The sequence below is a fragment of the Mustela erminea genome, chromosome 5, assembly GCF_009829155.1.
Source record: "Mustela erminea isolate mMusErm1 chromosome 5, mMusErm1.Pri, whole genome shotgun sequence".
Classification (NCBI taxonomy): domain Eukaryota; kingdom Metazoa; phylum Chordata; class Mammalia; order Carnivora; family Mustelidae; genus Mustela; species Mustela erminea.
Genome location: NC_045618.1, coordinates 107872013 through 108160370, shown reverse-complemented (window position 1 = coordinate 108160370; position 288358 = coordinate 107872013). Strand labels below are relative to the sequence as shown.

Below are 288358 nucleotides of genomic sequence, written 5' to 3'. Positions count from 1 at the left end.
ATACATATATATGTGTGTGTATATATATATATATATATATATATATATATATATATATATATATAAAACATATAGCACTCATGTTTGGAGGATAAACATTTTTATTCCAAAAATTTTAAAAAGAAGATCTTTTTCTTTACATGTGACTCTAGACTTTTTCTAGGAATGGTTTTCATTAAAAAAAAAAAAAAAAAAAAGGGAACACAAACAAACAAAAATGCTACCAGGGCACCCCAGGAAGGTGTTAATAGTAAATATTCATAAGGTAATGAGAGAAAGATTTTTATCTAACTAGATTTGGTGAATTTATTGGTAAACTGTGTATTAAACCAGGAAAATAAATCCAATGTAAACAGAGCACGTTTAGGGAATACTTGTAGTTGGATGGTTTAACAAGTATAAGTATGTGCATGAGCCAAAGTTACGCTTTTTTTTTTTTAAAGATTTTATTTATTTATTTGACAGATCATAAGTAGGCAGAGAGGCAGGCAGAGAGAGGAAGGGAAGCAGGCTCCCTGCTGAGCAGAGAGCCTGACTCGACTTGGGGCTGGATCCCAGGACCCTGGGACCATGACCTGAGCCGAAAGCAGAGGCTTTAACACTGAGCCACCCAGGTGCCCCCAAAGTTACACTTTTAAAATCAGATTCTTCCAAGTGCCTAAGATTGTGTCTACATAAAGCAAGCATCACAATTCTGTTAAAACAACAACAACAACAACAACAAAACAAAAACAAAAACAAAAAAACAAAAAACTACTCCAAACCCAGTGAAACTGGCCATTTGGCAGCCTAGAAAGCAAAATGCTTATTAAACTGAATGTTCCAATTTTATAAATAGTTTGTAAATTTAAATTAGGCAGGCAGTTTCCTTGCCCTCTTTCCCCCACCCCTCAGTAAGCCGTGTGTTAAGGTTGTTTTAGGCTGCCAGGGTTCCATTTCTCTATTTTTATGCTTTTATTTTTATCTTTAAAAAATTTTTTATTTAAAATAAACTCTATCCCCAAGTGGGGCTCAAACTCTTGACCCCAAGATCAAGAGTTGCATGCTCTCTGGAATGAGCCAGCCAGGTGCCCCCATATTTCTACACTTTTAAATTTATTTCTATATTTTATTTTATTTTTTATTCTTAAAGATTTTATATATTTATGTGACAGAGAAAGACACAGCAAGAGAGGGAACACAAGCCGGGGGGAGTGGGAGAGGGAGAAGCAGGTTTCCCGCCCAGGAGGGAGCCAGATGTGGGGCTTGAGCCCAGGACTCTAGGATCGTGACCTGAGTCGAAGGCAGACACATAATTGAGCCATCCAGGTGCCCTCTTTCTATACGTTAAAGAGATATGCCAGCAACCCGAATGACTTTCTGTGCCCAGCATCTTGGCAAAGTCAACTTATTGGGAGTGTAACTTAGGCAAAATACATAATTTGTTTTATTGCAATTGTCTAACCTATTGGTCACCTTGTTAAGATATCAGTGTGACTAGGAAAAAAATATGAGGTTCTAGATAACTCATGAAAGCAAGCATGACTTACAGAATGATTGTTGTTTTTAAGGCTCTTGGTGTTTAAAGCTTTATTGTCACCTTTGATATCTACTCCAGATAACTCAGTATTTACCTTTTCAAAAAGAACTTCTGGTATTATTTCTAGAAGCAATGATTATGTTCTCAATATATCCCTTCTCATCTTATTCAGGAGGGGGTTAGAGAGTCTAGTACATTAGACATCAAAGGGTCTAGGACTGGGGCTAAAAATCCCAATATATCTCATGGATTCTCAAATTGTCCACCTTTCAGATGGCATTGGCATACAGTGATTTGAGGACTTTGTCTTGGACAACTTCAGAAGATGGCATTAGAGTTCCTTTTTATTTCTTCTTCCCCTTGACAAGAAAATCTTGACCCTAGTGATTTATTTTTTTTTTTTTAAAGATTTTATTTATTTATTTGACAGAGAGAGATCACAAGTAGACAGAGAGGCAGGCAGAGAGAGGGAAGCAGGCCCCCTGCTGAGCAGAGAGCCCGATGCGGGACTCAATCCCAGGACCCTGAGATCATGACCTGAGCCGAAGGCAGCAGCTTAACCCACTGAGCCACTCAGGTGCCCCGACCCTAGTGATTTATAAAACAATCTACACACATCAATCCATGTCTCTAGGGTACTCTCAGGTTGTCAGAAGCTGATATCAGAGGCTGCCTGTTCTTCGTCTAAGGTTCAGGTAAGGTATTCATAATAAGACCTGATCCACATGCAGGATCTGAGGATAGTCTCATCAGCCTGTACGTTTCATAATACCATACAGGCTGTTCTCATCAGCCTGTACGGTATTCATAATAAGACCTGATCCACATGCAGGATCTGAGGATAGTCTCATCAGCCTGTACGTTTCCAAAGTCGTCTTGTTCTTGACTCTTCCCCTGCTCCTATTTTCTACTGAATTTAATTTCCCTTTGTGTTCTTTCTTTCCTCCTTCATAATGTGAAGTTTTAGACAATAAATGGCATCCAAGGGAAGATAAGGAAAATGATCAACATCTCTCCTATGAGAGGGTGCATTTTATTTGTTTTGGTATGACCAGTGCCCAGGTTGGGTTCAAGCACCTAGATGATGCTTAATAGATGCACTTTGAGTGGATGTAAGAATAATGTTCAGTGAATGATAGGAACATTTCTATGTACAGCACAAGAGGGAACAGATAGGCGCTGCTAGGCAAGATTGAGATGAGACTATAGGAAAAACCATGTGACTCCAAGGAGTTCAGGACACAAGAACACTTTATTTGGGAAAGGTGTAAGCCCTTATATTGGGATCATTTAAAGAATAAAAGATGGTTATTTTTGTAAAGTGGTCTTATCTAGAGAGTCAAAGATCCAATGTTTCTGTATTGCTGTCCCACTGATGTGTTTCTTTATATTGTAAACAATTACAAGGAGTGATTCTTTCACAAACTAAAGTTTGAGATTAATGGTTCCAAATAATATTTCCATTATAGAGCCCAGGCCATCATCATCTCTTACCTGGATTCCTATAATAGCCCTCCATCTCCCCACAGTTATACTCCCTCTCCAGTATATTCTTCAAACAGAAGCAGCCAGAATGAGCTTGAATTATGTCACTGCTTTAAGTCCTTCAGTGACTTTCCATTATACTTAAAATTAAGTCTAGGGGCACCTGGGTGGCTCAGTTGGTTAAGCGTCTACCTTTGGCTCAGGTCATGATCCCAGGGTCCTGGGATGGAGCCCCACATCAGGCTCCCTGCTCGGTGGGGAGTCTGCCTCTCCCTCTCCCTCCCTTCTCCTCACCATTTGTGCTCTCTCTCCCTCTGTCTTCCTCTCTCAAATGAAGAAATAAAATCTTTTTTTTAAAAAAGATTTTATTTCTTTATTTGACACAGAGAGATCACAGGTAGGCAGAGAGGCAGGCAAAGAGAGAAGGGGAAGCAGGCTCCCTGCTGAGTAGAGAGCCCAATGTGGGGCTCCATTCCAGGACCTGAGCCGAAGACAGAGGCTTAACCCACTGAGCCACCCAGGCGCCCCTCATATAAATAAATAAAATCTTAAAAAAAAAAAAATTAAGTCTAAACTTCTCTCTGTTGCCTTGAAGGTCCTGCATAATCTTTTTTGTTAATCTTATTTCATACTCCCCTCCAGTCACCATACTTCAGTCCTACGAGCTTTGAGTGCCTTAAACAAGCCAAAGTCATTCACTCTTCTCTAGACATTGTTCCCTCTAACCATTAGGAGTGCTCCTCTCCTGCTTAATCCTTCCTGCCACTCGAGTGTTACTTCTCTGAGAGGTCTTTTCTCTAAGTATAGCAGGGGAATTAAGGTACATATGGCTGCAAATGTCAGAAAACCACAATCCAAACTGGCTAAAACATTAGGGCAGGCCCCAGCCAGGTCCCTCCAGGCAGCTGGCTCACAGCAGTCCTGCCAGGCAGACCATCTTCTCTATGTCAATGTCATCCATCCCTAGATGGGTTTGCAAGATGGTTCCAGCAGTTCGAGCCATCTCATCTAGGCATAGCTGCAAGCAGAGGAGCCAGGCCAACCTTCTCTTCTTGGAGCCCACAGGAAGGAGGAAGCCTCTCCCTTTTTCTTTGTCTCGTTGGCCAGAAGTGGATATATGCTAATTTGTAAACCAATCACTGGTGGGGGGAAGTGAGGTTATTATGACTACCTTTGACCAGAGGTTCTTTTGTTGTTGTTGTTAAGATTGTATATATTTATTTGACAGAGAGAGAGCAGAAGGAGGGTGAGAGGCAGGCAGAGGGAGAAGCAGGCTCCCTACTGAGCAAGGAGCCTGATGGGGGACTCGATTCCTGGACCCTGAGATCATGATCTGAGCCAAAGACAGATGCTTAACTAACTGAGCCACCCAGGCATCCCTTGACTGGGGTTCTCACTCCATTCTGTACCAAGTATACCTCAGGCAGTTTTGTGACACCCAAAGACCTCAAGTGTCTAGTATAAGTGATATGTTGAGATATCTAGATTTCTTTTTTTCTAAGATTTATTTTTTTTTTTTTGAGATATGTGCAGGAGCTGATGAGTGGGAGCAGAGGCAGAGGGAAAGAACTCCTGACCTCCACTAATCACCTGAAGATTCAATGACATATTAATGTATGTAAAGTGCTAAGCATAATGGCTAGTACATGACAGATGTTGAAAGGATAGCTTAAAACACAGACATTCACAGAAATCTTAGGAATATAAAACCCCAAATAATATCATTTAAATTGATTCATTTTATCCTTATAAACTAGAGATGGGATTTCAGTGCAATATATTAAAACACACTACTCCCAAACAATTTCACATATACGTTCAAGACAGAAGAATGGCAAATAAAGGATGTCTGGGCAGCTCAGTCGGTGAATAAAATCTTAAAAAAAAAAAAAAGAATGGCAAATGACTGAAACTAACTTGGTGAATGGACTAGAACCATATCAAGAAATATTCAAAATCACACCTAGCTTATATTTTTTAAGTTTTTAAAAAATATTTTATTTATTTATTTGACAGAGATCACAAGTAGGCAGAGAGGCTGGCAGAGAGAGAGGAGGAAGCAGGCTCCCTGCCGAGCAGAGAGCCTGATGTGGGGCTCGATCCCAGGACCCTGAGATCATGACCTGAGCCGAAGGCAGAGGCTTAACCCACTGAGCCAAAGCTTGTATTTTTTAAAGGTTTATTTATTTTATTTGAGAGACACAGAGAGAGAGAGAGCATGACCAGGGGGAAGAGCAAAGGGAGAAGGAGGGAAAGAATCTTAAGCAGACTCCCCACTGAGCGCGGAGCTTGTCCTGGGGCTCTATCTCAGGACCTTGAAATCATGAACTGAGCTGAAATTGAGAATTGGAGGCTTAATTGACTGAGCCACACAGGTGCCCCCACACCAAGCTTATTAATGCTACTAGCCAGAGAACCCTGTCCCTTAATGCCATGGTTTGGCACCATCGTCCACTCTGATTGATATGCCTGGATTATAGCTCACTCTGCCATGTTGCTGATACTGGATAAGCCAGGACCAAGACTTGGCTCTGCATCCCATGGTGTGGTCACCTTGGCTCAATGCTGGGTAGTTCTGGTTTACACCAGTCATGGTTCTTCATTAAATTTTAGTTCCTCCCTTAATAGGAGGATGTAATTTTGTGATCATTAAGATATCATATTTTTGTCAGAAAGATAAAAGGTCATCTTGATCTACAGGATGAATTGGGGGAGGCAAAGCATTTGCTTGTTCATGTGTGTGTTGGGTCTGAAAGAAGAAACTTGAAGAGATGTTGATGGTTCTTATAAATTCCCTCCATTAAAGGGAGGAATTTCCAGATTTCCAGAAGTCTTATTTTATTCTCAGAATTACCCCGGCTTAGTCATTCAAAAGCATTGCCTTCTATATACTAAGCACCCAAGTTCTGGAATCAAAAAAGAATTTGAACCTGAGGTCAAATTCTGACCATCCCATACTCTCTGTGTGACTCTGAACAAATAACTTCAATAATAATAATTATTATTATATAGAATATTTATGTAATTGGCACTATATTATATGTATAATAAAATAATATAACATATCATATTATAACATAATAGTAGCAGAAGTAGTAATCGCAGCAGCAGGAGCAGTAGAATAGCAGCAGCAACAGTGTTAGGAATCCCATATGTAGCATTTACTCTTAAAAGGCTAATTGCTTTGTATGGATTCTTTTAGTTGATTCTTACAACCCTAAGAAATAGCTTCTACTTTCTTTCTCACTTTGCAGATGAGGAGATAAGGCAAAATGGGTTATAATATTTGCTTATAAACTTTATTTTTCTTTCTTACAGAGTGGAGATAATCGTCCTACCTGCCTAATAAAGTTGCTGTGGAGACTAAATTGCTTTATGTTGCAGGTTTTCATTGTAGATATAAGCACTCAGCAAGTGACATTGTTAGGTATTATTAGTCTACCCAATCTTAGGCAGCCAGTAAGACTTTTTAAAAAGATTTTATTTATTTATTTATTTATTATCTCAGAGAGAGAGAGAGAGAGAGGATGCACGCATGAGCAAGCGGAATGGCAGGCAGAGGGAAAAGCAGGCTCCCCACTGAGCAAGGAGCCTGATGACCCTATCCGGGGATCCTGGGATCATGACCGCAGTGGAAGGTAGATGCTCAACCGACTGAGCCACTTCTGCTCAATTCATTCTTACTCAAAATGGTTTTGGCTTGCTTTTTTTTTTTTTAATATTCAAAGTGGTATGTGGTTCCTTAATCCCATTCCAAATACTGTCAAATCAGGAAAGGGGCAACAGAAATATTTTAGGCCAAATGATCATAGACTGGGTGGTTCAAACGAGAATTATTTCTCACAGTTGTGGAGGTTGGAAGCTGTGATCAGGATGCCAAGACAGGGACATCTGCGTGGCTGGGTTGGTGAAGGGTCTGCTCAGGTTATGAACCTGAGATAGAGCCCCAGGTCAGGTTCTCTGCTCAGCGGGAAGCCTGCTTCTCCCTCTCCCACTCCCCCTGCTGTGTTCCCTCTCTCTCTGTGTCTCTCTGTCAAATAAATAAATAAAAATCTTAAAAAAAAAAATTGCCTGCTCTACTCACTGAGCCAGCCAGGCACCCTAAAAGCTCTATTCTTTTTTTTTTTTTTTTTTTTTTAAAGATTTTATTTATTTATTTGTCAGAGAGAGAGCGAGAGCGAGCACAGGCAGACAGAGTGGAAGGCAGAGTCAGAGGGAGAAGCAGGCTCCCTGCGGAGCAAGGAGCCCGATGTGGGACTCGATCCCAGGACGCTGGGATCATGACCTGAGCCAAAGGCAGCTGCTTAACCAACTGAGCCACCCAGGCGTCCCTAAAAGCTCTATTCTTGTAACCTAATTATCTCCCAAAGTCCCCACCACTCATTACCATCATACTGGGGCTTTAGGGTTTAACATATGAATATTTAGTGGGCATAAACATTCTGTCCATAATGTCTACAAAGCTATATTTTCAATATGGAATTTCTCCAGTCTTGGATTACTTTACACACACACACAAAAACACATAGATTGACTGGCTGCTTACGTCCAATGTCAAAACTTCATTTAAGAAGACACTAGGAGTGAAATTCATGGTCTTTTATTAAGAAGTCATCTTTCTACTATTTACTGAGTAGCAATGAACCCACCTTTTGTGAACAAAGATTTCCCTGTCCAGGGCAAAGCTCCTTGTATCCTTGGATGTGAGTGCCACCTGCTGGATGCTGTATACAAAAACTTCCCTGTACCTTAGCCCAAGAAGGGTCAATGGTTTCAATTCTTAATGGGAAAATGCCCAGGCAACACCCCTTTTGATTTTAGGTCACAAGGACAGCTGTAATGCCTAACGAGCGATGTAATCTTTTAGTAAACGTGCAGATCTTATAATAAAAACACACTCAGGAAACAAATCCAATGCTAAAATATTCCACTGAGCTATTGTTTATAAGCTCGCCTGTGCCAAGAATATAGTAAATAGTTCTCTGTTTATATTATGAGCTCACTCAGTTTTATACATTGGGGACATAGGCAGTTGGTGGGTGGCTTTTTACCTTAAAGAGCCTGTACCTATATCTTGCAGAAGGGTGAGAAATTAGGGAACCCTTGACTATGACCATGACTATGTGTTGGCTTCAATACTAAATACAAAACCTCATCAATCTGAGTTTTGGTGCCATACTCACTGCTTGGGGCTTAGGAGAAAAATGGTTTTCTTTGTTGTTGTTTGTTTCACTTTTTTAAAAAAAAATCTTTTATTTATTTGACAGACAGAGATCACAAGTAGGCAGAGAGGCAGGCAGAGAGAGGAGGAAGCAGGCTCCCCGCTGAGCAGACAGCCTGATGATGTGGGGCTCTATCCCAGGACCCTGGGATCATGACCTGAGCCAAAGGCAGAGACTTTAACCCACTGAGCCACCCAGGCGCCCCTGTTTGTTTACTTTAATGGGCTCTGCAACAATAACTTAATCTGTTATTTATGGACTCAGTAGATGGAGGCTCATAGTAGCTTTGGGACAACTTGTGATTTCCATGGAGGGCAAGAAGGTAGAAATGGCTCTTTAAAGGAAATAAATACATGTCTTGGGCTATCAAGAGCTTCATGAAGTTTCTGCCAGATTGATCCTTGAAGGACATGACAATTGCAAAGCATTGTTTGTGTGGTAGCTACCTAGGGGAGGTAGGGGGAAAGGGACAATCACCTAGCCTTCTTCTCCTTAGATCATTTTTGATTGCTTTTGCAGGAAGCTTTTAAGTTGGGCCTTTCTTCAGCTTCTACTAAGGTGCTCTGTGCTTCCGAGGAAGTTCATTGGGGTGAGGCCCTCATTTCATCCAGTGACTAGCGTGGTGCCCCGCGCAGTGCCTGCTCAGCACTCGCCAGGCCACGGCCTGTCTAGGAACTCGCCTGCATGGTGATGAGGTAACAGTCACAGGGGATAAATCAATGCCCTCATTAAAGCAGCAGGTGTAAATGTTGTGTCTCTCTGGCCAGGCTTGTTTGCAAAGGTCCTGGATGATGTCCGCATCGGGAACCTCATCTACAGTGTGGGGGCTGGTGAACCTGATCAGCTGCTGGTGCCACACCAGCAGGAGTCCTGCTCCTCCCACGACTGCTGCCCCAGCTGAGGTGAAGAAAGTGGAAGTAAAGAAGAAGAATCAGAGCAGTGTGAGGATGACATGGGCTCTGGTCTTTTTTGTTGTTAAGATTTCACTTATTTATTTGAGAGAGAGAGAGAGAGAGAAAGCACGCAGAAGCAGGGGGAGTGGCAGGCAGAGGGAGGAGCAGACTCCCCGCTGAGCAGGGAGCCGGATGTGGGGACTGGATCCCAAGACCGTCGGATCACTACCTGAGCCGAAGGCAGACACTCAACTGAGTGACCCACCCAGGTGCTCCAGGTTTTGGTCTTTTTGACCACACCTCTTCTGTAACCTGTTCAATAAAAAGCTGAGCTCCTGGGGTGGGGGGAGTTGTCCCTAAGTTATCCCTGACCCAAAGATTGTCTTTAGTGTATTCTTGACATAAGTAAGGCCAGTAATCTGCTTTTAGAATTTTACAAAAGCTGGTGGCATCTATATCTCCTGCCCTGATTCCCTTTTCCTAGCATTGAAAAACATCATGCATAATTCACAAAAGAGTCTTTGAGCTAAAGCAAAAATTCTCTTTCTTTGTTGCTAAGTCGGTTAATGGATTTTTGTGGCTAAAATTTCTTTCTTTTTTTTTTTTTTTAAAGATTTTATTTATTTATTTGACAGACAGAGATCACAAGTAGGCAGAGAGGCAGGCAGAGAGAGAGGAGGAAGCAGGCTCTCTGACAATCAGAGGGTCCGATGTGGGACTCGATCCCAGGACCCTAAGATCATGACCTGAGCCAAAGGCAGAGGCTTAACCCACTGAGCCACCCAGGCACCCTGTGGCTACAATTTCTAAAACTACAAAATAAGATTCAGATTTGGAAGGGGCTCAAGGCAGATAGAGCTTTCTGTTTTTATTTTTGGGTATGTGCAGCTCAGGACCATTATAACACAGTAGTGCTGGAATTCAGTATTTTATGGAAAACAATGGATCCTTGACAGGAATCTATGTTGTGAATATTAACTAGGCTTATTTTTGTAATACATGCAATTACAGATTCATTATGCTGAACACCTGAAACTAATATATTATATGGCAAATATATCTCAACTAAAAAAAGAACTGTAGTATATGAGATTACATGACATTTAGCACTCTTGTCTGTACCTACATTAATGGCAAGCCAGAACACAGAATGAAAATGTTACTTCTTAGACCTACAATGGTACACTCAGCTCACCTGACTGAGGTATTTTGTCCCTGCTAATGATTGCATGTTCAGATTTTTGGCTTCTCTGGACCTCTCAATATGCTGTACCATTTCTGTTTCTTGCACTTTTAGTCTGGGACAACATTTACTTATGCTTGGGTTTCGGTTGTCCAGCAATTCTACCCCATGATATGCAAACCCCAGTTTTTTCAAATGTGACTTTCAAACTGAGTTGTTGTTATTGTTGGTCTAATAGAGCTAGCATGTAGATTTGTATTATATCTTAGAATCTTCTTGATATTACACTAAATGGATTTTAGTATTCTCTGCTTTTTCATCATAGAGTTTTCCAAAAATGTTGCAGGGCAGAAATTTGGTTCTGAACCTCTGTGGAACAGAGGAGAAATGGCAGATTTACACAGTCATATGCTATAGAAGTCACCAGACTTTGCAAAAAGAGTTTGAAATAAGACAGGAATGGAAGTGCAAATCTCAGTGGGTCTTAGTGTTTCATCACAAAGTCTTGTGGTAAAACAAAGATGAAACCACAAGTTTCACTGTTAGCCAGACCAGCCCTGGAAGAATGATCGATTTCAAGGTTAGCTAAGGTCAGGCGGAAACTTGGGTTGTTTTATTCATATGTTCAAACCCCAGATCTACTGAATTTTGTATGATTTGGGGTTTCCAAAACAGAAAGCATTTTGGGGCCCAGTCCAAGGCTGAGGTCTAGAGAATAAGGGTAAGGGAAAGTTGTTCTGTGTTGGTTTGCACTTCAGCGATGACAAGGTGAGGGCTTTTATCTCCAGTTACTAGCTGAGCCTTATTTACTTAAACTGTTCTTTGGAAGTTTACAAAACCAAAGTATGTCTTTTCTCTCTGTATTTCTGCCTAATAAGAAGACCAGGATTCTTCTCCCAGAGTCTCCAGATGTTTCTACAGGCCACAAGAAGATTTATTTTTTGAAAAATTTCATGCCTGCATTTACCATCACTCATAGACTGTATTCAATTTCTTCACTTCAATATTTAGGTAATTTTCTAGGGGTAAAACTAGCAAGGTCGCCTACTCTGAAAGAACTGGGCCCAGCCCACTAATCTGAAAAAGTCTTGTTGAACTTTCAGAATAAGAATTCAAAGAAAACAAAAGAAACAAAAGAAAGACCTGCCCCCCCAGTGGAGTGTGGGAAATGGGACTCATGACAGACTTTCCTTTGGCAAATTGTGGGCAGACTGAGTTCTGGTTAGGGCATTATCAGTGAGTAATATGAGTCTGGGAGTGACTTTTATTATGCTAGGACCAAATATACTAGAAGGTGGCAAACCCATCAAGTTAGTTGGACATGTTTTCAACTACAAATCGTGGAAAACCCTTCTATAATGTTTCAATCTTATAGGGTGTTACTTGTTTTTCTCAATAGGAATTTTGAGACTGGCATGGTGGCTCACTGATACCATAAGGAACCTAGTCTTTTTTCTTTTTTCCATTCCACATTCTTATTACGGTCACCTTAGGATCTTAAGATGGCTGCTGTGGTTCCAGACATCATGTTTGTGTTCCATACAGGAAGAAGGAGAAAAGGAGCTGAAGGGTAAAAGGCAAAGGCTTAAGGGCAAAATGGTGAAAAGATCCATTTCATGCAGAAAACAAGAGCTTAACCAGAAGACTACGCCAGCAGATCCAGTCAACAATATCTACCTTTATCTCAAGCCAGGTGGTCAACAATAAGAGGATACCATGTAACTGCACGAAAGAGCAGGTGTGAAGTACTCACGCTGAGTACATGCTGAGGCAGGTCTCACCTACAATTCAGAGCCATGGAATAAGGCCAGTAGAGCCTTACAGCTAAACATGAGAGGATTCTCAAAGAGAAGGTTCTCTGTGAAAGTTCACAGAGAAGTCCAGGGGAGATGGTATCAGGAGATCACAAAGCGATTGTGTAAACTAAAATAATTGGGCATGGGATGGTTAAAATGTAAGGTTACGAGCCATTGTTGACCACTGAAGTTTTCAGAATGAGCAAATCAGCTAAAACCACATCTTTCAGGGTCTTAAGGAAGACTTCTTTCCTTCATTCCTTCCTTCCCTCCTTCCCCCACTCTGCTTCTTTTTTTCCATTTTTCTTCTTTCCTTCTATTCATATGTTTAAGTTTTTAAAAAAATTTTATTTATTTATTTGACAGAGAGACACAGAGAGAGAGGGAACAAAAGTGGGGTGGGGGTGGGAGATAAGGAAGAGGCTTCCCACTGAGCAAGGAGCCCAATGTGGGGCTTGTACCCAGGACCCTGGGATCATGACCTTAGCCAAAGGCAGATGCTTAATGACTGAGCCACAGGCACCCATATGTTTAAGTTTTTAATCATGAAAAATCTCAGCATACAGAAAAAGAGAAAATAATTCCCCACATTCCTCCCATTAAGTTTTAATAAATTATTATGTACCTATTTTACCTTATCTTTCATTCTATATACAATATCATTAAACACATGTTTATGAGCATATACACATATGTACATGTGTATACATGTGTGCACCTACATATATACCTATACATATACACAAGTCTACACATCTCTATCTACATATCTATCTACATCTGAGCTATTTTTTAAATGCAAGGTTTTTTTTTTTTTAAGATTTTATTTATTTATTTGACAGAGAGGGACACAGTGAGAGAGGGAACACAAGCAGGAGGAGTGGGCAGAGGGAGAAGCAGGCTTCCCCCTGAGCAGGGAGCCAGATTCAGAGCTCGATCCCAGGACCATGAGATCATGACCTGAGCTGAAGGCAGACGCTTAACCAACTGAGCCTCCCAGGCGCCCCTACCTCGGAGCTATTTAAGCAGGTTGTAGACTCTTCACCCCTAAATACTTGAGCATATATCTCTTAAGGATATATTTCTATGTGGATGTGTAATTGCAGCACAGAGCTAAGGTAAAAAGACTGAAAAAAAAACATGATTTATAAAGAAACTGAGGCAAGAGGAATTCATGAAACAAGTAAGGACAGAATGGAGAGTGTCCACATAACTCATCCTTAAAAATGAAATTATCTTCGGAATAACTGCCAAACACATTGTACTCTCTGTGGACAAAGCTTACGTCAGAGAGAGGCATGGCTCAGAAACATAAACTGAAGTTTCTAAATAGTAATTTTTCTAATGGTATCCTAACTTTGAGGAAGAGAAAAAAGTCAGAATGTGAAACATTTTCAACTTCTTCTACTACTCTTTTCTTTCCTTTTAAATTATGAAAACATTAAAAGTTAGAGAAAAGTTGGGGCACCTGGGTGGCTCAGTGGGTTAAGCCTCTGCCTTTGGCTCAGGTCATGATCCCAGGGTCCTGGGATCAAGCCCCTTATCGAGCTCTCTGCTCAGCAAGGAACCTGCTTCCCCCCTCTTCCTCTGCCTGCCTCTCTGCCTACTTGTGATCTCTGTCTGCCAAATAAATAAATAAAATCTTTAAATAAAAGTGATCTGTTAAAAAAAAAATTAGAGAAAAGTTGCTAGCATAAATATTCAGGTGTGTGCCACCTAGAATTTAAAATGGAAATTCGAGGTAACAGCCTTTTGAAAAGAGAACAATGAATCTCAATCTTCAAGGGCAAATGTACTGGAGGGAAGGAAATGAGGTACGTGTAAGTAAAATATTCTAGAGAAGGGTTGTTTGTGAATTAAAAGAAGGTAGAACAATGGAGAAAGAGAGGGGTTAGGGTGATTTGTGGAGACTTAAAATCCTCAGAATGAAGTTCCATGAAAAGCGTGGCACTCTTTCATGCCTCCCTCATGAACAGAGCTGTCCTTTCCTTCTGACCCTGGTGTCAGAGTTCCAGAAATATCGCTCAGCAGAAAAGCCCAAATCTCACTCTTGGCCAGCACTGCCGGCCAGCTGCAGTCAGTGCAGGAGATGATGGGTGCTCACTCCCTCTCCCACCTCTTCTGGGGGCAGACTGTTCCCTCCTCCTTCACGGGATAAACCATGAGCCCATCAGGAGATCTGAGGGAACCTACAGCCAGTGGAGTCAGGGCCCGTCAGATTCCAGCCAGAGCAAGCTCCCTTCAGGTGAGTGGTGGGGGTAAAAGCAAAACCAAAACCCACAGCGGGGTAGATTGAGAACCAAGAGTGGTTCAAGCTCAGTCCACCCGAGGTAGGAACGGATTATAGCATCAGTGGCCAGGATGCCGATGGCTTTGTTCTACCCCTCTTCAAGTTCTTGGACCCCTTGATCCAAGAAGTTAGCTCTATAGCTAAGGCACAGGGAACTACCCTTGTGAATGTGGGTGTACCTCCCTTTCAAAACCACCTTGTTTGAAAGATTAGGTTTTTTAAGCTGCTTGAAGGACAAGCAAAATTGTTTTCTTTCTTCTTGAACTTCCCTTTGTCACACTTACTTTTCCCAGGTCACCCCACTTGGGTCTGCTTTTGCTACTGTTGGTTTCATCAAACCTCTACTCTCACAGGTAATGTGTTTACAGGCTGTGAAGCTAAAAGTGATGAAAAAGGTTCCCTCACTGGCACTGACATCCTCTGGTTTCTCTCTGCAGTCAATATACTCATTTTACTTATTCTGTTTCTCTTGACTCCCGAAATCTCCTTTTTTTTTTTTTTTAAAGATTATTTATTTACTTGACAGAGAGAGACACAGGCAGGAGGAGTGGGAGAGGGAGAAGCAGGCTTCCTGCCCAGTAGGAATCCTGATTCAGGGTTCAGTGTGGGGCTCAATGCAGGGCTCTATCCCAGGACCTGGAATCACGACCTGAGCGGAAGGCAGACGATTAATGACTGAGCCACCCAGGGGCCCCTCTCCTTTCTTTTTAATCAGGTGAGACTAACCTGGGTCCTCTGCTGATGGGAGAGATCTTTCAAAAGCAATATTCAGAGTGTGTGCTTGCCAGCAAGAACCCACCTCTTGTATAAGGCCATATGTTCTCTAAGGGATGGGAGTCTATTAACAGACTTTGCCGCCTGAGGGTTTTTTATTCTTTCCTCTTTCAGACTTAGAAGGATATCTAAAGTGTTTATTATTAGCTAAACTGAGAGCAAGTGAGTGTCCTTATCATTCAAAAACAAATACACCTGTCTGGCAACAGGAACTCTGCCTGGCTTTATGAACCAGGAAAATCAACACTGTATTCAGAGCTCAGCCAGTAAATCTGAGGGGCTTGTAAAGTCATGTTGGAGAAGGGGTTCTTTGTAGAAGGATCTAAACTTCCACAGACTCAAGAATTCCCAGTGGAAGACCAGACTTGCTAGTCATTTTTCTGTATTGACTCTGTATCCTACTTATGTGTCCTATACCTACTATAGGATATATATAAGAATTCTAGTGGGGGAGGGGAGGACATACTGAAGAACTGGGAGGGAAGAAATTGAAGGGATAAAGGGAACTTAACATCTGTGAATGCTGTCAGATTAGCACTTCTTCCTGATCTCTCCTAAGTACCCCAGACCTTCACTACTTTCCTTTTTGCTAAAAAAGGAGCTAGGTTAGTTCCAAAGCTTGGTCATGGCATTGTCATGACTTCCTTCATCTAGAATTAAAACTGAAATTTAAGAATAACTGTTTCAAAAGGAAAAGGGTGTCTTGATATTGCCCAAATGTCTTGATATTGCCCAAATGCACCTGATATTCATTTAGTTATATGACTCATCTCTGAATACCTGTGAATTTTAAGGACAAAATAAAGGTGCAGAATGTGACCTTGCCCTCTAGAAGCTTATGATCTAATGGGGATGTAAGATATTTTGCATCCAGGCCCCCGACACCCACACCAGAGCCACATATCCATGGCTCCTACTCTTTCATCATCAGCTTCAAAGACATTTTCATAGGGGAGATAGTTTCAGTCACTCATTGCCCCTGACTCTTACCTTCTGTAATTTTAAGCCTTCTCAGAGCAGACTTAAAGGATTTTTTTTTTTTAAAACAGCTTTAGAGTGACCTAAACAGGTGTGGGTAGTTTTGAATCCTTTTACCTTAGCTGTTAGGATGTAGTTTGATGGTTTATCAACAGAGGAGAGATTTCTTTCTTTTTAAAAAGATTTTTAAAAATTTATTTTTGCACGTGCGAAAGAGAGAAAGAGAGAGAGGGTGCATGAGTAGGGGAAGGGCAGACAGAGAAGCAGACTCCTGCTGAGTAGGGAGAACCATGTGAGACTCAGTCCCAAGATCCCAGGATCATGACCTGAGCTGAAGGCAGATGCTTAACCGACAGAGCCACCCAGGCACCTGACGGGAGAGATTTCTAGATCGAATGTAGCAGTTCGGGTGAGGCGTGAAGGACAATGTCTTTGATGGAATAAAAACGTTTGGGATCTCTTTCAAGAAATGACCCCAAATTAAGGAGTGATTGAACATATGGTTATTACTACTAATGAATGAAGCCAACCAAATTTAGAAGTCCTATTTGTCATATTTTCAAACCTAAGACAGCCTGTGAGAGAGAGTGTACAGTTTGAAATTAGCAGAACTGTGTTCAAATTCTGCTCTACCATTTTCTATCTGCAAAACTTTAGACAAATAACTTGCTAAGCTTCTAAGCCTCTATTTTTACCTCTGCAAAATGAATATTGCCACCATTCACTTTTCAAAATGCTGTGAGGATTAAGTGAGACAATGTGTGTAAAAGCTTTTAACTGTGTCCCCCCTCCCCTCCCACTGCCCGGCTGTGCTAATTCTGTCCTTGTCTTTTCCTCCACTTTTCTTTGGAGGATTATGTCTGTATTTTATTTTAGTCCATCCTTTTTTTTTACACCCCCCCCCACCCCCCATTCTTGGCTTTTGTCATTGTTTTTGTTCTTATTTTTTCTGGCTGATCTTGTCTCTTTGGTTTCCCTCTCTCTACTCTTTGTGGATGTTTGTTTTGCCTGTGTTTATTTTTCCATCGTGAACTTTCCTTGAGTTCCTTTCTCATTTGCCTTTTCGCAGGCGTCTTTTGTTTTACCTGGGGCTCTAGCCCTTTGCACATTGATGTCAACACTGACTGCTGATTTTGGACTTTGCTGAGGAAAGGAGGGTGGAAGGTGTGGGGAAAACCGCTCTTACAAGGCTAGAGAAAGGCTATTGGGAGGTTGGAGCAGTTTGTTGCTTGGCCATACATATTTTGCAGACATACACTTCAGTTCCTGGCCAGAAGATTGAGGCTTTTTCCCGCAGGTCCTCAGAATTTTTTTAATCTGCCTGGATTTCACTCTCTTTTTCTTCCCTGCCTGTTTCTCTATCTGTTGGAGTAGAGCTCTGCTTCTCCTTCCCCGACTTCTGGCTGTTTTGCTTTCTCTGAAACATGTTTTACCTATTACTGCTCCTGTCCAATATTTCACTTATGTGGAACACCCACTTGGAAGGGGAGATGTTTTTAAAGAGGGGGTGGTCCTTATTGATAACAGCAATAAGAATAAGGGTTGCATACAAAGCACTGATGCTTGTTCACATAAGGCCAAAAACAAGACAGCAGGAACTCATGACCCTGGGCATAGATTCTTAATAGAATCCAGAGTCCAAAGGATAGAAACAAGCTAAGGGAGTGGTGGGTGGTGACAGGAAGGAGAAGCCAGGGAATATTTCTTGCATCTTTATTTCCACAAACATTTATTCATCACCTATGCTGGGCCAACCAGTGAGCTACGTTTTGGGTATCATTGTACCAATATACAAAAGGTGTTGTCTTTAGCAGCCTTTGAGAATTATAGTTGTGTTCAAAAGAACACAAGAAAGAACAGTTAGAGTCTCCCTGAAACTCCTACTGAGTATTTTAAATTTGGAGCGAGTTTTCTATCAGGAAACACCATGGAAGGGAGACTGTGGCTCCGGTGGCAACAGTAGATCTTGTACTTGCGGGCAATTGTTGGTGGCACACCACGACTACCCATTAGTGTCCTTAAATATTTTTATTGTGGAATTTTTAAGCAAATGTAGGGAGAATAGGATAATGAATGTTTATGACCCACCCTTCGGCTTTAATAGTTATCATCATTTTATCGATCTTGTTATAGCTCCTCCCTCCTCCACTATTTTCCTGAAATATTTTCATGCTAATTCCAGACATCCTGTCATTTCACCTTTATTTCAGTCTGCATGTCAAGTAGGTAAAGACTTTGTTTTTTACGTAACTCTCATGCCATTATCACACGAAACAGAATCAATAATAATTATGTAATTTCCTTCAATATTCTTTCCACATGCAGATTTTCCCCGAGTTATGTCAAAGATGCTTTTTTATAGTTTGTTTGGGTGGATGGAGATTAAAGCAAAGCCTGCACATTACTTTTGGTCATTCTGTCTTTCAAATCTCTTGCTCCATCATAGGCCCCCTCCATTTCCCTCCACACCATTGCTTCTTGTCGAAATTTCACGTAGTGGTTGTGGTGTGCTGTCCATATCGCTTCTTCATGACCAAAGTAATCCTTCCTGAAGCTGTCAGACCCACAGCATGCATCTGATGACTGAGTGTTTAGAGAGTAAGAAGGTCTGGTTTTCTTGCTTCAGTTTAGGACACCTCTGGAGGACTATCTCAACTCTAGAGCTTCCTGTAGGACTGAGATGTCTGTTGTGATGACATCACAGCTCAATTTCTTCTTTTGTCCAAACTTGTTCCCCTCACTCCCTTTGGGTATGTTCCTGTGGCTGCTTTTTGGTAAAATGCCTCACACAAATCACCATGTCAGAGTCTAGTTCCTGGGAAACCTGTCCTAGACAATTGATACTACGAGCTCTCTGAGCAAGCAGAATGTAAAAATGGGATTTTAGAGTTGGTCACCAGCCTATTGGCTGGCAACCCAAGCACCATCACTGGTGTAGATGAAAACTGGAAACACTCATATTTTGTAGCGTTGTGAGTTTAATTTTTATTTGATTTTAACTTTTTTAGAGATTTATTTATTTATTTTAGAGAGAAAGAGCGAGAGTGCATACAAGTGGGGGGAGGGACAGAGGGAAAGGATCTCAAGCAGACTCTCCACTGAGCATGGAGCGAGACTGATTTCAATTTTCTGACCTGGAGATCATGACCTGAGCTGAAACCAAGAGTTAGATGCTCAGTCTACCGAGGCACCCAGGCGTCCCCAGAGTTGCAATTTTTAAAAAGATTTTTAAAATTTATTTGACAGAGATAAAGAACAAGAGAGCACAAGCAGGGGGAGTGGCAGGGGGAGTGGCAGAGGGAGAGAGAGAGAGAGAAGCACGTTCCCCACTGAGCAGGAAGCCTGATACAGGGCACAACACCAGGACCCTGGGATCATGACCTGAGCTGAAGACAGATGCTTAACCCACTGAGCCACCCAGGCGCCCCTAGAGCTGCAATTTTTAAAAAAGAATTTCACACTCTATTCTTTAATCATAAATACCCCTTCCCCATCCTGCCCTCTAACTTCTCAAGGCATAATTATTGGCATGGCCTCCTCACTCTCTCTTTTTACTAAAACTTTTTTTTTTCTTCTGGTAAGTTTTTTATTTTTAGATAATTCTGGATTTACACACAACTATAAGAAATAATTCTGAGAGGTCCCATACACTTTTTACTCAGTTTCCTTCAATGGTAGCATCCTGCAAAACTATAGTACTAGAATGCAATCAAGGTACGGAACATTTCCATCACCAAAAGGATTTATCATGCTTTCTTTTAAAAACCATACTCTCTTCCCTTCAGTGCTCCCCTCCCTGGCAATGACTAATCTGTTCTTCATCTCTATAATTTTTTCATTTCAAGAATGTTACGTAAATGGAACCATACAGTATGTGAACTTCTGGGATTACTGTTTTTTCCACTCAGCATAATTCTTTGGAGAGGCATCCAGGTTGTTCTATCAATAGTTTTTTAAAATAGTTTGTTTTTTTAAATTGCTGAATAATATTCCATGCTATGGATTTATAACCATTGTTTAACTGTTTACCTGTTGAAGGATATCTACATTATATCTGGGTTTTGGCTATTAGAAGTAAAGCTGGAATAAGCTTTTGTGCATAGGTTTTCTGTAAGCATAAGTTTTTATTTCTCTGCAATAAATGTTCAGGAGAGAAATTGCTGGGTAGTATAATAGTTGTATGTTTAGTTTTTAAAAATAAACTGCCAAACTGTTTTCTAGAGTGGCTATACCATTTTACATTCCCACCAACAATGCATGAATGATCTAATTGTTCCACATTTTTGCCAGCACTGGAGGTTGTCACACTTTCTTTTTTCTTTTATTTTTTCCAGCTTTTTTGAGTTATAATTAACAAATTAAAATTGCATATATTTAAGTTGTACAATGTAATGATTTAATATATACATACATTGCTAACTGATTATGACAATCAAGTTAATTCACTCAACCATCACTTCGCAGTTATTATTGTGTGTGTGTGTGTGTGTGTGTGGCGAGAGCACTTAAGATTTACTCTCTTAGCAAGTTTCAAGTATACAATACAGTATTATTAACTATAGTCACTTTTCTGTACAACAGATCTCCAGAACTTATTCATTTTAAAACTGGGAGTTTGTACTGTTTGACCAACGTCTCCACATTTCCCTCACCCCAGCCGCTGGCAACCACCTATCTATTCTCTGGTTCCTTGAGATTGACTTTTTTAGATTGCCACATAGAAGTGAGAACATGCAGTGTTTGTACTTTTGTACCTGACTTATATTACTTAGCAAATTGTCCTATGCTTTCATACATATTGATGCAAATGTCAAGATTGCCCTCTTTTTTTGTGGCTGAATAACATTCCTCTGTGTGTGTGTGTGTGTGTGTGTGTGTGTGTGTGTGTAACATCTTCATTATCCATTCATCTGTTGATAGACCCTTAGGTTTTTTTTTTCCTATTTCTTGGCTATTGTGAATAATGTTATGAGAAACATGGGAGTGCAGATAACTCTTTGAGATACTGATTTCATTTCCTGTGGATATATACCCTAAAGTTGAATTACAGGATCATATGGAAAAGAACCACCATACTGTTTTCCACAGTGTCAATTTACATTCACACCAATAGTGCACAAAGTTCCCTTTTCACCATATCCTCACCAACACTTGTTATCCTTTGATAAAAGCCATCTTAAGAGGCATGAGGTAATATCTCATTGTGGTTTTGATTTGCATTTCCATTTCCCCGATGAATAGTGATGTCAAGCACTAATCTCATGTATACTTTACTGGAATTTGATGTCAGTTTGCTAAGTTGATACATTATTCAGCTATGTTAAATGAAAGGGAAGAGGAAAGGTCTAAGGTCTTCCTTCTAAGAATCTGTTATCCCCTGCATGGTAATACATAGCTGGCATCTGAAGATAATTCTTCCTATTTTATTATTCCATAAATAGGATGACTGGAGGGATGGGAATTCATTGGGAAAAAAGGAAACACTCTGGCAAACTAGGGTAGCAGTTTTTTGGTAGGCATTGTCTTGAGTTTAGTAACTATCAATCAGCTCAGTAGCTTACTTCATTTACACACAGGGCTGGCCAAAAGGCTTATGTCCAAAGGCATTGAGAAAGTGCTCACTTGAAAAGAAAGACATTATTTGACAATGACATCTGATCTCTTTCACACACTGTGTTATAGTCAATGTTGTAAAGTTCTTTTGATTGCCAGTAACAGAAAATAACTTGGAATAACTTAGCCGAGAAGGAAAGAGAAAAAAGAAAAACAATAAAACATAGAGATAGGCTATGAAATTCAAGAAGTTACAGATTTTTTTTTTTTTAAAGATTTTATTTATTTTTCAGAGACAGAGGGAGAGAGCGCGAGCGAGCACAGGCAGACAGAGAGGCAGGCAGAGGCAGAGGGAGAAGCAGGCTCCCTGCCGAGCAAGGAGCCCGATGTGGGACTCGATCCCAGGACCCTGGGATCATGACCTGAGCCGAAGGCAGCTGCTTAACCAACTGAGCCACCCAGGCGTCCCAAGAAGTTACAGATTAAATAAGGTTTCAGGAAAGGAAATGACCAGAAGTTAGAAAGCTATCAGATCCCAGGCGACTATTCCCATTTGTGTTCCTCTATGTTTACATTTTTTAAAAAAGATTTTATTTATTTATTCATGAGAGACAGAGACAGAGCTAGAGGCAGAGGGAGAAGCAGGACCCCAGGAAGCCTGATGTGGGACTCAATGCCAGGACCCTGGGATCATGACCTGAGCCAAAGGCAGAAGCTTAACCAACTGAGCCACGCAGGTACCCTGTTAACATTTTTTTCTTTCCTTTAAAAAAAATTATTTATTTATTTGGCAGAGAGATTGAGAGAGAGCACAAGCAGAGGGAGTGGGAGAGGGAGAAGCAGGCTCCCCACTGAATAGGGAGCCTGATGTGGAGCTGGATCCCAGGACCCTGGCAGCACGACTTGAGCCAAAGGCAGACACCTAACTGACTGAGTCACTCAGGCATCCTCCTGTTTACATTTTTTAAAAAAATATTTTATTTATTTATTTGAGAGAGAAAGAGAGAGAGCCAGAATGAGTTGGGTAGGGGAGGAGCAGGGAGAGAAGCAGATTCCCTGATGAGCAGAGAACCCAATGTGGGGCTCAATCCCAGGACCCCAGGATCATGACTTGAGTCCAAGGCAGATGCTTAGCCAACTGAGCCACAACACATTTGTGGAAATTTGATCAGAGACTGGATGCTAGATGATACCAAAGAATTATTATTAATTTTGTTAACTATAATAAGGGCCTTATGGTTACATAAGAAAGTGTCCATGTTTTTAGAGATGCATATTGAAACATGTGAGGGTAAAATTATATATCATCTTAGATTTTATCTAAATTGCTTCAGCAAAGAAAAACAAAACCAAAAAGAATAGACAAAATAATGGCAAACATTTGCAGTTTTTGAGTATGGGTGATATGCATATGGTGGGTTATTTTCTATTCTATTCTCATGCATTTGAAATGTTATATTAGAAAGGAAATAGAGAAAAGAGCATATTTTCAGCTTTTTCTTAAAACACTGGGTCTTAAGTATGTTTAAGTTTTATCATTAGAATATCCAAATTTATGTGGAGAAACACTTCTTGTGGGACAAGAAGAAATGGTAGAAAGTGTACTACCTTAGAAGTCAGACAAATGTGATTTGAATCTCATCCGCACCCCAAGGTCCTGAGAAGAAAGAAACATGGCAAGAGCAAAGATGGCAAGAGCAGAGATATGGCGCTTTGTAACATCTCTATGTGCACGTTTGGGGGTGGGGATGGGGTTGGTGTACTTGAGGCTGGCTGTGTCAAGTTTAGAACAAGCATTTACTTTCTCTCTTTGCTTTTTTGTCTTTTTTTTTTTTGCCGTAATTATCAATCGTAATGACTGTATTGCCAACAAATTATCTCAAAGAAAATTGTTAGAAAGTTATCTCTTCTGGAGATTATGTCCTGGAAGGAACTCTACTACCCTTCCTTTCTCCCCAGTGAGGGAGAGTATAGTGTGAATTGGGGCTGATGAGGTAGGTAGAGAGCAGATCATGCAGGGCATTATAGACTATCATAAGGAGGTTTGTCCTGATCACAAGAGCAACAGGGAGACATGTGAGGCTTTTAAAACAGAATATGTATCATGACATGATTGGTTTTGTATTTTGAAATGATAGCTCTGGCTAAAGTGTAAAGAACACATTGGAAGGGGCCAGAGTGGATGTACAAAAAATACAGTGGGTGTTCAGAGGCCAATGATGTGTCCATATGAGAGACAATGGGTAGGGGTGGTAGAGATAGAAGGGAGTAGATATCTCGAGAGACACCGGGGAGGTAAAATGGACAGGACTTGGTGATGCACTGAATGTGGTAGAGTAAGAAGATGATGTCACACGTGAAAGGTAGGTGAGTGGTAGAACTGGATGGATGGTAGATTAATTCACTTGGAATCCCTGGAAGAGGACCAAGTTTTAAGGAGTGAAAGAAATAATGGTTTTTGGTTTTGAGCACACTGAGTTTGACTTTAAGGTACCTTTGAGACATTTAAGAAGTGATGTCAAGAATGCAGTTCAATATTAAAGTCTGGAGCTCAATGAGACATGAGTGTACGTCTATTAGTTTAAAAGAAAAAGGTAGTTCACCTTTTGGTTTTTCTATATAATTGTGTTACTGCTGCACCATATGCAAACATTTCACAGCTGTAATACCTGTGAGAAACAAGGACTCATATAAACCAAAGTTTTGTTTTATTTGTTTCACAAATGAGCAGGTTCATTTTTACAGGAAAGCAGTTAACTTTCCCTTGCTTTTTATTTTTTATTGCAAATACTGAAGGATTCTGGCAGTAGCTAAGACTTCTTTTGAACCAGCTGTGCCTTAATTTTCTCCTATTATTTATGGTTTCTCTTTTTCATGATGCATCTTTGCCAGTTACTGGTTAGATCAACTTACCATTAAGGGAGATTCCTCTGGAATTAGAATATAGTAATTTCTACACAGAAACATACCTCTCCAACCCATTAAAAAACCATTAGAGGAGCTCCTGGGAGGCTCAGTGGGTTAAGCCTCTGCCTTTGGCTCAGGTCATGATCTCAGGGTCCTGGGATCAGGACCCTGATGTGGGCATCGGTCTCTCTGCTTGGCAGAGGGCTTCCTGTTTCCTTCTCCTCCTCTCTCTTTGCTTACTTGTGATCTCTCTGTCAAATAAATAAATAAAATCTTAAAACAATAAAAAACCATTAGAAAACTGTTAACAATATCTGAAGAGTCAGATCCCAAAACAAATTTTCCCAAATGTATGTAGGTATAGAACAGAATGAGGCTGGCAGGGAGGGAGTGGTGGGGGTGGAGGGGATGATATATATTTTTTTAATTTTTAATTTTTTATTAACATATAATGTATTATTAGCCCCAGTAGTACAGGTCTGTGAATTGCCAGGTTTACACACTTCACAACACTCACAATAGCAAATACCCTCCCCAATGTCCATAACCAGCCACCCTCTCCCTGCTCCCCTCCCCTCCAGCAACCCTCAGTTTGTTTGTGAGATTAAGAGTCTCTTATGCTTTGTCTCCCTCCCGATCCCATCTTGTTTCATTTTTTCCTTCCCTACCCCCCAAACCCCCCACATTTTCTCTCAAATTCTTCATATCAGGGAGATCATATGGTAATTGTCTTTTTCTGATTTATTTCGCTCAGCATAATACCCTCTAGTTCTATCGTATCTAGTCTAGTCATTGCAAGTGGCAAGATTTCATTTCTTTTGATGGCTGCATAGTATTCCATTGTGTGTGTGTGTGTGTGTGTGTGTGTGTGTGTGTGTGTGCGTGTGTGTGTGTATATATATACCACATCTTCTTTATCCACTCATCTGTTGATGGACATATAGGTTCTTTCCCTAGTTTGGCTATTGTGGATATTGCTGCTATAAACTCGGGTGCACATGCCCCTTCAGATCACTACATTTGTATCTTTAGGGTGAATACCCAGTAGTGCAATTGCTGGGTCATAGGGTAGCTCTATTTTCAACTTTTTGAGGAACCTCCATGCTGTTTTCCAGAGTGACTACATCAGTTTGCATTCCCACCAACAGGGTAGGAGAGTTCCCCTTTCTCTACATCCTTGCCAGCATCTGTCATTTCCTGACTTGTTAATTTTAGCCATTCTGACTGGTGTGAGGTGGTATCTCATTGTGGTTTTGATTTGCATTTCCCTGATGCCAAGTGATGTGGAGTACTTTTTCATGTATCTGTTGGCCATCTGGATGTCTTCTTTGCAGAAATGTCTGTTCATGTCCTCTACCCATTTCTTGAATCAATTATTTGTTCTTTGGGTATTGAGTTTGGTAAGTTCTTTATAGATTTTAGAAATTAGCCCTTTATCAGATATGTCATTTGCAAACATTTCTCCCATTCTGTCAGTTGTCTTTTGGTTTTGTTAACTGTTTCCTTTGCTGTGCAAAAGGTTTTGATCTTGATGAAGTCCCAATTTTTGCCCTTGCTTCCCTTGCCTTTGGAAATGTTCCTAGGAAGAAGTTCCTGTGGCTGAGGTTGAAGAGGTTGCTGCCCATGTTCTCCTCAAGGATTTTGATGGATTTCTTTCTCACATTGAGGTCCTTCATCCATTTTGAGTCTATTTGTGTGTGGGGTGTAAGGAAATGGTCCAGTTTCATTTTTCTGCGTGTGGCTGTCCAATTTTCCCAACATCATTTGTTGAAGAGGCTGTCTTTTTTCCATTGGACATTCTTTCCTGCTTTGTCGAAGATTAGTTGACCATAGAGTTGAGCGTCTATTTCTGGGCTTTCTATTCTGTTCCATTGATCTATGTGTCTGTTTTTGTGCCAGTACCATACTGTCTTGATGATGACAGCTTTGTGATAGAGCTTGACGTCCAGAATTGTGATGCCACCAACTTTGGCTTTCTTTTTCAATATTCCTTTGTCTATTCAAGCTCTTTTCTGGTTCCATATAAAATTTAGGATTATTTATTCCATTTCTTTGAAAAAAATGGGTGGGATTTTGATAGGGATTGCATTAAATGTGTAGATTGCTTTAGGTAGCATTGACATTTTCACAATATTTGTTCTTTCAATCCATGAGCATGGAACATTTTTCCATTTCTTTGTGTCTTCCTCAATTTCTTTCATGAGTACTTTATAGTTTTCTGAGTATAGATTCTTTGCCTCTTTGGTTGGGTTTATTCCTAAGTATGTTATAGTTTTGGGTGCAACTGTAAATGGGACTGACTCCTTAATTTCTCTTTCTTCTGTCTTGTTGTTGGTGTAAAGAAATGCAACTGATTTCTGTGCATGATTTTATATCCTGACACTTTACTGAATTCCTATAGAAATTCTAGCAGATTTGGAGTGGAGTCTTTTGGGTTTTCCACATATAATATCATATCATCTGCAAAGAGTGATAGTTTGACTTCTTTGCCAATTTGGAAGCCTTTAATTTCTTTTTGTTGTCTGATTGCTGAGGCTAGGAGTTCGAGTACTATGTTGAATAGCAGTGGTGATAATGGACACCCTGCCGTGTTCCTGAACTTAGTGGAAAAGCTCTGTTTTTCTTCATTGAGAATGATATTTGCTGTGGGTTTTTCATAGATGGCTTTGATGATATTGAGGTATGTACCCTCTATTCCTACAATTTGAAGAGTTTTGATCAAGAAAAGATGCTGTACTTTGTCAAATGCTTTTTTAGCATCTATTGAGAGTATCATGTGGTTCTTATTCTTTCTTTTATTAATGTATTGTATCACATTGATTGATTCGTGGATGTTGAACCAACCTTGCAGCCCTGGAATAAATCCCACTTGATCGTGGTGAATAATCCTTTTAATGTACTGTTGGATCCTATTGGCTAGTATTTTGGTGAGAATTTTCGCATCTGTGTTCATCAAGGATATTGGTCTGTAATTCTCTTTTCTTTCTTTCTTTCTTTCTTTCTTTCTTTCTTTTTTTTTTTTTTAAGATTTTATTTATTTATCTCAGAGGGAGTGAGAGAGCACTAGTAGGGGGGACAATGGGGAGAGATAGGGAGAAGCAGCTCCCTGCTTGAGCAGGGAGTCAGATGCGGGGCCTGATCCCAGGACCCTGGGATCATGACCTGAGCTGAAGGCAGAGGCTTTAACTGACTGAGCCACCCAGGTGCCCCTGTAATTCTCTTTTTTGATGGGGTCTTTGTCTGGTTTGGGGATCAAGGTAATGCTGGCATCATAAAATGAGTTTGGAAGTTTTCCTTCCATTTCTATTTTTCAGAACAGTTTCAGGAGAATAGGAATTAATTCTTCTTTAAATGTTTGGTAGAATTCCCCTGGGAAGCTGTCTGGCCCTGGGCTCTTGTTTGTTGGGAGATTTTTGATGACTGCTTCAATCTCCTTACTGGTTATGGGCCTGTTCAGGTTTTCTATTTCTTCCTGGTTCAGTTTTGGTAGTTTATATGTCTCTAGGAATGCATCCATTTCTTCCAGATTGTCAAATTTGCTGACATACAGTTGCTCATAATATGTTCTTATAATTGTTTGTATTTCCTTGGTGTTGGTTGTAATCTCTCCTCTTTAATTCATGATTTTATTTACTTGGGCCCTTTCTCTTTTCTTTTGGTAAGTCTGGCCAGGGGTTTATCAATCTTATTAATTCTTTCAAAGAATCAACTCCTAGTTTCGTTGATTTGTTCTATTGTTTTTGTTTGTTTGTTTCAGTTTCATTGATTTCTGCTCAGATCTTTATTATTTCTCTTCTCCTGTTAGGTTTAGGCATTCTTTGCTGTTCTTTGTCCAGCTCCTTTGGGTGTAGGGTTTAGGTTGTGTATTTGAGACCTTTATTGTTTCTTGAGAAAGGCTTGTATTGCTATATCTTTTCCTTTTAGGACTGCCTTTGCTGTGTCCCACAGATTTTGAAAAGTTGTGTTTTCATTTTCATTTGTTTCCATGAATTTTAAAAATTATTCTTCACTTTTCTGGTTGACCCATTCATTCTTTGTGAGATGTTCTTTAGCCTCTATGTATTTTAGTTCTTTCCAACTTTCCTCTTGTGGTTGGGTTCTAGTTTCAAAGCACTGTGGTCTGAAAATACACAGGGAATGTTCCTAATTTTTTGGTGTCAGTTGAGACCTGATTTGTGACCTAGGATGTGATCTATTCTGGAGAATGTTCTATGTGCACTAGAAAAGAATGTGTATTCTCTTACTTTGGGATGGAATGTTCTGAATATATCTGTGAAGTCCATCTGTCCAGTGTGTCATTTAAGGCCTTTATTTTCTTCTTGATCTTTTGCTTGGATGATCTGTCCATTCAGTGAGGGGGTGTTAAAGTCCCCTATTATTATTGTATTATTATTATTGATGTGTTTCTTTGATTTTGTTATCGATTTAGTTTAAATAGTTGTTGCTCCCATGCTAGGGGCATAGATATTTAAAACTGTTACATCTTCTTGTTGGACAGACCCTTTGAGTATGACGGGGATGATATTTCTAATCCTATTTTTAAACAAAGTTGAAAAAGGCTGCTTCTGTAAATTATTTGGTTTCTCAAAGGGTTAAACTCCTTCAGAGACTTTGGTAAACTCAGATATATCCTAAGGGCAATTGTCCAATTTGGTGTAGGTTTTGCTTAAGCTCCCAGAGGATGTTCTGAGTAATGGAATCTTAAGCAGGCTCCATACCCAGTTCAGAGCCTGACTCAGGGATTGATCTCATAATTCTGAGATTATGACCTGAGCTGAAATCAAGAGTTGGACACTTAACCAACTGAGCTATCCCGATGCCCCTCATAACATTATATTTTTAATTGGGAAAGGAAGACAAGTTGATGATGCACTAATGGGTCCTTGCATACCACTAAGAGAGTTTATCCCCTTCCCTTGCACATATTTTTTTCACTTCTAGTTTTTCCTAATTGTTTCTTAATTTTGTAGGCCAGTCTCTGGTTCAGTTAGTAGATAAAAAATATCAAAACAACATCTTTGATTTATCTAATTCCTTTCTCTTGATTGATGTCCCATGTGTGATTTCATTAGAATTTACACGATATTTCTGTCAGTGAGTTAGAGAAGAATAGGTGCTCTTATTACCATTTTTTGAAAAACAATGATCCACGGAGTCAATATCAGAGCCAGGGCTGGAACACAGGTGTTTTGATTTTATTCTAACAAGAGAAAAAGAAAACAGAAAAAAAGGAGAAAAAGAAGATAAAGGATAAAAGGAGGTGGTAGGAGAAAAGGCAGGGCAAAAAAAGGAAAATGAATTTATTTATTCCTTCAAGAAATTTTTTTTTCCACATGGAAAAAGCCCAAATATCTGATGAATGGGATAAAGAAGATGTGATATGTATATACAATGGAATTTTACTCAGCCATAATAAAGAATGAAATCTTGCCATTTGCAACAACGTGGTTGAAGCTAGAGAGTACTATGCTAACCAAAAAAAGTAAGTTAGAGAAAGATAATACCATATGAATTAACTTATATGGAATTTATGAAACAAAATAGATGAACATAGTGGGGGGAAAAGGGAGATAAACCAGGAAACAGACTCTAAATGATAGAGAACAAACTGAGGGGTGCTGGAGGGAGGAAGGTGGCAGGATGGGATAGTTGGGTGATGGGTATTAAGGAGGGCACTTATTGTGATGAGCACTGGGTGTAGAATGTAAGTAATAAAATCACTAAATTCTATACCTGAAAGTAATATTACATTGTATGTTAACTAACTGGAGTTTAAATAAAAATTTGTAGAAAGAAAAAAATAAGTGTATGTAGAAGCATTGAAAAGAAAAAAGAAGTAAGGTCTTCCAAATTAGAAAAGCATAAAGAAGAAGAATAATGAAGACCTGTAATGCACCTTGTAGGGATATCACAAATGGCAGTAGAGTGCAAAATCTAAGGTGCATCATGGACATTAAAGGCAGAACTTGTGGTCCAATCGCTAGTTCTCAAATTACTAACTACATATATTTCTTAACTTGTTCTCTGAGACTCTGAGTCATTTTCTGTAAAATACAGATAATAATACATACTTTCAGTGGTTACTACAAGGATCAGTCACAAAATAGTAATACCACATGGTATATAGCAGCATTTAAGTATTTTTTAAAAAAGATTTTATTTATTTGAGAGAGAGAGGGAGAGAGAGAGAGAGAGTGGGCACAGGCAGGGTGAGGGGAAGAGGGAAAAGCAGGATCCCCATTGTGTAGGGAGCCTGATTCAGGGCTCAATCCCAGGACTCTGGGATCAGGACCTGAGCCAAAGGCAGACCCTTACAGAGTGAGCCACCCAGGCACCCTGCAACTAAGTTTTTTTTTTAAAGGTTTATTAATTCATTTGAGAGAGAGTGCACATGAGTGGGGAAGGGGCAAGGAGAGAGAATCTCAAACAGATTCTCTGCTGAGTACATGGCCTAATGTGGGGCTGGATGTGGGGCTTGATCCCATGACCTAAGAGATCATGAGCTAAAACCAAGAGCTGGATGCTTAACCGACTGAGCCACCCAGGCATCCCAGCAACTAAATAATTAATAGCTAGCGCCATCATCATTGTCATCATTGTGTGAGAATGAAAACCCAAGGCTCAAAAATGCTGTTAAGTAATTTTCCCAAAATTTCACAGAGAGTTAATTGGGATTAAAATCTAGGGTGGTTTTTTTTTTTTTTTTACTTGTTTTGTTTTGAAATAAACATCTTTATATTAAAAGATATGGAGAACAATCTGTGGAAAAAAAAATAAATTAAAAAAAATCTTCAGTGTTCCCATTCCTGAGAATAAATTGTATATGATGCGTGGTTACATGACAAGAGCTAAAAACTTAAAGGGGAGGGAGATAAAATCATAAATATTAGAGTACAGGGGAAAAATTAAAGGAGGACTATGGAAGATAAATTGCATAAAATAAATATAACACAAAGTAAAAAAAAAATATATATATATATATAACACAAAGTAGTTTTTATCAATGGTTTTGGTTTCTCAATCCAAATATCTAATACCTTCTCATTTGTTTGTCTTGAAGTGGATTTGTCATGCATTATTTGGTATTACTTTTCATTCACATACTTTTGTGCCTTCTTATTATTTTGCCCATATCTTGACATAAGATTTCTTGATTTTCTTAAATATGTATCCTTTCTTAGCCACATTTCACCTACTGAAGTCATAAAAAACTCCTATTTTCAATTTTATGCACCCAGAATTACCACTTTGGAGCAGGGAAGAACTGCAGTAGATTTTTGAATCCTGCTTCCTGGGTTCCTCTTTCATCACTATGGCAAACCTCGGTGGAACACCATGTCTTCCTCCTGGACTTCCAGATGCTGTCCCTTTCCCCTTATAATCCACCTGATCCAGGGATAATTAGTCAGCTAGATGCTATACCCTATGCTTACTTAGTTTTTTAAAAAAATATTATTTCAGAAGATCTTGTTATAGCATTAAAAAGGAGTAACCAGGCAGGCGCCCAGAAGGGAATATTAGAGGAAGATAGTCAAAGATACAAATACTCAGTTATGAGATAAATAAGCACTAGATATGTAATATACAACATGGTGACTATTGCTAACACTGCTGTGTGGTATACAGGAAAGCTGTTAAGAGAGTAAATCACAAGGAGAAAATTATTTTTATTTTATCCTTTCTTGTCTTTTGAATCTATATGAGGAAATACATGTTAGCTAAACCTATTATTGTAGTCATTTCACAATATATGTAAATCAAACCATCGTCTTATATTCTTGAGACTTATACAGTGTTATATATTAATTATTTCTCAATAAAATTGGAAAAAAGTAGAATTGGTTGGGTTTAAGTCCGGGAAAGTTTTGGTAACTGATGTGACTCATTTCATAAAATGTAATTAACCATTTTTATCTTAATAAATCATGCTACTTCATGTTTGTTTGTGTGCATGAGAATTATCAAGAAAGAAACCACTCTACTTCTTTACATTTCAGATGTGATGACTGACCTATTCTTGTGGTCAGTTTTGAAGAAGGAAGTTTGCCTACATATGCATTTATTCAAAAAGTATTTACTGAGTACCTTCCACAGTCAGGTCACCTGCAGATGTATGGGAGATACAGAGGTGCCTGGCTCCCAGAGTGGTGGCTTCAAAAAAATTAATAAGATAATATGTTTATACGAAAGCTGCTTTATGAAGTAAAAGCAAACATTTTAGTATTCTTACAAAAAAAAACCCCAAACAAAATCAATTCATCTTTTCCTATTGCATGTTTGGCACAGAGGTGAAATCATTTCAACTTTGCACCTTTAGAAACCCCGGGCTTATGGAACGCAGGAAATAAGCTTGGACTCGGTTCAAATTCTATGATGTCAGAAACTGTGGGGACTATTGTTGTGACAGCACCATTAGAGTCTTGTCCTCCGTAGGCCCGCAGAGTTATAATCTTCATTCCAATTTGGGTAGAAGAGGAAGCTGAGACTAATTTTACCTTATGAGTCATGTAGACCCTGAGTGACTTAGATTTTCATCCTCACTAATTTCTTTTGCAAAATGTCCTTCCATGGCAGGTGTAGGCAGAGAAACTATGGTAGAACTCCCTCCTCTTGCAAAGCAAAGTGGAGTGTTACTGTCACAACAAATGCACCTTTTCTTTTCCTCTCGTTTTCATAAATGCCCAGGTGCATAAACAAATGTCCTAGGATTACCTGTGGCTTGTTCAAAGTTGTAGTAATTTCTACATTTTCTAGTTTGAGGTCTTTCTTGGTCTCCTTCCCTAAATTCTGTTATCTGGCCTACCAAGGAAAGATGCTTTTTCTCCAAATATGGATAAAGAAAAATAAGGCTCCACGTAGTGAAATCAGTGATCACTCAAATTGTTTGGTCTTTGTTCACAGAATAAGAATTGTATATCTTGGTTATGGTTTGTTGGTTGCTCTGAAATCTTTGGTACAGATTAGTTATGACCTTAGTTGTATTTGGCATTGAAAACAGCAGCGAGTAATACACATTTTATTCTACAGAGTAGTTCCAGCTGGTGCTGACTCTTAAACAGTATTTATTGGAAAGGTTATTTTACATCATTGTTTTATTGTTTAAGGTTTATTGTCAATTTGCTTTTAAATATTATGCAAAAGCATTGGCTTAGTTGTAGAAAACTTAGTCTTGGAGAATTTGACTCTCTTAGGGATGAATAATTAATGTCCTGTGAAGTCACATGTGTGAAAGAGAATTCTAAAGTTTACCATGACCATACTTTCTCCTGTTTCCTATTTTTGAAAAAATTCTTGGAAACCACTCTATGCTAAAAAAGAAAAAAAAATTTAAAAGCAAACGTGCTGAGAACGTATTCACAGAACATATGATAGACAAAAGATTGCTGCTTATGTTATAAAAATTTCTAAGAATATCTTTAAGATTAGGTGAATGAAGAAAGGATATGAACATCCTACATAATTAGATGAAATAATATGAACCATTCACAAAAGAGATAGTTCAATTAACAAACATGGAAACTGGTCAGTCTTACAAGTGTCATAGGTATACAATAACAGATGCTTTTTTTTTCTAGGCCAAATTGGCATTGGGAAGATTACAATATTAGTGAGAGTATGGTAAATAGGTACTGTCTCACATAATTTTTGAGTGCACAAATTAATAAGAGACTGCATTGCAAAGTGAGTTGGAAAACTCTATGAAGTTTCTTAAAAATAGTCATATTCTTCATTTTCAGTGATTACACCTCTAGGTATTTACTTTAAGAGTACAATATTACATAAAGCATATAATACATAAATACACTAATCTAAAGTGAAATATTAGAACCAAAACAGACATATTCAATGATAGGAAAACAGTCAATAAATTCTGTGTACTGTTGAGCATTGAACAACATGGGTTTGTACAGTATGGTACTGTAAATGTATTTTCTCTTGCCTATGGTTTTCTTTATAACATTTTCTCTAGTTTACTTTATTTTAAGAATACAGTATACAATATATATAACATACAAAATGTGTTAATTGAGTGTTTTTGTTTTCAGTATGGCTTACAGTCAATAGGAAGCTATTGGTAGTTCAGTTTTGGGGGAGTCAAAAGTTATATACGGATTTTTGACTGTGTGGGGTTTGGCACCCTTAGCCTTTCTGTGTTGTTCAAGGATCAATTGTATTTAATATTATGTCATCATTGAATAATATTGTAATGTTAAATTGCAAGGTCAAAAGTACAAATATTGCATGATTCCATTTATATGAGGTACCCAGAATAGTAAAAAAAAAATTTTTTTTAACTGGACAATGTACTAGTTTCACGTTTGTTTGTTTGTTTGTTTGTTTGTTTTGGTAAAGACTTATTTATCTGAGAGAGGGAGATCAGACGAGCAAGGGGGAGTAGCAGAGGGAGAAGAAGAAGCTGACTCCCTGGAGAGCAGAGAGCCCCAATGCAGGACTTGATCCCAGGACCCTGGGATGGAGACCTGAGCCAAAGGCAGATGCTTAACTGACTGAGCCATATAGGTGCCATGGAACTGACAAATTTATAGAGATAGAAAATAGAACGATTGTTGCCAGGGGTGGGGTACGGTATGGGTAATGGGAAGTTAATTGTTATTATTTTGTTTTGTATTGTTTTATTTTTTGGGGGGGAAGTTTACTGTTTAATCGGTATAGAGTTTCGGCTTCAGTTTTCATCTTTGGGAAGATGAAAGTTCTGGAGACAGTGATGATAGTTGCACAACCATGTGACTACTTACTGTCACTGAAATGTATACTAAAATGATTAAAATGGTAAATTTTATGTAATGTATATTTTATCACAATAACAAATGGCAAGTTCCTTATAATAGTATCAGGAATGTTTATTACATTATTTTATTTTAAAAAGGCAATATACATGCTCTGCAAAATATGTTGTCAAGAGAATGAGAAGAAAAGCCACAGACTAGAAGAAAATATTTGCCAAAGACACATGGGTAAAGTACTGTTATCCAAAACATAGGAAGAGCTCTTAAAACTGAACAATAAGGACAAAACACACTTGATTAAAATGGGCCAAAGATCTGAACAGACACCTTACGAGAGATACAGATGGCAAATAAGCATATGAAAAAATGCTCAACGTCACATGTCATTAGAGAATTGCAAAGTAAAATAGCAATGAGGTACAACTACATACCTATTAACATGGCCCAAATCCAAAACGCTGATAACACCAAACGTTGGTGAGGATGAGGAACAATAGGACCTCTCCTATTTTGTTGGTGGGAATTCAAAGTGATACAGCTACTTCAGAAGACAGTTGGCAGCTTCCTACAAAACTAAACAGATTCTTACTATATGATCCAGCAATTCAACTTGGGTATTTTCCCAAAGGAAAAATTTTTTTCCAAATCCAAAAAAATTTTTTGGAGCACCAAAAATTCTGCACATGGATGTTTATAGTAACTTTTTTCAGAATTTCCTAAACTTAGTCCAATTTCATTCTTTTGCTTATAGATATCTAGTTTTCTAGCACCTTTTATTGAAGAGCCTATCCTTTCCCCCATTGAATTTTCTTGGCTTCTTTGTCCAAGTATTAGTTGACGATATATGTCTGGGTTTATCTGGGGGCTCTTGATTCTGTTCCGTGGGTCAATGTGTCTGTTTTTATGCCAATACCATACTGTTTTGATTACTACAACTTTGTAATACAATTTGAAATCAGGAAGAGTGATGTTTACAGATATGTTCTTTCTCAAGACTGCTTTGGCTATTTGAGGTTTTTTGTGGTTCCATACAAATTTTACAACTGTTTTTTCTATTTAACTTTTTTTCCTATTCCATAGGTTGCCTTTTCATATTTTTTATTTTCAAAAGCTTTAAGAAACTTTTTAGTTTGATGCAGTCCTAAGAAGCCCTCATACTTTCATGAGTTTCACCTCCAAGAATTCTACCAGGTTTTTTTTTTTAAAGATAGATTTATGTATGTATATATGAATATATGTATGTATTTATGAGAGAGTGGTGGGGCATGAGCAGGTGTGAGGGGCAGAGGGGGAGGAAGACACACACTCCCTGTTGAGCAGGGAGCCTGATGCAGGGCTCAATCCCAGGACCCTGAGATTATAACCTGAGCAGAAGGTAGACACTTACCTGACTAAGCCACCCAGGCACCCTCTACCAGTTTTTTAGAGTGAAGAGCCAAGAAAAACCTTCATATTTCTGCCAGGGGAAGGGGAAAAGCAACCATTTTGAAATACACCTAGTGTATTCTCCTTAACTAAGGCATACTTAGCAACAGAAAGATTACCAGAAAGATTACCAGGTGTGTTGAACATCACCTTGAAAATGAAGTGCGTGAAAGAAAATTACCCAATTCCAGCCTCTTCTAGCCTTTCTGTCTCACCTACAAGGAAAAATAAGATCACAGCCCAATCATGACCCTTCTCTATAGTCAGAGATTTTAAAACGCTTTTTTTTCAATAATTGATAGATCATGCAGGCAGAAAATTAATAAAAATATAGTTGAACTGAAAAATACACCAATCATCTTGATATAATATTAACACTTATAAAGTATTTCAACCAACGATAGCAGCATACACATTTTTTCAAGTTCACATAAAACATTCATCAAAATAGACGATAAATATACCAGAAAATACACCTGAACAAGCCTAGAATAGAAAATATATTAAGAATGTTAATGTGTTCTTTAGACCACAACAGAATTAAACTATAAATAAAAAAACAGAAAGCTAGAAAATTCCAAAATACATGAAGACTAAGTAACATACCACTAAATAAATGATGTGTCAAAGAAGTCTTGAAAGGACAAGCTTAATTGTTTTGTCCTTCACATTTAGGTTTACAATCCATCTCAAATCAGCTTTATGTGTGATATGAGTATGGGATCAACTTTTGCCCTTTTTTTTATGAATATCTGTCACACACACACAAGATAAGGTAAGGCCAAGGCCTGACTGATTTAGTCATCAATGTACAATGAGCCACTTCTAGATTCAGGTAGTTTTTACTGTACAAACAGTGAAAGTAAAAAAGCTTCCCAAGTACACACCTTGTCCCCCACACCAGGGACAACACCAAAACCAAAGGGGCTAGATGCGAATTGAGATGAATTAATGAAATTATTAGTTGCAAAACAGGAGAGAGTGATTTTGACCCCACTCATTCGTTAGTTTATTCAACAAATTTATTGAGTACTTACTATGCACTTTATGTTAGATTCTGGCAAGGGTGAACAAGATAGACTCGGTCTCTGACATGACAGAGTTTATAATCTCAGACTTGGAGAAAGAGATTTAAAAAATTAATTGCAGTACAGTGGTTAAATCCTATGATTTTTAAAAAAGATTTTATTTGACACAGAGGGAAAGCATAATCAGGGGGAGCAGCAGCAGAGGGAGAGGAAGAATCAGGCTCCCCTGCAGATGTGGAACTCAATCCCAGGAACCTGGGATCATGACCTGAGCCGAAGGCAGTTGCTTAACCAACTGAGCCACCCAGGTGCCCCTTCTATGATTTTTTTTTTTTTTAACAAGATAGGCTAATTCTAAGCTTACTAGCTAAAATATATTAGTCTAGTTGAAGTATGAAAAAATAAGAGTTATGGGTGATAGTAAGGGGAAACTAGCCCCAACAGATATTTAAAACAGGTTATATAATGATGTGCTGTATGTTGGTTAACTGAACATAATAAAAAAAAAAAAAAAAAAAGAAAGGCAATACCAAGTATTAGTGAGGATATACAGTTACTGGAACTTATAGAATGTTCTTGGTGGGAATGCCAATTTGTATGACCACTTTGGAAGACAGTTTGACTATCTATTAAAGCTAAAAATATGCATATCCTATGATCCAACAATTCTATTGCTATCTTTACATTCACATGCCCAAGATGCATGTACAAGAATATTCATAGATAAAACTTCAAATAACCCAATGTTAATCAACAGAAAAATGGATAAATTATGGTGAATGTCTAAAATACCACACTGCAACAAAAATGAATAAACTATAGCTATGTGGAACAACATAGATGAACCACACAAATAAATAAAACATTATAAAACTACATTAATTGAGACTATTAGTACTTGTGAAGGGATTGATCAGTGGAGCAAAAGCAAGTATCCAGAAATCAATCCAAAAAAGTAGGATGAAAGATGGCTTATTTGATGAATGTATTACTTTAAGATGATTGTTTGGTTATTTGAAAAAAAAAATCTCTGAAATGAATTTCACTCTATACCAAAATAAATTCTGAATGGATCTAATATTTAAAAATACAAATTAAAAAAAATAAAATAAAAATACAAATTAAATAATAAATTTTGAGACAAAGTATGGACGAATTTTTTTAATGAGTTGGGATAGAGAAAAGAACTTTCAAGCAATATTCCAAATTTAGAACCCATAATGTAAAAAATTATTAGATCTGACTACATATTAATTAGAAATAACTGTACTACAAAAGATAACATAAACAAAGTCAAAGAAAAACTGATAAATTGAAGAAAATAGGTTTTAAAAGAGTAACAATGGCTAATCTTTTCTTAGTATATAAAATCCCTTAAAAATTAACAAATACCAGGTGCCTGAGTGGCTCAGTTGGTTATGCTTCTACCTTTGGTCACGATCTGGGCATCCTGGGATAGAGCTTCTCGATGGGCTCCCTGCTCAGTGGGGAGTCTGATTCTCCCTTTCCCTCTGCCTCTCCCCCAACTCATCCATTCATGCTCTCTTTCTCTCTCTCAAATAAATAAATAGAATCTTAAAAAAAAAAAAAAACCACAAACCAATAAGCCATGTTCATGCACATATAGAAAAGAAATACAAATGAGTTTTAAAGATATAAGGAAATGAATGAAATATGGTATACAAACATTAAATAAATCAATAATAATACCTAATTTGGGGGTAAAAATATCAATAACTAAGGATAAAATGGGAAATTCTAATATCCATCTAATTGAAGTCCCAGAGGGTAAGAATAGAGAGAATGGGAGAGGCATTCTTCAAAGAGATTTTCTAGAAATATAAAGACATGCATTTTCAGGTTCAGGATACACAATGAATTCCAATTATTCAATAAGGAATTCACAGTTGGATACATCTTGGATTGATTGTAGAGCACTAAAAACAAAAAGAAATTTACACAAGCGAGCAGAGAGAAAAAAATACAACTTACAAAGGATATGACAATCACATTTACAGCAGACTTCTCATCTTTGACATGAAAACTAGAAGACAGTGGAATATCCTCAGAGTGCTGAGACAAAATAACTGTCAACTTAGCTAAGTTACCATTAAGTAAACACCCTTTCTGACAAAAACTGAGAATTTCTTTTACCTTAAACATATGCTAAAGCACTTCTAAAAGGATTACTTTAGGGACACCTGGCTGGCTCAGTAGGAAGCAAGCAACTTTTGATCTTGGGGTCACAAGTCTGAGCCCTGTGTTGGGTGTAGAGATTACATAAATAAATTTAAATGGGTTACTTCAAGAACAAGGAAAATGGTCTCCAAAAGAAGGTCTGAAAATACAATAAATAAATATAATAAATAAAAGGTCTGAAATACAATAAAGAATTGTGAACAAAGAAAAGATACTTAACCTCTTAGGCCTTAAATGACTTGCAAGTAAAGTGCTTATAAGAGTACTTAATAAATAGTAGGCACTGAATAAACATTATTTTTATGATTATAAAGGTCCTGAGATTGCTTAGAGTAAAACTGACATACTGATTATATTTAGACAATAACCAAATACATGAGTTGAAATTTTAAGGGTGACTACTAAAAGTATAGAAATAGAGATTATACATTTCTCATCACAGTGGGGGGGAACATTAGTCCAAAATGAGATACTAAAAGCAATGAAAAAATAAGCTTGGAGAAATAGAACATTTAACTTTCTCCTATTGATCATGCACATGACAGTTGGTTTTCTCCTATTTACCAGTGATTCCTCATAATCAGGATATTGTTAAGATTAGATATAAAACAAAGAGGGCTTCTTGATGGTTTTATTACTTAGCCACATTTGTCCTAGAAGCTGCCACTATTGATGTAAAATTGTATATAGAGGCTTTAGCAAAGCATATGGAGGCCATCTTTAACTGAGCCCAACATGCAGTCACCCATAAATTCAAAAGATGGCCCTTCAAAACTGGGTAGCCTTTGATAGCCTGACTGCAGCTCAAGAAGGAACCTATATTTTATAAAAACAGAGTGTTTTGTATATACTCCGGGTTACCACAAAAATGTGACAGGATTATTAAAAGACATGAATACTCAAATTGGTACTTTAAAAGATCCCTCTGTTTCCTTCTGTGATTGGTTAAATTCCTAGACTGGAGGAAGATTTTGGTCAACTAGAGAAGGTCTTTTATTTGGGTTTCTCTTTCTCATAATAATAATAACAACCTTATTTTGCTGTGTTTTCCAATGTCTTTTCCAATGTCTGGTGCTGAGACTCCTTCACTGCCATAACTTTAAGCCAACAGATGATTCTTTCTACTTAAGGAGATTCATATATGTTGTCTACCTTGGATTTGGCTGTCTCCACCTTTCATAACTTCTATATATAAATTCCCCAACTGATCAATGTTGACGCATAGGTAGGAACATCTCTATGCCCCTATTCAGCTGGAAGAAGTTACAGAAGATAAGACCTTCCACCCTCAGCAACCTTAAAGATTTAAGGGTCAAAACTGTCCAGGGGGCAATGATGTGGAGAACAAAGGCAAAAGGACATGTAGATAAAATTAAATTTTCTTACAACTTGCAGCCCATTGACAAATATTTAAGACAAGTCTAGTATAACATTCCTCCAAAAATTCCCAACTCCCTTAATGTTAATGCTTTGTTAGAGACAAAACAAAACAAAACAAAACTCACAAAAAACCCCTAAGTTTGACAGTAGTCAGGCTTCCAGGATCCTGTAAATTTTCTGTAACATACGAAAATCCTTTTGGAAACTTCTTTATCTCTTCCCCTTCCAACTTCAACTTAAACATGTCTAATCACTCTTTCCTCACCATCACAGTGCGGCTCTTTTTGACCATGGGTCCTCTCCTTGTGCTTTAATAAAACCACCTTTTTGCACCAAAAATATCTCAAGAATTCTTTCTTGACTGTTTGCTCCCAAACCCCACATCAAATCGTACCAGTTACATGTCTCTTGTATTATTATTTTAGAACTGTTATAGATTTCTTTTTTAAAAGATTTTATTTGTTTTTTTATTTATTTGAGGGAGAGAGAGTGAACAAGGTGGGGTGGGCAGAGGGACATGCAGACTCCCTCCTGAGCAAAGAGGCCGTCATTGTGGGGCTCAATCCCAGGATCCTGAAACCAGGGCCCAAGCTGAAGTCATATGCTTAAGGGACTGAGCCACCCAGGCACCCCTGTGAGAGATTTCTTTATATTTCTATTATATGTATGGGAGGTTTTTATCCTACTCTAATTTTATTGTGGTTGTTTTCTTCATAAGAAAATTACTGTTAGAAGAAACTTAATTTAGCATTATTCTTGTCTCTAACAAGAATGTTTTAGAAGCCCAATGCACTATTTTAGAAGTCCAGTGCATTAATCATTGTGCAGCAGAACCTCTAACAGGATAATTTTAAGGAGTAAAAATACTGTGTTGTAATGGGTTTCCAAATATTGTGTTGCTATTGTAATTTGGTCTCATTCTATTTATGTTCTTATAATTTACTCAGCAATGTAAATGAATGTAACTTTTTGTGATTACATAAACCTTTACTTGGTTATAATAAATTTCTTAAAACTGAAAAAAAAGAACATTTAGAAAGTGCATTTATATAAGAAAAAAGGTATTAGAAAATTGACATGACATTTATGTAAGAAAAAAAGAGATATTAGAAAATATACAGGAATCTGCTAATTTGTGTAAAGGAATACAGGAAGAATAAATTAGAAATTAAAGAGATTGGTGGAGGGCTTCTGGGTGGCTCAGTGGGTTGAGTGTCAGACTCTTGTTTTTGGCTCAGGTCGTGATCTCAAGGGCATGGCATCAAGCCCCAATGTTGGGCTCTGTGCTCAGTGTGGAGTCGATTCCAGGTTTTCTCTCCTTTTCCACCCTGTTCACTCACTCTCTCTCTCTCTCTCTCAAATCAATACATAAATAAAATCTTTAAAATTAAAAAAAAAAAGAGATGGTGGGCAAAGGGTACAAAAAGTTTGGTAGCGATGAGAACAGAGTAGTGGGCATGCGGAAAAAGCAACACTTCTCTGAGTATACCTTTTTCTATAGCTCTATGGAACCATAATAATGTTTCACATACTCCTCTAAAAAATAAGTGGGAATCCAAAACAAAGTGCAAATAGTTAGATAAATAACATGAATGATATTACTAATAAATAATATTGCCACATTGGAAAGGTGGGGAAGAAAAGAGCTAATGTAAGTAATGTAAGAAATATAATATTTTGACCAGATTCTATAAAAGCTGTAAACAATACTGTTATTTAGTTATTAGATTTGTTTTTCACATGGCTCTGGATAAGCAATTTTGAAAGTACATTATGTACACACTAAGAACAAATAGAGTGTAGATAATAAGAGCAGGGTGATTTCTCACTGTTGGAATAAGTATAAATAAGAAAAGGGGTAAGGGAAAAAATGAACTTCATGGTGTCGGATTGGAATCAGAGGTATCAGTATGACCTTGTTCATACAGAGTATGGTAACTTAACACATCTATTTGTGAAATTGGTAGATAAAGCAAAGAAAAATAATCTAATGCATAAGAGCTTTTAACAATTGATAAGAATAGATCTAATGATCAAATATAAAACCATATATTCAGTGATTACAGAATGCACTTATTTTTAAGTTTTTATTTAAATTCCAGTTAACAGATTGTGTAATATTAGTTTCAGGTATAGAATATAGTGATTCAACACTTACATACATCACCTGATGCTCATCACATAAAGTGCACTACTTAATCCCCATCACCTGTCTCACCCATCCTCCCACCCCCCCTTCCTTCTGGTAACCATTAGTTTGTTCTCTATAGTTAAAAGTCTGTTTCTTGCTTTGTCTCTCTCTTCTCTCTATCTCTCTTTATTCCTTAGCTTGTTTTTGTTTCTTAAATTCTATATGTGAGGGAAATAATATGGTATTTGTCTTTCTCTGACTTATTTCCCTTAGCATTGTACTCTCTAGCTCCATGTATATCATTGCAAATGGCAAGATATTCTTTTTATGGCTGAGTAATATTCCATTATATATATATATATACACACACACACACACACACACACACACATATTTATCCATTCATCAGTCAATGGACACTTGGACTCTTTCCATAGTTTAGTTGTTGTAGATAATGCTGTTATAAACATTGAGGGGCATGTGTTCCTTTGAATTAGTGTTTTATAGTCTTTGGGTAAATACCTAGTAGTGCAATTGCTGGATCATAGAGTAATTCTATTTTTAACTTTTTGAGGAACCTCCATACTGTTTATCAGAATGACTGCACCAGTTTGCTTTCCCACCCAACAGTATAAGAGAGTTCCCCTTTCTCCACATCCTTGCTAACATTTTTTGTTTTCTGTGTTTTTGATTTTAGCCATTCTGATAGGCGTGAGGTGTTATCTCATTATAATTTTGAAATGCATTTTACCAACAATCAGTGATATTGAGCATCTTTCCATGTGTCTATTGGCCATTTGTAGGTCTTTAGATAAATGTCTCTTCATATCCTCTGCTTATTTAAATTGGTTATTTGTTTTTTGGGGTGTTGGGTTTTATAATATCTTTATATATTTTGGATACGAACCCTTGCTATGTCATTAGCAAATATCTTCTCCCACCCTGTAGGTTGCCCTTTTGTTTTGTTGATTATTTCCTTCAGTGTGCAGAAGCTTTTTACTTTGATGAATTCCCAATAGTTTATTTTTTTGTTTCCTTTGGCTCAGGAGACTTATCTAGAAAGAAGCTGGTGCTGCTGATGTCAAAGAAGTTACTGTCTGTGTTCTTTTCTAGGATTTCTATAGTTTCAGGTCTTACATTTAGGTCTTTAATCCATTTTGAATTTATTTTTGTGTATGCTGTGAGAAAGTGGTCTAGTTTCATTCCTTTGCATGTGGCTGTCCAGTTTTGCCAACACCACTTGTTGAAGAGACTGTCTTTTACCCATTGTATATTTTTCCTGCATTGTCAAAGATTAGTTGACCATATAGTTGTGGGTCCATTTCTGGGTTTCTGTTCCATTGATCTGTGTGTCTACTTTGTGCCAGTACCAGACTGTTTTGATTACTATAGGTTTGTAATATAATTAAAAGTACCGAATTGTGATGCCTCCAACTTTTTCTTTTTCAAGTTTGTTTTGGCTATTTGGGGTCTTTTATGATCTCATAAAAATTTTAGGATTGCTTGTTCTAGCTCTGTGGAAAATGCTCTTAGTATTTTGATAGGGATTGCTTTAAATGTGTAAATTGCTTTGGATAGTATAGACATTTTAAAAATAGTTGTTCTTCCGGTCCACAAGCATGGGATGTCTTTCCATTTCTTTGTGTCATCTTCAATTTCTCTCATCAGTGTTTTATGGTTTTCAGAGTCCAAGTCTTTCATATCTTTGATTAGGTTTATTCCTAGGTATTTTATTTGTTTTTGGTGCAATTGCAAATGGGATTGATTCCTTAATTTCTCTTTCTGCTGCCTTATTATTAGTTTGTAGAATGCAACATATTTCTGTATGTTAATTTTGTGTCCTGTGACTTTACTGAATTTATTTATCAGTTCTAAGAGTTTTTTTTTTTTGTGTGTGTGGAGGTTTTTCAGTTTTCTACATATAGTATCCTGCATCTGCAACTAGTGAAAGTTTTATTTCTTGCTGATTTGGATGTCTTTTATTTCTTTTTGTTGTCTGATTGCTGTGGCTAGGACTTCCAGCACTGTGTTGAATAAAAGTGGTAAGAGTCAATATCCCTGTCTTCTTCCTAACCATAGAGAAAAGATCTGTTTTTTCCCCATTAAGGATATTAGTTGTGGGTATTTCATATATGACCTTTATTATGTTGCAGTATGTTCCTTTTACACCTACTTTATTGAGGGATTTTATCATAAATGGTTATTGTATTTTGTCAAATGGCATTTTCTGCATCTACTGAGAAGTTCATATGGTTCTTATCCTTTTCTTTATTAATGTGATATATCACATTGATTGGTTTGTGAATGTTAAACCACCCTTGTAACCCAGGAATAAATCCCACTTGATTGTGGTGAATGATTTTTTAATGTATTGTTGCATTTGGTTTACTAGTATTTTTTTTCCCTAGATGGGGAAAGGCGGGGGAGGGGCAGAGGAGGGGGGAGAGAATCTTTTTTTTTTTAAATTAATTTATTTATTTTCAGAAAAACAGTATTCATTATTTTTTCACCATACCCAGTGCTCCATGCAATCTGTGCCCTCTATAATACCCACCACCTGGTACCCCAACCTCCCACCCCCTGCCACTTCAAACCCCTCAGTTGTTTTTCAGAGTCCATAGTCTCTCATGATTCACCACCCCTTCCAATTTACCCCAACTCCCTTCTCCTCTCTAAAACCCCTTGTCCTCCATGATATTTGTTATGCTCCACAAATAAGTGAAACCCTATGATAGTTGACTTTCTCTGCTTGACTTATTTCACTCAGCATAATCTCTTCCAGTCCCGTCCATGTTGCTACAAAAGTTGGGTATTCATCCTTTCTGATGGAGGCATAATACTCCATAGTGTATATGGACCACATCTTCCTTATCCATTCGTCCGTTGAAGGGCATCTTGGTTCTTTCCACAGTTTGGCGACCGTGGCCATTGCTGCTATAAACATTGGGGTACAGATGGCCCTTCTTTTCATGACATCTCTATCTTTGGGGTAAATACCCAGGAGTGCAATGGCAGGGTCATAGGGAAGTTGTATTTTTAATTCTTGAGGAATCTCCACACTGTTCTCCAAAGAGGCTGCACCAACTTGCATTCCCACCAACAGTGGAAGAGGGTTCCCCTTTCTCCACGTCCTCTCCAACACATGTTGTTTCCTGTTTTGTTAATTTTGGCCATTCTAACTGGTGTAAGGTGATATCTCAATGTGGTTTTAATTTTTTTTTTATTTTTTTAACGATTTTATTTATTTATTTGACAGAGAGAGATCACAAGTAGGCAGAGAGGCAGGCAGAGAGAGTGAGGAGGAAGCAGGCTTCCTGCTGAGCAGAGAGCCCGATGCAGGACTCGATCCCAGGACTCTGAGATCATGACCTGAGCCGAAGACAGCGGCTTAACCCACTGAGCCACCCAGGCACCCTCAATGTGGTTTTAATTTGAATCTCCCTGAGGGCTAGTAATGATGAACATTTTTTCATGTGTCTGATAGCCATTTGTATGTCTTCATTGGAGAAGTGTCTGTTCATATCTTCTGCCCATTTTTTGATATGTTTGCCTGTTTCATGTGTATTGAGTTTGAGGAGTTCATTATAGATCCTGTGTATCAACCTTTTGTCTGGACTGTCCTTTGCAAATATCTTCTCCCATTCTGTGGGTTGCCTCTTTGTTTTTTTGACTGTTTCCTTTGCTGTGCAGAAGCTTTTGATTTTTATGAAGTCCCAAAAGTTTATTTTCGCTTTTGTTTTCTTTGCCTTTGGAGACATATCTTGAAAGAAGTTGCTGTGGCTGATATCAAAGAGATTACTGCCTATGTTCTCCTCTAGGATTCTGATGGATTCCTGTCTCACGTTGAGGTCTTTTATCCATTTGGAGTTTATCTTTGTGTACGGTGTAAGAGAATGGTCGAGTTTCATTCTTCTACTTATAGCTTTCCAGTTTTCCCAGCACCATTTATTGAAGAGACTGTCTTTTTTCCACTGTATATTTTTTCCTGTTTTGAGAGAGAGATTAATTGACCATAGAGTTGAAGGTCCATATCTGGGCTCTCTACTCTGTTCCACTGGTCTATGTGTCTGTTTTTATGCCAGTACCATGCTGTCTTGGTGATCACAGCTTTGTAATAAAGCTTGAAATCAGGTAACGTGATGCCCCCAGCTTTATTTGTGTTTTTCAACATTTCCTTAGTGATTCAGGGTCTCTTCTGATTCCATACAAATTTTAGGATTATTTGCTCCAGCTTTTTGAAGAATACTGGTGGAATTTTTATTGGAATGGCATTAAAAGTATATATTGCTCTAGGTAGTATAGACATTTTAACAATGTTTATTCTTCCGATCCAAGAGCATGGAATGGTCTTCCATCTTTTTGTGTCTTCTTCAATTTCTTTCATGAGTGTTCTGTAGTTCCTCAAGTACAGATCCTTTACCTCTTTGGTTAGGTTTATTCCCAGGTATCTTATGGTTCTTGGTGCTATAGTAAATGGAATCGATTCTCTAATTTCCCTTTCTGTATTTTCATTGTTAGTGTATAAGAAAGCCACTGATTTCTGCACATTGTCTTTGTATCCTGCCACATTGCTGAATTGCTGTATGAGTTCTAGTAGTTTGGGGGTGGAGTCTTTTGGGTTTTCCATATAAAGAATCATGTCATCTGCAAAGAAAGAGAGTTTGACTTCTTCATTGCCAATTTGGATACCTTTTATTTCTCTTTGTTGTCTGATTGCTGTTGCTAGGACTTTTAATACTATGTTGAACAAGAGTGGTGAAAGTGGGCATCCTTGTCTTGTTCCTGATCTCAACAGGAAGGCTGCAAGCTCTTTCCCATGAGGATGATATTTGCTGTGGGTCTTTCATGGATAGATTTGATGAGGTTCAGGAATGTTCCCTCCATCCCTATACTTTGAAGCGTTTTAATCAGGAACGGATGCTGGATTTTGTCAAATGCTTTTTCTGCATCAATTGAGAGGACCATGTGGTTCTTCTCTCTTCTCATATTAATTTGTTGTATCACATTGATTGATTTGTGAATGTTGAACCATCCTTGTAGCCCAGGGATGAATCCCACCTGGTCATGGTGGATAATCTTTTTAATGTGCTGTTGGATCCTGTTGGCTAGGATCTTGTTGAGAATCTTAGCATCCATATTCATCAGTGATATTGGTCTGAAATTCTCCTTTTTGGTAGGGTCTTTGTCTGGTTTGGGGATCAGGGTAATGCTGGCTTCATAGAAAGAGTCTGGAAGTTTTCCTTCTGCTTCAATTTTTTGAAACAGCTTCAGGAGAATAGGGGTTATTTCTTCTTTGAAAGTTTGATAGAATTCCCCAGGGAATCCATCAGGTCCTGGGCTCTTGTTTTTTGGGAGGTTTTTGATCACTGCTTCAATCTCGTTATTAGATATTGGTCTATTCAGGTTGTCAATTTCTTCCTGGTTCAATTTTTGGAGTTTATAGTTTTCCAGGAATGCATCCATTTCATCTAGGTTGCTTAGCTTATTGGCATATAACTGTTGATAGTAACTTCTGATGATTGTTTCTACTTCCTTGGTGTTCATTGTGATCTCTCCCTTTTCATTCATAATTTTATGAATTTGGGATTTCTCTCTTTTCTTTTGGATTAGTGTGGCCAATGGTTTATCAATCTTATTGATTCTTTCAAAAAACCAGCTTCTAGTTTCATCGATATGTTCTACTGTATCTCTGGTTTCTACCTCATTGATCTCAGCTCTAATCTTGATGATTTCCCTTCTTATGTGTGGAGTTGGTTTGATGTGTTGTTGATGGGGAGAGAGAATCTTAAGCAGGCTCCACGCCTGGAGTGGAGCTCAACATGGGGCTCTCTCTCACAACCCTGAGATCATGACCTGAGCTAAAATCAAGAGGCAGATGCTTAAGGAACTGGACCACCCAGACACTCTGGTTTGCTAGTATTTTATTAGTAATTTTTGCATATATGTTCATCAGAGATATTGGTCTATAGTTCTGCTTTTAGTGGCATCTTTATCTGGTTTTGGTATTAGGGTAATGCTGTCCTCATAGAATAAATTTGGAAATATTACTTCTTCTTTTTTGGGGGGGAAAATAATTTGAGAAGAATAGGTATTAACTCTTCTTTAAATGTTTGATAGAATTTGCCTGTGAGGCCACCTGGTCCTGGACTTTTTTTTCTTGGAAGTTTTTTGATTACTGATTCAATTTCTTTGCTGGTTATTGGTCTGTTCAAGGTTTTAAATTTCTTCCTGTTTCAGTTTTTGTAATTGGTATGTTTCTAAGAATGTATCCATTTCTTCTAGGTTGTCAATTTTTTGGTATATAGTTTTTCATAATATAGAATACACATTTTTCTCAAGGACACATAGGAAGTTCAGAAAAAGCAAACATCAAGGAATCTTAATGAAGTTCAAAGAGTTCGTAGTACCAATCATACTCTGTGACCATAATGCACTTAAGTTGGAAGTCAACTACCAAAAATAACCAACCCTGTTAGAGGGGTAAAAATTGGCCCAACCACTTTGGCCATGTCAGTTGATTATACACATAAGCTATGGCTCAGCAATTCTTTTCCTGTAACAGAACTACATACATACATACATACATACATACAGTCAACTAAAAATATGTACTAGAATGTTCACAGCAGCACTATTCACAACAGCTCTAAACTAGAAACTAATCAAATGTCCATCAACTGTAGAATGGATAAAGAAATTGTGATCCATTCTTAAAATGAAGTGTTCTACATCAAGGACTACTAACAAACTGTAGTTACATACAACAATATGGATGATCTCACAAACTTAACTTTGAAGACCTTCAGGGTACATATTGTTTGATTTCTTTTATATTAAATACAGAAGCAGGTAGAACTATAGTGTCAGAAATCAGGGTAGTGTTTATTCTTAGGGAAGGTAGTGAAGGGAAGGGAGCATAAAGGTGGCCTCTGGGGTACTGGCAAAGTTCTGTTTCTTGATTTTGGTGTTGGTGACATGGCTGTATTTAGTTTGTAAAAATTCACTGATTTGTGCATTTATAATATGTACTTTGTGTATGCATATTATTCTTCAATGAAAAGTTAAAATTAAACCCATATGACTTTCTTATATTTGGAAATTTAAAAGCATTTATGAAGTAACTTATGAATAAGAGTATAGTCAAAATGAAAATTTGTAAATGCCTAGAACTACCATAAGGAAAATACTAAATCAAAGTTAATGAAATATAGCCAAAGCAGAAGGAAATGTCTATTTTTGAATGTTTACATTATAAAGGAGAAAAGGCTGAAAAATTAAAGGGGTAAGCATCTAACTTTAGATAGCAAAAGATAAGCAGAGCAAGCCCAAAGAGAATAGAAGGAAAGAAAAATAAGAGTAGACATTAATAAGATAGAAAAAAATAAAGATAAAATAGAGAGGATCAACAAAGCCAGAAAGAAGATGGTTCTTTGGAAAGTCTAATAAAGTACACAAATCTTTGGCAGGACAGATGATAAGGAAAAAGAGAAGATGAATAAATAAACAATATTAATAATGAAACAGATATCTAGTGCACATTCTGCAGAAATTAAGAGATAAAAGAATGCTATGAACCTCTTTAAACCAATAATTAAATTTGCTAAGAGAGTAGAACTTAAGTGCTCTCACACACACAGACCAAAAGATATGTGAGGTGATGGATATGTTGATTATTTTTCATTTTGTTGAGAGATAATTGACCTACATCATTTTGTAAGTGTAAGGTAGACAGCATGATGGCTTGATTTATATATATTGTGAAATGATTACCACCCTAGATTTAGTTAACATCCATCATCTCATACAGACACAATAAAACAAATGAAAAAAATTTCCTTGTGATGAGAATTCCTAGAATCTACTTTTTAAAAATTTTCCCATGTATCATACAGTAGTGTTATATAATCATCATATTGTATATTACATCTCCAGTACTTATTTATCTTATTACTGGAAGTTGTACCTTTGACTGCCTTCCTCCAATTCCTCCTCCTCTATCCTTCATCTCTGGTAACCACAAATCTGATCTCTTTTTGTATGCCTTTGGTGAGGTTTTAGAGGGTTTGTTTTGTTTTTAGATTCTACATATAAATAAGATCATAGAGCAGTTTGTTTTTCTTTGTCTGACTTATTTCACTTAGCATAATGCCTTTAGGATCCATCCATGTTGTCACAAACTGTAAGATTTCCTCATTTTCATGGCTGCATAATACTCCTTTGTGCATATGTGTAAATGTGTGTGTGTGGGTATATATAGATAGATATAGATAAAGATATAACAACTTCTTTCTCTATTCATCCACTGATGGACACTTAGTTTGCTTCCATGTCTTGGTTATTGTAAATAATGCTGCTATAAACATGTACAAATCTATTTTTTCAAGTTAGTGTTTTTGTTTCCTTTGGACATAGTTCCAGAAGTGGCATTGCTGGGTCATTTGGTAGTTCTATTTTTAACTTTCTGTGGGTATTACATGTTATTTTTTATAGTGGATATGCCTATTTATAATCCAACAGTGCACAAGTGTTCCCTTTTCTACACATCATACCAGCATTTATTTCTTGTCTTTTTGATGACAGACATTCTAATAGGCATGAGAGGATATCTGTGTGTGTGTGTGTGTGTGTGTGTGTGTGTGTGTGTGTGTGTGTGTGTGTTTTAAAGATTTTATTTATTTATTTAACAGAGAGAGAGAGAAAAAAGAGAGAGAGAGAGAGTGAGAGCACAAGCAGAGGGGAGCATCAGAAGGAGAGAGAGAAGCAGGCTCTCCGCTGAGCAGGGAGCCTGAAGCAGAGCTTAATCCCAGGACTTTGGGATCAGGACCTGAGCTGAAGGCAGATGCTTAACCAGCAGAGCCACCCAGGTGCCCCTCTTTATGGTTTTAATTTGCATTTCCCTGATGAAATGATGCATTTCTCAGGTTATTTGCCCATTTTTAAGGGAAACAAAAGCAAGAATAAACTACTGGGACTACATCAAAATAAAAAGCTCCTACACACTGAAGGAAACAATTAACAAAACTAAAATACTAAAAGGGAGAAGATATTTGCTAATGGCATAGCTGATAAAGTTGATAAATATACAAAATATATAAAGAACTTACAAAACTCAACACCCCAAAACATATAATCCAATTAAAAATGGGCAGAAGACACAAAAAGACATTTTTCCAAAGAAGACATACAGATGGCCAACAGACACATGAAAAGATGCTCAGCATCACTGATCAAGATATATATAGGGCACCTGGGTGGCTCAGTTGGTTAAGCAACTGCCTTGGGCTCAGGTCATGATCCTGGAGTTCCATATCCAGTCCTGCATCAGGCTCCCTGCTTGGTGGGGGGAGTCTGCTTCTCCCTCTGACCTCTTCCCTCTCATGCTCTCTCTGTCTTTCTCTCTCTCTCAAATAAATAAATAGAATCTTAAAAAAAAGATATATACATATATATAGATATAGATTTATCTATCTATCTATCTATATGAAAATACAATAGAAATGAAGTAGGAAAAAAAAATCCAGCACAGGCCAACAAAGACAAAGTTGATTTTTCAAAACAATAACAATTAACAATATAAACAAATATAAACAAATAACAATATAAACAAATTACTGACAAGATTTATCAAGAGCAAAAGGGAGAAGATATAATTTTATGCATGAAAAGGGGAACATAACTAAGATAAAGTAGAGATTAGCAAATAGGAAAACACTACCAACTCTATGCCAATGATTTTGCAAATATAGGTGAGAACATAACCCTATGAAAAAAATTTACCAGAAGAAATAAAATGCTTGAATAATTTTACACTAATAATTGTAATTAATTGAAGTAATTGAAACAATAGTTAAAATCTTCCCATAGAGAAAGCATTGATATTTTTATGAGAAGGTTTTATTAAGTTTTTAAAGAATAAGAAAATATGAAAATTATGTAGGATAGTAGGAAAAGAGGGATGCCTGGGTGGCTTAGTCGGTTAAGTGGCTGCCTTTGGCTCAGGTCATGATCCCAGTAGTCCTGGGATCAAGCTCCGTATCGGGCTCCATGCTTGGTGGGGAGTCTGCTTCTCCCTTGCCTCTGCCTGCCGCTTTGCCTGCTTGTGCTCTCTCTTCCTTTCTCTCTCTCTGACAAATAGATAAAATCTTTTTAAAAAAGAAAGAAAAAGAGAGAACACTGCCCAGTTTGTTCTACAAGGCCGATGTAATATATAAAATAAAACCAGGGGTGCCTGGGTCTCTCAGTCGTTTAGGTGTCTGCCTTCAGTTCAGGTCATGATCCCAGGGTCCTGGGATCCAGCCTCGCATCGGGCTTCCTGCTCTTCAGGAAGCTTGCTTCTTCCTCTCTCACTCTCCCTGCTTATGTTCCCTCTCTCGCTGTGTCTCTATCAAATGAACAAATAAAATCTTTAAAAAAAAAAAACAACCAGGAAACACATTAAGAGAAAGAAAAATTACAAGCCTAATGAATTTCACTAATGAACATCAATACAATAATCCTAAACAAAATGCAAATTGAAACCACCGTGTAAAAAAGAATACACTACGATCAAGTTGGATTATCCCAAGATTGGGATGGTTAGTAAAAGAGGGAAATTTATACATTTCATTACAAAAGTTGCATAAAAAGTATTCTTCATCTAAAATAAAACAGTTAAGGGCTCTTGGGTAGCTTAGTTGAGCATTGGATTCTGGATTTCTACCTGTGTCATGATCTCAGGGTCATGAGATCGAATTCCTCCATGGCTCCTTCGTAGCCCTGGAGACTAATTAAAATTCTCTCCCTCTCTCTCCTTCTGCCCGCACTTCACCCTCCTCAGCACTTGTGCATGTGTGCTCTCTCTCTCTCTCAAAATAAATAAAAAATAAACACTTAAAAAAATTTTTTTAATTTGAGAGAGAGAAAGAGCATGGGCAGGGGGAGGGCAGAGGGAGAGGCAGATTCTCCACTGAGAAGGGAGCCAGACATGGGGCTTGATCCCAGGTGCCCCTAAATAAACACTTAGTAAGTACAAATGGGAGTCTTTTTATTCTGATCAAAATATTTACCAAATATCTAGCACAAACGTCATCCTAAACAGGGGGAGATTAGAAATAGTCTCTTGAAATGAGAGAAATACGTACATCACTAACACTTGTATTCATTACTGCATTAGGTGTCTAAGCCAGTGTAATAAGGACAAGGAATAGTCAATTGAGGCATAAAGACTGGTAGAATGTAGCAGAAGTGACTTTCTGGGATTTTCAAGTGCAACCCTTAAGAAAGCAACTTTCATGGCCTCTTTCTAGGAATCCAATCACCATGTGAAATACCCAGCTCTTCCACTAGACAGACTCCATAGAGATGATATGGAGAGGCCACATGGGTAGGGAGAGGCCCTGAAACATAAGGAATTAAGAAATCTAGCCAACAAGAACTAAGGCCCCACAAACATGACTCTAGTTGGTATTCTAAACAGCCATTTGAACAGTCATTTGAACCATCCTAGCTGAGGTTCCGGATATGTGAGTAAAGACGCCATCTTGGATATTCCAGACCCAGCAAACATCAGGCAGAGGAGATAAACTGTCTCTGCTCTATCCTGCCCAAATACTAGTCCATGGTCTCATGAACAAGATAAAATTGTTACAGTTTCCAGCCACTAAGTTTTGAGGTAGTTATGCAAAGGCAGATATTTGACACACCAGGAGTCTAACTATACACTCTTCTCTTGAGTTTCATGACATAAAGGATGTATGTGGTACTTACATAAGTGAGAAATGCTTGAGACCTTTTATCTGAATTCTTGCTATAGACAAATTTTCCCTGGTTGGCAACTTGTATATGATATGGATTGTGTAGCAGATAGATGCCAAGTTGGCCTCCAGCGGTTCCTACCTCCTAGTCTTTATGCCTTTGTGTAATCCCTCTGAGTTTAGGCAGGATTTATGAGTGTAGGTAACACACACACACACATACAAAGATGATAGGATGTCACTCCATGGTTAGGTTATGTTATATTGTAAAGGTGATGAGATATCACTCCTGTGATTATGTTACATTATATAAGACTCTTCTTAGCAGACTGGAACTACAGATTCTTGCTGGATGAATAGACAGCTATATTGAAAAAGCTCATATATCAAAGGACTATGGGTAGCCTCTAGGATCAAAAGAGGCCTCCAGTCTACTGCTAGCACAAAGCTAAGCCCCAGTCATGCAGTCACAAGGAAATAAAGTCTGCCAACAACCCAAAGAGCTTGGAAGTGGATTCCTGTCCGGTGAAGTCCCCAAAGAGCTTGAAAGTAGATTCCTGTCCGGTGAAGTCCCCAAATGGGAATGTAGTCTGGTCAACGCTTTGACTGCAGCCTTGTGAGACTCTGAGCTGAGGAGCTAGTCAAGCTGTGCCTTGATTCCTAATCCATGGAAAATGTGAAATAATAAATGTGTGGTGTTTTAAGGCCCTGAATTTGTGGTAATTTGTCACACTGCAATAGAACACAAATTCAGGAAAATTCATGTTGGGGGAGTATTATGGAGCATCACTTATATATCCAACAAAGAAGAGCATTACTATGCAAATAAAAGAGGTTATATAAATTCCACACTTAGTTCATTCACAGGGTATAGCTGGTGGTCATCAATAACCCTCCTGATTTTGATTTGGAATTGAAAAAAAAGAGTAAAAATAAATGATTCACTGAAGGAGGTTGAAACTTTGGAATTGAGTTCCAGTGAGAGTTGGTATAATGTTAATTGTGGGTTTTGCTTGTTTGTGGTTTTTTTTTGTATTTGTTTTTGTTTTTGTTTGGTTCTTGGTCTATGTGTGGTGAGTAAGGCACTTCCATTGACCTTTCCTAGGATTTTTGATGGCTTAGTTCTTTCTGAATTTCCCTGTCTCGATGCTCCCAAAACTAGGAAGGATTTTAACATTCTAGCCCATGCCATATTAGATGCAGAGTTCCATACCTTTATGATTTCTACAGGAAAGCTACTAACATTAAGTGTTTTATGATTTTTTAGAGGAGTGAGAGGGGTAGTACCTTTTTACTGAGGTTTGGAGAGAACCAAAGTGGGGAGTCATGATGTGCAATGCTCTGATATCATCTTGTTGGGTCCTCCTTTCTTCTCTTCTCTGTCTGTCCTTATCTGCTTTGGGATCAATTAAGTATTTCCTCTCCTCTTCTCGAGCAGGGAGGTTCTTTCCTCCTTTGCTTCCACTCAAGGTGTTAGCCTTTGTCTGAATTGAGTAACAAAGAGATTTTTTTCCAATTAAATATTTTGTATGTGGCAGACTCTATCCCTTGCCTACCCTATACTTATTTACTTGTTTTCCTTACTAACAGATAAAGTATTAATTAATTAAAAGTATTAATTTTCCCAAACTTTTCTTAGAGCCAATAAAAGGCATGTAGGCTGTATGGGAAAAACTATAATTCCCTGATATAAAGGGACAGACTCAGCTGGCAGTAGTACCCTTTTGCCCTTTTCCCTTCTTTGGGGCTAAATAGACACAGTGATTCAAAGGGCTGCAGCCATCTGGTAAACTCAGAGGTGAATAGCAGAGCAGGAAAATAGCAGGGCTACTTTGCTGAGCTGCTTTACTTGCTTTGGTTATCAATCGCTGGACCTACTGTCATAGAAGAGAACAAAATCTCATATTTAATTAAGTCACTGTTTACTGGGTATCTGTTACACCATTCTGGTATATAGAGAAATAGTTTATTTCTCTTTCTACTTGTATTTTTATCTTTTTCTGACGGGCTTATTTTGAACAACTCAAATAAAACTTGGCTTTTTTATTCCCTGCTTAAGTCCACCCTCAGCATGGTGACTTATCTCAAAGTAACATGAATCTGACTGTAAAAAGCAGTCTGGTGGTCACTGGAGCCTCTCGAGCACAGGGAAAACTGCCACATAGAGCTCCAGCAAAACTTCCCCAAACCCTTCTCTGCAGAGCTTTCTCTCTGCAGTCATACCCTGAACTATACTTCTTTCCATCTCTCCTTGATAATCTCCTCAAAACTGTCTCCACTACTCTTTCACCCTCTTTTTTCAGCCTTGGAGTTGAAAGTTTTCTTTAAGAGAAGCTTCATGTCAGCTCTTTTGTAAATCAATCTGTCCCCATCTTTTCCCCCTTATTTTGCAGTGTTATCTATAAGCCCTGGCAACACATCAAAGAACTCATGTGTAGGGACACCTGGGTGGGTCAGTCAGTTAAACATTTGACCTTGGCTCTTATTCCCATCCCAGGGTCCTGAGATGGAGGGAGTCCCACTTTGGACTCCCTGTTCAGCAGGGAGTCTGCCTATCCCTCTACCCATGCTCTCTATCTCTCCCAAATCAATAAACAAAATATTAAAAAAAAAAAGAATCCATGTACAGTTATAGACTTGTCCTCAGAAGGCAACCGAGGGAGAGATATTTGAAAATTCCATCTCCCCCCCCCCCACCAACCCCATGTATTAGCCAGGGTTGTCCAGAAAAATAGAACCAACAGGACTGAGTGGTTGGTTGGTTGGCTGATTCATTTTAAGGAATTGGCTCATGTGATTATAGAGGTTTTTAAGTCCTAAGATTTACATTTGGCACTTTGGAGTTCCAGGATTGCTAATGGTGTAATTTAAGTCTGAAAACTGGGGACTCAAGACCCAAGAAAATCCAATGTTTCAGTTTGAGTCCAAAGGCTGAAAAAAACAAAAACAAAAACAAAAACCAATGGACTAGCTCTTAGGCAATCACTCAGGAGAAATTCCTCTTTATTTGAGGGAGGGCCAGACTTTTTGTTCTATTCAGGCCTTCAACTGATTGGGTGATGCCCATCCATATTAGGAAGAGCAATCTGCTTTACTCATTCAAATGCTACTAATTCAAATGCTAATGTCACCCAGAAACACCCCCACAGACACTTGAATAATATATGACCAAATGTCTGGGCACCCCAAGGCCCAGTCAAGTGGATACATAAAGTTAATCATCATAGCCCATCACATTTGTATCTCTCACACAGCTGTCCACTATATGTGCCAACTCCCTCCTAGGTTCATTTCTTCACACTTCCCTTTCCTCTTCCCATCCTCTTTTCACATCAGGCTATTGGTTCTATGTCCTAGAGAGTAGACTCCTTCCTCTCCCTCTTCCCCACCTTCAAATCTCTGTTCATCTATTGTTTTTTTTTTTTTTTTTTTTTAAGATTTATTTACTTATTTAGAGAGAGGGTGGGGGCAAGGGCAGAGGAAAGAGAGAGCCTTAAACAGACTCTGTGCTGAGTGCAGAGCCTGAAAAAGGACTCGATCCCAGGACACTGAGATCATGACCTGAGCCAAAATCAAGAGTCAGATTCTCAACCAACTATGCCACCAGTTGTCCCAAACCTCTGTTCATCCTTTAAGAGTTAGCTCACTCTAACTTCTTCTGTAAGTTATTCCTTGATTCTCCCAATTCAACGTAAGTGCTCTCTTTCTTGTATGCCTAGTATTTTGTGTGACTCTCAAACATACACTTATCATAGATGACTTGTGTTCTATTCATGTTTGTCTGACATGTCTGTGTCCTGTAAGTGTTCTCCACAGAGTGGAGGGTGTGACTGAAATTGTTGGGAAGAATTAGTGATGCCATATTTGCATAGAAAATGGTAGCAATAATTAAAATTTGGCATGTGAGGGTGCCTGGGTGGTTCAGTGGGTTAAAGCCTCTGCCTTTGGCTCAGGTCATGATCCCAGGCTCCTGGGATCAAGCCCCGCATCGGGCTCTCTGCTTGGCAGGGAGCCTGCCTCCCCCCTCTCTCTGCCGGCCTCTCTGCCTACTCGTAATTTTTCTGCCTGTCAAATAAATAAACAAAAATCTAAAATAAATAAATCAATAAAATAAAAATTGGCATGTGAATAACTGGTTTCACTCTAAGAAGAAAGATGCCTTAGTTGAAAGTAAGTTTTAAAATGGAAATGTGGATGATAATAATACAAACAACTAATCATAAAAGCCCTATTGTGTCCCAGGCAGTACATTAAATGATTTACATATATCACCTTATTTAACCCACACATCAACACTATGAAACAAAGCCTAATAATCCTATTTTACAAAGGAGGAAACTGAGGGAGAGGGGGTAAAGTAACTTGGCAAGGTCACAAAGCTAGATGCGGTGGAGCTGGAGTTTGAACCCAAGCATAAATGTGTAATATTGCGAAAGGCTGAGGTGTGTTAGGTTCCCAGGAGGAAAGCGGCACACCTATGTAATCTATTATGTGCATTCTTGATTCTCCCCACCCCCACCCTGAGAGCATTCCTTGTACTCTTGCCCACCAACAACAGTGTTTTTTTGCTCCTTTTCTCCTGTTTTCCCTCCTCAAAAAATGCTATTAATTATTATAATGAAAACCTTTCTGGAAAAGCAACACCAGGCACCACATGCATTCCAAGCCTGGTTTTCGTTACCAGATTTGCTTTCCACACATGATTCTCACCATGAGCGTGAAGTTATGGTGCCCTTCTTGTGACATGATTAGTTGGCTCTGCTTTGTGGTTGGTGCTGCCAACCTCTGGATTAAATAATAAAGCGCCAATTGTATATTTCAGGGCTATTATACCATTTAATCAGGATTTAAAGTAAACTGTATAGAATAATGGAATCTGTAAGTGTATTTATAATTAATGCTATTTTCATTTCACTGAAGTAAAAACACATTATGCAGATTATCAAGTGAGGAATGTCTTAATTTTTCTTTTCTGGATATGAGAAATTTTATAGCTAGAGTCTCCCTCCACAATACCCCTTAAAACATTATTATGACTTTCCACTGGAAAAAGTGGGACTGGTAAGTTCTAACATATTTTTATAGAAGAAACTAAAAATTAACTAAATAATAGGATATTTCCCACATTATCATATATAAGCAAATGTAGTATCTTTAAATTTCATACATTACAATCTAAGAAAAGGTACTGAATTGAGGTAAATATTCTTTTAGTTTAAGATTTTATTTATTTTTATTTATTTGAAAGAGAGAGAGTGAGTGAGAGAGAGGATAAGCAAGGGGAGGGGAAGAAGCAGATTCCCCTGCTAAGCAGGGAACAGAACACGACTCCGGAGTTGATCCCAGGACTCTGGGATCATGACCTGAGCTGAAGGCAGAAGCTTAACGGACTGAGCCACCTAGGTGCCTTGAGGTAAATATTCTTATAATTTAATTACCTTCTCAAGAATTTTCTTACAGGAATCTTGCAAAATGTACTATTGTAGGAACAAACTTATACCTTGGAGGAAATGAATGCTCAACACCTAAGAGCTGCTCTATAAATCATGGTGTTTTCAGAACAAAAATCGCAGTTCTTTCAAAGTTTTCTGATAAGCAAATGAGAGTAAAAAAATAACTTTATATCTCACAAACTTCTTTTTGATGGAAGAAAGAGCACACAAATCAGGCATTTAATGCAAGAATGTAGAATTTTTCCAGATGATTTTTTGGTACCAGACCTGTGCATACATTGTGGTCTTTGGGGCCAAGAAGCCGAACTTGCTGTGAGAGTTTTGCTTTGAGGGAACAGAATGGGCTTTAGCAGCAACCCACTTATTACGAAACAGCTTGGGAAAGGCTTCCAGAGAAAATACAAGAAATCTGCTATGTATTTAGAAATGTTCTTTCCCAGATATGGAAGGGACATCACTTGCAAACTTAAAATATTTTAGAAGAGAAGGCACTGGCCTACATCTACTTAAGTAGGACATTTCAGGAGTCCTTATGCTGGTTGGCATAGAGAATTAGTCTATTTCAGAAAATCTGATATTCTAACTAGGAAAAAAAGACATACTTTCTACCTTTTAATTCTTTCTGGTGACTCGACTCATCAATTCAGACTAATTTGAGAAAGAAGAATTAGAGCTAGAGAATTGGAATAAAATTTCTGGGGCCAAATTCACACTGACCTTGGGCAGATCATTTACAACTTTGGGTCTAGGGTTCCCCTTCACCCCACCCCCCACTGTATTTAAGTAGCTGGACTTGATCCCAGGTTTGCTGGTCTGATAGAAGAAGAATATGTGTCCTTGGCTGGAGAAATAGGAGATGATGTGATAATTTTATGTATTTTATTTTTAGTTATTAAAGACTTGCTTTCTTAACCAGAAAGTTAGGATGGTGATATATGTTTGTCAAGAAGTTGATCTATGATTGAGCAACAATGATAGAAATCCAAATTATTGCTTTCTTCTCTTGAAGGATCATAGGGACAAACCTGTCTGTAATTATCTGTTGCTTAGGTATGGCACTTTTCATTAGATGATGTCAAAGTGTTTTGTAAATGTTAATTAAGATTTGCCTTTTCTCTGTGAAGTGAATGTGATTGTTTTCCTGGTACACAGAGTAGCAGACTGAGACAGAACACCTTAGAGGCTGCCCATGATTACCCTCATGAACAGTTCATCAAGAATCAGAGGGACTATTTATAAAGTTACTTAGTCTAACCTGCAACACTATATAGCTACTTGGCAAAGGTTAAGTAGTTAATTTTTTTTTTAAGATTTTATTTATTTATTTGACAGAGAGAAATCACAAGTAGGCAGAGAGGCAGAGAGAGAGAGAGGGAAGCAGGCTCCCTGCTGAGCAGATAGCCCGATGCGGGACTCGATCCCAGGACCCTGAGATCATGACCTGAGCCGAAGGCAGCGGCTTAACCCACTGAGCCACCCAGGCACCCAAGTAGTTAAATTTTTGAAAGGCCAGTTGGCCTTGGTGCCACTGACTAAAGTTCTCAGATGCATCAGGAAACTTGTATTCTATGCAGAAATGGAGGCAACACTAAGTGAGGGAGGGAAAGTTACTAAGAGACTAACTGGCTCTGTCTTCTTTTGAAGAGTTGCAGGCTTCCTTATTCCCACCTGGTATGCTAGGCAGGTTCTATGGCATTGGGAGGGTTTTGTAAAAGCAGGATTTTTGAGGAATGGGGATACCCTGCAAGGTGTTACTGTGGGTACTACTCGCGATTTCAGGGTCTAAAGAGAGCAAGCTAAAGGTTGGATAAATGGTGTCTTACCTTTTATAAAAGCACAAAAATTCTGAACCACCCCCAGAGACCACTAGAATAATCCCTGAGTGCCTTATAGGATTATTGAACCCTACTTTTGTATGTTCTTTTTTTTTTTTTAACAGTGTATTTTTTTTTTTTTTTTAGGATTTTATTTTACTTATTTGACAGAGAAAGACAGAGTGAGAGAGGGAACACAAGCAGGGGGAGTGGGAGAGGGAGATGCAGGCTTCCCACTGAGTAGGGAGCCCAACGCAGGGCTTAATCCCAGAACACTGGGATCATGACCTGAGCCGAAGGCAGATGCTTAATGACTGAGCCACCCAGGTGCCCCTATTTTTGTATGTTCTTAACATAGGAACAATTTGTTCTTATGAGTGTTCACTTGGTGGCCATGTGAAGAAGTGGCTGGTAGACAAAAAAAATAGTAGTTACTGTGGAATTTATTTTTTCCTTCTTCTCTCATCACCTCACCCCTGGACCACTGCCTCCTCAAATGTTTTGTCATATTTACTTGTTTCTTCTTCAGTCTGCTCTGCGCACAACTGCCAGATTAGCTTAAGCATGGCTTTCATGGTACATCTCTTCTTAGAAATCTCCCATGTTTGCACCAAAACAGTAATAAATATAAGCCGAGTCCTTAGTTATGGGTAGACATCATACTAAGGATTTTATATACCTTATTTTTACTTCATTCCAAATATTTTGTATAATTTGAACGCCCCTCCAAAGTTGGATCCTACCCTCCCTTTTCCAATTGCATTTTCTCCCATTCTAACATGAACTCTCTCCTCTGGTGGGACCGTGTCTCATTTCTCTGTCCACCCCCTACCCCCAGCCCTAAATGCTGTGCCCATTATCTTTGGCTCATTGTTTCCCCCTCATTGAGTGGGCTTACTTCCTTTGACCATTCAATTCATCTTTCAAGGAACAGCTTGAGTCCCACAACAATTATAGGTTCCTTCCATGAACTATTCACTGTTGTTGAATTACATAATTATCACTCAATTACTTGCTAATCTATTTTCTGGTAGACCATCAGGACATATTTAGTACCGGTGTGGAAGATGTTTCTTGATCCCTCCATTTTCTGTTGGATCATCATTCCTTCTAGATTTGGCTTCTATATTAGGCAGAGGACAGCCTAAGTTATCCTGCAGTAGTGAAGACTCAAATCTTAATGGTTTCTAACAACAAAGGTTTATTTGTTACCTATAATATGCATCTGTTGTGTGTTGGCTGGAGGCTCTGCTCTGCTCTGTCTTATTCAAGGACTCAGGCTGATTCAAGGACTCAGGAGCAACATCTGGAACATTGCCTAATGCAGTGACGGGGCAAAAAAGATGCGGCTAATAATGCACTAGCTCTTAAATTTAGACCCGTGTCTCTTCTGCTCACTTCCCATGGTCAAAACAAGTTAAATGGCCATTCCTAACTTTAAGGGGTACAGGGAAATACAATTTATCATGTACCCATTGTAAGGGCCTATTTAGCCAGAGCAATTCCATCCGGTTAAACAGTGATTTTGTTGTTTATGCAGTAAAACTTAAACTGACCCTGCCACCCCTCTCTCAGGGAATTTACTCAAAAACAAGTCCTGGAAACCAGCCCAGGTAACAAAGCCCAAATACAAGGGTGGGTCAGGCCAGGTGGAGGTATCTAAACAGTGGGGGCACATACCTTCTCCCTAGCTACCAAGGAGTATGGGCCCCTCCCTTTGGGCGCCAATTCTGACCAAGGTGATAGGCTAGTTCAAATATCTACTATAGGGTAAATTGTAATTCAATTGGTCACTTATGTGTGACCTAACATGACTGTGCAGATTTCTCTTTGTGTTACAATCTCATTGGCCATCTGTGTGTGGTCAGGCCCAACCACATGGCCTTTGCCCTTAAAAGCTAGTCTGTAAGGCAGAGAGAGGTCGCCCTCTCTGCGTGGCCCCAAATGGTCGGTTTGTTTCTTGATGCTTGGCGCAAAATAAAGCTTTGCTTGACCTTCGCTTTGTATCAGTCTTGCTCCTTTGATTATGGACCCTACACCCATCAGAAAGGAAACCAGAATATTTGCCAGAAACGCTCATGATTAATACAACATTATTTTCTGTATAGACTAGACCAGGGGTTTTCAAGCTTTTTGATTATATCCCATTATGAAGACTACCTTCTACATCACAACTAAATATACAATACATATATGCAGGTACTTAACTGAGACAAAGGTTACTGAAAGTAATTTACTGTTATTTCTTATTCCATTCCATTTAACTTCATTTTTACAAAAATGGACAATACCCACTAAATTGGTTTGATGATCTACTGATGAATTGTGACCCAGGATTTGAAAAGTAATTGTCTAGAAGCCATGAGCCCAGCAGCCTTAACCTTTTCTCACTGCTAATCCCCAATTTTTTCTCACTGAAATCCCATTCCATACATTCACCTTCTCTATATCTATACCCTTGTTAAGTACTGCTAGTGAAAAACCATATAGTTATAAAGAGTTACTGGAGGTTGGAGACAGTACATCTGTAAAAGTATGATCACCATAATTGATTTCATCCAGCAGCATTTTGTGTGTCCTATTCCCCTCACTGTCTTCTCTCTGCAAATGAGTCAACATGCACACATTTAGGTCATTTAGGGACATGCTCATTCAACTTCTCACCTCGTGCTTATAACCTTATCAATATCTGCATTCTCTCTCACTTCCTTTCATCTGGTCTTAGAGAAGGAGGTGCTGCTTTATGAAGTGCTCTTATTAAGTATTCAAGTGTTTGCCTGTTTCCTTCAGGAACAGGTCTATAACATTGGGCTTGCATTGTAATCATCCTACCTGTTTCACCTTTTTCTGGCTACTCTTAGGTAAGCTATTATTTTTCTCTTGGGCTCATTATTTATCTCTTGGCCTCAAAGACCTAGTTGTCATTCTTAAATGCAGGAAGTGTAAGGCAAATGGATCTTTGGCTGGCGCCCTGTTCCTCCTGAGTCACCTGCTCTCTGCCTTCCTATCTTGGAGCTCACAGAAGATTAGCTTTACCATTGGCTCTCTCCTGGCTTTTGAGAGTCAGGAAAACCAGCATACTTACATGTGGGGTCAAGGTAGTCTATCCCAGGAACCAAAGTTTGCTAAATAAATGAGAAGCTCTTCCCAGTAACCACTGCCTCTGATCCTCACTCCCAAATCTGGTTCACAGGGAAAGAACCCTACCTCAGGTCATTCCACTAGGAGCCTGAACGGTTACTGCCTCATCTCTACCCAGTTAGTTGCCTGAGGGTCCCAGCACATTGTTACTCAAGAGAGACCAATATCTTGTGGGAATGGACAAGAAGGAGTTGCCTTCAGGATGCCCTTTTCTGGGACCAAGATAGCTAATTACTTCCTTACTGATTTCTTTCATTTACTGTCAACTTTCTCAAAAAGTAAACTATACCTGTTTTCTTTCTTTCTTATCTTATGTATGCTTTAGAATCCATTGCAATAAAACATTAGCCCCACCACCTCCCTGAAACTGCTTTGGCAAAGGCAACTATTGACCTAATTGCCACATGCCTTGTAATCTTCATGGTTCTCAGGTCTTTATCGACCCCTTGGCTGCATTTACTCTGTTGACCACTCCCACTCCTTTTCTGACTCTCTCTTTGGCTTTTGTGACAACCCTTGTTTCTCTGATTCTTTTTAGTCTCCTCTTTTGGAATTCCCATCTCTCCTATGTTCTCTCTCTCTCTCTCTTTCTTTCTCTCTCTCTCTCTCTCTCTCTTTTTAAAAAAGATTTTATTTATTTATTTGACAGAGAAAGAGAGAGATCATAAGTAGGCAGAAAGGCAGGTAGAGAGAGAGGGGGACGCAGGCTCCCTGCTGAGCAGAGAGCCCGATGTGGGGCTTGATTCTGGGACCTTGGGATCATGACCTGAGCTGAAGGCAGAGGCTTTAACCCACTGAGCCACCCAGGCGCACCCCTCTCCCTATCTCTCCTATGTTCTTATTTTTGGTGTCACCCATAGTCGTGTTCTCTCCTTTCTCACTCTACTTGCTGTCCTCTGTGTAAACCCGTCCAGTCTTTTAACTTCTATATTTAGCCACCTGATGTGAATGAGTCAGAAATTCAGGTCTCTAGTTCAGATCTCTTCTAAAGTCTAGATCTATTTCCAACAGCTGCCAATAGGACATTTCTTCCTGAACATTCCACAGGCATTCTGAACTCAGCAGTCCAAAATGGAAAATGATCTTTCTCAGAAGTAGCAGCTCAGGAGGTGGCAAACCAAGACCAAAGGGCCGAATATGGCCTGTTCCCTGTTTTTATATGGCCCAAGGACAGACAATGGTTTTTACATTTTTAAATGGTTGGAAAAATCAAAATAATATTGTTTCAGAAAACATGGAAATTATATGAAATTCAAAGTTCAGTGTTTATAAGTAAAGTTTTATTATAACACAGTGTTACCCATTTGTTTATGGGTAATTATTGTTCATAATTGGCTATAGTTTTCACTACAATGGCAGAACTGAGTAGTTGTACAGTTCACAATGCCTAAAATATTTAGTATTGGGACCTTTGCAGAAAAAGGTTTGCTGACTCCTGGTGCAGCTAAATAGACCTAGTTTTATTTATTTATTTATTTATTTTTAAATGATTTTATTTATTTATTTGCCAAAGAGAGAGTGTGAGAGAGTGAGAGTACAAGCTGGGGGAATGGCAGGCGGAGGGAGAAGCTGGCTTCCCACTGAGCAAGAAACCCAATGCAGGACTCGATCCCTGCATTGAGGATCAAGATCCTGGGATCTTGACCTGAGCTGAAGGCAGATGCTTAACTGACTGAGCCACCCAGGAGTCCTAAGACTTAGTTTTAAATCTCAGCTTTACCACTTATTCTCCATGTCACCTGGGCAAAATATTCTACTTCTCTCAATCTCTATTTTCTTGTCTGAAAATGAGAATAATCATACTTACTGCTCAAGGTTTCTTGTAGACTGAATGAGATAAAACATGTAAGACATTTGACACAGTGCTTGATATATATTACCTCATAAATGTTAAACTATTGTTATTTCTCCCCAAACTCACTCTTCCTCTTGTTTTTTTTTTTTTTTTTCTCTTTAGGATAGCTACATGGTCTACCAGTCATCCAAGTCAGAAATCTGAGTGTCACTGTAGACCTTCCATGCTATTTGTTGTTGATTTTACCTTCACAAAATCTAAGATGTTCAATTATTTATTTATTTATTTATTTATTTTTAAAAGATTTTATTTATTTATTTGAGAGAGAGACAGTGAGAGAGAGCATGAGCAAGGAGAAGGTCAGAGGGAGAAGCAGACTCCCCGTGGAGCTGGGAGCCCGACGTGGGACTCGATCCCGGGACTCCGGGATCATGACCTGAGCCGAAAGCAGTCGTCCAACCAACTGAGCCACCCAGGCGTCCCTAAGATGTTCAATTTTTAAAAAAAATTTATTTATTTATTTGACAGACAGAGATTACAAGTAGGCAGAGAGGCAGGCAGAGAGAGAGAGAGGGAAGCAGGCTCCCCGCTGAACGGAGAGCCTGATGTGGGGCTCGATCCCAGGACCCTGAGATCCTGACCTGAGCCAAAAGCAGAGGCTTTAACCCACTGAGCCGCCCAGGTGCCCCAATTTTTTTTCTTCATAGTACTACTACTCCCTTTGTTCCCACTCTAATCTTCTCTCACCTGGATTTTCCTTAACTTGTCTCCCTGAGTCAGATCATGTCCCAATTTTCTGTTTTCTATACTATAACACAAGTGTATATTTTAAAATGAAAATCTTATTGTATTACTCTCCATCTTAAAGCAATGCAAGAACTCCCCATTGTCTGCAAGATAAAGCCCAAGCTCCTTTCACTATTCTCCATGGTTAGCTTTTGCTCAGTCTTCATTTTCACCATGCCTATATTGGACATCATTCACCAGCTCATTATGGCTTGAAATTTTCAAGGCTACCCAAAATGCCCTTCTTCTCCCGTCATTCCAGGCAGCTGGTACTTCACTTTCAACATTCAACCCAACCATCACTGCCACTATGAAGTAAGTTTTCTTTAGTTCTAACCTCTTCCAATTTTTTAAAGAATATTTATTTATTTGTATATTTAGAGAGATGGGGGGAGAGAGAGAAAGAGCAAGTAGAGGGAGGGACAGAGTGAGAGAATCTTCAGACAAAGTCCCTGCTGAGTAAAATCCTGACATGGGGCTCATCCCATGACCCATGAAATCAAAACCAAGAGTCGGAGTCTTAACGGACTGAGCCTAGGCACCTTACCCCCTCCCTATTCTTGTCCATCATTCAGCACTCCCTTTTTGAGTTCCCATGGATGCTTATGTTCTTTTTTTTTTTTTTTTTAAAGATTTTATTTATTTATTTGACAGAGAGAGATCACAAGTAGGCAGAGAGGCAGGCAGAGAGAGAGGAGGAAGCAGGCTCCCTGCTGAGCAGAGAGCCCGATGCGGGACTCGATTCCAGGACCCTGAGATCATGACCTGAGCCGAAGGCAGCGGCTTAACCCACTGAGCCACCCAGGCGCCCCGATGCTTATGTTCTTTAATCACAGCATGGAATTGTGGTTCTAGGTTATAAACACCTGGGTAACATGATATGTATTCAAGTCCCAGAAGCTAGTACAGTGTTGACACATTGTGGAAACTTATAAGCATTTATCAAAAGAAAGAATCAGCAAAGTCCTACAAAAAAATACACATATTTGTAAAATGAACATTTATCAGTCTGTCTTTTCCTTCTGTGACTTTTCAGAAGATCCAAGTGATTCTTTTTTAAGATTTTATTTATTGATATGAGAGAGAAAGGGAGAGTGCATGTGTGTGCACTACATGCGTGTAAGCACACAAGTGGGGGGAGGTGTAGAGGAAGAGAGAGGGGGACAAGTAGACTCCTTGCTGAACACGGAGCCCGACACAGGCCAACTTGAGGCCTGACATGGGGCCCCATTCCAGGACCCTGAGACCATGAACTGAGCCAAAATCAGATGCTTAAGGACTGAGCCATCCAGGTGCCCCAATCAGTTATTTTTTTAAAATTCAATTAGCCAACTTACAGTACATCATTAACTTCAGAGGTAGTGTTTAATAAGTTATCAGTTTTGTGTAACACCCAGTGCTCATCACATTACATGACCTCCTTAATGCTCATCACCCAGTTACCCCATTGCCCCACCCACCACCCCTCCAGCAACCCACAGTTTGTTTCTTATAGTTAAGTCTCTCATAGTTTTTCTCTCTCTCTGATGACTTCCCATTTTGTTTTTCCTCCCTTCTCCTATGGTCCTCTGCCCTTTTTCTTATATTCCATGTATGAGTGAAACCATATGATAATTGTCTATCTCAGACTGACTTATTTTGCTAAGCATAATACCCTCGAGTTCCACCCATTTGATGTAAATTGTAAGTACTCATCCTTTCTGATGGCTGAGTAGTATTCCATTCTATACATATGCCACATCTTCTCTATCCCTTAATCTGTTGATGGACATCTCAGCTCTTTCCACAGTTTGGCTATTGTAGACATTGCTGCTATGAACACTGGGGTGCAGGTGCTCTTCAGATCACTAAACTTGTATCTTCAGGGTAAATACCTAGTTGGTATTTGTTGTTGGGTCGTAGGGTACCTCTATTTTTAACTTCTTGAGGAATCTCCAAAATGTCTTCCAGAGTGACTGTATCAACAGTGTAAGAGGGCTTCCTTTCTCTGCATTCTCGCCAACATTTATTGTTTCCTGTCTTATTAATTTTAGTTATTCTGACTGGTGTGAGGTGGTTTCTCATTGTGGTTTTGATTTGTATTTCCCTAATGTCAAGTAATGTTGAACATTTTTTCATGTGTCTATTAGCCATCTGTGTGTCTTTTTTGGAGAAATGTCTATTCATGTCTTCTGCCCATTTCTTGACTGGATTATTTGTTTTTTGGGTGTTGAGTTTGATAAGTTCTTTTTTTTAAGGTTTTATTTATTTATTTGACACAGAGAGAGAGAGAGAGAGCAAGCACAAACAGTGGGGGAGCCAGAGGGAGAGGGAGAAGCAGGCTCTCCACTGAGTAGGGACCCTGATGTGGGGCTCAATCCCAGGACTCTGGGTTCCTGACCAGAGCTGAAGGCAGATGCTCAACCAACAGCCATTCAGGTGCCCCGAGTTTGATAAGTTCTTTATAGATCTTAGATACTAACCTTTTATCTAATAAGTCATTTGCTAATATCTTCTCCCATTCTGTAGATTGCCTTTTAGTTTTATTGACTGTTTCCTTTGTTGTGCAGAAGCCTTTTATCTTGATGAAGTCCCAGTAGTTCATTTTTGCTTTTGTTTCCCTTCCCTTTGGAGACATGTCTAGCAAGGAGCTGTTGCAGCTAAGGTTGAAGAAGTTGCTGCCCATGATCTCTAGGATTTTGATGGATTCCTGCCTCAAATTGAGGTCTTTCATCCATGTTAAGTTTCTCTTTGTGTAGGATGTGAGAAAAATGGTCCATTTTCATTCTTCTACATGTGGTTGTCCAATTTTCTCACCAGTATTCACTGAAGAGACTGTCCTTTTTCCATTGGATCAAAGTGATTCCTATAGTGTGGTATCCCTGCACCAGCATCACCTGGAAATTTGTTAGAAAGACAGATGCCTAGGCCTCATCCCACACTTCCTGAATCAGAAATTGTGGAGGTGGGGCACAGTAAACCATTTCAATAAGGGCTTGAGTTAATTTGGATGTATGCAAAAATTTGAGAACAACCATTCTAGACTAGTTTCTCTCAAACTGTGACTGTGGCCCACCTGTATTTGAATAATCTAAGTTGATTGTTGAAGCTAAAGATGGTGGACCCCATCCCAGAGTCTTTGGGTGCATGAAATAGCTATAATTTCAACACTGGCTGCACATTAGAAGTACCTGCCAAGACTTAAAAAATAAAAAACAAAAACAAAAACCAGTACTCTTTGTTTCCAGAGCTTCTGATTCTTTGGGTTTGGTGGAAGACCCAGCACAAGTTTTTTCAAAGCTTCCCAGGTGATGAAAATATACAGTCAGGGTAGAGCATGGAATATGATGGCTCACCATCTAGTCCTAGCTGTGTGACTTTGGTTAAGTTAATTCTGTTTCACTTCCTTGTCTGAGGATTAAATGAAGTAGTATGTATGGAATGCTTACCACGGGGTATGGCCCACAGCAAGCTTTTAATAGATTTTAAATACATTTTATTTTATCTTTTTTTTTAATTTTTTTATAATTTTTTATTTTTTATAAACATATATTTTTATCCCCAGGGGTACAGGTCTGTGAATCACCAGGTTTACACACTTCAGCATTCACCAAAGCACATACCCTCCCCTAAATACATTTTAATTCATGAATATAAACCCTTATGGGTCTTTATAAACACCAACATTTAGGAACCATGGAGGATGGTTAGTTTAGAGGATGGAGCTAGAAGATATCCTGATTCCCTGAAACTGACTGAGTGCTGGTGAATTACTTTGCTCTTTAGATGGTTTGATCAGGTACCTTGTAAATCTCTCAACTTTCTGGTATGTTATTTCATCCAGGTAATCAGTCCTAACTAATCCTGATTGTGGGATAAAATGTAGGTATACCTGCAGAGACACACAATGTTTTTTTTTTTTTTTTAAATATTTATTTATTTATTTATTTGATAGACAGAGAGAGAGATCACAAGTAGGCAGAGAGGCAGGCAGAGAGAGAGGGGGAAGCAGGCTCCCTGCTGAGCAGAGAGCCCGATGTGGGGCTCAATCCCAGGACCCTGAGATCATGACCTGAGCTGAAGGCAGAGGCTTAAACCACTGAGCCACCCAGGCGCCCTGAGACACACAATGTTTAAAGTACTTTAAAAGCATCTATCACCATCTCTTGCTCAGAAGTGTTTCACAGGTATGTCTCTTCTTCCTAATTAGATTCTAATTCTCCTGGGGCGGACCGAATGTTATATTTGCTTTTCATATTACAGTACCTAGTAGAGTGTTAAAGATATCAAAGACCTTCAACTTGACTAAAACACAGGCTCCACACATGCCAATCTCAGTCCTGCCTTGTGTGATCCTTACTGGGTTTTCTGAATTCCTTGGGTCTTGATTTCCCCATCTAGGACAGGGAGAGAGTTAGTTATTTCAATTTACTTCCAGGGCTGAAATTTACTTCCAGGGCTGAAAAAGTGTCTATATAGCTCCTCAGAATTTCTAGTAAGTTTTAAATACTCAAACAAAACAGACACAAAGTTCCCCCACAGTTGTGTTTGAGCTCTGAGTATTTATCTGAGGTTGCTGGTATTTCCAGGTATTTTAGTAAAGCCTTCCTTTACTATGATATCTCATTGTGAATGATTTTAATATGAATTGTGTAAATGCCCAGCTACAAAAAGAATTAAGTTTTCAGACACCCTTGCTTTTTAAGCCTCTCTTTCCTTTTTATTTTTCTCCTGAGATTCTAAAAGTCATCTCTTTTCTAAGATTTCATTGGCACCTTGCAAAAGAGAAATAATAATTAATTATAGAAGCATAAAGTGTCACTATATGAATCTCGTATAGTTTGTGGACTAAGAGTATGTTAAACAGATGAAGATTATGATTTTCATTCAGGATGAAATATCTAAATTTTGTTTCCAGGACACTGGTGGTAGTATTCCATAATCAGAGCTTTGTAATGATGTCATCTTCATGATTTCTATCATTGAACTGCATTAGAAATTGATTGTCACCTTTGAAGTTCTTTGGTCAGAAATCAGTAGATCAGAGGGTATTCCCTTTGAACTGATGTTAAAACAGAACTTTGAGAATCAGAACTGAGCTGGAGATACTCTCAAGCTTACCTTTCTTTACTACCATTACAGTCTGTAACTTCCTCTATCCTCACTTAAATCACAGAGCATTGTTCTTAAGTTTTTATACGTAGTTACTATAGTGCTTAAGGCAGCTGGTTTTTATTTTAGTTAGAATTAGTCACACTGTTCTCTGGCCTTGGAATTTGTAAGAGTTTTGGATGGAGAGACTTCTTGGAAGCTAAGGCCTGTGTAATTTTGTTAGTTTTTTTGGCTTGCTGAATTCACTGCTGTGGTTCTTGACAGATGAAGGGTGTGTGTGAATTGGCTGTAATTTCTTTGTTGTGTCAGGCAAAACTCTGCACTGGGTGACTTTTAATAACCCAGTTTTATTTACTTTCTGAATGTTGGAGCATTCAGGGCTCCTAAAAAGAGGTTGGGTAAGTATGAGTGCTCTTAGGTTGTTTTATTACTATAAGATTTCCCCAAATACTTCCAACTGTGTACTCATACAAGAAATATAATTAGATTTATGAGGATTTGTAGCATGATTCTAGTATATCTGTTTGAGTATTTGGGCTTAGATTACCTATTTAAGAAATTCTTTTTAATATCATAATTTATCCTTCAGATAAGTCAATTAGGAATCACTTAATTCTCCACCATTGAAATTGCTAGTCACATCAGTGTATCTTTGTATTTCAAAATTGGTTTCCTTTCTTGTATTTGACCAAATTCTCATGGTAAGTTTTGCAATTCATTTTGTAATGATGTTACAGCTGATTTGTTCTTCCATCTAAAAATTCCAGTGAATCCTTGCATTTGTCAGACATTTGTTGAGTCTCTCCACATGCTAACCCCTGGGATAAAGGTGGACAGCAGAGTTGGACAGCAGTCTCTCTTCTTAGGAGCTTGCTGTTAAGAGGGTGGCAGGTGAGAAAAACAAATAATCCGATATATAATGTGCTTAGAGATGTGCTGGAGACAATGCCTGAAGCAAATTTCCTCTATTTCCTCCTTGCTGGAGGAAGTCAGGGAAGGTCTTTCTTCATTTGCAGCCTCTTCTGAAAACTAGGGAGGACTCCATGATTGGGAGCACAGAAGGGGTGTAGGTTTCCAGTTGGTTCTTGAGGAAACAAAAGAGAACAAGAAGCTTTTGCACACGAGGTGGTGCTGCTGCTCTGTAGCAAGAACAGGCAGGCCATCACTCTCAGAGGCAGATAAGGGGCTCCTATCATCTTTTGACTTGTGCTGAAAAGCTAGGTTTTTAAACTTTATTGTCTTTGGCCTTCTGAAGCTTTTAATTCCTAGGTACATTTGCTTTCTGAATGAAAATATCTGCTTCTTCTCCAAAGTGCTATTCCTCTCCCATCTTAAAAAGGAAGGCTTTTGCTTTTTCTAAAAGTTATTGAGGCTTTCCTGGGAGTATCCTTGAGAAATATGGTATTTACTACTTATATGCTCAGATTTTTATTTTGTTTTGTTTTGTTTTTGTGATTTGGGGGTTGGCCTGACAAACTTTTGGAATGGCTTTGGCTGTGGAAGGACTTTTTTGAACCGGTGGAATGAGTCAGGAGAGGGAGGCCCCCAAATACTGAATTGCATTAGAGTTTTTTTTTTTTTTTTTTTCTTACAATTGCTGCAGTATTTCTGGTAAGAAAAGTTATTAGGTGTTTATGGATCTTTCAAAAGACCAAGGGAAAAAAAGCAGATTCCACGTTAAAATATCCACTTGGGGACCCTTAACACTCAGAACAGAACCTAGGCTGGGAATGCCAAAGAGTGTGATCAGCGTAAACCAGCAGTTGTTTCTAACATGGGGGTGTTAGCTGGATGCAGGCCAAGAGGAAAGGGGTTGCCAGAGCATTCCCCCCGGGTGGATAGGTTGGCTAGGCCAGGTGGATCAGGAATACAGGTTTTCCTCCTACTGAGTCACATCTAAACTTCTTAAACAGGGAAAACCCAGCTCAGTTAATGGAGATCTCTTCCCCTGTCTGCCTCCTCCAGGAGGTATGGAGGGAAGCAAGCTATGGGAAGAGGTGAAAACTCAGAGTTCCAAAAGGGAAAGAGAGAGGAAGTATTTTAAGCTAATAATTTTGGGTTACTGTTTTAGATTAAAATGCTTTTCCTCCCCCATTAGACATGAGGTTGCTTTGAATTGTTTTTTGCAGAGCAGGTGAGGGAGTGGCTTTAACCTGATCCAGTCCCTCATCTGATCCACTTTGGAATCCACAGGCCACATTTACTATTCAGAATCTAACATTTGGCCACAGGTTCCTTTAACACTCAAATTTTGGAATATTTGGAGGGAAAAATGTTATGAAAATTTTGCCAGATAGTTTTTTCAAAATGTTGTTTTGAATAAATGGTACGAATAATGGGACCTGATGTTGACATTCTTCTAATCTCTTTGGTGTGAAGGTGAAAAAAAACAGAGCATTCTGGGGCACCTGGGTGGCTTAGCTGATTAAGTGCCCAACTCTCGATCTCCGCTCAGGTCTTGATCTCAAGGTCATGAGTTTGAGTCCCGGGTTGGGCTATATGGGACAGTTACATAATAAAAAAGTTATATAATACCATGTTCGTGTGATGTATATGACATTAACATAGGTAATGCACACTTTAATTATACACTAATGTATAATTAAATGTAATTAATGTATAATTAATGTATGGCTGCTTTTTATGGTGTATTGTGGGATGCAGCAAGCAATAAAAAGACTACCACTCAGTAAGACTTAGGGCTATATAAATCAGTAATTATGTGTTCAAATCTAAAGTTCAAATCAAATTAAATGTTAATTTGGAATTCACTTTATATAAAACTCTTCTAGTCATTATTTGAGATATCTGTACGTTCAGGAGAAAATTGTGAGAAACTAAATGAAGCAGCCAATACTCAACTTATAAAAAGATTGTGTTCTGAAAATTTCTTTTAAATATTTGTAAATCAAAACACATTCCTATTAAAAATATCACATAGGATGTCTAGTTTCTCTGGGTACCCAACAAAAGCTCAATTGCACTATCGTGACTTTTACAATAACTACAACATGATTTCTGGGACTTGAAGGGAATGGGCCATGAGATGAAATAAGAAGGAAGTAGAGTTTCTCTGCTTTTATGAGGCAGAGCCAACCCTAGGCAAACCAGTTTAAAAAAAGAAAAATTTATGCTTGGCCAGCTCCTAGTTCCCTTTCTGTACCCTTCTCCCAAGGATCCAGGACCCTCATGATACTTTAAATGCTCCCATGTTGTGGCTCTCCACTGAATTCTAACATACTCTATCAGTGATTTGGAAAATATGATTTTTGTACCACCTGTATCAGAATCACTTGGGATACTTGTTAAAAACAGATTTCTGGATCCCATTCTAGACATACAGTAAATTGGAATATCCAATGATGGGGACTAGGAATCTACCTGGGTTTACAACAAACTCCTTGAGTCACATTTAGATTGGGCAACCTCTGAAACGAGGTCTCCTATTTCATCAGAAGAGCCAATAGTGTAAAATATTATTCAGTCTTTAAAAAGGAGATTGCACCATTTGCAACAATGTGGATGAACCTGGGACAGGGATAGGAGGGAAATGAGGAGATACTGGTCAGAAAGTACAAAATTATAGCTATGTAGGCTAAGTCTAAAGATCTAATGTACAGTATGATGACTATAGTTAATAATACTGTAACTGGAAATTTGTTAGAGGTATATTTCAGGTGCTCTCACAATACACACACAAAAATGCTAACTACACATGGAGATGGATTTTTTAAGGGGGGAGGGGCAGAGGGAGAGAGAGAGTCTTAAGCAGGCTCCACACTCAGTGTGGAGGGCTTATGAATCACAGGGCTCATGACCCTGAGATAATGGACACAGGGCTTATGAATCACAGGGCTCATGACCCGGAGATAATGACCCTGCGATCATGGCTTGAGCTAAAATCAAAAGTTGGTTGCTGGGGCACCTGGGTGGCTCAGTTAGTTAAGTGCCTGCCCTCAGCTCAGGTCATGATCCCAGGGTCCTGGATCGAGCCCAAGGTCGAGCTCCCTGCTCAGTGGAGAGTCTTCTCCCCTAAGTCTTCTCCCTCTCCTTTATCCCTCCCTTCCCTGGTGCCTTCTTGCTCACACTTTCTCTCCATCTGAAATAAATAAATGAATGAAATCTTAAAAAAAAAAAAGAGTTTGGTCACTGAACCAACTGAGCCACCCAGGCACCCTGGGAGATGGATATGGTAATTAGCTTGACAGTAGTAATCATTTTACTATGTACATGTACACCAAAACATCATGTTGTATAACTTAAATGCATATAATTTGTACTAAAGAATAAATAAAAATCAGAAGAAGAAACACCAACAATATCAATCAATGTTTCTCAAACTTTGGCATGCATCAGAATCACCTAGTGGGCTTATTAAAATACAAATCACTGGGCCCTTACTGAGTTTCTGATTCAGTAGGTCTGAGACAGACCCCAGAATTTTCATTTAAGTCCCCAGGTGACTTTCATGTTGCTGGTTTGAGAGACACACTTTGAAAACCAGGATTTATTATATAGACTCTATGGAATCTAGAGATACTTGTGTTTTAAAAATAGGCTGCTTACAAACCAGACCTGTAAATACAGAGAACAAAGCAATGGTTGCTAGAGGGGAGGAAGAGGCAGGTAAGTAAAATAAGTGAAGGGGAGTCATAGATACAGGCTTCTAGTTGTGGGATGAAAAAGTCACAAGAATAAAAGGCACAACACAAGGAATAGAGACAATAATATTGTAATAACATTACATGGTGAGCATAGCATAATGCATAGAGTAGTTAAACCACAATGTTGTATACCTACCTGAAAGTAATGTAATATTGTGTGTCAGCTATACAAAAAAAAAAAAAAAAAAGTTGTGATCAATAGTTTCAAGAAAATATTTTGAAAAAAATACAAAGATACTGCTTACTAATCCAAATGGATCTCAGACAGTGGAGCATTGCAAAATAAAAATGGAAAGATGCAGAAGGTTAGAACTTCTGGGTGGAGGCTGAGGCGTGTGTGTGTGTGTGTGTGTGTGTGTGTGTGTGTGTGTGTATGTGTGTGTTGGGGTGAGTTGGGTAAGCATCTCGAGATCTAACTAGGAATCTGACTGGATTTTTCCCCTGTAAATCAGACCCTGATTTTCACAGCTTTTATCTCTAATCTAATCCTAGATATGCCCCTAGTAGTTCCAATAGCAGTGACCATAAAATGATAAACTGGATGAGGAGAGGCAGGGCACAGAAGCTATGCCTCTTATGCAATTGTTTGTTTCCTGAAATCTACAGTGCTCCATTTATTTAAATTTGCCAACATTAGAATTTTACTTTGGCCACCAGAGGGCTCTCCTAACATTGTATAAATGGATATTTCCCTAGCGGAAGAAAGGGAAGTGATTTGTTAACCTGAGAATACTGGAAATTCTGACAGAATTTGCAATTAGGGAATTTCTACACTATTTTGATTATTACGTTTTCCATTATAATAAGATTTAAAAATCACTAATTGTTATGTAAGAAAGAACAATAATATAAGAACAATAAGTAAATGGAGGTTTGGGAGTTTGAGTCTTTACTATGGATTTGGCTAATAAAATTGGTAGTGTGATAATTGCCAGATGTGTAGGGCAGGGATATGAGAATGAGTGAGTATTTTTTTTTAAAGAAACTAACTATTCCAGACTAGGAAATTTTTTTGTTTTGCTTTGCTTTCTGGAACAAGAAGCCTGTAATCAGAATTAATATTTCATAGGTAAAATGTTTTTTCTATTGTGGATGAGGATATGAAGTGCAAGTCTCAAATGTTTCTACACATTGGTTCTATAGCTTAGCCTTTTATTAGTCATGAGAAAGTGAGCGAACTGTCAAGACAAATCAAGTTGTTCAAACAGACAATAATACTGTTTAGAGATTAGTTATTTGCGGGATCTTAGACACAGAGTGAACACCATATTGAGAAAAGATTACCTATTTCTTGATCCTAAAAAATGAAATAAAACACCATAATTTGGTTTAGTAAAGGATGAAATCAAGACTGGTTTCATGTGCGTGTGACCTGTGCAGTGACACGGGGCCCTGTGCTTAGATGGATCTCATGCTTGGTTTAACACTCTTCTGTCATGATCTTGAAATTTTAATAATTTTGAACAAAGAGCCAATATTTTCATTTTGCATGGGGCCCTGAACATTATGTAGCTGGTCCTGAATTGAATAGGTGATTGTCTTCTCCTGTTGTTGAATAGGATAGATAATAGAATAGATAATTTTATTCTCCTGTTGCTGCTGCTGCTGCTGCTGTTGTTGTTGTTGTTTTTCAGACAGTAGTTCTTGTCCTTGGTTGTAAATTTAGAATCATCTGGGGAGTTTTTGAAAATCCCAACAGTTTATACCCAGATTGGTTACATCACAATCTTCATGGACGGGTTTCAGATTTTTGTATTTAACCAGTCTCTTTAACAAATGGTGTTGGGAAAATTTTAACAAATGGTGATGACAACATGCAAAAGAAAGAAACTGGGCCACTTTCTTATACCATACACAAAAATAAATTAAAAATGGATTAAATGTGAGACCAGTAACCATAAAAATCCTAGAAAAGAACACAGGCTGTAACCACTTTGAAATCAGATATATTCTTTTTAATATGTCTTATGAGTCATTGGAATCAAAAACAAAAATAAACTATTGGGACTACATCAAAACAAAATTTCTGTACACTGAAAGAAACAATCAATAAAACAAAAAGGCAACCTAAAGAATAGGAAAAGATATTTAATAATGACATACCTGATAAAGGGTTAGTATCCAAAACTGTATAAAGAACTTATAAAACCCAACACCCCCCAAAATATTCCAATTAAAGGTGGGCAGAAGATGTGAACAGACATTTCTCCAAAGAAGACATACAGATGGCTAAACAGACAAATGAAATGATGTTCATCATCACTTACCCATCAGGGAAATGCAAATCAAAACTATAATATCACCTCACACCTGTCAGAATGACTAAAATCAACAACATAAGACACAACAGGTGTCACTGAGGTTGTGGAGAAAGAGGAACACACTTACACTGTTGGTGGGAATGTAAACCGGTATAGCCACTCTGGAAAACAGTATGGAGGTTCCTCAAAAAGTTAAAAATAGAACTACCCTATGATCCAGCAATTGCACTACTGGATATTTACCCAAAGAATACAAAAACACTAATTAAAAGGGAAGCATACATCCCTATGTTTATAGCAGTATTATTTACAACAGCCAAGATACGGAAGTAGTCCAAGTGTCCATCGGTAGATGGCTGGATAAAGAAGATCTCTCTCTCTCTCTCTCACACACACACACACACACGGAGGAATATTATTCAACCATACAAAGGAATGAAATCTTGCCATTTGCAATGACATAGATGAAGCTAGAGAGTATTATGCTAAGCCAAATAAGTCAGAGAAAGACAAATACCATACGATTTCTTTGTATGTGGTATTTAAGAAACAAAACAAAGGAGCAAAGGAGAAAAGAAAGAAAGAAAAATCAGGAAACACGTTATCAGAGAGTGTTAGAGACTGTAACTCTAACTATAGTAGAGACTATAGTAGCTATAGTAGAGACTATAGTCAAAACAGACTATGGAGATCAAACTGATGTTACCAGAGGGGATGGGGATTGGGAATGGGTTGCACAGGAGTGTACTTATGAAGAGCAGCAGGTGATGTATGGAACGGATGAATCACTATATTGTGTACTTGAAACTAATATAACACTGTATATTAACTAATTAGAATTAAAATAAAAATGTAAAGAAAAAATTCCTCAGGTGATTCCAATGTGCAGCCCAGGTTGTGAACCACGTAATTTTAGAGACTCATTTTCAGAACTGTCCTTCTACCCTAACCTCTCCAGCTTAGATTGCTCTTGTGGTTTTATGGTCTTGTAAGATTTTAGATTCTTCACATGGGCTTTCTTTATGTCTGAGAAGAACAAAAGTGTATGAAATTTGAGTCTTTTATAGATGTACTTCATTTTTATTACTCTTACTTAAGAGATTATAGAGTTCCAAAGAAAACCATCTTTCTTAAACACAGGTCTAATCAACTCTGTATTCCTTTTAAAGTAGCAAATTAATGTACTCTGTTAAGAAAAACCTCAGGTATTTAGTGAGATTAAAACTGAAGAGGGAAATACATACTTTCCTCTTCTTTGCTAATGGCTGAATATTCACTAAGCGCCTTGCCCTGGCTGGGCCTGCATCAGGTTTCATTAAATGCCTCTTTTCTATCTGAAGGGTTTTTTAGGACACTAATTGTTTTTTCATTATGAGTCACCTGTGGGCTTTTGCAATCATCTAGAAGCGTCTGGTCCCAATCCTTCTGGATTATAGGAATTGAAGGTCCCAATTAGAGACCTGGGGTCCTGCAAGGGCAAATCCTTTTAACCTTAATTCACTGGGGACCTTCTCTGAACAGAGCTGTTTTGCTGTCTTTAACCTTCTTGTTCCCTTACAAAACAGCATACAAGGAATTGTTTTTCTCCTTAGTGTGTCTTCTTAATATTATGTCTATGTCTGCATACAGGTAATTTAGGGATTAATTCCAACCCTAGATTATTTTACTATTAAGAGTTATGTTAAATCTTTCCACTTGTTTAGCTTTGAAATGAACATTGAGTGAAGAGTCACTTAATGGCAAAATATTTGAATGTTTAATGAAAATATTAGTAAGCTGAAACCCAAGGGGAGATGAAAACCAGAATAATCCTTTGGTTCTCAGGATTCAGAGATTCAGACCCACAGGGAGGCACCATTTTACTGCTATAATTTATGGCCAAATTAGACATAAGAAGTGATGGTGAAACTACAGTTTGGAATAAGGTATTTTGATATTAAGCAGTTTCTCTTTAGCAAATGGTCATTGGCAAGAATAATGCAAATAATTTATTATGTAATTTCAAATTTTGAAAAATTATTTTCTTGTTTACATGTATCATTCTCTGAGTTGAAGTGTGCATTTTTTTAGGTTCAGAAAAATATGACTTAACGAGCACTCACTGAATATCAGATGTGATGCCAGATGCTTTACATATATTATCTCTAAACCTCAGAATAGCCATGCAGGGTAGGGATTATTGTCCCATTTTTCAGATGAGGAAACTGAGCCTTGGAGAGGCTAAGTGACTTTCCCTAGGTCACACAGCCTATAAATGTCAGAACTAGGACTCTCAACCATCTTTTCAACTATACTACACAATCCCTAGAAATTGTAGGCATAGAATTTAAAAAATTGTAGTAAGATATACTTAACATAAAAACTGCCATTTAAACCACTTTACATATACAGTTCAGTGGCATTAAGTACATTCATGTTGCTGTGCAATCATCACCACTGTCCACCTCAAGAATTTTTTCTTTTTTTCTTTAAAGATTTTATTTATTTTTTTGACAGAGAGAGAGAGATCACAAGTAGTCAGAGAGGCAGGAAGAGGGGGAGGGGGAAGCAGACTCCCTGCTGAGCAGAGAGCCTAATGCGGGCCTTAGTCCCAGACCCTGAGATCCTGACCTGAGCAGAAGGCAGAGGCTTAACACACTGAGCCACCTAAAAAAAAAGTTTTGGGGGTCTCCTGGGTGCGCAGTTTGTTAAGCAACTAACTCTTAGTTTTGGCTCAGGTTGGGATTTCAGGATCATGAGATAGAGCCCCATGTTGGGCTCCATGCTCAGTGTGGAGTTTGCTCTACATTCTCTCTCTCTCTCTCTCCCTTTGCTCCTCCCACTCATGCTCTCGCTCTCTCTCTAAAATAAATAAATACATCTTTAAAAAAATTATTGCTCTATCCCAAACTGAAATTCTGTACCCTTTAAACAATAACTCCCTATTTCTTCCTCCCCTCAGCCAATGGTAATCTATATTATACTTTTTGTCTCCACAAACTTGACTACTCTGCATGTTTCATATAAATGAAATCATACAATATTTATACCTTTATGTATGGCTTATTTCACTTAGCATGTTTTTGAGATGTATCCATATTGTAGCATATGTGTCAGAATTTTATCCCTTTCTTAATATTCCATTATAAGTATATACCATGCTTTATCAATTTCATTGTTTATCTGTTCATCCATCAATGGATATTTGGATTGTTTCCACGTTTTGGCTAGTATGAATAATGGTGCTATGAACACTGGTGTTCAAATATCTATTTGAGATCCTGCTTCCAATTCTTTTTTTGGGGGCATATACCTAGAAGTGGACTTTCTGGATCATATGGTAATTCTATGTTTAACTTTTGTTAAGAACCACCATATTGTCTTGAAGCCTTAGAATTTTACATTAAGACATTTGGTTCTTAAAAAATCCCCCATGTGGAATGCTGAGGTAAATCTCAACTACTGGCTGAACTGACAGCACCAGGCCTATCTCCTCAATCTGTGGGCTCTGATTCAGGCATAGAGTTAAGGGAGCTTGAGTCATTTGACAAGCAAGAGATTGTTCTTTCCTTACTGTGGGCCTTTGCCAGCATGTGGCCATCCATGTCTGGCTCTTGCCCTGGGTATTCCAATTAAAAGGAAATTCTTTTGAAAGAATGTGCTTGTAGGGGAGGGTTATCTTTCTTAGTAAAATTAAGCCCAAACAACTCTGAATGGAACAATACCTAATCTCTGATCATTTTATTGTTCAAATTACAGACACACAAAGCCACCTTGAACTGCAGATAATGAATAATCCCATTTATGAACCAGTTGTCATGTTTTCATATCATAATAATGTTAAAAAATGCAGCTGATGCTAGGCTTCCTCTTTTTTTTTTTTTTTTTAAGATCTTATTGATTTCTCGGAGAGAGAGAGAGACAGCACAAGTAGGGGGAGTGGCAAGCAGAGGGAGAAGCAGGCTCTCTGCTGAGCAGGGAGCCTGATATGGGACTCCATCATAGGACCCTGGGATCATGACCCAAGCCGAAGGTAGATGCTTAACGGACTGAGCCACTCAGGTGTCCCAGATGCTAGGTTTCTTTACTTGTGGGGCCATGCCAACTAAGAACCACTGGGGGGAAAAAATGGAAACAGTATTTGGCAGAGTGGATGTTAGTCAACTAATGATTACTTAATGAATGATTTCACTGTGCCTGTAATGCCTTCTGCATTAATGGATATTAATGACATCCTATGAATTTGCTTTAGCAATAATCATTGTGTGCCCATGTTCAATTCAGCATATATTCATTGCATGTCTGTTCTGTCCTACTATTAGGAGTAGAGGAACAACGAACTAAAGGGTACACCAATGATTAGACATATACTCCATCCCAGAATTTCTTCCCCATTTATAAAAGAACTATAGAGCTGGAAGAAGATCATAGGATTTATCCAGTCCAATATCTTCCTTTCTCAACTCCACTTCCTCAGTGTATTATAGATGAGAAAATTAAGGCCTTCAAAGGTGGAGTTGTTATGAACACAGAGATCTGGGTTTGAATCCCTATACATGAGTATGTATCTTTTTGGGTAATCTTTCCTAATTTCAATTTATCTGTAAAGATGAGCTTCAGACACTCCCTTTGTTCTGAAAGATTCTCTCCTCTTTGTTTGTATGATACCATTCCTTTTGGATTTTCTTTCTTTTTCCTGATTAGTCATTGTTTCCTTTCATAGTCCCTCTTGCTTGGCTTATCTCATAAATACTGGAATTCTTGGAACTCTACCTTGGGCCCTCTTCTCTTATTACTCTATACTCTTTTCTTGAGAAATCTCATCCATTCCCATCTATAGGCTGGTGATCCCTAAATATGTATCCTCTGCTTTGAAATTTCTTCTGAGCTCCAAGCGAATACACCCATTTGTCTGCCTGATATCCATCCAGGGATCCCATAGGTACTTTAAACTCCACAATACCAAAACTGAGCCGAGAATATTCACCCATGCCTGCTCCTTCTCCAGTATTTGCAATCCTAAATTTTCCAAGACAGAAACTGACAGATATTCTCTAGCCAACAAATGTTTAAGTTGTGTTGCTTTTATCCCCCTAACTATATCTGGCATCTGTCTACATCTCTATCCCGACCACCACATTATTGCCACCATCCTTACTCAGATTCTCATCATTTCTTACCTAGACAACTACTTGCCTGTCTCCTGAATGACCTTCTGCTTCAAATAGCACTCTCTTCCAATCCATTTTTCACACTCCACTCAGAGCAATCACTCAAACATATCTGATCTATCATTCAAACACATTTAGAGGAACACCTCTATTTAAAACCGCCCAATGGTCTCTAGTTGCCCTTAGACAAAATGTAAACCTCTAAACTTGTGTAGCAGGGTAGAACATTTATTATCCTAACAACTGGAACTGGAATTTTTCTTGGTAAAGAGAAAGTGGTCTTTGCTTAAGAAAAATCCTTCAAGACTGCTGGAGATTGGCTGAGAGAAGATCTAATGAAAGACATGACATGCCAGAAGTCAAGGTAACAAATTGTTGACTGACAACAAATTGTCAGTCAAAATAAGTAGAAATATGAAGTTAGTGAAAGTTCTGATGGTAACGTGGCTGAGGACTTTGGGGAATCAGAATTCGAGTATTTACTTTAACTTTTACAGTACAATGTTATAAGCATCTCATATACTCTGTAAATCTACTTATATAAATTACCTGGGTGTGTCAGTGATTGTGTGTACACGTGTGTGTGTGTGTAAAGGAAAGGAAAGAGCTGGTCCCATGTTTTGGTCAACATTGTGTAGGAATAGGACCAGTACTCACTCATGCAGTGATAATCCTTTAACTGAATTAAGCAGAAATTCATAGTTAGTAATATAAACCTACTAGAAATTTGATGAAATCCTGGAGAAGGCTTTGGATTTTCTAAACTCCTGTGGAATGGCGTTTTAGATCTGGCTTATCTAGATCTTTGTCAAGCTGACAGTGACTTACACAAGATTCCATTATCTTCATTATCTCTCCACTGCCTTTTCCCCCTCTGGATTTGTCTCTCATTCTTTTTACTCCTGGACTTTATATTCTAGGTGTGCTTAAGTGTTTCCATTCACTCAAACTTGATGTTTCCATTCACTCTAATCTTCTTGTCTTTGCAAATAGAGCACTGCTCTTCCCGATATTAACTGGGTTAACTCTATTTTTCCTTCTGATTGCAGAGAATTGTTAGGGCAGTGAAACTATTCTGAATCATTCTGTAATGGTGGATGTATGTCATCCTCTGTCAAAACTCATAAAATATGACATGATGTAAAACATGGACTTTAGTTAATAATAATGTATCAATGTAGGTTTGTCAGTTGTAACAAATTTACCTCACTGATGTAAGGTGTTAATGAAACTGAAATTGGGGTGATGGCAGTGAGGGCAGAGAGGGATATATGGAGACTCTTGTACCTTCTGTTCAGTTTTCTGTAAACTTAAATTGGCTCTAAGAAATAAAAATCTATTAGTTTCTAAAAGATTATTTGAGGGGCGCCTAAGTGGCTTAGTTGGTTAAGTGTCTGCCTTCAGCTCAGGTGGTGATCCCCAGGGTCCTGGGATGGAGCCCTGCATCAGGCTCCCTGCAGGAAGCCTGCTTCTCCCTCTTCCTCTGTCCCTCCCCCTACTCTTGTTCTCTCTTTCTCAAATAAATAAATAATAAAAAGTTATTTGAGGGGCGCCTGGGTGGCTGGTTAAGCCTCTGCCTTTGGCTCCGGTCGTGATCTCAGGGTCCGGGGATGGAGCCCTGTGTCAGGCTTTCTGCTCAGCAGGGAACCTCATTCCTCCTCTCTCTCTCTCTATCTGCCTCTCTGCCTACTTGTGATCTCTGTCAAATAAATAAATAAAATCTTTTAAAAAATATATAAGGTTATTTGAGAGAGAGTGTGTGCATGTGCCCCTGGCTGGGGGGGCAGAGGCAGAGGGACAGGGTGAGATAGTCTTAAGCAGACTCCACACTCAGCATGGAGTCCAACCCTAGGCTTGATCTCATGACCCTGAGATCACAACCTAAGCTGATGCTTAACTTACTGTGCCACCCAGGTGCCACTATTTTTTTTTTTTTTAAGATTTTATTTTTATTTATTTGACAGAGGGAGATCACAAGTAGACAGAGAGGCAGGCAGAGAGAGAGAGAGAGAGGGAAGCAGGCCCTCTGCTGAGCAGAGAGCCCGATGCGGGACTCGATCCCAGGACCCCGAGATCATGACCTGAGCCGAAGGCAGCGGCTTAACCCACTGAGCCACCCAGGCGCCCCAGGTGCCACTATTAATTTTCTTCAGTAGCTAACAAAACAAAACAAAACAAAACCCACAAAAAAAGCACATGCAAGATCTAGCACAGGCAAAGGGAGAAGCCAATATACTTGGGTGTTTATATTTTAAGCTCTTTCTACTTTAAGGTCCTGAGACTGATGGTGATGACCTGGAAGATACTAAGGAACATGTGGTGCCAAAGTTTCTCTGCACCCTTGCCCAGTCTGTGAAGACAGAAAGTAACTGTGTATCAAAAAATTCTAGGGGAACTATTTCAAACCAAAAGCTACCAGGGTCTAGGGCACTTATTTAGAGGGGAGGGCCAAGTAGGTGGCGGAAGTTAGGTGGTTGAGGATTAAATATGCAGGCTTGAACCTGCATCCACTGAAGTATATGCAGATATAATGATAAAGGAATGAGACAGTCCCTAAGATTTCAACTGTAGTCTGTGATAAGGAGATGATGAGATGAGAAGAGTTGTTAAATCACCAAAGGCCATTCTGTCACTTTCCAGTGATTGATAATCATCTTCAGAATCAAAGGATTCTGCAAGGGTCTGTGGTAACTAAAATCCACTCTTCTCTTAGAATTTTTTCGCATTGAGAAATACTTTTAAAATACACTTGAACTTAATAACTGATTTTGTAAATTTGCATATATATATTATCCCTCATGTAGAACCTAGAAAAAAATTAAACTATTTTTAATGCTTTATTAACAACTGATTAATGCTTCTACTCTCAAAAAAATCCCACTCACCAGTGGATAAAAGATACACATGAAGCATATTAGAATGATCACCTCTTGGCAGAGAGGGGAATGGGAGTAAAAAGCCTAATAAATAAAAAGCCTAAATAAATAAAACCAAAGATTACCTTGCACAGGCCAATGATAATGCCATGTCCTAAAAAAAGAATGATTCAAAGACTGAAGAGGAATGAATTAAATGGGCTTTCCAACTATAAACTTGATGAAGGTGGTTTGATGAGTAGAAAGAATGCCAGATTAGAAGTCAGAAGGGAGGGGTGCCTGAGTGGCTCAGTGGGTTAAGCCTCTGACTTTGGCTCAGGTCGTGATCCCAGGGTCCTGGGATTGAGCCCCGCATCGGGCTCTCTGCTCAGTGGGGAGCCTGCTCCACCACCCACTCCCACCCCCCACCCCCCACCCCCACCTGCCTCTCTGCCTACTTGGGATCTCTGTCTGTCAAATAAATAAATAAAATCTTTAAAAGAAAAAAAAAAGAAGTCAGAAGGGAGTTCTACTTAGGCTACTTCAATAGCAAGGCTGATACTGGGTTGGGTATAGAGATGCTTTGGAGGTAGAATCATGAAAATAGGGGATATTTTTGGTTGTGAGGGGTGAAGAAGAGGAAGAAATCAAGAATGACTATACTATTTCTGCTTTGGATGACTGAGAAGCTGGGAAACATAAGCAGAGAGGGAGGTTTGGGAGCTGAGTAAGATGAATTCAGTTGGGTGTATTGAAGCTGATGTGGGTAGAGGTCAGGAAAATGCAACTTGCAGAAAGAAGCTGCTGACTGGGGATGGTGTGATTGATCAAGGGCCCCTGGTCTTAGGGTGCTCTGACCTTCTTTACATCAATCAGGCCCAGGCCACACCTCCTATGGGTTGCTTCCAGTCAGTGACTGGGCATGGCAAGAATACTGAACACTTAGAATCTTCCTCCTTTTACCACCAACGTTGGTTTCAGGACTCTCCATCAGCCTTGCCGAAATTCCTTAGAATTGCACAGCAATCTATGGCTCTTCCCTCAACCTCCCTTCCTTCTCCCCTCAAAAAGGGGTAGGTAGTCTGTGCTTTCCCAGTCTCACTGTTTTTTTCTCTATTTTCCCTCATTAATATTTCCCCCAATTCATCTCTTGCTTCTCTAATCTTGTTTTGGCATTTGCTTCTCAGACAACCCACACTAACATGAAGTGTTATTGGGACATCCACTTGGAGAAACCTAGCTGACATATACAAATATAGGCTGAGAGCTTCTTTAGAAAGGCTCAATTAGAGTGCAAGTAATAGAAAAAGCAGCCCAAATTGGCTCAAATGATAAAACAAGTCCATCAGTAGAGTGGTTTCTGGGCATGGTGTGGTCAGGGATCTGGCTCCATTTCTCCAAGAACTCTTTTGGTTCTTTCCAACTGTGTGTAAACTTTGTCCTTAGGTGGTTGTATCAATCAAAGCCTGTTCCTTTTTTTTTTTTTTTTTTTAAGATTTTATTTATTTATTTGACAGAGAGATCACAAGTAGGCAGAGAGGCAGGTGGGGTGTGTGCAGGAAGCAGGCTCCCCACCGAGCAGCGAGCCTGATGTGGGGCTCAATGCCAGGACCCTGGGATCATGACCTGAGCTGAAGGCAGAGGTTTTAATCTACTGAGCTGCCCAGGCACCACAAAAGCCTGTTCTTTTTCCAGCCTCAGCTCAAATATCTCATTCTCTGTGGAGGCTTACTTACAGAAATCATTTCTCTCTTTCAAACTTGGATGTCTTAGTTCAAGTTGCTATTTAAAAATACTATAGCCTGGGTGGTTTAAACAACAAACAATTCATTTTTCATTAATCAACTTTCATCTCTTCTTATAATGGCACCAATCCCATTCATGAGGGCTGTGCCCTTGTGATTTAATTACCCCCAAAGTCTCTAGATATCATCACATCTTCAAATACCATCACACTGGAATAAGATTTCAACATATGAATTTGGGGGGAAACAAATATTTGGTCCAACACTTGAATCTATTTGGCATTGTTTTATCCTGCTTGTCAAGCCTGTTTACATAGCTGCTTCCTCTAGACCAGAAGGGAAAATAATGACCATATTGTATTAACTTTCATCCCTATTAATATTTTACACATAGTTGGTACTGAGTATTTATCCAATTAAATTCACTATCATTCTTTACATAGAGAAATAGAAATAGAATCTGTGCTTAAACTTATTTAACATTTCAAAGTAATTTAGAAAAGTTAGTACATAGAAAAAATTTGAGGTTCATACATGGCATTTAGTCTCATTAGATAACACTACACCTATGCTGCTAAAACCTCAGGAAGATACAATGAGAATGTAGTTAGATGGGTTAAATATGAGACCTGAAATGTAGGAATGATGCATATAGCTAATAAATTTGGGAAAGATGCATATAGCTAATGAGTTCCAAGCTATGCTTTCAAATATAGGGACAGAATTTAGAAGTTCATCTGAATTGCTTCCTGAAGATCTTGACCAAATACGTTCCCTCAGCAAAAAACTAGACTAAGAAAAATAAAAAGAAATGAAATCATAAATATGGAGGAGAAAAACAGTAATATATCTTCATACTCAAAATTAGAAATAAAACAGAAAATGTTCTACCTGTGTATAAACTCCTGTCTGTTTGAATCTTGAATGGTGAATCGCAAATAGAGAAGATTGTAAAGACTGTAAAACAAAAGAATAAAAGAATTGTTGATTGAAGACAGATTGACAATAAAGATCTTCTGTAGAAATATAATTGGAGAGAAAATATATTCAAACAAAAGTCACTGTTTAAGATGAAAGTGGAGAATTTCTATCAAACTCAAAAATTCAAATATTTGGCATGCTTCAGTATTTGACAAATTATTTTTTTTATTATTATTTTTTAAAGATTTTATTTATTTGTTTGACAGACAGAGATCACAAGTAGGCAGAGAGGCAGGAGCAGAGAGAGAGAGAGGAAGGGAAGCAGGCTCCCTGTCAAGCTGAGAGCCCAATGTGGGGCTCAATCCAGGACCCTGGGATCATGACCTGAGCAGAAGGCAGAGGCTTTAACCCACTGAATCACCCAGGTGCCCCTTATTATTATTATTTCTAAAAGATTTATTTATTTGATTGAGAGAGAACAAGTTGGGGAGGGGCAGAATGAGAAGGAGAGAATCTCAGGCAGTCTCCCCCTGAGTCCACCCAGGTGTCTCTGACAAGGCAGTTTTAAAACAAGAAGAATGGGGCACCTGGGTGGCTTTGCTGGTTGAGCATCTGACTCTTAATTTTGGTTCAGGCCATGATATTGGGGTCCTGAGATCAAGCCCCGAGTTGGCCCTGGGCTCTGTACAGTCTGCTTAGTATTCTCTCTCTCCCTCTCCCTCTGCCTCTCCTCCTGCTCATGCTCTCTTTCCAGCTCTCTCTAAAATAAATAAATAAAATCTTAAAAAAAAAAAAAGGTAGGAAGAAACAAGTTTTTCCAACAGACAGTTATGGAACTCGATATTCCAAGAGGTGATATGGGCTAAGGGTTGTGTTCAGTTCAGGGCTATTGAGTTCATATCAAGTTAAAAACTTGGGTTGGTTTAGTGATACAGAGAAGTATTTTAAGGTTGATGTTAGGGGGAACTATCATGCCCTTCTGCCAAATACCTTTTATGCCACGAATGGCCCTCTTGATTAAGATGAGAATTTTTCAGTGATTGGTAGCTAGATGCTCCTCTTGGTGGACTGTGAATGGATGTAAATTTATGAGTGCTTTGGTTTTCAGTTTTATATGCATCTAAGGAACTATTTACATGTAACTTAACTGAATTGTGTCCCCACCTTCAAATTCATTTGTTAAAACCTAACCCTCACTCTGATTGTATTTAGAGATAGGGCCTTTAGGGAAGTAATTAAGGTTAAATGAGGTCATATGAGTAGGACCCTAATCCAACAGGACTGGTGTCCTTATAAGAAGATGAAGAGATAAAAGATTATCATGCAAGGACACATGAAGAAGGCACTGTCTGCAAACTGAGGAGAGAGACCTCACCAGAAACCTACCATGTTGGCAGCTTGCTCTTGGACTTTTATTTTCCAGAACTGTGAGAAAATAATTTTCTGGTTTTTAAGTCTCCCAGTCTGTGGTATTTTTTTATGGCAGTCTGAGAAGGCTAATATGCCTGCTAATGAATCACTAAAATAAGCAAAATAATAAAATTTGGAGTCCATAAACAAAAAACTAGTGTATTACCAAGGGAAAGAATACACACACACACACACACACACACACACACATTGACTGCTTAGTATGTGTTAGGCACTGTCTACATATTTCTTTAATCTGTACAATTACTTAAGTTTGTGTTCTTATTAACTCCATTTTACAGATGATGAAACTGAGACCCCCCAAAATGACTATTTTGTTTAATGTCACAGAACTCAAACCTGGGTTTCAAACTGACCCCAGACTGTACTGAATACAGTATAAAATAGCATTGTTCAATAGAAATATGATGTGAACCATGTATGTAATCTAAATTTTTCTAGGAACCATATCTTATTTTTTATTTCAAGTTTTAATTTAAATTCCAGTTAGTTAATATACAGTGTAATATTAGTTTCAGGTGTAACCATATAGTGATTCAGTACTTCCATACATCACCCAGTGCTCCTCATGACAAGTGTACTCCTTAATCCCCATCACCTGTTTCACCCATCCTCCTACCCACCTACATTCTAGTAACTGTCAGTTTGTTCTCTATTGTTAATAGTCTGTTTCTTAGTTTGCCTCTTTTTTCCCCTTCGCTCATTTGTTTTGTTTCTTGAATTCCACATGTGAGTGAAATCATATTGTATTTGTCTTTCTCTGACTGACTTACCTCACTTAGTATTATACTCTCTAGCTCCATCCATGTTGTTGCAACTGGCAAGATTTCATTTATTTCATTTATTTTATAGCTGAATAATAGTCTCTCTCTCTCTCTCTCTCTCTCTCTCTATATATATATATATATATATATATATAGTGTGTGTGTGTGTGTGTATACACATACCACATTTTCTTTATCCAGCCATCTACAGATGGACACTTGGGCTACTTCCTTATCTTGGCTATGGTACATAATGCTGCTATAAAAATAGGGGTACACTATCCCTTTGAATTAGTGTTTTTGTATCCTTTATGTAAATACACAGTAGTATGATGCCCTGATCATAGGGCAGTTCTATTTTTAACTTTTTGGGGAACTTCCATACTGTTTTCCAGAGTAGCTGCACCTGTTTTCATTCTCTCCAAAAGTAAAAGAGGGTTCGCCTTTTGCCACATCCTCTCCAACACCTGTTGTGTCTTTTGTTGTTGATTTAAGCCATTCTGACAAGGTGATACCTCATTGTAGTTTTGATTTGTATTTCCTTGATGATGAGTGATGTTGAGCATCTTTTAATGTGTCTGTTGGCCATGTCTTTTTTTTTATTTTTAAGATTTTTATTATTTATTTGACAGAGAGAGAGAGATAACAAGTAGGCAGAGCAGCAGGCAGAGAGAGAGCGGGGAAGCAGGAAGCCTGATCAGAGAGCCCGAGGCAGGGCTTGATCCTAGGACCCTGGGATCATGACCTGAGCCAAAAGCAGAGGCTTAACCCACTGAGCCACCCAGGCATCTCCATCTGTATGTCTTCTTTGGAGAAATGTCTATTCATGTCGTCTGCCCATTTTTTAATTGGATTATTTGTTTTTTGCATGTTGCATTTTATAAGTTTTTTTTTTAATTTTATTTCTTTATTTGACAGAGAGAGATCACAAGTAGGCAGAGAGGCAGGCAGAGAGTGAGAGAAGAGGAAGCAGGCTCCCTGCTGAGCAGAGAGCCCAATGCGGGACTCCATCCCAGGACCCTGAGATCATGACCTGAGCAGAAGGCAGGTGGCTTCACCCACTGAGCCACCCAGGCACCCCTGCGTTTATAAGTTCTTTATATATTCTTGGATACTAACCTTTTATCGGATATGTCACTTGCAAATTTCTTATAGGAGCCAAATTTTATTTATTTTATTTTTTAAAGACTTTATTTATTTGACACAGAAAAAGAGATCACAAGTAGGCAGAGAGGTAGACGTGGAGGGTTGAGGGGAAGCAGGCTCCCCACCAAGCAGAGACTCTGACACAGGGCTCGATGCCAGGACAGCTTGATCCCAGGACCCTGAGATCATGACCTGAGCTGAAGGCAGAGGCTTAACCCACTGAGCCACCCAGGTGCCCCTATTTATTTTTTTAAAAGATTTTATTTGACAGAGAGATAGAGAGAGCCAGTGCACAAGCAGGGGGGACAGCAGGCAGAAGTGGAGGGAGAGGGAGAAGGGAGCAGGGAGCCTGATGCAGGGCTTGGTCCCAGGACCCTGCGATCATGACCTGAGCTGAAGGCAGATGCTTAACTGACTGAGCCACCCAGGTACCCAAAACTCCTATTTTTTATATGCATACATAGTTGATATTCTTCCAATTTTTCGGAAGGATATTTTCTTATTATAGTACATCGCTAGTGTTGTCTTGAATTACTGTGGTTTCAAGTGCTCCAGTTGGTGTTAATGAAAACATTTACAGAATTACTATTTTTTTTCTATAAAGTTATGTGTGGTTGACATTTTGTTATTATCAAGTTCTTTTTTCCCTAGAAAGTGAGAATATGTAGACTAAGAGGACATCCTGCCTTTTTCTCCACCTAAATAGGTTATATTGTTAGAAAAGAAAGAAAAACCACTGGGGTAGATGAATCAGTGGCCTGACCTAGACTGACATCGTGTATGGGGTTTTTTTTTTGAACAAGATACAATTGTAAAACATAGTTAAGGGAGCTTCTGTGACTATGAAATAGAATGATGCTAACCAGTCTGCATAAATCCATTATGTTGAATGCAGAACTGTTGGCTCTCTTATGACCTTATTGGATGTGGTATGGAAGTGTTTCGGAGGTGGTGGGGTTTTTTTCCCCCTTTTCATATTAGCCTAACTCCAGTGTTCCAGAGAAGTGGTTATTTTTAAACCAAGTAAAAAAGAGCTTTATCATATTATCATGGCTACATCACTTCAAGACAGAAAAAGAAATTATTTCAGATGATCTCCTTCTGTTTCACTATATACACAGTTATTCTCTCTAGATTCCAAGGATAAGTGGATAAATGCGATGGTTCACATTTGCCCTGTAACTAGTGAGAATTGGTTTTCTAAGGCAAATGTTTCTATTCCTTTGCTTTAGCTTTATCAAACGATCTGAGCTGAAGCAATCTTTTAAAATGCTATGATGCACTCAGTGTTTTCGAAAGCAGAGCATTGTAACCATTTAGATCCTTCATCATTATAACAATGCGTCCAGTGGCTCTTCTTGTAGAATTAATGCACGGAGCTTCCATTAAGTGTTCTCTGAATCCACTCAGAGATAGGCCAGTCTATTGTCCTCTGAACTAACTATTCATATATAAGATTCAAAAAATGTTCAGAAACATTGCCAATCAGAGAGAGAGAGAAAAAAAAAAAAACCCACACGTCAGCTTTGATAAGAAAGAGGTGCTCTTTAAAGGGTCCTTAGGAGTTTCAAGGGGGTTCCCAAGGGACGGTGGAATATACAGCTATGAGTTTAAAACAGCTATGAGTTTAAAATTCTAATAGCAGTCCTCCAAAACCCACAAATTGTTGTCAGTTTAAAAAAATCTATGGGAAAAAAGATTAAGAAAAATAAGCTGATTAGACTAATAAAAAAGAATATTATAGCAATCAACTGTGCATTAGTCAAAAAGCAAGTGAAAGAAGCCCAATGCAAACCAGTTTAAGTGAAAAAAAAGATTTAATCGGTTCATGTACTGGGGGAACATCTGAAGAACATCTGACTTTGGGCATACCTGGATCCAGGGTCTCAAATGATGGTTTCAGGATTCTTCTTCTTTTTTTTTCCCCCTTTTTAAAAAAATTTATTATTTTTTTTATTTCTTTTCAGTGTTTCAGAATTCATTGTTTATGCACCATACCCAGTGCTCCATGCAATACATGTCCTCCACAACACCCACCAGCAGGCTCACCCAACCTCCCATCCCTCTCCCCTCCAAAACCCTCAGTTCCTCGAAGTCCACAGTCTCTCATGATTCATCTCCCCCTCCAATTTCCCCCAACTCCCTTCTCTCCACCTCCCCATGTCCTCCATGTTATTCCTTATGCTCCACAAATAAGCAAAACTATATGATTATTGACTCTCTCTGCTTGACTTATTTCACTCAGCATAATCTCTTCCAGTCCCATCCATGTTGATACAAAAGTTGGGTATTCATCATTTGTGATGGAGGCATAATACTCCATAGTATATATGGGCTACATCTTTATCCATTCATCCATTGAAGGGCATCTTGGTTCTTTCCACAGTTTGGCAACTGTGGCCATTGCTGCTATGAACATTGGAGTACAGATGGCCCTTCTTTTCACTACATCTGTATCTTTGGGGTAAATACCCAGCAGTGCAATTGCAGGGTCATAGGGAAGTTCTATTTTTAATTTCTTAAGGAATCTCCACACTGTTTTCTAAAGTGGCTGCACCAACTTGCATTCCCACCAACAGTGTAAGAGGATTCCCCTTTCTCTACATCCTCTCCAACACATGTTTACTGCTTGTTAATTTTGGCCATTCTAACTGGTGTAAGGTGGTATCTCAATGTGGTTTTGATTGGAATCTCCCTGATGGCTAGTGATGATGAACATTTTTTCATGTTAGCTATTTGTATGTCTTCATTGGAGAAGAGTCTGTTCATGTCTTCTGCCCATTTTTTGACAAGAATATCTGTTTTGTGTGTGTTGATTTTGAAGAGTTCTTTGTAGATCTTGGATATCAGCCCTTTGTCTGTACTGTCATTTGCAAATATCTTCTCCCATTATGTGGGTTGCCTCTTTGTTTTGTTGACTGTTTCCTTTGCTGTGAAGAAGCTTTTGATTTTGATGAAATCCCAAAAGTTCATTTTCACTTTTGTTTCCTTTGCCTTTGGAGACCTATCTTGAAAGAAGTTGCTGTGACTGATGTTGAAGAGGTTACTATGTTCTCCAGGATTCTTCTTCTTCTTCTTTTTTTTTAAAAAATATTTCATTTATTTATTTGACAGAAAGAGAGAGAGATCACAAGTAGGCAGAGAGGCAGGCAGAGAAAGAGGGGGGAAGCAGGCTCCCTGCTGAGCAGAGAGCCCCATGTGGGGCTTGATCCCAGGACCCTGAGATCATGACCTGAGCCGAAGGCAGAGGGTTAACCCACTAAGCCACCCAGGTGCCCCTCCAGGATTCTTCTTCTTATCTGTCTTTCCTTTCCATTTAGTTTTGTTCCTTTCTATTTTATAGGGCATTTCTCCCTATGATGGAAATATGGCCTCTGGCAATGCAGATGTCATTGCTCTACACTTTCAGCTCCAAAGGGAGAGAGAAAACTATCAGTCTCCAATTTGGAAAACTTCATGAATATTGATCACTCTGTGTTGGATTACTTGTCAAATGGGCCACTCAGGGCAGTCACTATTTCCAGGGGGCTACAGTCCTGTGGTCTGCTTGGCCTGGCTCACAGGCCTGCCCCTTGGTGGAGGTGATGGGGAATGGAGGTCCATCAGATCCACAAAGAATAGGGGAAAGGTGGTGACTCAAATGGGAATAGTACAAAGATGAAAATAGTTATGTGTTTTGCAAAGCTATTGGAGAAAACATAAATAGTTCAGGTTCTAATAATTCTGAAAATTGCTTTTCAGATTTGGAGATTTTGTTCAAGTAGTTTCCAATTGAGTAGGTTGGGTTGGGCTCTGAGATTCTTTATTTCTAAGCAAGCTTCAGGGACCACACTTGAGTAGCACTACTCTAGAAGACATTTTTAAATTGGGTATAATTTTATAGCATCTGGTCAGCGGAAAACCAAAGCAGATTACCTGTGTGAGGTTGAGTTTTGAAAGCTTCAGATTTAATTATTTGAATTACTCTTTATCAGGAGTACTAACATACAAACTTTAATGTTCTTTTGGACTATACTGTTTTGTTACTTGTTAAGTGTCCTCAACTAGAAGGAGTGCAATGATTAACACACTTACCTTGAACATAGTTTTGAGAAATAATGAAGTAAGATACATCTGGAATATACTCTTCTCCTTAAGACATAATGTGAGAAAGAGAAAGGTATGGGGCTAGGGCTGGGACTGTGGTCTGTCTCACAGTCATGGGGCAAGGCTGGGACTGAATAGAACTCATTTCCATGGGTTGTGGGAAGATGTACAGGTGGGCAGAGTGTGACTTCTTGGTCCTTGGCATTAGAGAGAGCTAGTAACAGGGCTCCATCTCCAGGGCTGGGGCTTAGGGATAGTGATGTGGATAGGATGTGGATAGGAGGGGGGATGAATATAGACACTGGCACGAGCAAGGTAAAGACGAAGGTAAAGTACAGAGACTGGGAGAATGGGCAGATTATGAAGGTAAGTATTTAAGTCATTGGAACCAGGGAGAAGGCAAGGGCTTAGTTTTAGAAGCACAGTTGAACTCAAGGTACCAAATCTTAGATATGAAATGGAAAACAGGCTGGCTTGATGTCTGTTCCCTTAGTGTGCAACAAGAGTTCTGCAGAACTCATGCTGGAGGGAGTAGAGGTCATGCATCTTGAAAGAGTAGAAGGAGTAAGGCCACAAGTCCCAACTAAAAGGCCCCAGGTACAAAGGATGAATGTATTGACAAGAAATCAGATAAGTTATTACTACTGGAGAAAGTTCCAAGCTTTTATGCATATCTCTTCATTTCAATTTTATAATTACTGAATCTAGTCATTATTGTTTAATGCATCAATTGAGAAAGAAATGTGTTCTTACCACAAGAGTGGTAGTGATACTAGATACACAGATTTGTAACCCAAGTCTGTATGATTGCCCAGAGGTTCTGCAAACAGTTAAAAAAGTCTATTGAATTTGAGATAGTTATTTTGAACTGTAGTATTTCCTCTTGGCTCACTGGTTAGTTGCAAAGGAACTTGCCTAAGATATAAGCTGGAAGGCTTACTAGTTTTTTAACTTCTTCGGATTTATTTCTTAAAAGAATTGGGTTTTGGATCAAAAGGAGAAATCTGATTGGTTATCTACCTAAAGTATAATGCAAATAACCGTAAATAATATATTATTTATCTTCAAACAAATTTCTTTTTTTTTTTTTTAAGATTTTATTTATTTATTTGACCAAGAGAGTCAGTGAGAAAGGGAACACAAGCAAGGGGAGTGTGAGAGGGAGAAGCAGGCTTCCTGCTGAGCAGGGAGCCTGATATGGGGGTTGTGGGGCTGGATCCCAGGACCCTGGGATCATGACCTGAGCGGAAGGCAGACGCTTAACAGCTGAGCCGCCCAGGTGCCCCGAAACAGAAATTTCTATACCAAAAATTTATAGAGCAAAGAAGTTCTCTAACAGTATATAGGAAGGTATGAAGACCTAAAACTTTAAGGGATACTTGTTTTCTTTTCCAATTCCACCTTCAAAATACTGCCATTGCTTTTCACTCTGCACCTACTCACCCTTTCTCTCCAATCAGTCAGTACTGAGTATAGCAGTGAGCTCTCTTTGGAAGCCTTTGGAACTTTCTTTGAGATGGGGAGGATTCCCCGAACTTCTCTCAAATTCAACTTGACATCACAAGGCAGAAAGGAATCAGAAATGGTTCCTTATTTCCATGTATTACTTAAGATATAAAAAAGTCCCATCTTTGATTTCCTTGGATAACTGCCAAACCCTTTTGTAGAAGGGGCAGAACAAGAGAATCTATGCTAAAGGCAATAGCAGTTACACATGTTTAAGAAGTAATTCAGAGACAACATATGCATTTTGTGGCATAGATTCAAGAATAAGAAACAGTTTAAAAGAATTCTAAAAAAACATTGATTAGGGAATGCCAAGTTAGCAAGTAGATACAAATTTAAAAACAATATGTCCCTGGTGATTCAGGATGACTCAGCTAAAATGGTCATCTTAATTTAGGATGTTTTTTGAAGGCCTCCTCAGGTGGGGTGTGTGTGTGTGTGTGTGTGTGTGTGTTTGTGTGTGTATGGAAGATAGAAGAAATCAATTTAATGTTTTTCATTGGGTGAATTGAAATTATGCAAATTTGCTTTTCTTGGTTTTTGCAGTTTAACAAATGAATAATTGACTCCATTAATTGACTCCAGAAAGCTGATGATAAACCTTTTACTTTTTATAATCATTTCAGACAGAAAATATGTAAAAATAGTGCAAAGATTTCATGTATATGCTTCAACCAGCTTCTTTTATGTTAACTATTTAACATTGTACAATGGACAAACCAGGATTAGCATTGGCACATTGTTATTAACTAAATTATGAATCTTATTGAAAGTTCACCAGTGTTTTTCTAGTGTCTTTTTTTCCCCCCCTGTTTCAGGATCTGATCTTGGATTCTACATTGCATTTAGTGTGCCTCTCTTTAATCTCTGTCAGTCTTTAGTCTTTTCTTATCTTTTGCAACATGGACTCTTTTGAAGAATACTGTGTTAGTTTGTAGAATGTCTCTCCAATTTGGGCTTGTCTAACGTTTTCTCATGATGGGGTCATATATTTTTGGCAAGAATACAAGTAATTTTGTGTCCTCCTTAGGACATAACAGAGGTACATGACATTGACACATCTTATTACTGGTGATGTAATCTTGATTGCTTGGTTAAGTGGTTATGTCAGGTTTCTTCACTAAAAAGTTACTATTTTCCCTTTTGAAATTCGTAATTATCTTGGGTTATTTTGAGAGTTAGGTTAAAATCATATTTCTCCTCAAACTTTTGTCCATTGATTTTTACATCCATAGGAAGATCTTGTCTGTAACAACTATTATTATAAGTATGCCCAGTAGTGACTTTGTACTTCTTAAATTCTCTCTATATTTATTAACTGGAATTCTTTAAGGAGGAGCTGCCCTTTTCCCCCCATTTATTTACTCAATTATTTGGCTCATGGATATTTTATGGATTAAAATCTAATACTATCATCGCTGATTTAGTTGCCCAAATTTTTCCATATTTGGCCATTGTGGGGTTCCTTCAGTTTGGCTCCTGTATCCTTTTGATTTATCACATCTTTTTGTGAGAACTTCCTTTTTTTCTGGTACCACAAGATTATCCATGTTCATCCTGTCCCAGCCCAGGAATCAACCACTTCTCTAATGAGCCCTGATTCCTTTTACTGGCTTTGCCCTGTGGTCCTATACTGCTCTCTGCTCTGGTGGGCAGGCAGCCTTTTGGGTGTGATATCCCCCTACACTCTGGGCTCAGTTTAAATGATGTGGGCTTTAGATGTGGGCTCTCATCTAAAGCCCATATCTTTAGATGCCATATAGTTGAATGCTATGGAGGACTAAACTTCCCAGCTACATTTAACTGTGTTGCTTAGACTGAGAGGTGGGGTTAGGGTAACTTCCTTCTCTCTCTGGGCCTTTGGGGGAGTGTAATTTGAACTCATAGGGGTAGAGATGTCAAAGCACTCTCAGTGAATGGATGGTTCAGAGAAGTAGAAGCAGGACAGGACTCAGCAAGGGCTCAGTCTTTGGGATCTGATAATAATCACTTCAAGTAGCATTTGAACTTCTGCTTTATACTTCCTTTCTGTTATCCTCTAACCCTTAAGTAAAATTTTATTCCCTATACGTCAGGGATTTTAGTGGGGAATCTGTCCTATGTGGATAGAGGTGAAAAGGAGAGAAAAGAATCTTCTTTTTTTTTTTTTTAAAGATTTTATTTATTTACTTGACAGAGAGAGATCACAAGTAGGCAGAGAGGCAGGCAGAGAGAGAGAGGAGGAAGCAGGCTCCCTGCTGAGCAGAGAGCCCGACGCGGAACTCGATCCCAGGACCCTGAGATCATGACCTGAGACGAAGGCAGCGGCTTAACCCACTGAGCCACCCAGGCACCCAAAAGAATCTTCTTCCTTGAGGCTTGAGAAGTTACAATGAGGGGATGGATTATAGGTAGAGACATCTGTGCCCAATATCGTGGTAATCTCATGCAGTAGCAAGAGTGCGGTATCAAGATAAGGTGGTTATAGCAGAAAAATATAAAAGCACTTGTAACACAATATGGGGAAATTCTTTCAACCAAGGTAGTTTCCTTCAAATAAACCAACAGGGTCCATTGTAATTTTCCCATTTAGTGGAAGTGTGACCTGTGATCCTGTAACCTTATTTTGTAGTTACAGGTTGCTAAAGCCTAGATATTATGTAGAGACTTACTAAAATTTACCTGGCTAGTTTTGGCCCATCCCATTTGGGATCATCATGAATTTTGTTTCTATCACCCATCATATTAACTATTCTTTTTGGTTATAATTCTGCTCATTTAAAAAACATGACCTTTTTTTAACCTTCATCTAAGTACTGAATAAAAATGTTGACTTACAGTGACTTGTGGCACTGCACTGTGGTCTTCCTGCAGTTAGAGAACTAATGTCTCAATCTCTGGTTTCCAAAATTGACTCTTTTTCCTGTTTCTGAGCAAAGGAGATTCTCTTCCCATTCCAGGATTCTGGTACCTCTCTCATCATCCATTGATTCTCTAAGTTTCCGGACTCAGAGACTACCTCATTACCGTCCTTCAAGGTCCAAGAATGTAATTCACTAGGCACCTGACTGGCTCAGTCACTAGAGTATGCAACTCTTGATCTTTTGAGCCTCATGTTGGGTGTAGAGATTACTTAAATATTTTGGGGGAACTTCTGGGTGACTCAGTCAGTTTATCATCTCACTCTTGATTTCAGCTCAGGTCATAATCTTAGGGCCTTGGGATGAAGCCTAGAGTCCTACCTTGGGCTCCGTGTTCAGAGGGAAGTCTTTTTGAGATTCTGTCTCACTATCTGCACCTCCCCTCTGTACTCACACACATGTATGCAGTCTCTCTCTCATAAACAAATACATCTTTTAAGAAAATAAAATCTTTTTTTTTTTTTTTTTTTTTTAAAGGATGTAATGGGGCACCTGGATGGCTCAGTCAGTTGAGCCTCTGACTCTTGATTTCCACTCAGGTCATGATCTTAGGGTGATGGGATTGAGCCTTGGGTTGAGCTCTGTGCTGTGTGTGGAGTCTGCTTGTCTCTCTCCCTCTGCCTCTCCCCCAATTCTCTCTCTCTTCTGATTTCTACCTATTGGATACTCATTTACTAATAATTACTTTAAAGGTTAAAAGATGGAAGAGATTTTTAGTGTGGGTGGAGAGCAGAAAATGCCTTGCAGGTACTATGAGCCCAATATATGGATGGATGATTACAGGATGATTGAATGAATGAATGGATTTCTGACCAGTCTGTCAATCTGTAATAGTGATACCACTGGGGTGTTGACAGTGAAAGTTCTTCTTCAGAAGAGAAATGGGATTTCTAATTTATATAAGTTATCATGAATTACTAGTTAAGATGTTTTAAATAAAAAACCAAGCTGCTTCCTTTAGCTAGTAGGAATATTATTATTTTAGCTAATTATAAATTGTTAATTAGATAATGTGTCAAAAGACCTGACTTTCAACTTTTAAATGAACAAAATGAAGTTAAGACTTTTTTTGTCTGTAAACCTATTTAATTTTATCGCTTTTTATCACTAACATTGTGGTGGTTTATATGATTTCATTCAGGTCATAAAATCAAGATTTGGGAGTTAATTAAAAACAAAATAAAAGTAATGCTTGGAAGAAAAAAAATTGGGGATGACTACACAAAATATCTAAGGTCCCTTTCAATCTAATATTTTATATATTTTTAAAATCAACTTTATTGAGGTATAATTTATATACAATGAAAGTCACCCATCTGAAAGTGTAAATTTCAGTAGGTTCTAAGACAAGGACTTTTTTTTTTTACTGGAAAGAAAAACACTAATTAGTAGATGGAGAATTCTGAATTCTCTGATATCCTTTTTTTTTTTTTTAATATGAGACAATTTTATTTAAAGCCTTTACATTTAGCTTCAATGTTATCATTATTATTACCAGGGCTGTTTGCTCTATCTCTTGAGATCTCTAACAGAATTTTCCAGACCACATCATCTTCATGTCTATATAAATTATTTGAGCTATTTCACTTTTTAAACCAGAGCATGGTGTTATTACCACATGCATGTTACATTAAGAAAGATTTTTCCTTTCATCTTGCAGGTAGAGAATCTCTACAACAAACCTCTTTATTTAATTGTTCTTTTATTTGTTCACTTTTTTTTTTAATTAAAGATTTTATTTATTTATTTGACACAGAGAGAGATCACAAGTAGGCAGAGAGTCAGGCAGAGAGAGAGAGAGAGAAGCAGGCTCCCCGCTGAGCAAAGAGCCTGATGCGTGGCTTGATCCCAGGACATTGAGATCATGACCTGAGCCGAAGGCAGCGGCTTAATCCACTGAGCCACCCAGGCGCCCCATTTGTTCACTTTTTTTTTTTTTTTAAGATTTTATTTATTTATTTGACACAGAGAGAGATCACAAGTAGGCAGAGAGTCAGGCAGAGAGAGAGGAGGAGGAAGCAGGCTCCCTGCTGAGCAGAGAGCCCGATGCGGGACTCGATCCCAGGACCCTGAGATCATGACCTGAGCCGAAGGCAGCGGCTTAACCCACTGAGCCACCCAGGCGCCCCTATTCGTTCACTTTTAATGTAACTTTTGAATAGAGCAAAGATTCACATGGTTAAACAAATTAAAATGTACAAACTACACAGTGAAAAGTCTCTTTCTCACTTCTGTTCCGATCTGCTCAGTTGCTCCTCCAAACTTGAAACTACCGTTTATAGTTTCTTGTGTATTCTTCCAGAGTTTGTTTATTCAGATAAGAGTATATATAAACATAGGTCTCATTTGCATGTTTTAAAGAACTCTGGCACCCTTTAACAATCATCATTTTCTCTAGCAATCAGTGGAACACTCCTTTTATTTTTCTCTTAGAAAAAGAGGTCCCTTTTCAAAGAACTTTAGGGGTGCCTGGGTGGATCAGTTGGTTAGGTGTCTGACTCTTGATTTCTGCTAGGTTCATCCCAGAGGTCATGGGATCAAGCCCCACATCAGCTCTGTTCTCAGCACAGAGTCTGCTTGAGATTCTTTCCCTCTGCCCTTCTCCCTGCTCTCGTTCATGTGCTCTCTCTCAAATAAATAAATCTTTAAAAAAAGTAAAGAACTTCAGATTATTCAGACAAAAGTTTCCTGAAAAAAAATTTTTTTTTAAAGATTTTATTTGTTTATTTGACAGACAGAGATTACAAGTAGACAGAGAGGCAGGCAGAGAGAGAGAGAGGGAAGCAGGCTCCCTGCTGAGCAGAGAGCCCGATGCGGGCCTCGATCCCAGGACCCTGGGATCATGACCTGAGCCGAAGGCAGCGGCTTAACCCACTGAGCCACCCAGGCGCCCAAAAGTTTCCTGAAATTAAAAAGATTCCAGTTATACCCTTTAGTTATTTTCACTCATTCATTTGATTCATTCATTTAGCAAAAAATCTATTGATTTGCTTGCTGTGTCAAAGATCCTGCACTCAGGTCTTAGAGGATTATAAAGATTATGGATCTTGCTCTGAAAGAGCATGTAGTAAGAGATACAAGACATGAAGCTAAATAATTATAATGTATAAAATGCCACAGCCTTTCAGAGAAGGGAGAGATTAGTTCAATTCTATGGATCAAGGAAGGCTTTCAGAGGAAAATGACCTTTGAGCTGAGCCATGAAAGTTGAGTCTATACACCTACAGAAATGGGATGATGGAAAAGTAAGAACATTCTATGTTATATCCCAGCACTCTTGTTTTCAAATGACAGAAACTCCAAGTAGCTTAAACAAGAAAGTAAAAGTAGGAGCGCACTGTACTCATTTCTGTAACCAAAATCAGAATACACAAGACTGGAGTTATCTTCAGTGTTAAAAGCATACAAAGATTTTATCAGCATTACCCTTTTCTGTCTCTTCTTCCTCCATTCTGTCTCTTCTCCTTCTAACAGACTCCTTCTTATAACAGGTGATATTACTGCCAATAACTTTGGCATCATATATCTTACTGCTCTCTATTCAAGAGTAGAGAGAGTTACCCCTCTGCTTCCAATTTAGAAATTTTGGAAAGGACTGGCCCAGCTTGGTGGTTATACCCTGCTGTGAGTTGGGAAGGGAAGTACTGTGTTTGCCAGCCCCACCAGAAACACTGAATTGGGAGAAGCAGTTCTCTAAGGGTGCAGCTATCAGAAGAAGGTGGGAAGGAGTGCAGGGGAGACACAAAGCATGGAGCTCCATTTATACCTGCAGCATTAGCAAAGGCAAGAAGGCAGCAAGCTGTGCTGTGAATATGGTGAGAAGCAGGGCTTGGGACTTGTGTAAGGGAGCCAAGGTATTTGTGGTGCAAAATTTGAGAGGTATTCTCAGATGTCAACCCTGAACTTGGTGGGGAGAAGGAGGGACAGAGAGAGGGTCAAACCTCCTTAAATTTTGTACCTTAAGCACCTTGTTTGCCTCAACCTAATCTTGGCCCTGTTAAGAAGGGATGTTCGACAGTGTTGAAGATAACAGGCTGAAGAGTTGAGGACCGAGTAGAGTGACCTTTGAGGGGACAGTTTTGTTGGAACCATGCAAGTGAAAGTCAGACTGCGAGAGGTTAAGGAGTAACTATCTAGTGAAAAAATGGTGGCAGAGAATGTAGGCTACTGTCTCTTCTATCATGAAGTTTGGTGGTGAAAGGAACGACAGAGAAGGAATTACAACTTAAGGGGGTAGCTGAGGGCTCAGCAAGTTTGTTTTACTTCATCTTATTTTCAATATTGGTGCTATCTGTCCCAAGAAGCAGTCATTTACTTCCATGGAATGATTTGAAGGATTCCTGGCTCCCTTCCAACCAAAAATAATTTTATACTAGTTTACTAGTGGTGTCTGAATTGCTACCATTAGTGATTTGGAGTTATTGAATTAAAGGATTATCTCCTAGCAGTTAGTAAGTACCCCCCTAGGTCCCCATCTGTAGGTAATTCATTAAGCTTTTAGCAGCTATCTGTATGTCAATGTGAATTGGCTTATCTGATTTTTTAGAAACAACCAAGAATAGATTTTGATAAAGGGCCGGTAAAGAGCACTGAAGGGTTTTTGACAGTTTGGGATGTGGCACCTATAAGGAGGAAAGGTGAAGAATTCCCAAAAGGAAAAGGTGAGGTTCTAAAGGGTAACCTCTCTATCTCATAGCCCTACCCAAGGCCAGCTACACTCTAAAATTCTTTCCTTCCATCAATGAACCATTTTGTAAAACAGCTTTTGAGTAAAATCTTGTCAAAACTTTCTGGGGAAATACATTATGTCCTGGATGATAGAAAATGATACTAGCCATAGAATCAGAAAGCCTGTTCTTAAAAAAAAAAAAAAAAAGAAAAGAAAAGAAAACCTGTTCTCATCAAACACTTACTTGGCCTGCACAGAAGCAGAATTACCTTGAAGCAAGTGATACGTAGGTTGCAAAATACCCATTTGCACAGATCCCTTCAAAGGCCCTCGGAAGGATCCTAGCAACATTTTCATATGATCATGCATTTTTGGAAAATTTGAAAAACAAGATAATTTAACTATAATACACCACTGTCTCTATCCACTCCTATTTTCCCTTTGTCACATTTCCCCTAGTGCTGAGTGGCACTGGAGTAACCAGTCATTTTTGCTATCCAGTACCTAAAGGGAATTTGAGTTGGGGATACAGTTTGGGTATAGTGGTATATATTTTAATGGCTTATTGTCATTTCTGCATATTGTTAGGTAATTACTAGCTCTTTTGGTGCAGGGATGTCTTATAGACATATTCCTATTGCCTGTTGGGCTAATTTATGTGTCACAACATGAATATGTAAGGCCCTTGATTAAAAACTGGTTAATGAGTGCCGTCAATGCAAAGATTATTTAAGATTGGCTGCTATTTAAGGAAACTTGAAACATGAAATTCAAGGAAATCTTGACATCTGTTCACATATGAAGAAACTTCACAGAGGCTTTCCCAAATTTGATACCAATCCAAAAAATTACATATGGCATTACCAATGAGTTATGAAATTGAAAGAAACTTTTGTAAACTATGAATAATAAATCTTAAAAATGAACCCATACTAAAGGAAAGACAAAATTACCTTTCTATTCGAGATTGTAAAGCTGTCATATATAGAAGCAATCAATCAAAGAACATACAGGAAAAAATTGGGAAAAAATATTCTAGAGGTATATATGACAATTAGTAGAATGATTTTGTTATTATTTGGATTTTGTGACATTTGTTGTATTTGCTGGTTTTTAAAATTTTGTAATTGTGGTTTATTTGCTTATTTATTTTTTAAGAAAGATTTTATTTATTTATTTGAGAGAGAGAGCATGAGTGAGAGAGCACAAGCAGGGGGAGGGCAAAGGCAGAAGAAGGCCCTTGATCCCAGGGGCTCGATTCCAGGACCCTGAGATCATGACCTGAGCCAAAGGCAGGCAGACATTTAACCGACTGAGCCATCCAGGTGTCCCTGTTACGATTTCTTATGCCCAATTTTGTACTCATAATTTTATACCTTTATTTTAAAGAGTATCCCCCACCCCCCAAATTAGCTAAACTTTAAGTCCTATAAAGTCTGGATTCTTCTCTGATCCTGTGGCTGAGCAAGTAATGTGAGCCCCTAGTTCTCTTATCTGGAAGGTAGGAACTATATCTGCTGACTCACCTCACGGGGTGCTTGTGAGGAAGAGAGATGGTGCAGCTCAAAGGTCCTCATTACTAGTTACAAAGAGCCATACACATGTAAGTAGCAGGATCACTGCCTCTTCCTCAAAAAACAGGTCTTGCATTTTCCCTAAGAGGTTATCTTTTCAGTGATCATACTTACATTTCGGGTTATCCTGAATTGTAGGATGGGCTAAGATGCCTCTGGAGAACTTCATACAGATGACAAGCAGCCCCAGACAGAGTTAAAAGCCTAAGAAAGAATGGTGTTCTATTAGCACAAGTTCATCCATTACCACGCTTGGGAAACCAACACACTGGGTCCTCCCTGCTAGGGGTAGTGAGCAGAGATGCTTCTAACAACAGCATTTAGCATTCAAATTCAATAATATTCCAAATATGTAGATGACCCCTATTAAAACACAGTTTTTACAGGGAATTATATAGCTTTTATTTCCTTGGCCGAGCATTTAACCAGGAAAAATGGGAAAAGGGAAGTTCCATTCACTGAACACTTAATATATGTAAGCATCCAATCTAGGTGCTGTACATATGTTATCCCAAACACAATATCCCTGGATATTATCAACAGATATAAAAGAAATTTTGCAGAAATAAAAGCTAAGGCTCAAAGAATAGAGGGACTTGCCCAAATCCACAGTAATTAGGGTGTTTTAAGCAAGGTTTGTTTGATCCCACCCTTTCAGGTATTAGTCTATTGCTACAAGCTGTTTCCAGTACAGTTTTTGTTTTCCTATTTGCTCCTCTTTTCTATTCTTATTGAGTCTGGCTCATACAGTCACACTTGCCTGCAAAAATAAGTTTGTAAATCAGATGTCTAGTGTATATGTATGCATAGGTCTTTAGTTCAAATGCATACTCCATCATGAATTTATGGAAAGTCAGGAGTATATCCAATGCAATAAAATATGCCTTAAATGGTACTTAATTTGAATGGACAAATCTTTAATAGGAATTATAAATGTCTGAAAATGTCTGAAATGCATAATAAACTAGTTTACCACCAACCAGACTGTTCATGTATCAAATTAATATGCACAATCTAAAGTAAGATACTTGATTTCATGCTAAAAAAAATTCAGGGCCAATCTCTTCAGTCTGAAAACAAATAGTAAGTCAACATTCTCAGGTTGCAGATTGATAGTGTCAGGTTAAAATGACTTTCCAAGAGGCAGCTTTATATATATTTTATCAGAACTCAAAATTACACACAGTTCACTTGCTTCTGTCCATTAAATTTTAAAATTGAGATGAGTTTAGTAGCTAGTAGACTTTCACAGGGCTTTTGTGTTTTAATATTTTAATAGAAACGCTTGTTTTTCATCCCCTGATTTAGCCTAAGCATGGGTGGGATGCCAATCCAAGATCTTAAAATTGAACACCTTGAATATTTGTGATTTTGTTGTTGTTGTTGTTGTTTATCTTTTAATTTGCAGGTCAAGACCAAAGTGAGGGAGGTAGGGCAGAAGGCAGAGAGAGAAAGAAAGGAAAGAAATATTTTGGAAGAGGAAACTCCTTCATGCTATAACAGACAAATATATTAGAAATTATATTTTATAGGGTTAAGAGAGTGTAATAGCTAGAATTTTTGAAACCTAAGGGGATGACTCTTATCTTACTGTTTGAAAAAAATGTGCACGTGAGAAGATAATTTTCATATTATGAACGCAAAGCCACAGAATTCTGAAAAACCGTGTACTTAGTGGGAGTATCATCCCAGAGGACCTGACGAGTAGGCAAGAGCCGGTAAGCTGAAGTATTTAAGTGAACTTTGGGTCTATCCTGTATTTGTCATCTTTGCCTTTCAAATGAACTCAGCACTAGCCGTACTCCCCAGCTAATTCGGGACAGGTTTCAAGGAAGATCCATTGTTTTGGTTTAAATATATGTATTGAGCACCTACTACTAGGTCAGGCTGTGAGCATAGAAAGATGGAAAAAATTCAGTATCTGCCCTTAAGGAGCTTATATTCTGGAAGGGCAGGGGTGTGTCAAACATTCAGACAAATGCACAACTGTATGACAGTGTTTAAAACTTAACACGTTAGATAAGGTACGGTGAGAGCACTAAAAAGGGAAGTCGAAATGTCTCTGTGGGGAGCCCACTGAACCAAGAAAGACTCTGGAAGTAGGACAGGTTTCCAGCTGGACCGGCTAGCCCAGGAGGCAGGCGGCAGAATTCGCGCAGGGGAAGCGGAAACGGCGCGAGCAGAGGCACAGGCGTGAAACTGCGGGTTCTGCTCTGGGATCGCCCTCGCACCCCTTTGTCTCCAGACAACCGGAGACGACCAGTTCGATCCCTCACGGCAGGGCAGATCTGAAGAAGTTTGGGGATATAAATCCCAGCCAAGAGAGCGGCAAGGCATGACCTAGCCTGAGGAGATTTGTAGGAGCCGAAATGGGAGCCGCCAAGTTTCTGAAAGACCAGGCGGGGCTCGGGTGGCGGCAGGGCCCTGCCTGAGCTTAATCGTGCTGCCGCGGGCCTTCGGTTCTCAGGGAGCTGTGCTCTGCGTCCCCGCCCCGACGGCCGACACGCGAATCTGCGGGGCGCTCCAAGCCTTCCCGAAGCTGAGCGCCTGAGAAGCCCGCTCCCTGTGTCGGGAGCCTCTCTGCCCGTCCTTGGTCCCTGCTTGGGAAACTCGCGTGACGCAGCCGAGAGCCCGCGGTGACAAATGCTGTTCTCTGGTCCCAGCGCACGACGGTGCTTACCGCGGCCTGACGAGCGGCCCTCGGCGCGCGGCCTCCCCCACGCAAGCCCACCGCGCGCGGCCTCCCCCACGCAAGCCCACCGCGCGCGGCACCAATCCGCGCAGGCCCAGACCCGCGCTGCGGCCTCCCGGCGCGCGTCGCACCGTCTGGCACGAGGCGCACGAACCACCTTGCGGTCCGAGGCTACGGGCTAGCGGGCGCCTCAGTTGCTGCCAGAGCGCCGATCTGTTTATCCCCTCACCTTGGGCTTTTAACCCCGCGCCCCGCTTGGTTTTGAGAGGTTTCTGTGCTCGAGCTATTTGAGGCAGGCCCTCTTAACAATAGGAGTGGCTCGCGGCCTACGCGTCTGAGAGCTTCCAGGGCGCTGGACGGAAAAGGTGGGTGTGTGGAGTTGTCACCTCACGGAGTCGCGATCCGAACCCTGGAGGAGGGACACACCTTCCCGGGTACTCTGGGCCCACGATGGGCTTCTCCTAGGGAACAAGTTCGTCCCGAACCCCTGTCTCAGGGCAGCCTCCCTTAAGGGACCGACGCACCGGCCGTTCCTGCCGCCATTTCCCAGCAGGCCTCCAGGGGGCCTCCCGGCCGCGGCCTTCCTGTCGGCCGCTCCTGGCCCGGGGGCCGCCGCGCGGGGAGGGACGCGCCTCGGCGCCCGGGCCAGTGCGCGAACAATGACCCCTTTTCCCCTCGCCGCCGCCTCTTCCCCGACACCGCCCCCCTCGCACCCCCAGGCAAACCTATTAGCCTTTCAGGCCGACAAAACCCCGCGGCCCCGCGCATTGTCCCGCGGAGCGCCCGGCCGCCGTCATTAGCCCTGATTACGCTGAGCCGCCTGACAGCCCTGCGGGCCGCTCGGCAGACCCCCCATTCACGGCCGCCCCCGGGCTCCGCCTCACAATAGGAGCGGAAATCGGCCGCGCTCCCGCGTCCCGGCTGAATAGAGCGAGAAGCTGCTTCTCTTCTCCTCCCGCCCCTTTCACGTTCTTTTTGGATACAATATTTTTTCCCTTTTTGTTAAAATTAGGGAAAGAGAACGAGGTCAAGGAAGATTTTGATTGAGCTCTTTGCCTGTCATTTGTTTAATGTAAACAAAGAGCAAGTCCTCCCCCCGCCCCAGCCTCTCTTCACCTCCCTCCCAGATTTTTATAAACAAACTGGAGAAGGGGTGGGAGGGGGGTGCGAGCGCGGCGGGTGGAAGCCGAGTGGGTCATTAAAGTGGAGGAGCGAGGAACTGCGGCATTTGGGGAGCGGGAGCCATCGCGCTTTTGGTGGAACTGGCGGGTGGTTGAAATATTTATAACCGATAAAGAAGCCGAGCTGGGGCTGGTGGTTAAATCCGCACATTGGTAAGATCCGTAGAATTGTTAAAATGCAGCTTCTTTCCACTGTGCTGGAATAACTGCTTTTTGGGAAATTGTTACAGGAAATAAACTTCAAGAGAAGACAGGAAGGAAACCCATCATAAGGAGATTTCTCCAAATTCGGAAACCTTCAGCATTGCTCCTACCTGGAATTAAAAACAAACAAACAAAAAACCTTTCTAGAACAGGATAAAACTGATACAGAAAAAAAAAATCTTTAAAAGAAAACGAAAACTTTTATGATACCTGCCCAAGGGAAGATTTGGACCAATTAGCATAAATATCTGTGTGAAGATATGGACCGATTTCCCAACATGTGATCATCAAAGAATTGATTATTCACAAGAACAATTAGGCGCCACCAGGTTTCAGATAAACATTTAAAAAATTCTTTAAAATAATATGTCATCCCTCCCTTAAGATTCTAAAATGAAATCAGATTAAACCTACAGATCGGTGGAACAGAATACCTACTTTATAATATAATTCTTAGTCAACACGTTACTTTAAGCAAATTAGATGTACTTTAAAGGAAAATACTTTAAAGGCTTTCACCAAAGCAGGAAGAAAATTCCTCCATAACTTCGGTCTTCTCTTTTTTTTGCCAGGCCATAAGGGTTATTTAAAAACTATTTGTACAGGGGCTCCTGGATAGGTTCCTGAATCCAGGGTCCTAGGATCAAGCCGCACAACGTCCGGCTCCTTGCTCAGGGAGGAGACAGCTTCTCCCCTGCCTGTCGGTCCCCCTGCTTGTGCTTGCTCTCTGTATATCTCACTTGTTCTCTCTGTGTTAAATGGATAAATAAAACCCTAAAAAAAATTATTTGTGCAGAGAAAGCTTAGTTCTTAGCAGTATAATCCTTTTTTCTTCAGAATGCAGAGTGGACATTTTCTTCTGCTTTTAGGCATCATTTGAATTTCTTAGTTGGATGGGATTTTTAAGAATCCCAACTGCCATTACATCGTTCTACTAATTCTTTCCCTTCCTTCTTGGACCTAGAAACATTAGCTTAAGAGATAAAATTTATCCAAGTGCTGGTTTGGACAGTTCCTTAGTACTAGGTGGATCCGGTATACAAGACTGGAAATCTCTTCGTTTTTTCTTGAAGTGCAATATTCCTTAGCAGATTCAGGACTAGGGTAAGGCAAGGGAAGCACCTACAGTGCAAAATTTAAGGAGGCACTCATTTCCAGATGTCTTGCACTTGTGTAGCTGCTGACCTTGAGAGTGAATGCCTCCTTCAATTTTGTACTCTGGGTGCTTCCCTTGCCTCATTGGAGTCCTGGCCCTGCTCCTCAGCATTCAAGGAACTAGATGTGTGTGGGGGGTTGTTCAAGGAAACAAAGTTAAGAGTCTTCAGGAAGCTCTCCCATCCTAGCCTTTCCAGACCCATGGAAGGGCATTTGCTTGCTTTCCTGAAGAACACCAGCTTGATCACAAAGACATCCCCACTCCTTCCATCTAGAGCTCTTGTGCAAGAGTTTTGACTGTCAACAGTTCTCTGGATAAGGGCCCCTCAATATAATGACAACAGTTTATAAAGCCCAAATGAGCCAAATCTGTTTAAGTGATTTAGAAACTAAAAAATCAGCCCTTAGTCATATCCTGGACTTCTCTCAGATATCTTGCCATTTGACTGCTTTTTGTCTTTCAAGACTTCACTTTTTCTTTTTCTTTTTTTTTGGGGGGGTGGCGGGGGGCACATTGGTATTTCTACCCAAACAAGTTAACAGGGTTCTGAACCAAAGGACATCTGGTAAGGACAGAGAGGTACATTGAAAGGATCCAGTGTGTGTGTGTGTGTGTGTGTGTGTGTATCAGGAGGAGCTCAAGGAGGGAAATTCAGCTTAAGTGATTTAAAGATCAGTGTCAAATTTTATAATATACAACCCATTTCACTAGGAAAAAAAGCTTAGAGACTCAGGATAGCATTTACTTTTTTAGTGCAAGGACAGTGAGGTTTTTTGTTTGGATTTTGGTGTGTGTGTACGTACGCCTGCATGTACCTATACACTTTGGGAGGACAAATTAAATCCCAAGAATATTTGATAGTTTTAATTGAGGCCATTACAGAACAATGAGGCTCTAGATGACTTATTTCATGTTTAATACAGAGATCAGATTTTTAAAATGCCAGTCATTTCTCTGCAGCCTTCCATTTCACTTCAGCATGTCACATGATTACACCCTTTCCTTCATCTAAGTATCACTGTTGTGGAAAAATGTGTTTGATTAAAACCTGCTTCTGCATCAAGAAGATGTTAGTTTAGTTATTAAAACCTCTCCTCTCTTTTGTCTTATTTTAATATGAGCTCAATCCTAAACATAGTACATACTCATTCTAACATGATCATGGGTGCCTATTGCTTTTGTATGGGAGGGGTCTTGAAAAGAGATGGAAAACTTTTGTAATTGCAGAACCTGTGTCAGAATAGTTTTGCATTTTTATAAAATAGGACTCATGACTGAATCCCAGAGTTTGGCTTCTTAAATTGTTCCTGAAAGACACTGACAATTCATAAAAGTGAGTGTCAGGAGGACAAGCCATAGTAACTGGAGTTTGGGGATGTGTGGAATTGTCTTATAGGGGATGCTCATGTTGCAAGTTTCTAGATTTAAACATATCACACATACACACATGTATATACATACATAAAATTTTTTGAGCAGGTGGTTATGGATCTACCATTGGCCATTTAAAATATATACCAGGAGACCTCAGAGAAAGCAAAAGATAAGAGAAGACTCTCCTGGGACTATGCACAGGGGCCCCTGCTTACCTGGGGAAGAGAATCTTTTTTTGTTTTGTTTTGTTTTGTTTTTAAGGAATCTGAGAGCAGCTCACTTAATTAAGAAAGTTTGCTCACCAGGTTTTTATTGTTTGGCTTCTTCACACCGAACCCATCTGCTCCATCCTGCGCCTTTAGAAACAGCAAGTTCCCAGGATATAGAGAAACCTACCAGGCAGTCTCTTAAATAAGTAAATAAACAGCATATATATGTTTTGTTTTGTTTTGTTTTGTTTTTCTTAAAAAAAAACCTTTAAAGCAAAAGTTATACATATATAACAGCGTCCTTTTGACGTGAAATACCCACGGAAGATTTAGGACAGGCGCTCAGCGTTCCGGAGGCATCTTTGCAGCAAAATTCTTGGGAAAAAGCAAAGCAAGGAGAACGTAGCGCTGGGTTGGGCCTCACCGCGGACCCCTGTGATAGCGGCCGGAGGGCGCCAGTGGAGCCAGGCCGGCCGCGGGGCGGAAATGGGCACCCGGAGCCCGCGGGTCCCTGGCCCTCCGGTTTCGCAAGCTGTGGGTTTGCTTGGTCTCTCATCCTCCCTATTTCATTTTGTCTAGTTTTTACACTGGATTCTGTTTCTGAGCGTGCTGGGTGGGCAGTTCAGATGTCGCACTCGCTGTCGCTGGACGTGATGGAGATGGCCGAAGTGGCTGCCTTGCTGGATAGGCTGGCGGCGGGGCTGGCGGCGGCGCCGAGCACCTCAGGCGTGCCCTCTTCCTCAGCCCTTAGAGCCCGTCCGGAGCCCTGCGTCATGACCTGCTGCTGGAGTCTAGGAAAAGGAAAGGGATAGCAGTCGCAGAGCGTAACTTAGCCGCCCTTTGCCCCCCGGGTCTGCATCCCTTAAACCCAGCGGCCAGCTGATCTCCCACAGGCCCCGGCACTTAAAGTGGGGAAAGTGAGGCAACAGAGACCAGGGCCAGAGTCCGCGGCGGCCTCTCCACGTAGCCCCGCAGTTGTCCCATCCTTCTTCTGAATCCTTTCTCGGCTCCCCATCCGAGACGCTCGGCTCAGGGTCATTCGCGATTGTTGGCCGCCTTTGGGAGATTTACAATACTGTCAAGATAAATGAGGTGTGGGTGACAACGACGTATCAAGCTCCTGGATAGGGAACCCCCTTCCCAGCGTGCATCTGCTCCAGGCGCACGCTTCTGTCAGTGCCCTCGAGGCCGGGTCAGACCAAAGCTAAAAGCAAAAAGGGCTGCCTGAGGATTGCACGGAACGATTGGGCCTGGGGGATGAGGCGGGGTTTCTTGGCCAAAATGTTTGGCTAATTTAGATCCACACGCTGCGGAAGGAAAAGCCTCAGCTGACTAGTTTGCTGTTTTGAGGCAGGGTTGTCCACGCGTGAAAAGATGAGAATTCGACTTCCATCCAGAAGTCCATGAGAAACTCTTTGCAAAGCATTAGGAGAAGAATTTATCTGGGCTTTTAAAATGGCAATATCGGTAATAAGCCAGGCTTCACTTAATAATAGGAGCCTGGGCCCAGGCTGACAAGAATTAGCTTTGGGCCTTGGGGTCCCTAATTATTGCTGGGATTTTAATTTTTATTATTTCTTTCCCCTACCTAATGCAGCCTTGGTTTGGCGACTGGAACTATCTGGTGGAGGGACCCCCGCCCCCCCAGGCGCCGAGAACGAGAGGAAAAGAGTATGGGGAACCAAGAGCGGGGAAGGAAACCGCCCCCTACTCCGGGACCAGGATCCCAGAATACGGTGGGCTCATAACTGAAGACAGACTGAGCTCTCAAGTCCTGCGGATCCAAGTCGCCAGGCCCCGCGTAAGGGCGCCCGGGTGCCTTCCGCCTACCCCATCCAGGGAAAGTGCAAGGCGCGTAGGCCTCTAGGTACTGACCTGTTCTTGGCTGCAGCCGCCCGATCCCTTTGTCGGCGGTTTTTGAACCAGTTGCCCACCTGCGTAGGGGTCAGTCCGGTTGCCTGGGCGAGCTCACGCTTTTTGCTGGGGTTGGGGTACGGGTCCTGCAGGTACCATTCCCGTAGCAGATGCCGCGTGCGCTCCTTGAAACAGTGTGTCTTCTGTTCGCCATCCCAAATGGTGCGCGGCAGCGGGAACTTCTTCCTCACACGGTACTTGTCCACCGGCCCCAGGGGCCGTCCACGCAGCTTCTCAGCCTCCTGGTAATGCGCTTCGAGCCACAACGCCTGCAGCTTGGCGTGGGACTCCTTAGTGAACTTGTGATTTTCCAGGATATGGTAGAGTTCCCGGTAATTGCCACCGTGAAAGGCCACGATGGCTCTCGCGCGCAGCACCGATTCATTCTTGTTGAGGGCCTCGCAGGCCGCAGGGGCCACGGGCAGCGACCAGAGGAAGCGACCCAGGCGTTCTACGTCGCCGCTCTCCTCCAGAGTCTCGCATACCCCGGCCACTTGCTGGGGACTGAAATTCAAGATGGGCAGCTGGAACATCGAGGCAGCGCCGACTGCAATGGGGACGCTGAGCACGGAGTGGGACACGCAGTAGATGCCCGCGGGCCTGGCCGGGTGCTCCAGGCTCTCCTCCGTGAGGCAGCTTAGGGCAGCGGGGACGCACGGCCCCCGGCAGCTGCGGCGGCGCAAAGGATGCGAGCGAGCGAGCGGGAGGGATTGGAGGAGGTGCCGGCCCCGCAGCCCAGGTTCGGCTCCGCTCGGTTAGGGCACGCAGGCCGGCGAACTGGCGCCGCTACTGGAAAGGGCGGATTGGCGGCGCGGGCGCCATGGAGACCCCCTGTCAGTCACCGGCCCGCTCTGCCAATCAAGACTGCGACCAGTGCGCCCGGGTCCTTTCAGCACCTCCCCGCTCTCGACAGCGCCCGCCGTTCACCCGTGGACTTTTCCTCAGTATTTTGCAGAATCTGGAGGAAGAGAAGACTGGAGAGTGGCTCGGAGAAAAAGAAAGGCAAGAACAGCAGCGTTTCAACACCCTCCTCCAGCGGCCTTCCTCCACCCTCGAACCCCCCAAACCCCCCACCCTCAGCCAAAAGAGGCAGTAGTGCTACAGGAATCCACTTTGGAGTGATGCGCTGCCTGGGTCAAGAGGTCTCCAGAGGACAATGAGGACTGGACCAAATCGAAATCCTCGGAGAATTCGCCAAGTTTAACTGGAACGAAACAGAAAACTTTGGGGGGAGCGCATGAATGGGAAGGGAGGGAAGTAGATCACCTATTTTTTTTCCCCCTCAGCACCCATCCCCGCACGGCTTTCCCTCTTTTCTAGCTGCCAAAGCAGCCGAGTGGGAAGTGAATCTGAAGCAGAAGGCACAGGACCAGGGATCTGTTAAGAGGTCAGTTTGGGCTATCCCCAACACCTTCAAAAGCCTCCTGAAATTTTAAATACGGGCTAGAACAAATCTCACACCTGAAATCTCACACCTGATAACACAGGTGTTGACCCTGAAGTTAAACACTCAAGAATAGGGGTGTTGTTTATATTTTTCAGCCCCCCCCCCCACGTTAACGGACTTGAACAAATGTGCAGCACAGCCACATCTAGAGTGAGAAGTCACTGGTAGGTCAGGACAGCAACTTAAAAGCTTATTTCAAAGATCTATTTTAAAATATTGATTTGCTCTTTTTGCAGGCTGATTTTGCCTTACCCTGTGTTAGAACATGTAACTCTTGCGCTGGGAGTAGAAACTCTAACCTTGGCCTTTTTGTCCGAAAGAAACTCAGTGCAAGTAAAATAGAGAAAGGGGAACCACAGCAATGGGAAGGGGGGGCAGAAAATGCTTTCTAAACCACTGAGCACTGACCCCTCCTGCAGAGAAGAAGGGCCTTCTTGGCAGCTCTGCCTTAGGGCCAGCAGACTGAATTGGCAACTTTTATTGATTCCCAATTGACATCCACATCATACCATTTTCTGAGGTCTCTGTCAAAAGAAACCATGATCTCACCTGGGCCTTTGATAGGGGCTTGTTCAGTTTGAAGAAAATAATTGGGAAAGGGGAGTCCAATGAAAATGACTGGAAAACCATCTTTGGAGACCTATCCCTAAAGAAATCAGGTAGAAATGTTAACCCCCGAACTGGACTGGGCTGGCGCTCTTTTCTTTAGTATCAAGTACAATTTGTATGCGGCTTGTACAGCTCTGGTAAATCAGAAGGCAGATAGATAGCACAGATGGTTGGAGGTGTCGGGTCAGATTATGCTACGCCTGAGTGCAGGGCAAAGCTCGTTCTGACAGAAAACCCTGATATTATTTTCACAGATCTTCACAGTTAAAAAAAAAAAAAAATGAGGTTGGCCAGGGGAAAAGGGGGAGCCCTGCAACCATTAACATCATTTCTGTGAGATTGCCAGCCACCTCCACGGAGAGGCTTTTTTAAGGGCTCGGGTTTGTTTGTTTTGTTTTTGTTTTTGTTTGAAATGCGACTAGGCAAGAGCAAATAGGGTGGTGAAGACAATATCAAAGAACAAATCTTCTCTAGCTTGGGGAGATTTCAGAATTCGCTGGAGGAACAACTTTAGTGAGCAAAGTCGCACACAAAGTGCCCCCTAAAAACGCAGTGTAGAAAACCCAGCGGGCCATGGGGATCCGGCAGCGGTGAAGCAGAACCTGGGAAGGATGTGTTCCCAGCACCTCTGGCCCAGAAAGGAAAGCATCCCCTTGCTCAGGATGTCTCTCCTGCCTGCTCCCCCTAGCAGAATGGTCTCACGTTCTCCTTCTGCGCGGAAGAAGCCGCAAGTCTGGGAGACCCTACAGCCCCAGAGCCCAGAGAGAACCCCAACACTTGAACCTAGCCGCTGGAGGTGAGAAGTTGCGGTGCCTCACGGGACTGCGCCTCTCCACCCTTATACTAAACAATTTGAAAGCTGCGAATTCCGGGAAAGCTGACTACTTGCCCTTAGTTTTTGTGAGCAAAGTCGTATTAATTTTCCAGTCTATGTGCACTATCCAGGAAATGGGAATATCCTATTTCTTGGATAATAGTTCTACAAATATTAGAGGAGAGGCACTTTGGCTTCTGAGTGTTTGGGGATCTCAGGCAGCTGGAACCAAAATCCTGGCTTGGCTTCGCCTGGCGCCTGTAGCGTAGGAAAAGGGGCACTGGTTAGTGTCGACAGAGTCCCAGTTTCGCCGGACGCTGTGTCTGGACACCATGCGAATGGAGGTCTGAGAAGTGTCTAGAGGCCTCGGTCTATGATCAGGAGATCCTATCCTACCACAGCGGACTGGTTTAATTTTATTAACTCAAAGGAAATAAACCACCCTTCGGAAAGTTAGGATCACATATTCATTCATCACTTTCGCAAACAGAAGAAATGCATGCCCACCCTCGTCAGGTCTCCCCCAGTCCCTGGAAATGAGAGACGCTCCACTGGGTTCCTTAGGAAAAAACCCATTGTGGACAAGGCGGTGACCCCCACCCCATCCTTAAAGCAGATGAATGTTGGACTTTCGGGTTGACTTTTCTTAATTTTATGGAAGGATAAATTTTTACTAGTTTGGAAACTTTGCACCAACTACCTGCTTGCTACCCCCAACTTTATTTTTCTTTTGCGTTTTACCAGGAAATCTAGAAAGCTTAATGGCAGCCCTTAGCCTGATTTTCAGTTTTCTGTGGTTGGTCTGTAGCTAGTAGATTTGGGAGGCCTTGGGCAGGCAAATGCTTGATTCTCACTAGGAATCCAAAGACGTCTATTCTGTTCTCTGCAGACTCAGTTTTACTTTAGCGGGAAAAATTGGGAGAAAAAAGCTTTTAGAAGACAAAGTCCCTGGGCAAATTTTGTTTAATTATTCAGTGAGGCTGCAGCAGAGCAAAGTGCCCCTCTAGCCCTGCAGAAAGTTTTGAGGTTCCTACCAGAAATGTTCAGAGTGGGACTTTTTGAGGTTATCAGTGTTGCTCCCTCATTTTGCCCTCTGTGATTCTCCTCTAGAGAGAGGGACATGTGGATTCCCCGCTTACACCTTGCCGAATGATTTGCCAATGGGAGTGCTGCTTAGGGGTCAATACAATCTTACCTCAAGATTTCATTCTCTTGTTTTGTCTCTTGTCTTAGACTTTTCCTAAATCAGATACCTGTAAAATAAATGATATATTTTTGTTTTCTTTCCTACATAATTTCACAGTTAGGGATTTTTAAAATGTGGTAATTGAGTGCATCTGAATTTCTTGATGAAGACATATGTGCTGCATGTGAGAGTCATAGACTGGAAGACAATGAGGTCCTAGCATTTTGTGTAAGTCCATTTTGACATTTGGGGAGAGATCTTGGTTTTCCTTTCTTGGGCCTCAAAGCTGTGTGTTGCTGGTGGGTGAGAATAACATAAAAAAAGATCTAGAAATCTTTAAAAAGTGTTTTGCTGTCTTGGAATTTACAGTATTAAAAATTTACACTCTCACACATTTATTCATTTTTAGTATTCTGACTTTCAGATGATACCATATGCATAAATAAAGATATATGTTTGTTTATGTATTTGGTAGTCCAAATCTTGAGGTTAGGGAATTAATTCAATATCCTAGTTTTTAAGTGCTGATCGTCCTAATTAGTTACCAAGGTAGATTGTTCTATTTCATGCATTCTTCCCCTGCCATTATGTACCTTGTAACAAAGAACAGAGATGGCTCTTTATTGTGTGTTCCTGAGAGCAAACACGATTTGAGAAATATTTTGTAGATTTCCTGGCATTGTAAAATTAACAGGGAAAAAGTATTACAATTAAAATATTGGTCTAATTTTAAGTGATTAGAATATTTTTGCTGTTATTAGCACAATTATTTACGTTATTTTTAAAATGATGCAAAATTGCTTATGTTGTTAAGTAGAGGAAATTTGTATAAGCTTAAATGTGGGAAAATGTACCATTTGAAAGTAATGATGAACTAGCAGTAATTTTTTTTTTTTTAATGTTAGGCTGACTACACAACTCTGTTTGGACCTCTAGCTTATTGTTAATCCTAGGCTTTGAATGAGAATTTGTATTTAAACCACAGAGTATATTACAAGTCATACTTCTTTTTAAATCTATAGTCTTAAATTCACTTTTCTCTCTTTCTTCTGCTTCTGTAGCATAAATCTGAATCTGCATGGGGCTAACTATACCACAGCATAGCTTGCTTAGGGCTTTGTATCAGTGGGTTCTTGTAGCATTAAGGATTTTAAGCATTAAGGATTAATGCTTAAAAATGTAACTAGTGTGTCACTTGTAAACACTTTATTATTAGTAATGGAACACTAGTTGAATGACTGAAAGAATGATTAATTCGTAGTTCTCTATTGGAACTTTATTTTTTTCTACCAGCAGATTATTTTTGGCCATTTTCAAATCCAAGATCAAAGTATCTTTCTAAAATATACATAGAAATGTTAAAATTTAAAGAAGTGAAAGAATATAAGTTTGTTTATGCCCTTTGGGGTGAGCCAAAGAGTATTCATGTTAAATTATATGTGTGGCACATATATGTATTAATTACATGTATTATATGAGTAAATAATTTCCTTCCAATACTATAAAATCAAATAGAGGTATTACCCTGTAATAAAAACCTAAATTCTCCTGGTAGTCCAGAGACTACCAGAAAATAGGTTTTGTTTTTTTTTTAAGATTTTTTATTTATTTGACAGATATAGATCACAAGTAGGCAGAGAGGCAGGCAGATACAGATAGAGGGGGAAATAGGCTCCCCGATGAGCAGAGAGCCTGATGGGGGGAGGGGGACCTTGATCCCAGGACTCTGGGATCCTGACCTGAGCCACCCAGGCGCCCCAGCAGAAAATAGTTTTAAAAAATATTGCACTACAAAAATATTTACATAATATATTATTTACATATTATATATAATATGTAATAAATTATGTACTATATATGATTCATATAAATAGGTGTAAATAAATAAGAATACTACATTACAGAAATACATTTATGTAACATCTTACCTGTCAAAGCAGCAAATCTCAAGAGAGAGCAATTTTACTCCCCCTTTCAGGGGACATTTAGCAATGCCTGAAGGTATTTTTGGTTGTCACAACTAGCATCTGATGGGTGGGTGCCAGAGATGCTGCTAAACGTCTTACAATGAACAAAACAGTCAATTATAACAAAATGTCAGTACACCACTGTTGAGAAACCCTGTTTCAAGAAAGAATCTCAAAATAATCAACAAGGTGTAGACAAACAAAACCTGTTAAAATTGTTTATTCTGGAGTTGAAGCACTTTCAAAGGAATTAGTGCTCCTTTAATTTCACCTTAGAACTAGTCCGCACCAATAAAATCTTTTCCTAAGAGCCTACTGTAATTTTATTTCTTCTTAAAATTTACTATAAATGATACTTATGGTGACTGAATACTTATATATTTAGAAATATCTCTGGGAAAGGTGGAGTTTTGCTTCTATTATGTTGGAATTTATACTGTTTGAGTAACTGGTGGGACATGCAACAATGGTTGAAAGTTATTGCTCAACCCTTCTTTATTTCACAAGTGAATAAAATATGAAGGCCCAAGAGGTTAAAAGATTACTCATGTTACACAATGATTAGTGGCAGAAATTGGTTTAAACACAAATTCAAACCTCTCTCCACTATATACATCACTTTCCTTACCCAAGGAAGATGGTAATAATTGCAGTTGAGTTTAAGCACAAAGGATCTGAATCACACATGAATATTTATTTATTGGTGGTTGCCCTGTGTAAGGTCTTATGCTGTTTCCCATTGCTGTGACTTTCAGAGGTTGATGCGCTCTAGTTCATGGATCCCAGAGAGATTTAAACCATTCTGGGTCTTGTCAAGTTTTATGCCCTTGTAAGCCCTAAAAAGGCTTTGAATCTCAAATGTGACTCTGGGACTTCTTCTCGAGGGGGTGGGAACATTGGAGTCTGGGTATAATTGAAGACCTTTCTCTGAGTCATCATTCTGTATACTACAGGAAAATGGGACTGAATCCAGCCTCTTGGGGAGGAGAGATTGGAGTTGAGGTGTTGGAAGGCTTGGTTTAAGTAAAAAAGAAAAAACAACAAAAAAAAAAACTGAAGTCTTTTGTCAGGTTTTTCAAAAGAATAACAGTGATGTTCACTAGCATTTCTATAATTAACAAGCTGTCAGCATTTCTATTACAACCACAGAAGTCTATTACAGACCACAGAATTGTGATAAATGTTTCTTTAGGTTTAAATGTTAGCCTTCATCTTCTTTTCAGCCTAAGGGCAATTTTTGAAACCAATTTTGTTTCAATCATTTTGGATCAGTTGTGTGGTAATTTTGGAAGTGCAGATGCTCTAGGCCCACCTATTGAAATAAAGATTTTTAAATGGAAACACAGAGAGGAGTCTGCTTAAGCCCCAGTGGGGACCAGCTGCAAAGCTCTGGTAGGGAATTACATAGGCAGACAGTGGGAATAGATTTAGAAAAAAATTAAGGGACAGAGAAATGTGTGCACGTTTCCTTTAACAGCACTTATTTTTTTTTTTCGGATCCTTCACACTATGGAACTTTAATCCTCCACTTTTTGTGTTTTGTATTGTTATCACTTTATTATTGCTGGGTTTGGGTGAAATTAGTGTAAAAGAATTTGTTATTACAGCTATTAAAATTTGAGGCTGAAATGACTTTTTGGAATTTTAGTATTTAATTTTCATCCTTCACTTAGTTAAATTTTCTTCCTATGTCTCTCATCTTTATGCTTACTTTATGCTTTATGCTTACTTTATACTTCATGCTTACTTACCTTTTTATCCTTATGTGTCCTTTTTGTGTACTCTGAAAGTTCATTATTTCCCAATGATTGTAGTTTTCTGTAGTGTAATGGTTTGTATTTACTTCTCTTTTCTCTTTGTTCTGACTCTGTGACTCCTTTCTTCTGTTTCCCATTCTCCATTGCCAAATACCTCCTCACTAAATTAAGCCTTGTAAAATTGTGATGGACAGAGACAAAGTGCTCACTCCTGAAAGTAAATGGGGACTGGGAGTGGTTCTCAGAGAAGAGGGATATAGTGTCATTATAATGATGTTTCAGAGAAGTGATGCTTCTCAAGCTAAACTTTGTGGAAGCAGATAAAATAGTAGAAACAGCAAGGATTCTAAATAATTTAAGTTTATATCATTGCAGTATCCACATGATTTTAGGCCCTAGTTTCTTTCTTTCTTTCTTTCTTTCTTTTTTTAAAGATTTTATTTATTTATTTATTTATTTGACAGAGATCATGGGCAGGCAGAGAGGAAGGCAGAGAGAGAGGGGGGAGCAGGCTCCCCGCTGAGCAGAGAGCCTGATATAGGGCTCAATCCCAGGACCCTGAGATCATGACCTGAGCTGAAGGCAGAGGCTTTAACCCACTGAGCCACCCAGGTGCCCCTAGGCCCTAGTTTCTTTACTGGATTATGCATGACTATTCCTTGCATAGTACCTGGCTTATAGTAAATTCACAAGTATTATTTCCCCTCTTGTGGAAAACCATCCAGTTAATCTGTTAGTTTGACCCTCTGTATTAGTGATGGCTCACTTTCCATCTTGTCCTTGGTCTCATAATTCCTTGGTGTTCTGCTTAGGTCTCTTGAAACTTTCCAAATAATAAATTATTTTGAAGTTGGCCTTCCTGTTCTATGGGCCACTATTTTTACAATAAGTTAGTCTACAGCAATCAGTGGATAGTTCACATGAAATTCTCCAAATGCTCATTGTATTAGTCTCCAGTAGCTGCTATAACAAATGATCACAAACTGGGTGCCTTAAAACAACCAGAAATGTATTCTCTCATGGTTCTGGAGGCCACAAGTCTGAATAAAGGTGCAGTGCTCCTTCCAGAGTGTCTAGGAAAGGATGAGTTTCTTGCCTCTTCTAGCTTCCAACGGCTTGCTGGCATTTCTCAGTTTGTAGCCACATCTCTCCAGTCTTTGCCCCCTTCACACCACATCCTCTCTTCTTTCCTCTCTTCCCTCTTTAAATAAATTCCAGTGTAGTTAACATACAGTTATATTATTTTCAGGTGTACAATATAGTCAGTCAACAATTCTATACATTACTCAGTGCTCATTAAGATAAGTGTACTCTTAATCCCCTTCACTTATTTCACTCATCCCCTGACTTACCTCCCCTCTGGTAACCCTCTCTTCTCTAAGGGTCTGTTTTTGGATTTGTTGCTTTTTCAACTCGTTCATTTGTTTTGTTTCTTAAATTCACATATGAGTGAAATCCTATGGTATTTGTCTTTCTCTGACTTATCTCACTTGGCATTATACTCTCTAGTTCCACCCATGTTGTTGCAAATGGCAAGATTTCATTCTCTTCTATGGTTGAGTAATATTCCATCATATGCATATACCTCATCTTCTTTATCCATTTATCCATTGATGGACACTTGGGCTGCTTCCACAATTTGGCTATTGTAGATAATGCTGCATCCTGCCCTGCTCCCCCACCCCGCTGTCTTGCTCTTACTCTCACTGTCTCTGTGAAAACTCCTTCAGCCTATATTTTGTAAATGCGTGTGATTGCCTTTAGGTCTACCAGTTTAAACCAGGATAAGCACCTCTTCTCAAGATCTTTAACTCAATCATATCTTTTGCCACATAAGGTGATATTCATAGATTCTAAGGGTTAGGAAGTGAATACGTCTTGGGGAGCTAGTCTCAAATGTTTCTTGGAAGTAAATTTAGAGAATAGAACATTGTAAGTAGTTAGTATTCAAGTAGGAAAATAGTCTTTTTGGCTTTGTTGTTACAAATTATAGACTTTTCAGGATGTGTGGAGTGGCTCAGTCAGTGAAGCGTCTGCTCAGGTCATGAGCAGGGGTCCTGGGATGAGTCTCACATTGGGTTCCTTGCTCAGCTTGCTTCACAAGGAGCCTGCTTCTCCCTCTGCCTACCATTCTCCGTGCTTGTGCTCTCTCCCTCTCTCTGACAAATAAATAAATAAATAAATAATCTTTTAAAAAAATTACAGATTTTCACTTCGTCATTATTCAGAGTTAAGATTGGCAAGCTCTTAAACAAAGGAAGATGGTCATTAAATTCTTTATTTTCATATTAAGCTTTCTTTAAAAGCTTCCCTTGGGACATTAACTGAATTAAACAAAGTAGTTGATTTATCTTATGGGATAAGATAAAAGGGAAGACTCTTTCCCTCTCTGCATATATTAGTGTAAAATGAAAACATATCATGGTATTATGTTGAAGTACAATTCACAGATATGAGAAGAAATTTAGAATTTATTTGTATTTTTCTTTAGTTCAGTTAGTTGAAATAATGATTTGGAAGTTCTACAGTCATTTTTAGTCCATCAGTGGTTATCTTTCTTTTCCCTGCTCTCTTTGATTTTTACATGACTCTACTACAGTTTATAAACAAGATACTTAATATTCCCCCCATCCAGATGTACTGTTTTTCCTACCATGACATAAATTTTCCCATTCTTCTTATCCAAATAGGATCAGACTTTTGGAGTATTTTCATGTCCCCGTTTTCCTCCTCCTCTGTGATGCCAATCCCCAAATTTCTGGAAATGGTATAGAACCTAGTTTTCCTTGAAGTGTGCCCCTTCTGTTTTAAGAATACTTATTTAACAATAGTCACACAGTTCTAGGGAGTCTATTCTTATTATGAACACACATACAGACACACACACACACTCCTCTCCATTCTTCTTTCTGCTCTTTTTCATTATTGACATTTAGATTCTGTTCTCATGTATTTTCATTATCTGGAGCACTAGCAGTGTTTTTTTTTCCTTCTGGAAACACCTTTTTTGCTTTTCTTCTTGTAAAAGTAATACATACTTACTGCAATAAATATCCATATATTATGGTTATATGGAGTCAAAAGCACAAGTTTTTATAGTCATTATTCCAGAGAAAATCACTAATAGTGCTAGGTGCATATCTTATAGACCTTTTTTCCTTACATATACAGATACACTTTTTTTTCTTTTTACAGAAGTTTTGTCATATTATCCACACTGTTTTATAACCTTTTTTCATGATAATATTTTGTGAACATTTTTATTGATAATTAATGCATATTATTATTTTGAATGGTTGCATTGTATTTCACAACATGTATACATAACTTATTGAGCCAGTCTCTGTTGATGTTGGTTTAAATCAATTCCAATTTTTCAGCGTCATAAACAATGAGGCGTGAGCATCTTAATGCATTGTCCAATCTTTTTCCTTAAAATTCTTTTTTTGCAACAAAACAGCTTTTTAAAAAATCTTGTAAATAATTTTATCTTTTTCATCATGAAAAAGTGTACTCTAATCCCTATCACCCCCACTTCCCCTCTAGTAATCATCAGTTTGTTCTCTATATTTTGATTTGTCTCTTTCTTTCTTTCCTTGTTTGTTTTGTTTCCTAAATTCCACATGGTATTTGGATTTTTCTTCTGAATGACTTATTTTGCTTAGCATTATACTTTCTAGCTTGATCCATATTGTTGCAAATGATGAGATTTCGTTATTTTTTATGGCTGAATAATATTCCATTGTATATACATGCCACATCTTCTTTACCCATTCATCTATCAATGGATATTTGGACTGCTTCCATAGTTTGGTTATTGCAAATAATGCTGCAATTGAATAGGGGTGCAGGCATCTCTTTAAATTAGTGTTTTGGGGGGTAAATACTCAATTGTGTGACTCCTACATTGAGGTACCTCTGTACACTTTTCTACAATGGTGCACCAATTTACGTTCCCACCAATAGTGAAAGAGTGTTCCCCTTTCTCTACATCCTTGCCAACACTTGTTGCCTCTTGTTTTTTAAATTTTAGCTATTCTGTCAGGTGTGAGGTGATATCTCATTGTAGTTTTGATTTGCGTTTCTCTGATGGTAAGTGACTTTTCATGTGTCTCTTGGCCAACTATATGTCTTCTTTGGAGATTTCCATTTTTAAATTGGATTATTTGTTTTTTGGGTATTGAGTTGTATCAGTTCTTTAAATATTTTGGGTACTAATCCTTTATCTGTTTTGTCATTTGGAAATATCTTCTCCCATTCAGTAGGTTGTCTTCCTTCAAATTCTTGGAAGTGAAATGAGTGGATTAAAGAGTTTACATATTTGAAAAATTGACACACATTTCCAAATTGTCAACCAAAAGGATTTTTACTTCTACTTATACTGTGTAAGAGTATGAGAGTATAAGATACCCCCCCCCATGCCCTGGCTGTTATTATTCTTTTAAATCTTTGTTATCTTGATAGGTGAAAAATGTTTTTTTATTTTTATAATAGGCATTTCTCTGGTTATTAATAAGGTTATGTTTATATTTCCCCTTTGAGAATTTCTCAATTATATCCCTTCATTGGAATATTTTTTCCTTTTATTCATTTGTAATATTTCTCCAAATATTAAATATCTGTTTTGCCCTGTCCTATATTGCAAATATTTTCCCTTGTCTTTTAACTTTATGGTTTTGTTTTCCCTGTAAGTTTATAATTTTTACATAGATCTATCAAATCTGGTTCTATTTTGCATGGCATACTTAGTATTGCCTCCCTTCCAAATTATATAAATAATCAGCATTTACTTCTCCTACTCTGCCTAGATTAAAAATACAGGTTTTCCCCTTCATATAATTTTCTAATTCTTCTGCTATTATTTTTTGATTGATGCGTTCATATCCCATTGATTGAAGTGCCACCATTATCACATACTAAATTTCTATATATAGATAAATTTCTATGTATACATAGAATACATAGGTTTTCTTCTGAACCTTTTATTCTCTTTCTTTGGTATGTCTACTTATTCCTATGATTTCACTGTAGTTAAATTACATTTTAATATTTGATATATTAAATTATTCCTTAGCATTTTTTAAAGAAAAATTTTTTGGCTTTTCTGTGAATATTTTCTTCCAGATGAAAGGTCAGTTTTGTCAAGTGTCTTTTTGACACCTGCAGAGAGAGTCCAGTGGGAGTTTTTGTGGAATTGTGTGTGTTTGCAAACTGACCCCATGCATGGAAGGCAGAAAGAGACCAAGGAAAGAGGCAGACCACTCCAGATTGGCAGGTGGCAGGTTTAATAAGCAAGCAACTTACTTACAAGGGATGTCTCAAGCAGTCACAAGACGACCAGATCTCTGCATCTGCCTACCAAATCTTTTTTTTTTTTTTCTGCCAACCAAATCTTAAAAATTTATATAGAGGCCTTGATTGGGCTCAGTCATGTATTCAGTCCAGATGTTCTCAACAATACCTTATTCTCTCAAGCCTATGTCCTTGAAAATGGCTCCCACTGTGAAAATAGTGAGTAGAACTTACATTCCAAGGATAGGGAATGGGGTGAGAAAACTCCAGTTGGCTGGTTTAGCTCTTAAGTCAATAGGTGGTCATGTCTTTTCAATGACCTTCTTCAATACTCCATCCCTCATACTGCTCTTGCAATCTTATACATACCCTTCTTCCACATTATGCCCTAAGAAATCAGTAAGAAATTTCACTAACATAGAGACAGCTTATTTGGTGACTATCTGGCCATCCTAGTGAGACATCCCATTGTAAATTCCAGTAGATGATTCCTTTCCCATGTGTGATGGGGCTTTGATGTTTTCAGCAGCATAGCATATTTGTGTGTGTGTGTGTGTGTGTGTGTGTGTGTGTGTTTTAAAGGAGGTATAAGTTTATTGAATACACTGCAAGGAGGTGGCAGGCAGGACAGCAGAAGAGAGACTGTCTGCCAGCAGCATAGCATGTGATCTATAGTGAGAGTTGGGGCAATGGCTATTTCCTACAACTTCTATATCTTTGTGGTACTGAGTGTCTCAGCATGTGTCCCCAGTCTGACATATGGGGCAATAGGCTTTACTGGTTGATCATTTAAATGTATTAAAGCCTGGAACTGCAGTCTATCTGGCCAAGGTGGTTTTACCTGTTAGTAATTTACTCTGTTGCTTTAATATGGTATTTCTCCTTTCTACCAAATCTGCTGCTTGGGATTATAGGAGAGATGGAACCTCCATTCAATGTCATGTTCTTGGTCCATCTTGCTTATCACGATCTTTCAAACATAACTCCCAATCACTGTCTGATTAGGAGTTTGATAAGGGTGTCTGTACATGGTACTCAAATTCTCTAATGCCCTAATGATGGCAACATGTTTTGTGCAGCAATAGGGGAAATCTTGGTTTAGGCCAGGTACAGTATCCATACAAACCAAGGCATATGTAGAACCCTCATTCTTAAGGGATGGGACCAATATAGTCAATTTGCCAATTCTTCACTTGTTGAGAACTCTAGTGGATGGCCCCAGACTCCTTTGGCAATTGTCCAATTGTCAATTGTAGTCAGTTGTCAATTGTAGTCAATTGTCAATTGAGACCATTGTCTCAGGCATTGTTTAGAACACCCAGGAATGCTATTACTGCATTAACCAAGTCATTTTACTGATATGAGGAAGGAGAACAGGGATAGGTTTTAGGCTACCATCTTATAACATATTGTGGGGCTATGTGGATTGCCTTGGAGAAGCACTTGAAAAGTCTGTTATTAAGCCTCCCATGTGAAAACAAACTGATCTTGGTTATCAGAAACCTCTGCTTGTCAGAGTCTTTTCCATAGATCTCCTTGAAGATGAAATACTTTTGCAGGGACAGTTAAATTAATAACATATTTATATGAAATAACTTAAAGTTTAGCATCACTTCTTTTTTTACAATGCTTTCCATATAATTTTACCTGACCAATAAGCCTGATTAGTCTAATATCTCTCTTTTATAAGGAGAGAGAGCACATCTTTTGAGATGTTCTAGGGCTTCCCTGCAAAACCCCAAAGTTAACTCAAGGTCAATAAAACCTTATTTAGAATTTGATTTTGAGGAAATTTGTCAAAATTATCAAAAAGTTTACTTCTTTTTTTTTTTTAAGTTTAAAGATTTTATTTATTTGACAGACAGAGATCACAAGCAGGCAGAGAGGCAGGCAGAGAGGCAGGCAGAGGGAGAGGAGCAAGCAGGCTCCCTGCTGAGCAGAGAGCCCGATGTGGGGCTTGATCCCAGGACCCTGAGATCATGACCTGAGCCAAAGGCAGAGGCTTTAACCCATTGAGCCACCCAGGTGCCCCAAAATTATCAAAAAGTCTAAAAATCTTGATTACGTAGGCTCAGAGGTCACTGTGATACATTACTTAGTTATTCATTTAACCAAAGTAACAATTGAGGACTTCAAATACCTAGGATTTAACTAAGGAGGTGAAAGACCTGTACTCTGAAAACTATAAAAACATTGCTGAAAGAAATTAAAGACAGCACCAACAAATCTAAAGATAATCCATGCTCATGGATTGGAAGAATTAATATTGGTAAAAATTCCGTACTACCCAAAGCAGTCTACCGATAGAATACAATCTCTATTAAAATATCAACAGTATTTTTCAGAGAACTAGAAAAAATAATACTAAAATTTTTATGGAACTACAAAAGAGCCCAGATATCCAAAGTAATGTTGAGGAAGAAAAACAAAACTGGAGATATCACAATCCCAGATTTCAAGATATACTACAAAGTTATATAATCAAAGCAGTATGGCATTGGCACAAAAGTAGACACAAAGATCAATGAAACAGAATAGAAAAATAATCTGTGACAACAGAGGCAAGATATACAATGGGGAAAAGTCTCTTCAATAAATAATGTTGGGAAAACTGGAAAGCTACATGCAAAAGAACAAAATTGGACTACTTTCATACATGATAGAAAAAAATAAACTCAAAATGAATTAAAGATTAAATGTGAAACATGAAACTATAAAACCTCTAAAAGAAAACATAGGCAGTAATTTCTTTGACATTGTCCCATAGCAACATTTTTCTAGATATATCTCATCTGGCTAGGGAAATAAAAGCAAAAACAATCCATTGGGACTACATCAAAATAAAAAGTTTGTGTGCAGTGAAGGAAACCATCAAAAAATGAAAAGGCAGCCTACTGATGGGGAAAAGATATTTGTAAATAATATATCTGATAAGGGGTTAATATTCAAAATATATGAAGGACTTAGACAATTGGACATAAAAAAACTTCAATCTGATTAAAATATTGGTAGAGGAACTGAATAGATGTTTTTCTAAAGAAGACATACAGATGGTCAACAGACACATGAAAAGATGCTCAACATCCTTAACCATCAGGGAAATACAAATCAAAACCACAATGTGATACTACATCATACCTGTCAGAATGGCTAATATCAAAAAGATAAGAAATAACTAATGTTGGTAAGGATGTGGAGAAAAAGGAACCCTCACTATTGGTGGGAATGTAAATCGGTGCAATCTTTGTGGAAAACAGCATGGAGTTTTCTCAGAAAGTTAAAAATAGAAGTACCATACAATCTAGTAATTCCACTACTGGGTATTTACCCAAAGAAAATGAAAACACTAATTAAAAGATATAAGTACCTCTATTTATAGCAACATTATATTCAATAGCCAAGATATGGAAAGAACCCAAGTGTCCATCAATAGATGAATGAATAAAAAGATGAATGGATAAATATATACCTATAATATATATCTATATTTCTAATATATGGAAGAAATGAAGATTGTCTTGTTTCTCCTAAGTGTGCGTGCGCGCGCGTGCGCACACACACACACACACACACGACTATTACCCTGTCATAAAAAGAATATCTTGCTATTTGTAACAACCGGATGAATCCAGAGTGTGCTAGTTAAAGTGGAATAAGGCAAATATCATATGATTTCACTTATATGTGGAATAAAAAAAATGGATAAACAAACAAACAAACAAACAAAAGCAGAAGCAGACCCATAAATATAGAGAACAAACTGATAGTTGCCAGAGGGGAGAAGGGTGAGAGAATGGGCAAAATGGGTGAAAGGGAGAGGGAGATGCAGGCTTCTAGTTATGGAATGAATAAGTCACAGGGATAGAGCATAGAGAATTTAGTCAGTGATATTATAATAGCATTATATGGTGACAGATCGTAGCTACACTTGAGGTGAGCACAGAATAATGTATAGACTTCTCAAGTCACTGTGTTATACAGCTGAAACTAATGTAGTATTGTGTGTTAACTGTACTTCAGTAAATAAAAGTGACTTCAAAGGCAAATACAAGAAGTTATGTAGTTGGAAAAATAACTCTTAGTAGAGAAGACACTTTTCTTAAGTAATCAAAGACTTAATAAAGACAACATGAAGTACAGGAAGTTATTTTGATAAAACACAGAATCTTTGTTTTCTAAGCAGATTACTTAAAAAGTTAAAAGTTAACTTTTAAAAGTTAAAAACATTTCATAATTCCATTAAGAACAGACCAATAGTCCAAGAAAATGTTGTCCTTTTAGGATATGAAAGAAAATTAAGTTTCAGTTCTATATAAGCACACTACTGATTTTATTTTATTTTATTTTAAAGATTCTATTTATTTATTTGACAGAGATCACAAGTAGGTGGAGAGGCAGGCAGAGAGAGAAGAGGAGGAAGCAGGCTCCCCGCTGAGCAGAAAGCCCAATGTGGGGCTTGATCCCAGGACGCTGGGATCATGACCTGAGCTGAAGGCAGAGGCTTTAACTCACTGAGCCACCCAGACGCTCCCACAATACTGATTTTAAAGCTTAATTTTCTTTAAGCTAATTAAATAGAACTTTTTTACAAATTAATTTAAGCGATATCCACTGGAGGCAGAAAAACACATATACATAACATATATCTACAGACATAACATATATCTAAGAATATAGACAAATTCAAACAGAGACCCTATAGCTTTCATTCCAAAATTTTATCTATGAGTCAGGTATAGCAACATAAAATTCATTCGTTTACAAAACCCAAATATGTATGGTGAAGCCAAATGTGTCTCTGGTGGAACAAGTTAAGGTTACCCACTTACAATGCTAAAGCTTTTTACTTGTAAGGTTACCCACTTACAATGCTAAAGCATTTTACTAATATTTGGAGAAGATTTTTAAGATTTGTATTTGTCATTTACCAATAATGTTTTAGTGGACTAGATCTGGAGTAAGGGAGCTTCTATAGCAGTCTGTATTTTAAAAAACTTCTTTCCCCCCTTTTTCTTCCCTACTCTCAGTCAACTGTAGTCAGTGTTTTAGTTATCTATTACGATGTTTATTTTTCAGATATGATAAATTTACAACTCAAGGGACAAAGAAAGAATGCAACTTTTCTCGTAGTTTTGGGGTATGTTTTTCTATCTTTAGAATTCTAGGGTAATTACTATTTAAAATTGTCAGACAGCATGGGGCACTCTGTCTACATCATTATCAATAACCACAACATCCTTCCCTTTGCCCTCCTCACTTTCTGAGTAATTCTACCTTTTAGCGTCCTAATCAGGCTTTAGCCCACATGCTTGGATCTTAATCTGTGGCAGTTTATGGCCTCCTTGCTTTGTAAAATGGCATGCAAAGGTCTCCAATTTATTATCATGCCCTCCCACCTAGTCCCCAGCTCCAAAGTTAGCAGAATAGCAGACAACTGCATGCTTTTCTCTAACTTCAGCTCTTCTTCCATCTTTCTTCCATCTTCCATCTTCTTCCATCTTTCTAACTTGAGCTTCAGTCTCTCATTGGGCATTGAAGGCCAGCTGAACTGCCCACAATGGAGGCCATTCCACTGTGACGGCTGTTTGTTTCCCTTCTTTGCTACAGTGTGTTATGCAGAGTTTCTCAAACAAATGCATTGAAACAGCTTGCATTTTTAGGGTGTCCGTATACTTACATAGGGGTCCATAAGCATTTGACATATGGGCCACTCTGTCCCACTTAGAGGTCAATGGTCCACTTAGAATTTCCCCTGCAGATACCACTTTCCCAAGGCATATTTCTTTGGTTTCTTGTCTGGCTGCCTAATTATTGGTTCAGAAACTTAGCCCTCTACACAGAGGGCAAGAGAGAACAAAGAAAGAGGCAGACCACTTCAGATTGATAGGGGGCAGGTTTAAAGTAACTTACTTATGATGCTTGTCTTAAGTGGCACAAAATGGGGGCACCTGGGTGGCTCAGTGGGTTAAAGCCTCTGCCTTCAGCTCAGGCATGATCCCGGGGTCCTGGGATTGAGCCCCGCATCAGGCTCTCTGCTCGGTAAGGAGCTTGCTTCCTCCTCTCTCTCTGCCTGCCTCTCTGCCTACTTGTGATCTCTGTCTGTCAAATAAATAAATAAAATCTTAAAAAAAAAAAAAGTGGCACAAGATGAGTAGATCTCTGCACCCACATGCCAAATCTTAAAAGTCTTCAGAGGCCTTACCTGGGTTCAGTCATGTATGCAGTCCAGTTGTTCTCAATAACACCTTACTCACTCAAGGCTATGTCCTTGAAAATGGCTCCTGTGGTGGGAATGGTAGGGAATGGTATCCCTAAGGATAGGGAAGGGGTTGAGGAGCCTCCAAGTGCTTGGGTCTAGCTCACAGGTCAACCAGCAGTTATCCTATCAATGATATCCTTCAACAAATTGTATTACATAAATTGTTTTATTTGGGATAAAGTACATTTTTACTTTGATGAATATTCCCATTCAGGTACATGGAATGGCTGTCATTTATTCAAATGTTCTTTTATGTCCATCAGTAAGATTTTATAGTTTCCTTATATAGGAAAAGCAGATAAGAGAACTAAAAAAGTGTCACGATTTGAGGTTATTATTGTAAACGTTTTAAGTCCTACATAGTTCCACAGATTTTGAAGGCATCATTGTATTGCAACATGGTACAATAATTAACATTTAATATTGTTTAAAATGAATGAGGAAGTTTTTCTATTGATTGTCCCTGAGTTGGTAGATATAAAAAAATTGCAAGGGGAAGAGGAGCAGAAAATGAGGTTACAACTTGAAAAATTATCCAGAGCAGGGCTGTGATAATTGGCCTCTCCTATCCCCTCCTACTTATATGAATGCACCCAGATGAAGCCTAAGAAATAGTCTGCAATGAAGTCAAGTGATTAACTTGCGAAGATATGGGTCTCTCAAAGTAGTGTTTGTGCGGGGCGCCTGGGTGGCTCAGTGGGTTAAAGCCTCTGCCTTCGGCTCAGGTCATGGTCCCAGGGTCCTGGGATTGAGCCCCGCATCGGGCTCTCTACTCGGCGGAGAGCCTGCTTCCCTTCCTCTCTCTCTGCCTGCCTCTCTGCCTACTTGTGATCTCTGTCAAATAAATGAATAAAATCTTAAAAAAAAAAAAAGTAGTGTTTGTGCTTACTTTAGGCTTAGAAATTATGCTAGGGCAATTAACAAGTAGTAAGGCACCTGAGGGATTTAATGATACGATGAAGATGACATATGATTCTTCTCTTTATAGGGGGGAAAGTACAATTGAAACTCCAGGGAAAACAAAATATGTATAAGAAATCATGGATCAAATATGAAACAAACTAAGACATGGAATGATTACAATTAATTGATGGAGACTAAACAAGGAAAATTTAACTTACTTTAATGATTGGAAATTTGATGCAATCAAATTTCAAATGGCATGTGTAGCGACAAAAATTTTATCATCTCTACTTCTCTGCATTTAAAAGGACTCTATAGCTTCCCTATGACCCTGTAATTGCACTACTGGGTATTTACCCCCAAAATGCAGATGTAGTGAAAAGAAGGGCCATCTGTACCCCTAATGTTTATAGCAGCAATGGCCACGGTCGCCAAACTGTGGAAAGAACGAAGATGCCCTTCAATGGACGAATGGATAAGGAAGATGTGGTCCATATACACTATGGAGTATTATGCCTCCATCAGAAAGGATGAATACCCAACTTTTGTAGCAACATGGATGGGACTGGAAGAGATTATGCTGAGTGAAATCAGTCAAGCAGAGAGAGTCAGTTATCATAGGGTTTCACTTATTTGTGGAGCATAACAAATTGCATGGAGGACAAGGTGAGATGGAGAGAAGGGAGTTGAGGGAAATTGGAAGGGGAGGTGAACCATGAGAGACTATGGACTCTGAAAAACAACCTGAGGGTTTTAAAGGAGCGGGGGGTGGGAGGTTGGGGGAACCAGGTGGTAGGTATTAGAGAGAGCACAGATTGCATGGAGCACTGGGTGTGGCGCAAAAACAATGAATACTGTTACGCTGAAAATGAATTTATTTTTTTATTTTTTAAAGATTTTATTTATTTGACAGAGAGAGAGAGAAATCACAAGTAGGCAGAGAGGCAGGCAGAGAGGCAGGCAGAGAGGGGAGAAAGCAGGTTCCCTGCGGAGCAGAGAGCCCGACGTGGGGCTTGATTCCAGGACCTTGGGATCATGACCTGAGCTGAAGGCAGAGGCTTTAACCCACTGAGCCACCCAGGTGCCCCTGAAAATAAATTTAAAAAAATTAAAAAAAATAAATAAAAGGACTCTCTAAGTGCAGGCAATATAAACTGAACTATCTTGAACAAAAAGGAAACCTATTGACTTACAAAACTGAAAACCCTAGGGTAGTTGACTCCTCTCTATCTTGTTTCTGTTTTTGTTTGTGTTGCCTCCTTTATAGGGCAGGGTTTTTGTTGTTGTTGTTGTTGTTTTGTTTTGTTTTGTTTTGTTTTTTTGTATGGAGAGAAGGACGGTTAGCAGCTCCAGCCTTACAAGGTTTTTGGAGTTCAGTAGCTTAGAGAAACATTTTTCTTTCACCATTCTGACTACACCATTTAAGCAAAGACTGGCCCCAGAGATGGAGAAATGTGATTGGCCAGGCCATTCCTGGCCTGGTCACATGTCCATCGTGAGATGAGCCCTCTGGGAGCTAGATATATAAAGTTATTGGTATCTGTTAAGAAAGAGGAGTTCTGTTGTCTGAGAAGGAATTCTTAAATGTCCTAAGCCTTTATTTCTCTGCAACTGATTTAAATGTGCCAAGAAGAAACTTTCTAGTTGAGAGGAACACTGAACACAAAACCATGGAAGCTTAAATAAGCATAGTGTCTTCATGGATCAGTGAATTGGGCTGCTAAAAAGAGAGAGAGATTTTGTTGGGAAATAAGGTCAAGGTTAAATTATAGAAAGTCTTAAAATAGTGCATACATTCCAATTTGAAGCAGAGGAAAATATAATCATTAATTTCTTTCAAATTAGATGGATACCATAATGAGATAGTTGCAAGAAAAATCAGAATTATTGTAGGATGGAATAAGAAGAGTATAGGATAGGTCAAGGGGGATAGGTTGTTCCCAGTCTGTTATAGTAATCCAGATATGAAATGATATAACCATTTTTTGAGCACTTTTCATTCATTCATTTATAAATTAAATTAAAGTACGTTTTTTTTAAAAAAAAAGTTTTATTTATTTATTTGACAGACAGAGATTACAAGTAGGCAGAGAGGCAGGCAGGGAGAGAGAGGAGGAAGCAGGATCTCTGCGGAGCAGAAAGCCCAATGTGGGGCTCGATCCCAGGACTGTGGGATCATGACCTGAGCTGGAGGCAGAGGCTTTAACCCACTGAGCCACCCAGGCACCTCTGAAGTACCTTTTGAGTGTCTATCTTGTCTCAGGTACTTGGCCAGCTGCTGGACATACAAAGGTGAGTAAAAAACAAATAAAATTAAAGAATTATGTGATGTAAAAGATAGAATAAGGGGGGGTCAATTAAAATTTAAGATCTCATTTAATAGGATTTTAGAAGTAAGTAGATATATTTGAGGGAAACAGGATTGCACCCAAAACGAAGATACATGAACAGTAAAACAATGAATGGGTCAAATTAACATTAAGTGGTGCCTTTAAGATCTACAAGAACAAAAAATTCTGTTTTTGTTTGTTTGTTTGTATTTGCCCAATATGGTTTGTACACACTTAGAAGAAAACCTACTAGCATTAGGATTATTGTCAATAGAGCAGAGGTGTCAAATAACTACTCATATTTTATTGATGTGGTAATTCAAGGAAGTGATGAAAATACAAACCTAATGTGGCCAGGAAGGTGAGCAGCACTAATCCTACCACAGGGGATCAAATGAGGAAAAAAAGGAGGGGGGATGTTTTGATTAATATTAATATATAAATTTAATATTAAACTGTACATTTCATCATGCATATTTGAAAATCTGGGCATACTTTAAACTTGTCGGTTTTTTTCATGGACCTGATTACCATTCATGTAAATAAATTTGTGTTAGATTCAAATTGTTTCACTTCCTCTTCTATGACTGTATTCCCTATAAGGACTATTCTTAGAATGAGGTGGCATTTATTACCTTATAATTGCATGTGATTATTCCTATGGCTGTGAAGGTGTTTGTGTGTGTTGGAGCAGAGGGAACAGAAGAGATTAGGCCTGTTCTTAGGAAGCCTACAGTATCATGGATGAGATAGATATTTATACAATAATTACACAAATAACGTAGAATTATAACCATGCTAAAGGCTATGAAGGATGAATATGTGAAATCTGAGAGTTTTTAATGAGCGTTACTGTGGCTGTGATACTTGAGTTGAGATTTGAAGGATTAGGAGGTTATCAAATGAAAGATAGAGCATTCCAAACTAAGCAGTCAGCAAGTGCAATATCTAGAAAGGAACATGTTAAGAACTGAAAGTAGGTCTGTAAGGCTGGATTGCAAGGAAGGAAATAGGGTTGGTATAATATGAAAAAACAGAGATATATAGGGACAAGGATCATGAAGTGCTTTGTAAGTCCTTAGAATAATAGGAAGTCATTGCTACTGAAGTGTTCTAATGTGTGTGTGTGTGTGTGTGTGTGTGTGTGTGTCTAATGAGAGAGAGAGGCAGAGAGAGTCATAAGTTTGCATTTAAAATCACTCCAATGAAGGATGAATGAAGAATGTTCTAGAGGGCCAGAAGTAGATACACAGCAAAACTAGTTTGGAAGCTACTATAATAATCCAGGTGAGAAAATAATGGTAACCTGGACTAAAATAGTGGAAACTGAGATGGAGAGAAATAGAATCTGTATATGTATGCCTACAAAAAGTTTATAGAGTTGATTGGATATAAATAGGGATATATCAAAGAACACAGGGTGTTACATACACACACACACACACACACTAATGATTACATTAGTTACATCACAGTCACATTAGTTACATCACAAACTAATGATGTACTATATGTTGGCTAATTGAATTTAAATAAAAAAGAAACGAAAAAAATCAATAAGACTTTGTGAATAGTTATAAGAGATGAAAAGAGTAATGAGTCATATAAGATACCAACTTTTCATGTATTGATTTTGGGGGGAATTACAATGTCACTGAGACAGGTGTGTTAGAAGGAAAGGAAGAGATGACTTTGGATTTGGATCAGACTGAACCCAGACTGATGGAAAAGCAAGTAAATGTAAATATATTTATAACTCTTAGATAATAAGATAGAACTGGAAATAAAGATTTGGGAATTTTAAGCACAGAGGTGATAACTAAAGTCATTAGAGTGAATGAGCCAAAGAAAAGAGTGTAGAGAAAGTTAGAGTTAAAGAAAAGGCTTTGAGGGACGCCTGGGTGTCTCAGTTGGTTAAAGCGCTGCCTTCGGCTCAGGTCATGATCCCATGGGATTGAGTCCCCAAGGGACTCCTTGCTCTCCAGGGAGCCTGCTTCTCTTGCTGCCTCTGCCTGCCTCTCTGCCTGCTTGAGTGTACTCTCTCTCTCTCTCTCTGGCAAATAAATAAACCTTAAAAAAAAAAAGAAAAAGAAAAAGAAAAGGCTTTGATAGGAGTCCATAGTTGGGTAGTGATGGCAAAAGGGAAAGAAGTAGATGCCAAAATCAGATGAGCAGGTAGGAGAGATAGAGAACTATGAGCGAGTAGTGTCTTGGAAGTCAAGCTTACAAAGACCTTTAGTAGGACCAAATATGTAGAAGAGTTAGAAAAGCGGGGGGGGGGGGGGGGATAAGACTGAGAAAAAACCATTAGATTTGGAATAAAAATATTTATTGATTATCTGAGAAAGCAGTTAAATGTGATGGGGATAGCAGATGAGTTTAAAAAGCCAATGAGGAAAGGAGTGGAAAGCAATAGTAAATAGGAGATGTGTTTTCTGTTGGATAGATTCAGCAGTGAAAGGAAAAAAAAAAGGAATACAGTACAGTTAGAATGGGGAACACGTTTAAATAAAGAATTTCTTCAGATTCTGATTTGCATGTCTGGAGCAAAGGAGAAGGTGCTTATAATATGTGGGGAGGGATTTTTACAGGAGTACTTTCCCAGAAAATGATGTTAAGATAAATGTTTACCTAAGTCAATGGTCTATAATTTTTCAAATGGTGCTCTATATTTCATTGGGGGGATAGAGAGGGAAGAGCAAAATTTGTTATTTAAAATTCTCCAGTTGTTGGATCTTTCTCATCTTTATTGCTTTCCAGAAGGGATTTTTTGGAATGGAATATGTGGCAGTGGTTTTGGTAGAACACAGTTGTATTTTTGTGAGAGTAATTAGATATGCACAGATGTTGGGACATCTGGGTGACCTTCAGCTCAGAGGCTCAGATCATGATCTCAGGGTCCTGGGATCTACACTCCCCCACCCCCCCACCCCCACCCCCACTCCCAGCGTCCCTGCCATCAGGCTGTCTGCTCAGCAGGGAGCCTGCTCCCTGCAACACCCCCCCTACTTGTGAACTCTGTCAAATAAATAAATAAAACCTTAACAAAATAAGATATGCATAGATGTGAATTTAAATGCAAATAAATTTCCAGGTGTCAGTAAGGTGATGTTTCTAGGTTTCCACAAATTTTTACAAGAAAATCTGTTAAGTTGAACTGAATCGATTCTTTTGACCTATGAAATTGTCATAGCAATGTAGTACCAGCAAGACTAAATAACTGTAACCTTCATATTTATACCCCTACGCCTTTCTGAAATGGGGTTAGTTAACAAATACATCATAAATACGTATAAGAATAAAGCTGTTAAATGTCTTACACCATCAAACTTAGTTTTGATGGCTTACTACCATTAATACTAATGAGCAACATTTCATCATAGTATATTATATTACATCATAGTATAATAAAGTCAATTATGCACACATACTGAGGTATTTAAACAAGAAACACCTCAAAATTTCTTTTTCATTTTAATAATCTGTGAATTAGGTTGTGATAAGTTGAGGCAATTATTTAGATCATTTAGTATTGAAAATCTTTACCACAAATATATTAATAATGAAAGCAATTTGGGGGCTGACTTGCTTATATTATTTTTTCTCTACCCTTTTTTTCACTTTGGATATGCTGACAAATTCTAAGAGCACAAATTATCTAAAGGCAGCGTTTGGACAAAAATGTTAATGTGCAATTTATTTGAAACTACAATGAGTCACTCAGAATGTTTGTTGAATGAAAATGTATTTGAATTCTTATCCTTGCTTTTTAAGAAGTTTTGAAAATACTGAATGCGAAATTGAATTCTGATGATTGATTCGAGGGTTTTCCTCTCACGCTACGATATCGAATTTACTGCTGTTCTCTGAAAATATTTCTTTAAACTGTTAAGTTACAAGAGGAATGAATCTCCTTAAGACAACATTCGTCTTCAAGACAATAAGAGAATCCCTGAGAGGTTCCTGCTCCGTCCCCTTTCAGGGATGCTCTCGGATTCTAGCACCACCTCTAGGGTTTTAAGGTGCTCGGTTCATGCTTCGCCCAGCGGGAAGGGGTGATTGCCTCAACGCTGGTCTCGCGGGGAGTTCGATCTCGCTCTTCAGCGCGATCTGCAGCTCCCGCTCCCGGCTTCGCGGGGTCTCGCGGGGCTGGGTGGGGCGGAAGCGGACCCCCGGCCGCATTTCAGTGTCGGGTGCTGCGTGGCGTACCCCAAACTCGAGACCCTGAGTCGAGTTGTGGGCCCCAGACAAGGGAGGGCGTGAAACGTTCGGGTCCCGGAGGGGCCGTTGAGGTGGCTGGGTAAAGGAGCTGTGCGTGGCGGTTATTCCTACTGCATGGGCGGCTCTGACGGATGTGGGGGGCTGGCGGGCCCAGTCTCTGGCGTTCCACCAGCGGTCGCGTGATGGCTTGTCGGCGCGTGGCCTCCTCCTTGGCCCCAGAGCCGCCCCAAGCTGTGGGCACCGCCGCCAGGCTGGAGGGTTGGGGAGGGATCCGGGTGAGCAGAAGCGCCTCGGCTGTGAGGGTGAGGGTGTTGGTGGTGAGCGAACTTCGTGCTTCAGAACGGGCGGGAAGTGTAGCTTCTCGAGTCTGCGCCTGACGAGTCAGAACGACCCCGCCTCGGGCGTATTTTGTAACGCGCCTCGGCAGTCCTGTGAAAACCTTTACTTTTTGCATTTTGGGTGGTAAATTCGTTAAGTGTAAAATTGCACTCTCGCTTTGTTTTACCTTGGGTGTTGGTTAAGGACTTTCTTTAGGAATCTTGCTGCGCGTAGTAGTCCACGCGCCAAGAAAGGGCATATTATTCAGAGAGTTCATTTTAAAAGGCATATCCCTTTGAGAAATCTTGGTGTCTCTGCACTCCAGAATATTCAGTGACGTGTTTCGATACCACGTATAAACGGTTATTAAGGCTCCCCCCGACCCCTAGATGCTTCCGTCCTGCAGTGACATTGAGCAAGTATTTATTAAGTGTCTTTCTAGGGCTGTGCCCAGTACTGGGCTGAAGGGGTCTCTCTCCTCCTCAGTTCTTGTTCCCCCCACATTCTTCTGAAATAATGCCTAGTACGAATATATGCTGTTTTGCATAGGACTTCAGAAAGTCTCTCCTTACAGTTTTTTTTTCCTTTTAAATATAGTATCCAAGATGAATGACAGCCTGTTTGTCAGTTTGGACAGACTTTTGCTAGAATTTGGTAGGTATAAAATGAAAAGAAAGAAATAAGTAACTATTTGTATTATCATTTAACATTTTAATAATGAAGTGAAGTCACTATTTTTTTTTTTTTTTTTTTTAGTTTTCCAGTATGAGCAAGATATAAGCACTAAGGAAGATATGCTTCAACGAATTAATAGTAAGTCATTTTGCATGATAAAGTTATTCTAGCTTTTAAGTTTTTTTATGGCATATAAGATAATAAGCAGTTGCCTTGTTTAGGGTAATTTATAGTGGGGATTATAACTTTTGTTCTAGTTTTATCTAACTAGTGACTGTTTGCCCTAACTAAGGCTTTTCAGTAATAAATTTCTGTATTTAGCATTTAGTTACTTTGTGTTGAAGAATTTTGCTTTAAGCAAAATTAAGACCTAACACCTTAATTAAGCACAGTTGAAAATGTTATTTTTCTCAGATAACAGTGTCTTTCAAACCTATGAGTGAATTTTAAATTTGTGCTTTTTTATAGTTTCAAATTTTTATTTAAATTCCAGTTATTCAGCATGAAGTATAATATTCATTACAGGTGTAGGACTTAGCAATTCATCACTTACATACAACACTTGTGCTCATCACAAGCACCCTCCTTAATACCCATCACCCATTCAACCTGTCCCCCCATACACCTCCCTCCCACCCCAGCAAGCCTTAGTTTGTTCTCTATCATTAAGAATCTGTTTTATGGTTTGTCCCCCTCTTTCTTTTTTCCCCCCATGTTCATTTGTTTTGTTTCTTAAATTCCACAGATAAGTGAAATACTATGTTATTTGTCTTTCTCTGACTGACTTATTTTGCTTGGCATAATGTTCTCTAGCACCATCCTTGTTGCAAACAGCAAGATTTCCTCTTTTTCATGACTGATATTCCATTGTATGTATGCTCTGCATCTTTTTTTTTTTTTAAGATTATTTATTTGAGTGCAAGAGAGAAAGAGAGAGAACATGAGTGGGAGGATCAGAGGGAGAGGGAGAGAGAATCTCAAGCAGACTCCATGCTGAGTATGGGGTTGGATGAGGGGGCTGGATCCCGGGACATGGAGATCAGGGCCCAAGCTGAAATCAAGAGTCAGGTGCCCAACTGTCTGTGCCATCCAGGTGCCCCTACACCACATCTTCTTTATCCATTCATCAGTGGATGGAGATTTGGGCTCTTTCCATATGTTGTCTATTGTTGATCATGTTGCTGTGAATATCAGAGTGCCTGTGCCCCTTCTAATCAGGTTTTTGTTTTGTTTTTGGTTTTTTGGAGAGAGCATTTGTGTGGGGTTAGGGCAGAGGAAGAGAGAAAATCCTAAGCAGGTCCCTCACTTAGCACAGAGCCAGATCGAGGGCTCAAACTCACCTCCCTGAGATCAAATCAAGAATTGGATGTTTAACTGATTGAGATACCCAGGCACCCCTCCAATCAGTATTTTTATATCCTTTGGGTAATACCCTGTAGTGCAATTGCTGGATCACAGAGCAGTTCTGTTTTTAACTTTTTGATGAGCCTCCATATCATTTTCCAGAGTGGCTGCACCAGTTTATATTCCCACGAATAATATAAGAATGTTTCTCTTTCTCCCCATCCTCACCAACATCTGTTGTTAATTTTAGCCGTTGTGGTGGGTGCAAGGTGATATCTCATTGTAGTTTTGATTTGTATTTCACTGATGATAAGTAATGTAGAGCATCTTTTCATGTGTCTTGTTAGCTTTCTCTGTGTCTTCTTTGGAAAAATGTCTGTTTCTGTCTTCTGCTCATTTTTTAACTGGATTATTTGGGTTTTGGGTGTTGAGTTTGATAAGTTCTTTATAGATTCTGGATCACGTGAGTGAATTCTTAAAATCTTTTTAAACATCACCAAAAGTCAGGCTTCAGGACTGATGGATGTCCATTTTCAGGAATAATTCTGAAAAATGATATGAGAGAAATGGCAAAGCAAATTACATAAATATAGTATTTTAAGATCCTACATAAAAGCTATCATAAAATAGAACCATTAATTTCTTGATAGTTCTGGAAAGATAGGATTTGGTTACCTTTCTGCAACAAAAAAAAATGCAGATAAAATAAAAAAATAATTTATTTTAATACTTAAGAAATTCTATTTTTATCTTGTATTGTTCACTAGTAACAAAAAATAAATGAGTTGAATGTGTATTTAGTAATTAATTGACATGGAATTGATGAAGAGAAATTTTACTTTTGTCAAAACCAAGACAAGTAAGTATCATACATGACTAAATGCTTACATGAACTCATACTGTCATAAGATGCCATTGATCCTAGGTATCACTTAATCTGGCCTTCTTATGTTAAAGATTATGGACAGAAACCAACCTTCCCTCCGTCCCTCCTGGCTTTCCTTCCTTCCTTCCTTCCTTGTTTTTATTTAAATTCCAATTAGTTAACACAGTATAATGTTAGTTTCAGGTGTACGTCTCCTTCCAAACACAAATCCTTTGCTTCTAGGTCTAGGAGCAAGCCTGGTTCTGGTTCTGTGCTTTTTAGTATAGGGCCTTCCCATCTCAAGCCTCACTTCCCTTCAGTTCTCTAATTCTCTTCCTTTTAGGTAAGTTGCTATACCCCTTCTCCCTCTATATTTGTTAATTTTGAATTTATGATTTTCATCTTAAGCATTTCTCCTTTCCAGAATGCCTTGAAGATATTAAAGAAAACAAGGCAACTATTTGTAAGATACATGAAACTATAAACACAACAGATGAGGAAATTGGTCATTACTGTAAACATAGTAAGGAGATCAAAGACAACTGTAGTAAGTGAGTATTTGAAAGAAGTGAACTTCTAGTAATTGTCGCTAGATCTTTTATTCAAGGTTTGTGTTATTTATAATTTCTAGTATTTTATAATTGAAGACACTGTTGCTTTAAAGTAGTATGGGGTTTTTTTGTTGCTATTTTGTTTTTTAAAGATTTTATTTATTTATTTATTTATTTATTTATTTGACAAACAGAGATCACAGGCAGTGAGGCAGGCAGAGAGAGAGAGAGAGAGAGAGAGAGAGAGAGAGGAGGAAGCAGGTTTCCCACTGAGCAGAGAGCCCCATGCGGGGCTTGATCCCAGGACCCTGGGATCATGACCCGAGCCAAAGGCAGAGGCTTTAACCCACTGAACCATCCAGGCGCCCCTTAAGTAGTGTTTTGTATTAGTAAAGTAATGAGTCAGGTTTTAACTTGCTTTGCTACATGGTTTGGTAAAAAGGGATCATAGGAGGATCAAAAGAAAAATAGAAGTGCTGTAAGATTTCTCTAATTCAGACCCAAATAGTCTACAGAATCTTGAATAATATAGACTCAGTATATAAAATTTCTATTAGATAAATACATTTGAAATAATTTCCATCTTTGAGTTTTTAAGATTTTATTTTTTTTCTAGGGGAATCGAGCCTAAAATAAGTTGCTTTTCAAAGTAAAAGTATTCAATATGTTAAGAATTCTGTCAGCATGGCTTCAGATTCTGGATCCTAGTGTTCAAATTTATTATGAGACAAACATTTTGAAATAAAAACTTACTAATGAAACTTTATTATATATTACAAAAATAAAATGTGTTAGTTTTCTGTACTTTATGTAGACCATTGTCTTTGTATTAACCACTATGCTTTAGAATCTTATTTTAAAATATTTTTTATTCAGAATTTTAATGTCGTTTTGATTTTTCCCCTTTGTAAAAGTAATGGATATCTAGTATAAAAATTCAAAACCTTTATAAATGTGTACTGTAAAAAATTATTCCCCGCCTGCAGTTCCTACCTCAATGATTCTATCTTACCATACATTTTTTCAATAAAAATTCAATGTCATTATTACATAGACTTGTATGTACATCTATCTATATATCTATTTTTTCTTTTTACAAAATGGAATCATACCATACTTACTAGTTTTTAAAAATTTAGCAGTATGTTATGTAAATGATACTATATGTGTAGTGATTATATATAGATATCATTCTTTAACAACTCCATAGAATTTTATAGTATTGGTGTATCTTAAGTTATTTAACCATTCTCCTATTAATAAACATTTGGGTTTCTAGTTTTTCCCTTCTATGAGCAACATGTGCAGGTATCCTTCCATGTTTATAGACCTGTTGCTATAGAATGAGCTTCTAGAAGTGCAATTGTTGCATCAAAGAGTATGCACATTTAAACATTTGATAGATAATGCCAAACTTCTTTCCTTGAAAAGATTATATAAGTTCATACTTCTGCCAACAGTGTCTGAGAAAGTTCCTGTTTCCTTGACAGCACTGAAATTATGTTTAAATTTTTGTTTAAATTATTTGTCAATCTGATAGCACAGTTCAGTATTATTGAACTTTCTCTTGTTTTGATTTAAGTTTTTCGTAGGAGGTTTTACCAGTGGTTTCCCTCAACTAGTTGTAGTGGCTGCTGGAAAAATAGTTTCCCCTTAGAACCTGTTATATCTAAGATGTACTACTTCATTTAAGCTTAATCTCTGCTGGGTTCCAATGACAGTTAGTAGGATTTTAATACCATAATATACCTCTAATTCATGATTTCAGCATACTGGTCAAGAGATTTAAATGTGGGAAATGAATTCATAAAAGTACTAAAAGAAATATAAGTAACCATGTAATCTTTGAGAGCAGAAGGCCGTTGTCTTTTTTTCTTTCTTTTTTTTTTTTGTGTTGTTTCTTTTTTTTTTAATTTCTTTTCAGCGTTACAGTATTCATTGTTTTTGTACCACACCCACTGCTCCATGCAATATGTGCCCTCCCTAATACCCACCACCTTGTTCCCCCAACCTCCCCCCCCCCCGCCCCACCCCGCCCCTTCGAGATCCTCAGGTTGTTTTTCAGAGTCCATAGTCTCTCATGGTTCACCTCCCCTTCCAATTTCCCTCAACTCCCTTCTCTCCATCTCCTCATGTCCTCTTTTTCTTTCTTTTTTAAAAGATTTTATATATTTACTTGACAGAGAGACACAGCCGGAGAGGTAGAAGCAGGCTTTCCACTGAGCGGGGCCTCGATGTGGGGCTTGATGCTGGGCTTAGTACGGGGCTCAATCCCAGGATCCTGGGATCATGACCTAAGCCGAAAGCAGACACTTAATGACTGAGCCACCCAGGTGCCCCGAGAGTAGAAGGCCTTTGTAAGTGTATCATCAAAAGTAGAAACTGCAGAGGAATCAATGGATAAATATGACTACACACAAAAAGAAAAATGCCCCCAAATGATGTAAAAGGCAAAAGGATCAAGTAGAAAAAATGTCAAGTAAGGGTTAGTTTTTAAACATATAAAGTAGGGGCACCTAGGTTAAGTGTGGGGTTGAGCGTCTGTCTTTGGCTCAGGTGATATCCCAGGGTCCTGGGATTGACCCCCCAAATTGGGCTCTCTGCTCAGCAGGGAGCCTACTTCTCCCTCTCCCTTTGCCTGTTCCACCTGCTTGTGCTTGCTTTCTCTCTCTCAAATAAATAAATAAAATCTTTAACAAAAATAAAAACAATAAAAATATAAAGTACTTGTGGAAACTAATAAGCAAAAGAAAAAGCCCCACTAGAAAAATGGGCAAAGAAAATAGGTAAACACCAACATGAAGAAATATCTATTTAACAAACATGTGAACAAATGCCCAGTCTTACTGGTAATCAGACATCCAAATTAAAACAATAATAAAATGCTCGTTTTTCCCTTTAAGTTTTGCAGAAATTAAAAGGAAGATGATACCTGTGTTGGCCAGGGAATAAGTCATTTAATTATGTACACTATAGTAAGGAATGCTGGTGTAAACCTTTTGGGTGACACGTCGGTATATATATTTTTTTACGTCAGTATATTTTTTCAATTAGCAATAATCACGCCTCGGATAAACCTTATTGGCTATGATACTGCCACTGCGCAAAGCTACGTCAGTATATTTTTTTAAAAAGTTTTAAAAATAAGCATGACTTTTGATTAAAAGTTTCCTTTTCTGAGAATTTTTCATTAAGGAAATAATTGGGCATTTTCTTAAAGATGTAATGTACAGTAGGGTATTTATTTCAGCCTTTTTTATGATAGGAAAACATTGAAAAGAACTCTAATGTTCAACATTAAGTGATGGGTTAAATGAATTTTGGTATATGCATGTGAATGAACAGTAGGCAAACAATAAAATTTTAAGTGTCTATTTACTGACCGGGAAAGATGTTAGCTTTCTCTTGTCATGGAAAGATGTATATCCCAAACTGAAAAATGGAATAAAACAACATTCATAGTATGAAACCAATTTAGTAATTGTGTATTTATATATAATTAGAAATAATCTAGGAATATATACATCAAAATGCTTACAGAGAATAGCTTTTTAGTGAACATGTATTTCTTACAGAATTTTCAGAATACTCAGAATATGTGTATGTATAACCTTTGACCTTTGATTCCATTTTGGAGAATGTTTTCTAAGGAAATGATTAGAAATTCAGACAAGGGACACCTGGGTGGCTCAGTTGGTTAAGCAGCTGCCTTTGGCTCAGGTCATGATCCCAGCGTCCTGGGATCAAGTCCCACATTCGGCCTCCTTGCTCAGCGGGGAGCCTGCTTCTCCCTCTGCCTCTGCTGCCACTTGGCCTGCCTGTGCTCGCTCACTCTCTCTCTCTCTCTCTTGCAAATAAATAAATAAAATCTTAAAAAAAAAAGAAATTCAGACAAATATTTAAGTAAAAGTTCTATTTACAATAGAAAAACTTAAGAAAAAAAATGGTCAACAATATGGGAATGCTTAGGTAAATTATGGAATGTGATATATTTATTAAAAACTTTACAATGAATTCTTAGTGACAAGGAAAATGTGTATAATTTAAAAGTGGGTGCTAAAGGAGGATACATCGTTATATATGTGAATATGATCTCAAAGACATTAAATATTGGGTACCTGGATGGCGCAGTCAGTTAAGCATCCAGCTCTTGGTTTTAGCTCGGTGGTGAGATGGAGCCCTGCATAGGGCTCTGCACTCAGTGCCGAGTCCATTTAAGATTCTCTCTCTGTCTGCCCCTTCCCCACTCTTTCTCACTCCCTCAAATAAATAAACTTTTTAAAAAAGATGTTAAACATATACTTATAATAAAATCTGGAAATAGTTTATTAAAGCAATAGTAGTACTTATTATTCAGTGTTGAGAATATGGATGATAATTATTTCCTTACATATGCTTTTCTGTGCTTCCAAAGTGGGCATGTGAACTTTTTGAATCTGAAAATAATATTTTTAAAGATTTGGAAAAAGCTAGAGGAAATAGTTGAACAACACTTAGAATAGAAGCTCACATGGTATATGCAAATTTTAGATTTTTCATATTTGGTAACGTTTCTCAAGTCTTGTAATAAAACAAAAAATATATAACTGTTCATTTCATTCTTACTATATGATTTTATAACTCATTTTTGCCTAGTTTCTTTCTAGTTCAGGAGGGTATAGCAACCTGACTTTCTAAGTTTTAAAGGAGGAAAAGCCTCTTTTTATTTCTTATTCTAGTTCTTTGAATCCTTATTCCAAAAGAATTTCTTAGTCAAGATGTTAGAAGTATGATGAGAAGGAAGCCTGATGTTGCAGTGTTGCACAGTATATTCTAGAAATACCATAGTGATACATAGTCTAGCCATGTAATACTTACTCCTTCCTTAGTCATGGATCCACAATGGGTTCTATGTAAAAATTAATGGATATTGATATTTGAGTATATGTATGATTGCCTAAATCATGGTAGTGGTGATGATGGGAGGTGAGAATATTTTCTTGTTATAAGCTTGTTTTCTCCATGAAGTGCAAGATTCATTTATTTTTAAATAATGAAATTCAATTTTATTATCTCTTACAATTTATCATTCTGAGATTCTAATTACAATATTTTTTTCCATAGCTGGAAGCCAACATGTGATGTTTTTCATAAGCATGAAGACTATATGCAGGACCAATTTACTATTTGTCAAGAAACTATTGAAAAAGACAAGTACAGTACATACATTAACTTAACAGTACATATATTAAGTTTATCAGTTAAATTATTTAATATAGGATACACGTAGTAAAAATGTTACTTGAAAAATGCAGAAACTTTGTGCATTGGGGGAGTTTTTTGTTTTTAAAGTATATCCCGTGTTTTGGACTCTTTGGAGGCCTACCTATTTGTTATAAAGCTCTATGACCCTGGATATGTTTAGTGATGTCCTTAGATAGAAACAGTTTATCAATAGGAATTGTTATAGTAGAGTGCTTCAACTAATGGTCCTTATAATTGAATTGTTATAGGTAAATATCTGGAGGAATAGTTAGCTATAGAATTAGCTTATGAAAAATTTGGAGTATTGACTTTTGAAGGGGGTTTTATATGAAACTTCTCATTTTCAGAGAGCTAATGTAGTTACATTCTAATGGAGAAAGCCATTGTATGGGTTTATTTCATTATGTGTAAAATAATCTCGTTTGGAGGACTAAATGTAATTAGTAAATATAATGGAACAAGGTGCGAGACTTTTTTTTTTTTTTTTTTTTTTTTAAGATTTTATTTATTTATTTGTCAGAGAGAGAGAGCGTGCACGCACAGCACAAGCAGGGGAAGTGGCAGGCAGAGGGAGAAGAGGGCTCCCTGCTGAACACGGCGCCCCATGCCTGATGCCCTCCACCTGAGTGAAGGCAGGTGTTTAACCTAGTGAGCCACCCAGGCTTACCAAGAGAGACTTTGAACACATTATACAGCATTATCATTTCACTTAATTTAAAAAATGGAAATGTTTCTATTTTTAACGTAATTAGACAAGAGCATAATTTTCTATATTTTTTTGTATTTTATATTATCTTTTTTATACTTTAGTTTTATTTTTTTACTACTTCTTCTCCCAGCTTTATTGAGATATAACGGACATATAACATTGCTTAAGTTTGAGGTCTACAAACATGATGGTTTGATATATGTATATAATTTTAAGTGTCTACCACAAGAAGTTTAGGAAGGTAGCACATCTGTCATCCTGTATAAGTACTTATTTTTTGTAGTAAGAACATTTAAGATTTACTCTCTTAGCAACTTTTAAGTATATAATACACTATTGTTATATTTAATATGCTGTATATTAAATCCCCAGAACTTATTCACCTTATAACTGGAAGTTTATATCCTTTGGGCAGCATCTCCCTATTTCCTCCACTCCTTGCCCCTAGCAGCAACCGTTCTATTTTCTGTTTCTGTGATTGGACTTTTTTTAGATTTTTACATATAAGATTACACTGTATTTGTTTTTCTCTTATTTACTCAGCATGATACTCAAGGTCCATCCATGGTGTCATAAATGGCAGCAATTCTTTTTTTATGACTAAATAATATTCCATTGCATATATATATATATATATCTCAATATCACATTTTTTAAAAATTATTTTTTAAAGGGTTGTAATTCAGTGCCCAATGTGGGACTCAAACTCATGACCCTGAAATTAAGTCCCATGCTCTACTGAGTGGCCCAGGCAGCTACCCCTATATACCTATTTAAAAAAATTATTACTGAATAATAATTGATGTACAATGTTATATTATTTTCTGGTATATAACATAATGGTGCACACACACACGTGTGTATATATATGGCACATAATGATTTAAAAAATATATCCATTCCTCTGACAATTTTTTAAGAAAAATGTATTTAGAGAGAGAGAGTGCATGAGCAAGCAGAGGGAGAGGGAAAGAGAGAATCTCAAACAGATTTCCCACTAAGCTTGGAGGCCGATGTGGGGCTTGATCCCCCAACCAAGGAGATCATGACCTGAGCCAAAACCAAGAGTTGGACACTCAACCAACCAAGCCACTCAGGCATCCCCTCATTTATTTTATAACTGGATGTTTGAAACTCTTAATCTCTTTCTTGTATTCCCCACCCTCACTGCACCCCTACCCCGGCAACCACTAAGTTGGTCTCTGTATTTAAGAGTCTGTATTTTTTGTGGGTTTTTTCCTAGATTGCATATCTAAGTGAAAACACATATTTCCCTTTCCCTCTCTGACTTATTCCAGTCCCATTAGTACTCCTTAGATTTATCCATGTTGTCACAAATGGCAGGACCTCATTCTTTCTTATGAGTTAGTATTCCATTGCACACATATGTGTGTGTGTGTGTGTGTGTGTATCTCACTTTTTTATCCATTCCTCTGTATATGGACTCTTGGGTTGCAAGTATATCTTGGCCATTGTAAACTATTCAGCTGTACACATAGGGGTGCATGTATATTTTTGAATTAATATTTTTGTTTTCTTTGGATAAACATCCAGTAGTGGAATTACTGGATTATATGGTACTTCTATTTTTAATTTTTTGAGGAACTTCCATACTGTTTTCCACAGTGGTTGTACCAATTTATGTTCCCACCAGTAGTGCTCAAAGGTTGCTTTTTCTCCACATTCTTACCAAAAATTGTTATGTCTTATCTTTTCAATATTAGCTATCCTGACAGATGTTAGGTGATATCTCTGTGGTTTTGATTTGCATTTCCCTGATGATTAGTGATGTTGAGCATCTTTTCATGAACTTTTTGGTCATATGTATGTTTTTAGAAATATGTTCACACCCTCTGCCTGTTTTTAACATGAATTATTAGACTTTTTGCTATTCAGTTGTATTGAATTCCTTATATACTTCGGATATTAACACATTATTGGATATATGGTTTGCAGATAGTTTCTTCCATTCTACAGAATGCCTCTTCATTTTGTTGATTTCTTTTCTTTTCTTTTCTTTCTTTTTTTTTTCTGTGAAGAAGCTTTTTTAGTTCAGCGTGGCCTCACTAATTTAGTTTTGCATTTCTTGCTTGTGATTTGGGTATTGTAACCAAAAAAATTGTTGCAAAGACCAGTATCAAGGAGCTCTTCCCCTGTTTTCTCCTAGGAGTTTTATGGTGTCAGGCATTCTATTTTAAGCATTTAGTCCATTTTGAGTTAATTTTTCTGAGTAGTGGTCCAATTTTATTCTTTTACATGTGAATATCCAGTTTTCCCAATACCACTTATTGAAGAGACTATCTTTTCTGCATTGAGTATTCTTGGCTCCTTTTCCAACTATCTTTTAAAAGATTTTATTTATTTATTTGATAGAGGTGGGGAGAGCCGAGAGGGAGAAGCAGACTCCTGCTGAGCAGGAAGCCCCATGAAGGGCTTGATTCCAAGATCCTGATATCATGACCTAAGCCAAAGGGAGAGGCTTAACCCACTTAGTTACCCATGTGCCCCCTCCTTTTCCAGATATTAGTTGACTGTATATACATGGTTTATTTGTGAGTTCTTGATTCTGTTCCATTGGTCTGTGTGTCTGTTTTCATGCCAGTATCATAGTATCTTGATTGCTATATCTTTGTAACATAGTTTGAAATCAGGGAGTGTGATGCTTCCAGCTTTGTTCTTTCTTAAGATTGCTTTGGCTCTTTGGGGGCCTTTGAAGTTGCATACAAATTTTAGTGTTGTTTTTTCTATTTCTGGGAAAAATGATACTGGAATTTTGATAGGGATTGCATTGAATCCAAAGATGTCTCTGGGTAGTATGGACATTATAACAATTCTTCTGATACATGAGCACAGGATATCTTTCCATTTATTTGTGTCTCCTTCAGTTTATTTAATCAATGTCTTATAGTATTCAGTGGACAGACCTTTCACCTCCTTGGTTTAATTTATTCCTAAGTATTTTATTGTCTTTGATGCTATTGTTAATGAAATTGTTTTATTTCTTTTTCACATAGCTTATTATTAATATATAGAGATGCAACTGATTTTTGTATGTTGATTTTGTAGTGCAAAATTTCAGTGAATTTGTTGATTAGTTCTAACAGTTTTTGTGTGGAGTTTTAGAGTTTTTTGTAGATAAGATCATGTCATTTTGCAAACAGACCATTTTACTTTTTCCTTTACTGTTTGGATGACTTTATTTCCTTTTCTTGCCTAATTTCTCTAGCTAGAATTTCCAGTACTACATTGATTAGGAGTGGTGAGAGTGGCATCCTTGTCTTATTGCTGATTTTGAAGGAAAAGCATTTAGCTCTTCACCATCGACTGTGATGTTAGTGATGGACTTGTCATAGATGGCCTTTATTATGTTGAAGTATGTTCCTTCTATACTCAATTTGTTGAGAGTTTTTATCATGAACGTGGGTGTTGAGTTTTGCCGGATGCTTTATCTGCATCTATTGAGTGAATTGTATTTTCTTTTTTTTAAGATTTTGTTTATTTATTTGAGAGAGAGAGCACGAGAAGAGGGAGGGTCAGAGGGAGAAGCAGACTCCCTGTCGAGCAGGAGATGTGATGTGGGACTCAATCCTGGGACTCCAGGGTCATGACCTAAGCCAAAGGCAGTCGCTTAACCAACTGAGCCACCCTGGCGCCCCTGTCTCTTATGATTTGTATCCTTTATTCTATTAATGTGGAATAACATGTTTATTGACTTGTGCATGTTGAGCCCATTCTTGCAACCCATGGATAAATCCCACTTGGTCATTGTGTATGATCCTTTTAATGTGTGTTGAGTTTGGTTTGCTAATGTTTTGTTGAGAATTTTTCTGTCTATATTCCTCAGGTATATTGGCCTGTAGTTTTCTTTTCTTGTAGTGTTCTCATCTATCTTGGTATCAGTGTAATGTTCTTAAAATGAGTTGGAGGGTGTTGACTTCTCTTCAGAAGAGTTTGAGAAGTATTGGTATTAATTCTTCAGATGTTTGGTACAATTCATCAGTGAAACCATCTGGTCCTGGATTTTTCTTTGTTGGGAAGTTTTGGTTACAACTTCAGTCTCCTTACTAATAATTGATCTGTGCAGTTTTTCTGTTTCTTCATGATTGAGTCTTGGTAGGTTGCATGTTTCTAGAAATTCAGTTCATTTCTTCTGGGTTATCTAATTGTTTACCTTGTAATTGTTCATGGTAGCCTCTTATGATCCTTTGTATTTCTATGGTATTATATCTCCTTTCATTTACAATTTTGCTTATTTGAGTTCCTCTCTCTTTTTTTCTTGGTTGGGTTAGCTAAGGGTTTGCAAAACATTTTAATCTTTTCAAAAAATCAACTCTTTGTTTCACTGATTTTTTTCCATTGTCTTCCTCTTCTCTATTTTATTTCTGCTCTAATCTTTCTTGTTTGCTTCTTTCTGCCAGGTTCAGGCTTAGATTGTTCTTCCTTAGATTGTTCTAATTATTGATGTGTAAAGTTAGTTTATTTACATTTTCTTAATATAAGCATTTATTGCTATAAATTTCCCTTTCAGAACTTTTGCTGCATCACTTCCTTAGGTTTTGGTATATTGTATTTTCATTTTCATTTGTCTTAAGATACTTCTGATTTCTTCTTTGACCCAGTGTTGTTCAGGAGTGTATTGATTAATTTTCACATATTTGTGAATTTTTCATTTTCTTCCTGCTGTTAATTTCTAGTTCCATATCACTATGGCCAGAAAATACCCTTGATATAATTTCAGTCTTCTTAAGCTTATTAAGGTGGCTTTGTGGCTCAAGATATGATCTCTCTACTGGAGAGTATTCCATTTGTTTAAGAAGAATGTATATTCGTGTGTTGTTAGATGGAATGTTAGACTGAATGTTCTGTATAAGGCTGTTAGTTCCATTTCGTCTACAGTGTTATTAGGCATGCTGTTTCCTTGTTAATTGCTTTCTGGATGATCTTTCCAATGTTGAAATTGAGGTATTTGAGTCCTCTACCAGTATTGCTTTCTCTCTTCAGTTATGTTAATATTTTCTTTAAATATTCAGGTGGTTTAGTGTTGGTTGCACATATACTTGCAATTATTTTATCTTCTTGGTGAGTTGATCTTTTTTATCATTGTATAGAGACTTTGCTTTTTTCTTTGTGTTTTCTGACTGATTTTGACTGAACATCTATATTGTCTGGCATAAGTATAACCCCTTTTTCTCTCTTTTGGTTATCATTTGTAATATCTTTTTCCATCCCTTTACTTTCAGCCTCTGTGTGTCCTTAAAGCTAAAGTAAGTTTCTTGTAGGTAGCATATTTTTGCTTCCTGTTTTTTTTTAAATTTATTTTTTATTTATTTTCAGCATAACAGTATTCATTATTTTTTGCACCACACCCAGTACTCTATGCAATCCGTGCCCTCTATAATACCCACCACCTGGTACCCCACCCCCCCACCCCTTCAAAACCCTCAGATTGTTTTTCAGAGTCCATAGTCTCTCATGGTTCACCTCCCCTTCCAATTCCCCACAACTCCCTTCTCCTCTCCATCTCCCCTTGTTATGCTCCACAAATAAGTGCTTCCTGTTTTTTAAATTCATTGAGCTCTGTATTGTTTGAATTTAGCCTATTTATGTTGAAAATGATTAGGTTTTTTTAGAAGATGTGTTTATTTATTTTCAAGAGAGAGATAGAGTGTGAGCATGATAGTAGATAGGGAGAGGGAGAAAATCTTTGGCAGGCTCCATGCTGAGCATGGAGCCCAATGTGGGACTTGATCCCACCACCCTGAAATCATGACCTGAGATGAAATCAAGAGTTGGGCACTCAACCAACTGACCCATCTAGGTATCCCTAAAATAATTATTGATAAACAAGGACTTCTGTTGTCATTTAATTGTTTTCTGAGTGTTTTTAAAATTCATTTGTTCTGTATTCCTCTCTTGTCTTCCTTTGTGATTTGTTTTTCATAGTTCCTTTCTTTAGTTCCTTTCTCTTTATCTTTTGTGTATCTACTATAAGTATTTTCTCCCTGTGGTTACCATGAGGTGTTAACGTAAAACATTTATAAATATAACACTATTTTAAGCTGATATAATGTACCTGCAATTGCATATAAAAACTCTACATTTTTACTTACCCCTCCCCAGATTTTATGTTATTTATGTCATACTTTACATCTTTTTTTTTTAAGGGTGGACATTATATAGGTGTATGCTTTATTTATTTATCTTAAAGTTCCCTTTATTTGTTTAATACATTTTTAAAAGTAATCTTTACCCTCAGCATGGGGCTTAAACTCATGATCCCAAGATCCCAAGATCAAGAATCAGACGCTTCACTGACTGAGCTAGCCAGGTGCCCCACTTTACATCTTCTATACTGTGTATCCATTAACAAGTTATTGTAGCTGTATCTATTTGTTAATATTACTGTTTTTAAACTTTTATACTTAAGATAAAAGTGATTTACAAATTATTAATACATTATTATGGTATTCTGAATTTGATTATATGTTTACCTTTGCCAGTGAATTTTACAGTTTCATATGTTTTCCTGTGGCTACTTAGTGTCATTTCATTTCAACTTGAAAAGTTCCTTTTAAAATTTCCTGTAAAGCTCCTCAAAAGTTGATGAATTCCCTTAGCATATGTCTGTCTAGAAATGTCTGTATCTCTCTTTCATTTCTGAAGAACAGTTATGCTGGGTGTACTATTCTTGATTTGCAGTTTTTTGTTTTAGCATTTTGAAAATATGATCTCATTCTCTCCTGGCCCACAAGGTTTCTGCGGAGAAATCTGCTATGAATGTTATAGGGGTTCCCTTGTGTGAAGACATATTTTTCTCTTGATGCTTTCAAAATTCTCTCTTTGTCTTTGACTTTTAATATTTTGATTATAATATACCTTAGAATAATCTTCTTTGAGTTGATCTTGCTTTGGGTCCTTTGAGTTTCCTATACTTGGATGTCTAACTCTTTCCCATGATTTAGTAAGTTTTCAACTATTATTTCTTTAAACAAACTTTCTGCCATGGGACTCCCATGATGCAAATATTTGTTTGCTTGACAGTGTTTTATGACAGTGTTTCATGTAGGCTTTTTTCATTCTATTTTTTTGTTCCTCTAACTTTCAAATGAACCTATTTCAGATTTGTGAATTCTTTCTTTTGTATGATCAAGTCTCTTGCTGATGCTTTCTGTCATTGTATTTTTCAGCTCTAGGATTTCTTTTCTTTCTTTCTTTCTTTCTTTTTTTTTTACGATTTTATTTATTTGAGAGAGAGTTAGAGCAAGCAAGAGAGAGCAAGCACGAGTGAGGGTGGGAGGCAGAGGGAGATGGAGAAGCGGACACCCTGCCAAGCAGGGAACCCGATGCAGGACTCAATTCCAGGATCATGACCTGAGCTGAAGGCAGACAGTTAACTGACTGAGCCACCCAGCTACCCCTAGGATTTTTGTTTGGTTCTTTTTTATGGTTTTTATTTCTTTATTAAACTTCTCATTTTGTTCATCCATTGTTTTCCTGATTTTATTTCCTGAAACAACCCAGATTAGTTGTCTGGGTTCTCTTGCAATTTATTGAATTTCTTGAAAATGATTATTTGAATTCTTTGAAAGGCAAATAGTAGATCTCTATTCCTCTATTCCTTAGTTGTTATAGCTTTATTACTTTCCTTTGGTGGTTTCATATTTGCCTGGTTCTTTGTGATCTGCATAGCTTTCATTAATATCTTTGCACTTAAATGAACAAACATCGCTTTCAGTCTTTATAGATTGGTTTTGGCAGGTAAAGACCTTTTCCTATTGGTTTCTTAGACTGATGGGTTTACCTCTAGAATTGCAGTCATGATGGGTCAAAGTTGTTTTTGAGGCTGTCTTTGTCCACATTGGGATCTGTGGTGGTTGTGCTTGTTATGAAGGGTTCAGGTAGGTACAATCCTTCTGGTCTCTGGGTGCTTGAGAATGCTTCTAGTACTTCATTCAGTTAGATAGTGCTGGGACAAAGGTCTGCTTCAGGTTCTGTAGTTGGTCTTCAGTCAGCAGGTTTATTACCAAGTATGTGGACTGGTGTGGCTCCCACTTAGGAACCTGGTAGAGCCTGCCTAGTCACTAAATGGATCTGTGGGTGGTCAGGACTGGCCCTAGACTATGGCCAGGAAGGACTGGAACTGAGCCTCTGAGATGTTTCAGGTTACATGTTCAGGTTCCACAGTCATACGTTCTGTAGTCCTGGCTCTGAAGGCACAGATAGACATATCTTCGACCAGTTCCTAGGCTGGAGTACTCCTTGATTGTAGCTGGAGGGACTGGAGCCAAGTATAGGGCCCTTTTAGGATCTCTTGGGGGTACATATAGGAGTACCTATTTTTGGGTTCCAAGGCTGGCAGTTCTGCTGATGGCTTTTGGCTGTGAGAGACCTAGAACCAAGTATATGGGTCTTTAGAATCTAGTAGGGTGCAGATAAGAGAGTCTCCCACTGGGAACTAGACCCTTAATACTGTTGAAAAACTGTGGCTGTGAGGGGGTTGGAACCAAGGATAAGGTCTTTTCAGGGTCTTCAGGGGGTACAGACGTAAGTATGTCCTGCTTGGGTCCCTGTGTGAGCAGGACTCTTTGGTGACTGTGGCTGGGATGGGCTAGAGCCCAGTTACAGGGCCCTTTCAGAATCTGTAGTCTGAATGAGTTTGGCAGACTAATCTCCAGGGGCTCCTGGATTGCAGACATAAGGACTGGAGCTGGTTCAGGGTCACTTCAGAGTCTATAGCTGGACCAGGGTATGTATGCCTATTACCTAATACTTGGGTGGGTATGACTCCTTCTGGGTCCTTTGATGTATGGTGCTAGTAACAGACCCAAAGCCAAATAGGGCTGTAGCAGAGTTCTCAGTGAGTACTGAACTGTTTATAGGTCTGTAGCCAGGACCACAGTTAATAAGTTACCCACCAGGATGTGAGCCTGCCTTCTCAAAATGACTCTCCTCAGGCTTGGACTATACTAGGATTTCACAGACTTCTACCTGGATCCCAGAGATCCCACAAACACACTTTTGTCCTTGGTTGGATGCTAAATTGTTATTTTTGTTGGGGCAGTACACATGAGGGATATTTTATTCTGTCATCTTACTGACATCACTCCAATTTTTGTATTTTAATTGAAAACACACATACATGGGTGCCTGAGTGGCTCACTCGTTAAGCATCTGCCTTTGGCTCAGGTCATGATCCCAGGGTCATTGAGCCCTGCTTCGGGTTCCCTGCTCAGCAGGAAGTCTGCTTCTCCCTCTTCACTCCCCCTGCTTGTATTTTCTCTCTCTCTCTCTCTCTCCCCCTCTCTCTGTTAAATAAATAAATAAATATTAAAAAAAATATAGAAAATCTAGACTGTAGTGCTCTATATTTAAAGATGGATCTTAAGAGGAGAAGGTAGGGACCAGAGTAATAGATTTGGACTTCTGTGGCATTTGAAATCGTAGAAATAGATGATTGCCCAGGGAAATGTATAGTGCAAAAAGAAGAGAAAGCTAGCATACACTATCATCCTAGTATTAGGCAGAGAATGGAATTGGTAAAAGAGACTGTTACTTTGTCATTTTTAGACCTTGCTTTAACGAAAAGGATTTGAAATTTGTATAATACCATAGTGTTAAAAGAAAACTAAATATAAAAATCAAGGCTATAGGGATATAAGGATAATATAGGAAGATGAAGCCTTTGATTAGGATAGAAATTCATATTATATGGTAGTAGTCAAGGCGTTGTAGAAATGTGATCAGTTTGAGATTCAGAGTATTCATTTAAAAAACAATTCAGTTGTTCAAAAGTGGCCCTTCCTGAGTTTTGGGGAGTTGAGTTCCCAGAGTAAAGGGCCTTGCACTGAGGGGAGAATGGGCACTGCTCTTGGGAAGGTTCTGGCAGATGCCTCCTTAGCTGAAGCTTGGAACAGACTCACAGGCAGCAAAGTGAGTTAGTTCAGTGGATGAGGTGAGGTGACGTACCCTAACCTGGGGGACCTCATAACCCAATTCAGATTACTTTCTTCCATCCTCTCTTAAAAAAAGGAAGGAAGGAGGGAAGGAGCCCAGCTCAGCTGTTTAGGATAACAGAGGTTTTTTTCTGGTAATGAGATTTGAGAGAAATTTCTCCCCTGAGTTTTCATGAAAAGGGACTTACGCAGCATGGTAGTCAGTTACCTTCTTCAGTGGCCTCCCCAAATAAACACCATACATACATTCATACGTACATATAACTTCTCCTTAGAACATCTCTCAATGCAAGTCAAGGTTGTAAAACATTATTAAAATGCTTCTATGAGGGGCTAAAACAAAGCAGTTTAAATATGTACCTCTCTAATAGTGTTTGTTATGGATGACTTCTCTTAGGTAGCTAAAGGTATTAAAGTGGAAACAGGTTTTTCTTAAAAAAAAAAAAAAAACCACATAGGTTGGTTGAACTGATGACTCAGTATCAGACATGTATAGAAGAAAAAAGACTCCATTTGCTGGTATCATGTGTACTGAAGGAAACAGAGGTACCAGCTTCTTGTTTCTCCTAATCTTCCATTCTAGACATTGAAGTATTGTTGGCAACAGGTGAGATAGGCTATGCTGGTCTTTGCTAAAGTTCCTGTATGGAGTATATAAGAAGAGTGGGCATGAATATATAACATGAATAGGGTAAATGTGGTATGCTAATTTCATCTGAAACTGGTGACTCAGACTCAGTTTTCTAATAGATATTTCCCTCTTCCCTGCACCATTTCCCCCAAAAGTGAGAGATTAATTAGCAAATGTATATTTAAAGGAATAAGAGTTTGTTTTGGGCTCAAATGTTTTACTTGATGAAAGGGGACAGAGTTTAGTATATCAAACAAATTAAAACATTCAGAAGATTCAGATCTGCTGACCAGTACAATACTGTTATCCTTAATTTTTTTTCCTCAGTATACAAACATTTATAAAAACTGTTCTTGTTTTCTCAGCTCCTAAGATGAGATAATCAGTATAGTGTCTTTAAATAAATTTCCCCATATAGTATGTCTTGATTTAGAAAATTTACAGAATTTTGAGGAGCATAAGGACTATGTATTTTTAGAAGATTTTCAGTGAATATTATTTTTTGATGCTAAGTATATGATAAGAATTGGGTAAAAAGAGGATCTAGGAATATATTTCCTGTAAAGAACCTGGATTGAACATTTTCATTGCTGTAGATTAGTATAGGCAGATTTTTTTATTATTATGAAAGGCCAAATAGTAAATATTTTAGGCTTTATGTGTTATACAGTCTCTGCTGATATTCAGCCCTGCTGTTGTAAATGCAAGAACAGCTTTAGACGCTATGTAAATGAATTGCTGTGTTCTAATAAAACTTTGTGGATGTTATAACTTGAATTTCATATAATTTTAATGTGTCATGAGATAGTATTATTTTGATTTTTTCAATAGCTCACAGGCCATACAAAAACAGGTATAAGGTTGAATTTGGCCCATTGGTTTAAAAAAGTAAAATGAAAAGGGTTAATATCCTCTTGTAAGAATTAACTGTCCTCTTAAGACTTGTGTCCAAATTGGTGACCATCCACCTCTACCTGCATTGGACTGGAGGAGCTCTTCCAAACAGTGCTGAAATTTTCTTCATAAATAGTTAAGGTGTATATAAGAATGACTGTGAACCCAGAGCTCTAACACATAAAGCATGACTTCCTATTAAAATGTCAGCTTAGAGAATTGAAAGTTTAAAAAGCATAGTTACAGAGGTAGCTGAACTGGGGAGGGTAGAAACCAAAAACCTCAGGGAGGATAGAGATCAGGAAGTCATTGGAAAAATGAGATTTCCATTTTAGTTTTGATTTGTGTTTCCCTGATGATGAGTGATGTCGAGCATCTTTTCATGTATCTGGTGGCCCTCTGTGTATGTTCTTAGGAAAAATGTCTATTCACGTGTTCTACCCATTTTTAATTGGACTGTTGATTTTTGGATGTTCAGTTTTGCAAGTTCTTTATATATTTTGGATACTAACCCTTTATCAGATATGTCTGATTTGCAAGTATCTTCTCCCATTCCATAAGTTGCCTTTTACTTTTGTTGTTTCCTTCATTGTGCAGAAGCTTTTTATTTTGATGAAGTCCCAAATACCAACAACACAAGAAACAGCAGGGGTTGGCAAGGTTGGGAAGAAAGGGGAACCCTCTGCATTGTTGGTGGAAATGTAACCTGGTGCAGCTACTCTTGAAAATGGTATAGAGGTTCCTCAGAAAGTGAAAAGTAGAACTCCCCTATGATCCAGCAATTAAACTACTAGGTATTTACTCAAAGAATACAAAAATACTAAATTAAAGGGATACATGTACCCCAGTATTTATAGCAGCATTTTCTACAACAGCCATATTATGGAAACAACCCAAGTATCCATCAACAGATGGAAGATAAAGAAGATGTGGTACCTATATACAATGGAATATTTCTCAGCCATAAAAAAGAAAGAAATTTTGCCATTTGCAATGACATGGATGGAGCTGGAGAGTATTATGCTAAGCAAAGAAAATCAGAAAAATATAAATACCACATGATTTCACTTATATGTGGAACTGAAGAAACAAACTAACAAAGAGGGAAAAAAGAAAGAGGGAGGCAAACCAAGAAACAGACTTTAACTATAGAGAAAAAACTGATGGCTACCAGAAGGGAAAATAGCTGGGTAGATAGGTTAAGTACGTAATGAGGATTAAGGAGTCCACTTGTAAGGAGCACTGAGTGATGAATGAAATATATTGTACACCTGAATCTAGTATAACACTGTATGTTAACTAACTGGGATAAATAAAAACTTTTTATAAAAAGTAGGTTCTGCAGTATTAACTAAGAAGAGAAATAAAAACATCACGGAGTTAGACAACTAGATCATTGGTGACCTTGAGAAGGGCAGTTTCTTTTCTTTTCTGGGAGGAGGGCAGTTCCTTTGGAATGGTGGGAGTAAAATTGAAGAGGGGCAAGGAATAACTCAAGTAGAGGAGAGAAAAAGTAGATAGTTGAAAAGTGGAATAAAGTTTAAGGAAAATTTGAAAGGTAAAGAGTATTGAGGGAAACATGGTTAAGTTGGCATTTGACTTGCCTTTTATGCTTAACTTTTTAGACTTTAACAGGTGACACTTAGACAGTTTTTAGATATATTCTTGTTTTATTGTCATCATTTCTTTTAATTTTAACAGAAAAATGTACCATGGTTATATATGTCAGTATAAAGATGTTTTGAAGCAGTATCAGTTAAAATACTCAGAAACACCACTTTCACAAGAGTATTATAAGAAGAAAAGAGAACATGAAGAAATTCAAAATAGAGTATTGGCATGTACTGAACAACTAAAAATAAATGAAACTATCTTTATGGAATTTCTAGGTATCAATATTTTTATCATATGTTTAAATAACAGCATCTTGGACATGAAAAGAACAATGAATCAGACTAAAATATGATTTTGTTTTTCAGTGCCTGCTCCTTTTCCATCACTTACTAAATGGACATTGCATATGTATCCACAAAGTATTTTTACCTAAAATTTTTATTAGATAAGTATTATTTTTATATTTTAATTGTTATTATGTTTTACTGGTAAGAATCAAATGGATTTGGGGTTTTTTTGTTTAATTAAAAAATTAGAAGTTACTTTAAAGGTCATCTGGGATTGGTTTTCATATATGTGCATGTGATGAGAAGCAAGCAATTTTAATGAGAATAAAATGGTATATATGTCTGGCTTTAAGTGGTTTATCTTAGCAACCAAACCAATGAAAAAGTCATCTTTCTCTGTCTTAGCAAAGAAAGAGTTCCAGTTAAATCTGTTGATTATTACTTCTTAGGTTAGGAATGTGGTGAGGAGGTGAGTCACAATTATCTACTCATCTATTAGAGATTGATTTGGTACCTACCTTGTGCCAGGCAGTCCTTGAGAAGTTACAGAGCTTTTTGTAAGGAGCTCACAGTTTAGTAGGGAAGATAGACACATAAATAATTCTAATACAGTGGCATTTTATTAGATGATTAAGTAATTCTTAATTGGTCTAAGTCTCATCTGTTTGTCCAGGAGATCTTCCCTGATGATGAACTTAGAACTTTAATCCTCTTCCAACCTCTACAATCTTTCATGTGCTTTCCTATCAGATTATAACTCCACTGCTTGTACTAAGTCTTCTTTATCCCTGCATTCTACCTCACTTCATTCTGCTTCATTCTAAATCATCCTTTTAACTCCTTTGTTGCTTGCTCTCTTCATGTTTAGGTTTTAGCTTATACTGTTTTTAGTTGTTTATTTGCTGCCTACCTGTGTTGTAACTTCTCAATAGGAAGAGGCAGAGGTTGGTTGATGCACGAGGCATAGCAGAAGTTTAGGAAGTTTGATGTAGGAAGGGATGAGAAATAAGATTATGTGAGAAACAAGAAGAGGTGATGGAGATAGGGAAAACTGAAGATTAGGATTTAAACTGAAGATTAAGATTAGTATCTGAAAATTTTAATTGATACTTTTTATGACAATATAGCATTATAAGTAATATTCATCTGAAATTTTATGTTTTAAGGCAGAGTATTTCTTACTCTGCCTTAACTTGACAGATTTTCTCTAGGGTTCTTGTTCACTACCACTATTCCATTAATTTTTAAGTTCTCCTAAATGATTTGTGGAGTAACTTAGGAAATTGTTATAGTTAATAACTATGCAGGATGTCTGTTAACAGCTGAGAAATTCTTGAAATTGGGCATAAATCTTGTTTAAGCATGAAGCCCAGATGGAAGATCTAGCTGTCTTCTGAGTCTGGCAGCTACACTGATGAAACTTACAGAGTAAGAAAAGGGAAATTGGATGGATTTTTATTTAATCAATCAATCAATTAATTAATATTTTAAAAAGATTTAGTTATTCTTGAGAGGGGAGGGGTAGAGGGAGAGACACTCTGCTGAGCTCAGAGCCCTACTGTGGGGCTTGATCCTATGGCCCTTAGACCATGACCTGAGCCAAAATCAACAGTCAGACACCCAACTGACTGAGCCGCCCTGGTGCCCCAGTTGGATTTTTAAATGTTGACTTTGGAATAAATAAACAATGGAAACACAAGAAGTTAAATTTGGAACTGAATTGATTATGTATTATTAGTCATGCCAGAAGACATGATGAACATGGGTAAAAAAAATAAAAACAAAACAACCACCATGTGAAATATTTAAGTAAAAGGAAAAATTCTAACAAATATTTTTCAGGAAGAGTTTTTAAGCTCAATATATAACATAGGTAAGCAATAAGTTATCTTTGTCAGTTTGCCAAATGATTATATTAGTTTTACCTCTATTTTCAGATACTGTTACTAATATTGCTTATTGCCAATATGGAACATACATAAATAATGTTACATAGTATTAACTATTTCTGATATGGTACATATATTATAAATGTAAAATTTACTTGCATAACATAGTTCCTTAACATAAAAGGGCTAACATGAGATTTAAGACACAAGATATTCTTAAACATGCCAGTGATTATTCCAAAAGTTCATCTGAATTGAAAAAAGAAGTAGATGAAGTGGAAATAGAAATTAATTATTTAAACCAGGTATGTATTTTGTAATATGTTTTTAATATATGTATTAATGTATAAGTATAATGCTATGTTAGTTGACAGTCTTAGAAGTGCTATTTCTAAAGAGCCTAAATATAGAGAAAGACTTAGGAAAATCTATTTACCTCTGATTACCTTTGGAGCCAATATGTGTTTTAGGTACAGAGCGTATTTAGTTATGAGTTTTACGGAATAGTTTAATTTTCTTTGGCAGTTGAAAAAAGATTAATTAAAAACAAGACACAGCTTAATAACAGGAATTTAAAGGCACTAAAAGGGCTACAACAGTGTTGTCAAAAAAGAGAACAAGACAGTAAATTGTTTAAATAATTTAATTTTGAATATTTATGGTTTTAATCTTTATAAAACTAAGAACTAGTTTAGCCCTTAAGATGATGGTGCATGATATTTTTCTCGAATACGTTTTTATTGTCCTCTACCAAAATGGCTTTCATTGACTGTTTGAGAACCCATCAAAGTCATTTCCAAATTCTGAGAAAAATATTGAACACCTGATTTCATGGACTTTTTGTAAATTGTGTTAAAGAAGGTACATTCACCATTCATAGGTATAAGTTTCCAAATAATGTAAAATCATTTTAATAAGAAGAACAAAATAGACGCTACTTCCTTCAAAATATAGGGTAACTGTGTCTATATATAGGAAATTGATACCTACTTTGCTTCTGACCTTTTTAAAAAAGAAGATGGAAGTTCACCGACTCTAGGTTTGTTAATGGATTTGTAAGGAAAAGTTAAAGGAGTTAAAGGAGTATGAATTATTTTTAATTTTGACCTTGTTGAACAACTTTCACTAAAAGATAGCTAATGCACATTATCAAAGCCAGCTATGAAAAACCCACTGCAAATATCATTCTCAATGGAGAAAAACTGAAAGCTTTTCCGCTAAGGTCAGGAACACGGCAGGGATGTCCATTATCACCACTGCTATTCAACATAGTACTAGAAGTCCTAGCCTCAGCAATCAGACAACAAAAGGAAATTAAAGGCATCCAAATCGGCAAAGAAGAAGTCAAACTACCACTCTTTGCAGATGATATGATACTATATGTGGAAAACCCAAAAGACTCTACTCCAAAACTGCTAGAACTTGTACAGGAATTTAGTAAAGTGTCCAGATATAAAATCAATGCACAGAAATCAGTTGCATTTCTCTACACCAACAACAAGACAGAAGAAAGAGAAATTAAGGAGTCAATCCCATTTACAATTGCACCCAAAACTATAAGATATCTGGGAATAAACCTAACCAAAGAAGCTAAGAATCTATACTCAGAAAACTATAAAGTACTCATGAAAGAAATTGAGGAAGACACAAAGAAATGGAAAAATGTTCCATGCTCATGGATTGAAAGAACAAATATTGTGAAAATGTCAATGCTAGCTAAAGCCATCGACACATTTAATGCAATCCCTATCAAAATCCCACCCATTTTTTCAAAGAAATGGAACAAATAATCCTAAAATTTATATGGAACCAGAAAAGACCTCAAATAGACAAAGGAATATTGAAAAAGAAAGCCAAAGTTGGTGGCATCACAATTCTGGGCTTCAAGCTCTATTACAAAGCTGTCATCATCAAGACAGCATGGTACTGGCACAGAAACAGACACATAGATCAATGGAACAGAATAGAGAGCCCAGAAATAGAGCTCTCAACTCTATGGTCAACTAATCTTCGACAAAGCAGGAAAGAATGTCCAATGGAAAAAAGACAGCCTCTTCAATAAATGGTGTTGGGAAAATTGGACAGCCACATGCAGAAAAATGAAATTGGACCATTTCCTTATACCACACACGAAAATAGACTCAAAATGGATGAAGGACCTCAATGTGAGAAAGGAATCCATCAAAATCCTTGAGGAGAACACAGGCAGCAACCTCTTCAACCTCAGCCGCAGCAGCTTCTTCCTAGGAACATCACCAAAGGCAAGGGAAGCAAGGGCAAAAATGAACTATTGGGATTTCATCAAGATCAAAGCTTTTGCACAGCAAAGGAAACAGTTAACAAAACCAAAAGACAACTGACAGAATGGGAGAAGATATTTGCAAATGACACATCAGATAAAGGACTAGTGTCCAAAATCTATAAAAACTTAGCAAACTCAACACCCAAAGAACAAATAATCCAATCAAGAAATGCGCAGAAGACATGAACAGACATTTCTGCAAAGAAGACATCCAGATGGCCAACAGACACATGAAAAAGTGCTCCACATCACTCGGCATCAGAGAAATACAAATCAAAACCACAATGAGATACCACCCACACCAGTCAGAATGGCTAAAATTATTAAGTCAGGAAATGACAGTTGCTGGTGAGGAAGTGGAGAAAGGGGAACCCTCCTACACTGTTGATGGGAATGCAAGCTGGTGCAGCCACTCTGGAAAACAGCATGGAGGTTCCTCAAAAAGTTGAAAATAGAACTACCCTATGACCCAGCAATTGCACTACTGGGTATTTACCCTAAAGATACAAACGTAGTGATCCGAAGAGGCACATGCACCCGAATGTTTATAGCAGCAAGGTCTACAATAGCCCAACTATTGAAAGAACCTAGATGTCCATCAACAGATGAGTGGATAAAGAAGTTGTGGTATATATATACAATGGAATACTATGCATCCATCAAAAGAAATGAAATCTTGCCATTTGCAACAATGTGGATAGAACTAGAGGGTATCATGCTTAGTGAAATAAGTCAATCGGAGAAAGACAACTATCATATGATCTCCCTGATAGGAGGAAGTGGAGATGCAATGTGGGGAGTTGGGGGGTAGGAGAAGAATAAATGAAACAAGATGGGATTGGAAAGGAGACAAACCATAAGTGACTCTTAATCTCACAAAACAAACTGAGGGTTGCTGGGGGGAGGGAGGTTGGGAAAGGGTGGTGGGGTTTTTGACATTGGGGAGGGTATGTGCTATGGTGAGTGCTGTGAAGTGTGTAAACCTGGCGATTCACAGACCTGTACCCCTGGGGATAAAAATACATTATATGTTTATTAAAAAAATAAAATATTTAAAAAAATTTAAAAAAAAAGATAGCTAATGCCACAAAAACATAAACCCTGTGATTATATAGAAAAATCATATTCATTAGTTAAGGTGAAGCATATGTTCCTTATTGCTTTGCAGATAATTACTTTGTTTTGCTTTGCCATTTTTCTTTTTAGCAGATTGCAAGACTCCATGAAACTAAGAATCTTGGAGAAACTCTGGAAGAAAAAAATAAAAATATAGAAAAGATAAAGGAATTGAAAGAAAAAGATAGGTAAACTTTATTTTATATAAAGATTTTATTATTTATTTATTTGGAGAGCATGCACAAGCAGGGGGAGGGACAGAGGGAGAAGGAGAGAATCTCGAGCAGACTCCATGCTGAGCGTAGAGCCAAACCCATGGCTCAATCTCACGACCCTGAGATCATGACCTGAGCCAAGATCAAGAGTTGGATGGTCAGCTGACTGAGCCACCCAGGCACCCCTAGGTAAACTTTAAGATGGGATTTTTATATGAGCAGTTATTTTGCATCTAAGCATTTGATTCTATATTTTATATTCTATGCCAAGCCACTAGTATTCACATATTTACATGTATATTTATATATACTTTTGTGCAGGCTATTTTCTGCTTATTTCTTGAGAAATATTGATTTTACCCTTAAATATTATAGATTAACATTCAAGTATGCTTGTTATTTAGTAAGGCCAAGGATAATATATAGAGAGAAATAAGGTAGCAGTAGCACATTTGCTGTTTTATAACCTGTCATTACACATTTCACACAGATTTTGATGATGGGTCACCAAAAGGAGTAAAACAGAGGAACAGTTATGGAAATAGCTTTGTATTTACCTTTTTATCACGCCTGTCACCAGCTTGACCAGTTCTTGTTTTGCCCCAGAGACTGAAGATGAATTAAAATGCTGCTGAATCTATGGCATCCTATGCTTCCTTGTTTTTCAACCTAATGGTGATAAAATAGACTTCAGTGGTGGAGGCATTAAAAAAAAAAAGGATTGATTTTGTCTGTTATTGTGTGACAGAAAAATAGGTGTATTATAGTTACTGTTTCTGATAAAATTTCTTTTTCTCCTTCTGCCTGTAGCCTTTTAAATTCTTAAGTTCGTCTCATTAAGTTCCATTGCTATTGTCCTGATTTTTCAACACATTCCTCTCCCCAGTTAATTTCTCAGACCCCACTTCTTTGGATTTATTATTTCCTTGATTCCCCCCTCACACTTCTCATAGCCATAATAATCTGTCTTTAATTCTGTGAAGAAATTGATTAGAATTTCACTTCATTGGCAACTTTTTAATACTGTAAAAATCCTCTATATTGAGAGGAACTTACCTAACTGCTTTGTCATTTTCACCCAATTTCTATTTTGATAGTTATTATAAATAACATCATTACTTAAAGTATTTAACTATCAATAACTAAAATTATTTCTCTAACTTAGGAAAAATTCAATGAGTTTTTTTTTCTTCCAGTAAAAAACTTAAAAGACGTATTTATGATTATAAATTGCTTTAGTGATTTCTGGATTCTAGTGTACTAGCTGATTTGATCCTGAATAATTATTTTTAAAGTTTTGAAGTACTTTGAAATATACAGCATGCTGTTTGTGGATAAAGTTTTGGTTTTAAATTCCTTTGATATACTTAGAAATTCTTTTAAAATGATTGTTCTAAAAATTAAAGTGTGGTATACTAAGAAGGGTACCAGACTTAATCAGGAAAAGTGTGTTTTAACTGTGACACCTGTAAATAATTTAATAATATTGGGCAGATCTATCAAATTTTCTGGAACTCAGTTTTAGTGTATGCAAAATGAGTTTAAACTGTGTAGTATATAAATATCTCTTCTAGCTTTAAAATACATTTAAAATGCATTTTTACTTACTAAATATTTAATGTAATTCACTCTTCAGAATTTTTGAAAAAGATGAACAACCTGCACTTATATTGAATAAGACCCCTCAAAACAGTCAATTATTTCTTCCATATGAATCTCAGAAATTAGTCAGACTAATGAAGATGCATTCTTCAGAACCAAGAGTTATAGGTACAGTATCTTAATTATTTAAAAACTTAGTTTTCTTTGCAAACACATGGAAGAAATAGAAGCAATTTTTGCTATCATTAGGTGTAAGCAAGAACAGACAATACTAGAGAGCAGTAAACTAAAAAAAAATACCACTTTAATTCTTTTTGAGAGCAAACAAGATAGGCCTTCTATGCCTAAATTTTTTTCTTTGAGAGAGAAATCACTCACAAGATATTAAAGGAAGTGTTTTGGTCTGCTTGCACAGCTGTCAGAGGAGGATGAATAATAAGAAATTTTTCATTTGGGAAGTTATCAGAATGTATAATTAAAGTGGATAGCAGACTTGTGTTAATGGTATTTCTGACTTAGTCTCCTAAGATATTTGAATCATGTTTCATTTGGTGGATTTGCAGATTAGATTAACTACATTGTATCAGTTTAACCCCTTTAGCTCTTCTTTTTCTTCCAGTCTTCTTTGGTTCCTCATTATAAAGATGTAATTTTGTAAGCTGGTTTTCATTTTACATTCATGCTTATTGAAATAACTGTTATATAGTATGGAATTAAAACTTATATAGAAATTTCACATTTCTATATTTTAAGTTAAATATTCATGCAACTTGATTTTTTAAATTACAAGCTTAGGTTGAATGTTGGGCATAATTTTTGATTCTATCTCTGAAATTCATTTGAAGTTGTACAATTTAATAACCTAGATAAAAAAGAAGAAAGTTCTGTGAAGCAGGCAAAGCTTGCCAATATTGACTTTAGACAGAAAGAAAACAATGTGCAGGTAGGTATTTCTTTTTTAATAGTATAAATTAAATATTTGCTTGCATTAATTGAAACCGTGAATGTATTGCATTTGGAACATAAGTCTGTGTGTATGTGTATATATGTGTTATAAATATATTAACTCAGCCATTACTATAACTCAAGGTCTAAAAATCTTAAAACAATTTCAGAATGTCAGCCTGAATATTCACTGCATAGCCTTATTGTTGTTGTTGTTGTTTTTAAATATTTTACTTATTTATTTGACACAGGGCGACACAGCAAGAGAGGGAACACAAGCAGGGGGAGTGGGAGAGGAAGAAGCAGGCTTCCTGCTGAGCAGGGAGCAGATGCGGGGTTTGATCACAGGACCCTGGGATCATAACCCCAGCTGAAGGCAGAGGCTCAGTCGAGCCACTCATGCACCCTAGCCTTCTCACTCTTAAAAATAGAAAAGATATTTAAAAGTACCAAGCCCTGGGGCACCTGGGTGGCTCAGTGAGTTATGTGTCCGACTTTTGATTTTGGCTCAGGTCATGATCTCAGGGATGTGAGATTGAGCCCTGCACTGGGCTCCACACGGGACATGGAACTTGCTTAAGATTCTCTCTCTCTCTCTCTATCTCTGCTCCTCCCCGTAAGCTTGCATGCACACATACACTCTGTCTCTCTAAAAAAATAAACAAAAAACCAAGCTCTGTACCTAGTAGATCAGAAACATATTTCTGAAGAAGGAAAACAGAATTGGATTGAAGAGGGAAATTGTGGCCCATGACTTGTATAGAATACTCTTGCAGAAGGAATAGGTGTGGAGATAATGAGTAGGGTAATTGGTTGGGTTACTTCAGTGGGAGTTAGTTAACACCTGTTCATCTCATAACCCCTTTGCCTATGGGCAGTCATCAGCAATGGCATGACTGTCTCCAGGTGGAAGCAGTAAGAGTAAGAGTTTGGGTTAGAGAGATAGGTGGTACTGTACGAAGTTCATGATGCTTATGAAAAACAGGGAACGTACCACCCAGAAAGCTGGCTTTTGATGTGGCACATCTCCATCGTCCCCCATTTTTCCTGAAAATAGTCCATAGGGAAATTCTCAATGAAAAATATGATTGCTTTCATTAATTCATGATTAATATATACAAACAGAGGTGTAGTGGTGGCCAAAGTAATTAATGAAACTTATTAATTCTAAATATGTATTAATTACAAAAACTTATAAATCTGGTACTAAAATTTCAGATTAGATCAATATGGGATGAGGGTGGGAAGATAAGTGAGGGAAACAAAAATTTACCCAAGTTCTTTTTTTTTGTTTGGGGATAGAGGTAGAGAAGAAATAATACTGATTTACTTATAAATTGTTGGAAAACAAAAAGTGTGAATTCATGCATGTATATTAAACACGTAAGGATATGTAACATAAATGAAATGCCTTGTGTAAAATTTAAATTTTTTTTTTAAGATTTTATTTATTTATTTGTCAGGGATAGAGGGAGAGAGTGCGAGCGAGCATAGGCAGACAGAGAGGCAGGCAGAGGCAGAGGCAGAGGGAGAAGCAGACTCTCTGCCAAGCAAGGAGCCCGATGTGGGACTCAATCCCAGGACACTGGGATCATAACCTGAGCCGAAGGCAGCTGCTTAACCAACTGAGCCAACCAGGCGTCCCAGCCTTGTGTAAAATTTAAAATAGGAAAAAAAGGATGAGACAAAGAAAACTTAATCAGTTCAACAAAAGGCAAGAAAGGAAGGGTGGATAAAATAGCTAGAATGCATTGTAAATAGAAAATAAGATGCCATAAATAGTTTTAAACAAATCAGTAATCAGCAATTGACAGAGGTGCTTCTGTGGAATATATATATATAAATACAGACATATGCTTTTTCTTCCTCTTCCAAGTTTTAAAATTCCAGTTTCTTCCAGGTATACAATATAGTGATTCATCACTTATACACAATATCCAGAGCTCATCACAGTTAAGAGCCCTTCATAATATCTATCACCCATTTAACCCATTCCCCTGCCCACCTCCCCTCCAGTAACCCTCAGTTTGTTCTCTGTAATTGTAAAATTATCAAAAAATCTCTTTTATGGTTTGCCCCTTTCTCTTTCCCCCAGTGTTCATTTGTTTTGTATCTTAAATTCCACATATGAGTGAAATCATATGGTATTTGTCTTTCTCTATTTCACTTAGCTAATACTCTCTAGCTCCATCCACATCATTGCAAATAGCAGTATTTCATTCTTTCTTACAGCTGAGTAATACGCCCATTTGTTTGTGTGTGTGTGTGTGTGTGTGTGTGCGCGCGCGTGTGTGTGTGTGTGTGTGAATATCTCCTTTATTCATTAGTCAGTGGACATTTGGACTCTTTCCATTTGGTATTATTGGTAATGCTGCTGTAAACAGAGAGGTGCATGTATCCTTTTGAATTAGTATTTTTGTATTTTTTGGGTAATACCTAGTACTGCAATTACTGGATTGTAAGGTAGTTCTATATATAACTTTTTGAGGAAACTCCATACTGTTTTCCAGAGTGGAACAGCCATATACTTTTAAAACAGAAGAGCTGAAACAATTTGACAAATGAAGAGTGAAGGTAGAAGGAAATGGGAAATATATATCAGACAAATGCAAACAAAAAGCAGATGTAACAGTATTATATAAAATAGAGTTCAAGACAAAAATCACTAATAAAGATAACTATATTTCATATTTTTGAAAAAGAGTAACTCACCAAGTTCTAAGAACCGTGATGCACCATATATAAAGTAAAAATTGATAGAATTCCAAGAAAGTATTGAATCCACAGTTTAAAAAGGATAGCTCTCTCAAAAAAAGTACTATCTTGAGTTTAGGTGTTGAGTTTGGGTACATTGTAACTACAAAACCAAATGAATGAAATAACAGCATCTTAAACAAGATCATTTCTCAGATTCATGTATGCTTTCTTTTCCTGATATTTGCAGTATTCACCAAAATTGACCATTTACTACAACTACAAGGATATTTCAACCAGTTTTAAAAAGTTGTTCTCTTTACTCACCACTATATAAAAAAGAAAAGTTCAACAAAAAGATAAATCCTCCTCAAAAAAGTATTTAGCAGAGGAAAAAGAAATTCATACACTTTCAGTTATTTGGGGGTTATAGAAGAAATCAAAATAAAACTATTTAGAATACTATAAACCAAAACCTATGGAATGTATCCAAATTGGTCCTCCAAAATTTATATTTGAAAACAAGTATATTAGAAAATAAAGATTAAAATTAGCTGAACTCTAAGTGTGAACAGCTCAATTCAAAGTGTGAAAAAAGCTCAACTCAAAACAGGAAAAGAACAATCCAAAGAAAGTATGAATTAATAAAGAGAAAAGCAGAAATTAATTAAATTAGAAAGTTGGGTTAATCAGTATAGCCAGAAGTTAATAACTTTTAAATATCAATAAAATAAAATTGCGGCAAGTATTAAAAAAAGAGAAGCCCCACCTCCCAAAAGGAATAATAATAAGGGGAGAAAGTGCATATCCTTGTACATAGGGAAGAAATGTTTTCAAGGCCCTAAGAGAATACTATGCAAGACTTTATAACAATAGATTTGAAAAATTACGTGAGGGGGTTATTAATTTTCTAGGACAATATAAATTGTTAAGTAGACTGAAAAAGAAAGACATGAATAGAACCATAAACTAGAAGAACTGGAAACATAAGCTAAACTGAAATGTAAGCAAATCTCTGTTTTGCTCTTTCCTTCCCTACTTGCCTCCCTTCTCCCTCTGACACACACACACACACACACACACACACACACACACCCCTTTCAAAACATACCAGAATCAGTTTTTCCTGTGAATTCTACCAAACCTTTAAGGACTAAATCAGAATTTCTAAACTCTGACATTATTGACATTTTAGGCGAGATAATCCTTTTTTGTAGGGTCATCTTGTGAACTTCAAGAGGCAAATAGCACCCACACCAAAGAAAAGACAATAGAAAATGGTCTCTAGACATTGTCAGATGCTCCCTGAGAGGAAAAATTGCCAGTTGAGAGTAATCATTTTATTATTTATTATTAATAAGTAATTCTAGAGTATAGAAGAAGTTGGAAACTAGCCAATAAATTATGCATGGCTATTCCTTAGGTAGCAAGGACAAAGATAGTGAAAGAAAAAATTATACATTCATCTCAAGAATGAATATACATGTAGAAATCCAAATAAATCATTTGGAAACCTAGTTTGGCACTGTAACATTAAAAAAACAATATATTATGACTAAAAGTTGGTTTTCCCAAGAATTATAATGATAGCATTAGAAAAGTCTGTCAATCATATTGACACTTTATCAACAGATTAATAAATAATTTTAAAGATTTAAAATAAAAGATCTTTTTAAACAATGTGAGAGAAACTCATACTCTTAGATATCAAAATGTTTATCGTAAAATTCATTTTAAAATGTGCATTTCAGTGGTTTTTAGTGTATTCTTTTTTTCTTTTTTTTAAGATTTTACCCATTTATTTGACAGAGAAATCACAAGTAAGCAGAGAGGCAAGCAGAGAGAAGGAGAGGCAGGCTCCCCACTGAGCAGAGAGCCCGATGTGGGCCTCGATCCCAGGACCCTGAGATCATGACCTGGGCGGAAGGCAGAGGCTTAACCAACTGAGCCTCCTAGGTGCCCCAGTTTTTAGCATATTCTAAAGGTAGTATAACCATCACCACAGTCCTAATTCCAGAATATTTACATAATACCAGAACATTTTTTTTTTTTTTAGGGTGGGAGAGAGAGCAAGTGAGCAGGGGCAGAGGGAGAGGGAGAGAAAGAATCATAAGCAGGCCTCATACCCAGTGCACAGCACAGTGTGGGACTCAGTCTCACAACCCTGAGATGATGACCTGAGCCAAAATCAAGAGTTGGCTGGCCACTTAATCGACTGAGCCACCCAGGCACCCTATCCCAGAACATTTTAAAATATTATCAAAATCCAATGATTATAACAGTGTGGTGTAAGAAAAGACAAATTGATCAGTGGACTACATCAAACAAAAAACTTTGCTGTGACAAAAGACACCAACAAGTTATAGAGAATGACGGAATAGATAGGAAATTGGTATGCAGAATGTGTAATACATAAATACATAATACAAATTAATTTTTAAGATAGGCAAAAGATAAAACAGTTTACAGAGAAAGTGTCACAAAACAAGATGCTTGAATTTTGGGGTACAGGGAAATGCATATTAAACCAATGAGGTATCTGGTTTCCCCTTATCAGATTTGCAAACACTACAACATTTGATAATATCTAGTAAAGTCACCAAGAGTGGGAATGTAATTTGGTGTAATTACTTTGGAGGACTGGTTCATAATACTTATTAAAAATAAAAATGTAAATATTCAGCAATTTTAGTTCTTAGAATCTTACTATGAATAACTACTTAACTTGTACAAATACTTTTATAGGGATCCCATACAAAATGTATATTGTTTAATACATCGAAACAGTAACAACACTTATTCTTTAAGGGACAAATGTTCTTTAAGGGGCAAGGTCTTTTATGATTTAGAAGTACAATAAGATCACAGAATTCAGACCAATGTCTGTTATAATAAAAATAAATGGGATTTTTCCTATTAAAGATATTTTTATGTTGAGTCGAATAAGAAAAATCCGGAACTCTTCAAAATGAGTGACTCACAGAGAATGAATGACTTGAAACAGACAATACAAACATTAGTAAAGCAGTGGCTTAGATATTGATATTAAATAAAATCTAAAGTTAAAATTGAAATATTACCTTTATCTTATATATATAAAAAAAATCTCAGGTTTTAATCTTTTAACCTGTTTTGCTTTTTAATGTTCAATTTAAGAGGTTATAAAGAATAGACAAATATCATTTGAGAAAATGGTTAAGATTGACTTGAATAGTCATAAATATGGAATAAAAAATTGTAAGTTTACCTTAAATGTAGAAATACTACGAAGCATAGTTGTTTTACTTGTCCAAAATACTAAATTCCTTATGAGTCTTAAAGTTTCCTAGTATTTGAATATTTTGTATGTAGTGGTTTCAGTTAATGTTTATAGTTGTTCATATTCATGATGATGAGGAGAATGACAATGTTCTTGGAGAACCTTCAGTAACCATGGCAAGCAAAAAATTTTTATTGTCTGTGCAGCTGGTTCTAATACTTAATTTCTTTTGTTCAGGTACTTAATGACTTTACTCTGAATGACCATTCAAAATGCTCAAATTCTGTGGCTATTAAAAATTCTCAAAATATGATGCATTTCAGGTAACTTTTAAAATAAAATATTTTAATTCTGAAATTTATCAGTTCAACAAATAATATAAAAATTTTATTTATTGTATTTTAGATTGTTAACCCCACAGAAACCATCAAATTGCAGTCAGTGGTTTGAAAAAGGAGATACAGGTATTTGCTATTTACATTTTTTCCTAAGAAATGGGAGTAACAAATTATATCCAGTTTTTATACTATTCAAATATATTATTTGGATTGTTCACATCTTTGATTGACTGTGCATGCCTGGTTTTTAAAAGCATTTTTCACTCAATATAAAATATATCATTTCATTGTAAAAGATTTGGAAAACAGGGAAAAATACAAAAGAAACAAAGATACCATCACCCAGGTATAACTGGCACCATCCATACTGGTATATGTTCTTGTCCTTCTTTCCTGTGTATATGTGTGTTCTTTATTTTCTCTCCCAAATTTGAAACATACTATATCTCATTTTGTAAACTTTTCTTTCCATTTGATATACTGTTTAGGATATTTTTCTATGCCATTAAATAGATTTTATTTTTAATGACTGTATCATATGCCATGGAAGGATATGCTATAATTCATTTAGCCATTATCTCAAAATATTGAATTATTTTAATTATTTAGCCATTCTTCTCCAAAATATTAAATATTTTATTGTTTCTAGGTTAGGCTACTATATTCTTTTACATAAATCTTTTACTGTTTGGATTATTTTCTTTGAATAAAAGTGTAGAAATGTTACTGGAGATATATATATATGAGTTTATTTTCTTAGACCAACTAGCTGTTGGAAGATTTTAAGGGTATCATACTCTTGAAAAAAACTCTGTGTGTGTATGTAAATATATATTTGTATATGTACATGTGTATACATAATATATATAATACAGTGTGTAATATAAGATATCTCATATGTACATATACATACATATTAGTAATCCAATAATGAATAACAGTTATTCCACTATATATATATTAGGCTATATAAAAGTCTTCACTTTTTCTTGTCTTTATGATGTGGATTATAGCCTTTTATTTTGAAGTTTTAAAAATGTCTCATTCTATTGAATCAGTAATAAAAAATCTCCCAACAAACAAAATCCAGGGCCAGGTGTCTTCACAGGCAAATTTTACCAAACATTTAAAGAAGAGTTAATACCTATTCTTCTCGAACTATTCCAAAAATAGAAAAGGAAGGAGAACTTCCACATTTATTTTATGAGGCCAACATTACTCTGATGCCAAAACCAGATAAAGACTAAAACAATAACAAAAAAACCTACAGGCCAATATCTCTAATGAACGCGGATGCAAAAATTCTCCACAAAATATGAACAAACCAAATCCAGCAGTACATTGAAAGAACTGCTCACCACTATCAAGTGGGATTTATTCCCGATAGGAATAAGGTTGTTTCAGTATTCACAAATCAATCAACATGACACATTACATTAATAAAAGAAAGGATAAGAACCATATAATCCTTTCAGTAGATGGAGAAAACGCATTTGACAAAGTACAACATCCATTCATGATAAAAACCCTCAATAAAGTAGGTTTAGAGGGAGCATTCCTCAACAGAATAAAGTCTATATACAAAAAACCCACGATTGAAATCATCCTCGGTGGGGAAAAACAGATCTTTTCCTTTATGATCAGGAACAAGATAGGGATGTTCACTCTTACCACTTTTATCCAACATAATACTGCAAATCCTTGCCACAGCAGTCAGACAACAAAAAGAAATAAAAGGCAGGCAAATCAGCAGGGAAGAAATAAAACTTAATCTATTTGTAGATGATATGATACTATATAGAGAAAACCTGAAATACTTCACCAAAAAACTGCTAGAACTGGTAACATGAATTCAGTAAAGTTGCAAGATACAAAGTCAATATACAGAAATCTGTTTCATTTCTATATGCCAATAATAAAGCAGCAGAAAGAAATTAAGGAATAAATCCCATTTACAATTGCATCAAAACCCACAAGATACCCAGGAATAAACCTAACCAAAGAGATGAAAGACCCATACTCTGAAAATTATAAAACACTGATAAAAGAAATTGAAGATGACTCAAAGAAATGGAGAAACATTCCATGCTCATGTATTAGAAGAACAAATACTGTTAAAATATCTGTGTTACCCAAAGTAATCTACACATACGATGCAATCCCTATCAAAATACTACCATCATTTTTCACAGAGTTAGAATAAACAATCAGAAATTTTTATGGAACCACAAAGAGACTGAATAGCCAAAGCAACCTTAAAAAGCAAAGCTGGAGGCATCACAATTCCAGACGTAAGTTATATATATTACAAAGCTGTAGTGATAAAGATGGTATGGTACTGGCACAAAAACAGACACATAGATCAGTGGAACAGCACAGGAAATCTAGAAATGGACCCACAACTATATATGGTCAACTAATCTTGACAAGGTAGGAAAGACCATTCAATGGAAAGGAAACAGTCTGTTCAAGAAATGATGTTGAGAATACTGGACAATCATATGCAAAAGAATGAAATTGGACTATTTTCTTACACCATACATAAAAATAAATTCAAAATTGATGAAAGACCTAAATGTAAGACAGGAAACCATTAAAATCCTAGAGGAAAACACAGGCAGTAACCTCTTTGACATCGGCCATAGCAATTTCTTACTAGATACTCCTCTTGAGGCACAGGAAATAAAAGCAAAAATAAACTGTTGGGATTTCATCAAAATAAATTTTCTGCACAGCCAAGGGAACAGTCAACAAAACTGAAAGGCAACCTATGCAGTGAGAGAAGTTATTTGCAACTGACGTATCTGATAAAGGGTTAATATATAAAATATGTAAAGAACTCATAAGACTCAACACCCCCAAAACAATCCAATTAAAAAATAGAAGACATGAATAGATATTTTTCCAAAGAAGACATACAGGCACATGAAAAGATGCTCAACATCACTCATCATCAGGGAAATACAAATAAAAGTACAACAGGATATCATCTCACACCTGTCAGAATGGCTAAAATTAACAATACAGGAAACAACAGGTTTTGGTGAAGATGTGGAGAAAGGGAAACCTTCTTACACTGTTGATAGGAATGCAAACTGGTGTAGCCACTGTGGAAAACAGTGTGAAGGTTCCTTAAAAAGTTAAAAATAGAACTATTCTGTGATCCAGCAATTGCATTACTAACTAGGTATTTACCCAAAGGATACAAAAATTCTGATTTGAAGGGGCACATGTGCCCTGATGTTGTAGCAGCAGTATCAACAATAGTCAAATTATGGAAAGAGCTCAAACGTCCGTTGATTGATGAATGGATGAAGATGTGTGGGGGGTGTGTGTGTGTGTGTGCGCGCGCGTGCGCGCGTAATGCAGTATTAGTCATAAAAAAGAATGAAATCTTGCCATTTGCAACAACCTGGATGGAACTCTAGAGAGTATTATGCTAAGTGAAATAAATCAAAGAAAGAAAAATACCATATGATTTCACCTGTATGTGAAATTTAAGAAACAGAACAAACAGTCATGGAGGGGAAAAAGAGGCAAACCAAAAAGCAGACTCTTAACTATAGAGAACAAACTGATGGATGAGAAGAGAAGGAGGTTGGGAGTGGGTTAAATAGGTGGTGAGAATTAAGGAGTGTACTTGTGATGAGCACCAGGTGTTTTAAGTTTTGAGTCACTAAATTGCACACCTGAAACTAATATTACGTTGTGTTAACTAACTGGAGTTCAAATAAAAACTTTAAAAAACTGGCTCATTTTGGCAGTAGAAAAATTCTGTAAATATATGTATACTCAGAATGGTCTTAGAATAAACTATGCATCTGTTTCTCTCTCTCAATATAATAGTCAACCAACATAATGTGCTTATTCCATGTAGATGGGTTTTCTTCATGCTGTCTTTTGGAAGAAAGAATTCTATCTTAACTGCTCAGATGATTTGTTCCACCTGTTTATAATTTTCTATATATACTAAGCTGACAGAGTGTTAGACAAGAGAAGAAAGCTGATCTCTAGGAACAGTGCACCCCTAATAGAGATACGTGGGGAAATGCATATGCCTGGCGTAGTCTAGCTGCTGTTCAGCATATATAGTAAGGCTTCATACCCAAAAAGGCATGTAATTATCTTAGAAGAAAAAAGGACTCTTTTCAACAATATCCAAGCCCGTCTTTTGAGGAAGTTAATATGTGATGAAAATAATAGTTGTGACTTAACTGCAAAAGACAAAAGCTTTCAGATGATCAAATAAAAAAGGTCTATTCAAGGTAGGAAAGAATTTCTTAAATAAGAATTAAAATGCCCAATCAAAAAGTTTGATAAATTTGGCTATACTAAACTTAAGAATTTCTGTTCATCAAAAGACATAAAGAGAATGGAAGGGGAGCCCGAATGACTCAGTCGTTTAAGTGTCTGCCTTCAGCTCAGGTCATGATCTCAGTCTTGGGATCAAGTTCCATGTTAGGTTCCCTGCTTAGTGGGGAGTCTCCTCGCTCTTCCTCTGCCTGCCACTCTGCCTACTCTTGTGCTCTCTTTATCTCTCTCAAATAAATAAAAATCTTAAAAAAATTAAAAAGAAATGAAGACAATAGGATATATTTTTAACACATAAAACTGTCAAAGGACCAGTTTCCAAAAATATATAAAGAATTTCTACAAACCAAGAAGAATAAGTCAAACAACCCAATTAGAAATATGTGCAAAATATGCAAGTAGGCACTTCAAATAGAGCAACTCATATGGTAAATAAACATATGAAAAGATGCTCAGCAAATTAGGAAACTGAAAGAGCCACAGTGAGCTATTACACATCCAACAGATTAGCAGATTCAAAGTCTGACAGTGGTAAGTATTAATGAGAATATAGAACAATAAGGACTCTCATAACTATTGGAGGAACTCATTTATAAATAACTGTATATTGAGACTATATATAAATTATAATTAAAGCTAATGGTTTTGTCTGGTGAAACTGAATGAGTTCCTAAGGTAAGTTAGGATGGCTAGGTACCACAACAAAAATTGATAAATAGTTTGGAAAATAAACTCTGGAAAATAGTTTAAAATTTGGTAAAATGAAAGATATATATACTCTTTACCTCGTAATCACCCTCCTAGGTATATACCTGAAGAAATACAAGTACATACATACAAGTATATATGTAAAGATCACTGTTTGTAATAGTCTCAAAGTAGAAACACCCAAATGCCTGTTTGCTAGTAGAACAGATGGATATATTATGTTGTTTGTACAATGGAATACTTAAATCAATACAAGTAAGCAAATTATGTCTATATGAAACAATACAGATGAATTTCACGAGCATATGCTGAATAAAAAAAGCAAGACAACACTTATATTACCATTTTATCATATAACATTTTAAGACAGGAAAAATAACTGAATTACTTAGGTGATGAAACTATAGAAAGCAAATCAAGGAAATTCAGGATAGTCAATACCTCTGAGGAGGACAATATGAGGAATATGTGGACATTTGGAGTATGTATGATTTTCTGTTTCTTTACCTGTGTGATTGTTACATGGGTATTCTCTATAATTTTCTTTTAAACTGTTCACATGGGTTTTATTCTCTTATCTGTGTGGATTGGGTTAAACTATATGAAACCTATTTTTGTAGGTCAAAAACAGTTAAATATTCACTTTCTTACTGTTTATATGTTTTCTTTACAATTAAATTGCCAAAAGAAAAACTAGTTCTTCTGTAATAAACAGATGCTGAGAGTGAAGATCAAGGGACAGTAAGACAATTGAGAGAATCGAAATGTACTTCACAAGTAAGTCAAGTATTTGATTTGTGATTTCTAAGCAAAATATTCCAATTTAAAATGCTGTTTCCATTTTAATTTCAGATTAGTGAAGATTATATATGTGAGGTCTAGGTGTTTTAGGTTAGTAATCAAGTTCCTGTGATGTTAAAGCTTCTATTCCTTAGAGGAGTTCTAGATTTAAAAAATGAAGCCACAAAAAGTTTATATGAAAATACACAGAGTTGTTGTTAATAATTGATCATATGTATATGTATATATACATATATATTTATATCACAACTGAAGAAAACAATTTTGTTTGGTAAAATTGAATGACTTTCCAAGGCAGTTCAAGACTGGTGTTTGCCACAAAAGTATTTTCCAAAATATTTTTTAATAGTGGAAAACATTAATGATAGATGTAGACAATGTTTATTGGCTTTACTAAGTTAGCTGCTAAGGGTTAAAGCAAGATAAATGACACAGTAGAATTCTTCTCAAGAAGAGCAGGTAAAGGGGTGCCTGGGTGGCTCAGTGGGTTAAGGCCTCTGCCTTCAGCTCAGTTTATGATCTCAGGGTCCTGGAATCGAGCCCCACATTGGACTCTCTGCTCTGCGGGGAGCCTGCTCCCCCCCCCACCGCCGCTCTCTTTGCCTACCTCTCTGCCTACTTGTGATCTCTGTCTGTCAAATAAATAAATAAAACCTTAAAAAAAAAAAGAGCAGGTAAAAAGAACATTTAAAATTTTTTTGGTAGACAGACCCAAATTGTTTCTGAAATAGGGTTTATTATAGCAAACATATTTCAGGAATCATAGTCCTACCCCACAAAATGATATAAGGGAAAATTAGTATTCACGTTTTCAACCTTTGCAGGAAAGTAATGAATTTATAAGGACAAAATGTGCAAAGAACACAACCAATGAGAATAAGATTGCTTGGAAGTAAATCACTTTTCCCTTCCTGTATATCATAGACAATTCATGAGCCAGTGCATGATGTAGAATTTTAAAAAACATCCTTAACCATTTTTCTTCATCAATTTGAGTATGTTCTGGCTATCATTTACTTTTTTAGGTAGAGGTAAGGGAGGTGGAGCTGGGAAGAAAAGAGAAATCAGAAAATTAAAAACTTTTTTTCCATATTTTACACAATTATATTTTGGTATCTCTTTCATCAATTATTCTTATTTTACTTATTATGACATATAACATCATTGATTAATATGGTGTTTTTCCTCACACATTTTTACATGTGAATTTGTTAATGTAATAACATTTTTTAAAAATAACATTCATTTTTATAGTTTTTTATTATTTTGAATTTGCAGGTTATATGTGCAGAACATTTTGAGAAGCCAATAGAAAATAATAGTGATGAAGTAGAAGAAAGGGCTGAGAACTTTCTACAAACTTCTGAAATTCCTTTATTTTTAAAAACGCCTGAAGCTGTGAAAACACCTGAACCTTTGGAGAAATTATTCCCTAAAACCCCCCCTTTTGAAATGTAGGATTTTAATTAATAACTATTATTAAAGAATCTATATATGTTGAGCCAATATTTTATAAATAATTGATAAGAATAGTAAAATGTCTAGTACCTGTAACTTTTAAAAAGGTTTTATTATGGAGTATTTCAAATACACAAAGGAGAGAGACTAGTGTAATGAACCTCCATGTACTTACTGCCCTCTTTAAACAATTATTAACATTCTGCCATTCTTGTTTCATATAAACTCTTCCCCATTTTTCCTACAGCATTCAGCTGAAGTGGATATAGATTATGAGTATTTATCTAGTGCAATAGTATACATTTAAGATTTTCTAAAGGATAAAAAGTATATGAAAAATATTAAATGTCAAGTTAAAAAGTTATTATCATGTATTGTAAATTGTGGACATCATTGAATAATGTTCCAGCTGTCATTTTTCCTTATGTTGTAGTGTCTAAAGCAAGAATTGCCATCTGTTACGTAACTTTGGTGTAGGCAGTAATATCTCTTAACATGATTATTTATCTTGGGTAACAACAGATTTGTTGTTTACAGCTAAGAGAAAAGGTTGCATTTAACCTTTTTGTTTAGTTTAATCCCTTTTTAAACTACAAAATGAAAGATTCTTTTAAAACAATGATTCCACTTCAGTACTCTCTCACCCATGTTCTATTTCTGTATTTTAAATTGCTACTCAGTTTTATGTAGTAAAGTTATGCTGTTGATTCACACACAGTATATTCAAAGTGGAATTCACCATCAAATATGAGAACTGTAAAAGGATATGTTTGCCATAAACCTCCACTTACGGATGAGAAAACTGATCTGTAAAGTTAAGTGACTCATTGATGGTCAATGGAGACAGTTACGGAAAGATCTTCAGATTTTTGTCTTATCTGTCAAAAGCATAAACTGTCTAAACCCTTTATAAGTATTGCTCATTTAATATTCAAAACTTTATGAGATGTAAATACATTATTATTCTTATTTTATAGAAGAGGAAACAGACTCTCAGGTGATACAACTTGTCAATAATAGAGTTGAGATTCAAATGCAGGCAGCTCAGGAGAACATGCTGGATGGTGAATAGCCAGAGACAAAGACAAGAATAGAGGAGCTGCTGGCTGAGAAAATGGCTGTTGTTTCTGGGTGTGGGGACACTAGACACTGGGAAGGTCGCTGCAACCAAAAAGAAGTTCCTCGAGTGATCTGGACCCTTCACACACCCTGATTTCAAACTGAGCACTGAATTTCTCATTTTTGTTAGATACTTGTAAAGTTCTGTTCATTGGACTGGAAGCTTAGGATGTGAGCTCCTGAAAAATCTGGCGTTGTCTGGGTTTAGACAGATTTATGTTATAGACATGGACACTATAGATGTTTTCAATCTAAATAGGCAGTTTTTATATTGGCCTTAAGATGTTGGAAGACCTAAGGCTAAATTGCTGCAGAATTTCTAAATGACAGAGTTCCTAATTGCAGTGTAGTTCCATATTTCAACAAGATTTCAGGATTTTAATGACGTTTTCTATCAACAATATCATATAATTATAAGTGGACTGGACTCTATCATGGCCAGAAGATGGATTTAATGGCATGTTGATATCTCTCCTAAATTATGAAGATGGTGTATAAGACCTAAGCTCCATTGTCCTTTGGATAGATGGAGGGACAGAAGGTTTTAAAGGAAATGCTTGGGTGATTCTGCCTGGAATTACTGCTTGTATTGAATGTGCACTAGAACTGTATCTTCCACAGATTCCACAGATCCCATGTACACCTTTGAGTCTATGCCCAGGCTACCAGAACACTGTATTGAGTATGTAAGGATCCTGTAGTGGCCTAAGGAGCAGCTTTTAGAGAAGGAGTTCCATTAGATGGAGATGATCTTGATCATATTCAGTGGATTTTCCAAAAGTCCGTCAAGAGAACAGGACAATATAATATTAAGGGTATTACCTAGAGATTCACTCAAGGAGTAGTAAAACAAGTCATTCCTGCAGTAGCTTCTACAAATGTCATTTCAGCTGTGTGTGCCACTGAGGTTTTTAAAATAGCCACAAGTGCGTATATTCCTCTTAATACTTGGTATTCAATGATGTAGATGGACTGTACACATATACATTTGAAACAGAAAGAAAGGAAAACTGCCCAGCTTATATAGCCAGCTTCCTTAAAATATCCAGTGTTCTCCAACCACTAAACTCCAGGTGGTTTTAGATTATTTAACCAATAGTGCTTTTCTACAGATGAAATCTCCAGCCATCACAGCCACTTTAGAGGGAAAAAGTAGAACACTTTACTCACAGTCAGTAACCTCTATTGAAGAATGAACAAGGCCAAATCTCTCCAAGACATTGAAAGAATTGGGACCCATTGATGGGCAAGAACTGGCAGTTGCTAATGTCACCACACCACAAACTGTATTATTCAAACTTCATTTTACTTCTTAAGGAAGATAATTCTGCACATAATAGAAAATTCATGGAAATACATTACGTGGATGCTAAGAAATTTAAGTCATTTTTAGCATTAGTGTTGCTGGAATTTGACTTTTTAAATATAATGAAACACTCTTTTTAAAAAATTTATAACTTACCCTTGAAGATAGAATTTTGGAGTTGGTAATTGTAAGCATTTTCATTAAGAATATGGGAAGTGATGCCTGGAGAGGGAGATAATGAGCAAATGTATTCTTTCAGAGGAGGAGATAAGCACTCTCTTGTGTCTGAATTTTGTTCCTATGGTCAAAGAAAGCATTCCTCTGTTTTCATTTGAGCACCCACCTACAGAAGAGGTGTCCCTTTAAAGAAAAAAAGAAATTAAGTTTTAAATAACATTGATTATTATACCCTGACACCTAGAACATATTGAACATAGCCTATTTCTTGCTTGATTTAATATTTATTTATTTGTAGTTATCAAATGAATATTAACTATTGCAAACTTTCTTTGTCCATACTAATTTTATTTATCTATCTATTTTTGGCTATTGATATTTCTTCTTTCTTAACATATAATATTTGTTTCAGGGGTCCAGGTCATTCATACTAATTTTAAATGGTGTTATAGCTGAATACCTGTGCATGGAAATGGGAACTATTTTCATGTTTACTTGTAGTGCCACAGAGGCCAATATGCACAATATTAAAGCCAAGACATGGATGTTCAGAAGAAAAAAAATACAGGCAGCTCTGCCTCCAGAATTCATTTAGCCACTCTCTTCTCTAATTATTGTTCCCAAATCATTTTATAGTTTACCTTCCTTATGCAACAGTATGTAATGACTGACTCCTCATCAATACTAAAATCTTGTAATTGTCTTTCAAGATCTTGGAGACATAGCCTGAAAGTTAAGAGCTGGGAATTTGAATCTGGATTGCTGAACTCAAATCCCAACTTTGGCACTTCCATTTCTTGGAGAAAGTCATTTAACCTTTCTATGCTTCAAAATTTTCTTCTGTAAAATGGAGGTGGTAATAATAGCACTTATTTCATAGGTTTCCTGTGAGGAATAAGTAAGTTAATGACAGTGGAAATATCTAGAATAGAGCCAGACAGTATATTCTCAGTTGGAATTCATTATTCCATAACTGATCTACTTTAACATTGTTATCTACCTCAAACTATCTTTTTCTCAAGAGGTTTGTCACTTTAAGAACTATTCTCTTCCTTTTTCTATTGTGCAAATTCTTATTTCCGTGATATTGTTTACTGGTCTACAATATTTAGTAATATATTTTTAACATTTTTATTATTTCTTATTTCTTTGTAATAGAAACAGAAATATAATGCCTGAAAGTCAAACACAAAAGGAATCTCCTGGATTTTCTTTTCTTAAAAATTATACTTCTAGATCTCCTGGATTGAATTTATTTGATTCTACTATATTTGATTCAGAAATCTCATCAGATCAGGTAATAATGAGAAACCAAAATTTTATTTCTAAAAAAATGTACACTGGTACCTCAAGTATTTTTTTTTTGAGAGAAAGAACACAAATGCACTCATACATGTAAGCAAGGGTGGGGAGGAGCAGAAAGAACTTTTTTTTAAAAAAGATGTATTTCTTTATTTGAGAGTAAGCAAGTGAGTGAGCAGGGAAAGGGCAGAGGGAGAGAGAGAATATTAAGTAGACTCCTCACTGGTGCAGAGCTCGAATTGGGGCTCCAACTCACAGCCCTGAAATCATGACCTGGGTGAAAATGAAGAGTCAAAAGCTTAACTGACTGAGCCACAGTTCATGTGCCTAATTTCTAAACAAACTTTTCATTTCTCAGTGTGAAAAATTCTCCAGGTTATTAGTCAGTGTTTTTATTTACATATGTGTACATAACAACATTATTGGTTAATTTTAAAAGACCTAGTTTTCTTCTCATAGTGATTTATGCTATTCAGTGATAGAACAGTAAAGTGCTTATTTCCATATTTGGCAATTGAAACTGAAAATTAAGATGTGCCTTATTTGGTCAGTAGAGACAGCACTGTACTGTAGTCAAGACCAGATTCTGATGCCACCTGGTTGAGTGTGTTCTGGATGTAGGATTTTGGGTACATAGCTTCCTGTTTCTCACCTGTAAAATGGAAACAAGAATTTTTGCCATTGAGGGGGCACCTGGATGGGTCTGTTAGTTGAGTATCTGCCTTTAGCTCAGGTTGTGAGCTGGGATCTAGTCCCCCATTGGGCTCCTTATTAATCAGGGAGCCTGCTTCTCCCTCTGCTTACTGCTCCTCCTGCTGTGCTCGCTCACTCTGTCTCTCTCTCTCACAAATAAAATCTTTAAAAAAGATTTTTACCATTGGTTTTATGGATATTAAATGAGTTTATATACTTAAAGTCTTAGAAAAATTGTAAACAATGAATAATGTATATGGAAGTATAATAGAGTATTTTTTGTTGCTCATTTAAATTAGTCACATTTGGCCAGTTTTATGTGGATTAGAATATTCCTTCCTGTACTCCCAACATTATATTAAATGGTTGAAATTACAAATTTATTGTTGGATGATATAGTTTTATATACTTCATAGTATTTCATGATAAATACTTTGTCTTAATTTTTATCTCAATGCTTATTTCAAAAACAGGTAATTCCGAGAAGGTGTATGCTGGGCATTAAAAAAATAGAACACCATTGGATAATTGTCATTTATAATATTAAGATTAATGGAAAATACATGCATGTAACTTTAACAGGAATCATGTACATTTGGGTAAAGAAGATCACAAAAAGTAGTGAAAAAATTATTGAGTACATAGACATATGAGATAGCTATATAGGAATAAAATACTGTAAATGTGTATTTCTTCCCAAAATAATTTATAAATGTAATTCAATTCTAATCTAATTGGAATCCTGGCAAGATGGTTTATCTTTAATTTTTTGTTTGGTTTTGTTTTGTGGTCTTGGGGTGGGGAATGAGATTCACAGATAATTACTAAGTTTCCTGGTCAAGAATAATCAAGAAAATGTTCAAAAACAAGATTGGCAATAAATTAAGGTGGAATCCTAGAAAAAAATTAATCCAAAATAAAGCAGAGAAGTGATAGAGTAACAAAACTCAGAGAGAGCAAACAGAAAACAAATAGTAAAATGTTATACCCAAATATAAGTTTTAATAATCCCATTAACTGTAAATGGGCTAATCACTCCATTAAAGTGGAGATTATAAGAGTGGATTAAAAAACAGCTCATTGATAGCTACTATAAGCTATCAACAGGAAACTTTTTTTCTTTTTTTTCTTTTTTCAAGTTTTTGTTTAAATTCCAGTTAGTTAACATACAGTGTAATATTAGGTTCAGGGTAGAATTTAGTGATTCATCACTTACATACAACACCCAGTGCTTGTCACAATAAGTGCCTTCCTTAATACCCATCAACCTTTCACTATTTGCAGATGACATGATACACACACACTCACACATAGAGGAATTTTACTCAGCCACCAAAAAGAATGAACTGTTGCCATGTGCAACAATATGAATGGAACTAGAGAGCATTATGCTAAGTAAAATAATTCAGTCAGAAAAGACAAATACTATATGATTTCACTCATATGTGGAATTTAAGAAAGAAAACAGATGAACACAGGGGAAAGGAGGGAAAAAAAAGTAAGACAGAGAGACAAAAGAGACCAACAGAGAGACAAACCACAAGACTCTTAACAATCAGTAACAAACTGAGGGTTTTGAACAAACCCTAGAGAGGAGGTGGGTGAGGGGTTGGATAACTGGGTGATGGGCATTAAGCAGGGCACTTGATATAATGAACACTGTCACTGGATGTTATATGCAAGTCATGAAGCAGTAAATTCTACCCCTGTAACTAATACTACACTATGTTAACTAACTTCAATGTAAATAAAATCTTGAAAGAAAAAAAGGTTAGTGGTTAGGAATAGATACATCATCATAAAAACAGTAAGAAGGTCACAATGGCTATACTTATATCATTTTAGGTAATCTTCAAGACAAAACATATTGCTAGAGATGGATCTTTTTTATTATGTTATGTTAAAAAAATCTTTTACTATGTTACTCATCATACAATACAACATTACTTTTTGGTGTAGTGTTCCAAGATTCATTGTTTGCATATAGCACCCAGTGTTCCATGCAGTATGTGCCCTCCTTAATACCCATCACTGGGCTAACCCATCCCCCCACCTCTTTCCCCTCTAAAAACCTCAGTTGGTTTCTTAGAGTCCATAATCTCTCATGGTTCGTCTCCACCTCCAATTTCCCCTCCTTTGTTTTTCTCTTCCTTCTCCTAATGTCCTCTGTGCTATTCCTTACGTTGCACAAGTAAGTGCAACCATATGATAATTGACTTTCTCTGCTTGACTTACTTCACTTAGCATAATATCCAATCCTTTCCATGTTGATGGAAAAGCTGGATTTTCATCCTTTCTGATGGCTGAGTAATATTCTATTGTATGTATGGACAATTTCTTAAGAATAAAAGGGCTAGGGACAACTGGATGGTTTAGTATGTTAAGCATCTGCTTTCAGCTCTGGTCATGATCCCAGGGTACTAGGATCAAGTCCTGCATTGGGCTCCCTGCTCAGTGGGGAGCCTGCTTCCTCCTCTCCCTCTGCCCCCTGCTCACTCTCTCTCTAAAAAAAAAAAAAATAAAAAGTCCAGTTCTTAAGGAAGATGTAACAATGACATATGTGTATGTGCCTAATAACAGATTCAAAATACAGAAACAAATGAAAAACAGACCATAAGGAATACAGTCAATGATATTGTAATAGCAATGTAATGGGATGGATTGTAGTTATGCATGTGATTATAGCATCATAGCATCATGTATAAACTTGTCAATTCACTAAGTTGTGCACCCAAAACTAATGTAACATTGTCAGCTACACTAAAAAAATACAAAAACAAAAAACACAAACTTGATTGGAGATTTTTAGCACCCTTCTCTCAGCATTTGATTGAATTAGATAACATAATCCATAAAGGTCTATAAAATCTGAACAATACCATCAACCCTCTTGGCCTAACTGACATTTATAGAACACCAACCACACAGCAACTTCAGCTCCGCAGCTTATATAGGCACGTCTTTTTTTATTGCACTGTGCGGATACTGCCTTTTTTTTTTTTTTTAATAAATTGAAGGTTTGTGGCAATTCTGTGTCAAACAAGTCTGCTGGCAACGTTTTTCCAATAGCATTTGCTCATTTTGTATCTCTGTGTCACGTTTTGGTAATTTTCACAATATTTCAAACTTTTTCATTATTATTATATTTGTTATGGTGGTCTGTGATCAGTGATTACAGCTCACTGAAAGCTCAGGTGAAAGTTTTCTATATACATATAACTACATATTTTAGCAATAAAGTATTTTTAAATTTATGCACTTTTAAAGATGTGACACTATTGCACACTTAATAGTGTAGTATAAACATAACTTTTATATCCATTGGGAAACAAAAAATTCATTGTACTTGCTTTATTCTGATATTCACATTTTTGTGGTGGTCTGGAACCAAACTTGAAATATTTCTGAGGTGTGCCTGTATATTCTTTTCAAGTTCTGATGGTATATTCACCAAAACCATATTCTGGGCCATTAAATGAGTCTTACTAAATTTCAAAGGATTGAGATCAAACAGAGCATGTTCTCTGCCCACAATATAATTAAATTAGAAATCAATAAGATAGAAGGAAAATCCTAAGTAAGTAGGGCATGGATCAAAGAAGAAATCAGGAGAGAAAGTAGAGAAGATTTTGAAATTATTATGAAAATTCAGTGTATCAAAATTGAGGGATATTGCCAAAACTAGAATAAAACCATAGCTTTAAATAATATAATTAATATTTTAAATAATTCAGTTGATAGAAAAGAAGAAAGGTCTAAAAATCCGTGACCTAAGTTTTCACCTTGAAAATCTAGCAAATAGGGCCCTGGGTGGCTCAATCAGCCTCAGTCTCTCCACTAAGCTAAGAGCCTGCTTCTACCTCTCCTTCTACCTGCTGTTCCTCCTGCTGTGCTCTCTCTCTCTCTCTCTCTCTCTCTCTATCAAATAAATAAATAAAGCTTAAAAAGAGAGAGAGACCTTGAGTGGGCTCAGTTGGTTAAGCGGCTGCCTTAGCTCAGGTCATGATCCCAGGGTCCTGGGATAGTCCTGCATTGAGTTCCTTGCTATGCAAAAGCCTACTTCTCCCTCTGCCTGCTGCTCCCCCTGCTTGTGCTTGCACTCTGTCTCTCTCTCCCTCTCTCTCTGACAAATGAATAAATAAAATGTTTTTTAAAAAGAAAGAAAATTTAGAAAAAGAGATAAAGTAAACCCAAAGTAAATAGAATGAAAAAACAAAGGAGATAAGAGAAATCAATGAAATAGAAAATAAGCAATAGAGAAAATTGACAAAGCCGAAGTTGGTTCTTTGAAAAAAATTGACAGAATTTATGAACTGGTCATTAAACTGACAAAAGTAAGAAAATTTACCTATTTTATAAATAAAATATTATAGCTCCTACAGACATTAATAATAAAAATATTGTTGAAAAGACTGGTGAGGGGGAAGTGAGAGCAGTCAAATGTGATAATGATACAAGGATTGATAAATTGATCAATAGTATGGGCTAGAAAGTCTTGAAACTTTAAATATTCATCAGATCTTAGTAAGAGGAAGGATTCTCTGAGCATTAAAACAGTGGAAGAAGAGCCAAAAGTAAATAAAAAGAGTTTGGGTTTGGTTCCATAGAGAATTTTTGTATGTTAAAAAAATATTTTGGGCGCCTGGGTGGCTCAGTGGGTTAAAGCCTCTGCCTTCAGCTCAGGTCATGATCTCAGGGTTTTGGGATCTAGGCCCGCATTGGGCTCTCTGCTCAGCAGGGAGCCTGCTTCCTCCTTTCTCTCTCTGCCTGCCTCTCTGCCTACTTGTGATCTCTGTCTGTCAAATAAATAAATAAAAATCTTAAAAAATATATTTTAAAGGCAAAATGATAATGTGATAGAAAATATTTGCAATAATATAAAGAATTAATGTCTTTAATATATAAAAAGCTTATATGGATTAGTAAGAATTACTACTTCAGTAGAGATATATACAAAGTTCTTTAGATGAATAGATAATAATTCACTGAAAAAGAAATTCAAGTAACTTATAAAATCTCTGGGAAAAACAGCTTTCCTTATTAATTGTCAAAATGTAAATCTGTGCATAACAGTATTTATTCAAGTGTAATTTGTATTAGAAAAAAAACCCAGAAGTGACCTAAATGTCCAAAGTGAAAGAATGATTGCAAACCAAGAAACAGACTCTTTTAACTATAGAGAACAAACTGATGGTTACCAAAGGGTAGGGGGTGGGGGGATGGACTAATTAAGGAGCGCACTTATGATGAGCACTGGGTTTTGTAAGTATTGAATCATTAAATTGTTCACCTGAAACTAATATCACACTGTATGTTTTTAAATAAAAACTTCTAAAAAAGAAAGAAACTGTATGGTATATTCATATGGAAGAATATGAAAATTCCATGAAAAGAATCTGGTTTTAGAAAAATAGTGACAGGGGAAAATGCTCATTATGCAGCATTAAGAGGAAAAAAGGGGACAGAAAACTGTGTTGTTATGATCCCATTTAAAAAAAAAAACCTGTTTTACAAAGAAAACAAACTCTTTTGGCAGCAAAACTTGATCTGAACTGATGTGAAGCTGTCATATTTCCCATTATTTTTATAAGCTGGAGAACAATACCAAGAACCTGTTATGTAAAAGGCCTCCAGATAAAGCAAAAGTTAATTAGAATTTTAGGTTATATTAATATTCCGAAGTAGGAACTATCTTTAGTACACTATATATATCCTTTTAATGTATTATCTATTGCCAGAATCAAATCAATAAGCCTTATTTTAATATAAGCAAATGATAGGTTTTAAAGCACAGAAATGTGCTATATAGAATGTTGCCATTTCGTCTACTATAATTATACTTATTAAAAGAACCAGGTTTTATATTCAAATATAAATGCCATATATACTGTTTTACTGATTTCTTGAGTAATACTGAATGGAAATTATTTTTCAGTTTAATGAAAATTATTCTGCTGGAAATTTAAATCCTCTCTCTTCACAACAAGAAATTGGTAAGTGATTTGAAGTTTGCTACATAAAAAAACATGTTAACTTCCTCACTTTTTATTTAGTTTGCCTTCTGATTTTCTCAGGCCCTCAGTTTATTCTCTTAAAATTCTATTACTTCTGCACCACTCACTAATTATTTTTTGTAACAATTTATCTTCTTTCACTACTCCACTTAATTCTCCAATAACTACTAGTGACTTAACAATTATTAAACATTATGGGTATTTTGTATTTATTATCATATTCACTATCTTTGTAGCATTTGGAATAGTTGATTATTCTCATCTTCTTTCCGAAGTTTTTAGATTTCCTCCTATATCTCTGGTGCTTTATTTTATTTATTTATTTGACAGACAGAGATCACAAGCAGGTAGAGAGGCAGGCAGAGAGAGAGAGAGGATAAAGCAGGCTCCCTGCCGAGCAGAGAGCCCGATGTGGGACTCGATCCCAGGACCCTGAGATCATGACCTGAGCCAAAGGCAGAGGCTTTAACCCACTGAACCACCCAGGCGCCCCTCTCTGGTGCTTTTTATTGGGTTTTCTTTCTTCTCTTATCCCATGATTGATTCATTCAACATACAAATATGTATGTATATACATATATTTTATATTCAGTACTGCTCTAGCTCTGGTGATTAGTGGACATTTCTTTTTTCTTTTTTTCTTCTTTCTTTTCTTTCGGTTCCACATACAAATGAAATCATACATTATTTGTCTTACTCTGACTTACTTCACTTAGCATAATGCTATTAGTGTTACTATAAATAGCAGGATTTCCTGGCTTTTTCATGTCTCAATAATATTCCATTGTGTGTGTGTATGTATGTATATACATATATATTTCTTTTCCTTGCCTGGCTGCTCTATCTAGGACTTCCAATACTACTTTGAATAGGAGTGGTAAGAGTAGGTACTCTTGCTTTGTTCCTGATGTTAAAGGAAAACCTCTCCTCCTTTCACCATTGAGTATAGTGTTACCTGTGGCCTTGTCATATATGGCTTTTATTATGTTGAGATATGTTCCTTCTATGCCTAAATTGAATTTTTATCATGAATGGATGTTGAATTTTGTCTAATGTTTTTTCTGCATCTATTGAGATGATCATATGATTATTTTCTTTTATTCTGCTAATGTGATGTACCTAACCTCATTCCAACATACATTTAAAGCCTTTTCTAATAAAAATAACATATGCTTTTGACCAGACCAAAGAACAAACTACAATTCAAATATGCCCACACTTTCTTATCTACTTATTTCTTCCTGAAATCCTCAACTTCCATTTCTTTCTAACCATCTTCCAAGACCAGTTTCCATAAATCCTTTTATTTCCCTTCAACTTTTCATCCCCAAAAGATCTCTCCTTAAATTTTCTATATTTTCTTTTTCTATATACTTTAAAATATTCTGTTGTCTGTTGTTACTTATTAACATATAAAATCTCTTCTAATCACAGATCTTTGAGGACAGGGGTTCTGTTTTATTCACCTTTGTATTGTCTACAACTTGAACATTAATCTGTTATTTTATTTATAATGAGTATAGGAGTTGTTTTTTTTTTAAGATTTTATTTATTTATTTTACAGACAAAGATCACAAGTAGACAGAGGTTGGCAGGGAGAGAGGAGGAAGCAGGCTCCCTGCTGAGCACAGAAACAGATGCGAAGCTCTCACTCTATAAAATAAATAAAAATAAATCTTAAAAAATTCCTTTTAGAACTGTAGAAGCCTTTTCACTGTTCTGTTCATTTCCTTGAACAATGCGACAAACAGTATATTGTAGTAACTCATAAACAATAGTTGAATAAGCTTGACTTCTGCAGTATCTCTCAGACCCAACGTCTTTCCCCATTCACTTTGCTATGACTGTAAGATCAAGCCTTCATTTCTTTCCTGTTATCCCCACTTGTAGACACTCTACTGTTCCAAACTTCCTATGTATTCTTTCCTTAGTGAACCTTATTTAAAAAATTGCTCAAATTATTTTGGTGGGGGCACAGGGAATGGGAGAGTGAGAATTTTTTTTTTTTTTTTTTTTCCAGCATAACAGTATTCATTATTTTTGCATCACACCCCGTGCTCCATGCAATCTGTGCCCTCTATAATACCCACCACCTGGTACCCCAACCTCCCACCCCCCGTCCCTTCAAAACCCTCAGATTGTTTTTCAGAGTCCATAGTCTCTCATGGTTCACCTCCCCTTCCAATTTCCCCCAACTCCCTTCTCCACTCTAAGTCCCCATGTCCTCCATGCTATTTGTTATGCTCCACAAATAAGTGAAACCATATGATAATACCCAACTTTTGTAGCAACATGGACGGGAGAGTGAGAATTTTAAGCAGGTCTACACTCAGTGTGGATAAGGAGGCAGGGCTTGATCTCACAATCCTGAGATCGTGACCTGAGCCGAAATCAAGAGTCTATTGCTTAACTGCCAGAACCACCCTGGTGCCTCTCCACTTGAAAACTTTTAATGGCTTTCTCTTACATATAAAATAAAGTCCGGATTCTGTAGTTGGATGTTCAGTAGTCTTTCCAAGCTCATCTTCATTAATACCCTTTTAATAACTTTTTATTATTTCTCAGTGTTCCTGACAAGCTGAATTGATTTCTGTTACCCTTATACTTCTATGCATGCCTGTTTCTGTGCCTCTGTGCTGTTCTTTCCAGTTAAGGTGTTTTACCCCTTTTTCTGCCATATATACTAGCCCTTATTATACTCAAGTTCAAGTTACCTAAAAGTAATTTTGGATCTATTTGATTTTTCATAGTACAAAGGACAGCTCTTTGCATATAAGAATACAACTATTAATAATTGTAATTATTTGGTAGTAACTATGCAGAATTAGTGCTGAGGTATAAGTTAGCTACTAAAAATGCTTTTAAAACTACTGTTTTACTTACACTTCACTGTTGAGTATGAAGAGTGGTGTTTTAATTTATTAATTATTATTTAATTATTAATAATATTAATAATCACTTAAGTGATTCAGTGTTACCCTATTTATTGTTTACAGTACACCATAATTTAATAGATTATGCAAATTATGTAACATGAATAGCATGGTATTGAAATGTTTATTTTCCTCAGGAAACTTATTTGGAAAACCAGGAGAAGATGCTTTCACATTTTCTTTTTCATCAGACTCTTCAACTCATACATTTGGAACTGGAAAAGATGATTTTAGTTTTCCATTTTCATTTGAACAGGATCAAAACTCAACACCTTCTGTAAAAGGCTTTTCCTCTTCCTCACAAAGTACAACACAATTTACTTTTTTTTGAACTCATTACTAATTTCTCAAATTATTTAACTGCTCTGTAATCATCTAGGGCATAAATTTACATTATTACTTAAAAATGAAGACTACTTTCTTTTCTTGATTAAAGCAGTAATGGGTTACCATAGTTACATTATTGATTATATATTTAAATATTGAGGGAAATTAACCCTATGTCATCAAATTTTGTTTTATTTGAAACATTTGCTGTCATAATTTATTTTGATTTTGATTTTGCAAGCCTTCTTTAGGCAGAATTAATCTTAATAGAATTTGATGCTTTTTCATTAATCTTTACTATACGTATTAAGCCTGCTTCTTCCAGAACCTCAGTTTCATTCTGGTAGTATTTTAGGTGTTTTGATAAGAACAAGAACTTTAGGCTATCAGAAGATTTTTTGGTAGTAACTATGCAGAATTAGTGCTGAGGTGTACTTTAGCTACTAAAAAATGCTTTTAAAACTGCTGTTTCACTTACACTTCACTGTTGCAGTATAAAGAGTAGTGTTTTAATAATAATTTCACAGAATTCATGTTATTGGTAGTGAATAAAATATGTTATTTTCTTCTAATATAACAAAAAATAAAAGTCTAATTTTATCAGTTATTCTAGCATCTTTAGTGGAAAGCAGTTAAATATGAAGGGCTGGAGTAATTTTTGAAAATTAGATCATTGTATTAATGATAATACTGTTATATTTTCTTGCTTAAACTTTTTTGAGGAACATTTAAAATTTTGTTTACTCTTTCTAACAAAAAATTGGCCCTCATGTTTTATATGCAGTATTTGCTTGTGAATTGTAAGTGAAATGAAGATATTTAAATTTTGATGAAATTATATGAATGTATTATTCAATGTCTGTATTTTGTGCTTTCTAAATTGGTTACATTGAGTTATTGAGTAATAAAGAGTCTTGACACCAAATTCTGGTGTGTGAGTGGTGACAGATTTTAAGTTTCACTGCATTTTCTTTCCCTTCTGCTCCACATCTGATCAAGCTGATAAGCAAGCCCAGGGATTCCCACCTTTAGCACCAGTGGGATGTTCAAGCCCTGTATAGGAACTCTTGATCTGGACCCACCCACAACCATAAAAACCCACAGCCATTGATCTCTCAAGCCATTTTAAGACAAACTACGTAGTCCTGCCTGCTTTTTTTAAGAAAAACATCATTATATGAGTAATAAACATTTTCATACCCTATGTATGTGGTGCGATTAGTCTCAATATCCAAGCCAAATTTTGGTGAGAGTCTCTCTTGCTTCTTCAGGGTGTCCACAACATATCACAATTGTGTTAAATTAAGCCTTCCCAAAGACTTGACAGAAGTCAGAGAAAATACAGCTAATGAGTGAAAGAATTTTTTTTTAAGATTTTATTTATTTATTTGACAGAGATCACAAGTAGGCAGAGAGGCAAGCAGAGAGAGAGGGGGGGGGAAGCAGGCTCCCTGCTGAGCAGAGAGCCCGATGTGGGGCTCAATCCCAGGACCCTGGTATCATGACCTGAGCTGAATCTGACTGCCTCTCCTCCCCTACTACAATTCATGTTTAAAGTCATAGTCACCCAGGAAAGAAAATAGAGAGAGGGGGACACTTTGTGTGTGTGCCTAGTACCTAAGGAATTAGAAGGAATCAGCTGGGTTTGGGAGTTGTCTTTTGTTTTCGCTTTTTTTTTTTTTTTTTTTTTTTTTTGCGGGGGGTGGTGGGAATCTGGGGTTTTGTTTTGAGGAAGGGTTGGGGGGGGAGGCGAAAACGGGAGGTGAGGGTGGGTTGAATCCGCCTGTACTTGTTCAAACTTCTATGCACTAAAACTCTTGAGTACAGTAAGACGTGCCCATCACGTGAGAGCATATGCAATCATTAAAAAGCATCTGGCATGCAGTTTAAAAAAAAAAACTCTGTTAGGGTTCAGAGAAACAGAACCAAGAGCATCCATTTCTGTCTTCTGTCCATGTATTTATCCATAATCTAGATTTATTTTAAGGAATTGGTTCTCATGATTGTGGAAATTGCAAATCCTAAATTTGTAGGACAAATTGGCGGGGTGGAAATTCAGGTAAGTGTTAATGTTACAATCTTGAGTCTGAAATCCACAGGGCAAATCAGGCAGGCTAGAAACTCAGGGTTTCTATATTAAAATCTTGAAGCCAAATTCCTTTTTTTGGGAAACCTCTGTCTTTGCTCTTCAAGTCTTCAAATGATTGGATAAAGTCTGTTCACATTATGAATAATAATCTGCTTTATTCAAAATATACTGATTTAAATGATAGTCACATTTAAAAATACCTTCACAGCAAGTCACATACCTCAATATTATCAAAGCCATCTATGAAAAACCCACCGCAAATATTCCAATGGAGAAAACCTGAAAGCTTTTCCGCTAAGGTCAGGAACACGGCAGGGATGTCCATAATCACCACTGCTATTCAACATAGTACTAGAAGTCCTAGCCTCAGCAATCAGACAACAAAAGGAAATTAAAGGCATCCAAATCGGCAAAGAAGAAGTCAAACTATCACTCTTTGCAGATGATATGATACTATATGTGGAAAACCCAAAAGACTCCACTCCAAAACTGCTAGAACTTGTACAGGAGTTCAGTAAAGTGTCCAGATATAAAATCAATGCACAGAAATCAGTTGCATTTCTCTACACCAACAACAAGACAGAAGAAAGAGAAATTAAGGAGTCAATCCCATTTACAATTGCACCCAAAATCATAAGATACCTAGGAATAAACCTAACCAAAGAGGCAAAGAATCTATACTCAGAAAACTATAAAGTACTCATGAAAGAAATTGAGGAAGAAACAAAGAAATGGAAAAATATTCCATGCTCCCGGATTGGAAGAATAAACATTGTGAAAATGTCTATGCTACCTAAAGCAATCTACACATTTAATGCAATTCCTATCAAAGCACCATCCATCTTTTTCAAAGAAATGGAACAAATAATCCTAAAATTTATATGGAACCAGAAAAGACCTCAAATAGACAAAGGAATATTGAAAAAGAAAGCCAAAGTTGGTGGCATCACAATTCCGGACTTCAAGCTCTATTACAAAGCTGTCATCATCAAGACAGCATGGTACTGGCACAAAAACAGACACATAGATCAATGGAACAGAATAGAAAGCCCAGAAATAGACCCTCAACTCTATGGTCAACTAATCTTCGACAAAGCAGGAAAGAATGTCCAATGGAAAAAAGACAGCCTCTTCAATAAATGGTGTTGGGAAAATTGGACAGCCACATGCAGAAAAATGAAATTGGACCATTTCCTTACACCACACACAAAAATAGACTCAAAATGGATGAAGGACCTCAATGTGAGAAAGGAATCCATCAAAATCCTTGAGGAGAACACAGGCAGCAACCTCTTCAACCTCAGCCGCAGCAGCTTCTTCCTAGGAACATTGCCAAAGGCAAGGGAAGCAAGGGCAAAAATGAACTACTGGGATTTCATCAAGATCAAAACCTTTTGCACAGCAAAGGAAACAGGTCAACAAAACCAAAAGACAACTGACAGAATGGGAGAAGATGTTTGCAAACGACATATCAGATAAAGGACTGGTGTCCAAAATCTATAAAGAACTTAGCAAACTCAACACCCAAAGAACAAATAATCCAATCAAGAAATGGGCATAGGACATGAATAGACATTTCTGCAAAGAAGACATCCAAATGGCCAGCAGACACATGAAAAAGTGCTCCATATCACTCGGCATCAGGGAAATACAAATCAAAACCACAGTGAGATACCACCTCACACCAGTCAGAATGGCTAAAATTAACAAGTCAGGAAATGACAGATGCTGGTGAGGAAGCAGAGAAAGGGGAACCCTCCTACACTGTTGGTGGGAATGCAAGCTGGTGCAACCACTCTGGAAAACAGCATGGAGGTTCCTCAAAATGTTGAAAATAGAACTACCCTATGATCCAGCAATTGCACTACTGGGTATTTACCCTAAAGATACAAACGTAGTGATCCGAAGGGGCACATGCAGCCGAATGTTTATAGCAGCAATGTCCACAATAGCCAAACTATGGAAAGAACCTAGATGTCCATCAACAGATGAATGGGTAAAGAAGATGTGGTATATATACACAATGGAATACTATGCAGCCATCAAAAGAAATGAAATCTTGCCATTTGCTACAACATGGATGGAACTAGAGCATATCATGCTTAGCGAAATGAGTCAAGCGGAGAAAGACAACTGTCACATGATCTCCCTGATATGAGGAAGTGGTGATGCAACATGGGGGGTTAAGGGGGGAGGAGAAGAATAAATGAAATAAGATGGGATTGGGAGGGAGACAAACCATAAGTGACTCTTAATCTCACAAAACGAACTGAGGGTTGCTGGGGGGAGAGGGGTTGGGAGAAGGGGGGTGGAGTTATGGACATTGGGGAGGGTATGTGCTATGGTGAGTGCTGTGAAGTGTGTAATCCTGACGATTCACAGACCAGTACCCTGGGGGATAAAAATATATGTTTATAAAAAATTAAAAATTAAAAAAAAAACCTCCACAGCAAAATCTATAATGGTGTTTGACTAATCAATGGCACACCATTGCTCAGCCAGGTTGACACAGAAAATTAACCATCACCGCTAGGATCTTCAGATCTTTCTGCCTTTGCATGACCTTCTCTCCATTTGTGAAATCTCCCTTTGTCTTTCCTTTATAAGAATATGTGGTTGCATGGATCTACTTGGATGGGTAATTGAGATAATCTTTCCATTTTAAGATTCTTAACTAAATCCTACCTGCAAAGATCTTTCCCCTGCCCTTTCGTCGTCATATGGGAAAGGGAGGGAGATACAGATATTTTTAGGGGGCCATTTCCTAGCTAATGACAAAGGGTATATAGTGTTTGTGTACTTTCTTTTAGTCTGTGGTGTTGGAGTATCTAGTCAAAACACTGTTTTTCAAAGTTACTGAGGATAACTCCTGTCTTCCCTACTCCCTATTTATGATTATATCACTCATAATATTGTTAACATTCATTTATGCATTTCATCTTGAATTTATGAATTCCTGTTTGATCCTTAAAATTTTTTTAAAAAGTTTATTTGCTTGAGAGAGCGAGGGAGCACATGTAAAGTAGGGGAGGGGCAGAGGAGAGAGAGTGAAAATCTCAAGCAGACTCCCCACCGAGTGTAGAGCCTGAAGCAGTCTTGTTCTTACAACCCTGGGATCATGACCTAAGCCAAAATCAAGATGCTTAACTGACTGAGCCAGCCAGGCACCCCTAAAATTTTTTGTATGGTAAAACTCCCTCTTTGTGATCTGTTGTTCTATTGGTTTTGACAAATAGAGTTATGTATCCACCACAACAGTACCATATAGAATAGTTCCGTCACTCCCCAAATTCCCTAGTGACGCTTTGTAATCAACCCCCTCCCTTCCAAAGCCTGGAAACCATGGGTCTGTTTTCTGTCACTTTAGTTTTGTCTTTTCCACAATGTCATATAAATGGAAACATAATATATGTAGGTTTTGGAGTCTGGCCTCTTCCACTTAGCAATATTTATTTAAGCTTCATCCTGGTCCTTGCATGAATCAAAAGCTATCTCTTTTTATTGCAAGTATTCCAGTGTATGGATGTGGTATACCTTGTTTATTCTTTTGCCTGTTGATAGGCATGTAAGTGGATTTTGAGTAAAGTAAAAACACCCACGTATGGAATTTTATGTGTGAAATAAGCTTTTATTTCATTTGAGTAAATACCTAGGAATGGGATTCTTGGGTTGCGCAATAAGTATATCTTTAACTTTATAAGAAACTGACAAACTGTTTTACAAAGTGACTGTACCATTTTGTGTTCCTATTCACATCTTTGTGAATACTTGGTATTATCAGTTTTTAAAATTTTAACCATTCTAATAGGTATAAAGTGGTATATCATTGTAGTTTTAATTTGTATTTCCCTAGCTGATGTTGAGCATGGTTTCATATGCTTATTTGCCATCTGAATATTTGGGTTTGTTAAAATAAAAATGGGGTTGTTTGTTTACCTACTGTTGAGTTATGCAAGTTCTTTATATATTTGGTATACAAGCCCTTTATTAGATACACAATTTGCAGATATTTTCTCCCCATCTGTGGCTTATCTTTTTATTTTTTTTAACAGTGTCTCTCACAGAGAAAAATGTTTTTAAATTTTGATAAAGTCCAATCTATCATTGAATTGTGCTTTTGGTTATTTGTTAAATATAAAGGCTCTTTGCCAAACCAAAGGTCATAAATTTTACTTCTGTGTTTTTTTTTTTTAAGATTTTATTTATTTATTTGACAGACAGAGATCACAAGTAGGCAGAGAGGCAGGCAGAGAGAGAGGGGGAAGCAGGCTCCCTGAGGAGCAGAGACCCCGATGCGGGGCTCGATCTCAGGACTCTGGGATCATGACCTGAGCCAAAGGCAGAGGCTTTAACCCACTGAGCCACCCAGGCGCCCCTTTGTTTTGTTTTTTAATTTTGGAGTTTTGGGGGTGTTTGGCTGGCTCTGTTGGAGGGGCATGTGATCCTTGATCTCAGATTGTGAGTTTGAGCTCCACATTGGATTAGAAATTACTTAGATGAATAAATAAATAAATAGATTTTAAAAAATTTTAGAGTCGCGGTGCCTGGGTGACTCAGTTAAACATCTGCCTTCAAAACTGAGGAAGACACAAAGAAATGGAAAAATGTTCCATGCTCATAGATCAGAAGAACAAATATTGTGAAAATGTCTATGCTACCTAAAGCAATCTACACATTGAATGCAATCCCTATCAAAATACCATCCATTATTTTCAAAGAAATGGAACAAATAATCCTAAAATTTATATGGAACCAGAAAAGACCTCGAATAGCCAGAGGAATGTTGAAAAAGACAGCCAAAGTTGGTGGCATCACAATTCCAGACTTCAAGCTCTATTACAAAGCTGTCATCATCAAGACTGTATGGTACTGAAACAAAAACAGACACATACAGCAATGGAACAGAATAGAGAGCCCAGAAATATACCCTCAACTCTGTGGTCGACTTACCTTTGACAAAGCAGGAAAGGATGTCCAATGGAAAAAAAGACAGTATCTTCAACAAATGGTGTTGGGAAAATTGGACAGCCACATGCAGAAAAATGAAACTGGACCATTTCCTTACACCACACACAAAATTAGATTCAAAATGTGTGAAGGACCTCAATATGAGAAAGGAATCCATCAAAATCCTTGAGAGAACAGAGGCAGCAACCTCTTCGACCTCAGTCACAACTTCTTCCTAAAAACATTACCAAAGGCAAGGGAAGCAAGGGCAAAAATGAACTATTGGGACTTCATCAAGATCAAAAGCTTTTACACAGCAAAGGAAACAGGTCAACAAAACCAAAACACAACTGACAGAATGGGAGAAGATATTTGCAAACAACATATCAGATAAAGGTATCCAAAATTTATAAAGAACTTACCAAACTCAACACCCAAAGAACAAATAACCCACTCAAGAAATGGGCAGAGGACATGAACAGACATTTATGCAAAGAAGACTTGCAGATGGCCCACAGACACATGAAAATGTGCTCCATATGACTCGGCATCAGGGAAATACAAATCAAAACCACAATGAGATACCATCTCACACCAGTCAGAATGGCTAAAACTAACAAGTCAGGAAGCGACAGATGCAGGCGAGGATGTGGAGAAAAGGGAACCCCCTACACTGTTGGTGGGAATGCAAGCTTGTGCAGCCACTCTGGAAAACAGCATGGAGGTTCCTTAAAAAGTTGAAAATAGAGCTACCCTACGACCCAGCAATCGCACTACTGGGTATTTACCCTAAAGATACAAATGTAGTGATCTGAAGGGGCACGTGCACCCAAATGTTTATAGCAGCAATGTCCACAATAGCCAAACTATGGAAAGAACCTAGATATCCATCAACAGATGAATGGATAAAGAAGATGTGATGTATATATACAATGGAATACTATGTAGCCATCAAAATAAATGAAATCTTGCCATTTGTGATGATATGGATGGAGCTAGAGGGTATTATGATGAGTGAAATAAGTCAATCAGAGAAAGACAATTATCATATGATCTCCCTGATATGAGGAAGTTGAGTGGCAAAGTGGGGGTTTGAGGGGTAAAGAAGGGAAAAATGAAACATGATGCGATAGGGAGGGAGAAAAACCATAAGAGACTCTTAATCTCACAAAACAAACTGAGGGTTGCCAGTGGGGGGGTGGGGAGAGGGTGGTTGGGTTACGGACATTGGGGAGGGTATGTGCTATGGTGAGTGCTGTGAAGTGTGTAAGCCTGATGAGTCACAGACCTGTACCCCTGGGGCTAATAATACATTATATTTTAATACAAAATAAAAAATGTTTTAAAATCTGCTTTCAGCTCAGTTCATGATCCCAGAGTCATGGGATCTAGCCCCACAGGCTTCCTTCTCAGCAGGGAGCCTGCTTCTCCCTCTTCCTCTGCTCATGCTCTCTCTCTCTCTCTCAAGTAAATAAATGAAATCTTTAAAAAAAAAAAAAACTTTAGAGTCGTATATTTAATTTGGGGTCTGTGATATATTTAAGTTAATTTTTTAAAAAAGATTTTATTTATTCATTTGACAGAGATCACAAGTAGGCAGAGGGACAGGAAGAGAGAGAGGGAAAGCAGATTCCCCACTGAGCAGAGAGCCCGATGTGGGCTCGATCCCAGGACCTCGGGATCATGACCTGAGTCAAAGGCAGAGGCTTTAACCCACTGAGCCACCCAGGCGCCCCTATTTAAGTTAAGTTTTGTATAAAATGTGAGGTATGTATCAAGATATAATGGGGGGGGCATCATTTGTTGGAAAGATTGGCCTTTCTCCACTGAATGACTTTTGTATCTTTCGCAGTAATCAATCAAAATGTTCACGTAAGTTTTTTTGTTTGTTTGTTTGTTTAAGTAGGCTCCACTCTGAGCATGGGGCCCAGTGTGGAGCTTGAACTCACAATCCTGAGATCATGACCTGAGGCAAAATCAAGAGTCCGATGCTTAACCAATGGAGTCACGGGTACCCCTATATAGGTCTACTTGGGGACTCTGTATTATTTTCCATTGATTTAGGTGTCTATACTTTCATCTAGAGCACATTATCTTTATTACCATGAATCATAATGCATCTTGAAATTGGGTGATGCAAGTCCTCCAACTTTGTTCTTTGTAAATATTACTTTAGCTCTTCTAGTAGTTTTGCCTTCTATATTTATTTTAGAACGAGCTTGTTTATTTTTGTAAATGTCTGTGGGATTGTAACTGGAATTGCATTAGCCCTATAGATTCAGCATTTTGGGGGGCGGGTCAGAGAGAGAGAGAATCTTAAACAGATTCTACACCCAGAACCCAATGTGGGTTCAATCTCACAACTCTAAAGTCATGACCTGAGCTGAAATCAAGAGTCAGATGTTTCGCCAACTGAGCCACCCAGGTGCTATAGATCACCCAGGTGACGTATAGATTAAGCATGTTAACAATTTTGTGTCTTCTAATCATGAACATGGTGTATCTCTCTATTTGCTTTCATCTCTTTGATTTCTTTCATTAGTATTTTGCCATTTTCATAGTCCTGCACATATTTTGTTGTACTTATATTTATTTTTCTTCTTTTTCTCCATTTGTTACTATTGTAAATGTATATTTTTTGTACTTTTTATTTTGAATGCCAATTATTTATTACTAGTATGGAGAAATAAAGTTGATTTTTGTGTATTAACCTTACATCCTGTAATCTTGCTAAACTCACTTAATAGGTTTTGTAGCTTATTTATATATTCTTTGGGAGTTTCTATGTAAGTAATGTTGTCTGCAAATAGAGGCAGTTTTCTTTCTTTTTTTCCCTCAGTATAAATGCTTTTTATTTCTTTTGCTTATATTATTTCACTGGATAGGACTTCCAGTAAGATGTTGAATAGGGGGTGGGAAGAGAGGACATCCTCACTTTTTACCTAATCTTAGAGGGAAAGCGTTCAGTTTTTCACTCTTTAGTATGATAGCTGTAGGTTATTATATAGTTGCCTTTATCAGGTTAAGAACATTCCATTCTATTCATAGTCTGCTGTGAATTTTTAATATGAATGGCTATTGAATTTTGTAAGATTCTTTTTCTGCAACAATTGATATTATCATATTGTATTTTTTTCAGCCTATTAATACAGCAAATTACATTGGTTGCTTTTTAAATGTTGAACCAGCCATGATTTTCCTTTTTTTTTTTTAATATATTCTGATTTCAATTTGATAATATTCTTTTGAGGACTTTTGCAATTTATGTTCATGAGAAATTTTGTTTTGTAGTTTTTTTCTGTTGTCTATTGGTATTAGGGCAATGATGGCCTCATAAAATGAGTTAGGAAGTATTCTTACCTCTTCTGTTTTCTGGAAGAGATTGTATAGAATTGTCTTTTTTTTTTTTTTTTTTTTTTTGTAAAAGTTTGGGGAAACTTACCAGTGAAACCATCTCATCCTGGAGTTTCCTATGTAGATGGTTTTAAACTTTGAATTCAATTTCTTAAATAGTTAGAGGAATATACTATCTATTTCTTCATGAATGAGTTTTGATTGATTGTATCTCATAGAATTAGTCCATGTCATCTAGGTTTTCAAATTAATAGTCATAGGGCTGTGTGTAATATTACTTCATGAATCTTTTATTGTCTATGTAGTCATTAGTGATCACTTATAATTTGTAGTCTATCTGTCTGTCTCTGTCAGTCTGGCTAGAGGATTATCCATGTTACTGATTTTTCCCCTCTAAAACCACTTTTTGGTTTCATTGATTTTTCTGTTTTCAGTTTTATTGGTTTATACTTTTTACTATTCCCTTCCTTCTGTTTGCTATGGCTTTAATTTTCTTTCCTTTAGTTTCTTAAAGTGGAAAATTATATTACTTATTTGAAACCATTTGTCTTTTCTCATTAGTACTTAATGCTATAACATTTCCTGTAAACTCTGCTTTAAGTATATCCATCAAATTTTGATATTTTTTATTTTTATTTTTACTTAGGTAAAATTTTACTTCGGTTGGGCACCTGGGTGGCTCAGTGGGTTAAGACGCTGCCTTCGGCTCAGGTCATGATCTCAGGGTCCTGGGATCGAGTCCCACATCGCGCTCCTGCTCAGCAGGCAGCCTGCTTCTCTCTCTCTCTCTCTCTGCCTGCCTCTCAGCCTACTTGTGATCTCTCTCTGTCAAATGAATAAATAAAATCTTTAAAAAAATTTTTTTACTTCGGTTGATATTTCCTATGGGACTTTCTCCTTGACGCATGGGTATTTAAGATTTATTTATTTATTTATTTATTTATTGACAGACAGAGATCACAAGTAGGCAGAGAGGCAGGCAGAGAGAGAGGAAGGGAAGCAGTCTCCCTGCCAGCAGAGAGCCCAACTCGGGACTCTATCCCAGGACCCTGGGATCATGACCCAAGCCGAAGGCAGAGGCTTTAACCCACTGAGCCACCCAGGCGCCCCAACCCATGGAGAGAAGGGAGTTGGGGGAAATTGGAAGGGGAGGTGAACCATGAGAGACTATGGACTCCGAAAAACAGTCTGAGGGGTTTGAAGCGGCGGGGGCGGGGGGGGGGGGAGGTTGGGGGAACTAGGTGGTGGGTATTATAGAGGGCACGGATTTCATGGAGCACTGGGTGTGGTGAAAAAATAATGAATACTGTTATGCTGAAAATAAATTAAAAATAACTTAAAAAAAAGTTTGTTTAATTTCCATACATTTTCTTTAAAAGATTTGACAGAGAGAGAGAGTGCACAAGCAAGGAGAATGGCAGGCAGAGGAAGAGGGAGAAGCAGGCTCCCCATTCAGCAATGAGACCGGTGCCCACTTGATTGCAGGGCCCTGGGATCTTGACCTGAGCCAAAGGCAGATGCCCAGCCAACTGAGCCACCCAGGCGCCCCTAACTTCCACGCATTTAGGGAATTTTAAGTACCTTTCTGTCATTGATTTCTAGTTTAACTTCATTATGGCCCAAGAAATACTTGGTATGATTTCTTTTTATTTTTTTCTTTCCTTCTTTCTTTCTTTCCTTCCTCCCTTCCTCCTCTACTCCCTCTCTTCTTCCCTTCTCCCATTCTCCCTTCCTTCCTTCCTTCCTTCCTTCCTTCCTTCCTTCCTTCCTTTCTTCCTTCCTTCTTCTTATGGTGCAAAAGTGCTTTATTACAGCAGGGGGACAGGATCCGTGGGTAGAAACAGGTGATTGTGAGGTGTGGCTGATGATTTGTTTTTGGTTGGGGGTGGGGTGGAGATAAGGGAATTATCTAAAGGGATTTCTTTTAGAGAAAACTTGTAAGATCCTGGAGGTCTGGCTATTATCAAGCTAAGGTTGCTTTTAGTCTCTAGCAAAGCATTAACATTAAGGCATCTGTGAGTCTCTTGAAGAACGTCACACTCTGCTTGTCTCAGGTATTTATCAAAGGGCTGTACATTAAAAGGAAATTTAATTTTATCTCCATTTCTCTTGTCTTTGTTATATTTTACTCCCTGAACAATTTTGACCTTTAAATCTTCAAGGTTGCTGAGGGTGGAAGGTCTTATCTTCTGTAACTTCTTCCTGCTGAATAGGGGCATAGAGATGTCCCTACCTATGGGTCAACATTGATCTGTTGGGGAGCTTATATATAGGAGTTATGAAAGACAGAGGCCACCAAATCTAAGGTAGATAACATATACGAATCTTCTTGAGTAGAAAGGATCATCTGTTGACTTAAAGTTATGACAGTGAAGGAGTCTCAGCACCAGGTAGAGAGACACTGAAAAAGACAACAAAATAAAGTAAATATTTTGAGAAAGTGGTGCCTGGGTGACTCATTCGGTTAAGTGCCTGACTCTTGATTTTGGCTCAGGTCATGATCTCAGGGTTGTGAGATTGAGCCCTGGATTGGGGCCCCATGCTGAGTGTGAACACTACTTAAGATTCTCTAGCTCCCTCTCCCACTGCCTCTCCTTTGTCTCTGCACATGCATGCACGTGCATGCTCTCTCTCTCTCTCTCTCCAAAAAACAAATATATATATAAAATATTAATTTAAATTTATATATATAATAAATATGTATTTAAATAAATATTTATATATATATATATTTTTTTTTTTTGGAGAGAGAGAGAGCATGCACGTGCATGTGTGTGCAGGGACGAGTAAGCTTTAAGAGCTACCCTATGACAATTGCAATTGTCATAGGGCAATTGCACTACTGGGTATTTGCCCCAAAGATACAGATATAGTGAAAAGAAGAGCCATATGCACCCCATTACATTCCCACCAACAGAGCACAAGCATTCCTTTTCTCCACATTCTTGCCAACACTTGTTATTTCTTGTCATTTTCCTTCAACCACTTGAACTGGTGTAAGGTGATATCCCGTTGTGCTTTTAATTTGCATTTCCTTGATGATTAGGGATGTTGAGCATCTTTTCATGTGTATTGGCCATCTGTACGTCTTCTTTGGAAAAATGTCTACTCAGGTCCTCTGCCCATTTTTTGTCAGATTGCTTGTTTTTGTGTGTGTGTGTTGATTTGTATAAGTTCTTTTTATATTTCAGATATTAACTCTTATTGGGTTATCTGCAAATATCTTTTCCCATTCAGTAGGTAGTTTTTTGTTGTTGTTGATGGTTTCTTTCACTATGCAAAAGCTTTTTATTTGATGTTGTCCTAATAGTTTGTTTTTGCTTTTGTTTCCTGCCTTAGGAGAAATATGTAGAAAAAGGTTGCCATAGTTGACATCAGAGAAATTACTGCCTGTGCTCTCTTCTGGGATGTTTATGGTTTCAAGTCTCACATTTAGGTCTTTAATCTACTTTGAGATTTTTTGTGTGTGTGTATGGTGTTAGAAAATCCATAAAAAATCTAGCATAATTTTATATTATATGTTCTCTATCTAATATCCCTGGTGTCACACTTGCTAACTATTATTTTCTTACAACTTAGCAGTCTGATTACCCATTCACCTTTTTTTTAGACTTACAGTATAAAATACTTGGAAATTAGTTCGGGCATATTTGCCTCTTTTTTTTCCCCCAGAAGAAGTAATCCCATAATTTTCAGTATTGACTTGTTGACTCAGGTTAAATACAAATTATAAAGGAAACACAACAAAAGTTTAAAAATGTGAAGCGGGTGAGTTTAGCAAGAAGCATTACAAAACAGGACATATTTATCTGTGGCAATGGAATTTAGGCAGCATTTTGAGATTCTGAACTAAAAGAAAATTTAAGTTGGATCGACTTTCTTAACTGTACTGAAACCATACCATCACTATTTAAAAATCATTTGACTTGGTTATTTAGTGTTTGATTCAGTGTAAACATTAAGGGAACCCACCATTTAACTGACCTTGTTCTTTCTCAGTGTTTCATTAGATTTTTAAGAGTGTAACTTAGATCAAATTTAAAGCTCAGAGAAATGAAACAACTTTCTACTTGTTAATGTACTTTAACATAGTTAGGGAATAAGATACAAATACTGCTGACTAGAACATATTGAGATGTGTAGATTTATAGTCTAAAAAGCAGAAAAGAGGTGTGCCTGGGTGACTCAGTGGGTTAGAGCCTCTGCCTTTGGCTCGGGTCATGATCCCAGTATCCTGGGATCAAGCCCCACGTCGGGCTCTCTGCTCAGTGGGGAGCCTGCTTCTCTTCCTCTCTCTCTGCTTACTTGTGATCTCTCTCAAATAAGTAAGTAAAAATAAAAATGAAATTTAAAAAAAAATCAGAAAAGATAGTAAACTCAAGAAGAACTTAATAAATAGATAGGCCATGTTCATGGATAGAAAGATTCAATATTGTCAAGATGTCAGTTCTTTTTAACTTGAGCTATAGATCGAATTCAAATGTAGTTAATCCCAACAAATTATTCTGTGGATATAAAAAAAAATGATTCGAAAGTTTATATGGAGAGGCAAAAGACCCGGAATAGCCAACAAAATAAGGAAGGAGAGGTACAAGGTTGGATGACTTACTATAAAGCTCCAGTAATCAAGACAGTGTGATATTGATGACAGAACAAGTAGGTCAATAGAATGGAATACAGAACGCAGAAAAAGACCTACACAAATTTATTCAGTTATCTTTGACAAAGGAACAAAGACAATACAATGGAGTAAAGATAGTCTTTTCAACAAATGGTGCTGTAACAACAGGACATCCACATCCAAAAAAAAATGAATCTAGAGGCGCCTGGGTGGCTCAGTGGGTTAAAGCCTCTGCCTTCGGCTCAGGTCATGATCTCAGGGTCCTGGGATCGAGCCCCGCGTCGGGCTCTCTGCTCAGCGGGGAGCCTGCTTCCACCTCTCCCTCTGCCTGCCTCTCTGCCTACTTGTGATCTCTCTCTGTGTAAAATAAATTAAAAAAAAAAATGAATCTAGACACAGACCCTATACTCTTTACAAAAATAAAATGGGTCACATAAATGTAAATATAAAATACAAAGCTATGAAATTCCTAGAAGATTATATAGAAGATAATCTAGATGACCTAGGGTTTGGTGATGACTCCTTTCTTTCTTTCTTTCTTTCTTTCTTTCTTTCTTTCTTTCTTTCTTTCTTTCATTTCTTTCTTTTTCTTTTTTAAAGATTTTATTTATTTATTTGACAGAGAGAGATCACAAATAGGCAGGGAGGCAGGCAGAGACAGAAGAAGGGAAGCAGGCCCCCTGCTGAGCAGAGAGCCCGATGCGGGACTCGATCCCAGAACCCCGAGATCATGACCTGAGCCGAAGGCAATGGCTTAACCCACTGAGCCACCCAGGCGCCCTCTTTCTATTTATTTCTTAAAAGATTTATTTATTTATTTATTTGAAAGGGAGAGCATGTGAGTATGAAGAGGGGATGGAGCAGATGGAGAGAGAAAGGGAAACAAGCAGACTCCCTGCAGAGTGGGGAGCCCAACATGGGGCTTGACCCCAGGACTCCAAGATCATGACCTGAACTGAAATCAAGAACTGGACACTTAACCTGAGCCACCCAGGTGCCCCCATGACTTTTTCTACATAATATTAAAGGTACAATCTATGAAAGAAATAACTGATAAGCTGAATTTCATTAAAATTGAAATTTTCTGCTCTGCAAAAGACAGGTCAAGAGAATAAAAAGAGAAGCCACAGATTGGAAGAAAATATTTGCAAAAGACACATCTGATAAGAGATTGTTATCCATAACATACAAAGACTCTTAAAACTCAACAATAAGAAAAAAAAAGCCTCAACAATAAAAAAAAAAAATCACTCAATTTAAGAATGGGCCACAGATCTGAACAGACACCTCACCAAAGAAGATATACAGATGACAAATAAGCATACCAAACAATGCTCTATATCTTACATCATCAGAGAAATGCAAGTTAAAACAACAATGAGATACCACTATGTATCTATCAGAATGGCCAAAATCCAGAACATTGACAACACAAAATGCTACCAAGGATGTGAAGTAACAAGAACTCTCACTCATTACTGGTGGGAATACAAAATGGTAGAGCTATTTCGGAAGACAGTTTGGCATTTTTTTGTTTTTGTTTTTTAAGATTTTATTTATTTATTTGAGAGAGAGACAGTGAGAGAATTTGAGAGGGGAGAAAGTCAGAGGGAAAAGCAGACTCCCCGTGGAGCCGGGAGCCTGATGCGGGACTCGATCCCAGGACTCCAGCATCATGACCTGAGCCAAAGGCAGTCGCTCAACCAACTGAGCCACCCACGTGCCCTTTTGTTTGTTTGTTTTTAAGATTTTATTTCTCAATTAGGCATTTTCTTAAAAAACTAAGTGTACTATTACCATATGATCTAGCTGTGGTGGTCTCATATTTACCCACAGGAGATGAAAACATATATGAACACAGAAACCTACATACAGATGTCTATAGCAGCTTTATTCATAATTATCAAAACCTGGAAGCAACCAAGATATTCTTGAGTAGGTGAGTGGGTAAGTAAACTGTGGTACACCCAGACAACGAAATATTACTCAGTGTTAAAAAGAAATATGTTGGGGCGCCTGGGTGGCTCAGTGCCTTCGGCTGGGGTCAAGATTTCAGGGTCCTGGGATCAAGCCCTGCATCCGGCTCTCTGCTTGGCAGGGAGCCTGCTTCTTCCTCTCTCTCTGCCTGCCTCTCTACCTACTTGAGATCCTTCTCTCTCTGTCAAAAAATAAAAAAAATAAAAAAAAAAGAAAGAAAAAAATATGTTCTAACTATTTGAGGTTCTGGAAAAGGCAAAACTATGAAGACAGTAAAAAGGTCAGTGGTTGTGAAGGGTTAAGAGGGAGGGAGGAGTGAATAGGTAGAGCAGAGGATTTTTAGAATAGTGAAAATACTCTGTATCATGCTGTAATAATGGATACATGTTATTACAAGTTTGTCCAAACCCATAGAATGTACAACACAAAGAGTGAACCCTAATGTAAGTTATGGACTTTGAGTGATAATGATCTGTCAGTGTAGGTTCATTGATTGTACAAATGTACCACTCTGGTGGTAGATATTGATAATGAGGGAGGCTATGCATGTGTAGGGGCAGGGAGCTTATGGGAAATCTCTACCTTTTACTCAATTTTTACTCAAATTTTACTCAAAAACTGCTCTAAAAAATAAAGTATATTAAAAAAATCAATACAGGAAAATTTTGAACAAAACACACACACACACACACAGCTTTAAGCTTTCTACTGTTTTGCTGATTTCAGGGTTGTAAATCCTTTTTGAGTAATGGGCATATAAATATTACTTTTATATTTATCATGACTGAGAATTTCAGGGGCCTAAATAGGTGACAGACTAGGGCTTTAATCACTGCTAGCTGACCAGAGAATGTTAGTAATTTCGAAGAGAAAAAAAATTACAATTTTTAAAATAAAGTTTTTCTGATCTTTTGAAGAAATGAACAAGCAATGTATAAACCTGGCTGGCATGTTGATGGTTTCCCTTTGAATTTCAATTTGCTCCATATAACTTGCCTTAGAGGCTGAATGGCTCATTTAGAACCATTCCCATTGCCTTGCTTTTATAGTTTGCTCTTGATTTCTCCTAAGCTGACACAAGTCACATGCAATCAAATCTATATCCCTGGTGGACAGGCCTGTCCTAATATTCTCTGACTCACACCCCGGTTGTTTACACTGCAGCAGTTCTGCTTCTAAATACATCATTTTGTATTCTGATGTTGACCTCTTGCTGAGAATTTCTCTCTTAAACATTAGTTTTTTTTTAATTTGAAATGAATAGGATACTCTTTTTAGAACTTTCCCCTACTTAGAGGGTAATTTTCCCAAAATATCCGCTCACTTCTTTCTTTCTTTCTTTCTTTCTTTCTTTCTTTCTTTCTTTTGTTTTGGCATGATTTAGAAAGTTTTTTTGTTTTGTTTTGTTTTGTTTTTTTCATGAAGGAGCTTTTATTTTTGAAGATTTTTTTTTTACTTCTACATAATCTCTACATCCACTGTGGGGTCTTGAACTTACAACCTTGACACCAAGAGTCACATGCTCCACTGACTGAGCCAACCAGGGGTCCCTTCATGAAGGATTTGCAGGTCCAGATTGATACTTACAAGAGAATAGAGCAGAGGGATGATGGATAGAGTATTGAACAGTGGTGAAGAATGTGGGCCCTGGTATTACGGTCCAGGTTTAAACACTGAAAGATTCATGCTGAAGTGTGACTCTGGACTAATTATTTATCCTATCAAAGAGGATTATTAGGAGTATTAAAGTGACTTAGCTCATGGTTAGTGCTTGGTGATCTAATTTGTTTAAGAGGTAGGTAATAGAGATTTTCATGCAAAACATAAGAATTTGATGTTCAGATTTCTAAAAAAATTTATAAAGAAATGCTAAATACATCAAATGATAGATACAAAAGATATTTTAAAGTAATTTTTAGAGTCTGTCCAATGATAAAACAAGTGTTCAGTAAGAAGATATTTATACTAATTCAGTTATACCATGGTCCAAATGAGCCTGAAAAATAACTACTTGCAGAAGTTATGCACGTTTTTTCTAGCCAAGGAAGAAATAATTTTGTCTTCTAATATATCATGAAGGAATAACATTAAAATATTTACCCTTAATCTAATTTTTATTCTTTTGCCCAACCTTATGATTAATTGATGACTTCTGTTGACATAAAAATATTTGAATTATGCATTGAGGTTTTTGATAACTAGTAATATTCTGTATCTGTTGAATTAGTCTCTTTCTTACTCTCCACACCTAATGGGTAGAAAAACAAAAGGATCTCAAAAGTTAATAATGTGGCTAACCTAATAATAATTAATTAAAGAGGGGTTCCTGGGTGGCTCAGTGGGTTAAGCCTCTGCCTTCGGCTCAGGTCATGATCTCAGGGTCCTGGGATTGAGTCCCACATCGGGCTCTCTGCTTATCAGGGAGCCTGCTTACCCCTCTCTCTGTGCCTGCCTTTCTGCCTACTTGTGATCTCTCTCTCTGTATTAAATAAATAAACAAACAAATAAGAAATACTTGTTAAGGTCTACCAAGTGGGAATGATAGTTGGTACACAAAGTGTACACAAAGAATTTAAAACGTTCTCACTAATGAGCACAAAATGAGGAGAGGTCCTGAGGCAGGAACCTGGCATTTCTAGGAAGTGGAAATCAGTATGGCCAGAGCATAGTTAATGAGAAGGAGAGAAGAAAGGGGAAATAGTAGTGTTATTTTGCAGTCTGAAATTAACTTCAGATAGCAACCTAAAATCTAAGAATAGCCTTTTCTTTAAATAACTTGAACAAAAGTTACTTTCTATCTTATTTGACATTAAATGGCATGTTAGACTCCTCAGATGTAAGCAACAGACACCCAACTCATATAAGCTTAAGCACAAAAGAAATTATAGGTTTGGCTTCAGGTCTGATTAGAAGCATAGGCTTTGTTACACCAGTATACTCACTGATTCATGTCAGTTTCTCAAAGAAGCCTTCCCTTCCACCCATAACTGTTAGGCTATCTTTCATAACATTCTGCATACCTCCTTCATATAACATTACAACTTTAAATATATAGGGAATTATGTATGTACTTTAATGTTGTGTCTGCCACTAGCCTGAAAGTTCCAGAAGGAGAGAGATGAAGTCTGTCATATTCACTTCTGTCTCTAAAACACCTAATACAGGATTTTTCACATAAAAATGCTATATAAATTTTTGTCAAATAAATAATTAAAATTCTTTTTGAAGACTACTGGAATTTATAGGCAGTAAAACCTAGGGCAATATGGCTCAGAAACTGTCATTAAATTTTTTATTGAATAATGAAGCAGTCTCTTCTACCCCATATAAAAAGAAAAATTGTAACTATGCAGTGAGTCTGCTATAGTAGGAGAAAAATCAGTCCTTTCTAGAGGGTACAGGTGACCTAAAACAGAACAAGGATTATAGGAAATACACTGATGGGTTAGCTCTCTTGAGGTGTACCGCTGCCATTTTACTTCTAAGAATTTTCACCTATCCATACACAGAGCTGCATATTTTTTGGTTTAGATAACAAGGAAGAATACCAAAATGCTGTATAAGAGGAGTAATTTATTTACACAATTTAACATATTTTATGATCTGTTTCTTCCTCTTTGTAAAATTAAGACCAATCTAAAATAACTTTTTGAATTTCATGAGACCTTATATGTATTTTCCTTTAGTTCTTCAAGGAAATGACTCTTCAGAATTAAGATCGTCAGAGACTAAGCATGATGGGTGGATTAACTGTAAGTACTGACATAATGTTAAACTATTTGTATTCCTGGTTTTTGTCATTTATTGCTCCTTGTTAGTTATGAAAATCACTTTGACAAGGGAATGCTGAAGGCTTAACAATTTTTTTTTTGGACTTCAGATATAGTTACCTTTTCTCTCGGCTATCAATATATGAGAGATGACATTTGATGGTCAATGCTTACAACATCTTTGTAATTTAAGAAATGAAATTGGATGCAAATACATGTATTTTTATTATAATGTTAATAAGCATGGATTTATAAACTACTAATAAGAATCCTTTTGTATTGGGGTGCCTGGGTGGCTCAGTGGGTTAAGCCTCTGCCTTTGGCTCAGGTCATGATCTCAGGGTCCTGGGATCGAGCCCCGCATCGGGTTCTCTGCTCAGCGGGGAGCCTGCTTCCCCCTCTCGCTCTCTGCGTACCCTCTGCCTACCCTCCCTCTGTGTCAAATAATAAATAAAATCTTAAAAAAAAAATCCTTTCGTATTGTAATGCCTCCAGATTCTGTATTGTAAACTCATAAGAAAAATAACACAAAATATGTCCAGATTTACTCTTATAAGCAGGTGGTTTAAATATGTCATTATTTTTATTTTTTCTTTGTAAGTCAGTTACAAGAACTGCTATAGGGTGGGTTATTATAAAAAACAGTGGGTCAGCTATTACCAAGGAATTAGAAGTAAAATTTTTAGAATGGTATTTTCAGGATAACATACTATCTATTTAAGAGAGTGATATTAAATTTAGTAATTGTTAATCTGGTAACTTGAAAAATGCCTGACCATTGTTTCCTAAAATGAACTAGTTTTTTCCATGAAAAAAATAATACAGTATTCTTTGCTATATTTCATCTCACTGTTTTATTAAGATATAGGGCACCCAAGTGGCTCAGTCGGCTGAGCCTCCAACTCTTGATTTCAGGTCAGGTCATGATCTCAGGGTCGTGGGATTGAGCCCCATGATGGGCTTCCTGCTCAGCATTTCCAGGAAAGCCTGATTGGCCTAACCGTAGGTTATATGGTTACACCCTGGTATCTTTATTGATGGTTCCACCAAGACTGCATGGAGTCAGGGGAAATAATTTCTAAAAGGAAAATTAGATTCCTAATCTGAAAGAAGGGAAACTAGATTATGGATAAACAAAAACATCACATACCCATGACAATATATCACATATACTTTCTTGTTAGTAGAAACTTTTCCCAAATGAACAACAAGCATTTTGTACTTGTCAGAATTCACTCATTTATTTAACAAGTATTCAACGTGTACTCTGTGGTAGGCCATGCAAGATGTAGGAAATCCCAGAATAAGCAAATAAAAATTGGTTTCCATATGATACAAAAAAGATCCATTTGGCAATCTAAGGGAAGAAATGTAATGAACACTCACTCTTCCATACCATCAACTCTCCTTCAGTCCCACTTTGACTTAAATTCCAGGGCAGCTGTTGGTGATAACACATAAGACATAGCTTCAGCCACGCCTTGTTTGTCCAGAAGTAGCAAACTGGAGGTCTGAAGTCTTGTTAATCTTGCACAGTGTTATAAGAAATTGCTAACATTAAAAAATCATGACAAAGGAGAAACGACTAAATACAACATGGGATCTGAACTGGATCTTGTTTCAGAAAAAAAGAATACAGGGTGCCTGGGTGGCTCGGTGTGTTAAAGCTTCTGTCTTCACCTCAGGTCCTGATCCCAGGGTCCAGGTGATTGAGCCCCACATCGGGCTCTCTGCTTAGTGGGGAGCCTGCTTCCTCCTCTGTCTCTCTGCCTGCCTCTCTGCCTACTTGTGATCTCTGTCTGCCAAATAAATAAGTAAAATCTTAAAAAAAAAAAAAAAAAGGATATTAGCGGGACAACTGGTAAAATTTGAAGGTCTGAACATTAGTTAATACTGTTGTATCAATGGCAATTTTCTGGTTTTAATAACTGTACTGTGGTTATCTAAAATATTAACATGAATGTAAGTCTAACATCGTTTTTAATAAAAAAAAGTATTAATAAGACTTAATTTCTAGCTTCTCTTGAAAAATGGGAAGATCTGACAAGATTATTTTGATGGAATGAATGAGTTTCTAAAAAACTAATTATCAAAATTGACTCAAAAAGAAAAACAATCATGTAGCAAGTTGAAGAGTTTATTAAAATTGTCCTCTATAAAATGAACCAGCTCTTAAAGGTTTTAATGGTTGTTACTATCAAACCATCAAAAACAGATAACTCAGGTCATTCAGACACCCCCAGAAATACTTTTAAAAGTATTTTAAAGTATTTTAAAAGTATTTCTTGGGGTGTCTGAGTGGCTCAGTCAGTTAAGCATCTATCTTTGGCTCAAGTCATGATACCAGGGTCCTGGGATCAACCTGGCATCAGGCTCCTTGCTCAGCAGGGAACCTGCTTCTCCCTCACCCTCTGCCACTCCCCATTTGTGCTCTCTCTCAACCTGACCAAAAAAAAAAATAGAGAGAGAGAGAGAGGGAGAGAGAAACATACCATACAAACATTTTTTTTTTTTAAACAGGAATGGCTATATTAACATCAGATAAGATAGACTTGAAAACAATAAAAATTACAAGAGATGAAGCACATTACACATGATGAAAGGATCAATCCATTAGGAAGACTTAATCTTCAATGTGTATACACCAAACAACAGAGCCCCAAAACTAGGAAACAAAAACTGATAGGAGAAATAGACAAACCTACAATTATACACCGGGGACTTAAATATCCCATTCTTAGCAATTACTACTAAACAGCTACTAGATGGCAAACTATAAGATCTAAACAACACAATCAACCAACTGGATCTAACTGAAATATGCGAAATACTCTACCTATCAGCAGCAAGATACACATTTTTTTTTCCCTAGTGCCCATGAAACATTCACTAGGATAGACCATATCCCCGGACCACAGAAAATATATCAACATGCTTAAAAGAACTGAAATCACACGGAATATATTCTGTAATCATAATGGAGCCAAAGTAGAAATCAAAATAGAAAAACAACAAGGAAACTCTGCAAACACTTGGAAATAAAATAACACACTTCTAAATAATCCATAAATCAAAGAGAAATTCTCAAAGAAAAATTTGAAAATACATAGAACTGAAAGTGAAAATACAACATATGAAAATATGTGGGATGCAGCTAAAACAGTGCTGAGTATTAAATGCTGATATTAGAGAAAAAAAAGATCTTAAATAATCTAAGTTCCTTTCTCAAGAAACTAGAAAAAGAAGACAAAAATAAATCTAAAGCAAGATGAAAGAATATAAGAGCAGAAATTAATGTAATTGGAAACAATAGAGAAAAATCAATAGAACAAAAAGCTGGGTTTTTAAAAAATCAATAAATTGATAAATCTCTAATGATACCAACAAAGATAATAAGAGTGAAGACCCACATCACCAATACTAGTATTAAATAGAGAATATTACTAAGATCTTGCAGGCTTAGGAGGAAATAATTATTAGTCAGATTCTCCAGAGAAACAGAACTGATAAGATGTGTATGTATAGAACAAGATTATTTTAAGAAATTGGCTCATGTGTTATGGAGGCTGGCAGTCCAAAATCTGCATGGGAACCCACAGAAAAGCTGGTGCTGCAGCTCAATTCTAAAATTGGCAAGTTGAAAACCCAGAAAAGAGCCAATGTTAAAGTTCAAGTGTGAATGAAGTTAGGGTAGGGACCCAGGAAGAGCTAATGTTATAGTCCAAATCCAAAAGCTATCTGATGCAGTATTTCTCCTTGGTCAGGAAAGAAGAGTCTCTGTACTATTCAGGTCTTAACTAAATGGATGAGAGCCACTTACATTATGGAGGGCAATCTGCTTTACTCAAAATCTACCAGTTTAAATGTTAATCTCATTCATAAACACCCTCACAGAAACATCCAGAATAATGTCTGGACAAATATCTAGATACTGTGGCCCAGCCAAGTTGACACATAAAATTAACCATCACAACTATGAACAACTTCATTCTCATAAATTTAAAAACATAAAAGAAATGAACCAATTCCTCAAAAAATCACAAACTCTCAGAATTCAACCAAGATGAAGTGGAAACACAGTAAGTCCTACAATGATAAGGAAATTAAGCTTATAATTAAAAAGCTCCCCCTAAAGAAATCATTAGATCCAGGTAGACTCACTGGAGAATTCTACAAAACATTTAAAGAATTAACACCCAGGGGTGCCTGGGTAACTCAGTTGATTAAGTGCCTTCCTTTGGCTTGGGTCAAGATCCCAGAGTCCTGGGATTGATCCCCAACATGAGGCTCCCTGCTCATCAGGGAAGCTAGTTCCCTTTCGCTCCCTCTGCCTGCCACTCCGCCTGCTTGTGTGCGGGGCACACGCACGCACGCGCTCTGTGTGTGTGTGTGTCAAATAAATAAATAAAATCTTTTTAAAAAATAAAAAGTAAAATAATTAACACCCATTGTACACAATCTGTTCTAGAAAATGGAAGAGGAAGAAACACCTCCCAACTCATTTTTTAGGCTGTTATTACACCAAAATCAGAGAAAGACAGCACAAAACAAAACAAAACAAAACAAAAAAACACCAAAAACTACAAGCCAATATCTCTCATAATGGGATTAATAGTCATTAATTTCAGGCCTGAGAATTTGTTCCATAGAAATAAATCCATCGAGGTATAAAAATATATAAGCACTTACTAAATTTTTTCTTAGTGGCAAAACTCAGAAACAAGTGACTACCCATGAATTTAGTAGTGATAGAGTAATTATGATATATAATATTATGCATCTATTAAAAATAAATTAGAGCTATATCAGTTGATTTGAAAGAATTCTCACACAAATTTGAGTAAGAAAACAAAGTGAAGAAAAATGTGGTTAATATAATACCCTTTTAATAAAAGAAAATAATGACAAAAACTCCTACGTGTTTGTGAATATATGTATGTATGTACCTGAGTTTACATACTTTTTAAAATTAATAACCTAATTTTTAACAGTCCTTCCTATACCAGATTACACGTACTTAACATTTGACAGTTTGTCGCATATTGAGTAATTCTACATTGAGATATATACCTTGTATGTATATATATATGTGTGTATGTATACATATATATATATATAGCGTAAGATAGATGCTTAACCAAATGAACCACCCAGGCATCCCTGGCATGTCTCTTTCTATTGTTATACTTTATTTTTCTACCAATTAGGTTTTTTTTTTAAAGATTTTATTTATTTATTTGACAGACAGAGATTACAAGTAAGCAGAGAAGCAGGCAGAGAGAGAGGAAGGGAAGCAGGCCCCCCGCTGAGCGGAGAGCCCGACGTGGGACTCGATCCCAGAACCCCGAGATCATGACCTGAGCCGAAGGCAGCGGCTTAACCCACTGAGCCACCCAGGCGCCCATACAAATTAGTTTTTTATTAAAAAACATTGAAACCATTTATTTTCTTAGTGAATAATTTTGTTCATGTTCAATTTACTTGACTTGTCTAGTCAAATATAAATATATTAAATTCAGAATTAAAAAGAGCATAAAATTATAGGGGCTTTGCAGAACACATAATTAGATACAATTCCTGTAAAAGTTCTTCTAATCTAAAACATTAATCACAAGTAAGGACCATCAATAATTTTCTATATTTTTCAGGCTTATGTAGAGTCTTTCCTTGTAAAACTTCAACAAATGTAACCTCAAAGGTACTATATTTCAATACTAAATAACAAGAAAATTCCTTAAAAAAACCTGAAAAAATAAAAATAAAACTTTCAAAATCATTATGAGCTTGTCATATATAGACTTTATTGAGTTGAGATAAATTCCTTCTATACCTACCATGTTGAGAGTTTTTATCATGAAAGGGTATTCAATTTTGTCAAACACTTTTTCTGCATCTGTTGAGATGATCATGTGATTTTTATTCTTCATTTTATTAATGTGGCATATCACGTTAATTGATTTGCAGCACTGAAAGGCTGGGGGTGTTGGATGTTCTCCTCACTCTCTCTTCTTCCCCCCCACCTCACCCAAGGGAGAAGTCACAATCTCTCTCTGTGATGAGTTGTGCCAGTTTTGGGGGACTGATGCAAAAAAAACTGAAATTACTCTTCTCACCTGTTTTAGTACAACTGTTGTCAGGTTTTTTATTTACCTGGGGTACTGCAACTTCTTAACTGAATCCTGGAATTCTCATAAAGGTATTTTGTAATTTATGTTGTTTAAACCTGTGTTGGTGGGGAAGTGGGAATGAGGGCTGGCACTTCCTATTTTGTCATCTTGATGTCACTGGATCTCTATTTTGCTTGAAACCTACTCATGTCATTGTATTTGAAGTGAATTTATTATATACAGCATATTTTTGGATGATGTTTTCTCAGCCAGTCTGCCAACCTGTCTTTTAATTGTGTCTAAACTATTTACATTTAAGGGAGTAACTGATATGTTAAGGCTTTAGTCAGTCATTTTATTGTTTTCGGTTTGTTTCTTCTGTTTGTCTTTTCTTACCTTCCTGTGAGCTATTTGAACATTTTAAGGAGTGAAGTTTTTCCATTGATGTTTGGCTGGAATGAGGTAGGTATTGCTCGTGCCTGTTCGTGTTTTCAGTTTGGAGGCTTCTGCAGTTCCTTGTCCAGGGTGCTTGGGAGGCAACAAGAAAACTCAGGAACTCATTACTGTTGTGTGTCATTTTTCTGTGTCTACCTAGTCAGTAATGATGGCTTCCATTCAGAGGCAGATTTATGGAGAAAGTGCTAAAGCTTAAGCAATTCTTTGACCCCTTCAGATGGGTCATACAAGGCACATATTTAATGCTTTGTAAAATTTGTAAGACCCAGTTATTTTAAATTGTAATCAGTTAAGGCCACTTGTGTGAGATGTTGATGGAGTAGCCATTGAGATTTTGGGGATTCAGATGAGGGGCAAATGAGTTGGAGTATATCTTTTTTGAGTTTGAAGGGGTGTATTTAGGTAGCTTGCAGTTACTTGCATGTTTATTTAAGGCATTGTTAGGTGTCAGAATAGTGTTGGAATGGCTTTCAATATGCTCCCATGGCCCACTGAGCCTGTTTAGCCAGCAGCATGACAGGAAGGTATAAGCCCATAGTCCACAGTACCATATGAAGTCCACAGTCCTATGGTACCGTGAAAAGGCAGCTCATAGAATGATGCTTCCTGATATTCACACCCTGTGTAATTACTTTCCCTTGAGTGTGGGTGGGGCCTAAGGATTCCTTCCAAATGAATAGTGAAGGGATGTCACTTCTGTGATTAGGTTACCAGAGACTGGCTTCTTGCTAGCTTCTTTTCTCTTGCTGCAACGTTTTCTCTTGCCCTCTTGCCTGAATGTACTTCCTCTTGCATCAAATCAGCTGCCATGTTGTGAGATACTCAATGTAGAGGCATGCATAGAAAAAAAACATTTTTTTTATGGTAATCATGTGGAATAGAATTTATCAGATTCCATAGGCTTGTAACCACAAGCCTAAAAGAAACATACAAACAGCAAATACATCTTTTAGAGCTGGTATTGGAAAGAAATCTGACAGGAATTTTCAAATTTTTTTCTATAAAAATACCGGGGAAAATGTATCATAGAGGTTTTTCAGGCAACTAATTAAAAAATTGTGTTTTCTGGGGTGCATGGGTGGCTCAGTCATTAAGCGTCTGCCTTCCACTCAGGTCATGATCCCAGGGTCCTGGGATTGAGCCCCGCATCGGCCTCCCTGCTCAGAGGGAAGCCTGCTTCTCCCTCTCCCACTACCCCTCCTTGTGTTTCCTCTCTCACTGTGTCTTTCTCTGTGAAATAAATAGATAAAATCTTTAAAGAATAAATAAATAAATTATAAAAATTATGTTTTCTAGATTTCATGATGTTTGCAGTAGATATCTATTCTTTATTGTTATATACTTCCTCATTCTAAATAAATATTCACTTTCTCACTTAAAAATTGTTTCGAGGGCGCCTGGGTGGCTCAGTGGGTTAAGCCGCTGCCTTCGGCTCAGGTCATGATCTCAGGGTCCTGGGATCGAGTCCCGCATCGGGCTCTCTGCTCAGCAGGGAGCCTGCTTCCTTCTCTCTCTCTCTCTGCCTGCCTCTCAGTGTACTTGTAATTTCTCTCTGTCAAATAAATAAATAAAATCTTTAAAAAAAAAAAAAAATTGTTTCGAAACTTGATGCTTTGCTAAGGAATTTCATTATCACATGCATTGTGTTCAAAATGGAATTATCATTTTTAAAGTGTTTTTAATGTTTTGGAAAAAATGGGAAAACGGTAGATTTATTTTAAAGATGCTCAGGAAAAAATATGAAGAGGCTGATTTTCTATATATAGAGAAACCTTGGAATTTAACACATCTGGCACAAATAAATACTTGTGAGTGGGGAAGTTACAAAATAAATGAGTTGTACTATCTGTGCAGGACTACAATCTGTTTTCCATTATAATAGATGCCTCATTATTACTACACGTTGTCTAACATTCTTAACACAGCACTTTGAGTAGTAAACAAAGAAGAAATTAAATTTAAAAGGTATTTTATTTATTTAACTCTATTGATGAACATGTAAGATTTTCTAAGAATTAGAATTTTTGAGAAGTTAGTAAAGTCTTAGCACACAGAAGAAAAACAAACAGAACTATACCTTTTAAAAATAATTTTCCAGGGGCACATGGGTGGCTTAGTTGGTTGAGCTTCTGCCTTTGACTCAGGTCATGATCCCAAAATCCTGGGATTGAGTCCTGCATCGGACTCCCTGCTCTCAGGGAGCCTGCTTCTCCCTCTCCTTCCTTCTCATGCTCATGCTCCCTGTCTCTCTCTCAAACAAAAAATAGTCTTAAAAAATAATAAAAAATAAAAAACAACTTTCCAAAAGAAATATTTAGCAAAGGCAGTTGAACTTTTGATTTGATTAGATGCCAGCATTATGTACTAAAGACTATAGGACAAGTCTGCATATCGTTCTATTTGTAATAAAGCTACATGAGGTCCCTTAATGCTGTAGATATTATTTTGAGTTGAAATACCACTTGCTTAATCTAACTTGTTTGGTGATTTCCAAGTACTTTTTTTTTTGTAAGATTTTATTTATTTAATTGACAGACATCACAAGTAGGCAGAGAGAAGGCATGGGGTGGGAGAAGCAGGTTCCCCACTGAGCAGAGAGCCCAATGTGGGGCTCGATCCCAGGACCCTGAGATCATGACCTGAGCTGAAGGCAGAAGTTTAACCCATTGAGCCACCCAGGTGCCCCCCCCAAGTACTTTTAAAATTATATTGATTTTCACCAAATCCTAGTGATTAAAGTTCATGCCATGAGATTGATCTAATTATAGAATATATTCTTTTTTTTAATTAAAAGATCTTATTTATTTATTTGACAGACAGAGATCACAAGTAGGCAGAGAGGTAGGCAGAGAGAGAGAGGAAGCAGGGGCTCCCCATGGAGCAGAGAGCCTGATGTGGGGCTTGATCCCAGGACCCTGGGATTATGACCTGAGCGGAAGGCAGAGGCTTTAACCCACTGAGCCAACGAGGTGCCCGGATATATTCATTTTTTAAATGAAGACCATTATAAAACATCTTTCCTGTTAATTGCAGCTTTTGTATTTAAATAATCCTGGCCTATTAGAGAATCATATAGATGTAGTTAATACAAAACAGACACAAAATATGGGGAAAATAGCAAAATAGAAAGCTTGTTCCAAACAAATATCCATAAATTTCTGAAAAAAACTGTAAAGGGTTTTTGCAGAAAAATAATTAATAATTGGTACTAAGTTCTTAGCAGATGGAAAAGGGATATTAATGTGAACCTATTAGTGTATAGCTTTCATTATGCATACTTATGTCATTTAGCAGAACTTATTAACCTAAAGGTGAGTTTTTAGCCCTCAATGAAAAACAGACTGTGCTGCAAAATCAGAGATAATCAGCGACCAAACATTAAAGTTTAATTAATGAGCTTTATTTGATGATAAATTGATCTAATTATATTAGGATGACAAAGTAATTTAATAATGGTTCCTGGTACATAAATATAACTATTTATTGCATTTCTTTAAAAATTCATTATGCTAAAAAGGAAAAGATAAATATTTTCCATTCTTTCAAATTCAAATTTTAAATTTGAGCTTTTAACCATTTTAAATTAAAAATTTTAGTCACTTCTCAGGAAAAGGCAAAGGATAAAAAGTCTCTAAACTTTTTAATTTTTCCCATCTTTTTGTGGATATGGAGAAATTAAAATTATATACCATTACTGAACTCATTTTACTCCATGATTTTAAACCAATGACCAAGTCTCTGCACAGCCCACTGAAATGCTAAGAATTTATTAAAAGGTGGAGAACAGGGGCACCCGGGTGGTTCAGTCAGTTGAGCATCAGACTCTTGATTTTGGTTCAGGTCATGATCTTAGGGTTGTGAGACTGAACCCCAAGTTGAACTCCATGCTGGGCATGGAGCTGGCTTAAGACTCTCTCTCTCTGTTCCAGCCCTCACCCAAATAAATAAATAAATAAATAAATGGAGGAGAATATGAATCAAAATGAGAAAATTAAGTCAAGATTAAAGTAATTCTTCAAAAAAAGTTAAAATAATCCTTGAAATTCATTTTAAAGTGTTAAATTTTCATCACTTTAAGAAAACTCCTGAAGAGGCACCTGGGTGGCTCAGTGGGATAAGCATCTGCCTTTGGTTCCGGTTGTGATCTCAGGGTCATAATCCCTGCTCAGTAGGGAGTCTGCTTGTCCTTCTCTTGATGCCCCCACCCCCATCTCATGCTCTCTCTCTTTCTCTCTCAGATCAATAAATAAAATATTTTTTGAAAAAGCAACACTGAAAAGAAATTTTAAAAATACATAAAAATTTAAAAAAAAAGAAAACTACTGGAAAAAATAGATTCTAGGGAACTAATGGTAGACACCAGCTTCTCCTTTTTTTTTTTTAAAGATTTTATTTATTTATTTGACAGAGATAGATCACAAGTAGGCAGAGAGGCAGGCAGAGAGAGAGGGGGAAGCATGCTCCCTGCTGAGAGGAGTCTGATGTGGGGCTCGATCCCAGGACCCTGAGATCATGACCCAAGCCAGAGGCAGAGGCTTTAACCCACTGAGCCACCCAGGTGCCCCACCAGCTTCTCCTTTTAAGTATATTAATTTAGTAATTCATTTGTTTACCAACTTATTGTTCAACAGACATGAGGCAAACACCTACTATGTACCGAGAACTGTGCTAAATACTAGGGATATAGTGGTGAACCCAGAAGACAAGGTCTCTGCCCTCATGGAGCTTCAGCTTCCAGAGATGCTTTATCTGAGAATTAAGAAATCTGCTATGGAACCTCACAAATTGACTGCAGTTTTAAGGAGTATTTTGTTTTGGGAGGGAAAATCTTATAAAAGTGTCAAAATGTGGAACAATCCTGTAAGTTCAATTGAGGTCATTACCTAGTCTTTCTGAAAGACAAGAAGAGGAAAAACTTATTGTTCTGTCTACACCATATTTGAATCAGCAGAGAAGCAGCATGGTGTGTGGCCGAAAGGAAAACGTATCTATGCTTCACAAGTTCCTGCTATAGAATCACTGAATCATCTTGGGCAGCTAAGTCAACTGGGCTTTCATTTCCTCACTTATAAAATAGAATTATCTCTGAAGATTTTTAAGATCAGTGAGATCATATATGAGTGCTCAGAAGAGCACCTACTTTAAACGGTTATTATAAATTATTTTATCATTGATGGTCAAAAGGAAAAATAAGGAAGCAATATCCTGAAATAAAGTCAAGTTCATTGTGTTATGGAGATTCAGGTACCCTTCAAAAGAGACTGGGGGGTTTAGCTCACTCTCAGAATATCAGAAATAGAAGTTTTCTAGCTGTCCCATTGTGTTTGGTGATGATCAGGAGTGCTGGTTGGGACCCACTTTCCCCAACGGCGTGATCTCATTTCCATCATCACAGATGTATAGAACTTGCAGGCAGCCACATTTCATAGACATGTATTAAAGAGAGTCAAAGGCGGAGAATTAACACCTGCATAAAAGATGCAAACTAGGCCATCACATTAAAGAGTATAAATTGATTAAATGAAAATGTAGTAAATGACATCCTAATGGTCCTTATTCTGGCTTCCTAATTCTCTGTGCATAAGATGCTTTTATGCACCACTGAAGTGGAGCCATCACAACCTCCAACTAGCCCCAGTTAGTCTAATTACAGCCTAATGCTCTCCAGATATGTCTGGCATAAAAGCCTGCATAACCTGCCTTTTCTTAATTTAGAAAGGTCAGATCAAGCACTTTTAAAAGCCTGAACTATAGTAAACCCTATAGTACACACAAAATATACATTCTTAAGGGAAATGTGCATTTAAACTATCTTTGCTATGGTAACCTGTCTCTACACAGAATTTGTGAAACTAGAGGAGTTTAAGGATTGAGATCATGTGAGTAAACTGCTATGAAAACCTTAAAAGGTATTGTTTAATCTCCATGTCTTAATATTTCTATTCACTGTGGACATGCAGTTTTGTCTTAATAAGACATGTAAAATTAGATAGTTGTTTTATCATATGATCAATAATAGCTAGTAAGCACTAATCGCCTTACAAGGGTTAGTTCATTTAATCCTATAACAACCCTAATCAGAAAATACTATTATTATCACTATTTTAGAGATGAGATAACCAAAGCATAAAGAGGTTAAATTATCTCAGGCCACTCACCATGTAAATGGTAGATCTGATACTGGAACCCAGGCAGTCAGTCTGTCCCTAGGTCAGCTCTTTTAACGATTATATCAGAATGCCTATAAGGGTGTAGAAATGCAAGTCAAGGCCTATGGTGTCATGCAGGATATCTTAATTCAGAGTATGACAAGCAGGGTCAGAGAGCCAGGTGTGAAGCCACCTAGTCTGGAACAGTGTTGAAAATCATGCCATAGACTTGGTTCCTTAAAACTACCTTAGTTTTCCCTCTTCACACAGCATGGCCGTTCAACAACTAACGTCAGCCAAGCTGAATTCTGGATACTGCTGCCAAAGTCTACTACAACCTCCCCCAGACAGTGGGCATAGCCATCCCTTCCCCAGAATTGATTCTGCCCCAAGTCCCCACTTCTTTGTATTCCTAGGTCCTACATTCAAGTCCAACCCCTATGACTGATAATGACCACAGAGAATACGTCCTACAAAGACATTAGAGGCAACACATTGTTTCAGGTGAAACAATTATGTAAACCTTTGAGAAAGAAAGCAATTTTTAATTGTTGATATGTGTCACGACTGAGAGGAACTTAAAGTCACCAAGAACATTTCCATTAATTAGACACAATCAACCTGTAGAGATAATGGAAAACAGGGGTGTTTTCTTAAGAATATATTTTCCATTTAGATTAGCAAAAAGTATCTGAAAAATCCTCAGAGGAAATGAGTAATCACAGGCAATATCTACTGAGTCTACATCTTTTTTTGCCTGTAGAATGTTTCACCTCATATGACGCTAATGGAGAAAAAATAGTTTGTTGTTTGAGTGTAAAGACTAAATAATGATAAATTGGTTGCCTGAAGTGCAGTAAAAAAGAAACAAATGGATGTGTGGCATTAACAGAGTTAATTATAGATGCAGATTAAAAGGCAAGATTAAGTAGGGGAAGAAAAGCAGAGAGTCACCTTCGGCCCAGACCCGCCAAGCAGCAGCGGTCAGTCACCTAGCAACAAGTTTCCTATCCCCGCTGTGCTCTTTAATTCAGCAAATCTGCTCAGGATGGCAGGCTGTTCTCCTGACAAAACGCATTATGTAGGAGACGGAGGGATACAAAAATCCACTGTACACAGCACTCTGCTCCCTATTGACCACTGATCCTTTCTCTCAATCCACAAAAGAGGTTCACATAATGCCCTGAAAGGAGAAGAGTCTCCACAGAGAAAACATTTGCTTGTAATTGAGATTGACTACATAATGAAAATGATGTTCTTTTTAAAATTCTGCTTGTTGAGGCCACACTTTTGTCTCCTGGCACTCAAAACACATCCCTGCTGGGAAAAGGGGCAAACATTGTAAAAACTCAAAACTGTGATTTTTTTTTCCTTTTCTTTGCATTGAAAATACCCATTCTATAACGAAATGGCCAGGTCTCTCTCCTTAGAACTTAAACAAGTGATAAGAAGGTAAACAGGAAAACTTCCATTCAGAGTTGCTCGCACAAATGCTTGCTTTGCTGAAGGCACACAGGCAATGCAAGCTCATTCATTTGCAAAACAACTAGACAAAAATAGTAGAGAGAATTTTGATTTCTTGATTGTGCCCTCTGTGAAGAGACCATAAATTGCTGGTCAAAACTCAGTCACCATTTCAAACACATTACAATTTTAACTTTACTCAGAGACAGGAGCAGAGATAAGCAGAGAGCAGAATAGCTCATCTTCTTAATCTAGAGGATACCATTAAAGTGACCTGTTTAAGGCTTAGGTTGATTTCCTATAAAAGAGTATGTTGGGATCTTTGAAAAGACTGACCCAACATAGTCACAGTTGTTTTAAAACAAGAACATTAAATTAATTCTGAAATAATACTGAAACTATTTTAAAATGGTTTAGCAAACAATGTATCAGTCTGGGCTCCCATACTCAGATTTTTTTATCATACAGTACATATGATCTTTACAAAACATAAATGATTTCCCACACGCTAACAAAATGCTCTTACCAAAACATGCAAAAGTTTCAACAACTTTTATGAAACACCTACCTATGCCAGGCACTGTTTTAGATGCTGACGTTCCAGACATGAAAAATACAGAATCCTAGCCCTCAAGGGAACCTGAGGAGTATCATACAACTAAACCCCAGTGTGGAGGAGGTTGAGATTGAGTTGGGCATTTAAGGGAACACCTTGAGTGTTAGATGACTCAGGGTGTAGGGGAATATAAGGAAATGCTGTCCATACTGGTTAGATATTCTGGGAGAATGACACCAGAGCTAAACCCTAATCTGGCTAGAGATTGTCCAAGTGAAAGAGAAGTTCTGGCAAAGAGAACATTGCACAAATATTCTAAAAAGAGAAAGATCATGGTGCTTTGAGTAACTGAGAGAAGTTTGATATGGTGGGAGGCTGGAGGTGGAGATGTATTGGAGGACCAAGTCATACATAGATTTGTATGCTGGGCTAAGCACTTTGTTTGTTGTTTTTTTTGTTTTGTTTTATGGAGAAATAATTGATACTCATTTCTGTATAAATTTGAGGCATACATCACGATTATTTGATTACATATGTTGTGAAATGATTGCCACAATAGGTTTAGCTAACACCCATCTTTCCATACAGATATTAAAAAAAAAAAAAGAAAGAAAGAAGAAAGGAATAAAGGAAAATAACTCTTAGATTTTACCCTCTTAATAGCTTTTGTAGATATCATACTGCAGTGTTAAAAATGATCATGTTGTATATTATATTCCTTGTGCTTATTTATCTTATAACTGGAAGTTTGTATAACTTTTAGCCACCTTCTTCTAACCACCTTACACTCCCTGCCTGATAACTACAAATCTAATTTCTTGAGTTTTTTCTTGTTTCTTTAGACTCCACATGTAAGTGACATCATACAGTATTTGTCTTTCTCTGACATATTTCATTTAGCATAATGGTCCATCCATGTTGTTGCAAATTATAAGATTTCTTCATTTTTTTTATGGCTAAATAATATTTCTCTACAATTTTTTTTGGCCCTCTTCAATTTTGGGGGAATAGTTTGAGAAGGCTTGGTGTTAAACTTTCTTTGAAAATGTTTGAAGCCACCTGGTCCGGGGTTTTTCTTTTGGGGGAGATTTTTTTTTTTTTTTAACTGATTCAATTTTCTTACTAGCGATTGTTCTTCTCAGATTTTCTTTTTCTTCCTGATTCAGTCTTGGTAAGTTGTAGGTTTCTTTCTTTTTTCTTTTCTTTTTTTTAAAAGATTTTATTTATGAGAGAGAGAGAGAAAGAGCATGTGCATGAGTGGGGGATAGAGGGGCAGTGGGGGAGGGGGAGGGAGAACCAGACTCCACAATGAGGAGGGAGTCCAACTTGGGGCTTAATTCCAGGACTCTGAGATCATGACCTGAGCTGAAGGCAGACACTTAACCAACTGAGCCACCCGGGTGCCCCAAGTTATAGGTTTCTAAGAATGTTTTTCATTTCTTCTAGATAGTCCAGAAGTCAGTTGTTGGTGTATCAGTTGTTCTTAATAATCTCTATGACTCCTTGAGTTTCTGTGGCATCAATTTTAATGTCTCTTTTTCATTTATAACTTTGTTGATTTGGATCCATTCTCTTTTTCCTCGGTTAGTCTAGTTAAGGATTTGTCAATTTTGTTTATCCTTTCAAAGAACCAAGTCTTAGTTTGATAAATCTTTTCTGTTGTTGTTGTTCTTGTTGTTTTTGTCTATTTCATATATTTCTGCTCTAATCTTTAGTATTTTCTTTTTTCTGCAAACCTTGATCTCAATTTGTTCTTCATTTTCTAGTTCCTTAAGACATGGAGTCATGTTAATTATTTGGGCTCTTTCACTCTTCTTAACGTATGTATTTATTGCTATGAACTTCCCTCTTAGAATTGCTTTTGTAGGATACCTGGGTGGCACAGTCATTAATCATCTGTCTTTGGCTCAGGTCATGATCCCAGGGTCCTGGGATTGAGTCCCAGGAGCAATGAGCCAGGCTTCTTCTTCTTCTGCCTGCCACTCCCCCTGCTTGTGCTCTCTCTGACAAATAAATAAATAAATCTTAAAAAAAAAAAAAAAAACTGCTTTTGCTATATCCCATAAGTTCTGGTATGTTCCATTTCCATTTCCATTTGTTTCAAGAAACTTTATTTCCTTTTAATTTATTTTTGATCCATTGGTTGTATAAGATAATGTTGTTTAATTTCCATGTGTTCATAAATTTTCCAGTTTTCCTTTTGTTATTGATTTCTAGCTGTATGCATTGTGGTCAGAGAAGATATTTGGTATAATGTCAATCTTCTTGAATTTGTTGATGCTTATTTTGTGAGTTAACTAGGGTCTATCCTAGAAAATGTTTTGTGTGCACTTGAAAAAAATTTGTATTCTTTTGTTCTGTATATGTCTATTAGATCCATTCAATCTCTTGTGTTGTTCAAATCCACTGTTTCTTATTGACTCTCTGTTTGGGTGATCTGTCCATTGCTGAAAGAAGGGTATTAAAGTCCCAAATTATCATTGTGTTAAATGTATTTCTCCTTTTAGCTCTGTTTTTTATTTCTGTATTTTAGGTGCTCTAATATTGAGCACATAAATATTTAAAATTATTATATCAACTTAATGTATTGACCCCTTTATTATTATTTAATGATATTCTTTATATCTTTTTACCATTTTTTTAGAGAGGGGAAAGAGAGAGAGAAAAATAGAGAGAGAGAAAGAAAAAGGAGGGGCTGAGGGAGAGAAAATCCCAAGCAGACTCCACACTATAGGCCTGACATAGGGCTTGATCCCACAACCCTGAGACCATGACCTGAGCTTAAATCAAGCTTAACTGATTGAGCCACCCAGGCACCCTGCTTTAACATTTTTAGTTTAAAGTCTGTTTTATCTAAGTACAACTACTTTTGTTTTTGTTTGTTTGTTTTTGTTATCATTTGCTTGAAATGTGTATTTCCCCCCTTTACTCTCATTATATTGTGTGTTTTTAAGGCTAATATGAGTCTCTTGTAAACAGCATATTGTTGGATCTTGGTTTTTTATCCATTCAGCCATTCTGTGTCTTTTGAGTGGAGAATTTAATCCATTTATGCTTAAAGTAATTATAAGGACTTACTATCATCATTTTGTTGTTTTCTGTTTTGTATATATATTGTTCCTTGTTTCTTATCCAGCTGTCTTTTCTGTGTTTTGATGTATTTTGGTTTCACTATGCTTTGACTTCTTTATTTTGTTCTTTTGTGTACTTACTACAAGATTTTCCATTGTGGTTACCACGAGATTTGCATAAAATATTTTAAACTTACGACATTCTATTTTTTTAAACTATAACAACTTAACTTCAATAGAATTTGTATATATAATTCTTACTTCTCCTACTCACATTTTAGATTATTTCTGTTACAATTTACATGGTTTTTTTAATCATGTAACTAATAACAGGTTATCTTACTTATAGTTATTTTTGCTATATTCTTTTTTTTAACTTTTAAATTAGAGTTGTGAGTTCAGCACCCCTATTACCATATTGCAGAATCGAAATATGACTATATATTTACCATTACCAGTGAGATTTACTCTTTTTGGTTTTTTTTTTACCATGATAATTAACATTCTTTTACTTGCACCAAGAGAACTCTCTTTAGCATTTCTTGTGAGGCAGGTCTGGTGGTAATAAACTTCCTCAGCTTTTGCTTGTTCGGTAAAGTCTTTATCTCTCCTTCATTTCTGAAGGACAGCTTTGCAAGGTATAGAATTCTGGACTGACAGTTATTTTCTTTCAGTATCTTGACTGTCATGCCATTCTTTATTGGTGTGAAAAGTTTCTGTTGAGAAATCTACTTGTAGTCTCATGGGTTCCCTTGAATGTAACTTCTCTTTTTTTTCTGGCTGCTCTTAAAATCCTTGGGGGGATGAGGTAACTGGGTGATGGACATTGGGGATGGTATGTCTTTGTAATGAGCACTGGGTATTATATAAGACCCATCAATTTTATATAATAAGATTTATATAATACTTATATAATATAGACCTTATATAATACTGGGTATTATATAACACTTATATAAATATATATAAGTATTGTATATAATACATATATATTTATATAAGTATTATATAAGACTTACATAATACTTACATAATACAGACCTTATATAATACTGGGTATTATATAAGACTGATGAATCACAGACCTGTGCCCCTGAAACAAATAATACATTATGTCTTAATTTAAAAACAAAAGAATATTAAAAAAATTCTTTGGGGCACCTGGGTGGCTCAGTGGGTTAAGCTTATGCCTTCAGCTCAGGTTATAATCCCAGGGTCCTGGGATCAAGCCCCGCATCAAGCTCTCTGCTGGGCAGGGAGCCTGCTTCCTCCTCTCTCTCTGCCTTCTCTGCTTACTTGTGATCTCTGTCTTTCAAATAAATAAATAAAATCTTTAAAAAAATTCTTTGTCTAGGGGCACCTGGGTGGCTCAGTGGGTTAAAGCCTCTGCCTTCGGCTCAGGTCATGGTCCCGGGGTCCTGGGATCGAGCCCCACATCGGGCTCTCTGCTCAGCAGGGAGCCTGCTTCCTCCTCTCTCTCTCTCTGCCTGCCTCTCTGCCTACTTGTGATCTCTGTCTGTCAAATAAAATAAATAAATAAAATCTTTAAAAAAAATTCTTTGTCTTTAACTTTTTAAAAAATTTTATTTATTTATTTTAGAGAGAGAGAGACATGTATGAGTGAGGGGAGGGGCAGAAGGAGAGGAAGAGAGAAGCAGAGAAGCAGACTCCCCACTGATCACTGATCCTGAGGCAGGGCTCAATCCCAGGACCCTGAGATCATGACCTGAGTGGAAACCAACAGTGGGAGGCTCAACGAACTGAGCAACTCAGGTGCCCCTGTCTTTTAATTTAATGTGCCTTGGTATGGCTCTGTTCAGGTTCAACCTATTTGGGATTCTTAGGGCCTCATGGATCTGGGTATTTGTTTCTTTTCCCAGGCTTAGGAAGTTTTCAGTCATAACGGCTTTAAATATACTCTCTCTCATTTTCTCTTTCTCTCCCTCTTCTGGAATTTTTATAATGTAAATATTGTTTCTTGTTATTGTGTCCTATAATTCCTATAGCATTTCTTTTCTCTTTTTATATTCTTTTCTTCTTTTTAATCCACTGACTGTGTAATTTCTAATGTCCATCCTCCAGATCACTGATTCTTTCTTCTGCATAGTCAAGTCTACTTTTGAAATTCTCTATTGAATTCTTCAATTTCGTTATTATATTCTTCAACTCTAGGATTTCTGGAGGTTTTGTTTGTTTGCTTTTGTTTTCAATGGTTATTTCCTTGTCAAACTTCTTGACTTTTTTTAAAAGAGTGCTAACTTGTTTTTTTTTTTTTAATTGTGCTATGTTAGTCACCATACAATACATCATTAGTTTTTGAGGTAGTGTTCCAAGATTTATTATTTATGTATAACACCCAGTGCTCCATGCAATACATGCCCAACTTAATACCCACCACCAGGCTCACCCACCCCATGCCCCTCCCCTCTAAAACCCTCAGTTTGTTTCTTGGAGTCCACAGTCTCTCATGATTAAACCTCTTGATTTATTCATCTATTTTTTTTTCCTAATTTCATTTTGTTGTCTGTTTTCTTGTAGTTCACTAAACTTCTTTAAGAGGATTATTCTGAATTCTTTGTCTGACAGTTCACAGATCTTCATTTCTTTAGGGTCCATTATGATTAGCTTTATTAATTTCCTTTGATAATGTCAATTTTAATTGAGTTTTGTGATCCTTGTTTCTTTACATTGTTATCTGACATTTGGATAATGTGGCTCCTCTTCCACACTTTACAGGTTTGCTTGGGCAGAGACAGTTCTTCACTGGTCAGGTCAGCCTGGTTTCTGGTTATGTCTTCTGGTAATCTTTGGGCAGGTAAGGCCCAGTATTATAGTATACTTTTGAGTGTGGCAACTGTTTGAGCTTTGAGGACAGGGACGTGCCACTGGCTGAGAACAGCTGGAACAAACTGCAGGTTTGTTCCCTACTAGTCAAATGAGGCTGTAAGATGGGCTCCACATTTGCCTGAATTCTCTGCTCAGGCTTACTAGATGATTGGGACTGGGTACAATATTCAGTAGTAAGCCAGGTTATACATTATCTTCCCTGCCCTGGCAGGACATCAGGCCAGGTCTCTGGTCCTATAGAGCTCATTGTTTAGGAGCCTGAATCAGGACTGATTGTGCACTGAATTTCCTGTTCTGGTAAGGTTTTGCTCTGCAGATAGGGGAAGACACAGGCTGTGCTCTCTGTCTAAGTGCTATTATGTAGAGGGCTTTTGAATGAGCCACACAGCTTCCTGTGTGCTCTGGTTAGGCTCCCTGGTCAGACAGGCTAAAGCTATATTCAGCAATGAGCAGGGCTACAAATTAGATTCCCTGCTCAGATGCAGCAGGAAAGAAGCTCTAAAGCTCTTCCTTGTTTTAACTCAAGCTGACTCACACCCCAAGTTTCCTGGCCAAATGGGGCCACTGTCTGAAGTTTGTTCTGCAAATTATCACCTCTGTCTGTACTTCTCTTAACAAAAGCACCACTAGGCCACATAGTTCCCAAGAGTTGTCACCAACCCTTCTAGTTAGATAAGATCAGAATACACTCCACAGTGAATGGAACTATGTCTCAGCCTCTTTTCCTGGGCAGGATGGAGGGGGACTATCTTGGGCTCTCAATTTCCCAAATAGACTCTCCATTTTGAAGGGATTAGAACTACCCTCAGCCTTGGCTAAGAATTAATCATCTGCCTGTGCATAGCATTGGAACTCTTCATGTCCAGTATTGTCTTTGTTCTGGGGGTGGTCAGTTCTGCCCACCCACCTCTCGGGTCAAGCACCACTGGGCTACACAGCTTCCAGGACTTGTCACTGCCTTTCTGGTTAGATAGGAATAAAAGGGGCTTTTATTTTGGGGGGAGGGAGGGGAGAGAGAATCCCAAGGAAACTCCACATTCAGCTCAGAGCCTGATGTGGGGCTTGATCTCATGACTCTGAGATCATGACGTGAGCCAAAATTAAGAGTCAGACACTTAACTAACTGAGCCACCCAGATGCCCCTAGCAGGGACTCTTAACAGTGGGTGGGTTTGTGACTCAGTCCCTTACCTGAGTGTGGGCAAACACTAGGCAAGATTCAATGTTTGAGGATCTGAATCATGCATATCTGCATCCCACTGAGTTCCCTAGTCAGAGTCTTCTCCTCACTTGGTTCTGCAGATGAGCAAAGCTGCTGCTTGGGATTGCTGCTTGGGCACTGCAGGTATGAACTCAGTTTCCAAAGATCCATATGATGTTCACTGCAAACTCCTTCCTGCCTGCTCTATCACAGTCAGATGCCCAACAGGTTGGCCCCACAGATTTCCCTGCAATCTCCAGGGCTTGGGATTGGAGTAGGAGCTCCCCAAAAGTGACCCACCATGCAGGGGGAAGCTAGTTGTATCTCTAGTTCTCCTTTCCCACTGGAGAAAGTAGTCGCTCTGGGGAAACCTCTCTGTAGTACTGTGTTGTCCTATGGGAGGAGCAATGTAGTGTACATTTATTTAGTCACTTCTCTTACCCTTTTAATACAGTCTGTCTTGGTCTCTGTGGTGCAGGGTGTATCTCAGCCTCAGCCCCATGTTCTAGGATTCCCTCAGAGGTGTCTTTGTTCTTAAATAGGTGTTGGTTCTTGGGAGGGGGAGCTAAGTCAGGAATGACCTATGTCGCTGTCTCAGTGACATCACTCTCAGGGCTTTCTTTGAAGGGAGTGAGCAAATACTGATAGATCTTGGGATGCAGTGACATTAGATCTGCAGGGACATTAACAGGTGATTTTTATTTCCTCTTTCTGCAGATAGCTCCCAGGTAATGAAAGAATGCAAACTCCCCATTGTAAGTTACAATTTGAATTAGATGATTGAGTTCAGATTTTGCTGAAAACTCTTGATGGGAAAAGAGGATTTTTGGTTTTATTGAGTGGTCGAAGGTGAAAAAAATAATTCAGTTTTCAGGGCATAATGAAGCTGTGAGCCCTTGATATTACTGAGGCCACACCAAATTGGCATAGAATGAAACAAAGCAAACTATAATTAAGGCATTTGTGCATCATTATGTGGCTGATTAATAAAATTGTGGTAGTGACTAAATTAGAATAATGGAGCAAAAAGCTCATTTTCTGGCTTTCTAGCCTTGAGTGTGTATACTATGCATCTGGGCAGAAAAATGGAAGATTATATGAAACACAAAACAGATCCCATAAGACCAGTGTATTATCTACACTGAGACATGATTAAAGACATGTCAATACATAGCATAGCGATTGTCATAGGAAGGCAGTACAGTGTTATCTGCAATCACGAACACCTGTCTGTCCTTTCTACCCACCTTCTCTCTTCCCATACCTTCAGGGTATAGTTTTTTCTAGACAGGGCACAAAAGGCAGAGTCTGGTATTTATATCAGAACCAAACATAAACCAGTTCCAAATGATGACTTTGTATCTCTTCTAGATAGTGCATCCCCATATTTGACAGACAGCTGATGGCCTTAGCACAAAGCAGTCCAGGCATAGTACTTCTTGGTTGGATGGTTAATCTAATTTTTTTTAAAGTCCTTTCAAAACTCAGAAGATCAAAGGATCATGAAAGGTGACAAAACTGAAATAGTGTTATAAGGACAGGAACTCCATTAACAACAAACCCAGGGCCCTTCCATTTTGCAGCAAGCACTTGTTAAAATGATGCTGAGAGGCTTAGCAAACTTTAGCATTCCTTTCTTCCTTCTCCCAAAGCCTATCCTTGCAGAAGTTTCCTAGTGGTATTTCAAGGGTTACTTCACAGTAGCTTTCTTCATTACTAAGCAGAATCTGTTGGGAAAAGAGGAGCACAACAATGTTGATCAGTTCTCTGTAAAAGGTGAATTTAAACTCTCAAATGAAAATGGGTCATATTAAGTCTGCATGGTAAGGTGCAGGGGATTTATGAGAATGATTTCAAAGGTTGTTGAAATGTAAGGGTTAGGGAGTCTCACTCCAATAGTTTCTTTCAGAGAGCATGCTTAATAACTTTGCAAATATTACCTTCTCACATTTATGTCTAATCAGTTAAACCACATTATCTACCCTCTTCACTTTCTCATAGAAGATTATCTGACATTTAGCATTCAACGGTTTTTCTGAAAAGGTTAATAGTTCACCAGCCAAAGTTAGAACTAAACAGAATGGATCATTCCTAAAACTCTTGGTTGAAATGTGAGGGCTTTGTGTTGACAGCCAACGGATTGTAATGAGTCTTTCGTACATTCTTAAGGCTTGTTTCATTTGCCCTGTGAATGGAGAGAGTAAAATTATAGTCTCTAGGTGTTTTCCATGGTTCTTTCACATGCAGGCTTCCCGACACCAATTAAAGAGATTATGTCATCAAGTGAAAGGAAAGCTATAACTTGTATGTTAATGCTGTGATTACTTGAGACAGGGTCACAGGACCCAACAGCATAGCAGCTGACCTTCAAAAAATCAACTTTGAGCTCAATTCCTAATTAACCTTTTTCAATGTAAGAAAGTATAATTTCAAGCCATTGGCCCTCTAAAATACTCTTATACAATGAATGTGTTACAAAAATCAATTAGTAATTATCAAGATATTTTTTCCCCTTAATGATGTTATCTCTGAGGATGAATTTGTATTCCACTCCAAGTATTCTGTTTTCTCCATGAATAAAGCTGCAGGAAACACATTGAAACCTACAAAAAACTTAGGGTAAAAATAAGTTCATGTTGATGCTCAAAATGTCAAACACTGTACTCTGCCACCGCATACCCAACAATGTGAGATCATCAATCATTAGGACATATGGAAATATATGTAAATTTTGAAGTTCTATTGGAAGCCAAAAATTTCATTGCTTTGAATTAATGTTCTTTGTAATTCTTAAAACTTTGATATATGATGTGTATTTTATTCCAGAAATTGCTCGGTGATAAAAATACTCCAATTACATTAGCTCTTATTTAATCAGGTCTGAAGTTAATAGTTGATGGACTTCACATTTCTTATAATCTCTGGTATCCTCTGGCTGAACAAAAGAGAAAGTTACTTTTAAGGTAGTGCTATATAACGGTTGAAGGCTTTGGTCTTGATATTCATGATGTACCTCTGGAGATTATAAGCGTTTTCTGAATAAATGATTTTTCCATCATTTAGTAATTGTCCTTTATGACCTCCATATTAAAGCAGCATTTACCAAACTTCAAAACAAATCAAAATTAGCATTTTTATGCCATAGATTTAGAAAATGCTTTAAAAGTGACTTGAAATGTGGGTTCTTCTAGCTTACTCCTTTGACTGCTTTGAATCCAGATTGTGGATGACACAGGCCAAAATATTGTTTGGGTAATAAATTATCAGAAACTACTCTAATGAGATCTGCATTTTTCTATTTTTGCATTTCCCCCAGTTTTGTAATAGTAGCGTATTTTATTCTGTTAGTATTGGATAATAATCTATAGAATTCCGCAATATTTTATCAAAAGAATTAATAATTATTACCCTTTTGTTAAAAAGACTCCAACATTTAGATCTGAAGTGGTATTGTGGTAGAAATAGAGCAACAGACTTTTTTAAAAGAGTCGCACAAAATAGCCTGAAATATACTGGCAAATGTGAATTTCTCACTTACTCTTTGCTTCATGAACAATGTACAGAAAGAATACACTGCTGTTTTGTTTATCAGTTTTATTTCTCTTGGAGCATTCACATATCCAGGATTGAAAAGAAGAGCAAGGACCAGTAATGAGACACAATTAATGTCTTGCATAGGTTTCACTCAAATCAGAAAAATGGCACCAAGAACATAGTAGTGAGCACAATAGAAAACAGTTGGGGCACAGCTGGAAAAGTTGCCTTGATATCTAAGTATGCAATTGGCATTGATCCTTAGGCTTTTAAGATGAAATAGGAAAAAAAATCTCCCAGCTCTCAACCCAATCTGTAAAATAAAGAAACACATAATGTTGGAAAAGCAAACAAAATGTGTACATTCTTAAAGCAGATTTTATATAGGTTTAGTGTTGTTCCAAAATAAAAAAATAACCCTGGAGACGAGAGTTCAGGTTTACTATAAAATGTGTGTGTGTGTGTGTGTGTGTGTGTGTGTGAGTGTGAGTGTGTGTGCGTGCGTGATGTATTTGTCAATGGATGAATTAGACACAGAAGGAGTTTAACATGGTTATGAAATAGAATTTTCTATTTCAGGGAAAGGCAAAATGACTTCTGAAGTCACCATCAACCCACTTGTTTTCCACTCCTGGTGGATTCTTTTGTACTGTTTGATTCTCTTGAATTCATTTAAAAATAACAGGATTTAAAGTATACTAAATAAGCCCCACTCTTCAACTGGTAACTAAGGTGACTTGGAGCACAGGTAGATGACTAAGGTTGAACTATTAATATTACCTTTATTTGGTCAGTTTAAATACATACTCACACAGAAGATATTATATAATTATAGGAGGGTCCACCATTAATAAATTTTAATATATCTTAGCAGATAAATGCATTAAAATATTTATAACATGAATGAAATAGTTATTAGATTTTTGTCCTCAGCTAGAACTGTCTCCTTGATACATGAAGGAAATGAAATGCAAGGATTCCTGGGTTCTCTTCCCAGCTCTCATTGAACTCTTTCATTCTCCAAAATGCTCTGGAATTGGGAGGAAGGCATTGCTCTCAAGCTTCCAAAGAGAATGCCTTGTTGTAAATATCCAGTAACAAGCACCACCATCGGTAACTATGCCTGCCCCTCCACCAGCTGTAGAAAGCCACAAACATACACATTTCTACCTCTTCTCACAAGCCTTCCTACTCTCTTGATTTCTATAATAACTGCTCACATATTCACCAATGCATCTTTTAAAGTCTCCCTGAATTATTTTTCCATCTTAATTAATTCACAAACTTTCAATGAACACCTCCTATTCCAGTCCTTCTTCAATCTCTAGTTAACTCTATGCTTTTGAACAAAAGCCTTAACCATTCTTGGCTTTTCGTCCTTAAAATCTCTGAAGTCCCTAGTGACTCTATATGAACTCTCATGTAACTCATTTTGATATCTTTTCTGAAAAAAGACAGAATGTATATAAACAAATATTATGTCTATTTCCAACATGCGTTTTCTTTAATCAATTCATTTGTGGATGTTTATGTACATATGGCAAAGTTCATATAAAAAAACAAACTGCAGAGGAGCGGCTGGCTGGTTCAGTTGGTGGAGCATGTGACTCTGGATCTTGGGTTTGTGAGTTCAAGCCCCACATTTGGATGTAGAGATTACTTTTAGAAATAAAATATTTATAAATAAATAAATAAACTGCTGATAAAATATCTTCATGTCCCTAAGTTATACATGATAAGATGTAGGCGGTTATCACTTAGTTCCTATCACTTATAACCTAGTTCCTTTCATTTAGTTAAAACATACTTGAGTCATAAAATTCCAACACAATATGGGGAGTTTGAAAATTCAGTGAAATTCACTGTAATGAGATGTGACAATTATACAAAGTTATGCAAATACCCACACCTGTATGCAATGCCAGATCATGTATGTGTGGAAATGAGAATGTTGTATGGGTACAATACTTTTATATGATTCTGTTTTAAGTAAAAATTGCTAAATATGTTTGGATGAAAACCCCTTTTAATCATTACTGGTGTTTTCCAAGAATATATGAAAACAGCTGAAGAAAGTTTTTGACAAATGAGTTTGGGGACAATGTGTGTTCTCAAGGTTTACAGACCCTAGAATCATAGCACTGTGAATTAAGTCACTATGAAGGAGAGGAAGGCTCTGGTGAGGAGAGAGGCTTTTTCAGTTCACCTGCCTGTGGAGCAGCTCAGGATGCAGACAGGAATGTAATGTAGCCTCTCCTAATGCCAAGGTAGGAGGAACCCGGAAACTAGTGGCTAACAGGAACACTTAATGAAGACATCCCTAAACCCAGACAGAGCTGTAGTGTTTGGTGGGTTCATGTCACACTCAGATAACCATTACAGAGATTTCTTACAGAGAAGAGAAACTCAGATGAGTAAGAAACCATCATTTCTTTCCAACTCAGTAGTATAGTGAAAGGAAAGAAAAGAATTATAATTTTTTAAGAAATGACTTTGCAGTATGTTAAAATGCTAAGAAAAAACAATGCCATTGTGCCTTGTAGTCAGCATTTAGCTTGACCGTGGACTTAAGTCTTTATATTTAATATTATTATTGCTGTTATTTTAATGGAACCTTGAATGCTAAATTTGTTTGAGCAGATAGTGAATTTTTTAATCCGTTAGTTTTCAAGTAACCTAAATATCCCTGGAATAGAATTGGGAACAGGGTTTACTCCGCCACCTGCTGGTCATTTTCAAGTACTGCTGCTCTCAGGAATTTGCCACATGAAAAGGAGACTAAACCTGGTTTGTGAAAATGCTGTGCTATTGGGGAGAAGACTTCACCTAGGGGGCGGGGGGGGGAGTAGAAATCGCACTAGGGTGAAGGGGGTCGGCGGTAGTACGGGAGTCTCAGTTTTGTCACTTATTCCATGGCCAGTTGTCTAAGGCTCCCTGCTTAAGGAGAGCTGTTCTCCTTTCCTCTCCATTGACGTCTGTATCCGTCACTTTAATTTCCTCCTCCCCGGGATAGGTGTCCTGAGACCTGCCTCATACACCTCAAATGGAAAAAAGCTTTTAACACTGTAAGACATTATATAAATAAACGTATTGGTCAGAAGTAGAGGTTAAATTAACTATATGCAGTTCCTTGGGTTCCTATAATCTTTTTCTTTTTTTTTTTATATTTAATTTAATTTGTTTATTTATTTATTTTTAAAGTAGGCTCCCCACCCAGTATGGGGCTGGAACTCCTGACTGGAGATGGAGAGTTGCATGCTTTACCAGCTGATCCAGCCAGGCGACCCTATAATCTGTATTTCCTGTGGACACTGTGAGAAAACTTTTCAAGTCCAAAATCTAACTGCAGTCACCTTAAGTCATCTTTAGGATGATGGCAAATATAGATGTGTATGCATATTTGCATGTATACTGAACCAGTTTCCAACCTCAGCAGATCCCTTACGTATACCATCCCTTCCATCTTGCAAAAATAACTAGTCCAATTAAAATGCTGAAAGTTTCCAAAATTTGTGCTTCCAAAGAGACAGTACCAGTAATCGTAAACACAAAATTACCTTCACAGTCTTTCTAGTTATGGCAAATAATATTCAAAGGTGGTCTTAGTGGAATGCAGGGAGACAGAACCAAGATACACACGAAGCAGAAAGGCCAAAATTGGATTCAAATTGCCAAAATGAAATTTCTTCCCCTCACCACCAATTTCTTGGTTTCCTCACTATGGATGATCCATTTTTTAAAGCCCTAATAAAATTTCCACAATTTATCTTTGTGAGGAACTCTGTTGTTGAGATTTAATATAAATTTGCAGGTATTCACAAAAGGCAGGTCAGGCAAAATTACATCCTCCCCAATTACTTTATTTCTTCACATAAGTATCCCTTAAAATAGACTTTTTCATGCTCCTGAACAGCCCTGCAATCACTCTCACAAAACAAACATAGAATTCTGAACCTAAGCAAGCCAGCTAGTCAGCTTGAGGGAGACAATGTCTTTCTTGTCACTTGATTTTGTCCTTTTTTTTTTTTTTTAAGAAGAGGGAAGTTTTCTACCCCCTCCTGTTTGCAGACCACCCATGAATCTTTTTATTTTTCTCTTTTAATCTGAGAAAGAGGAGAAAAGGAGACTTGTTGCTCTTAGCAGTTCTGGGGCTTTTCTGCCAATAGGGTAAGTTAATTATTTTAACCTACTGATGAGGGGTGGCCCGGGCAGTCAGCATGGGAGGGAGGGGGAAACAGGTGTTTCCAACACCTGCATTTCTAGTCTTAATTGCTCTGAAATCTTGTAGGCTCACAACTGCTTCTCCTTTCTTTTCTGAGACTCGGGGGAAGGGTTCGTTTGTGGAGTTTTTCACTAATTGTAACATAAATATGCAACCACTTTTGGCTGAACAAATTATTTTCTTTAACATGAACTCCAGGTAAATTTAATTAGGAAAAAAGGTGATTGGCAGGTATTGCTCTGAATGCAAGGATTAAAAGCCCTTCTGTTGTTAAAAGAAAAAGTCAGAGTCAATTGCCAGCCATAATGTCATTGTTTTCTTCTCAGAGCAATGACTTCAGGTAATGAAAACCCAGATCAGTGATTCTGGAATTCTCCGTGTTGTGTGACATAACCACTACAATTAAGTACCAAGAAGTAATTCTGTTTTCCCTAGAGTGCATGAAAAAAATCTGCTTTTAAAAATGTGTTGAGATAACTTATGTACCAAAATGAGCATTTGATGTGGATATTTTACATTCAGCTTGAATGTTCCCCTCAGCACAGGTTATAATAGAGTGCTTACCACATGCCAAACATTCTTTTATATGTGTTGTCTCATTTAGCCCTCACACCAACCCCGTGAGGTATTTCCTATTATTCACATCATTTTACAGGTGCAGAAGCTGAAGCATAAGGAGAGTAAGTAACTTAACCAAAACCAGATAGTAAGTGGTTGAAGGTCCAGAGTCTGTGACTCCCCTTCATATCCCGAATTCACTGGAAGTCAGTAGCTGGTAGGTCTCCTGACACTGAACCATTCTCCAGGAAATTTTCTTCTTGATTCTTGAGGCCAGTAGAGGTAATTTAGAGGTTAGAACTTTCAGGGCTGAGGAAAAAGCTCAGTGGGTTTTGTTGCCGAACCAAGTTGTGAGAACAGCCCTGGTCACACACAGTATTATTTAATAAATGGTATGGGAAGATTCTAGAAAAACACAAGATTCCAGGATAGTGTGGGTAGCCTGAAATCAGGAAGTCTTGGAAAACCAATTATTTTAGAACTAATCCCCCTGCTCAATAAGTAATCTGGGGTCCAGAGAAATTAAGGGAGATTTTGTCAAGCTTTCACAGCAGGGTCAGTGTCTGGTGCAGGATTATAATCCAGAAATGCAGCCTCGCAGCCAGTGCCTTTTTATCCCCAGCAACGAATTTTTCTTCCTTAGGTGAGGATAATTAGACCAATCAATTAGGCCAACAATTTAATGACCTTGCTGTGTGACTGACTTCTTGTGTATTGGTGAAAAGGCCTCCAAATGGAAATACAGTCTGTTACTGACTTAATGGTTCTCATCAGGCAGCAGCCAATGCAAGCTCACTTGGCACAGGAAATCAGGAGTCAACACGGGCTGAGTCTGGCAAGTCAAAGTTCTAGCCTCGGACAAGGGGGCCTTGGTTCTTGCTTCCGCTTTCCTTTCTGCCTGCCCATTTTCACCTGTGTGTTTTCAGGATATGGAGGTGTGGAAATAGGAAACGGTGAGATTCCCCATTGTGAACTACCTGAAACTTCTCTCCGCTTCCTGATCCCAGACATAGCCTTCCATTAGGCCTGGCTCTGCCTCTCATTTCCCAGCCTCCTTGAAGAATGGAGGTCATATTAAAAGGAATTTTTTTTTTAAAAGATTTTCTTTATTTATTTGACAGAGAGAGAGATCACAAGTGGGCAGAGAGGCAGGCAGAGAGAGAGAGGGGGAAGCAGTTTCCCCACTGAGCAGAGAGCCCGATGTGGGGCTTCATCCCAGGACCCTGGGATCATGACCTGAGCTAAAGGCAGAGGCTTTAACCCACTGAGCCACCCAGGTTCCCTAAAAGGAGATCCTGTTAAAGGTTCTGATGTGGGAGGTTTCAGGTGAGTTGGAGAGTCTGCATTTCTAGCTAGTTCTTAGATAAGAACTTAGATAATTACGTTGATGCTGCTGGTCTGTTGATCCTACTTTTGAGTAGCAAGGAAATAGAGTAAATTCTGCTCATTTGAGAAGGGCATTCTATTCCATTTTTTATGAATAAATTTACAACTTTAGGGAAGGCATTTTTAAAAAAATAACAATTACACTTTTGTGTGTCAATGAGTTCTGCTATCATAGTGTGATTTGGCGCATGTTTTTCAGACATGTGAACCAGTTAAGAGAATTTGAACTACACAATTGATAAGACTATCTCACATGCATAGAAAATTCTTGATTTGATGTTTAAGTCTGCATTTTGCATATTCAAAGCATTTGAGAGAATCAGATATGCTGAATTTACAATCATATTTTAAGATATCTAAGGGACTTTGAATAATCATGTAAATGTTATAAAAATTAGGGGAATTCGATTTTTTAAATTTAAATTAGTTGACTATTAGTCAAAGAATAAGACAAAGAAAGAAACGTACCTAATTCATAGATCAATAAAGAAATTATAATGAAAATGAGAAAATATTGAGAATGGAATGATAACAAAATGCTACATATTGGGTGCTTGGGTGTTTCAGTTTGTTAAGCATCTGCCTTCTGCTCAAGTCATGATTCCCAGGTCCTAGGATAGAGTCCCAGCATTGGGCTCCCTGTTCAGCCAGGAGTCTGGTTTTCCTTCTACACCTCCCCACGCATGCTCACGTGTGCTCTTCCTCTCTCTCTCTTGCTTGCAAAAATAAATAAATAAAATCTTTTAAAAAATACAACATGGGGTGCCTGGGTGGCTCTGTGGGTTAAGCCTCTGCCTTCGGCTCAGGTCATGATCTCAGGGTCCTGGGATCGAGCCCCACATTGGGCTCTTTTCTCAGCAGGGAGTCTGCTTCTCCCTCTCTCTCTGCCTGCCTCTCTGCCTACTTGTGATCTCTCTCGTTCAAATAAATAAATAAAATCTTTAAAAAATAATACAATATATCAAAACTTGTGGGATAAATCTAAATTGATAGTTATAGATAAATTCAGTTTCTAATACTTATGTTAGAAAAGAAGAAAGGCTAAAGTTACCCAAAAAACAGGATAAATTGAGAAAAAAGAGGAAAATAATAAAGAATAAATTAATGAAAGAGAAAACAATTAAAAAACAAAGAGAATCAACAAAGTCCTAAATTTTTGAAAGGGTATAAATTATAAAATTCCATAAAGATCAATCAATTAAAAATTAGAGGACATACATATATAAACAAAGTCAGGAATGAAAAGTAACCACTACTGATGTTGCAGATCTTTTTTTAATTATGAGGATATTGTGAACTGTTGCAAATATACTTGAAAACTTAGAAGAAATGGACAAACTCTAAAATATATATACATATATATATACATATATATAATAAAACTGACTCAAGAAAAAATAGAAAATCCGAATGGTTCTATAACCATTTAAGAAATGGAATTTAGTCACTTAAAAATGCCGTAGAGATTAAAGACCAGACTCCTCCACTTTTAACAGTTTAAAAGTGGGAAGGAGCATAAGAAGAAGAAAAAAAAAAAAGAACACTCCCAAACACACACCTAAATGGAAATTCCAGGTGGATTAGGGGCTTGAAGGTGAAAGGCAAAACTATAAAGCCTTTTAGAAGATTAATATCTTTGTGGCGTGATGATGGGGAGCTATTTCCTAAACAAGTCACTAGAAGCACAAACTGTGGAGGAAAAGTCTAATAATAAAAAATGTCAGAATAACATAGAGAAAATTTGAGATAACATTTCACACTCCCCAAATTGGCAAAAATTCTAAAGGATGGCCAAATCACGTGTTAGCAGGAATGTGGAGGATGGTAAACTCTTACACAAACTGCTGCTGGGAGTGTAGATTGTTACAACCGCTTGGGAAAGCAATTCAGCCTTATCTAAAAAAGTTGAGGATGTCCATGCCATAGACCCAGCCATTAGATATATGCCCCAGGAAGCACAGACAAGAACATTCAAAGCTGCAAAATACATAATAGTAAAACACTTGAAATGACCCAAATGTTCACCCATGTTAGAAAAGATAGATAAATTATGTAATTAGTCAAACAACAGAATATTATATGAAGTTGAAAATGAATTAACTAATGCGACACACAACGACATAGATGAAAATCAGGGGCATAGTGTCACAGAAGAATATGAAAGCAGCAGGAAGCTTTTTACACATTCCTCTGCCTGGCACTCATATCGTTCCATAATCCATAAAGCCCATTTAATCTATCCAATCTCATGTCCTTCCCCAAAGCACATTAAGTCATTGACTCCATGAGTCACTGCTTCTTTCCTAGTTCCTCATGTACTCCACGATTCTTTGTCCTCCCTTGATTTCACTTACATTATCACCACCTCCAGAGTCCACCAAAACACCCCAGGTTTTCAAAGAGCACCACCCCGCAGGAAGTGGTGCCATTTGCAACAGTTCAACCTCCCTCCTCTGAACTTCCACTGGATTTACTATCAGGACGGTGACATGTTGTGACAAGTTGTTCTCCAGGTAAACTTGATTTCACAGGGGCATCTGGGTGGCTCAGTAGGTTAAAGCCTCTGCCTTCCGCTCAGGTCATGATCCCAGGGTCCTGGGATAGAGCCCCACATGGGGCTCTCTACTCAGCGGGGAGCCTGCTTTCCCCCTCTCTCTGCCTACTTGTGATCTCTGTCAAATAAATAAAATCTTTAAAAAACAAAAAAACAAAAAAACAAAACTTGATTTTACAGATACATAGGGAACCCTGTTAGGTGGTCCAGTCTGTGGGACATGCTGCAAGGGGCAGAGAGTGGAACATAAAATAGTCCCCAGGTCCAGTTCTAAAGAGTGAGCTATCAAAAGCGCGTGGGAAACTAGGCAAGGCTTTCTCTACAGCTGAGGCTGCTCTTGAGAAAGTTGTAAAGCACCAGGTGGTGAAGTGGTTTGAGCGTGGAACTCACAGACCTGTCTTCTGCTCCCGGCTCCATCCCACGCACTAGCGGTGTGACTGAAACGAGTCGTTTTACTTTTCTATGTTTTCGATTGAGGTATAGTGTTATTACTCACTTCCTGGGTTGTGGTGGGGTGTACACCAGACGGTGCCCTGTGGGGTGCTGAGAACATTGCCTGGCACTTAGTAAGCATGGAAAAACAGTGGCTAATACCAAGGAAGATGGCCACGATTTCCACAGATAGAGATGATCCTGTGATCAGTCTGATTTGCTAGAGTACAATGTTGAGGCAAGAGGAGTCCAGGTAAAGAGGGTGGTTTGGATCTGCTGTAGAGAAAGACGCTGCATCTGAGAAGTTTGTGCTTAATCCTGTGGGAAAGGGCATTGGGCAAGGTGACCACCAAGACCATTCTTGTTTCTAAGAAGGCCCTGTGGAGACGGTAGAAGCAGGGAAACTGATCAAAACCATCACAAAATTGTTCTGTTTCAGCTCTAGTACAAAGTAATAATGCCATAGGGGCACCTGGGTGGCTCAGTGGGTTAAACCTCTGTCTTTGGCTCAGTTCATGATCTCAGGATCCTGGGATTGAGCCCCTCATCGGGCTCTCTGCTCAGCGGGGAGCCTGCTTCCTCCTCTTTCTCTGCCTGCCTCTCTGCCTACTTGTGATCTCTCTCTGTCAAACATATAAATAAAATCTTAACAAAAATAATGCCATTAACTGTTGAAACTTGTAATAATATTAAGTTTTTATTTTGCTTCTGTGGAAACAAAACAGTAAATAAAAAACAAAATAGACATTTATTCTATAGCTTAAACTTAATTCTATTACAATTTCCAAAATTTCCAATAATGCCGATAATCATTTTTATTGCTACAACTCTACAATACAAACATAAGAAAGATTTTCATTGCCAAGGATACTGTGAGAGTGACTCTGTTCTCTCAGTGGCAGATCTGCCACTGACTCTCATCTCTATTCTGGGAGGTAGGCAGGGGTTGGGAGAGGTTGGAAACAAGGGCTTGAGATGCTGCTTTGAACTGATAATTAGCTTTATTTTTAAGTTATCATGGCAGATAGTTATCATGTGACAAATGATGGCTATCTTCTAATAAAAACAGAGGCAGATTGCCTTAAAGAGTCAGTTAAATGCTTCATAGTCCTTGCAATATCTTTGAAAACTCTGAGATTCACCCAATCCACCTTGGATACCACTTTGGTATCCATCCTAGACTAGAAAACCCCTGAAAGTTCTTCTCAGCCTTATCAAAGAAGTAGGGAAAGGATCTTCCTCCATCACATGGACTTTACTCTGGGACTTTGAGTCACTTTGTGACCCTGCCAAAAATAAAAAGAAAGATAAAGTAATTAGAAAGAAATACCATGAACTCTGTTCCCTTTGTGATTTCCTGGCAAATGACATGAAGAGCCCTAGAGTTCTGACATGATGGGTGGCAGATTCTTCATGCTGTGAATACAGGCAATGATGATGGAGGGTTGTCTTTTTCATAATTAAGGAGTAAAAAAAACCTCCCCTTCTCTGAATGCCTGACTTTCCCTCCCAACAATTCTCAAGATTATGCTTAAGCCTCACTCACTGAATTTACAAATCAACAAACTTAGAAAATGAGTTGAATTATTCATTATGACATAACCTACTTATAAATTCATCATAAGAGAGTAAATCTCTCCACAAGAAAGCTAATGCTTTTCTTGCATTTTATTCCGGCGGACTTTTTTTTTTTTTTAAACTATTTGTTTTACTCCACTATAAGTTTGTTTTGAAAATCTGAGACTGGATTTTACTAAGTACAGATCTTACTGATTTCCATTTCAGAGGTGTTACCCAGAGAATGTACAAAGGATTATTTGTAGCTCATCAGCAAATGCTAGAAAACCTGCCAGGAAGTCTGCAATAACATAAGGTGTATAGCTTCACTGACAAAGAATAGCCCTTTTTAAAAATGAGCTTCAAAAGGAGTTCTTACATTTACAATACACAGTAATGCTCTAAAATAATAATAATAATCACCCTGTTTTCCTTTCAGTAAAAGAAATAATTTATAGGTATTTCAATTTTCACCATCAACGACTGCAGCTTATGAGCGCGTTCAGAGTACTGTGTGTCACCTGACTTCCACAGATGCTCCCTTGAAATGGAAATAATGGGAGTTGATCGTATTTCCTCTTGAGGGAGGATTCCCACTGCCGTAGATAACAACTGCCATGTGTGTCTGAAAAGCGGGAGCCTCCCAGGACCATGGACAATATGGGGACAGAAACACGCTGCACTGTGAAGAAGGCTCTCTTACTAATGGCAGAAGCCCTATTTTTTGCTCTAACTTTAAAAAACAGACACATCAGGGTATGTGTCTGGGTGGCTCAGTGGGTTGAGTGTTGCACCCGATCTTGGCTCAGGTCTCAGGGTCCTGAGTTCAGGCTCCCCATAAGGTTCTGTGCTGGGCGTGGAGCCTACTGAAACAAACAAACAAACGAACAAACAAAAAGCAGACACATTACCAGAAAAAAAATGTGTTACAAACCAGGTAGTCAGTTAAGAAGCATAGGGAGCATTTACTGAGAGTGCCCCTGGCACTGTTCAGAGTACTTGATGCATGAGAACTTGGCTCACTTCATCATAACAACCTGATAAATCTGGTTCTGTTATGATCTTCATTTTACAGATGAGGAAACTGAGGCTTGTGCAAGAGAAACGTCCAAGGTCACACAGTAATTAAGAGGCTCATTGGGGATCAAACCCAGCTTTGCTTCTTTGAGACCCCATCTCCTAACCACCGGGGAGCCCCACACCCCAGAGAGCTCAGGTGTGGTAGCCTCGGTGATTGGCCAGTGCGGCCTGGGGTGGGCGTTGGCTTAGAGTGGGAACCGAAGTCAATGTCTGTGGAACCAGAAGAGCTCCTTCCAGCCTGCTCCCCTTTCCAGAGAGAGAGGTGAGACACAAAAACAGTGAGTGGAGGGGTGGGACCCCATTTCCTGCTCTCCTCTCTACCACGCTTTGCTCTGCTGTTTACAAATGTGCCAATTTTATGTGCAGCCATCCCAACAGTTTTACTATGGGCAAAGCTGCTGGAAGGGGAGCCTTACTATTTGGTTGCAATATAAGGGCTCCCTAAGTTCAAGTCCCTCTGTGTGAAGCATTAGTTCTCACAGACAGACCGTCACCCCTTGGTTAAGTAGCTGACAGACCTTCTGTATTGCTGAACAGGACTGTGTCATCAACCAGTTTCTCTGTCGTCGGTATGACTGGAGGCAAGATGAAGGAAATCATTTGCTACACTGGTTCAGGTTGGCTCTACCACACTGTGGCCATATTGCTCGTTTGACTGTGACTTGGACTGAGAGAAAATATCCTGCCCACGTAGCTATTTCTTTCCTCTTCACCTTAGACACAGAAGGAGCCTGGAGAGAGGAGCTAAGCCACACTCAGCAGATGCCGGGGGTGTCTCTAATGATTACTGGGCAAGTGCTGGCTTTTCATAATTATAATCCCACCCCTCTCACAGGTTTAAATCTTCCAGGGGACAGAGACCCTCAAATAAGCCAGTACAATGCAGTGTGACAATGAGAAGGGAAAGCTGAGAGGGTTATGTGGGACCAGTGGAAGAGCACCCAATTCAGAACTGGGGGGCTGGGAGCAGTGAAGCTTTCTCAGAGGAAAAATGTCAGATCTGAAGGGAGAATAGGAATTAGTCAGAACAAATGGCCTGAGGAAGGAGAGAAGAAAAGGGAAGACAGGGAGAGGGAATAGCATGGTGAAGGCTGGGAATTAGAGGGAATAGGGCATCACCACGGCACTGGAAGGGGTTCCCAGAACCGTTATGTGTTTACTGATTTACATAAGGGCCAAGGAACCTCCTGCAAAAAAAAGATTTTATCTGTGTCCAGCTGGGGTTTGAAATTCACAGCCATAATCAAAACCGAATTGTGGGAAACGCTTGCAGAAAATGAGGTGAGAGTCCGCTCTGTTTTCACCCCATGTCATGAGAGGTGGGGTTCTGTGTGTGCACAGGAAAGGCTGGAAGCAGACTTGAGTGGAACACCTTCCCCTCTACCCACACACTGCCTACAAACTAGAAGGTGCGCTCTTCCCACTTCTCCTGAGCGGTAACTTGGATCTTTGGCCTTGCAGTGCAGGCCCACATGCAAGTTCTCCTAGTCTCAAGGAGACCACAGTCCTGTTCTGCTTGGACTGAGCCACAGATGTTTTCTGCTCTGTCCACATCCAGGCCATGGGGATGGTAGAGAAGCACTAGGGCAGGACTTCTGTGCAACTCTAGCAGCCTGAGGCAGCAGAGTCCTGGCTCAGGGGGCAAAAGAAAGAAGGAGCACACCATACGTAATATCTGGGAGCTCAGCTTGCTTTGGGAGTCCAAATGGGCAAAAGTAAAAATAGATTCTCCTGTCTTCAAGGGAACAGTGATGCCCCCTCATACTGGGCACTGCACATTCTCAGCTCTCCTGTCACCCTGGGGGTGGCGATGGCGACAAGGGGAGGTGCCAGCCTGCAAGCGAAACCTCCATGCGTTTGTTGGATCCCGAGATGGAGCTGTGGTTTGGCCAGCAGCAGCAGCAGCATCAGCAAGGGGCGACTGGGACTAATTCATGGATTCCTGTAAAGACCTTGGGAGTTTCTAACCGTCCTACACTGTTGTTGGGAATGTAAGCTGGTATAGCCACGCTGGAAAACAGTGTGGAAGTTCCTCAAAAAATTGAAAATAGAGCTACCCTACGACCTAGCAGTTGCATGACTGGGTATTTACCCCAAAGATACAAATATAGTGATCTGAAGGGATACTTGCACCCCAAGGTTTATAGCAGCAATGTCCACAATAGCCAAACCGTGGTAAGAGCCCCGATGCCTATCAACAGATGAATGGATAAAGAAGATAGATACAAGGGAATATTACATAGCCATCAAAAAATGAAATCTTGCCAATGAAACCAGAGAGAGAGACAAGCCAGAAGACTCTTAATCTCAGGAAACAAACAGGGTTGCTGGAGGGTGAGGGAGGTGGGAGGGATGGGGTTGTGGGTGATGGACACTGGGGAAGGTGTGTGCTCTGGGGAGTGCTGTGAAATATGTAAGACTGATGATTCACAGACCTGTAGCCCGGGAAGAAATAATACATTACATGTTAATTTTAAAAAGAATAAAGTATCCATTTGATAGAAAATATCAAAATAAAATAAAATAATGACTTTGAGAGTTCCTAGAGATACTTTAGCAAGAGGGAACTATGTAAAAGAAAGTATTTTCTGTGGTTGAGAAGGGAGAAAGGGACTTAAGTCCGCTGACATTTGAGCATGGATGGGTATACATCTCCGCACCAGCTGGAGAAGGCTGAGAGATGTGGGTCACATCCCAGAGGCATCACTAATATGGCTGAAGACGAAGTTTCACAGAACAAGTGTGTGGTTGAATCTTTTGAGGCACTTAACCACACGTCTTGCATATAATGAAATTTCATAAATATTTGGCAATCTGATGACTGACTGCATGTTTTTCTGTTGGATCTCTCTGGAAGGAAAACCTGTAACCACGAAGACAAGGGAATTATGGTGACACAAAATAAGGCACGTCTTCCCCTAGGCATGTGCTTGGAGAGAAACATGGAGAAACTTGCTGGGACACTGAGTTTTCTGAAGAGTTTTTGAACAAACATTAAACATTTGAACTGGTAAGTAATTTAAGACAGTTTTTATGAAAACAGGCATGGCTGGAGATGCCTGGCTGGCTCAGTCATTAAGCATCTGCCTTCAGCTCAGGTGGTGATCCCAGGGTCTAGGGATCGAGTCCCACGAGTCCCACGTTGGGCTCCTTGCTCAGCGGGGAGTCTGCTTCTCCCTCTGCCACTCCCCTCTGCACTTGTGTGCTCTGCCCCCACCCCCTTTCTCTGTGTCTTAAATAAATAAATAAATACAATCTTTAAAAAGAAGAGGCATGGTGGTATTAAGAAACACCATATTAAAAAGCACACTGAATCTATTCATACTAAATGATGTATGAAACAGAATATGAAACAAAGAGAACACAAAGTGATTTCAGGCTTGCACTAGGACACTTAGAACCTCACCTCACCTCTGTCTTCCCAGGATCTTCATCTTCACTGCTTTTGGCCCATAGAGGCCCTGAAAAACACTGCTGGGCAGAGGGGTGGGGCGGTGGTCAGGAGATATGGATTTTAAATTTCTAATTAGTAAAAATAATAATCCACTTTCTACTCACTAATAGTAATAGCAATAGTAGCAACAGGCTGGTGTTCAGCAAATGCGCACTAAATGCCAAGTACTTTTAATGCCTTATCTCATTTAATGCCCCCCCCCCCAACGCACACACATCTGTTGAGGTCTATACTTTTTATGTGTGACTTTACTGATGAGAAACCGAGGCACAGACAGCCGAAGTTACTCAGGGACTATGGGATGGAACTAGCTTTCAAACCTTGGGGTGAGTGTTTAAAATCCACATGAAGCGATAGGACCTCTGCTGCCCCCAGCCGGGGAAACAGGCTATTGGCCTAAGCCCAAGCAACCAGCTTTGGGCTGTGCCAGTTGCCAGGAGGGACCAGACAAGAAAACCTGACCCCAAAGGCATGCTTTATATTGGTGATATCCAGTGATGTCCATTTGTATTTTCCTGAGAAAAGTATGTATGTGAGATGGTCAGAAAGAGGGTACTAGGGCCAGAGGCAATAAAGAGGGAACACAGTGGAAAGACAGAGGCAGAGGGTGAGGTGATCAGAAGAAAGCTGAGCCCCAGCACCCCTGAGATGCTTGGAGAGGACACGGAGGCTAAGTCCCTCGAGCTTCCCTTGGGAAGTCATGTCTGCTTGGTCTGTCAGAGTGGGAACACAGTGTTCTGCCTGTCCCTGGGGCCCGCTGAGGCAGTTCCCCAGAGGTTTCCCCCATGTCTTCACCTCCTGTGTACACTTTCAGTCATTCCCTGGCATCTGAGGTAGTCCGTCTGTCTTCTCTACAGCCCGGCAACCTAACACAATACCAATTCAGTGTAGGTCTTTGGGCAAATGCCTTCTCCCTTCTGGGTCTCAGATTTCTTTTCAGTAAGTTAGGCCATTGTGTTCTCAAGTGAGGACAATACGTCCCAGGTCCCAACGGAGACACTTGGAATGTGCGCATATGGAGGCAGGGGGCTCTGATTGTCCAAAAAAAAAAAAAAAAAAAAAAAAACAAGGGGGTACTCCCAGCGTTTAGCGCCCAGGAGCCATCAATGCTAAACATATTGAGAAATGCTGGGCGATTCCAAGGTTAAACAGGTGCTCCTTCCTATAAAAACAGAAGTAAAGCCATTTTAAGGTTTGCAGCTCTGTTAAATGGGCTTCTTAGAGTTGAAAGTTAAAATGTTAAAGGGAACTGAAAAAATAGCTCATGATTTATATGGAGCTTTCCAAACACATTTTTAAATACTGGGTGATTTTCTAAAGGAAACAGCTTTGCTCTGACTGGAGGATTTCTGGCATGTTTCTAATGCCTCTGAGCTCTAAAGATCTAAAGCCGTGATCACATTAAACACAGATGTCCTATGAGCCAGAAAGTGTTCTGTTGACAAATGGTATGGTAGAATTTTCTCGAATTGCAGAAAAAGGAAACACATGTTTTTCTTAAGCCAGTGGTATCTGATTGTATTTGTCTGCTAGTGAGGACTAAGGGAATGTTGAGTCAGACAGGAACATACCTTGTTAAGGGCCCTTTCTTCAGGGCCAACTAGAGTTGCCTTTTTTGGTCCTCCTGGCTCATATATGAATCTAATGACTTAAATTTTAGGTGATCCTTCCTGCTTACATTATTCTTGTTGTATCTGATTATCATGGGTGTTATACTTAGCTGAATAATTTTTATCAGCTTACTTAAAAAAAAAAAAAAAAAAACTTGTTTGTATCCCAAGTAATTTCTGTGAAATGACACTTTGATAAGCTATTTATATTTTTCAGATATACCTTAAAATATATGCATAACTTAAAATTTCTTAGAGTTCACCTCCAGTAAATGTAACTATAACCATAACCATAACCTATAACAATAAAACAAAGGAGCTTTAAAAATCCAGATCCTACATAGAAAACAGGGGGATTAAAAGAGAATAAATCAACCCATGTTTATAACATGAGTACATAGAAGTTTATGATAAAGTTGACTTAAGCACCAGTTAGTATGTGTGAGTGTGCGAGTGTGTGTGTTTGTGTGCGTGCATGCAGTTATAGCTAATATTCTTTGTGGCCTCGTGTTGTGTTCTCGTATTAACCTTCCAAATACTCCTTAATAGGTAACTGGTAAAATAGTATTGCCACATTGAATTATGAATGCTGTAGCCAAAAGCAAAGCGTGTAGCCAAAAGCGACATGTGTGTTAGTCTGTTTTGGCTTACATAGGGTGGACAGTTTCTTTTAGTCTTTGGAAGCCATTGAAACAGATCCTGTGGCCGAGACAAGGGAAAAAATATAACATGTGGGCTGGGAATTGAAGGTGAGAAAGGAGAGAAATGAAGGCAGGAGGAGGGCCAGTGAGAGAGAGAGTTAAAATAGGTTGTTAGATTGTGGTCCCAATGAAGTTGAGTACCAACTTCATCAAATTCATAAGAAGGAATTAGATCTCTTTTTTTTTTTTTTAAGATTTTATTTATTTATTTGACAGAGATCACAAGTAGGCAGAGATGCAAGCAGAATGAGTGAGAGGGAAGCAGGCTCCCCGCCGAGCAGAGAGCCCGATGTGGGACTCGATCCCAGGACCCTGAGATCATGACCCGAGCCGAAGGCAGCGGCTTAAACCACTGAGCCACCCAGGTGTCCCAGATCTCTTTTTTATTCTTGCAAATATATGGGTTCGTCCACCAGCTATGTCTCTTTTGTTGAACTTATGGAATAATCACATGAGAGCTTCACATGTATGGAGGACCCTCAGTGTGTCAAAATTCTCATCAAGTCAAAAGGAAGGATTTTATTTATAGGAAACTAGTGCCCAACCATTGTCAGATTGACGTTGTCCATAGATTTTATCAATGTATCTTGCTTCTTGCAAGCTCTAGGCTGACAGAGTCTCACCTCTTTTGTTCAGAGTCTGAGCACCAGGGTTGAACACACAGAAGGCACTTAATAAACATTTGCTGAATGAACAGATGAAACTTGGTCTTTCCCAGCTTCAATGAAAAGCACTGCAAAGCCATTGAGAAGAAAATAAGGAGGACTGGTCCCTGATGTTTGTTGATGGAGGCTTTTCCCTGTCACGCAGACCAGAGTAAAACACATGAAATGTTCCACGACCCCATGTCATTCTTGAAGCCCATTTGCAGGGACTTAGAACCCTAGTCAGAAAGTCCCTCTGCCCCTTCTCTGGGGACAGTTCCCATTGATTTAGAGATAAACTGATGTATACAATTAATCTGGACTTCAAACTTCAATGGTCTCTGCAGCTTGAAAGTCACAACGATGCATGGCTAGTCGTCTTCAGAACTCTTAAATCCCTTCCCTTTTGCGACCCGCCTCCTCCACCTTGGTCACACTCCCCTGCCCAGTGTTTCAGGAGTCATCACCAACAGCTAGTGTTGTCCAATGTATTCTATTTTCAATTAAAGCATTTTTAATGTATTTCTAAACGCAGTTTAACTTGCCTAGCTTTGTAAGATTTCCTCCCATCTGAATATCCAAATCACTGGGAAAAAAAAAAAAGAAGTCCTTTGACAGATATAAAACGTAGTATATGGATGACTGATTTATAGGTTGGAAAAGAGGTTTACACAGGGAAATTATGGCTAGGACACTTTCACACAAAACGAACTCTCAGAAGTGGTTCGGTATCATCTTAGTGTGTGCGTGCCAGCCACTTCACCGGCCACACTCCGGTTTTTTAAGGTTGCACGAGGGAGACCACGTCTTAGCTCATCTGCCCACACCCAGCACCCGCAGGCCTGGATCAGTGCATCGTTCATTCACATCCCCCACCCCACCCCCCGACCTTGGGCGGGAGGTGACCGCGTCGTGGGGGGGGGGGGGGGCGGTGGAGTCTCCGGAGCGCCGCCTGGGGCTGGGCGTCCGCAGGTGCACCGCGCAGACGAAGCCACGGAGAGACCCTCCCCTGCCCGACGCAGCCCCCGACCCGGGAGTTAGACCATATCCGTCCTGCCCCGAGGTCTCGAGCCACGCTCGGCCCACTCTCGGGGCCTCGCAGGAGGGCAACGTCCTGCCGAGTCCTCCGCAGGCAGCGCCCTGTGAGCGGGGCAGCAGCTGCACCACGCCCGCAGGCCCCCTCGCGGCCCCCTGAGCGCCCAGGGGCCGTCCCGGGGATTTGTCAGTGCGCCCTATATAGCGGCAGACAGCTGCCATCTGTTATGTTTAGTACAACCCCACGCCGCTCCCCCTTCCCGGTGAATAAGCCTGCCTCGGTCATTAAGCCGGGAAGTTCTTTTTTAACGACTCCCACTCCCTTTCGCAGGCGGGTTTCGCCCATTAGGCAGCGGCTACGGCTGTCTTCAGCGCCCAGTCCTCCTTTCTCCCTGCCTCCCGACTCGGCTCGGTGCAGGAAGCTGCTTTCCCTGCTGGCCTGGGCCTCCGGGCAGGTGCCTCACTGCCAAGGCGGAGACAGCACCTCCCTCCGCGGGTTCAGTGGAGAGAAAAATCTGTGATGTGTGCACCATTTTAATGCATCGCATTTCAGTTCTGCAAATGCGAAGTGTAAATTGGACTAGAGTATGATTGTGAATCAGACCGGACGTCATGATTAATTTATCACCGTGCTCCAGATACATCAGCTAAAATAATATGAATTTAAAGTAACGGTTCTTCCTGCCTTTGTGTTTGCCGATGAACTCAAAAGAATAGATCCCTAAAGAAATTGAGGAACTCAGATGCCACTTTCTTCTTGTATTGGCAAAGCAAGGATGCAATTAAACATTCTCACCCAGGTTTCCAATACCGATTGGAATTGAATTTGCCCACTGACCTTTTCCATCAGCCCATGTCCTACTCTCATTGATACACCAGAAGCTGTTGGAGAACACTGGAGTGGAAATGAGCTTTGTCTTATTTCAAGGAACATCTGAAATGCCTAAAGTTCTGATTCTCTGACTGGCTGATTAGCATTTTCTAGGCCATCGCCACTCAGAGTGTGGTCTGTGAAGCCACCGTTACTTTCAAGGTCGTTAGAATGCTGAGTCTCAGGCCGGACCTCAGACCTATGGAGGTAGGTCCTGAGAGTCTACATTTTTAAGAAGACCTCCAGTTAAAGTTTTGGGGAAAATGACTTAGGTTTTTTTTAAGCCACGAATACTTTTGCCCAAACTTCCAGATGTGTGGAGGAAGCAGCCTACATGATTCTTATACATTGAGTGGTCACCTCAGTGGAGGTCACTGTGACAAAAGTCCAAGGTTCAGGTGACTTTTATGCTCAAGACATCAGCCAAAGTTTTGAATTAGTAAAACTATCTTTTGGTGCATGTGAGTTCATCTGTTTGGTTGTCCATGAATTAGAGATGCAATAAAGCTTATGAATTTTCTGGTTACATAACAACATATTTATTGCTCTACTAGAAAGCTCAAAACCGAGAAGGTGGGCTTTTCCCTGCATCACTGGCTAATTCACTTCCAGGCTGAGTGTAGGCATGAGAAAATCTTTTGCTTGGCCATTAAAACGGCCCCCTCCTCATTCAAATAGTCTGACTTTACTTACAACAGTACCTTTCATTCAGAGGAACACAAAAGTCCTTTATGCTGATGCTCAGGGCTGTTTAGGGCCATATTAGAAGTCTGTGTCTCATTCTGGACTTTACAATAAGAAAAAAAAAAAAAGGATGTGGAGGTCTTGGCAAAGTTTCAGAAGAAATTCCTAAAGGTTATTTTTATAAAAATTCAAAGTGAATCTTCAAATTACATGGCATTATCTAGAAAGTGGGCATCCATCCATTGACATCAACAGCATGAAATGAACCTTCACTGCAGCTTGAGAGATTTTCATTTGCAGAGAAATAGGTATTGTAGGAATAAGAAGAGAGAGAGGAAGAAATGTCTTTGGCGCACCGGTTCTCCATCTTAGTTGCACATCACAATCACAATCACCTGGGGAGGTTTTAAAACTCCTGGGTGGCTCAGTTGGTTAAGCGGCTGCCTTCGGCTCAGGTCATGATCCCAGCGTCCTGGGATCGAGTCCCACATCGGGCTCCTTGCTTGGCAGGGAGCCTGCTTCTCCCTCTGCCTCTAGCCTGCCCCTCTGTCTGCCTGTGCTTGTGCTCTGTATCTCTCTCTCTCTCTCTAACAAATAAATAAAAATCTTAAAAAAAAAAAAAAAAAAAAAAAAAAAAACTCCCAGAGCCAAGAAATCAGGATCTTTGTGGACGGTACCCAGGCATCTGTGTTTTTTAAAGCTCCCCAGGTGATTCTGATTTGCAGCTAAAAATGAGATGAGAGCACCTGCAGTGTGCTTACCACCACCTGGGGTGTTGGGGGAAATGCAGATTCTGATGAAGCAGGTCTAGGGCGGGGTTGGAGCTCCCGCAGCTCGCTCTAAGGAGCCCTTGGCTCCCCTCCGGTCATGTGTGTTGATGATGTGTTGAAAGCTCCAGGTCTGTGCATCAGGCTCTGAGGAAGGGGCCAGGGACCACGAACGACAGACGCTCCCTCCCAGGAAGAGTCCTTGGTCTTATTTTCAGGCTATCCCAGAATCCCTATGGCTGTATGGCATGTCTCGATGTATGAAAGAGATCCCTTCAGGCATTTTATAAACCAATGAGAAGAAGAGCAACACCAAGAACATTGCTTGGGATGAAAATATTTGACAATGATCTGTATCTCCTTGAAGGGAAAAGTATCCACAGAATTTAAAGGACAGAACTATTCCTGGCATTGGGGAACAATATCACCATCCCTAATCTCATGTTACTCTTTCCTCAGAATGGCTTTAGTAGCAGAGCCATCCAGTGGTATCTGGTCAAGTTCAGGGGCAGTGGGGATGCTGGTGCTGCTACATCGGGGCTAGTAACATCTGGTTCCAAGCAGAATCATCTCAAACACCTAGAGGTGTCTCTGAGTTCTTGGCCTCCAAGAACCAGCCACTTTGTCATGAAAGTCCATTCAGCTGTCAACATGATGGGGAGAGTAACTAAACAAAATGTTTAAATGTAAACATATCCACCGTGATAGTAACGGCTAGCCTAAATGACTTGGCTTTAAGTGTAGTATTTCATTTAATCCTCTCAACAACCTTCTGAGGTGATTACTATTATTATCCCTCTCTATTGTACAAATAAGATAACAGAGCTTGGGAAAGGTGAGATGCTTATCCAAGGTCACACAACTAACAGGTAGCGGAACCCAGATTGGACCCCACTTTTGTTTGACTCCAGAGTCCCCACACTCTGTTCATCTATGTAATGATAAATCTAGCTTGCCTTTTGGAATTTTCTATGGCTATTTCTGCCAATATAGGAAATGTGTTCATGTGTTCCCTAGGCTGTGGTCCAAATATTTTTAAAAAGCAGCCTTTTAATTTTTTAATTAGCCCGGTTCCCCAAAGATAAGCTCTTTAAAGGTCAGATGTTAACTTAATCCTCTTTGGGCTATCATTGAAAAAGATCAGCAGAATTGACCTTGACAAAACCGCCTCAGAGGCTTGGGGACAGACAGGCCCTTCAGTATCAGTGAACACAGACAACTGCTTTTATGGGAAGGGGCATTTTCTACACTTTTGAGAGCAGGCCGATTTGTTTTTCTTGACAAGACCCTGAGTAAAAAGACTTAATATCCATCCTCGATGTGAATCGAATTGTGTCCTACTGACATTAGATCCTCAGCCCCAGGGAGCACCAGGCTGGCCACTGAGGGGCTGCATTAGGCCGACTCAGTGACCGCAAGAAGAAACAGAGCATGACAGGGGCTGGATTATACTGCCAGAAAGGGCAGGCTCATCGCACACTTGTTGGCCCGCCTCTACTGCAAAGCCTAACCAACAACACAAGACAGCAAAGGCCCACGGCTCATAAACACTTTCCTAGGGACAGTCAGCATTTCTAAGATATCAACCTAAAATGCAGAGTTTGCCTGGAAAGCATACAAATCTATCAGCTTTGAGTCAACATGTTAACAATTTTCATACGTGACAGCATAACCCAGCATTGGTGTGCGGGCTCTGCCCTGAGACAGAGAGGGTCTGTGTCCGTGCTGACCCACAAGCCTGCTCTCTTCCTCCTCCACGAGGCTAGGACGGGGGCAGCTCCGGCCAGCATTGGCTGGGTGCATTCCTGGCCCCCTTGGCAGAAATCAGAGTCCTGTCCTGGGACTTTTAAAACTGGAAGTGAAAAAAGGAATCTTTACCGTCCCACAGGCAGCAGAGGAGGGATGGTCACAGCTGTTGGGCTTCCCACAAGGAGTAAATCGGTCTGACACAGAAGGTAAGAAAGGTGAGGGAGAGCGTAGGCGAGCTAGCGAGAGCACTCAGATGCTCCGGCCTAGTGGCTCCTGAGGCCCACATCCAGCCCTGACCAGTCACAAGTTACGTTCAACAGTAGATATTGTGGGGTAACAAATTCCCCCTTTGCCTAACCTTGTTTAGTTAAGTTTCTAACACTTGTCACCAAGAGAAGTCCTAACTCCTACAGAGGAAGCGTGAAACGTGAATTTAGAAAATCTACACTTTATTTCCAGGGTCATCTCTGAAGTAGACACGCCGTGCATTCCTGCAGGGGACACTGTTTTCTCCCCTTTCAAAACCAGCAGGCTGATGGCTCCTTCCCAGAGGCTCGGACCATCAGCTTTCTATGGTTTTAAAGAAAAAGCTGAGAATTTCAAAATTCCTCCTTTGGGGAAAAGCTGCAATTTCTTTAAGAACAGAAAAAGGGAACACCTGGGTGGCTCAGTCAGTTAGGCATCCAGCTCTTGATTTTGGCTCAGGTCGTGATCTCAGGGTCGTGAGATGGAGCTCCCGCATTGGGGCTCCCTGCTCAGCAGGGGGTCTGCTTGAGAGTCGTTTGCCCACCCCCACCGATTCTCTTGCACTCTTTCTAAAATAAATAAATAAATCTTAAAAAAAAAAAAATGGAAAAAGGAATGCATTTTAACTCTATCAGCTGATGAGAGCAGGTCCTTAAGGAAAGAGCAGGTCTTCTGGCTGTTGTCCACATGACATCACAATGTCACACCTAAACATTTAGAAATGGAAAGGAAAGGGCATTTATGGAACATGAGGCACATTTTATAAAATAATCATTACAATCACAGATAAGAATTCTAGTCCATTTTGTAATGGAGCTGAGAAATACTATGATTTTAACTATTTTCTGATCTTTTGTTTTATCATTCAAGCATCCATGGGGATTTTCTTTATGGATAGGACTAATATCCATAGAAAGAAAGAAGAAAATTCTTGCTGTTTGAGTTCAAAGGCAGATTTTTTAAAAAGTTTATAGTAGATATCAGACTTTCCAATGTGAGAGCCAAGCACTTGAATGATTTTTGTCTTTCTAATTCTAAATTCTTTTTTCCAAGTTAAGGGCCAAAGATAAGAATACCTAGAGTCTAGACTTTATTCTATAAATCAGGGGTCAGCAAGCTATGGCCTACAGGGGTAAAGCTCTTATAAATAAAGTTTTATTGAAACAGTCACACCCATTTCTTAATGAATTGTCTATAACTACTTTTGCACTACAACAGCAGAGTTGAGTGATTGCAACAGAGACTGGAATGCAAAGCCTAAAATCGTTACTTACTATCTGGCCCTTTTCAGAAAGTTTGTTGACCTCTGCATAAACCATAGAAAGGAGGAAGAATATAAGAGTTGGTGTTTTCTCCTCCACAAAAGAGATAAGGATTTGACCTGCAGGAGGAAGAAGAAATTTAAGGATGGGTACTAGAGCTTAGAGACTTCTGGGTCATGTGGACGGGGCACAGAGCCCACCATCCTGAGCTAAAGTCCAAAAGAGGGAGTAGGAAATAAAAACCAAAGATTGACTTGGAAGCAGAGAGCAGAGAAACTTTTGGCTACAGGTGATCCCATGAAGGGTCTGGGGTCAGCCTCAATACTGAATGGTCTATACGAGTTTCCAGAAGTTTCCTGTGTCTCCTAAAAAGGGCTGGATGTGGGGGCGCCTGGGTGGCTCAGTGGGTTAGGCCGCTGCCTTCAGCTCGGGTCATGATCTCAGGGTCCTTGGTATCGAGTCCTGCGTTGGGCTCTCTGCTCAGCGGGGAGCCTGCTTCCTCCTCTCTCTCTCTCTCTGCCTGCCTCTCTGCCTACTTGTAATCTCTCTCTGTCAAATAAATAAATAAAATCTTTAAAAAAAAAAAAAAAAAGAGCTGGATGTGACTGAGAGGGCTGCTAGCCTGGATGAAGTCTCTCAGTTATGACATGGGAATGCCTTCAACATTCCCTGGACCATACATGCTGGACCATACATGCTGGAGACCCCAGCAGGACTGAAGCATCCTTGGAGACTGAACCAATATCCAAATGCTATCAAGGATAGAGGATATGTTACATGTCTTGGATGTGTCACGCTTAATGCCAGGGTAATTCTTGGAGCTCCTAATTCACCCTCAAAACTCAGATTACTCCTTGGACAGAAAGAGATAGAAGATGGGATCATTGTTTTAAGTTGTCTCCAAGAAGTGCTGAATGGTTCCCAAAAAGTGTCTTCCAGGCAGCCCACTCTCACTACTAGCAATATCTTTTAGCTCGTCTGTCCGAAGTTCTGCCCCAATGAAGTGTCATCGGCATTAGAAGAATAATATTGGTGTCTAAGACAGGACTGTCCCACAGAGCTTTCTGCTGTTGTGGAAAATTTTATATCGCACTGTCCAATAGGGCAGCCATGGACCACTTATGGCTACTGAGTGCTTAAAGTATGGCTGTGCAAGTGAAGGACAGATTTTTTTTTAACTTGCATTTAATATTTATTAATTTATTTTACAGCCTAAATAGCTACAGTTCAGGTCTAAGAGATAGATAATTTTCCAGGTCAAAAGGAAAAGGAGTCACTGAAGAAATCCAGTTTGAGCGCTCGTGGACATGGTGATGTCTGTTCTCTAGTCCCTCCAGTTTGGTCCCTGGATTGAATTCCTTGAGTGTTCCTGGCATGTTCTCACACAGAATACAGATTAGAGAACCCAAAGGAAGAAGCAAAACACAGATTGTTTGAGATGAGATGCCTCAAGCGCTTGTATTTTGGTCCTCACAGGCCATCTGGAGCTGGCGTGGGAAGATGGACAGAGAGATCTGAGATGAGGACAAAACACAGATCAAAAAAAGAAAGGCCAGGTGAGAAGAAAAGGTAGAGGGGCAAGGCCGGGCTGGGCGAGCATATAGCGTCGCAGGCTCCCCAGCACTCTCAAAACCCTCCCCAGACGTCTGCATACCCAGCTGCATTTGGGCTGCCCTCATCCCTTCTTTCCTCCCCATCCAAGCCTGTAATTATTGACACCAGGTGCACTGCTCCCCCCCCCATCTCCTTTATCGTTCACAGAGCCCCGAGTGGTAATTTGCCGCCTCCATGGAAGTTTCATTTTGAAAGCAGAATACACTGGGTATAATGTTACATCACCAAGAATCCTTAGACAATAGAAAAGGAAATGGAATTTACCCAGGCAACAAAGGAGTCTGCAGCTCACTTCTCTTTAGGCCTCCACGACACTGTGGGGTTGACCGCAGGGCTCTGGGAGAACGGAGACTGCTCAGAACAGGAAGGGGCTTGTGGCAGGAGGAGCTCCTGGGGTTGGTGCTGAGTAGCTCCAAGATGCCACATTGAGATTAAGGCAAGGAAGCCAAAGGCTGTGGTTTAGCGACTCAACAGATCACCGGGGAAGGCCACAGAGTAGTTAGAAGGCTCGATCGGAAGGCTTACTTCCCGGTCTCCAGCCCTGGCTTGACCAGTTAGCAGTAGGGCACCCTGGTAGAAGTCAGGCACCTTCTCTAAGCCTCAGCTGTTCGTCGGAGTGAGAGTGAGAGGACAATTATGGTGCCTCTGCCATGTGTTGTTTTAAGGACTGAAAGGAACTGCCGCATGAGAAGCACTTAGCACACTACCTGACAGAATCCGCACACGGTCCCGGCAGCCATGGGGTGCTGCTAGTTTGATGTGCTTTGCCCAGCTCCGTGCAGAGCAGTCCCGAGACAGAGGCCACGTTTTGGGGGACATCTCCCTTCAAGCCTGGCATGTTCGGTATCTTAAAGAAGAGAGTGATGCCCACGGCTGGTCTCTGGCTTCTACGGGCCTCTGTGCCAGGGAAGGCAGACTGACAGGGACTCCTTCCTCCTCTCAGCCCTTTCCCGGGCTCAGGGGACCGACTGCTCCAAACTGAGAGGTTGGGGAGTGTGCTCCAGGGAACTAAAAGAGAGAAGAAAAGAGCCATTAGTAAATAACTTCCATCTTGGATGACAGAGGGAGGAAGAAATTACAGATTGTGACTCAAATACAAGGGTCTCTAAGCTGTGTGTTCAGTGTGTCTCCCTGCTTTGGGGCTTCCCAGGAGTGGGAGAAGGAGGTACAAACCCCAAGGGTCTCGGGTAGCATCTCCAGCCTTTTCCAGACTAATGCGTTTTCTAAGAAGCCCATTCTGACGGATTTTAAAATCTGACTTTGGTAACCAGGTTTCCTTACCACCCCTCCCCGTCAGCTTTTCTGTGGACTAGGTTGTCTTTGAGGGCTCTATGGGAATACCCGTTCTCCCGGCATCTTCCTTGCTCTGAGAGAGACTTAGGAAGAATTTAGCAAGGCAAAGATTTAGAAATAAGGTGGAGTAGCGAGGTGGGACACGTGGGAAGGAGCAGCCATGAGGAAGGAGCGGACGTCCGCTCCCAGAGGAGAAGCGTGGCGGTCACCAGCGCCCTCCCCCCCCCCCACGTATTTATCCCAATACACCAACTCTCCCACCCCCGTTCCTGAACTAGCCTGTGAGACTTCATCTGAACCGCTGGCATCAGCCGGAAAGACTGCCTGCCCTCATTTAAAAAAAAACAAATAATCATGGCTCACAAGTTAGAAATTAGGCCAAATTTAGTCATAGGGATACAATTCATGTTCACAGCCCTTGAAGAACTGCCTACAGGGGCAGTCACTTTGGATGGCTGCTAGCTCACCTCCCCTCCTCCGCACCCCCCACTCCAACCTCCCAGTTCCATCACAGCCCGAGACCACAGTGCTGGCTTCTGTGCTTCCCAAAGGCTGAGAACCTGCCGAAATCTATTTCAAAGGTGATTTTTCAAAAGTCGTGCTTATGTGGTGATCTTGAGTTTTTGTGGTGAAAGCATTAATACTTGGCCAATTTAAATGTAAGACCCAAATGGACTTTGCAAGCAGTGTCTGCCGTGCACCATGAAATGTTCCTTCTTACTCATTCAACTAAACTCACACCGACCTGGGAAGCATGCATCTGAAACCCAGAGCTCACCCTGCCTGCAAAGCAGTAGATGGGAACCCCCATGTGAACCTTCATCCTGCCAGTGGGGAACCACAGGGCTGGCTCTGTAAGGGCAGGGGACACCCAGGGAGACACAGGCACTTGCTGTTCAGAAGGAACCTCCAGCCAGCTGCTGTGGTTTATGGCTTTGAGGAAGTTGAATGTGGCCCAACAAACCTGGCAGAAATTTATCCCAATACACAAACTCCAAGACAGACCTTGGAGCTGTGCCCACAAAAGGAGGGTGCCCGCTATCGTGCTGACAAGCCAGGGGCAGGGTGTGGGGACTACAGAACCGTATGCACTCGAAGCTTCCTCAAGTCCCAGGTGAGCATCTCCCATTAGCCCTGTCCAGTATCCCCCCCACCTCAGCGCAGCTCTGAGGCAAGAGTTAGGAGCTTTCTGGAATAAGAGTGGCAGCCCCTGTGCTCTCTGCCCCTGTCCAGTTCTCTCCCACATGCAAAAGCAGCTGCACCCCCACAGACTGGCTGTGCCTGCTCCCCAGCCATTGCTGGTCCCACAGAACAGGGTGGGACACAAGCACATGCCTGGGAGGCTCTAGGATAGGGTTGCATCTGCTGGTTCCCTAGTAACAGCTGTCACTTACTGAATTGTCATTGACCTGTGTACTCAGAGGTAGCCAACATCACGCACCCACGGAATGCTGCATCGTTCCCCTCCCCCCGTTCATTCATAAATGTGAGCAGCCTCCATCACTGTTTCTCGATGACAAGAAGCAAGTCGTTCTCCCATCTTTCTCTCCCACAGAGATCAGCTCAGGGACTGGCATGTACCATTGGAAAAGTTATGTAAAATCCTCGCCTCGTACTCTGGATGTCATCTCCCGGGTGCCTGCCATTCTCACAGAAGATCTTGCCTTACCCCCTGTGACTCTGCTGCCCTGTGGCAGGAGTTGGCACCAAGTGGAAGGCCTCTAACTCGCAGGCTGGCCGTGGTCTTGGAGGGGCTGACCCAGAGAGGGGGCCCAGCCTGCTCCGCCCCTTGAGAACGGATGCTGACTAGCCGGCCCATCAGAGCCTCTCCTGGGGTATCTGGAGGAAAGGAGTTCATCAGTTGGTGGTAGCAAGAGCAGTAGAAATAAGTTGAGTCTAATGTGTAGTGGAATCCTGGAAGTGAATGACAATGGCTGCCCACGTCTCAGGGGCTGGAGCTGGGATGTCGTTGGATGGTGTAATCCTGAGGCTTGGTCTAGCTAAAATTAAATTCTATGCCTGGGAACATGTGGCCTCTTCCACAACCACCACCCTAACATATAAATACTATAAAAGAGTTTGGGACTATAAGCTGAAATGAAAAATAACCAGAAAGTCAGGATGAGCCCACGCACTGTCCAGTGCCAGCACCTGCTCTCTTCCTGCCCTTCCTCACCCAGCTCCGTGGTCTCATGTGGCTTACTGGACTGGGATCTCTGAGCACACAGGCCGCTATACCCAGACTATGGGTCACCACCTTGTTCTCCAGAGGGGCTGTGGGCTGAAAAGTCCAACTGCCTGACTGTTGTATTTCTGGTTGGCCAGGGAGCAGCAGTCCCAGGGTGGGGTAGATCTAGCTTGGGGTCTACTGTTCCCATGTAGTGCCGAACAACGGCCTTCCAACCGGTAGGTGCTTTTTGTCAATTTCTAGGTGATATTTTTTCCCAGGGTGCACTGCTTTTTTCTATCCTCATTATAGTTTACTTCTCTCTGGATTAACAGGGGAATTGGGTATTCTCAGTAAATCTACATATATCCATACACATCCACATAGGATGAAACATGTTTACATGATGGGCATTACCAACAAATATAATGTGGTAGCCAACAATAATAACCACATTCTAGAAAATAAGCGTTGGTTTCAGCTAATAACATGACCAGCTAATAACACAACATCATTTTTTTTTGCCACGAAGTGAAATTTTTTGGTCCAAACACATACGCATCGCAAACATGTATTGCCAATTGTCCACAGAAATCATGGCTGTATTAATCTACATTCGAGAGTTATAAGTTCATTTGTTCTCATACACTGACCAACACAGGATCTTATTCTTTCTTGTTTTTGCCCATCTGAGAGGTGACAAAGAGCACCTGTGTAGCAGCCATTAAGTTGGTCTTTTCTTAATGGGTAGTAGTTTTATCAGTCATTGTCTAGTCAGGAAAACAGAAAATTTACTCCAGCTTTCCAGTCCATCTCCTATAATCGGTATGAAGTAACGTAAAAAGGAAACAAAATCTGCTGACAAAGGAGAAACGTAGTCGAAGGGCTTGGAGGCCTAGCACCACAAGGTGGAGTTGGAAAGAACAGATCTGGAGCCAAGACTTGACTTTAGCTTCAAGATCAGCATATTTCCGGGGTGCCTGGGTGGCTCAGTGGTTAAAGTCTCTGCCTTCAACTCAGGTCATGATCGTAGGGTCCTGGAATCGAACCCCGCATCGGGCTCTCTGCTCAGCGGGGAGCCTGCTTCCTGCTCTCTCTCTGCCTTCTTCTCTGCCTCTGATCTCTGTCTGTCAAAAAAAAAAAAAAAAATCAGCATATTTCCATCATCACTGGAAGCTCATATTTCTCCTGTGAATTTCCTATCCATAGACAATGCATGTACTGCTTTTGCATCGTTTTTTATTTAAAATTCATGTATAAGTGACATGCAACATTACGTTAGTTTTAGGCGTACAATGTAGGGATTTGGTTGTTATCTTTAAAATCTCCTTTCCCAACTCCCTGTGGATCTAAGGACATCCCGCCTGAATGCAGTTAGAGGAAATAAAATGTCATGGAAATTCTATTGGGATTTTTTATATAAATATTGCTCAGAAGACAGTGGTTCCTGAAAGTTCTGATCACAGGTTGGTGCATGCAGGCTAGGACTCTGAAGTGTCGGGTTGCCAAGAAGTAAAGGACTTCAGGTTCTAGTCAAGATGGAGGATTGGGGACCAGATTTATCGTTCCACATGAAATAATTAAGGACATTGACAAAATATACGCAACAAAGGTTTTCAGGACATTGGACAATCGGGCGGTAAGCCATGGGGATCCCTGAGGAAGAGAAACATAAAACATGAGCCCGAGAACGCCAGCTCGTTGCCTGGGAAGAGGCTTCCTCACACAGAGGGGGAATGGGGTGGAGCCTGGTGATCCCTTCTCATTGGGCAGAGTTTGGGGTGGGGGAGCTCAGGCTCCAGGGTTCTCAGGAGAGAGTGTCTGAGAAAGTTGACAAGAAAGGGCTCTAGAGAGCAGCAGAGGCTCCTCAAGTCTCCAGCCTCCAGTCTCCCGCGAGTCTCACAGGCATGTAAGGAAAGCACACACAGCACCCAGCACCCTGCACTGTGTATTCTGCATATCCCACATTTCAGGAACCACTGTCTTCTGAGCAACTGAATTTGACTTTGGTGTAGAGAATTTAAAAAGTATCACCCTCTATTTGATGAATGGAGATGACTAGGTCATGATAAATTTCCCTTTTGCACTGGCTTCTAGAAAGTCCCAATCCAAGCAAAGGCTCCATGCCACGCATTCTATATACTAGCCTTACTCCAGGCTTCGTCTTACTTTTGCCGTTCTTACTTCCCGTCTTAGTTGGGGCTGCCATACAAACATACCACACATTGAGGGGCTGATACAGGACAGAACCGTATTGCTCACTGTTGTGGAGCTTGGAAGTCCGAAGCCAAGGTGCCACAGTGGTTGGGTTCTGCCGAGGGCCCTGTTGTGGGGTGCAAACTGCCAACTTCCTGTATCTTCACACGGTGGAAAGAGAGCCAGCCCGCTCTCTGGCCTCTTCTCATGAGGGTATGAATCCTACTCCTGCAGGCTCCACCCTCGTGACCTAATCACCTCTTAAAGTCCCACCTCCAAATACCATGACGTTGGAGATGTATTTTTATATACAAACATATGAGACACTTGAACATTTAACCCATTGGATTTTCCCTCATCCCCAATCTTCCTCTTAGAGTCATTGGTATATTTCTGGAAACTACCTTTTTAGAATAAGGCACAAACAAATAGTCAAATCAGGGCTCATGTTTTGAGAAAAAAAAATTCTAGTTTTGACTTTTAGAAAAGCCAGTGAGACAAAGATTAGCAATGAAACTCTGTCTAAAATGGTTAGGGCTGATGGAAAACAGTAGAAATCTACAGGATGTAAGAGAGGGAATAAAATACTTAAAAGGAGGTGAAGAATGACGTAATGTGCTCTCTGAGGTAAGTGCTTTTAGCAACACATTATCAATGTCCAGTCTGCTCTCCAGGGTACATTATCTAGACTCAAGACCAAATGCAGGGTGGGGTGAGGGGCAAAGCTTGGGGAAGGGTGACGCTCAGAGATGGAGCAGGCGTCAGGGTGGGAAGGCCAAGCTCAGGACTGGAGCAGGAGCCCATGATGGGCTGACGCTTACAATAAGGAACTCGAGGATCTGGTGAGAATATGCTGGGACACGTATGAATTTTTATTTTATTTTTTTCAAAGATTTTATTTATTATCACTTCTCGGCCTTTTGGCTAAGATCAAGTATAAAGATTTTATTTATTCATTTGACAGAGATCACAAGTAGTCAGAGAGAGAGAGAGGAGGAAGCAGGCTCCCTGTTGAGCAGAGAGCCTGATGCGGGGCTCCATCCCAGGACCCCGGAATCATGACATGAGCCGAAGTCATATGCTTTAACCCACTGAGCCACCCAGGCGCCCCGTGTATGAATTTTTTAAAAGCTAATAGAAAGAAAAAGGAAAGCCTTTCCTCATGGTAAAATATACAAAGTATGGAGTTATAAAATCAGTTGATGCTAAAACTGGTGGGCGGAGTTAGATGAGGAAGAGACTATTTACATGGTCTCAGATAATCTCCCCACCGATTACACATTTATTACAAAGGGAAAGTCGGGACCTTCACAGCGGAGAAAACCAACAGATACCACCTTAACTGAGTGATCAGAGATAACTTCTAAACCTAGTAATGAGAAAACACCAGAAAAACCCAAGTTGAGGGATATTCTCAGAACAACTGTCTTCTATTCCTCAAAAGTGGCAAAATCACTCAAGACAAAGGCAGGCTGAGGAACCGTTCCACAGTGAGGATGTGAAAGCAACAAGACTACGGACGGCCATGCGGGATCCCAGGTTGAGCCCTGGGGTGGGAAGAGCTAGAAAGACATTTTGGGTTAAGTGATGAAATTCAAATGTAGACTGTGGGTTAGAGAACTGTATTTTATGAATGTGATATTAACTGGTGGAGAGAACTGGCCTGTGATTCTGTAAGAAAATGTTCTCGTTCTCAGGAAACACACACTGAAGTATTCAGAGGTGGAGAAGTGCAGTGTTTGCGACGAAGTCTTTGTGGGTTCAGAGAACGGTATTGTCGCTACAACAAAGAGTGATGCCACTGTTTGCTCACACACTCTTGCCAGTTGTTGGTTAAATTCACCAGTTAGTATGGTAGCTACTGAAGGCGAGGACTCAAGAGTAGATTATCACAGAGATTTCCTGCACTTGGTACAGTAACTGATGACACTTTGTGCTGTCTCCCTCTAGGGAAAAGCTAATGCATTTTTTTCCTTTTCATTACATTCAATTAGCCGACATATAATACATCATTAGTTTTTGATGTAGTGTTCAATGATTGGTTAGTTGTGTATAACACCCAGTGCTCTTCACATCCCCTGCCCTCTTTAATGCCCATCACCCAGTTACCCCAGCCCCCATCCTCCTCCCTTCCAGCAACCCTCAGTTTGTTTCCTATAGTTAAGAGTCATTTATGGTTTGCCCTCCTCTCTGTTTTTATCTTATTTTCTTTTTCCTTCCCTTCCCATATGTTCATGTGTTTTGTTTCTTAAATTCCACATATGAGTGAAATCATACGGTATTTGTCTTTCTCTGACTTATTTTGCTTAGCACAATACCCTCTATTTCCATCCATGTCGTTGCAACTAGCAAGACTCCATACTTTTTGATAGCTGAGTAATCTTTTAAACAAATGGTTTTGAGAAAACTGGAGGTCCATATGCAAAAGGATGAATTTGGACCCTTATCTTATGCCATATATAAAAATTAACTAAAAATGGATCAAAGACCTAAATTTAGTAACTATACAGCCCTTAGAATAAAACAGTTGAAAATCTTCATGGCCTTGGGTCAGGAAATGATTTCCTAGGTATGTCACCAAAAGCACAGGCAATAAAAGAAAAAGTAAATCAGGCTTCTCAAAATTAAAAACTGCGCATCAAAAGACACCATCACAGAATGGGAAGAAATATTTGCAAATCGTCTATCTCATAAGAAATTAATATCCAGAATACATAAAGAATTCCTACAACTCAACACACCAATAAAGCCAAACAACCCAGTTAAACAATGGGCAAAGGTTAAACTAGACACTTCTCCAAAAAAGATACACAGGTAGCTAGCACAGAGGAAAATGCTCACCATCACTTGCCATCAGGGAAATGTACACCCACAGCAGTGAGACACCTGCAAGCCCATCAGGACAGCTGTTACGCAAACAAAGAAACAAGTGTTGATGAGGGTGTGGAGAGCTGGAACCCTCCTACATTGCTGGTGGGTATGTAACATTGTGCAGCTGCTATGGGAAACCATCTTTCAGCTCCTCAATAAGTTGGACACAGAGTTACAATATGACTGAGCAATTCTACTTCTAGATACATACCTGAAAGAATTGAGAACGTGGATTCAATTTTGTACACCTATGCTCATAGCAGCATTATTCACAATAGCTAAAAGGAGAGAAAAAAAGAAAACCTGTCCACCAATGTATAAATGGTTAAACTGTGTATACACATTGTAGGAATAATAGCCATAAAAGAGAGGGGTGCCTGGGTGGCTCAGTTGTTAAGTGTCTGCCTTTGGCTCAGATCATGATCCCAGGGTTCTAGGATTGAGCCCCACATCAGGCTCCTTGCTCAGTGGGGAGCCTGCTTCTCCCTTTCCCACTCCCCTGCTTGTGTTCCCTCTCTTGCTGTCTCTCTGTCAAATAAATAAATAAATAAAATCTTTTAAAAAAAAAATCCGTAAAAAAGAATGAAATTCTGATACATACATGGATGAAACATGAAAACATGATGCTAAGTGAAATAAGTCACACAAATAGACCAGTAGTGTATGATTTCATTTATATAAAATATCTAGCTTAGGTAAATTTCTAGAGATAATAAAGTAGAATAGAAGTTGCTAAGGTCTGAGGGGAGGAGACAATGGGAAGTTCTTGTTCAGGATACCAGGTTTCTGTTTGGGGTGATGAAAGTGCTCTGGAGATGGGAGGTGGCCATAGTTCAACAACACTGAGAATGTACTTAATGCACTGAATTGTACCCTAAAAATGGTAATTTTGTTATGTACATGTTGCAAGAAAGAAATTATGTCAAGATAATAAAGCAGGTGAGATCTTCCCTGAGAAGTAAATTCAGGTGGCTAACGACCAAAGATGTGTGAAAAAAGTTCTTGGTTTTTATGAGACTCTTAATCTTGGGAAACAAATGGAGGGTAGCTGGAGGGGAGTGGGGGAGGCATGTGGTGGCTGGGTGATGGATATTGGGGAGGGTCTGTGCTATGGGGAGTGCTGTGAATTGTGTAAAACTGATGAATCACAGACCTATACCCCTGGAGCAAATAATACATTATATGTTAATTTTTTTAAATTCTGGGGCTCCCCCCCCAGCTTGAGGTTTGTTTTTGTTTTTGTTTTTTTACAGGTTGCTATAAATCATGGTTGGAGGTAAGTCTAGTATATCTTAATTATTAATATTCCTCAGTTTATACAATAATCCACACACACTAGAATTTCTACTTGATTTGTCTTTTCCCTGAATCACAAGAAAATGATTGGAAAGATCGTCACCAAAGTCAGAGATTTAAGTTAGTCTAAGTTAAACTAGAGGTTCTGTGGGCAGCCTCAAATTCACTCCGATGCTCCCAGAAGCGCCGGGGAGAGGCGCGGTCATTACCTGCGGAGGAGACCGCGGCCGTGGCCGCGAGGTGCTGGCCGGGAGCGCGCCGTGCGCGCGGGCGGTTTCCCCGGGGACCGCCTACGAGTCTCAGGGCGGAGACTCCAAGGGCAGCTGATGGCAGAGGGGAGGCCGCTGGCCGGGGCGGCTGAAGCCTGTGTCGGGGTTAGCGACAGCAGGGGCGTCTTTATTTCATTCCAGCCGGCGACGGAGGGCGGGGCGGCTGGCGCCGCGGGAAGGCGTACCCTCCGGGCAGCAGGCAGAGCCCACGTCGGTGGGTTTGGCTTTTGTGTTGTTTTTCGCTCCCCACTGGGATTCAGAGACTGTCTCCTCCGAAGAATCACCTTCACGAAGACAAAACGTAGGACTGGTGACCCCATGTCCTGGCCACCGCCGGCACGGGTGACTGTCTTCGAGTGGAAGGGAGGGGGCGTCGGGAGGGAAGCCTTCTGACAAAACTAGGCCTCTCGCAAGGTGTACCCCCAAATTGTCAAAGTCACGATGAGCGGACCTGGGCAACCGCTTCCGAAGCAGCTCCAAAACACAGAGTAATTGCACATCTTCAGGGAGTCGCCTCGGAAGTGAGTTGCCGATGAATTGGAGTCTGTATTTTTTTTTTTTAAGATTTTTTTTTCTTTTTTAATTTGACAGAGAGATCACAAGCAGGCACAGAGAGAGGGGGAAGCAGCCTCCCTGCTGAGCAGAGAGCCCGATGGAGGGCTCGATCCCAGCACCCCGGGATCACGACCTGAGCCGAAGGCCGAGTCTTAACCCGCTGAGCCACCCAGGCGCCCTGGAGGCTGTTTTAGAAAGTGTTTTTTTTAAATTAGGAAGTGTGCTATCCATTGTTAAAACGTGAAAAATTACGAGCCATCAGACGCTTCCCGGCCCTCCGCGGCCTCCGTGACTCTGGGCTCGGGGGTGGCGGTGGCGGAGGGCAGCGGCCGCGCAGCTGCAGCAAACAGGAAACCTCCAAGAGCCTTTAACGCGGTCCCCGCCTCTCGGCTCCCACGCACTTGCCTCGGAGCCCACAGTTCCAGTTCGCCCCCGGCTCGCGGCCCGCGCTGGCGGCGGAATAGCGAGGGCGGTCGGGGGCGGGATTGGGGGGTGGGTGCTCGGCTCAGGTCGCCGCCGTCGTCACGCGGCCGCAGTCCTGCCAGAGCCGCTCCAAGGCTTCTCTACGGCCCGTGTCTAATCCGGAGGCTCCAGAACATCCTCGGGGGGAGGACGCAGCAGATAAACCTTCCGACTGGGCAATCAGCCCAAGTGACGGACAGACGGTTAGGTCCGGGGCAGCACCACGCTGGTGGCCTATGAGGGGTGGGGGGGTCCCAGCACGTGTGCCTGGGGTGAAGCTGATTTGACATAAACAATGCCCTATTCCTGATGCAGACTTACTGAAAAGCTCTTCTCAGGAAGCAAAGGACACGAAAAGCAGGCCTTCTTAAGTAACGTCTCTTTAACCCTCTCTCATTCCCCATCGGGGGTCCGGGCGCAGGAAGTCCCTGCAAACCGGTATCCTCACCGGCCTCGGCTTACCTTTGCGCTCCGTTGCTCATCGGTTTCCTCTGCTTGGAAACCTTCCTGTTCAGCTCTGGTCTATGCAAATCTGACCTCCCCCTTAAGGTCAGGTGTTCCACTTCATCCCCAAAGATGCAGGAACGTTGACCTCTCATAATTATGAGCACTTACAACATGGAATCATCCCACGTGGTCCCAGCCTCTCAACGGCCGGCACTGGTCTCAGAGTGCACAGCTCAAAATAAGACCACCTCTCCCTGAGCATAAAGACCAATCTCATTTTCTGCAGGCACAGACACACCCACAGGCTTATTTATCCAAGTGCATATTGTGCACCCAACACTTTTTAAGGTTATTCACGAATATTCTGGTTTGTTCCTTTCAGGTCTCCTAACGTTAGATGTGACTTGCTTTGGCCAATGAAACCATCCAAGTGGAGGGAACAGTAAAGCAAGTTCCCCTAAGACCCCAGGATTTGAGTGAGACAGGCATGTTCTGGGGACAGCCAGGAGAACGGTATGGAAGACGCAAAGCAAAGGAGGTGTGTCCTAGAGGTCTCAGGGACTGCATCACATAGGGGGGTTTGTAGGCCGCTGTGAAGGACTTTGGCTATTACTGAGTGAAACTGGAGCCATCTCAGGAATTTGAACCAAGGATCTGAGGGGCAAGGGAGAGTGCAGGCATTCCCTGGGGATGGCGGTGGAGCCTTCCCTGATAAAAGATTTTTTAATTTTCCAGATCATTCTGTCTTGTAGACAAGTTAGAATCAGTGCTTCAGAGAAGCCAGGGGACCAATTAATAGAAGGGAAACCTACAATCCTTATCTAAAACTTCATTTTTATTGCTTTCCTAATCCAACCTATAACTGACAGTTGACAATTGACATTGGGTCATCCCCTGCTTCCCATTACATAAGGCCTTTGGAGGGACATACTGGAGGGAGACCAGAGATGCCTAATCTGCCAAGCAGGGATGCATATTGACTGCTATAAATCATAAGGATTTATGGAGCCTAAATTGATTCTGTTTTTAATTTCAGTAAAGTAGAATTCTCTTAACTTAAAAAAAGAAAACCTGGTACCTTCTCACTTTAGAATCTCTTTTTCTTGCCCTTAGTATGTATCACCTTTCCT

The 288358-nt window shown here is 38.6% G+C and overlaps 3 protein-coding genes, 1 long non-coding RNA gene and 2 pseudogenes across 16 annotated transcripts; 2 read left to right on the top strand and 4 right to left on the bottom strand.

Annotated features, from left to right (window-relative positions):
• Window positions 1-96106: 96106 nt before the first annotated feature.
• LOC116591474 lies at window positions 96107-111998 on the bottom strand. Its single transcript, XR_004286017.1, has 3 exons — window positions 111917-111998; window positions 109110-109199; window positions 96107-96187 (listed from the first exon to the last, which is right to left on the bottom strand). It is a non-coding gene; the product is annotated as an uncharacterized LOC116591474 (long non-coding RNA).
• C5H14orf39 (chromosome 5 C14orf39 homolog) lies at window positions 111980-204017 on the top strand. Of its 8 annotated transcripts, XM_032344390.1 has the most exons (19): window positions 111980-112052; window positions 119046-119112; window positions 145426-145482; window positions 145585-145641; window positions 148137-148263; window positions 153367-153456; window positions 167396-167583; window positions 167674-167716; window positions 169669-169789; window positions 172993-173090; window positions 174754-174887; window positions 175586-175662; window positions 181855-181940; window positions 182023-182081; window positions 187690-187751; window positions 189054-189229; window positions 192994-193132; window positions 199766-199823; window positions 202915-204017. In XM_032344390.1, the coding sequence occupies exons 3-19, from the start codon at window positions 145434-145436 to the stop codon at window positions 203106-203108; spliced, it is 1758 nt and encodes a 585-aa protein (XP_032200281.1). In that variant the 5' UTR covers window positions 111980-112052; window positions 119046-119112; window positions 145426-145433; the 3' UTR covers window positions 203109-204017. The 8 variants fall into 8 exon arrangements, with proteins under 8 accessions (XP_032200281.1, XP_032200283.1, XP_032200285.1 ...); XM_032344392.1 differs by lacking the exon at window positions 119046-119112 and having other exon boundaries at window positions 111993-112052; XM_032344394.1 differs by lacking the exons at window positions 111980-112052; window positions 119046-119112 and adding an exon at window positions 144422-144581 and having other exon boundaries at window positions 172996-173090.
• SIX6 (SIX homeobox 6) lies at window positions 115229-118470 on the bottom strand. The gene is made up of 2 exons (XM_032344399.1): window positions 117687-118470; window positions 115229-116602 (listed from the first exon to the last, which is right to left on the bottom strand). Exons 1-2 carry the CDS (start codon window positions 118256-118258, stop codon window positions 116434-116436), a joined length of 741 nt encoding a protein of 246 aa, XP_032200290.1. The 5' UTR covers window positions 118259-118470; the 3' UTR covers window positions 115229-116433.
• Window positions 151158-151374, bottom strand: LOC116592080 (annotated as a pseudogene).
• LOC116591470 lies at window positions 166705-191668 on the top strand (annotated as a pseudogene).
• A 41593-nt stretch (window positions 204018-245610) lies between the features above and the next one.
• On the bottom strand, window positions 245611-286377 carry LOC116591467 (translation initiation factor IF-2-like). 6 transcript variants are annotated; one of them, XM_032344383.1, is made up of 4 exons: window positions 285705-286377; window positions 284411-284477; window positions 276380-276680; window positions 275243-275572 (listed from the first exon to the last, which is right to left on the bottom strand). In XM_032344383.1, the coding sequence occupies exons 1-2, from the start codon at window positions 286082-286084 to the stop codon at window positions 284465-284467; spliced, it is 393 nt and encodes a 130-aa protein (XP_032200274.1). In that variant the 5' UTR covers window positions 286085-286377; the 3' UTR covers window positions 275243-275572; window positions 276380-276680; window positions 284411-284464. The 6 variants fall into 6 exon arrangements, with proteins under 6 accessions (XP_032200275.1, XP_032200277.1, XP_032200278.1 ...); XM_032344382.1 differs by lacking the exon at window positions 285705-286377 and adding an exon at window positions 284170-284234 and having other exon boundaries at window positions 284411-284470; XM_032344384.1 differs by lacking the exons at window positions 275243-275572; window positions 276380-276680 and adding an exon at window positions 245611-247439.
• Window positions 286378-288358: the final 1981 nt, after the last annotated feature.

Excerpts from the sequence above, each read along its gene's own strand:
- SIX6 (XM_032344399.1), bottom strand. The coding sequence starts at position 118,258 with ATGTTCCAGCTGCCCATCTTGAATTTCAGTCCCCAGCAAGTGGCCGGG. Across the intron at positions 116,603-117,686 it reads GCGGCTGCAGCCAAGAACAG|ACTCCAGCAGCAGGTCATGA; the intron begins GTCAGTACCTAG and ends TCCTTTTCCTAG.
- C5H14orf39 (XM_032344390.1), top strand. The coding sequence starts at position 145,434 with ATGAATGACAGCCTGTTTGTCAGTTTGGACAGACTTTTGCTAGAATTT. Across the intron at positions 167,584-167,673 it reads TATCTTTATGGAATTTCTAG|TGCCTGCTCCTTTTCCATCA; the intron begins GTATCAATATTT and ends TTTGTTTTTCAG. Across the intron at positions 189,230-192,993 it reads AAAACCCCCCCTTTTGAAAT|AAACAGAAATATAATGCCTG; the intron begins GTAGGATTTTAA and ends TCTTTGTAATAG.
- LOC116591467 (XM_032344382.1), bottom strand. Across the intron at positions 275,573-276,379 it reads CCGTGTGCGGATTCTGTCAG|ATCTCTCTGTCCATCTTCCC; the intron begins GTAGTGTGCTAA and ends TCCTCATCTCAG.